The 258,379-nt window shown below is 64.6% G+C and overlaps 31 protein-coding genes and 1 pseudogene across 64 annotated transcripts; 11 read left to right on the top strand and 21 right to left on the bottom strand.

Annotated features, from left to right (window-relative positions):
• The first annotated feature begins 211 nt into the window (after positions 1 to 211).
• Positions 212 to 5,401, top strand: F11R (F11 receptor). Its single transcript, XM_075176324.1, has 10 exons — positions 212 to 290; positions 2,551 to 2,607; positions 2,913 to 3,026; positions 3,127 to 3,270; positions 3,502 to 3,704; positions 3,784 to 3,886; positions 4,346 to 4,450; positions 4,542 to 4,551; positions 4,748 to 4,796; positions 5,069 to 5,401. The coding sequence occupies exons 1-10, from the start codon at positions 212 to 214 to the stop codon at positions 5,102 to 5,104; spliced, it is 900 nt and encodes a 299-aa protein (XP_075032425.1). The 3' UTR covers positions 5,105 to 5,401.
• On the bottom strand, positions 5,183 to 13,923 carry KCNJ10 (potassium inwardly rectifying channel subfamily J member 10). 2 transcript variants are annotated; one of them, XM_075176319.1, is made up of 3 exons: positions 13,850 to 13,923; positions 7,129 to 8,013; positions 5,713 to 7,017 (listed from the first exon to the last, which is right to left on the bottom strand). In XM_075176319.1, the coding sequence occupies exons 2-3, from the start codon at positions 8,011 to 8,013 to the stop codon at positions 6,871 to 6,873; spliced, it is 1,032 nt and encodes a 343-aa protein (XP_075032420.1). In that variant the 5' UTR covers positions 13,850 to 13,923; the 3' UTR covers positions 5,713 to 6,870. The 2 variants fall into 2 exon arrangements, with proteins under 2 accessions (XP_075032419.1, XP_075032420.1); XM_075176318.1 differs by having other exon boundaries at positions 5,183 to 8,013.
• Positions 13,924 to 16,787: 2,864 nt separating this feature from the next.
• KCNJ9 (potassium inwardly rectifying channel subfamily J member 9) lies at positions 16,788 to 19,108 on the top strand. Its single transcript, XM_075176325.1, has 2 exons — positions 16,788 to 17,695; positions 18,718 to 19,108. Exons 1-2 carry the CDS (start codon positions 16,801 to 16,803, stop codon positions 19,035 to 19,037), a joined length of 1,215 nt encoding a protein of 404 aa, XP_075032426.1. The 5' UTR covers positions 16,788 to 16,800; the 3' UTR covers positions 19,038 to 19,108.
• A 3,523-nt stretch (positions 19,109 to 22,631) lies between these two features.
• LOC142094050 (sodium/potassium-transporting ATPase subunit alpha-2) lies at positions 22,632 to 34,342 on the top strand. 2 transcript variants are annotated; one of them, XM_075175881.1, is made up of 23 exons: positions 22,632 to 22,734; positions 24,988 to 25,092; positions 25,176 to 25,235; positions 25,711 to 25,914; positions 26,496 to 26,609; positions 26,699 to 26,833; positions 27,237 to 27,354; positions 27,445 to 27,713; positions 27,972 to 28,170; positions 28,405 to 28,514; positions 28,618 to 28,752; positions 28,838 to 29,027; positions 29,515 to 29,690; positions 29,775 to 29,911; positions 29,988 to 30,138; positions 30,620 to 30,788; positions 30,874 to 31,028; positions 31,115 to 31,238; positions 32,263 to 32,408; positions 33,055 to 33,185; positions 33,264 to 33,365; positions 33,439 to 33,530; positions 34,086 to 34,342. In XM_075175881.1, the coding sequence occupies exons 1-23, from the start codon at positions 22,723 to 22,725 to the stop codon at positions 34,112 to 34,114; spliced, it is 3,063 nt and encodes a 1,020-aa protein (XP_075031982.1). In that variant the 5' UTR covers positions 22,632 to 22,722; the 3' UTR covers positions 34,115 to 34,342. The 2 variants fall into 2 exon arrangements, with proteins under 2 accessions (XP_075031982.1, XP_075031981.1); XM_075175880.1 differs by lacking the exon at positions 22,632 to 22,734 and adding an exon at positions 23,972 to 24,896.
• A 2,597-nt stretch (positions 34,343 to 36,939) lies between these two features.
• CASQ1 (calsequestrin 1) lies at positions 36,940 to 42,614 on the top strand. The gene is made up of 11 exons (XM_075175916.1): positions 36,940 to 37,179; positions 37,756 to 37,840; positions 38,108 to 38,208; positions 38,416 to 38,527; positions 39,142 to 39,215; positions 39,297 to 39,427; positions 41,611 to 41,656; positions 41,777 to 41,831; positions 41,917 to 42,017; positions 42,110 to 42,184; positions 42,405 to 42,614. Exons 1-11 carry the CDS (start codon positions 36,940 to 36,942, stop codon positions 42,588 to 42,590), a joined length of 1,206 nt encoding a protein of 401 aa, XP_075032017.1. The 3' UTR covers positions 42,591 to 42,614.
• A 777-nt stretch (positions 42,615 to 43,391) lies between these two features.
• On the top strand, positions 43,392 to 49,867 carry PEA15 (proliferation and apoptosis adaptor protein 15). Its single transcript, XM_075133415.1, has 4 exons — positions 43,392 to 43,512; positions 46,379 to 46,552; positions 47,448 to 47,603; positions 48,055 to 49,867. Exons 2-4 carry the CDS (start codon positions 46,381 to 46,383, stop codon positions 48,117 to 48,119), a joined length of 393 nt encoding a protein of 130 aa, XP_074989516.1. The 5' UTR covers positions 43,392 to 43,512; positions 46,379 to 46,380; the 3' UTR covers positions 48,120 to 49,867.
• On the bottom strand, positions 49,578 to 65,829 carry DCAF8 (DDB1 and CUL4 associated factor 8). Of its 3 annotated transcripts, XM_075133402.1 has the most exons (14): positions 65,702 to 65,828; positions 64,702 to 64,766; positions 59,355 to 59,425; positions 58,599 to 59,272; positions 57,725 to 57,865; positions 57,290 to 57,384; positions 55,493 to 55,603; positions 53,967 to 54,039; positions 53,147 to 53,204; positions 52,816 to 52,923; positions 52,223 to 52,353; positions 50,685 to 50,804; positions 50,475 to 50,591; positions 49,578 to 50,379 (listed from the first exon to the last, which is right to left on the bottom strand). In XM_075133402.1, exons 3-14 carry the CDS (start codon positions 59,401 to 59,403, stop codon positions 50,266 to 50,268), a joined length of 1,791 nt encoding a protein of 596 aa, XP_074989503.1. In that variant the 5' UTR covers positions 59,404 to 59,425; positions 64,702 to 64,766; positions 65,702 to 65,828; the 3' UTR covers positions 49,578 to 50,265. The 3 variants fall into 3 exon arrangements, with proteins under 3 accessions (XP_074989503.1, XP_074989506.1, XP_074989504.1); XM_075133405.1 differs by lacking the exon at positions 55,493 to 55,603 and having other exon boundaries at positions 65,702 to 65,829; XM_075133403.1 differs by lacking the exon at positions 64,702 to 64,766.
• A 451-nt stretch (positions 65,830 to 66,280) lies between these two features.
• On the bottom strand, positions 66,281 to 69,092 carry PEX19 (peroxisomal biogenesis factor 19). Its single transcript, XM_075176133.1, has 8 exons — positions 68,989 to 69,092; positions 68,329 to 68,429; positions 68,058 to 68,223; positions 67,378 to 67,463; positions 67,133 to 67,294; positions 66,885 to 67,061; positions 66,769 to 66,813; positions 66,281 to 66,670 (listed from the first exon to the last, which is right to left on the bottom strand). The coding sequence occupies exons 1-8, from the start codon at positions 69,041 to 69,043 to the stop codon at positions 66,608 to 66,610; spliced, it is 855 nt and encodes a 284-aa protein (XP_075032234.1). The 5' UTR covers positions 69,044 to 69,092; the 3' UTR covers positions 66,281 to 66,607.
• On the top strand, positions 67,372 to 114,243 carry TOMM40L (translocase of outer mitochondrial membrane 40 like). Of its 3 annotated transcripts, none has more exons than XM_075176131.1 (9): positions 67,372 to 67,376; positions 111,295 to 111,409; positions 112,293 to 112,360; positions 112,458 to 112,550; positions 112,727 to 112,828; positions 112,927 to 113,032; positions 113,106 to 113,228; positions 113,348 to 113,424; positions 113,500 to 114,243. In XM_075176131.1, exons 2-9 carry the CDS (start codon positions 111,310 to 111,312, stop codon positions 114,007 to 114,009), a joined length of 1,179 nt encoding a protein of 392 aa, XP_075032232.1. In that variant the 5' UTR covers positions 67,372 to 67,376; positions 111,295 to 111,309; the 3' UTR covers positions 114,010 to 114,243. The 3 variants fall into 3 exon arrangements, with proteins under 3 accessions (XP_075032232.1, XP_075032233.1, XP_075032231.1); XM_075176132.1 differs by lacking the exon at positions 67,372 to 67,376 and having other exon boundaries at positions 111,241 to 111,409; positions 113,500 to 113,602; positions 113,674 to 114,243; XM_075176130.1 differs by lacking the exon at positions 67,372 to 67,376 and having other exon boundaries at positions 111,245 to 111,409.
• On the top strand, positions 70,249 to 75,273 carry LOC142094315 (Fc receptor-like protein 3). The gene is made up of 11 exons (XM_075176326.1): positions 70,249 to 70,316; positions 71,264 to 71,284; positions 71,372 to 71,620; positions 72,094 to 72,357; positions 72,448 to 72,732; positions 73,266 to 73,535; positions 73,650 to 73,952; positions 74,052 to 74,141; positions 74,719 to 74,740; positions 74,845 to 74,963; positions 75,051 to 75,273. Exons 1-11 carry the CDS (start codon positions 70,286 to 70,288, stop codon positions 75,188 to 75,190), a joined length of 1,794 nt encoding a protein of 597 aa, XP_075032427.1. The 5' UTR covers positions 70,249 to 70,285; the 3' UTR covers positions 75,191 to 75,273.
• Positions 76,210 to 78,228, bottom strand: FCER1G (Fc epsilon receptor Ig). The gene is made up of 5 exons (XM_075176328.1): positions 78,031 to 78,228; positions 77,568 to 77,659; positions 77,316 to 77,357; positions 76,980 to 77,000; positions 76,210 to 76,569 (listed from the first exon to the last, which is right to left on the bottom strand). Exons 1-5 carry the CDS (start codon positions 78,086 to 78,088, stop codon positions 76,513 to 76,515), a joined length of 270 nt encoding a protein of 89 aa, XP_075032429.1. The 5' UTR covers positions 78,089 to 78,228; the 3' UTR covers positions 76,210 to 76,512.
• NDUFS2 (NADH:ubiquinone oxidoreductase core subunit S2) lies at positions 78,633 to 85,005 on the bottom strand. The gene is made up of 14 exons (XM_075176327.1): positions 84,833 to 85,005; positions 84,597 to 84,703; positions 83,095 to 83,285; positions 82,304 to 82,424; positions 82,033 to 82,145; positions 81,849 to 81,923; positions 81,610 to 81,687; positions 81,289 to 81,374; positions 80,745 to 80,864; positions 80,481 to 80,610; positions 79,823 to 79,918; positions 79,492 to 79,575; positions 78,893 to 78,950; positions 78,633 to 78,787 (listed from the first exon to the last, which is right to left on the bottom strand). Exons 1-14 carry the CDS (start codon positions 84,988 to 84,990, stop codon positions 78,750 to 78,752), a joined length of 1,455 nt encoding a protein of 484 aa, XP_075032428.1. The 5' UTR covers positions 84,991 to 85,005; the 3' UTR covers positions 78,633 to 78,749.
• Positions 89,100 to 92,759, top strand: ADAMTS4 (ADAM metallopeptidase with thrombospondin type 1 motif 4). Its single transcript, XM_075133503.1, has 9 exons — positions 89,100 to 89,291; positions 89,764 to 90,087; positions 90,332 to 90,464; positions 90,555 to 90,725; positions 90,811 to 91,097; positions 91,186 to 91,372; positions 91,485 to 91,660; positions 91,732 to 91,907; positions 91,997 to 92,759. Exons 1-9 carry the CDS (start codon positions 89,154 to 89,156, stop codon positions 92,403 to 92,405), a joined length of 2,001 nt encoding a protein of 666 aa, XP_074989604.1. The 5' UTR covers positions 89,100 to 89,153; the 3' UTR covers positions 92,406 to 92,759.
• On the bottom strand, positions 93,168 to 95,367 carry LOC142094110 (palmitoyltransferase ZDHHC3-like; annotated as a pseudogene).
• Positions 95,637 to 98,409, top strand: B4GALT3 (beta-1,4-galactosyltransferase 3). 2 transcript variants are annotated; one of them, XM_075176128.1, is made up of 7 exons: positions 95,637 to 95,727; positions 95,799 to 96,155; positions 96,418 to 96,653; positions 96,747 to 96,937; positions 97,013 to 97,135; positions 97,336 to 97,440; positions 97,518 to 98,409. In XM_075176128.1, the coding sequence occupies exons 2-7, from the start codon at positions 95,900 to 95,902 to the stop codon at positions 98,011 to 98,013; spliced, it is 1,407 nt and encodes a 468-aa protein (XP_075032229.1). In that variant the 5' UTR covers positions 95,637 to 95,727; positions 95,799 to 95,899; the 3' UTR covers positions 98,014 to 98,409. The 2 variants fall into 2 exon arrangements, with proteins under 2 accessions (XP_075032229.1, XP_075032230.1); XM_075176129.1 differs by having other exon boundaries at positions 95,681 to 95,723.
• PPOX (protoporphyrinogen oxidase) lies at positions 98,325 to 101,559 on the bottom strand. Of its 4 annotated transcripts, XM_075176124.1 has the most exons (12): positions 101,155 to 101,500; positions 100,936 to 101,070; positions 100,292 to 100,407; positions 100,088 to 100,220; positions 99,850 to 99,994; positions 99,571 to 99,761; positions 99,443 to 99,503; positions 99,241 to 99,359; positions 99,013 to 99,126; positions 98,791 to 98,940; positions 98,666 to 98,708; positions 98,325 to 98,594 (listed from the first exon to the last, which is right to left on the bottom strand). In XM_075176124.1, exons 1-12 carry the CDS (start codon positions 101,239 to 101,241, stop codon positions 98,458 to 98,460), a joined length of 1,431 nt encoding a protein of 476 aa, XP_075032225.1. In that variant the 5' UTR covers positions 101,242 to 101,500; the 3' UTR covers positions 98,325 to 98,457. The 4 variants fall into 4 exon arrangements, with proteins under 4 accessions (XP_075032225.1, XP_075032228.1, XP_075032227.1 ...); XM_075176127.1 differs by having other exon boundaries at positions 98,325 to 98,708; positions 101,346 to 101,559; XM_075176126.1 differs by lacking the exon at positions 98,666 to 98,708 and having other exon boundaries at positions 101,155 to 101,339.
• On the bottom strand, positions 101,958 to 107,259 carry USP21 (ubiquitin specific peptidase 21). Of its 10 annotated transcripts, XM_075176121.1 has the most exons (14): positions 107,158 to 107,259; positions 106,118 to 106,202; positions 105,244 to 106,045; positions 104,242 to 104,301; positions 103,857 to 103,980; positions 103,655 to 103,766; positions 103,417 to 103,554; positions 103,278 to 103,342; positions 103,078 to 103,181; positions 102,904 to 102,990; positions 102,747 to 102,825; positions 102,506 to 102,613; positions 102,313 to 102,427; positions 101,958 to 102,216 (listed from the first exon to the last, which is right to left on the bottom strand). In XM_075176121.1, exons 2-14 carry the CDS (start codon positions 106,189 to 106,191, stop codon positions 102,126 to 102,128), a joined length of 1,959 nt encoding a protein of 652 aa, XP_075032222.1. In that variant the 5' UTR covers positions 106,192 to 106,202; positions 107,158 to 107,259; the 3' UTR covers positions 101,958 to 102,125. The 10 variants fall into 10 exon arrangements, with proteins under 10 accessions (XP_075032222.1, XP_075032215.1, XP_075032218.1 ...); XM_075176114.1 differs by having other exon boundaries at positions 101,958 to 102,423; positions 102,747 to 102,828; positions 107,158 to 107,235; XM_075176117.1 differs by having other exon boundaries at positions 102,313 to 102,423; positions 105,244 to 106,202; positions 107,158 to 107,235.
• Positions 107,491 to 108,552, bottom strand: UFC1 (ubiquitin-fold modifier conjugating enzyme 1). Its single transcript, XM_075176135.1, has 6 exons — positions 108,401 to 108,552; positions 108,239 to 108,306; positions 108,061 to 108,124; positions 107,902 to 107,978; positions 107,738 to 107,828; positions 107,491 to 107,667 (listed from the first exon to the last, which is right to left on the bottom strand). Exons 1-6 carry the CDS (start codon positions 108,521 to 108,523, stop codon positions 107,596 to 107,598), a joined length of 495 nt encoding a protein of 164 aa, XP_075032236.1. The 5' UTR covers positions 108,524 to 108,552; the 3' UTR covers positions 107,491 to 107,595.
• On the bottom strand, positions 108,796 to 109,708 carry APOA2 (apolipoprotein A2). Its single transcript, XM_075176136.1, has 3 exons — positions 109,658 to 109,708; positions 109,045 to 109,265; positions 108,796 to 108,968 (listed from the first exon to the last, which is right to left on the bottom strand). The coding sequence occupies exons 2-3, from the start codon at positions 109,245 to 109,247 to the stop codon at positions 108,851 to 108,853; spliced, it is 321 nt and encodes a 106-aa protein (XP_075032237.1). The 5' UTR covers positions 109,248 to 109,265; positions 109,658 to 109,708; the 3' UTR covers positions 108,796 to 108,850.
• An 8-nt stretch (positions 114,244 to 114,251) lies between the features above and the next one.
• On the bottom strand, positions 114,252 to 117,012 carry NR1I3 (nuclear receptor subfamily 1 group I member 3). The gene is made up of 8 exons (XM_075176137.1): positions 116,751 to 117,012; positions 116,012 to 116,142; positions 115,420 to 115,592; positions 115,130 to 115,338; positions 114,908 to 115,053; positions 114,706 to 114,822; positions 114,525 to 114,630; positions 114,252 to 114,434 (listed from the first exon to the last, which is right to left on the bottom strand). Exons 1-8 carry the CDS (start codon positions 116,927 to 116,929, stop codon positions 114,305 to 114,307), a joined length of 1,191 nt encoding a protein of 396 aa, XP_075032238.1. The 5' UTR covers positions 116,930 to 117,012; the 3' UTR covers positions 114,252 to 114,304.
• Positions 117,013 to 117,497: 485 nt separating this feature from the next.
• Positions 117,498 to 119,463, top strand: PCP4L1 (Purkinje cell protein 4 like 1). Its single transcript, XM_075175949.1, has 5 exons — positions 117,498 to 117,534; positions 117,907 to 117,999; positions 118,147 to 118,157; positions 118,256 to 118,397; positions 118,762 to 119,463. The coding sequence occupies exons 1-5, from the start codon at positions 117,498 to 117,500 to the stop codon at positions 118,902 to 118,904; spliced, it is 426 nt and encodes a 141-aa protein (XP_075032050.1). The 3' UTR covers positions 118,905 to 119,463.
• Positions 119,464 to 120,939: 1,476 nt separating this feature from the next.
• MPZ (myelin protein zero) lies at positions 120,940 to 123,713 on the bottom strand. Its single transcript, XM_075133505.1, has 6 exons — positions 123,508 to 123,713; positions 122,775 to 122,941; positions 122,468 to 122,681; positions 122,251 to 122,386; positions 122,076 to 122,136; positions 120,940 to 121,936 (listed from the first exon to the last, which is right to left on the bottom strand). The coding sequence occupies exons 1-6, from the start codon at positions 123,572 to 123,574 to the stop codon at positions 121,832 to 121,834; spliced, it is 750 nt and encodes a 249-aa protein (XP_074989606.1). The 5' UTR covers positions 123,575 to 123,713; the 3' UTR covers positions 120,940 to 121,831.
• Positions 123,714 to 124,908: 1,195 nt separating this feature from the next.
• Positions 124,909 to 135,945, top strand: SDHC (succinate dehydrogenase complex subunit C). Of its 2 annotated transcripts, XM_075176231.1 has the most exons (6): positions 124,909 to 124,983; positions 128,777 to 128,833; positions 129,661 to 129,762; positions 130,578 to 130,639; positions 132,844 to 133,007; positions 134,992 to 135,945. In XM_075176231.1, the coding sequence occupies exons 1-6, from the start codon at positions 124,964 to 124,966 to the stop codon at positions 135,094 to 135,096; spliced, it is 510 nt and encodes a 169-aa protein (XP_075032332.1). In that variant the 5' UTR covers positions 124,909 to 124,963; the 3' UTR covers positions 135,097 to 135,945. The 2 variants fall into 2 exon arrangements, with proteins under 2 accessions (XP_075032332.1, XP_075032333.1); XM_075176232.1 differs by lacking the exon at positions 124,909 to 124,983 and having other exon boundaries at positions 128,777 to 128,856.
• A 1,370-nt stretch (positions 135,946 to 137,315) lies between these two features.
• CFAP126 (cilia and flagella associated protein 126) lies at positions 137,316 to 141,308 on the bottom strand. Of its 3 annotated transcripts, XM_075176229.1 has the most exons (5): positions 141,231 to 141,308; positions 141,083 to 141,145; positions 139,069 to 139,149; positions 138,768 to 138,944; positions 137,316 to 138,066 (listed from the first exon to the last, which is right to left on the bottom strand). In XM_075176229.1, the coding sequence occupies exons 1-5, from the start codon at positions 141,255 to 141,257 to the stop codon at positions 137,518 to 137,520; spliced, it is 897 nt and encodes a 298-aa protein (XP_075032330.1). In that variant the 5' UTR covers positions 141,258 to 141,308; the 3' UTR covers positions 137,316 to 137,517. The 3 variants fall into 3 exon arrangements, with proteins under 3 accessions (XP_075032330.1, XP_075032331.1, XP_075032329.1); XM_075176230.1 differs by lacking the exon at positions 141,231 to 141,308 and having other exon boundaries at positions 138,768 to 138,969; positions 141,083 to 141,139; XM_075176228.1 differs by lacking the exons at positions 141,083 to 141,145; positions 141,231 to 141,308 and having other exon boundaries at positions 139,069 to 140,243.
• A 1,628-nt stretch (positions 141,309 to 142,936) lies between these two features.
• Positions 142,937 to 145,847, bottom strand: VSIG8 (V-set and immunoglobulin domain containing 8). The gene is made up of 7 exons (XM_075176264.1): positions 145,799 to 145,847; positions 145,184 to 145,359; positions 144,513 to 144,714; positions 144,260 to 144,424; positions 143,863 to 143,985; positions 143,586 to 143,721; positions 142,937 to 143,108 (listed from the first exon to the last, which is right to left on the bottom strand). Exons 1-7 carry the CDS (start codon positions 145,845 to 145,847, stop codon positions 142,937 to 142,939), a joined length of 1,023 nt encoding a protein of 340 aa, XP_075032365.1.
• Positions 145,848 to 149,110: 3,263 nt separating this feature from the next.
• On the bottom strand, positions 149,111 to 158,200 carry CFAP45 (cilia and flagella associated protein 45). The gene is made up of 12 exons (XM_075176263.1): positions 158,142 to 158,200; positions 157,921 to 158,031; positions 154,768 to 154,904; positions 152,587 to 152,728; positions 151,840 to 152,010; positions 151,401 to 151,579; positions 151,041 to 151,170; positions 150,605 to 150,751; positions 150,400 to 150,513; positions 149,934 to 150,127; positions 149,483 to 149,707; positions 149,111 to 149,287 (listed from the first exon to the last, which is right to left on the bottom strand). Exons 1-12 carry the CDS (start codon positions 158,142 to 158,144, stop codon positions 149,230 to 149,232), a joined length of 1,611 nt encoding a protein of 536 aa, XP_075032364.1. The 5' UTR covers positions 158,145 to 158,200; the 3' UTR covers positions 149,111 to 149,229.
• A 937-nt stretch (positions 158,201 to 159,137) lies between these two features.
• TAGLN2 (transgelin 2) lies at positions 159,138 to 162,905 on the bottom strand. Its single transcript, XM_075176266.1, has 5 exons — positions 162,797 to 162,905; positions 160,137 to 160,333; positions 159,886 to 160,060; positions 159,706 to 159,808; positions 159,138 to 159,629 (listed from the first exon to the last, which is right to left on the bottom strand). Exons 2-5 carry the CDS (start codon positions 160,314 to 160,316, stop codon positions 159,488 to 159,490), a joined length of 600 nt encoding a protein of 199 aa, XP_075032367.1. The 5' UTR covers positions 160,317 to 160,333; positions 162,797 to 162,905; the 3' UTR covers positions 159,138 to 159,487.
• A 2,565-nt stretch (positions 162,906 to 165,470) lies between these two features.
• On the bottom strand, positions 165,471 to 177,713 carry IGSF9 (immunoglobulin superfamily member 9). Of its 5 annotated transcripts, none has more exons than XM_075176260.1 (20): positions 177,367 to 177,713; positions 176,947 to 177,138; positions 172,793 to 172,945; positions 172,504 to 172,655; positions 172,155 to 172,272; positions 171,828 to 171,969; positions 171,483 to 171,628; positions 171,169 to 171,311; positions 170,951 to 171,091; positions 170,683 to 170,799; positions 170,165 to 170,315; positions 169,892 to 170,015; positions 169,636 to 169,811; positions 169,253 to 169,503; positions 168,966 to 169,050; positions 168,383 to 168,553; positions 168,110 to 168,155; positions 166,341 to 167,702; positions 165,909 to 166,054; positions 165,471 to 165,730 (listed from the first exon to the last, which is right to left on the bottom strand). In XM_075176260.1, the coding sequence occupies exons 1-20, from the start codon at positions 177,416 to 177,418 to the stop codon at positions 165,537 to 165,539; spliced, it is 4,062 nt and encodes a 1,353-aa protein (XP_075032361.1). In that variant the 5' UTR covers positions 177,419 to 177,713; the 3' UTR covers positions 165,471 to 165,536. The 5 variants fall into 5 exon arrangements, with proteins under 5 accessions (XP_075032361.1, XP_075032358.1, XP_075032360.1 ...); XM_075176257.1 differs by having other exon boundaries at positions 169,253 to 169,521; positions 172,155 to 172,335; positions 177,367 to 177,684; XM_075176259.1 differs by having other exon boundaries at positions 169,253 to 169,521; positions 177,367 to 177,683.
• A 2,237-nt stretch (positions 177,714 to 179,950) lies between these two features.
• Positions 179,951 to 181,650, bottom strand: DUSP23 (dual specificity phosphatase 23). 5 transcript variants are annotated; one of them, XM_075133395.1, is made up of 4 exons: positions 181,565 to 181,650; positions 180,689 to 180,961; positions 180,284 to 180,490; positions 179,951 to 180,115 (listed from the first exon to the last, which is right to left on the bottom strand). In XM_075133395.1, exons 2-4 carry the CDS (start codon positions 180,956 to 180,958, stop codon positions 180,023 to 180,025), a joined length of 570 nt encoding a protein of 189 aa, XP_074989496.1. In that variant the 5' UTR covers positions 180,959 to 180,961; positions 181,565 to 181,650; the 3' UTR covers positions 179,951 to 180,022. The 5 variants fall into 5 exon arrangements, with proteins under 5 accessions (XP_074989496.1, XP_074989500.1, XP_074989499.1 ...); XM_075133399.1 differs by having other exon boundaries at positions 180,284 to 180,465; positions 181,565 to 181,649; XM_075133398.1 differs by having other exon boundaries at positions 180,284 to 180,465; positions 180,689 to 181,001; positions 181,565 to 181,615.
• Positions 181,651 to 182,110: 460 nt separating this feature from the next.
• Positions 182,111 to 182,942, bottom strand: CRP (C-reactive protein). The gene is given in 2 exon segments (XM_075176337.1): positions 182,111 to 182,399; positions 182,402 to 182,942. Coding segments are annotated over 2 exon segments (639 nt in total). The 5' UTR covers positions 182,859 to 182,942; the 3' UTR covers positions 182,111 to 182,217.
• A 768-nt stretch (positions 182,943 to 183,710) lies between these two features.
• CADM3 (cell adhesion molecule 3) lies at positions 183,711 to 215,244 on the bottom strand. 4 transcript variants are annotated; one of them, XM_075176332.1, is made up of 11 exons: positions 215,090 to 215,244; positions 200,353 to 200,493; positions 199,984 to 200,136; positions 199,631 to 199,768; positions 199,224 to 199,394; positions 198,555 to 198,645; positions 197,995 to 198,164; positions 195,864 to 195,986; positions 194,585 to 194,710; positions 193,997 to 194,062; positions 193,236 to 193,489 (listed from the first exon to the last, which is right to left on the bottom strand). In XM_075176332.1, the coding sequence occupies exons 1-11, from the start codon at positions 215,157 to 215,159 to the stop codon at positions 193,371 to 193,373; spliced, it is 1,368 nt and encodes a 455-aa protein (XP_075032433.1). In that variant the 5' UTR covers positions 215,160 to 215,244; the 3' UTR covers positions 193,236 to 193,370. The 4 variants fall into 4 exon arrangements, with proteins under 4 accessions (XP_075032436.1, XP_075032435.1, XP_075032433.1 ...); XM_075176333.1 differs by lacking the exon at positions 195,864 to 195,986; XM_075176334.1 differs by lacking the exons at positions 193,997 to 194,062; positions 195,864 to 195,986 and having other exon boundaries at positions 193,080 to 193,489.
• On the bottom strand, positions 185,952 to 188,093 carry ACKR1 (atypical chemokine receptor 1 (Duffy blood group)). The gene is made up of 2 exons (XM_075176336.1): positions 187,828 to 188,093; positions 185,952 to 187,380 (listed from the first exon to the last, which is right to left on the bottom strand). Exons 1-2 carry the CDS (start codon positions 187,846 to 187,848, stop codon positions 186,451 to 186,453), a joined length of 951 nt encoding a protein of 316 aa, XP_075032437.1. The 5' UTR covers positions 187,849 to 188,093; the 3' UTR covers positions 185,952 to 186,450.
• Positions 215,245 to 258,379: the final 43,135 nt, after the last annotated feature.

Consider the following 258,379-nt stretch of genomic DNA (forward strand, 5'->3'; position numbering starts at 1 on the left):
TGGAGCGGGGCGCGCCCCCTTCTTGAGGAGACAGGCGGCGCGGCCAATGGAGCCGGAGGAGGGGCGGGGCTCCCCAGCACCTGGCGGAGGGGCGTAGCCGGGTTGGCCCGGGCGCGGGGGGCGGTCCCGGGGGGCGGTGCCCACCTGGGCGGGGCGGGGCGGGGCCGCACCTGGTGCGGCGGGGGCGCGCAGTGCGGCGGCGGCGGCGGCCATGGCGGGAGCGGCGCGGCGGGGCGGCCCCGGGCCCCGGCCCCGGCCCCTGCTGCTGCTGCTGCTCGGTGCGGCGGCCGGTGAGTGCCTGGGGGGGGGGGCGGGCGGCCACGAGGTGCCCGAACAATGGGCCGGCCGGTGCCCCGGGCGCCGCCGGTACCGGAGGGGGGCGGTGGATCCCCGGGGGGTGGGAGAGGATCGCCCGGAGGGGGTCGGTACCGGGTGGCAGCGGGTCGCTCGGGGGGCGCCGGGGCGGTGCCGGAAGCGGAGAGGTGGCGGGGGGCCCCCCGGGGCGGTGCCGGTAGCGGTCGGTGACCCGGTGGCCCGGGCGGTGCCGGTACCGGGGGGTCGCGGTGTTACCGCCTGGGGCGGGGCTGGTGCCTGGGGACGGCGGTGGGTGCCCGGGAGGGGGCCCGGTACCGGGCGGTGGGTCCCCCGGTGCTAGGGCCGTGTGCCATCCACCGTCCGCGCACACGGGAGCTCGGTTTGTACCGGGGAGGGAGAGATGCCGGGGGAGCTCGGTGCCGCCATACACCGCGATAACGGGCTATTAATAACCCGGCGGTGTCCGCCTGCCTCCCGCCCTGGGGGAACCCCGTTAGTGCCCGAAACCCCAGGGACACCCCGGTCCCGGAGCCGCCACCGCCCCGTGATTTACAGTTTATGGTTGGTTTTGTGGGCGCACGAGACCTTCGCCCCACCGGGGAGGGGGCAGCAGCCCCGGGACCCCCCGGAGGTCCCCGTGGCTGTGACTGCCCTGCTCCCGGGAGGGCAGGAACCGGCCCCCGCTCCTGGCCGGACGCCGGGGCCAGGGCTCTGCTGGTGCCGCTGACCCCGTCCCGGCAGCTCCGCTCCCGCCGAGCCCGTCATCGCCTTCTCGCCGGCACCCGGTAATTTGGGGGGAGTCCGGGTGCCGGGGCGCTCGGCGGGGCCGGCAGCAGGGGCTGTGGATCCGGCCGCACTTCCCGTGGCCGGAAACCCGCTGTGGCAAAACATCCCGGCCGACGGCTGACGGCTTTCCTCGTGCCGCGGGCTCCGGCGGAGTCCCCGCCAGCGGTGGCGGGGGTGTCCCTGTCCCTCTCACCCCACGGCAGGCATCGAGACGTGCCCCCGCGCCCCTGGTTAATGAGTAGCCGGTGCCGCGCCGCCAGCACTCCCAAAGGCCAAAGTTTTGGGGTTTCTCACTGGCGAGCGGGCTGGGCTGGTGGCCTTCCTGTCCCCGCCGTGACGTCCCCTCCATTGTGCTGGAACAATCCCGGAGCGGGTTGGGATTAACCCGATCCCAGCTGATTTGGACCCGGAGCTGGCAGCGCCTGTGGCCTGGCCGGGACGTCCACCCCGGGGACCCGTCCTGCTCCGGCTCCCCCCGAGCACCCCCCGATGATCCTGCGGGGTGTCACCTTTCTGCTGTTTCTGCCCCAAATCCACCCAAACAAACCCCAAATCCTTTTCCCCTCCTCCCTGAGCCGTGGTATGGTTCAAGACACGGCCGCGATGGGGGTCTGATGGTGTTCCTGGCCAGCACCGTGCCACCGCGCCAGCTCTCGGGAGCAGTGACGGGCCCCGTGTTGGGAAGCACTCCGTGCCTGGGGACACCAGACGCCCCGTTTCCCCCCAAAATCACCCATTTCTGCCGCCACCCGCCCGGGTTTCGTTTGGCAGCAGTTCAGGCTGCAAAGGTGCAGGTGGGTTGGGGACGAGGCCATGCCAATTCCTGGTCACCCTCCACTGCGGCGTGACTCACCGGCCGGTGTCGCCGCCTTCCCCGGGCTCAAAACCGTGCGCCGGGGTGGCTGTCCTGGGAGACACCGGCTTCGAGCGGCCTCGAGGGCAAGGGACACGGCCGGCAGCCAGGACCAACCCTCTGGACCGACAGCACCAGCTCCTGCTGCCACTGCCGTGGCCAACCGCAGCCTGGCAGCGGCGATGGCCACGGGGAAGGGCAGGAGACACGCGTGTGCGGGCTGTGACGAGGCGTGTGCGCACGTGTGTGGGGATACGGGGGTGTCTGTGTGCGTGTGTGTGTGTGCGCAGAGGGCGGGGAGTTGCGAAATGCCCTGGCCAGTTTCCTGCGAAACCAGGCAGAAACCGGGCAGGGTGGGAGGTGACGTGACAGCGCGGGCAGCGCCCAGAGCAGGCAGGACGAGATTTTCCGGCTCCCAGGGCTGCGACACGTCGGGCAGCGCAGCACAACATGCCCTCACCCCTGCCCTGGGGACCGTCACCGCTGCCTCAGGGCTCCCGGTGACCTCTCTGACCCGGCTGCAGCCTTCCCTGCTCCCCGTATCCCATCGCTGCGGCCCCCCCCGATTTCTCAGCCGTGTCCTTTCCCCCCCGCAGCGTCGCTGGTGGGAGCCCAGGTCACCTCCGAGACCAAAGAAGTGCCTGAAAACAAGCGTGAGTGCCCGGCTCCGGCCCCAGCACCCCCGGCTGACCGACGGTCCCCCCCACCCCCTTATCCCAGGGGGGCACGGCCCAGCCGCATCCCCCGGCACCTCCGGTGCTGCAAACGGGGTTCGCCCCGAGGTCCCCGGACCCCCGGAGGACGCAGTGCCCGAGGCCGAGGGTGGATTTCCCGTGTGGGGCTGGACCGGGGAGGGTTCGGGGGTTCCTGGTTTGGATTGCCACCTCCCGCGGGACGCGAGCGCGGTGCCGCTCCGGTGTGGCGGCACACGCCCGTAGCGTCGCTCTCCCCCTGGCAGCCGCCGACATCCCCTGCTCGGCGTATCGGTCCAGCTGGAACAACCCCCGCATCGAGTGGAAGTTCCAGAAGGGCTCCTCGCTCGTCCTCTTCTACTACGGGGGAGAGCTGACAGGTACCTCCCCAGGGACCCCCCGCCTCGGACATCCCACCGCGCGGTCCGTCTGTCCGTCCGTCGGAGCGGGTTCCCAGCCCCGTCTCCTCTCTCTCGGCAGAGCCGTACAAGAACCGGGTCCAGTTCTCGCCCACCACCATCCACTTCAGCACGGTGACGCGGGCGGACACGGGGAAGTACATCTGCGAGGTGGTGGGGGACGGCAACCACATCGCCAAGTCGGAGGTGAACCTCATCGTCCAAGGTGCGGCCGCCCCCGAGCCCCCCTCCCCGCTCGTCTCTTGCGTGGCTTTGCTGTCCCAGCATCTCCTTCTTGTCCCCCTGGCTGAGCTCATCCTTGTCCCCACCCTTGCGTGGGGACAGCCGGCGGGGGGAAGGACGCCGGCACCCCCGTCCCGTGCCCTTCGAGCACGCTGTCCCCCCCGGCGTGAGCCGTGCGGAGCCGAGCCAGCCCCGACGCCGCGCTCTCCCGCAGTGCCTCCCTCCAAGCCGGTGGCCCACGTCCCCACCTCGGCCACCATCGGCAGCAAGGCCGTGCTGCGGTGCACCGAGACGGACGGCTCGCCGCCCCCCTCCTTCCGCTGGTACAAGGACAGCATGCTGATGCCCGCCGACCCCAAAACCAGCCCGACCTTCAGAAACTCCTCCTACACCCTGGACCCCGCCACGGGGGAGCTGGTGAGCACCGTGGGGTGCCCAAACTTGGGGACCCCCCAGGCTTCCCCTGCCCTGCTCTCATCTCTCTGCTCCCACCTAGATCTTCGAGCCCCTGAGCGGCTTCGACACCGGCGACTACTTCTGCGAGGCGATGAACAACGTGGGCTCCCCCCAGAAATCGGACGTTGTCCGCATGGAAGCCAGTAAGGAATGGCAGCAGAGGCCGGTGCCACGTGTGCCCCCCCCACCCGGCGTGGGGCTTTTCCAGGCTCTGCCCGGGCTGTGTCCGGCACAGGTCATGTTTTGGGGGATGCCGTCACCCTTTTGCCCTTCTAGGTTCAAAGACATTAATTAGCTTTGATGTTAATGACCCTGCCGTACGGCCTCCAGCAGCCTGGGCTGAAACACAGCTTGGCGTGGTGCTGTGGAGGGGACGGGGGAAAGCTGCCCTGGGGGATGCGTAAAACTCGACTGGGCAGCCCCGTCCAGCTCTGAACTGGATCCAGCTTCGATGCCGGTCCCCCCTGGAGCTGGGTGTGGACCGGGGGCCCCCTCCGGCCTCTCTCGCACCGGGATTTCTGCGGGATCCCATGGGTGCCGAGCTGAGGGCTTCCGTGCCGGGATCCAGCCGCCCTCTGACGTCCCGGCCCCTCTCTTTCCAGGCGAGGTCAACGTGGGCGGCATCGTGGCCGCGGTCGTGGTGCTGCTGATGGTGCTGGCGCTCGTGGCCTTCGGCATCTGGTTTGCCTACAGCCGGGGCTTCTTCAGCAGTGAGTACCGCGCCGGCCGCCCCGGGACCCGCTCGCCCCGGTGCCCCCCTGCCCCCCCAAACCCCCTGTTCTGTTTCTTTTATTTCAGAGAGAAAAGAGTAAGTGAAGCCGTAACGCTGCTGCCTCCCTCCCGGCTGCCTCCTCTTCCTCCGCCAGCGGGGACGGGTGGTCTCTTCCTCCCCCAGCCCCTGCCCACGGGCTGGGAAGGCGCCTCGGGTGTCAGCGGGTGCTGAGGGTGGGGACAAGGGGGACTCTGGGCAGCGTGACCTCTCCTAACGCCCTCGCTTTCTGCAGCACTGCCAGCAAGAAGGTGATTTACAGCCAGCCCTCGCACCGCAGCGAGGTGAGTACGGGCGGGGACGGGCGGGTGCTGACGGCGCCGCACGGCTGCGCCGCCTCCCGGCGGGGTGGGCACCTTCCCCGGGGGCGCCCAAAGGCGGTGAGCGGGGACCCCGGTGCCCCCCTGGGCTCGCCGGTGCCATCGCGTGTCCCTGCCGGGCTCCTCGGGGACCGTGGCCTGCTCTCCCTGGGGACAGCGGCAAAGCCAGCCCGCGGCCCTCGTCCCACCCGCTTCCCCGTCACCCGCCGCCATTAACGTCCCCCTTGTCCCCGCAGGGAGAGTTCAAGCAGACGTCCTCCTTCCTGGTGTGAAGCTCCTCCGCGCCAGCAACTCTTGTACATGTTTCCGAATTACTGTAGCTACGCCGTGATTTTAACTATTATTTTTTTAAGTATCACCCGCTGCCTTTGCAGTCACGTCAGAAGTTTTTGGGGGGCAGGTCTCCTGTCCCCCTCCTTGTCCCCTCCCCAGCAGGACCCGGGTCCTGGCCGTGCCCCCGCGCAGGGACTGCTGCCCTTTGGGGACGTCACCGCGTCCCCGGGGGGTTTCTCGGCCGTGTCCTCGGAGGGGCCGGGTCTGCGGTGGGGGCTGATGTGACCCCACATCCCCCCGGCTGTCCTGGGGGTGGGAGCGCATCTCCCCCAGCGCCACTCCCAGCCGCCCACTGGTCCCAGTTGCCCCCCCGTACTGGGAGGGCCGGACTGAGCCCGTGTGGGTGACGGCTGCAGGTGGCCGCTGCTGGAAATAAATAAACCTGTGTCCTTGTACCCAGCGCCTGGTGCCCTTTCCGGGGGGGGACAGGTCGGGGATGGCTCTGCCCCCCCCTCCCGCTGCTTTTGGGGGCTGAGGGGGACGCTGGGGACATTGGGACGCCAGGGTGACACACAGGGCCCCCCCCGGCGCAGGCGGCAGAGCCCTTCCCCACCATCAACGTAACCTTTATTTAGTAACTGCTTCGCCTTTTCTCCCCCCAAATCAGGGACGAGGCCCCGGGGTGCCCCGGCGGCAGCGGGGCTTCAGCGAGCCAGTCTTTGCGGGGGCACCTTCCTTCCCCGTTTTATATACATAGATTAGTGGCACTATATATATATATATGTATGTATATGTATCACCTGGCCTCAGCGCAGCGAGGGGGGGCAGCCGGGGCCACGCGTTAATAGCAGAGCTCTACGTTAGCAGCAGTGACGGGCTCGAGCGGGGCCGGGGGGCACCCGACCCGGGGGGACGCGGCGCCGCAGCCGTGTCCGATTATCGGTGACGTCCCGGTGTGTCCCCCCCCCCCAGCCCGGAGTGGGGGGGTCAGCGCAGGGAGGAGGGCCCGGCTCTGGGGGTGGTGGTGGAGGACAGGGGGGCTCGGGGGCTTCTCCTGCCTCAGTTTCCCTTGTTGAGTGTGCGATGACTCCGGACACGGGGGTGCCCCCATTGCCCCCGGTGGTTTGGGTGCTGTGGGGAGGGCGAAGGGGGTGCAGGGGGGAGATGGGCTGGGGAGGGGGTCTGCACCCCCTGACCTGAGCCTTCCCAGGGATGGGGGGTCCCGTGAGCAAGGGGAGAGGTCCCACGAGGTCGGAGCCTCCTGCTCCCCAGCCCACATGTGCAGCGAGCGGCTCGGGTCTCAGCCCCAGCTCCCCGGGGCGGGATCGGGCAGCGCGACGGCTCCCGGCTGGCAAGAAGCGGTGTCCCCGGCTGTCCCCGGGGGCTGGAGGTGGCCGTGTCCGTCCCCGGGGGCTGGAGGTGGCCAGTGGCCATGCCCCCCCCAGGACAGCGTCTCTCAGCAGGATTGTGTCCTGCGGTGGGGCCGGGGGGCTCTGGCTGGTGTTAGCAGAGCATTAGGTGAGGGGGGACAAGGACAGCTCTGTCCCCCGGTGGGCTGGGATGGGGTGGGGGGACAGCCCCCCCGGCGGCACCCACAGGGGTCCCCGAGGGAGCTGCCCCGTGCCGCAAGGAGAATGGCCCAGGAGGACGGGACAGGGGAAAGAGCCGGTGCCACCTCCGGGGGCTGGTGGCATCTCCGGGGGCTGGTGGCACCTCCAGGCGCTGGTGGCACCTCCGGTGGCGTCGGCGGCATCGTGGCGGGCACTCAGACGTTGCTGATGCGGACGCTCAGGGGTGCTCCCTCCCGCTCCCGCTCCGCCGCCTCCCGCAAGGACTCCTCCAGCTTCACCTTCTCGGGGTCCCCGAACCGGACGGTCTCGTGGAGGCAGCAGGGCGCCGTCACCTTCACCACCTGGTCGAAGAGGCTGAAGTCGGCCACGTACTTGCCGCTGGCCGAGAGGGAGATGGCCGGGGTGAACTCGTAGCCCCAGAGGATCTCCTCGGGCAGGTAGGAGGTGCGCACCTGGCACGTGGCGCTGGTGGACTCCACGGTGCCGCTGAGGATGACCACCAGCTCGAAGTCGCCCTCGCCCGTCCGCAGGGCCACGTCCCGGAAGGGGCTGGCGTCGTCCACCACGTGGTAGAAGGTGAGGGGCAGGATGAGGAAGGGGCTGTCGGAGGAGGTGTCCACCTGGAAGTCCACGTTGACCTGGTTGAGGCGGACGCTCTCGCCCTCCTTGGTGAGGTGGGTCTGGAGGAGCTTGCCCGTCACCTGGCAGCCGATGAGGAGGCTCTTGCGCATGTTGGCCACGCGGATCATCAGGCAGGTCTTGCCGTTGTGTTGGGCCACCACCGCGTTTTGGCTGAACTTGATGGTCTCGGCGCGTTTCTTGGGCCGGGCGATCTTGGCCAGGAAGGTACCGGTGATGAAGATCTCCATGATGGTGGTGAGGACCAGCTGGGTGATGAGCAGGACGATGGCGAGGGGACACTCCTCGCTGATGTAGCGGAAGCCGTAGCCGATGGTGGTCTGGGACTCCAGGGAGAAGAGGAAGGCGCCGGTGAGGGTGTGCACCTGCATGACGCACGGCGTGTGGTTGGCCGGCGGGTCGAACTCCAGCAGGTCCCCGTGGACCACGGCCACCAGGTACCAGATGACGCCGAAGGCGAACCAGGTGCCGGCGAAGGTGGCGGAGAAGAGGACCAGCTTGTACCGCCACTGCATGTCGATGAAGGTGGTCCACAGGTCCTTGAGGTACAGGAAGCGCTTGTCGGCGATGTGCTCCATCCGCACGTTGCTGCGGCCGTCCTTGGTCATCACCCGGCGCCGGCGCAGCCCCGAGCCGATGAGCGGGCGGCTGTCGGTCTGCGTGGTCTGGCTGTAGTACACCTTGGTGGCCGACGTCATCTGGAGGGGTGATGGGGGGGAGGTGAGGAGGTGCTGCCTGGGAGAGGGGGGCGCTGGGGGTGTGGGGAGTGCTGGGGACAGGGAGGGGAGGGAGGGTGGCTGGGGAAGATGGATGGAGGGACGGAGAGGGTGGAGGGAGGGAGGGAGGGAGGGATGGAGAAGAGGGAGGGAGGGTGGGTGGGGGATGTTGAGTCCGTGGGTGGAGAAGGGGGACGGAGAAGAGAGAGAAGAGGGAGGGATGGAGAGGACGGATGGTGGATGGATGGAGAGGAGGGATAGGTGGGAAGATGGATGGAGAGGATGGATAGAGGAGGGAGGGATGGATGGAGAGATGGAGGAGAGGGAGGGTGGGTGGGTGGGGGATGTTGAGTCCGTGGGTGGAGAAGGTGGACGGAGAAGAGAGAGGAGGGAGGGAGGGAGAAGAGGGATGGAGAGGATGGATGGAGGAGGGAGGGATGGAGAGGATGGATGGTGGATGGATGGAGAGGAGGGATAGGTGGGAAGATGGATGGAGAGGATGGATAGAGGAGGGAGGGATGGAGAGGAGGGAGAGGATGGATGGATAGGTGGATGTATGGGGTGTGGTAAGAGGATGGGTGGGTGGGTGAGTGGGTGGGTGGATGAACAAAGGAATGGCCGGACCTGAGGGATGGGTGGAGGGACAGAGAAGATGGACGGGGGGCGAGGACGGAGTCTGGTGTTCACCGGGCGGATGGGATGGAGCTGAGTGGGTGGTAGATGGAGAGGAAGGGTGTGGGGGACAGGGATAGATGTGGGGGTGCACTGGGGCATGGGTGGGTGGGAGCTATGGGGCGGGCACCGGCTGTGCTCCCTCCCACGGCAGCAGGCAGGGGCTGAGGCCGGGGGAATTCGCCTCATGTCAGAGGGGCGGGGGGCGGCTCACGCAGAGCCCCCCGCGCTGTCCCCAGGCAGCGTGGGGACACGGGGCACCTAGGGGACCCTGGCCCGGCCATGGAGACCTGATGTGGCACCTCGGTGACGGGGGCCGCTGTCGCTCCCGCCCCTCCTGTAGCCTTCGTCCACCCAGCCTTCAGCCAGCCGTCCGACGTCTGTCCCTCTCCTATCCACCCACCCTCCTTCCGTCCGTCCTCCTGCCTGGCCGTGCATCCGTCATCCCTCCGTTCCTCTGCTCATCCACCCGCGGTCCGTCTGTCCGTCCCTCCAGACTCGATCCACCCGCCCGCCCATCACTCCTCCCCAGCCAGCCGTCCGTCTGTCATCCATCGACCCCTCCATCCATCCATCATCATCATCATCCATCCGTCCAACCACGTATGCACGGATCCACGCCCCGTCTGTCCATCCCTGTATGCGTCCGTCTGTCCAGCCATCCCTCGGCCCATCCTCCCATCCACGCGAGCTCTCACCCGTCCGTCCATCCATCCATCCCTGTATAGGCGCATCCATACACTTGTCCGTCCGTCCGTCCATTTCCGCACTCACCCACCCACCCGTCTGTGTGTCCGTCCCCCATCCCTCATCCCTGTCCCCTCTGTCCCCTGGCAGCTCCCCCCAGCCCCCCCGGCCCGCGGAGGGGACCCAGGCGTCCTGGCCCGGCAGGAGGAAGAGGAAGGGGGATGAATGGGAGGTGACAGGGACAAACGGCTGGTGGCAGCGCCAGGCACATTTCCGTCCCTGTCCCCGTCCCCGTCCCCTGCCAGCCCCGGCCACCGCCGCCGGCACAGAAAGGGCCTTTCAGCCCACGCCAGCGTTTGGCCCCGCCGCGGTTTCCGCCACGGATGCGGCAGGGCAGCACGCCGGGGACACCGGGGACGCGGTGGCACCATGGGGGGTCTCCTTGGAGCCAAAGCCAGGTGACGCGGGTGGCACTGCCACCGTCCCGGCTGCGCCACCTCCCCTCCCGGCGAAAGGCCCTGTGGAGGGGACGGTGGCACTGGGAACGCTGGGGACACGGACCTGCCCCATCCCAGCTGAGCTGCTGGGGGTCCCCAGAGCCACCACATGTCCCCAGAGCCACCATGTCCCCAGAGTCACCCTGTGTCCTGGAGCTGCTGAGGGTCCCCAGAGCCACCACATGTCCCCAGAGGCACCGCGCAACCCTGGAGCCACCACGTCCCCAGAGCCACTGGGTGTCCCCAGACCCACCAAGTCCCCAAAGCCACCGGTGTCCCCGGAGCCACCACGTCCCCAGAGCCACTGGGTGTCCCCAGACCCACAAAGTCCCCAAAGCCACCGGTGTCCCCAGAGCCACCACGTCCCCAGAGCCACTGGGTGTCCCCAGACCCACCACGTCCCCAAAGCCACCGGTGTCCCCAAAGCCACCACGTCCCCAGAGCTCTGCCCACGCCGGGCAGCGACAGGCACCGGCACATCCCCAGCCATGTCCCCAGGGGGACACAGCTGTCCCTGCAGCCCCTCGGGGTCCCTGCACCCCCCAAAGTCCTTCTGCTCCTCTGGGCTCCCTTTGCCCTCCTCTTTGGGGTCCCTGCACCCTGTTGGGATCCCTGCACCCCTCTTTGGGGGTCTTCCACCCCTGCAGGGTCCCTGCACCCCAATTTGGGGGTCTCTTCACCTTCCAGGGTCTCCCCCACTGCTCTTTGGGGTCACCACACCCTGGTTTGGGGGGGTCTCTGCACACCCCAGGGTCCCCTGCACCCCTTCTGCGGGGTCCCCACACCCCTCTTTGCGGTCTCTGCCCCCCCTTCATTTTTGGGGTCACTGCATCCCATAAAGCCCCCGTCAGGGGCCGTGTGCCCCCGTGCCCCCCGGCCAGGCTCCCGCGCCTGGACACGTGTTGTGACAAGCTGGAGCTTGTTCCCGGCGCGGGGACGGTGCCCGCGGGCAGAGCCGCTGCCGCCACGGCCGGGCCGGTTACCCATTAACCCCCCTCGCCCCCGTGCCTCGGCTTCCCCCCAGGGATGCTCGACGCTGGGGGTGAACGCAGCGGTCCAGCCCCGTCTGGGGGGTCCAGTGTGGGATGGGGGGGACTCGGGGACATGTCCCCCCTCGCCGCGTCCCGCTGGCACCACCAGCCCGGGCACCGTTCCCATGCCCGCACGGTGCCAGCCGTGGCCGGGCTCCCCGCCAGCGGCATCCCCCCCATTCCGAAACTGGGGCGCCGGGCTCCACGGTACTGGTGGCAACTGGGAATGGGGGAGATGGGACCCCATCCCCACGGCAGGGTTGGGGCAGCGGGGGGCCGTGGCGTGGGGCAGGTCCCGTGGGGCTGGGGGTGTGGGGCGGCCGTGCGGGCCTAGCGGGGGGGGGGGATGGGGACAGTGGGGCCATTGTGCGCCCCGGAGGAGAGGCCTCAATGGAGCTGGCGGGGCACAAAGGCGCTTTGACGAAGCCCTTCGTTAGCATGCAGGGCCCCGCGCGCCCCGCCGCCAGCACGGCCCCCGGCGGGGGTCCCGGGGGGCCCCGCGGCCCCCTGCCACCCACCCCCCTGCGCCGGCAGCCACTGAGCCCCGGACGCCTGGGTCCCCCCCGCCACCCCCTCCTCGTCCTGCGGACCCTCCCCATCCTCCCCTGCACCCCCCTATTGAGGCCAGACCAGCCTGGGCCCGAATTTGGGGGGAGTGAGGGGGCCCCCGGGGGAGGAACGTCCCCGCACCCTTCACGCTGCCGCCCGCACCTGGGAAACGCCATGGGGGGGCAGGAGCCGCAGCCCCCGCCCCAGCCATGGGGGCGATGGGGACCCCCATCCTCTCCTGCAGCACCGGGGGGACCCCAAAATGGTGATTTTTGGGTTTTTCCCCCCGGTGCTGCCCAACCCGTGTCAGCCATCGGCAGAGGCCACAGATCGGGGCGAAAAAAGCCCGTTCTGGCCCTTTTTCGAGCTGCCCCCGCAGTGCATCCAGCGGGTCCACAGGCACGGGGCTCCCACGGGGCCCCCGCGGTGCCGGTGCCACCGATGGGGCGGACAAGGGTGGCTGGGGCTGGCAGCGGGGCGTCCCCACGGCCACCTCGCTCCCCGGGGACGGCCGGCGCCGGCGCGGCTCAGCCCTCCGTAGCCATCGGAGAAGCCATCCACGGCACCAGCACCGGTAACCGCAGCCCCCTCCAACCGGCCCCATTAACCCCATTAACCCCCAGCCCGGTTAAACCCCCGCCTGGCTCTCCCAGAGCCCTGTTAGTTAACCCACACCAGGGGTAACCCCCAGCCTGGTTATCCTGCAGCCCAGTCAACCCACAGCTGGGTTAATCCACCGGCAGATCACGCCGCAGCTGGGATAACCTGCACCCTGGGTAACCCACAACCTGGGTAACTCACAGCAGGGACAACCCACAGCCCGGGTAACCCACAGCCCGGGTAACCCACACCTTGGGTAACCCACAGCCCGGGTAACCCACACCTTGGGTAACCCACAGCCTGGGTAACCCACAGCCCGGGTAACCCACAGCCCGGGTAACCCACAGCCTGGGTAACCCACAGCCCGGGTAACCCACAGCCCGGGTAACCCACACCTTGGGTAACCCACAGCCCGGGTAACCCACAGCCCGGGTAACCCACACCTTGGGTATCCCACACCTTGGGTAACCCACAGCCCGGGTAACCCACACCTTGGGTATCCCACAGCCCAGCTATACCAGTGCGGCTAATCCAACGTGGCTAACCCACAGCCCAGCTAATCCAGCGTGGCTAATCTGTGGTCCCACTAATCCACATCCCAGCTAATCCAGCGTGACTAACCCACAGCCCAGCTAATCCAGCGTGGCTAATCTGTGGCCCTGCTAATCCGCAGCCCAGCTAATCCAGTGTGACTAACCCACAGCCCGGTTAACCCGCAGCCTGGTTCACCTGCAGTCCAGTTAACCCGCAACCCAGTTAACCCACAGCCTGGTTAACCCGTAGCCCAGCCCGGCGGGTCCCCACTTGCCCACCATGGGGACCTGGGGGGGGACGGGGACGCTCCAGCCCCCTCCACCCGAATGCCCTTGAAACGCCCCGTCCCCGGAGACCCGAGTCCACAGGGGCGTGGGGGGGATTAACCTCCCCCCGCGCCAGGCTGAGACCACCTGGCATCGTTACACCAGTGGGGGGACCCAGGAAGAGCAAGGTGCCCTGGGGGGTCCCTATTTGGGGGTCACCTCTTGGGGTGGGGAAGGGGCCATCCCCGGCGCCTCAGGCCTCATTCCCTGGGGGCTGTGGGGACATCTCGGGGCTCGGGGACGGGTGGCCCTGGAGATGCCCGGGGCGGGGAGCAGGGTGGGCACGGCTGGGGGCTGCTGTGCCCCTCCATCCTCTGTCCCTCCAGGTCCCCCTGGCTGGGGAGAGAAGGGGGACACGCACGGGGAGCGGGGACATGGGGATTTGGGGATACGGGAACACGGGCTACAGGGGCAGGGGGATACGGGGACTTGGGAATGTGCAGAATGGGGACATGGGGATACAGTGACAGGGGGAGGTGGGGTACAGGGGGAGATGGGGACACAGGGACTTGGGGATGGGGGACATGGGGATACAGGGATGTGAGGATACAGGGACACGGGGATTTGGGGGTGTATGGGGCCACGGGGATGTGGGGCTACGGGGACATGGGACACAGGGACATGAGGTTATGGGGTCATGGGACACAGGGATGTGGGGAGGTGGGGACGGAGAGATGCAGTGCTATAGGGGACACAAGGACATGGGGCTCCGGGGGACGTGGGGCACACAGGGACGTAGTTCTATAGGGACGCAGGGACACGGGGCTCCGGGGACGTGGGGTTACGGGGTCCCGGTCCCGGGGGCCACGGGGCTGCGGGGACCCAGGGACCGATGCCGGTTCGGCGGCGCTGCCAGGTGCCCGCAGCCCTCGGGGCGCCCCGGAGGGGACGGGGACCCCCGGCCCCCCCCGGCCGCCCTTACCTTGCTCGGGGAGGGCCCCAGGGCGCCCGGGGTCCCGGCCTCGCTCAGCCCGGCCGCCGCCGGCTCCCCATGGGCTTTATGGCTCGGCGGGGCCGGCGGCGGCGGGACGGGCCGGGCCCCCCCGCCGGCCCCCCCCCGGCCCGGGCCGCCTCGCCGGGCCCGGCTGGCACCGATTGGCGGGGCCGGGGAGGGGGCCCGGGGCGGGGAGGAGCCGCCGGGGGCGGGACGGGGGTTAATGGGGTGGAAAACGAGCCGGCCCGCACCGGGTCACGTTACCGGCCACGGGGGGGGGCGAGGGGACCCCGCCCGCAGCCACCGGCACCGGCACCGGGAGGGTCCGGGCGGGGTCCCCCGGCTCCAGTACCGGCACCGGGCAGAGCCCCCCCGGCCACAGCAGCACCCACCCGGGTGGTCCCCGGGGATCCCCCTCCGGACCCCGACCCCCCCCCGAGCATCCTTGTGCGTGTGAGCGTGGGGTGACAAGGGGACCCGCCGGAGCCGGGCTGGTGTCACCCGTGTGCACAGACACGCACACGCAGAATCACCCCCCCCAGCACCCCCCGGGGGGGCAACGCCAGCCCCGGTGTTGCCACTTAGGGGGAGCAGCGAGGGAGGGCGCGGGGTGTGGAGCCGTCGGGCTGTGGACCGCGGGGCGTGGAGCCGTGGGTCCGGGGACCGTGGGAGCGTGGGGTGCGGAGCCGTGGGTCCGGGGTCCTTGGGAGCGTGGGGCCGTGGGGTGTGGGACCGTGGCGTGCGGAGCCCTGGGTCCAGCGGGCGTGGGAGCGTGGGACGCGGAGCCGTGGGAGCGTGGGTCCGTGGGAGCGTGGGGCGCGGCGCCGCGGCCGCCCCACACAAGGCCCCGCTGTTCCCGGGCCGGGGCCGGTTCCACAAAGCGCCTTTGTCCGCCCGGGGGGGCCGGGGGGGCCGGGGTTGCGCGGGGGCTCCCGGAGGCGGCCTCAGGCACCGGGGGAGGGCCTGGCCACCGACGGGGGGTGGCTAGTGACCACAGAGCCCTGGCTAGTGATGGGGGTCCTGGCCAGGGCTGGGAGGTCCCGTCTGGTGATGAGGGGTCCTGGGCTAGTGATGGGGGTCCTAGGCTAGTGAGGAGGGGCCTGGGCTAGTGATGGGGGGGCCTGGGATAACGATGGGGACCCCTGCACTAGTGAGAGGGATCCCCGAACTAGTGGGGTGGGGCGCTCTGGGCTAGTGATGGGAAACACTGGGCTGGGGGGGGGGGGCTGGGCTAGTGAAGGGGGGACCTGGGCTAACGATGGGGACCCTTGGGCTAATGATGGGGGGGCTAGAGGTGGGGGGGGCTGGCTAGTGAGAGGGAGCCCTGAGCTAGTGGGGGGGGCGTGTGTCTCTGGGCTAGTGATGGGGAACCCTGGGCTAGTGAGCAGGGCTCTGGGCTAGTAGGGAGGGCGGGACCCCGTGCGCACCCCCCCGCCGTGCTCAGTGTCACACGCGTGTGCACCCCCCCCCGCTGTGCCTCACGTCACGCGCGTGTCCCCCCCGTACTGTCCCACGTACCCAGCCCGCAGTGCCCGTGGCCCAGGTGTGCGCACCTACCCCCCCCCACCGCGCCCCCGCACGCGCGTGTGCGTAACCCCCCCGCCTGCTTTCCCACGCGTGTGCACCGCACCGCCGCCTCCCGGGCCCCCGCCGGCCCCGCCCGCCCGGGGCGGGGGGTCACGCGTGGGGGTGCGGGGGCGGGCGGGGCCGGCGGGGGCGGGCGCTGGTCGGTATTTTTAGCTGCGAGCTCCCGGGGCGCAGTCGTTGCCGGGCAACGGCGGGAACGCGGCCACGGGGACGGCGGGGGGGGTAGGGGGGCTGCACCGGGACCGGAACCGAGCCGGGACCGGGCGGGAGCGATCCGGTGCGGCCGGGCGTTGCGCTCGCCCTGCGCCATGCGCGCAGCGCACCGGGGCTGCGCGGCCCGGCGGGAGCGGCGGCCGCGGGGCGAGCGGTGAGTGCGGGGCCGGGGGGGGGGGGACAGAGCCCGGGGGGGAGGTCTGCTGCCCGCCCGAGCCCCATCGCCCCCTGCACCCCCACCCCCGCAGCGCACGGGGCTGGCACCGGGGACCCCCCACTTCTCCGCGGGTGGGGGGGTGCGGGGGCCACGCGGGGCCCGGCCTGCGCAGAGGGGCCCCCCAGCACAGACCGCGGAGGATGCGCCCCCCCCCGCCTCTGTTCTGCCCCCAGGCTGGGGGGTCCCTCCCCACGAACCCGGGTGGGAGTGGGGTGCCCCACGGCGGGGGGGGGGGGCACAGCTGGGTGCCGCAGGGCCCCCCAGGCCGGGGGGGCACAGGCGGAGGGTGTGCGTGTGCACGCGCGTGTGTGTGTGTGTGCAAGGAGGAGCTGTGTGCGGGTGTGCAAGGCCCAGCGGTGTGTGCACACGTGTGTGCGTGCGTGCGTGCACACATGTGCATGTGGCCCAGCTCCGTGTGCACGCGTGTGCCGCTGTCGGTCCGGACGTTGCACACCCCATCTCGGTGCACGGGAGCATGCAAGGAGCCCCTCGGGGTGCATGCGTGGCCTGCACCCGCCAGGGCAAACGCATGTGCGTGCGTGTCCCCGGGGGCTTGTGCACACGTGTGCATGCCTGCTCACGCATGTGTGCAAGATGTGCGTGCTCTGGCGCTGGGCGCATGCGTGTATGTGTGAATGCACGTGTGCGTGCACATGTGTGTATCTGCAAGCACCTGTGTGCAGGCATGTGCATGTGTGTACACAGGCATGTGCATGCATAAGCACACATGTGTGGGCTCAGCACCCCTGGGTGCTCCCGTGCCTCAGTTTACCCACCCACCATGGTCCCGGGGGGGGGACCCAGGCGTCCCTGCAGCCCCCCCCACGCACCAACTGGTGCCACCATCCCCTCCCAGTCCCCCCAGTTTGGAGGAGGTGAGCGGCGCCATTAACCCCTTCTCCCCCACAGCCTCTGAGGGGCGATGGCGCAGGACAACGCCGCCTTTTGTGGGGTCCCCGAGGGGGTCCCCGGGGAGGCGAAGCCCCCCCCGGTGCCCCCCCGACGGCGGGGGGCCGGCACCCGCAAGCGCCAGCGTTACGTGGAGAAGGACGGCAAGTGCAACGTGCAGCACGGGAACGTGCGGGAGACCTACCGCTACCTCACCGACATCTTCACCACGCTGGTGGACCTCAAGTGGCGCTTCAGCCTCCTCGTCTTCATCCTCGCCTACGCCGTCACCTGGCTCTTCTTCGGCCTCATCTGGTGGTTCATCGCCTACTGCCGGGGGGACCTGGACCACCTGGAGGACCACGCCTGGACGCCCTGCGTCAACAACCTCAACGGCTTCGTCTCCGCCTTCCTCTTCTCCATCGAGACGGAGACCACCATCGGCTATGGCCACCGCGTCATCACCGACAAGTGTCCCGAGGGCATCGTGCTCCTGCTGCTCCAGGCCATCCTGGGCTCGATGGTCAACGCCTTCATGGTGGGCTGCATGTTTGTGAAGATCTCCCAGCCCAACAAACGAGCCGAGACCTTGGTCTTCTCCTCCCACGCCGTGGTCTCCTTGCGGGATGACCGCCTCTGCCTGATGTTTCGCGTGGGCGACCTGCGGGACTCGCACATCGTGGAGGCCTCCATCCGCGCCAAGCTCATCAAGTCCAAGCAGACGCAGGAGGGCGAGTTCATCCCCCTGGACCAGACCGACCTGAGTGTGGGCTTCGAGACGGGCGACGACCGCCTCTTCCTCGTCTCGCCCCTCATCATCAGCCATGAGATCGACGAGCGCAGCCCCTTCTGGGACGTCTCACGGCACCAGCTGGAGAAGGACGATTTCGAGATCGTCGTCATCCTCGAGGGGATGGTGGAGGCCACAGGTAACGGGGATGCTGGCGGTGGCTGGGGGGTGGGATGCGCTTGGGGACACATCATCTCCATGGGGACACCTCATGGGGACACTTCACCTCCGTGGGGACACCTCCGTGGGGACACCTCATCTCCATGGGAATACCTCATCTCTGTGGGGACACCTCATTTCCATGGGGACACTTCATGGGGACACTTCATGGGGACACTTCACCTCCATGGGGATACCTCCATGGGGGCATCTCACCTGCATGGGGACATCTCGCCCCCGTGGCCCACAGTGTGTTCCTGCCTGGTCCTGGCTGGGAGGTGACCCCAAATCCACCCCCAAGCTCAGCCTGGATGTGGGTCCCCCTAGCCAGAATAACCCCATCGCAGGACTTGGGGGGGGGAGCCTTCCTCTGTCCCCCCTTCCCCCCCACGGGAAGCCTTTGCCTGGTCTGGCCCCACAAAGAGCTTGGGGAGGGGACCCCAATGACAGCACCTGATGTCCCAGCCTGTCCCCTGTTCACGGGGGTGTCCCATGCACTGGGTGCAGCACAGACCCCCCAGCCGGGACTGGGATGCCCCTCATAATGGGTGCTGCACATATCAGGGTGCCCCTCGCACTGGGTGCTGTACAGACCCCCCCAGCCAGGACCAGGGGACCCCATGCGTTGGGTGCTGCAGATATTGGGGTGCCCCATGCAACAGGTGCAGCACAGACTGGCATCCTCCATGCACTGGGTGCTTCACATATTGGGGTGCTCCCTGCAGCGGGTGCAGCACATATCGGGGTGCTCATTCACTGGGTGTGGCACAGAGCCCCCAGCCAGGACCAGGGTGCCCCGTGCGCTGGGTGCTGCACAGAATTGGGGTCCTCCATGCACTGGGTGCTGCAGACATTGGGGTACCCCATGCAGCGGATGCAGTGCAGCCCCCCCCAGCCGGGATCAGGGTGCCCCTCGCACCTCCCCATTGCCGAGGGGCACCCTGCCAGCCCCCACCCCAGCCCTGGGCTGGGGACAGGGTGCCCACCGCCTGCCCGGCGCAGGGATGACGTGCCAGGCTCGGAGCTCGTACCTGGCGGACGAGGTGCTGTGGGGCCACCGCTTCACCCCGCTGCTGAGCCTGGAGGAGGGCTTCTACGAGGTGGACTACGGGGGCTTCCACCAGACCGTGCCGGTGCCCACCCCGGCCTGCAGCGCCCGGCAGCTGGCGGTGGCGGCTGCCCGCCGCGATGCCCACCTCTACTGGTCCATCCCGAGCCGCCTGGACCAGCCGCTGGAGGAAGCGGCGGCGGCGGCAGGAGAGGGGGACCCCGGCACCCCCCAGGAGAGCAATGGCACCCTGGCCAGCCCTGAGGCGCGGTGATGGGCCACGTGTGGGCATGGGGGTGCTGGGCGCCCCGCCGTGCTTTCTTTTAATAAACCCCCTTAAACCCCCCCCGTCTGATGGTGGTGGTCTTGGGGTGCGGGGTCCTGAATTTGGGGGGTGCACTTGGGCTCGGGGGGTGCTAATCCAGTGCCCCCACGGGGGAATTTGGGGTGAAACAGGGGTTGGCAGAGCCCCCCCCACCCCATTGCCACAGGTGATGCCAGGCAGGGCTTAGTGCCCCCCACCTTGAGGATTAAGGGGGAGCTCCAGACTCCCGGGGGGCACATTGCTCCCTCCCCCCCCGGCATTCTTGCCCCCTGGGGGTGTTGTCTTAGCCCTGACCTTCCACTCCCTCCCAGGTTATTATTGTAGGGCCTACAGTAATCCCAGGGTGAGGGGTACAACCTAGGGCCAAATGGGGTGCTGTCCGGGGCAGGGGTGTCATGCAGCTTCGTTACAAGACTCTCAAGCTCCAAATGAGGGTGCTTTAATGAAGAGGGGAAACCGAGGCAGCACCTCCCCGGGCACCCATGGGTGCCCCCCAGCAGGTTTGGAGGGCCAAGGTGGGGGGCACTGCCCCACTCCAGCATCTCCACCACCCCATGGGTGCTCACGATGTGGTCTGGGTGTCCTGGGAGTGGGCGCGGGTGGGCACAGGGACCTGCAGGAGGGACAGAGGGAACAGTGAGGGGTGGCACCGCGCACCCTGTGCCCCCCCCGCGAGCTCCACAGCACTGCGGGCATGAGGACCCCCGGGGTGGGCAGGGGGGTCTCCAAGGGCACGAGGACCCCCGGGGTGGGCAAGGGGGGTCTCCCAGGGCACGAGGACCCCCGGGGTGGGCAAGGGCCACCGAGACCTCCATGACACCAAGGGCATGGGGACACTAAGGTGGGCGGGGGCACCGAGTCCTCCCGCCCCCCTCCTGCTGCCCCCCCACGGACCCCCCAGCAGCGACGGGGGCGGTGCTGGGGGAAGCGGGCGGAGCCGACCCGGGGTTGAGTGGTCCGGACGCCCCGCCCACCGCCCCGCCCAGGCCCCGCCTCCAGCCCCGCCCCGCGGCCGACGTGTGCCCACGTCGCGGGTGGAGCGGGTCGGGGGGGGCAAGAGCTCCCCCCCCCCCAGCCAGGGCGCGTGGGTCCCTGCGCCCCCCCGCGTCCGGCAGCGGGGTGCAGCCCGGCCCCCCCAGGACTCCCGGGTCCCCACTGGTGTGTGCGCACGCGTGTCTGCCGGGGGGGGGCGGTGTGTGTGCACACGCGTGTTGGCGTGAGCGGCGGGGGGGGGGTTGACACGGCCCCCCCCCGTGTCCCCGTGTCCCCCCGGCTGCCACATTCCTCCCGCCCACGGGCAGCAGCTGCGCGGGGCGGGGGCGGCGGCGGGGCACGATCCTCGCACGGGCAGGGGCACACGCGTGTGCGTGGCGCCAGCCCCCCCCTCCCCGCCGGGGCGCGCGCCGCCGCTGCCACCTCCGGCAGGGAACTGAGGCAACTGGGAGGATTGGGCTGCCCCGGGGGGGGGAAGGGGGGGGGCCGGACGCGTGGGTCTCCCGTGGGGCCGGGGCGGGGGCCCAGCACGTGGCGCCTGCGCCCGCGTCATCTGTTTGCTCAGCTTGGGGGGCAGCGGGGGGCGACAGCGGGGGGCACAGCCTGGGTAAACACCCTCCCAACCGGCCTCGGCGTGCCCGGCCCTGAGTGGGACAGGCTGGGGGCACTGTGCTGGACTGGGATCGACTGGGGGGACTGGGGGGACTGGGAGCACTGGGGTGACTGGGACAAACTGGGGGGACTGGGACAGACTGGGGGCACTGGGATGGACTGGAGGGACTGGGATGGACTGGGGGGACCAGGACAGACTGGGGGCACTGGGGGGACTGGGACAGACTGGGGGTGCTGGGGATACTGGGGGGCACTGGGACAGACTGGGAGGTGGTGGGGCAGATGGGAGGGACGGGGAGAGACTGGCGAGTAGTGGGAGAGACCAGGGCATATTGGGATGGACTGGGAGGTGCTGGGGAAGGTAAGCAGACTACGCAGTACTGGGATAGACTGGGGCAGGCTGGGAGGTACTGGGACACACAGGGCACTGGCATGGTGTGGGGGGGACTGGTCCAGGCTGGGGATACTGGGTTACACTGGGGGTGCAGGGCTGGACTGGGGGGGCTGGTCCAGGCTGGGGATACTGAGCTACACTGGGGGTGCCGGGTTGGACTGGGGGGACTGGGACAGACTGGGGATACTGGGCTGCACTGGCAGCATGAGGCCGGACGAGGGGAACTGGTGCAGCAGACTGGGATGTGGAGATGCTGGGTGCACTGGTGCAGACTGGTGGCACTGGTGCAGGGGGCTGTGGGCCCCACGACCGTGCCCCCCCCATGCCCTTGAGCTGCCCTTGACGGTTGCCACGGCGACTAAGCCGGACCCTAGGGGGTGGGAGGGGTGTACTGGCAGGGGACCTTGGAGTGTGACTGGGGGCACTGGGGCTGCGGGGCAGGACTGGGGGGCGGGAGGGGCGGGGGGATGGAGGGTTGTCCTGGGGGGGTACGGGGCGTGTGGGGGGTGTCAGGACCTGACACCGGGCACTGCTCTGGCACAGCCATGTCCCCGGGCACAGCCGGTCCTTAGGCAGAGCCCCAGGTCTTTGGGCACAGTCGGTCCCCGGGCACAACCGTGTTCCCGCGCACAACCATGTCCCTGGGCACAGTCGGTCCCCGGGCACAGTCGGCCGTAGGCACAGTCAGCTCCCCGGGCCCAGCCAGCCTGGGCACAGCCGGTCCCCGGGCACAGCCCCAGGTCTTTGGGAACAGTCGGTCCCCAGGCACAACCATGTCCCCGGGCACAGCCACCGTGGGCACAGCTGGTCCCTGGGCACAGCTGGTCCCTGGGCACAGCCGGTCCCTGGGCACAGCCACCCCCCATCACAGCCGCAGGTCTTTGGGAACAGTCGGTCCCCGGGCACAGTCGGTCACAGGCACCACCATGTCCCCAAGCACAGTTGGCCGTAGGCACAGTCGGCTCCCCGGGCCCAGGCAGCCTGGGCACAGTCGGCCAAAGGCACAGCCGGTCCTCGGGCACAGCCCCCCCGGCACAGCCCCCCCGGCCCTGGCCTTTCCCCGGCTAATTTTAGCCGCCCCGCGTTCCCGGTTGCTGCCCGGTGGCACCAGCGTCCCCAGCCAGGGCAGGAACATACTGGGAGAACGGGGGACACACTGGAGTGGGGACCAGTCCCCCCCAAACTGCCCTCCCGGGGTCACCCCCTGCTCTGGGGGGTTGGCTGTAGGGAGGGACCCAGGCGTCCGGGCGGCCCCTGCCCCCCCCAGCCGTGGGGTCAGCGGGGGGGGCGGGGGGCGTCCCCCCGGCCCGGACGCCTGGGTCCCACGGCCGCCTCCGGGGGGGGGCTGGGACCGGGAGGGGCCCGGAGACCCCCAGCACGGCCGGGGGGGGGCGGGAGGAGCCCCCCCATAACGAGGGGGACAGGAGAGGGGGTCCGGGGGGGGCGGGTCCGGGTCCGGCCAGGAGGGGCGAGGGGGATGGGGGGGCGGGGGGGCCGGGCCGGCCGGGTGGGCGGGGGGCGGGGGGGCCGGGCCGGGTGGGGGGGGCCGGGCCGGGCGGGGCCCGGAGGGTTTTTCTCGGCCGCCGCCGCCGCCGCCCCCGAGTGCCCCGGGCCGAGAGCAGCGACGGCAGCGCCATGGGCAGAGGGGTGAGTAGGGGCGGCCCGGGGCGCCCGCTGCCCCGCCACCCGCCCACGCGGGGCACCCACCCACGCGGGGCACCCACCTCCCCCCCCGGAGCGCCCAGCCGTGCGGGCACCCGCCTGCTGCCACCCGGCACCCGACCGTAGCACCCACCCGCTGCCAGGCGGCACCCACCCACGCGGGGCACCCACATCACCCACCCGCTGCCTGCCGGTACCCGCCCAGGCGGGGCACCCAGCCCCGGGGCACCCACCCGTGCGGGCACCCGCCCGCTGCCAGGCGGCACACACCTACGCGGGGCACCCACATCACCCACCTGCTGCCACCCGTGGGCGCTCTCCCCGCCGGGCCCTGCCCCCGGCACCAGCACCCACTCACGGGTGTCCTGCAGCCCGCGGCCCCCACGACCCCCCCGCCGCCACCCCCAGGGTCCCACTGCCACCCCCGCCTCGTTGCCGATGCCCCCTACCTGACTGCCACCCCCAGAGCCTCACTGCCGCCCCTCCCCGGTCCCGAGTGACCCCCGTCATGGGTGGGCAGCTGCCCGGACGCCTGGGTCCCCCCCGCTTCGGAGAAGGAATGCGGGGCGAGGAGGGGAGGGTCCCCCATGGTGGGGAAACTGAGGCACGGAGCCGGGGTGCCCCCGCGGAGGAAACCCCCCTGTGCCTGTCCCCCACCCGTGCCCATGGCCCTGTGCCCGTGGCCCCGGCTGCCGAGCACCAGGGTCCCACGGTGCCGTGGCAACGGCCGCGGGGGGGCCCTGAGCCGGGGCTGGCGCCTCGCCCGGCAGCCCCTGTCCCGCCTACCATGACCGGGACCCCCCCACGCCACGACCCCCCCGGCCCCTGGGCACCCACCCAAAGGTGGGGTGACCCCGGAAGATATGAGACAGGGGGTGCCCCCCAACGGGTCCCCCCCCACGGGTGTCCCCCTGTCACTTCCTGGCAGGCTGCTCCCAGGGAAATGCTGGGGGGGGACGTGACACCCACCACCCCACCCAGTGCCACCCTCCTGCCACCCCCCCCAAAATCCCGGGGTGCCCACAGCGAGTGGGACTCTCCCACCCGTGCAAAGCCAAAGTGTCCCCGTGTGGGGTGCTGGGGTCCCTGGGGATGGGGCAGGCAGCAGAGCCCCCCCCACGAGTGGGGGTGCCCCGTGGGGGGGTGGGTGTGGGTGCCCCCCGTGTCCCCGTCCCTGCGGTAACACGACCCCTCCGCTCCCGGCCGTTGTTCTTGGCACCAGGGCCGTTTTCCATGACCGCATCGGCCCCCCCAGCCCCCCCGGCCCCACGCTGGGGCACCCGCCACCCCCCCGGCTCCTGCCTGCTCCTGCCTGCTCCTGCCAACCTCAGCCCAGCGGGCAGAGCCGCCGCGGACGTGCCACCGGGTCCTGCCAGCCCTGGGGGACCCCCTGCTGCCGGCAGTGGGGGGTCTGGGGGGCCGGGACACCCCCCCACAAGGAGAGCAGGCAGGGCTGCCTGTCCCCTGCCTGCAGCAGGACCCCTGCCCTCCGTGACGCCCTTGGTGGTGGTAGTGTGTTCCTCTCCCCAGCTTGTGGGGACCCCCCACGGCCACAGTGACACCCCCATGACCACAGTGACCCCCCTCCGGACCTGAGGACCCCCCCATGGCCGCAGTGACACCCCCATGACCACAGTGACCCCTGCCCATGGCCCTGGGGACCCCTCTCCCATGGACAAAGTGCCACCCCCACGACCGCAGTGACACCCCCATGGCCCTGGGGACACCCCTGTAACCACAGTGACATCCCTATGGCCCCAGGGACAGTGACACCCCCATGACCACAGTGATCCCCCGCACGGTCCTGGGACACCCTCCCCATGGCCACAGTGACATCCCCATGGCCCTGGGGACCCCCCCACGGCCACAGTGACGCCCCCATGGCCACAGTGACCCCATGGCCCCAGCGACCCCCCCCCATGGGCAAAGTGCCACCCCCACGGCCATAGTGCCACTCCCACCTTCGCTGCCACCCCCACCCACGGTGCCCCCCCAACTTGGGACACCCCCCCCACCTGCGGTGCCCCCCATGCCCACGCTGCCACTGGTGCCTGCAGTCCCCCCCGTGCCCACGGTGACGCCCCGTACCCTCGATGATGCCTGTGGCCACGGTGACCCCCATGCTGGCGGTGACATCCATGCCCATGGTAATGCCCGTGCCCACGGCGAGGGCCGTGCCGCCGGCGGTGCCAGCCGCGCCGGCGGTGCCAGCGTGCCCACGGGGTCCCGCGCCCGCAGGCCGGCCGGGAGTACTCGCCCGCTGCCACCACCTCCGAGAACGGGGGCGGCAAGAGGAAGCAGAAGGAGAAGGAGCTGGATGAGCTGAAGAAGGAGGTCAACTTGGTGAGGAGGGGACCGGGGGGACTCCGGGGACAGCTGACTGTGCCACCCTGGCCGGGGTGACGCGGGTGACGTGTGCCCGGCAGGATGACCACAAGCTGTCCCTGGATGAGCTGGGCAGGAAGTACCAGGTGGACCTGTCCCGGGTGAGATGTCCCCCCCTTGATGCCATCTCCAGCATCCCGCATCCCTCCTGTCCCCATGGGTGACACCCAGCCGTGCCCCCTGTCCCCTCCCAGCGTCCCTCCTGTCCCCGTGGGTGACACCCAGCCGTGCCCTCCAGCCCTTCCTGGCACCCTGCATCCTTGTCCCTGTGGGTGACACTGAGCTGTGCCCTCTGTCCCCTCCTGGCATCCCACATCCCTGTCCCTGTCGGTGACACCCAGCCACGTCCCCTGTCCCTTCCCAACACCCTGTCCCCATGAGTGACCCCTGGCCATATCCCCTGTCCCCTCTTGTCCCCAGGGGTCCCCTGGCCATACCCCCCCGCAGCCCCACGTGTCCCCAGGGTGCCCTGGCCATGGCACCCTGCCCTGCCGGACACACAGGGTGTCCCCTGGCTGGGACCCTCATCCCCTCCCGCCCCCAAGACCGCGGGTGGCAGCGTGTCCCCCCCCGCAGGGCCTGACCAATGCGCGGGCGGCCGAGATCCTGGTGCAGGACGGCCCCAACGCCCTGACGCCGCCCCCCACCACCCCCGAGTGGGTCAAGTTCTGCCGGCAGCTCTTCGGGGGCTTCTCCATCCTCCTCTGGATCGGCGCCATCCTCTGCTTCCTGGCCTACGGCATCCAGGCCGCCATGGAGGACGAGCCCTCCAACGACAACGTGAGGGCACGCGGGGGGCACGGGCATCGTGGGGACATGGGCACTGGGGGGGCACAAGTGTTGCAGGGGGCACAGACATCATGGGGGGCACGAGCACTGCAGGGGCATGGGCTCCCTGGGGGGGGCACAGGCACCGTGGGGTGTGGGATTCGTGGGCACCCTAGGGGGGGCACAGGCACTGTGGGGTGTGGGGTTCATGGGCACCGTGGGGGGAGCACAGGCATCGTGGGGCGTGGGCATCGTGGGGTTCGTGGGCACCCTGGGGGGGGCACAGGCATCGAGGGGCGTGGGCATCGTGGGGTTCGTGGGCACCCTGGGGAGGGCACAGGCATCATGGGGTTCATGGGCACCCTGGGGTGCACAAGCATTGGAGGGCGCACAGGTACCACGGGGGCACGGGCACTGTGGGGGCTCAGGGGCAGCGTGGGCACGGACGTGTGCCCCCCGCCACCCCATGCCAGCTCTTGGGGGTCTGGATGTGGGGGGCAAATGGGCCGGGCTGGCGCAGGGGTCCCCTCCCTAGCGCCCTGTGCTGGGGGCACCCGGGGGTGCTGGGTGCTGAGGTGCCGCCTGGGTCCCAGCTGTACCTGGGGGTGGTGCTGGCCGCCGTCGTCATCGTCACCGGCTGCTTCTCCTACTACCAAGAGGCCAAAAGCTCCAAGATCATGGACTCCTTCAAGAACATGGTGCCCCAGGTAGGAGCCCCGGGTGGGCACCCAGCACGGGGGTCTCGGGTGGGGTGGGGGTGCCCGGGCATCCCTCAGCGTGCCCTGCACCCCGGCAGCAAGCGCTGGTGATCCGCGAGGGCGAGAAGATCCAGATCAACGCGGAGAACGTGGTGGTGGGCGACCTGGTGGAGGTGAAGGGGGGGGACCGGGTGCCCGCCGACATGCGCATCATCTCCTCCCACGGCTGCAAGGTGAGCGGGCACCGGTGGGTGCTGGGGCTGGCACGGGGTGGGCACTGGTGGTGACATGGGGTGGGCATCAGGACTGGCGTGGTTTGGGCTGCGGGACTGGTATAGGGTGGGCACTGGTGGTGGTACAGGATGGCATGGGGTGGGCAGCAGGGATGGCAGGGTTCAGGCATCGTGGCTGGTATGGGGTGGGCACCACGGGTAGCAGGGGGTGGGCACTGGGACCAGCATGATGCGGGCACTGGGACCAGTATGGTTCAGGTACCATGACTTACATAGGGTGGGCACTGTGGAGGGCACGGGGTGAGCACCAGGGCTGGCATGGGGACAGCGGGGCTGCCCCGAGTCCAGCCGAGCCCGGCGGTGCCCGGTGCCCGCTGGCACCCACCCGTGCCCGCGGCAACAGGTGGACAACTCGTCGCTGACGGGGGAGTCGGAGCCGCAGACCCGCTCGCCCGAGTTCACCCACGAGAACCCGCTGGAGACCCGCAACATCTGCTTCTTCTCCACCAACTGCGTGGAAGGTGGGTGCCCGGGGGTCCCTGCCCACGCGGGAAGGTGGGGGGGGTCCCTGGTGCCCCCCGGGGCTGTGTCACCCCTCCCCGTCCCGCCAGGCACCGCCCGCGGCATCGTCATCTCCACGGGGGACCGGACAGTGATGGGGCGCATCGCCTCGCTGGCCTCGGGGCTGGAGGTGGGGCGCACGCCCATCGCCATGGAGATCGAGCACTTCATCCGCCTCATCACCGGCGTCGCCGTCTTCCTCGGCCTCTCCTTCTTCATCCTCTCCCTCATCCTGGGCTACACCTGGCTGGAGGCCGTCATCTTCCTCATCGGCATCATCGTGGCCAATGTCCCCGAGGGGCTGCTGGCCACTGTCACCGTAAGGGCCACCGGCAGAGCAGGGGCGTGGGATGGTGCAGGGGGGGCACTGGTTCTGCTGGGAGGGAGGTGGTGGGCACTAGTTCTGCTGGGAAGGTACAGTGGGGACACTGGTTCTACTGGGAGGAAGTTGTTGGGTACTGGTTCTGCTGGGCTGACCCTGGTGCACCCAGCAATGCCTGGTGCCTGGTGCTTGCTGACACCCGTGGGTGCCCTCCGAGCCCCGTGGGTGCCCGCTGAGCCCCGCGGTGCCCCCCAGGTGTGCCTGACGCTGACGGCCAAGCGGATGGCGCGCAAGAACTGCCTGGTGAAGAACCTGGAGGCGGTGGAGACTCTGGGCTCCACCTCCACCATCTGCTCCGACAAGACGGGGACCCTCACCCAGAACCGCATGACCGTCGCCCACATGTGGTTCGACAACCAGATCCACGAGGCTGACACCACCGAGGACCAGTCGGGTGGGTGGCTGGCACCCTGACCCCCCCCAACCCCAGGAGCACCCTCTTTCTTGCCCCTGCACCCAGATGTCGCTGCCGTGGCACCCCTTCTCCTGGGCACCCCCTTGCCTTCAGCACCCCCTTCCCTGGGCACCTCCTTCCATGGTTCCCCAGGGCACCTCTGGGAGCGCAGGAGGTGTCCCCAGAGAAGATGGGGGGGCCTCAGCACGGCTGATGGGGCTGGGTGTCCCCCAGGTGCCACCTTTGACAAGCGCTCGCCCACCTGGGCGGCGCTGGCACGCATCGCCGGGCTCTGCAACCGCGCCGTCTTCAAGCCAGGCCAGGAAAACATCTCCATTTCCAAGGTAGGTGGGTGCTGACCCCCCGAACCCCCAAATCCTACCACGGTGCCGGCCCTGGTCTCCCTCGTGCTGCCGGCGTCACCCTCAGCACCCTTCCCCATGCCAGCGGGACACGGCGGGCGATGCCTCGGAGTCGGCGCTGCTGAAGTGCATCCAGCTCTCCTGCGGCTCCGTCAAGAAGATGCGGGACAAGAACCCCAAAGTCACCGAGATCCCCTTCAACTCCACCAACAAGTACCAGGTCTGCCGGGGCCGGCGGTGGCGGCGGTGGCCCCGGGGCGGTCGGTGGGTGCCGCCCGGTGCCAGCGTGCCCGCTGTGCCCGCAGCTCTCCATCCACGAGCGGGAGGAGGACCCCCAGGGGTACCTGCTGGTGATGAAGGGGGCCCCCGAGCGCATCCTGGACCGCTGCTCCCGCATCCTGCTGCAGGGCCAGGAGGTGCCGCTGGACCAGGAGATGCGGGAAGCCTTCCAGAACGCCTACCTGGAGCTGGGGGGGCTGGGCGAGCGCGTCCTGGGTGAGGACGGGGGCACGGGGGGCGGGGGAGGCACGGGGGGGCACAAGGGGGCATGGGGTGTAGGGACGTGGCGGGGGGTGACGGGGGATATGGGGGACAGGGGATGGGGAGACGTGGGGGACGTGGTGGCAGGGGGGTGTGAAGGATGTGGGGGCAAAGGGACATGGGGACGGGGGATTCGAAGGACGTAGGGACATGGAGGACAGGGGCGTGGGCTTAGGGTCACGGGATGTGGGGGGACGGGGCACACAGGGGCAAGGGAACGTGGTGTCTGGAGGAATTGGGGTGTAGGACCGTGGGGACACAGGGGACACGGGGGGCAGGGAGGCACGGGGGGCACTGGTGAAGGGCATGGGGGGACGTGGGGGCACAAGGGACGTGGGGGCAAAGGTGGCACCAGGGGGTCGTGGCGAGGATGAGGACTACCAGGCGAAGGAAGGGGGTGCCCGTGGGTGCCTGCACCCCATCACCCGCCAGCGCCCACCAGGTTTCTGCCACCTCTACCTGCCCCCGGACAAGTTCCCCCGCGGGTTCAGGTTCGACGCCGACGAGGTCAACTTCCCCACCAGCAACCTCTGCTTCGTGGGGCTGATGTCCATGATCGACCCCCCCCGCGCCGCCGTCCCCGACGCTGTTGGCAAGTGCCGCAGCGCCGGCATCAAGGTGAGACCCCGCCGTGCACCCCCTGACCCCCCCCGGCTTCCCCCTGAGCCAGGATCACCCCTCTGTGTGTGTCCCCCCCTCCAGGTGATCATGGTGACCGGGGACCACCCCATCACGGCCAAGGCCATCGCCAAGGGAGTGGGCATCATCTCGGAGGGCAACGAGACGGTGGAGGACATCGCCGCCCGCCTCAACATCCCCGTCAGCCAGGTCAACCCCCGGTAGGTGCCGGTGCCCGGGGGGTCCCGGGGGGGTCCCGGGGGGCCGGCGGCCCCGGCTCAGGCTGCGGTGTGGCAGGGAGGCGAAGGCCTGCGTGGTGCACGGCTCCGACCTGAAGGACATGACCTCGGAGCAGCTGGACGAGATCCTCAAGAACCACACCGAGATCGTCTTCGCCCGCACGTCCCCACAGCAGAAGCTCATCATCGTGGAGGGCTGCCAGCGCCAGGTGCCCCTGTCCCCGTGTCCCCTGCTGCCCCGTCCCCGTGCTCTACGGTGTCCCCGTCCCCGTGCCCCATGGTGTCCCCATCCCCATGCCCTATGGTGTCCCCGTCCCAGTGCTCCATGATGTCCCCATCCCCGTGCCCCATGGTGCCCCTTTCCCTCTACCCCAAGGCACCCTGCTGTCCCCGTGCCCCATGGTGTCCCCATCCCCGTGCCCCATGGTGTCCCCGTCCCAGTGCTCCATGATGTCCCCGTCCCTGTGCCCCATGGTGTCCCCATCCCAGTGCTCCATGATGTCCCCATCCCCGTGCCCCATGGTGTCCCTTTCCCTCTACCCCAAGGTACCCTGCTGTCCCCGTGCCCCGTGGTGTCCCCATCCCTGTACCCCGCGGTGTTCCCGTCCCCGTGCCCCATGGTGTCCCCATCCCCGTGCCCTGCCGTGCCCCGTTCCCGTGCCCCATGGTGCCTGACCCCCGCGTCCCCAGGGTGCCATCGTGGCGGTGACGGGGGACGGGGTGAACGACTCCCCGGCGCTGAAGAAGGCTGACATCGGCATCGCCATGGGCATCGCTGGCTCCGACGTCTCCAAGCAGGCGGCTGACATGATCCTCCTCGATGACAACTTCGCCTCCATCGTCACCGGCGTGGAGGAAGGTTGGTGCTGGCCCCTCCATCGCCCTCCTCCCCCGGGACGGGCGCCCGCCGCGCCCCGTCACCCACCACCCCCCGTCCCCTGCAGGGCGCCTGATCTTTGACAACCTGAAGAAGTCCATCGCCTACACCCTGACCAGCAACATCCCCGAGATCACCCCCTTCCTCCTCTTCATCATCGCCAACATCCCCCTGCCCCTGGGCACCGTCACCATCCTCTGCATCGACCTGGGCACCGACATGGTGAGGCCGGGGCTGGCCGAGGGGGGGCGGGGAGTGATGGAGGAGGACGGGGGGTGACAGGGGGTGACGGACCCCTCGCCACGCAGGTCCCCGCCATCTCGCTGGCCTACGAGGCGGCCGAGAGCGACATCATGAAGCGGCAGCCCAGGAACCCCCGGACCGACAAGCTGGTGAACGAGCGGCTCATCAGCATGGCCTACGGGCAGATCGGTGAGGGGCGGGGCCGCGGGACCCCCTGGGTGGCAGCGGGGACGATGGGTGCCACCAGTGCCAGTGGCACCCCAGCACCCGCTGGTGACACTGGGTGCCCACTAGAGATGCCAAGGGACATCCCCCCAGCTGGCACCATGGCCACTGTGTGACCCCAGGGCTCCCACTAGTGACCCCAGGGTGTCCCCCCAAATGGCATTAGGGGCACTGTGTGACAAAGAGACACCTGCTTGTCACCCCAGGGCACCAAGTGGCATCCCAGGACCCACTAGTGACCCCAGGGCACCCACTAGAGATACCAGGGGACATTCCCCCAGCTGGCATCATGGCCACTGGGTGACCCCTGGGCACCCACCTGAGATGTCAAGGGCACCCCAGGACCCGCTGGCATCCCCCCAGCTGGCACCCGGAGCCCCGTGTGACCCTGGGTCACCCACTGGTGATAGTGGAGCACCCACCTGTGACGCCGGGACAGCGAGTGGCACCGGGCTGTGCTGTGATTAGCCGTGCCCTGACCCCACACCCCAGTGGCCCTTGGGGAGCTGATCCCTGATCCCAGGGGTGCCCGTCCCTGATCCCGGGGGTGCCGATCCCTGATCTCAAGGTGCTGATCCTTGCTCCGGGGGTGCTGATCCCGGAGCGCTAATCCTGGGGGGTACCAATCCCTGATCCCGGGGGTGCTGATCTGTGCTCCGGGGGTGCCCATGCCGGGGTGCTGATCCCTGATCCTGCTGGGGGTGCTGATCCCTGATCCCAGGGGTACCAATCCTGGGGGGTGCCCATCTCTGCTCCCAGGGGTGCCCATCCCTCATCCCGGGGTGCTGATCCCCGATCCTGGGGTGCCGATCCCTGCTCCCAGGGGTGCCCATCCCTGATCCTGAGGGTGCCGATCCCTGCTCCCAGGGGTGCCCATCCCTGCTCCCAGGGGTGCCCATCCCTGCTCCGGGGTGCCCATCCCTGATCCCAAGGATGCCGATCCCTGCTCCGGGGTGCCCATCCCTGATCCCGGGTGCCGCTCCCGCAGGGATGATCCAGGCTCTGGGCGGCTTCTTCACCTACTTCGTGATCCTGGCGGAGAACGGCTTCCTGCCCGGCACGCTGGTGGGCATCCGCCTGGCCTGGGACGACCGCTCCACCAACGACCTGGAGGACTCCTACGGCCAGGAGTGGGTGAGCGGCCCCCCGCGCCCCCCTCGCGCCCCCCTCGCGCCCCCCTCGCGCCCCCCTCGCGCCCCCCTCGCACCCCCGCCTGTGCACCTGCCTTGGCACGACTCTGCTCTGTGTCCGCTCCCCCACGTGTGCCCTCGTGTGCCCGTGGCGTGTGCAAACGCACTCGGCTTGTGCAAAGGCCTTGCACGAGTGTGCGTGTGCAGGCTGTTTGTGTGTGCACGCGGGGGGTTTGCACGTGCCCTTACAGGGCTGCCCTCGTGTGCGTCCCTGCGCACACCCATCTGTGTGCGCCGCCGTGCTCGTGTGCGTGTGCTCACGCGTGCTTCGGTGTGTGTGCCCTCGCACGCCCATGCTTGTGCAAAGCCCTTGCGTGCGTGCACACACACGCGAGTGCATTTGCACGCTCGTCCTTCTGCACGGCCCCTTGCACGCTTGCTCACGCACCTCTATGGTGCAAAGCCCTTGCACGCGCACACTCGTGCGTGGGTGCGTTTGCACGCGCCGTCGCACACTCATCCTTCTGCACGTCCCCTTGCACACTTGCTGATGCCCCTGCGTGGTGCGTGCCCTCCCGTGCGTGAGCGTGCAAAGGGGGGGCACACGGGTGTGCAAAGGGGGGGCACGCGCTGAGGCCATGCCCCCCCAGACCTACGAGCAGCGCAAGGTGGTGGAGTTCACCTGCCACACCGCCTTCTTCGCCAGCATCGTGGTGGTGCAGTGGGCCGACCTCATCATCTGCAAGACCCGCCGCAACTCCGTCTTCCAGCAGGGCATGAAGTGGGTGCCCCCCCGCCCCAGCACCCATGGGTGCCCCCCCCCCCCGCTGTGCCTTGCACCCACGCCACTCTCCCGCAGAAACAAGATCCTGATCTTCGGGCTGCTGGAGGAGACGGCGCTGGCGGCGTTCCTCTCCTACTGCCCCGGCATGGGGGTGGCCCTGCGCATGTACCCCCTCAAGTGAGTTGGGGGGGGCACCCCGGCCCTGTCCCCTGCCATGGGTGCCCCCCCCACTAACGCCGCCCCCCCCCAGGGTCACCTGGTGGTTCTGCGCCTTCCCCTACAGCCTCCTCATCTTCGCCTACGACGAGGTGCGCAAGCTCATCCTGCGCCGCTACCCCGGCGGTGAGTGAGACCCCCCCGGTGTGGCCCCCTCAAACCCCCTGGCGTAGCCCCCCCAAGCCTCCCATGGGCATTGCCCCCCAGGGTGGGCATTGCTTTCCCCCCATTTGGGGCACAACCCCCCCAGACCCCCCATTATGGGCTCTGCCCCCAAATCCCCCCTTTTTGAGCACCCTAAAGTCATCACTGCCCCCCCCCAAAGTGGGCATTGCCCCCCTCCGATTGGCACACCCCCTTGAGCCCCCCATCTCCCTCCCCTGCCCCCCCACTGCCCCCCAAAGCAAATGCTGCCCCCCAAAACCACCCTCAGGCCTGGCACCTGCACCCAAAGGAGTGGGCGGCACCGGGGAGGGGGGGCGTTAGGGGATACCCGGGTGGGTGGGGGCACCCACGGGGGTTGGGGGGGACCCAGGGAAGTGGGGAGCCCCCATAGGAGAAGGGGATACCCGGGAGAGGTGGGGGGCACCCAAGGGGCGGGGGGCACCCAGGGGGGCTGGGCACACCCAGGGGGTGGGGGACACCCCCACTTCACCCCCCCCAACACCTGCCCCCTTGCAGGCTGGGTGGAGAAGGAGACCTACTACTAGGTGCCTGTGCGGCCCCCCGCCGCCCCCCCCCGGCCCCCCTACCCCAACCCTGCACCCTCGTACTAACCCCGGGGGCTGGTGCTGCCGGGCACGGCGGGTGGGGGGTCGGGACGCCCCCCGCCCGGGGGTCCCAGGAGTGCGGAGGCGGGGGGCACCCTTTGCTCCCCCCATGGGGCACCCAGACCCCCCCCCACACACCTTCAGAGCAATAAAACAGTTTAACCCCTTCGTGCCCTCATCTGTGCTGGGGAGGAATGGGGGGCACTGGGGGGGGCAGAGGGACCAAGGGGGGGCAGGATGGGGGGAATGGGGGGGATGGAGCCTGGCTGCCCCGCCCCTGCCTCTGTGTCCCCCCGTGTCCTCTGTGTCCCCCAATACCCCATGTCCCTCCCTTGTTACCTGATGCCCCCCCATGTCCCTCAATGTCCCCTCATGTCCCCCCCCGCTCCCCGGCGAGCAGCACTCCCTGGGGGTTGCCCCACAGAACCAACCCCAGGGGCAACTGCCCCCCCCCCCCCCCGCGCCCCCCATCATTTCTCAGCCCCGCAATGGGGCAGCTGGGGGGTATCAACAACCTGCTGCACCCCCCCAACCCCCTGGCACCCTGGGGACCCCCAGCCCCCAGGACAGGGTGTCACGCCGGGGCCTTGTTGGGGCACGTGTGAGCCCCCCGGGGGTTGGGGCACGTGTGAGCCCCCCGGGGGTTGGGGGGGCCCCAGCCCCCCTGAGCCAGCAGCGCGGGGGGGCGCAGGGTCCGGCCCCACTCGGGTTTCGCTGCCGGGTTTCGGTGTCACCTGGGGTTAAAAGTAAGGAGTCAGGGCTGGGGATGGAGGGGGCTCGGGGGGGACGGCGGGGGGACAGAGACCCCCTGCACCCACTGGCACCTGCGTGTGAGGGTCCTGGGTACCACAAAACCCAGCATGGGGATCATGGGCACCCCAATTCCCTGCACACACCGGTACTGGGCACCCACGGCCCTGTGCATGGGGGTCCTGGGCACCCCACCACCCTGAGTACTGGGGTCTTGGGCACCCACAGCCCTTGGCATGGGGATCCCGGGCACCCCACCACCCTGAGTACTGGGGTCTTGGGCACCCACAGCCCTTGGCATGGGGATCCCGGGCACCCCACCACCCTGAGTACTGGGGTCTTGGGCACCCACAACCCTTGGCATGGGGATCCCGGGCACCCCACCACCCTGAGTACTGGGGTCTTGGGCACCCACAGCCCTTGGCATGGGGGTCCCGGGCACCCCACCACTCTGACTACTGGGGTCTTGGGCACCCACGGCCCTGTGCATGGGGGTCCTGGACACCCCCAGCCCCTTCGTGGGGGTCCTGGGCACCCACCTACCCCTCCACAGCCTGGCCCCCATGGCTTCTTGGCTTGTGGGAGAAGACCCCCACCCCTGGGGGTGGCCATGGGGGGTCTGCCCCCCCCCCCCCAGCCCGGGGGATCCACTTCTCAGTGGTCAGCAGAGCGGGCGGTCACCCGATCCGAGGGGGACGGAGGTGACAAAATACCGCGTCCCCCCTCCCTGACGGAGCCGGGCAGCTGGTGGCCACAGGGCTGGGGGGGTCCCCATCGGCTCCAGCCAGGGCTGGGTCCCCTCAGTCCTGGGGTGGGGGTGCCCAGTGCTGGGGGGTGGGATGGGGGTACCCAGACCCCCATCCTGGTGCCCTCAGGGCCAACTCTGATATGTCCCTGTCCCCAGCCAGGGACTCTGGGGAATGGGGAACCCGAAGGCTGGGGTGGGGAGCAGCCACGCAGGGGTCCCCAGTACCCAATGGGGACCCCAAGGCTGGGGAACAGCCACCCAGGGGTCCCCGGCACCCACTGGGGACCGGCCACCTGGCCCTCCCCGTCCCTGCGGCGTCCCTGAGCCTGGCACTGGTGACCCCACACTCGGCTCCTTATTTTTAGCCCCTGGCCCCCCCGGCTCCCTCCTGCTGGCTCCTCTTTCCTTGCTTAATATGGAGCTGGAGCGGGGCCGGCGAGGCGGGACGAGACGGGGGGGACAGGGCTGAGCCCCCCCCCCGGCCGGACCCTGCACCCCCCGGGGCCCTGAGCCCCTCTGTGCCGTGGGGGGGGGCGGGGGGGGTCAGGGTGCCACTGTCCCCCCTTTGTGCCTTTGGCCACCTTGGGGCTGGGAAGGGCCATGTGTCCGTGTGCCCCCCCCGACTGTGTCCGTCTGTCCCCTCCTGGCACGGCCTGCCTGTCCGCCCCCCCCGGGGCCGTGTCTGTCCGTCCCCCCCCCGGGGCCAGGCAGGGGCTGCGTGTCCGTCCCCTGTGCTGGTCCCAGCCAAGCTGTGTCTGTCTGTCCGTCCCTGGATACGAAGCCATTGTCTGTCTGTTCCCGAGGCTGTGTCTGTCTGTCCCTCTCCGGCTGTTGTCCAGCCCAGGGGCTGGCTGTCTGTCTGTCCCCAGGGCTGTGTGTCCATTCCCTGGCTGTGTGTCCATCCCTGCTCATCTGTGAGTCCCATCCTCATCTGTCCATCAGTTCCATCCCCATCTGTCCGTCAGTCCCATCCCCATCTGTCTGTCTGTCTGTCCTCATCTGTCTGTCCGTCCCATCCCCATCTGTCCGTCCGTCCGTCCCCATCTGTCTGTCTGTCTGTCCTCATCTGTCCGTCTGTCCGTCCCCATCTGTCCGTCAGTCCCATCCCCATCTGTCCATCAGTCCCATCTCCATCTGTCCGTCTGTCCGTCCCCCTCTGCAGGTCTGTATCTGCCCGTCTCTCCGTGGGTCCCACCCGTCCTTCCCCATCTGTGTGTCCGTCCCCGTCTGTGTGTCTGTCCCCGTCCGTGGGTCCACCCGGCGGGCGATGGGGGTCTGGGGGTGGGTGCTGGCGCTCCTGGCGCTGGGGGCCGGGGGCCCGGGGGGGGCCGGGGAGGGCCTGGACTTCCCCACCTACGACGGGCTGGACCGGGTGCTGCCCGTCACCCTGAAGAACTACAAGGCGATGCTGAAGCGGTTCCCGGTGCTGGCCCTGCTCCACCACCGCCCCGGCCAGCGCGACCGGGCGGCCCAGCGCCACCGCGAGATGGAGGAGCTGGTCCTGGAGGTGGGCACGGGGGGGTGACACCCCAGGGGGACCCCGCGTGGCACTGGGGACAATGTAGGGACCAGGGGATGCTGGTGGGACAGGCACCGGCGCTGGGGTACCAGCACCTGTGTGGCACTGGGGACAATGGTGGGGACCAGGGGACACCGGTGGGACGGGCAACTACACCCGTATGGTACTGGGGATACTGGTGGGGATCCTGGTGGGACAGGCAACTACACCCGTGTGGCACTGGGGACACTGGTGGGGACACCGGTGGGACAGGCACCAGCACCCATACGGCACTGGGGATACTGGTGGGGACCAGGCGACCCTGGTGGGACAGGCAGCTGCAACCATGTGGCACTGGGGACAGGTATGCTGCCAGCACCACTGGCCATGGGGACACCAGCTGCCGGGGGGGACTTGTCCCCATGAGCTGGCACCCGCCGGGACCCCCGGCACGGATGGAGGGAGACAAGATGGACGGGGCGGGGGCGGGGGCGGTGCAGCCAGGCTGGGGACCCTGGGGGACCCTTGGCTGGGGAGGGGGGGGACAGGGCTGGTGGCGGGTGCCCCCAGCGCGGTGTCCCCCAGCTGGCAGCCCAGGTGCTGGAGGACAAGGGAGTGGGCTTCGGCCTCGTCGACTCTGAGAAGGATGCGGCCGTGGCCAAAAAGCTGGGTAAGAGTGACCCCCCCCCCCCCCGTGCACCCTCACCTCAGACCCTCAGGCACAGCGACCGCCCCCCAGATCCCCCTACCTGGCACAGGTCCCCCCTTTATCCCCCCCAACCAGGCACAGGGACCCCCCAAACCTGGCACAGGGACCCCTGTATCCCCCAGCCTGACACAAAGATCCCTGGGAGCCCCCCCCATCTGGGACAGGGACCCCCAAACCAGGCACAGGACCCCCCCCAGCCACCCGGCTGAGCCCCCCCCGCCCCCCCAGGCCTGATGGAGGAGGACAGCATCTACGTGTTCAAGGAGGACGAGGTGATCGAGTACGACGGGGAGCTGGCGGCGGACACGCTGGTGGAATTCCTGCTGGATGTGAGACGCCCCTCCCCCCCGCCGGGACCCCCCCCAAGTGCTGCCCCCCCCCCCCAGTATCTCAGGAGGGAACCCAGGAGTCGGGGCCCCCAACCCTCCCTTTGCGTGGCTGGGGAGGACCCGGGTGTTCTGAGCCCCCACCCCAGCTCTCCCTGACCCGGGGGGTCCCTGGGGACCCTGGTGCTGCCCCCCCCCCCACCTCCCCAGGTGCTGGAGGACCCGGTGGAGTTCATTGAGGGTGACCACGAGCTCCAGGCCTTCGAGAACATCGAGGATGACCCCAAACTCATCGGCTATTTCAAGAATGAGGACTCGGAGCGTACGTGGGGCTGGGGCAGCCCCTCCGTGTCCCCCCCCTATATCCCCCCTGTGTCCCCCTCATCCTTCCTGTCCCCCCCAGCATCCCAGCCACAGCCCCAGTTCCAGTCCCCAATGCATTCTTCCAGCCATCCATTTGCTTATCCATCCATCCCTCCGTCCATCCATCCCTCCCTCCGTCCATCCAGCCCTCCATCCATCCATCCCTCCCTCCGTCCATCCAGCCCTCTATCCATCCATCCCTCCATCCATCCATCCATCCCTCCATCCATCCCTCCCTCCCTCCATCCATCCATCCCTCCATCCATCCATCCCTCCCTCCATCCACCCCTCCCTCCATCCCTCCCTCCATCCATACCTCCGTCCGTCCATCCATCCCTCCGTCCCTCCACGAAGGCACCAGGGACTGATCTGGACAACCCTGGGCATGTTGGGGGGGTCCTTCTGGAGCCAGAGCCACCAGGATGGATCTGGGCTGGTGTCGGTACCCGGTGCCAGTACCTGGTGTCGGTACCTGATGCCAGTACCCGGTGTCGGTACCTGATGCCGGTACCCGGTGTCGGTACCCGGTGCCGGTACCCGGTGCCGGCACCAAGACCCATCCCTGCTCCCCAGACTTCAAGGCCTTTGAGGAGGCGGCGGAGGAGTTTCACCCCTACATCCCCTTTTTCGCCACCTTCGACAGCAAGGTACGGGCAAGGGTCCCTGCGGGGCAGGGTCATCCCCTGCCAGCACCCATGGGTGGCTCAGGAACCCCAACCCCACCCCAGGTGGCCAAGAAGCTCACCCTGAAGCTGAACGAGATCGACTTCTATGAGCCCTTCATGGAGGAGCCACTGAGCATCCCCGCCCGGCCCAACAGCAAGGAGGAGATCGTGGCCTTTGTGGAGGAGCACAAGCGGTGGGGACCCAGCTGCCCCCTGACCCTGCCTCGGTTTCCCCCCTGTTGGGGGACTGGGTTGCCGTGGGAGGTGGTTGCCATGGGAAGTTTTTGCCAAGGGGGGATGGTTGGTAAGGGAGGTGGTTGCCATGGGAGGTGGTTGCCAGGGGAGCTGGTTGCCATGGGGAGGTGGTTGCCATGGGAGGTGGTTGCCATGGGAGGTGATTGCCAGGGGAGCTGGTTGCCATGGGAGGTGGTTGCTAGGGGAGGTGGTTGCCATGGGAGGTGGTTGCTATGGGAGGTGGTTGCTATGGGAGGTGGTTGCCATGGGAGGTTGTTGCCACGAGAGGTGCTTGCCAGGGGAGGTGATTGCTAGGGGAGGTGGTTGCCATGGGAGGTGGTTGCCAGGGGAGGTGGTTGCCAGGGGAGCTGGTTACCATGGGGAGGTGGTTGCCATGGGAGGTGGTTGCCATGGGAGGTGATTGCTGTGGGAGGTGGTTGCCATAGGAGGTGGTTGCCAGGGGAGCTGGTTGCCATGGGAGATGGTTACCATGGGAGGTGGTTGCTATGGGAGGTGGTTGCCATGGGAGGTGGTTGCCATGGGAGCTGGTTGCCATGGGGAGGTGGTTGCCATGGGAGGTGGTTGCTATGGGAGGTGGTTGCCATGGGAGCTGGTTGCCATGGGGAGGTGGTTGCCATGGGAGGTGGTTGCTATGGGAGGTGGTTGCCAGGGAGGTGGTTGCCAGGGAGGTGGTTGCCAGGGGAGCTGGTTGCCATGGGGAGGTGGTTGCCATGGGAGGTTGTTGCCATGGGAGGTTGTGGCCATGGGAGGTTGTGGCCATGGGAGGTGGTTGCCATGGGAGGTGATTGCCAGGGGAGGTGGTTGCCAGGGGAGCTGGTTACCATGGGGAGGTGGTTGCCATGGGAGGTGGTTGCCATGGGAGGTGATTGCTGTGGGAGGTGGTTGCCATAGGAGGTGGTTGCCAGGGGAGCTGGTTGCCATGGGAGATGGTTACCATGGGAGGTGGTTGCTATGGGAGGTGGTTGCCATGGGAGGTGGTTGCCATGGGAGCTGGTTGCCATGGGGAGGTGGTTGCCATGGGAGGTGGTTGCTATGGGAGGTGGTTGCCATGGGAGCTGGTTGCCATGGGGAGGTGGTTGCCATGGGAGGTGGTTGCTATGGGAGGTGGTTGCCAGGGAGGTGGTTGCCAGGGAGGTGGTTGCCAGGGGAGCTGGTTGCCATGGGGAGGTGGTTGCCATGGGAGGTTGTTGCCATGGGAGGTTGTGGCCATGGGAGGTTGTGGCCATGGGAGGTGGTTGCCATGGGAGGTGATTGCTATGGGAGGTGGTTGCCATGGGAGGTGGTTACCATGGGAGGTGGTTGCCATGGGAGGTTGTGGCCATGGGAGGTGGTTACCATGGGAGGTGATTGCTATGGGAGGTGGTTGCCATGGGAGGTTGTTGCCAAGGGAGGATGGTTGCCAGGGGAGGTGGTTGCCATGGGAGGTGGTTGCGACGGGAGACCGTTGCCATAGGAGGTGGTTGCCATGGGCACAGGTTGCCATGGGGAGGTGACTGCTGGGGCAGCCGCAGCCTCGGGGACGGGGGATTCCCGGGGTGGGGGCGGCCGGGGGGGGGCCCCGGTGTGCAGCGAGGCCCGAACCCTCCCCCTGCCCCCCTCCACTTCCCTCCCCACCCCGGCAGCCCCCCCTGCCCCCCGACACCGCTTTGCTGGCGGTGGCCCCTGGGTGACACGAGTTTGCGAGGCCTCAGCGGGCGGGGGCGGGGGGGGGCGCTGAGCCTGCCTCGGGGGGGTGTCGGTGGGCCGGGGGCAGCCGAGTCCCCCCCGGGGCTGGGGGTCCCGGTGGGGCGGGCAGGGCAGGGTTAAGGCTCGGGCGCTGCCGGGATGTTCCCGCAGCCTTAATCCCCCCCCCACGGATCAACCCGCCCCCCCGCCGCGGCCTCAATCCCGTGGGAGATGGGGAGATGGGGGGACCCTCTCCGGCCCCCCCGAGGTGCCAGCAGTGCCAGGGGGCTCAGCCCCAGCCCTGTGCCCCCCCCCGAGCCAGCCCGGGTGTCCTGCCCCCCCCAGCTGCTGCACCCCCATCTGAGCAGCCCCCCCAGCTGCACAGCTGAGCCCGCGGGGGCAGCGACTCCAGGGGGTGGGTTTGGGGTGTCCCTCACCGTCCCCCCCCATCTTGCAGAGCCACTCTGAGGAAACTCAAACCCGAGAGCATGTACGAGACCTGGGTGAGTGCGGGGGGAGAGGGATGGGGGGTCCTGCCCCCATCACCTTGACCCCCCCCCAGGTAACCCCCGACCCACGGGGGAGCCCCCCCCCACTGGTGACACCGGCCTGTGTCCCCCCAGGAGGATGACATGGATGGGATCCACATCGTGGCCTTCGCAGAGGAGGATGATCCGGGTGAGGGAGGGGGCCAGGGGAGCTGGGGGGGGTCAGGGGGTCCCGGGAGGGGGTCCAGGCACCCCTCACCCCTGCCCCCCCCCAGACGGGTTCGAGTTCCTGGAGATCCTGAAGGACGTGGCCCGGGACAACACGGACAACCCCGACCTCAGCATCCTCTGGATTGACCCCGAGGATTTCCCACTGGTACTGGCCCCCCCGGGGGGGGACACCCCACCATGACCCCCCAGAACTGTGGGGTGGGCCTGGGGGGCTGACCCATGTGTGCCTCCCTCCAGCTCATCCCCTACTGGGAGAAAACCTTCAACATTGACCTGTCCCAGCCCCAGATCGGGGTGGTCAACGTCACCGACGTGAGTGCCCCCCCCCCCATGTCAGCCAGCCCTGGAGGCTGAGTCCCAACGGGCTCGTCACACCGGTGGGCCTCAAAGGCAGCCCCTGGGAGCCGGGGTCCCATTCTGTCCTGTCCCCGGGGGGTCCCATGCCACCCCAGGGGTCCCCCTGCCCCCTCCCACAGTGGGTGGCCCCCACCCCATCCCTGCCTGCCCCACGTCCCCTCCCCGGCGTCCCCAGGCCGACAGCGTGTGGCTGGAGATGGCGGACGAGGACGACCTGCCCGGCCCGGCGGAGCTGGAGGAGTGGATTGAGGACGTGCTGGCGGGAGAGATCAACACCGAGGACGATGACGATGATGACGACGACGACAATGACGACGACGACGACGACGATGATGATGATGACAATGACGATGATGACTAGGCCGTGTGCTGACCCTCAGCTCCCAGCCCCATCCCTGTGCGAGCCATTAAAGTCCCCAAAGAACCAGGCTGTGTCACCAGAGGGGACGGGGGTCTGGAGATGCTCCAGGCACAGGCGAGGTCCCCGTGCGAGATCCCCGTGCGAGACCCCCGTGCGAGACCCCCGTGCAAGGTTTCCGCTTGTCAACCCCCCACGCATGATCCACTCTGCAGCATCCCGTGAGAGCAGCCTGAAGACCTAAAAGACCCCGCTGAAGACCCCCATGTGAGATCCCGGTGGCAGCTCCCAGGGGATCTCCTGGGGCAAATCCCCCCGTGGAAATCTCCCTGCAGGATCCCCCTGCTCGAGACCCCTCCCCATGTGAGCCCCGTCCCCGTGGAAGCTCCCCTGGGACATCCCCCATGTCCGACCCCCCCAGGAGATCCCTGTGCACACTGCTCTGGGGAGATCCCCCATGCTGGATCCCCCTGCGAGATCCCCCCCTGCGAGATCCCCGTGCAGCAACCCGGGTGGGGATTTTCCCTGGGGTTTCCTGGGGGGACAGTGACACCCACGAGGGACCTGGACACTCGTGGGTGTCCCCGACGTGGTCCTTTTCCTGGAGTGGCAGCCGGGGGTCCCTGGGGGGCTCCCAAAGGCATGGGGGGGGACACCGGGGACCCTGCCCCACGGGACGGTGCATGGGTGCCCCCCACGGGTATCCGCGCCAGCCTCCACCCACTCACCCACGGTCCCCGTGGGGCGGGGCGGCTCCTCCGGCCTCCCCCCCCCGCCCCGCCCCGCCAACCCCCACCCACTCAACCCCGCCCCGTTAAGCCCCGCCCACCGCCCCGCCCCGCCCCGTTGCTCAGAGCGGCAGCACCGAGATACCGAGCGGCCGCACCGGCACCGCCAACGCCACCGGCACCGCCCCAGCCGGCCGGTAAGTGCGGGGCTACGCGGGGACCGGAGGCTCCGACCGACCACCGGCACCGGGATCGGGACCGGAATCGGGACCGGGATCGGGACCGGGGCCGGATGGAGGCGGTGGCCGCCGCCTCCATCCGGCCCTGGTCCCGATCCCGATCCCGGTCCCGATCCCGGTCCCCTGAACCGGGCAGGGGACCGCGGTAGTACACCCCCCTCGGTACTAGACACCCCCCCCGGTAATGTGTGTGTCCCCCCCCCGGTAAAGGGCAGTGCCCCCACCCGTGATGCCCCGCCCCGGCCGTGGCCAGGAAGGGGTTAACGGCCCCGGTGTTACCGGCGGTGCCAGGACCCCCCCACCGTGCCGCCCCCCCGCCGCGGGTCCCGCTCGCCCCTTCCACTTCCCCTTTCGCTCCCGTGGGGGGGCCCGAACCCGTGACCCGCGGGGGGGGGGGGAAGAAGTGAACCGGGCCCGCTGCTCCACGCGGTGCCAGCTGGTACCGGTCCCCACGGGAGACACGGGGTCCCCCGTCCCCACCCGGTCCCGGTGCCCATCCCCACCCGCTCCCTGCGGTGCCACCGGGTCGCCCATCCCCATCCGAGACCCGGCGTGTCCCCCATCCCCCGTGGATGCCACCTGGTCCCCGTGGGGCACGGGGTCCCCCCCCCGCGCCGCGTCCCCACGGTGCCACCCAGTCCTCCCAGTGCCGTCCAGTACCAGCGGAGCACCGGGATGCCGCCCATTCTCCCGGGCAGGGTGTTTCCCCCCGCGGGTGGGTGCGGGGGGGGGGAGTGGTGCGTGCGCGTGGCCGGACTCCTGAGGAACACGAGTGGAAAGGGGCGCGTGAGGAGGTCACGCGCCCCTGGGCCAGGCTGGGCCCAGCTGGGGCCAAACTGGGGCCGAACTGGGCCGTGGCGGCGACGGAGCCGCCTCTTCCGCCCCGCGGCCCCGGGACGGGGGGGCCTGGGGGGGCCACGAGTCATCGTCCCCCCCCGTGCTCCGGCCCACGGAGCTTCCGTGAGGCCCCGCGTGGGGCAACTGAGGCACGGGGCGGGGCGCGGGGGGGATGGCGGCGCACCCAGATGTGCCCCAGATGTGGAATGTGCGGCCCCGGGGATGCTGCTCCGGCCGTGGGCAGGGCGGGACCCCCGGGACACGGGTGGGCCCCCCCGCTGGGGCAGGATCGTGCCGGTGCCCACGATGCCTGTGGCTTAGGGCGGTGCCCGTGGGGCACGGTGGTGCCCACGCAGCAGTAGGATGCCCACAGGGCGGTGTCCGTGGGGGCCGTGTCCGTGGGGCAGGGCCGTGACTCCGTTTCCCGGGGGGTCCCGGGGGCGCGGGGGCGGCCCCGGCCGGCGCCCCGCGGCACAAAGGCCGCTTGTCCCCCGGGCTGCGGGGGGTCCGGGGGGGTCCCTTCTCCCCGTCCCGCTATCACCACCCACCCAAAATCACGGGGGGGGCAGTGTTTGGAGGAGCCTCCCCCCCCGCACCTGGCCGGAGCGGGGGAGACAAAGGCGGGAAGGAACCGGCCCACCCGTGTCCTGTCCCCCCCCCATCCTGCCCCCCCCCCCGCGGCGAGATTACGCGCCCCCCGCCCGCCCTTATGAATGGGCCCCGTGGGGCCACGCCCCTCGTGCATATTCATGAGGTGCTTTGCATGGGGAGCGTGAATGGGGGGGTCCCGGGGGGGGGTCCCGCGGCGGGGGGGCACGGGGGAACCCGGGCGTCCGGGCCGGACCCGCCGGGCCTGGGAACGGGCGGCCGGCCACGGCGGGGGGGGGTCCCCGCCCGGAAGGACCCGCGCGTCCGGGCCAAGGGCTGAGTCATCGGCTGCCTTAAAGGGGCCGGACACGGCTGGGACACGCGTGTGCGCGCAGGGGGGCCCGCGGGAGCGTGTGTGAGTGTGCGTGGGAGTGTGGGAGTGTGTGAGAGTGGGGGTGAGAGTGTGGGTGTATGCGTGTGCGCACGTGTGCGTGCGGGTGTGGGGTGTGGGTGGGTGTCTGTGGGTGCAGGTGTCTGCGTGGGGGGGTGTTTACGGGTGTAGGCACGAGTGTGCGTGTGCGTGGGGGGGGTGCGCATGCGTGCACGTGCCAGGGGTGAGCAGCGGCGTGTGTGTGTGTGTGTGTGTGTGTCCTGGGGCCCCCCGATGTGTCCGTGTGTCCCCCGTGTCTGAGTGGCTCACATGGGGTGGCCGGGTCCCCAGCACCCACGGGTGCCACCACCGGGGAGGCCCATGGGAGAAACCCCAAAGGGTGGCCGGCACTGTGATCGCCATGGCAACCGCATCCCTGGGGTGGGTGGCAGCGGTCACCATGGCGACCAAGGCGCAACAGGAGATGGGGGACAGGGTGTGACCCCCCCCTTAGCCCCGACCCCCCCACACCCACACCCACCTGGGCCTGGCACTGGGGGTGCCCCTGGTCCCCCCACCCGGTGCCCCCCACCCCAGGGTGCCCAGAGCCACTGCGGGGGGGGGACGTGGTGAGTGTGTGAGGGGGGACTTTGCCATGCGGGGGGGGTCAGACCATGCGATGGGGGGGGCTGTGCAAGGGCAGGGTGCGCGTGCAAAGAGGGGGGGGTCACTGCAAAGCCAGGGTGCGCGTGCAAGCGGCACCATGCAATGGCGGGGGGGGCTGCGCAAGGCCAGGGCGCATGTGCGAGGCTCCCCCGCGCCGGGGGGGGACACGCAGCAGAGCGGCCGCCGCCAGCGCCCGGCGGGTCCTGCCATCCCCCCCATCCCTGTCACATCCCGTGAGCGTCACATGAGTCACGGGCCAGCGGAGCCCGGCTGGCGCCGCGGCATGGGGGGGGCCAGGGGTTGGGGGGGCGGGGGGGGGGGCAGCAGCTGAGGCCGGGCAGCTCGTGACGCGGGTGGTGCCAGCCATGGCCGAGTACCGCAGCCTGCTGGAGGAGCTGGCCCAGAACATCACGGCCGAGGACCTGGAGCAGCTGAAGTCGGCCTGCAAGGAGGACATCCCCAGCGAGGAGAGCGAGGCCATCGCCACCAGCCACCACTGGTTCACCTTCCTGGAGAAGCACAGCAAGCTGGACAGAGGTGAGACCCCCCCCGGGGGTGGCTCTGTCCTCATCCCTGTCCCTCCTCTGGTCCCCAGCCCTGGCCGCTGCCCTGCTCCCAGTCTGTCCCCTGGTCTGGTCGCCATCCCGGTCCCCTGTCTCCTTTCCTGGTCCCCATACTGGTCCCCTGATCCCTGCCCTTGTGTCCACCCCTGGCCTCTGCCCCAGTCCCTGTCCCCTCTCCTGATCTCTGTCCCCATCACCTGTCCCCTGGGGTCTGGTCCCATCCCTGGCCCCTGGTCCCCGGCCCCTCTCCTGATCCCCATCCCAGTCCATGTCCCCCAGCCCTGGCCCTGGCCCTCCCCTCTTCCCTGTCCTGCTCCCCATCTCAGTCCCTTTTACCAGTCCCTGTCCTTGTCCCCTGCCTGATTCCTGATCCCTGTCCCCATCCCTGTGCCTGTCCCCTGTGATCCCCACCCTGGCCCCTTCCCCCATCCCTGTCCCCATCCCTGTCCCTGCTCCTCATCTCTGTCACCTGCTACTGGCCCTGCTCCCGGTCCCTGTTCCCTGTCCCCTGCCTCAGTCCCCATCCCTGTCCCTGTCCCCTGCCTTGGTCCCTGTCTCTGTCCCCTGCCCCAGTCCCCACCCTGGGCCCTGCCACTTGCTCTGGTCCCCATCCCAACCCTTGTTCCTGTCCTTTGTCCCCTCTTCCAGCCCCCACCCCAGTCCCTGTTCCCCGGGATTGTTGTCCCTTGTCCCCTGCCCTAGTCCCCATCCCTGCCTGCTCCCTGTCCCCAGCTCCTTGTCCCCTGCCCCGGTCTCTCCCTGCCCTCTCCCCGTCCCCTGCTGTGGTGCCCATCACCATCCCGTCCCTGTCCTCGGGCACCCTTTGCAAGGCAGCGCGGGTGGCCCAGCACGTGTCCCCGTCCCCGCAGACAACCTGTCGTACATCGAGCACATCTTCGAGATCTCGCGCCGCCCCGACCTGCTGACCATGGTGGTGCAGTACCGCACCCAGGTCCTCAAGATCTCCGAGGAGGACGAGGTGGACACCAAGCTCACCCGCATCCCCAGCGCCAAGAAGTACAAGGGTGAGCCCCTCCACGCGGGACATGGACCCCCCCCCATCCCCAGGGCAGGGCCAGGGACCTCCAGGGCAGGGCCAGGGACCCCCCTGTCCCCAGGGCAGGGCCAGGGACCTCCAGAGCAGGGCCAGGGACCCCCCCCATCCCCAGGGCATGGCCAGGGTCCCCCCTGTCCCCAGGGCAGAGCCAGGGACCCCCAGGGCATGGCCAGGGTCCCCCCTGTCCCCAGGGCAGAGCCAGGGACCCCCTGGGCAGGGCCAGGGTCCCCCCCCATCCCCAGGGCAGGGCCAGGGACCTCCAGGGCAGGGCCAGGGACCCCCCTGTCCCCAGGGCAGGGCCAGGGACCTTCAGGGCAGGGACAGGAACCCCCCCCCATCCCCAGGGCAGGGCCAGGGTCCCTCTGGCTAAGGGGGGACACAGGGAGAGGCCCCCACTGACCCCCCCCGTGTCTCGGCAGACATCATCCGGCAGCCCTCGGAAGAGGAGATCATCAAACTGGCCCCCCCGCCCAAGAAAGCCTGAGGGGGGGCGAGGAGGAGGAGGAGGAGGAAGGCTGTGGCCCCCCCCGTGTCCCCCTGCCACCTCTCCAGCCCCGGGGCGTGGGCAGGCGGGGGGGGCCGGCACGGTCACTAACAAAGTCTTAACGCCCCCCCCACGCCGGGGCCGGGGGCCGGGCGGCTCTGCGAGTGCGTGTGCGTGGGTGTGCACGTGTGGGTGTGCGTGTGTTGGGGGGGGCGCTTTGCTATTCCCAGGAGACCCCCCCCAAGCCCTCACTGGGAGGGGGGACAACAGGAACAGGGACCCCCCCTCCCAGTCCAAATTGTGGCTGGGGGGGTGACAGGCACCGGGACCACCCCCCACCCCAGTGCCAGGGGGGGACAGGGCTGGGGACAGGGACCCAAGTGAGCGTCACGGGAGGGCGCAGGGACGAAGGACAGGGCAGGTTGGGAGGGAGGCGAGCAGCAGGGCTGAGCAGGAGGGGGGGGTCTTTGCTGACCCCCCCAGGCAGGCTGGAGGATGGTGTGAGTTTGTCAGGCCTCAGCCCCGTGGGGAGGGTGGGGGCACGTCTGCGGTGTCCCCCCCGCCGGAGGCTGCGGTGGGTGGGGGGATGAGGAGGTGACATGGGGGGACGAGGCAGTGGGGGCCCCTGTGCAGGGTGGTGATGTTCAAGGGGGGGACCCCAGACGCCCCCTAGGCATTGGGGAAATCTCCATTGGAAGGACACTCCAAACCCCCATTTTGGTTGGGGGGGGCAGAACTGGCAGCCCCCCCAAACCAGCCAGACTGATTTTGGGGGGAGGGTGTCCTTCCAGCCTCCCCCAGTGCCATACTGGGAGGGAGGGGGCACTGGACTGGGAAAACAGGCACAGCCCCCATTAGTGTGTGAGTGTGGGGGGTTGTCTTTGGGGTTCAGCTCTAGCTACTAACCTGGGGGGGCTAGCGAGGGGGGGCACTGGAGAGAGTATATGTTAATATATTTTATTTAATAAAAGCTAAAACCCGCAGAGCGCCTGTGTGCGGCCGCCAGCTCTTGTGTCCCCCTGTGTCCCCTCCCCTATTTATTGTCTCCAGGACAGGGACCGCATTCATTTTCCCCAAAAAACTGTCTTTTGTGCAAAATGACTGTTTGGGACCCCCCACCCCGCGGTGAGATCCTGGGGAGGGGGGAAGGGGGACGGGTGACACTCCGGTGTCCCCCAGCCCCTGGGGGGACCCTCCCTGCTTCCTCTACCCCCTGACCGTGCTGACTGTGTACAGATCTCTCATAAACAGATGGAGATGAAAGTCGCTCTGGAGGGTCGCGTGGCTCTGTGAGGGGGGTGTTTGGGTGAAAACACGGCAAAAAGGGGCAAAAACAGCCCTCTGAAGGGGGGGGGGGGACGACAACGACGACGACAGGCTTGGGGACACACCAGCCCTGGGGCTGGGGGCAGCCTGGGGACACAGTGAGCCCGGGGAAGGGGACACGCAGCCCTCCGCCTCTCTCCGTTGGTTTTTATTGCATTTATATATAATATATATTCAAACTTTTACAATAATTTTAACTTGATAACATCCAAGTTCGATTTGGTTTTAATACATATAAAATTAGGCCTCTAACAGTGATGGGGAGCCCTCGCTGCCGCTCCCCCCAAGAAGAGATCTCCTTAAAAGTAACAGAAAATTAAAGGACCTTCCCGGCTCCTGGGGGCTCCGGCCGCTGCCCCGGGGGGGCCGGGGGGGGGGGCGGAGAAGGGCCAAACCAAGTGCAAATCACTGATATGTACAAACTAGACAAGCATCTCTCTGCAAACACCCCCGGGGGGGGAGAGGGAGGGAGGTGGGGATGCAGCCCCCCGGGGGGGCCGGAGCCCCCGGGGAAGGGGGAGCCCTGAAGAGCGTGAGGGTCGGCGCCAGCGAGGGGCCGGGTCCCCCCCAGAAGAGCGGGAGAGGGGACCCAGGGGCCACGTTAGTACAAAAATTCCCCCAGCCCCCCCATCTCTGCGTGGGTCCTGGGGAGGAAAGGGACCCCCGGGCCAAGGCTGTGCCGCCTCCGGTGGTCTGGGGGGGCTGCGAGGATGAGGAGGGAGGGGACGGGGGGTGGGGGTCCTTAACAAGTCAATACAAAGCTCAAAGTGTTAGTAGGGATGATGCGTGCCCGGAGCCCCCCCGCCCCGGCTGGGGGGGCTCACGACGGCATGCACTGCACCCGGTCCGGCCCCTCCTCCTCGTCATCCGAGGTGTCGGAGGAGCTGGGAGACTCGTCCGAGTCACCGTCCGGCGCTCCTGGCTCTCTTCGGCGCTGCCGGGGCAGGGGGGCAGAAAAAGGGGGTGAAGGGGCTGGGAGAGCAGCTGGCAAAGGAGGGGGGGACACACGGAGGGGACCCCGGCACCTACCCGGTGATGGCGTCTCTGTCGCAGGTGGTGCATGAGGAACCAGAGCATGTGGCTGTCGAACATGTCGGTGTGGTGGAGGCTGTCCTCGTCCCGCTCCAGCTTGTTCTTCTTGATCACCTGGGGCCAGGCGAGGCGGGGGAGGTCAGGGGGCTGTGGGTTCCCCCCAGCCCCGCAGCCCTCTGCCCCCCCACCTCGCTCTCTGGGTCTCACCTCCTTGAGGCCGGCCAGCTCGGTGGGATTCTCCGCCGTGGGCGCCCAAATCTTGACATCGTGGTCGAGGCCGCTGGTGGCCAGGACAGGGAGGTGGGGATGGGGCTCCAGGCAGTTCACCTGGGGGCGAGAGAGGTGGGGGAGGTCACCCCAAATGGGGCACTGGGACCGACCCTAGCACCCACAAGCTCTCTGGCGGCCCTCCAGCCCGTCACCCTAGCCTCAGGTCAGGGTGTCGCACAGCGGCGCGAGGGGAGACGGGGAGCCCTTGTAGGGCTCAGTGAGGCAGGCTTCCCATGGGGTCCCCTGGCAGGGAGAGGGGCTGCCACCCCCGGCATCCCCACGCTCTGGCGCTGGGAAGGGGACACACACGCCACCCCCCCAAGCAAACCCCAGAATTTGGGGTACCGCCGAGTAATTCACGGGGCACCGAGCCTGGTGCACCCTGAGAGGCAAGGGGTGCAACGAAAGCAGGGAACCCCAATCCTGGCTGTAAACCCAACAGGAAAGGGGCCGCATCCATCCCAGGGCACTGAAGCCCAGCTTCGGCCGTCAGGGAGGTCCTCGTGCCGGATCCGGCCCCGCACCGGCTCTGCCGGCTGGGGGTGGTGGTGCCAGCAGCCGCCAGGAGCTGGCACGGCGCCGCGGCCACCCAGACAAAAGGCGACTGTGGGGCTGGCGGAGGAGCGGCACAGTGGGGACCGGCTCGGCCGGGAGCGGGAGGGAGCAGCGGGCAGGGCTCTGCCGCCCGTCCCCACGCCAGCGAGGAACCTGCCGTCCCCTCGATGCCGACCCAAAACCTGCTCCCCGATCCAGGAGCCGGGGGTGCCACCAGCGCCACGTCCCCTCCCAGCCCTGTGCCCGTCGGGGACGGGCACCGACCGCCGGGGTGGTGCGTGAGACCGAGCGTCTGCTGGCTCCCAGCCGAAAGCGGGCAGGGATCCCCCCACCAGCGCAGGCAGCGGCCGCTCGGGACCTGACCGCCATTGGCCGGAGCCTGGGAAATTCGGCGCAGGGCCGGCTCCGGTGCAGCTGCGTCCCTTTCCTGGACGTGACTGGGTGAGGACGCAGCTGCACGCCCCGCGGGGAGCAGCGCTCGGATCCAGCCCGGCAGCGTGCAGCTCTCCCCGCAGACCCCACGCGTCCCAGGGGGGAAGAGTAGGGGGCTGCCCCATCCTGGGCAGCAGCAGCTCCCATGTCCCCACCCCTCCTTCGGTGACAAGCACTCCGTGGGCATCTGGGTGAAATCCCTGTGGGGTTTCGTACACCAGAAGACCTCCGAGGCGCCGGGGCCCTCGCCAGCCTGCCTCAGCCGTCCCGCTGCCGCACCCCAGGCAGGAGCGGTGCCGAGCACCCTGCACGTGGGGCACCGGGAGCCTGCGGGGACTCTGCTGGGCTTTCGGTACGAAAGGCACGGAAAGTGGCAGCAAATTCCTGCGGGCACGTGGAAGCGGTTTGTGCTGGATGTGGACGTAAACCCCAGCTCGCAGGTGGCGGTGGCGCAGGAGGAGCAGGGCAGCACGGCGGCGGGGACTCACCACGCCTCCCTTGTCGCCCTCCATGAACTGCACGATCTGGCAGGACGATTTCTCCCACAGGAAGATGTGGCCGCAATCGCTGCCGCTCACCACAAACTCACTTTTCGGGCCATAAAAATTGACGCCTTTCACTGAAAGGAGAGAAACAAGCAGCCCGAGGCCATCAGGAGCCCGGCAGCGCTCCCTGCCATGAATTCGCTTCCTGCCTGGCAGCCAGCGAGTTTCCAGGGTTACCGGCGAGGATCTCTTCCGTCCCCAGACACATAATAGCTCATTCTTTGCAAGCCCAAGAGTTTGTGTTAAGGGTCTTTGAGGGGAAGATGAAACAGAGGGAGCTGCAGAAATGAGCTAAAAGCAGGCAATTATTCTTCCGGGTTGCTCTGGGGATGGCCCCCCACCTCCAGACCGCTCCAAAGCCTGGTTGTGGGCTCGAGGAGGGGGAAGCTGGAGCGAGCTTGGACCCGCTGGCTGCCGGGGAATGGGGTGGTGGGAGTTCGACAGTGACCTGGGGAGAGCCTCCAAGCCCTCTGCAGCGGGGGATGCAGCCTGCCGGCGGGCGGCCTGCCCCAGCACCCATCCCAGTCGGTCCTTACCAGTGGCGTTATTGCGATGTCCCTTGTATCTCTTGATGTACTCTGCTCCGTCGCTGTGAGAGGAGTTGAAGAGATAAATGTCTTCATCATTGTAGCTGGCCAACAGCTCTGGCATAGGATGGAAGAGACGGGCATTAGCAGGGAGCATGTGGCGGAGGTGGTCTCTCTGCTGGGGGTGGGTGTGCCACAAGCCCCCCGGGTGCCCAGCAGCGCCTCCAGCACCCTCCTGTCCCCCGGTGCCTCCCCCAGCCAGGACGGCTCCATCCCGCAATGCCGCAGCCGGGGCCACCCGCGACTCGTCCGTCAGCCCTGCTGCGGGTCGGTCACTCACCCGAGCCGTCGTGGCTGTAGACGAGACAGGTGATGTTGGCTTTGGACTCGCTGTTCACCTAGGGAAAGCACAGACAGCTCTGCTCCCATCTCCTCCTCCCGCAGCATGCCAGCACACCTACACCGGCCACGTGCCCGCTTAGCGAGCGTGGCGTGCGAGTGACTGCTCTGCAAGGGCTTTAAAGTCAGAGCCTAAAATCGCTGCCTCTTCCTACACCAAGATGGGACTTTATGGACAGTGGAAGATTTGGGTCAAGGAAAAAAAACAAAGCCCAAGCAGTTTGTTCAACCTCTCGAGCAGTTTTCCAGGCAGGAAGCCTGCGAGAGACTTGGCCAGCAAGGCTTCTCAGCCGCTCCTACACAAGGCTCCCAAGGGACCGCTCTGCAGATCCGGGCGGCAAGGTCTGCCCAGGCCCCATCCCAGGCTCTCGCTCCACAGCAAGCGCTGCCGGCACCAGCCCAGCTACGGAGCTGGGCAAAGGCTGCTCCTGCTGGTGAGGCTGGCACGGGCAGCCCCGCTGCCAGCAGGAGACCCAGCTGCCTGTCCCTCACCCCACAGTGGACGCAGTTGCCCCCCAGGTTTGCCCACCCCGCGCCAGGCTCGGCTTTGCTCGGTGCCAGCACGCAGGAGACAGGCACGCGAGCCGCAGTGCTGCAGCAGGGCTGCCGCCCACCCACGCAGGTGGCCGAGAGCCGACGGCCACCACGGGATGTCCTTTGCCAGCCCACCCGCCCGCGAGCTCTCCCACACCACATCCCCACAGGGGAGGGACCCCCGTGCCGCCCATCGCGCCGGTACACCGCAAAATTGAGCCACTTACCAAGTGGTGAGGGCAGAACTTCTTTAGTACGCCGTTGTTCTCATTCTCATCTATTTTCCGCTGGTCGTAAATCCTGGGGGAAGGATGGCAGGCATTTGGCACTCACTCGAGACATGAGGGATGCCGAGCCGATGGGCACGGAGGGCCGGCGCTACCCGCCTCTGCGGGCCGGGGTGGGAGGAGAGCGGCAGAGCAGCAGCTCTCCCTGACCACGCAGTCGCCACGTCTGAGCCAGCTCTGAAACCACGACCTGCTCCAACGCTGGCTGGAGGCTCCAGCCTTCGCCAAGGGATCTGCGGAGCTGCGAGCGGTCCAGACTGGCAGAAGTCTTGGCCAAAGCAGCTTAATGTCACCTCTTGTTATGTCGGAGGCATTGCTCGGTGGTGCGTGACAACGTCAAAGCCTGTGTGCTCTGTCAGCCCGGCGGCTGCTCTGCAAGGGGGACGTGACACCACTGCGCTTGTCCCTTGGCTGGCTTGGGCTCCTCCGGGTCCCCAACCTCCCCGAGCCTCCCTGATGCGGGAGCCCACCAGGAACTGCCCAGTGCCGGGGAAGCCAGGGGGAGAGGAGGCACTTGGATACGGGCAGAGGACAGAGAGAGGGGCAGAGAGCAGGAAGGAGGGGAGGCTGTGTTTGGAGCAATGATCCTGGGCTCTTCTGAAAGCTACCGAGCTAGCGAGGCACCGGCGCTGCTGTTTGAGCAGTCTGCGAGCCCATGTGTTAAGTGTTTCCATGCCCAGCTCCCCAGGAACTGCTGCCTGCACGCCAGACACCCGCGTGGCTGGCGCTCCGGGGAGCTGACGCCGCACGAGCGATCCCGGCGGCAGGGCTGCGGCATCCCCCTGCTCCCCGAGGAGCGGCCCTGACGCATCCTCGGGGAGCCAAGCGATGGCGCGGCTCTGCTCGCTCTCGGGGAGCTGGGAAGCAGGCAGGCTTGGTGCATGCACGATTCGCCTCTGCCCAAAACAGACGCCACAGGAGTTGCACCTTAAAATCCACTGGCTCCAGGGGAGCTCTGCACTGATGCAGGGAGCCGAGGGGCCAGACACACGGACACAGCCCAGTCCCACGCCGGGGTCTGCCCTGAGTGTTTCGAAGGCCAGGGGGGCTTGCATTTGTCACTTAAGGAGCTCGGTCCCGCTGAAACCATGACCTTCCCCGAGCCTTAACCTCATCTCCGATGCCCACCGCGCACCATCCGCAGGTGGGGGACTGAGAGGAGGTTTATTAGAAGCTCGTTAAGAGCATTGCTAGTTCCTGAGGGAAGGATCTCCCAGCTTCAGGGCAGGCTGGACAGTGGATCCCTGGGCTAAACCTCAGAGGATCCAAATCCTTCGCTATTAATCCTCCTTGTGTTCCTGCTGCTTATGGGAGAACAGGCTGTGGAGGCATTAATGACTGAAGACACAAGCGTTTCTGGGGGGGACATCAGAGATTTCAGAGCTCACGGGGGCACCAACTGAGGCCCCATGGGGATGTTCAAGTCCACTTTGGGGACTCACTCTGGGTCCCCAGCACAGACTCACCTGACAAACTGATCTCTGCCTCCCACAGCAAACTGGTAGGTGTTGGCTGGGTTCACATAGATGGTGTACAGACCCACTTTCTTCTCCTTTTCCTTTGTCACAACCAGTTTCCTTTAAGAGACGAGGAAAAATAGTAACAACAACAAAAAAATCCACCTCGAATTCAAAACAGGGTCCAGATGGGAAAAGCAGGCGCTGCGCGAGTCTCTTACTCACTCCCAGAAAAAAAAAACACCACACACCAAAAACAAAAAAAACACCACCCAACCATTTCAGCCTCCCAGCTGAAGCGAGCACATGCTCTGTCTGCGACTCAAGCGATGCAGAGTGAAATCATTCCCTGGCGTTTTCCTCCGAAATGTCTGAAGGGTTTCAGGGCCTGAACTCGAGCCCGACGCAGCTGGACAGGCAGCGGCGAGGGCAGAATCGGATTAACTCCAGAGCAGAAACGCTCTGCTGTTATTTTTCCCCACCCGTCTCGCTGTAATAAGGCCCAGATTTAACGAAATCCGACACACACACCGTCTCCCCTCCCCCAGGAGCTCAATATTTCAGCTTTGCAGACACGAATACAAACTGAGGCAGCATCCTCAAGAAGGAACAGCCAGCTCAAAAGCTTGTCTTTCTTCTAATTATACCGTTCTGCTTAATGAAAGATGGGAGCTGCCTACAGTCTGCCTGCGAACCTTGCCTCCAGAGCGGTTTCGCACTCACAGGGTGACAATTCCCTGCGAGCATCAAACCCAAACAGCAGCGTGGATCCCCACGAAGAAAGAGGAGGGACAGACCCACGCCAGTTTACTGACCAACAGACTCCGCTCGAAATGGACCCAGCAAAGCAGCGCGGGAGCAGGGATGAGGATTAAATGCGGCTGTTTTGAAACGCGCCGGCAGTTTTTGTCCTGGTTATGAAACAGATGGGTTTAAGACTGTAGACAAAAGCACTCGCACATACAAATAAAACCAAACCACCAGGAGACAAGCGCTGAAGCCCTCGGTTTTAAACAGGATCATCTTCAAAATAACATGCCGCTATATTGGAAAAGTACCATGATACCAAAACCAGGCGTCTGTTTGAACACCCGCCGCAGATTTATTTTGGAAGCTTGTCAGAAACGACAGATCTCTCGGCAATACGGGTTAAGATCCAGCACGCACTACCTGGCTGCTTGCTAATTATTGTTTTTCAATTAACTGCAATAGTGCTCATGCGACGAGCGAGTCAGGCGAACCGTGAGCTCCGAGCTGCTGCCAGAGCAGAGAGGTTTCAGTGCTGTGATTCATCAGCCACTTCACTGCGCAGAAGGAGCGCAGGACCCTCAGTGCTGCCGCTGCCCGCGGGATGGGTAAACGGGTGCTGGACGGGCAGCCTTTGGCAGCCACCGCAGCAGGCACGCCTGCGCAGAGCCCTGCCGCACCCGTAGTATTTCCGTTTCCTATTTGAACAGGGCCCCATCCCAGGGAGGATGAGGGTTCAAACGCACTTGTCTAATTAGCAAGGTTCATATCTGCATGCTTGCGCGAGATGGCCAGCCCCAGACCAGCCACCAAAAAGCTCTCTGGTCTGACCCTGTACCTCAGGGAAGACAACACTGCTTGAAAGCCAAAAAATACCTATTTTCCTACTTTATGCCCATTGAACAGGCACACGCTGCCGTGAAAATGCAGCGGCACAGCGGGACCCTCAGTCCTACGCAGCCAAGTGCCACCCGCTCGCAGGAGAGCCCCCCGGGACCCCGGATCTGCCTCCGGAGCTTCCCTGGTCCTGGCAGTGGGAGTGGGTAGAGAAATACTCACGAGGCGGGCCGGTCTTGTCTCAGATCAATGGTGAAGACTACAGCATCTTCACCTGCTGATAGGAAAGTGCATGGAGAATCCGGTTCTAGGGCCAGCTGGAAGATAAATACTTGGGCATTGGTTCCCTTTTTACCCAACAAAGTGGCAAGATCCCTTTCTCCCAGTAAACCGTCGGCTATTAACAGGAGCCGACACAGCACCAAGCCCTCTATACCCGCGGCCGAGCGCTCACGTCACTGCTTTGCAGGGCACAGAGACCCTCCTTGTCACCCTCCGAGGTGACAGTGATTATAAAGAAGCATTTAAGAATCGGTCCCCCCATGACAGCAGCTCTGCCTTCACTATTTCTGGCACCCGGTGAGCCAGGACGGCCCCTGGGTGTTTCGGGGGTCCCCAGCTGCCACCCGACCCCTCCGCGGGCTGGTCTGGGCTCACCTTGTGCGAAGCTCCTTTGTGCTGTGCTACGCGCTTGGTGTTTTTGCAGCACTGGGTGGCGGAGAGCTCGGCCACCCGGACCTGGCCGTCCCGAGCACACATAGCCAGAGTGGAGTCGCCGCTGTTGGGGAGGAACTTGGCCTGGAAGAGAGCAAGTGGAGGGGCGGCTTTCAGCGCTGGGCAGGGGCTTGTGTACGCGTGGATGGGAAGGGGGTGAAACAGGAGAGAAATCGAGGGCAGCACCCCTGCCAGACCCCAACGAGCGCCGGATGCTCAGATCTCCAGGCAGCGACTGCAAAGTCTCGGCTCGATGGGCCAAGCTCTGAGCAATCGTCCCGGCCCTTTCTGGCGAGCACGGAGAGCCGGGAGCCTGGCGGGGACGCTGGTGGTGCCAGTGTCCCTCCAAGCGCGGGCTGTTGCCGCGGCGGTGGCAGAGCCCAGCCCTCCAGACCCCTCTGGCGGTGGCAGAGCCGCTGCACTGCCCATGCACCGGGCTGCCCGCCACGGCACGGCACGGCACAGCCTCCTCCGAACGTGGCTCCTGCCCACAGCCACTCCCAAACCTGCTGCTCACGGGGGCCAGAGGAGCAGCAGGGGGAGGCTCTGCAGGGAACGGGGCCATCTCAGCCCACCGTCCCAGCCAGGGCTCCGTGAGACGGCGGGTTTTGGGGCACACCAGTGGGTTTTGATGGTTAGTTACCACCGCACAGCAGCTGGACTCCTCCCGCAGCCCTTAGCTTTAACGACACGTTTCTCCTGCCCCACATAGCATCGTCCAGCTGAAATTATGTGCTTCTAAAGCAGGCACCTGCCCACCGTGGGGGATCTTCTATCACCCCCAGCGCTCCGAGGATCCTCCCCGCACGCTCCTCACCTGGAAGACATTGCTCTTGTGGCCGCTCTCGAACTCCAGCACCGTCTGCCTCCTGACCCAGTCCCACACCACCACTTTGAGGTCGTCGCTGCCGCTGGCCAGCCACGTGCCGCGCTGGTTAAAGTGCAGGGTGTTGACGCAGCCCGTGTGGCCCTCCAGACCGTGCTGGAGGCGGAAGCGTTGCACGAAGACCCTGGCCCCGCAGGCCTCGTAGACGAAGCGGGCGCTGGAGCCCAGCTCCCTCTCCCGGAGGGCATGGACCGCCTGCCAGCGAGGCTGGGGCAGTGCCGTGGTCTCCGAGGACACCCAGTCCTCCAGGGCCTGCTCGTCGTCAGAGGAGTCTTGGTCGTGGTTGGCACGCTTGCGCTGGGCACGGCGGTGGGACCGCTGCTCCTCCTCTTCGTCCTCCTCCTCTTCTTCCTCCGAGTGCGACCGGTCAAGGGCACGGTTCTCCTCGTTTATGGAGTAGTGGCCCGTGTCGTCCATGCTGTCAGAGTCCTTCTCTTCCCCCGAGCTCTCCGTGTCCGTGTCCCGGCTCTCCGTGCTGGTGCGGTTGGGCCCCACATCATCTCCCGTGAGGCTCAGGCTGAGGTCGGAGGCCTCCACCTCGATGCCGGAGGAGGTTTCTCGGCCCTCCTCGGCTGACATCTCCTCCGGGCTGCTGGATAAGCTGCCTGCATGGTGCAGACAAGGCCATGAGCCTCCCCAGCAGGAGACCCCAGGCACGGGGAGACCGGTCCCCACCGGCACCCTTACCATTTACTATGTCCGTCTTCCCCTCCATGCTGCTCCCTTTATCCGACATTGCGTTTTCCAGAGCGCTCACCCTGCAGGCAAGAGAGGAAGAGAGCAGAAGCTGGAGCATCCCTGCCACGGCCAGTCTGCCGAGACAGGGACGTGCTGGCCTGTCCCCGTGTCGGTGGAGCCACACACACACCCACGGCATTGCGGGCTGGTCTGGAGAGCACCGCTTTCTAAGGGAAAACGCAATCAGCGGAGGAAGCAGCGCGCACGTGGCTACAGGCTCGGTGACCACACTCGATGCACATGAGCATGCATGACAACAAAAGCTCATCGGCTATTGCCAAGGGCAGAGCGAACGGTAACATCCCTCGGCCTCCACTGAGGCACCCACGACTGGGTAACGGGCTCGCCGCCACCCCCTAAACTCCTCCCCAGTTTTGAATTCGCCCAGATGCCGTCGATTTAGCAGGGAAGCAGATCTGTGACCCGCGCGCTGCCTCTCCTCCTGCCTGTGGAACGGCTCCCGGTTTCCGCTGCCTGCGCCCGGACCCCGCTTCACCTCTCGCAGCAAGACGGGCGCTTCCCGACTGGCGATCCCCAGCCACGCTGAGGGGAAGGAGGAGGTGTTGGCTCCAGCTTGGCAGCCACCGCTACAGCAAGGCAGCTGCACAACACACATCCTTGGCTTGGGGTGGGCAGGGAGGCAGGAGCGGGGCTCAGATCGCAGGCAGATGAGGCAAGGTGCCTGGGAAGGCAGCGAGTCACAGTATCGGGAAACTTCTTGGCACATGCAGACCGTAGGCAGCCAGTTAAAAGCTGCTCAAGAGTTGTTTTTTTTTTTAACCCCAGCGACAGATTTTTTAACACCTTTCCACACACAAAATCCTCCCAGCCTCGCCAAGGGGCCGTTTTCCTCCACACCACAGACAGGACAGCGGCCCCGGACACCCGGCCAGCCCACCCAGCCTCCCCCAAGAGCAAGCTTTGGCCTTTGGCACCCCCAACAACTCTGCTCCTCCCGGGGAGTGGGCAAGAGCAGAGCCAGGTGACAAGGCTAGGAGCTCCCCGGCATTTCCAGTTGCTCCAGGAGCAGTTCACCAATTCCTCGTGAGCACGTGGAAAACCAAAAGCGAGCACGTTTTCGGCTCCCGGCGTTTCCCAGCCCTTGCTTTCGAGGGCCGGCTGCCATGGGGAGGGGAGGCACAGGCTGCAGGAGCAGCCACGGCCCCGCTGCATCCAACGACGGCAGCCAAAGCAGCCCCGGCTCCCCCCGCTGTGGGGGCAGCTCCTGCAGGGCTGTGGCTGTGAAGTGGAGCCGCCTCCACGGCCGGGGGCTGCGGACCCCCCCCCAGGATCGCGGCGCCCATCGCTTGCCAGTGGCCGCAGGTGGCTTTCGGCGAGACACGGGAGGAAAACATGTCGGAGTCACGAGCAGCAGAGGTTTTGCCAAGGTGGAGGGGAAAAAAAACCCCAACCATTTTATTTATGCTTTGCTCGTTCTTTACTTTCCTTCTATTTTTAGTCAGACTTTTTCATAGCTGGTTTAGCTGCTTGCTCTTAACCAGTGTCAGGGAGTCTGCTGAAAGTTCCCCGGTTACACGCAGGGAAAAGTCGAAGCCAGGACATCATTAACTCTGATTACAGCAAACACTCGGGAGACTAATCCTCGTTAGATTGGGAATTAACACCAGCGGAACCCTGAAGAGCCAAAGAAGGCGAAAGGCTCTGCGCAGGCTGGGTCTGTCATTGCCAGTCCCAGCCCGAGCACGGCTCCTCTCTAGGAGACGGGTGATTTAGGAGGCAAGCGGGGCTTGCCAAAGCTGCCGATCCACAGGTACAGCTGCAGGGTGACGGAGCAGGGGCCACCACCACCATCACCGCCCAACGGCACTGCCGGAGTGCCTGGGGAAGGCCTGGGCAGCCGGGCTGGCTCCGGCTGAAGCGTGATAAAAGCTCTTACAGTGTAGGAGTGTTTATAAGGAAACCAAGTTTATGCAACTGAAAACACCAGCGAGCTTCAGCCAACTGCAGTTGCTCGCTCAGTAACAAGAGTAGTAGTGCAGAAGAAAAAGGTGAAGTGTTTTCTGCAGCCTCAGTTTTAACTCTTCCCCAGCTGGTGCTGCCAGCCTGTGTAAAATCACTTTAAAACCACTAATACTATGGATAGGGGGAGGAAAGGGCTGAAAAGCAAAGCCGGGGACAAGAGCTGCCCCAGAACCTCATCCCTCCTCTCCCCCACCCAAACCCGCCGGATCTCGGCTCTGCACCGGCAGCCAGACGCGGTGCCGAGCCCGTCCCTCCAGCGCCGGCGGCTCTCAGCACGTGAAGGCTTCGCGCCGGCGGCGCGGTGGGGAGGAGAGCGGGTGTTCACCTCCCGCAAAGCGCCCAGGCTCAGCCCTACGAGGGGATTACTCACCGCCGCGGCGGGGGCGACTCGTGCTCGCTCAGCCGGCGAGTTCGCAGTGCCGCAGACGGTGCCCCGCGCCTGGCCAGGTCTGGCCCTGGGGTCTGCGGGCAGGACCAGGCAGGAGCTGGGGCAGGACTGGTTTTAATTTACTGTTCTAAGCGGCGAGGCGACTCTGTCCCTCATACGGCGCCTGTCATGTCGGCTGACTAAGGAACAGGCTCAAAACACCACAGTGCTCAGCTATGGGTTAACTCCCCGCCACCTGAGTCGTCAGGAGATCGGAAAGTCCATCAACAGGTCAACTTTCCCTCTGCCGGTTATTTTGCCTTCGGCAGCATTATTAATCCAAGGGGCTGGGAGAGTCTTTGCACGTGCAAGAGGAATCGGGTTTGGACTTTGCTCCTCAGTAGTTGTTTTCCTTTGGCAAATTACCTATTCAGATCTGTCATTAACACCGTTTCACGGCAGCCTTTTCACAAAGGTGAGGAACAGAAACGTGCTTTCAGAGGAGAGGAATCCATCACCAAATAATTAGCCTGACTTCACATCTCATCCACCTACACCAGGGGACTGTAACCTCGCTAGGAAATTAAGAGAATTGAGAAAAAAAGCCCTCAGCTGCCTCAGCAGATCGGACAACAGGAACAGACGTAGCCTCTGCCGGTGCCGGGGACACCAGGCTCCCCAGCCATCTTCTACGCCTGGGAGCACAACGCCAGCCCGTGCCGGCTGCCCGGTACCGATGGATAGCCGGGCTGGGCGCTCGGCTCCAACAGCTCTGCGTCAGCCTCCCCAGCCACCCACCAGCTCCGCTCGCAGGCACCGAAGCTGTTCATGTGGCAGGGAGATTAAAGCATGTCAAGCGGCAGCCCTGCGGCACGGCACGGCATGGCACAGCACGCCGTCGGCACTCGAGGACTCAGCGGGGACAAACCGGCAGCAGGCGGACACGGGGGAACCCCGCACTCGAGTTACCGGCAGCTGGAAACGCAGACGGCACCGAAGGCTTCCACCTCCCTGAACCGGGGAGCACTGGTGGAGGGAGGCAATGAGACACCGCTTGGTGCGGACTGGAGGGAGCTGGGACACGGTCAGCCCTGCAGAGAGCCCCGAGCCCTCACCCAGAGATTTGAGCCCCGCACCGAGCCGCCAGCACCGGGACAGGTCTCCCTGCCAAGGCAGCAACGCCCCTGGGCACACGGCCGGAGCCAGCGAACCCAGCATGGCTCCAGGGCACCGCAGGGCGACCCCGGGAGCCGACACGTGGGTTTTGCAGTTCCCTGGAGTCAACATCTGGACAGGATCAGCGCTCCCAGCTTCACATGCTCGAAGCTTGACTCTCCGGCACCCTCGCGAGGGCCCTAAAAATATCCCTCTGCATGCCACAGCCTCCCGGCTGCCTCTGCGGCCGCCGGGATCAAGCTGCGGGTGCTGCCACAGCGCTGCTGCCTCCTCCCCCTGCGGCAGGAACGGCCTCGACCTACCAAGCGAGCACCTGGGGCTCAGCATCCTGCTGGCACAGCGCACCGGGGCTCCCGCCGTGCCAGGGCTCCCGCCGCCGTGCCACCCCACTGCCTGCCAGGCTCCAAGCCCTCAAACCGGCACGATACCGGTCAGCAACTCCAACGGTCACGCCCAGGACATGGTCCTTTCCATCCAGAGCTGCCACCCTAACCTGTAATGCCACGAGCCGGCAGGACACAGGCCATGATCCTTGCAGCAGCCAGCTCCAGCCCCTTGCTGCCACCCGAGATCTGCCATCTATCCGCGCCGGCACTCGGTGCCTCTCCGCAGCGCCCGCAGGACTCTGCTGCTCGCCGCGGCGTCGCCAACCCAGCCACTCTACGGCTGGAAACGCAGCGCTTGCAGCCGCTTCGTCCCTGAGTGATCTGTCATTAAAATATTTACATAGCTATATAAACACCGAACAGCCAGGCTCAGCGGGCACTCCGCACCCGGCCGCGTTCAGGCTATGTAAAGCAGAGGAGCAACGGGGCCAGAAGCAAGTGCGGGGCATTTCCAACCCACCGAGAGTCCCTCATCTCGGTTTCCAACACCACGGCATGCCAAGATGCTCACAGGGCACCACGGTGCGGCCTCATGCCTGCGTTTACACCGGGTCCCTCCCGCACACGTGTCGCGCTGGGCTCAGCTGAGCCTCTTCTACTTAAGGAAAGTTTTCTCAGCAGACCTGGATGGAGGTAACCTCGTTTGTTCGCTGTGGAGGAGCCTTCCGTCCCCCCGAGATGGTGTTGGGGGGTTTAAACCCCAATTAAACACCCCATGACGAGCAGGTTTCCACCCCGAACGCTCCTCGCAGGGGAGAGGCCGGCCGGGCACCTCCCGTTTGCCGAGACGCGGGCAGAAACCTGCCAGTGGGCCGCATTCGGGAGAGCCTCGGTTAATTACAAACCTAGCCAGGAGCACGGCAGGTCCTAGTGACGACGTGAATTAAGCAGCTTCCCGTCTGCAATTACACGGAGGTCCAGAATCCCCATCTTGGAGCACCCTGGACACACCAGCATCTCTTCAGGGGACGCAGCACCCACCTCCCCACCGCTTCTCCCAGCCATCCCATGGCACAGCCCCAGCTCCCCCAACGCCTCACAGGACGGCGTGAACCCGCTCCCAGTGCAGGCAGGACCTAATTAACTGCGGCTAATGAGCACTGGCTGCCTCAGCACGCAGCGTCACCCCATCCAGGAGGAGGGAGGCTCCCGGCTCCCCGGGGGGAAGCAGTGGTCCCGAAGCCGAGGAAAGCCCGGCCGGCAGGAGAAATCCCGCAGGAGCGAAGGGGCGAGCATCGGAGGAGCCCAGGGCCGCGCCACTGAAACAAGTAATTCGGCATTGTGAAGGAGACCGAGGCAGATGCAGCCCAAACGTCCACCTCTGCCGCACGCAGGACAGACGGACATGAGGCAAGCGCTGCCGGACCCGGGGCGGCCCACTCACCTGCACGGCGGCGGCAGTGCCGCGGGCAGCGAGCGCCGAGGCCGGGGCTGGAGGTTTGCTGGCAGCTGACGGAAACGACAGGTTAAAGCCCGGCAGCACAGGGTCCGGCTGCGCCTGCCCCGGGGACCCTTGCTCCCTAGAGACCCCTCTGGGGACAACGGGGACTGTCCTGGAAGGGAGGGGGTAAGGAAGGCCCAAGGACAATGAGGTTTGGACCTGGGGGGCAGGAGGGACCCTCAGCCGAGCTGAGCTCCCTCCCATGACTGAGGTTGTGGGACCAGCTCTAGGGCTGGAAGGGACCCCCAGTGCCACCCCACAAGGCACTGTGACACCACAGGGGCAACAGGGAAGGAGCCCTGGGGGTAGGAGGGGACCCTCAGCACCCCCCCGAGGCAGAGCAACACCCTGGGAACGGCCGGGGTCCCCTCAGCATCCCCCCAAAGAGACAACGACACCACGGAGGCGACAGGGACCAGCCCTGGGGGGAAAAGGGACCCCCAGTACTCCCTGAAAGGGATGGCGACACGCCGGGGGCAACAGGGACCAGCCCTGGGGGCAAGAGAGACCACCCCAACGCCCTCCCAAAGCACCACATCCCCACAGGGGCAACAGGGACAGTCCTGGGGGCAGCAGGGACCCCCCCCAAAGGCACAGTGACCTCCTGGGGGCAGCAGGGACCCCCCCAATCTCCCCCAAAGACGCAGCGACCCCCTGGGTGTAGCAGGGACCCCCCAGTGCCCGATGACCCCACGGGGGTATCAAGGCCTGCCCAGCCGCCCCCAAAGGCCTGGTACACTGCGGGGGCGGCGGGACCCCCCGGGTTGGGCCCCCCCCGGAGGAGTCCTCCCGGCCCGGCCCGGCTCAGCCCCGAGCGGGCCCCAGCCCCGGCCCCGGCCCCGCCGCCCGGCGGGTGGGGGAGGGGAGGGCCGCCGGAGCCAGGGCTAGAACCGCCGGTCAGGGCGGGGAGGGGGAGGGAGGGGAGGCCCGGCCCCGCACCGACCCGACTCCCGGCAGCTCCCGGCCGTCGCTCAGGCGCGGGCCCTGCGGCCGCCGGCTGCTCCTCCGCCACCGGCTCCAGGCCCAGCCGCCGCCATCTTAGTGCACCGCCTCCGCGGGACGCTTTACGGCGCCGCGGCGGCGCTTTACGGCAACGGCCGCTGCGCGACAGCGCGCGACAGCGCCGCCCCGACCCCGCCGTCGCCATGGCAGCCGCGACCCCTACCCCCGTGTTATTATAGGGTCGCCCTGTGCCCCCCTCCATGTTATTGTAGGGTCGCCTCGTCTGTGTCCCCGTGTTATTGTAGGGTCGCCCTGTGCCCCCTCAAAGTTACTGCAGGGTCACCCTGCCCCCCCCGTGTCACTGTAGGAACCCCCGTGCCCCCTTCCCCGTGTTATTGCAGGGTCGCCCACCCCCCCATGTTATTGTAGGGTCACCTTGTGTCCCCCGCAATGTTATTGTAGGGTCTCACACGCCCCCTCCCCCGCTGTGTTACTCGGGGTCCCCCCTTATCCCCCGCATTTCGGCAGGGTGCTGCCAGCCACCCCTGCCTCAGTTTCCCCAGGCAGAAGCCAGTGTAGTTGCCAGCACATTTATTGGGCACATCGGGGGGGACACACACACGTCCCCGGGGCCGGGGTCCCCGCGCCCCCTGCGCCCCCACCCCTCACCAGGCCCCCCCGGCCCCCACAGCCGCCCCCGGCACCCCCACGGTGCGGGACGGCAGAGCCGGGGCTGCTGCGTCCAGCCCCGCTCCTCGGCGGCTGCGGCTCCGGCTCCGCTCAGCTTCCTCGTCCTCGTCCTCATCCTCATCCTCGTCAAGGTCTTAATCAGTCGGTAACGAGACGGGGGCCCTCCTTGGCAGCGCAGCTCTGGGGGGCCGCGGGCACCCCCATCCCGCCGCCGGCGCTACATGAGGCAGCACTGCTCGCTGCCCGCCGCGCCTGGCAGGTCCAGGTTGAGGCCGGGGGGCTGCGGGGTGGGGGGGGCAGGGTGAGCCGGGGGACCCCAGTGTCTGGGGGTCCCTGGGCAGGGCCCCCACCCCCCAGGGGGTCCCCGGGGACACTCACCGACTCCCCAGCCAGCTCCTTGGGCGGGTGCCCCAGGTCCTGTAGCTGGGGGGGAGACACAGGGGGGTCAGGGTGGCACCGGGGACCGGGTGGGGGTCTGTCCCCCTCCCGCTCACCTGCTGCATGAGGTCGAGGAGGGTCTCGAAGCGCGCCCGCCGCTCCTCCTCGCCCTCGCCCGGCCGCTCGCCCTCCAGCTGCTGGCAGATGCGGCCCATCACGCCGTGCTGCGCCTGGTACCGCTCGTACTGCTCGGCCGGCAGCTCCTCGCCGTGCTGCCGCAGCCACTCGGGGTACTGCGGGGGGACGGTGGGGGGTCAGGCCGGGATCGCCGCGACTCCCCGCCCCGCCCTGCCGGACCCCCCACCTTCTCGGTGATCTCCTTGAGCGAGGGGTAGAGCACGTCCTTGGAGAGCAGGCTCTGCATGATGCTCCGCATGACGGGCAGGACGCTGCCCTCGCCATCACCCTCCTCCAGCCCCAGCCCCTCCAGCGCCTTCGTCAGCTCCTCCTCCGAGGCCGAGGAGCTCTGCAAAGACACCGTCAGCCCCCCCCCCGGATGGGGGGCACCCCCGGGGGGACCCCGCTTGGCTGGCAGGGGGGCGGCCGTACCTGCAGGTCGGTGGCATTCCTGGCCAGGCCGCTCAGCGTCTCCTTCAGGCAGGAGGTGAACTCCTGCTGCGACGCCGTGTCGCTGCCTGCGGGGACCGGGAGACGCTGGTCAGGAATGGGGAGACACCGGGCAGACCGGGCACTCCACTCGGCAAGGGTCAGGGTCTTGTTTTGGGGACCCCACTCCTAAATGCGGGTCCCAGGGGCCTGCAGGACCGGGACTGCCTCCAAACCTTCCCCCCGCCTTGCTCCACTGCAGTGCCGGCCGGCAGCAGGAAGGCCGGGGGAGGTCCCCGCATGCGGGAGAATGCCAGGCACCGCAACACCGGAGAGGTGCCAACTGGCCCCGAGCTAAACCGAGACTGCCCACCGTGGTGGGGAAGCCCCCGCTGCCGGTGCCCCCAGAACCTGGTCCCACCCCGGGCTGGCACACGCCGCTCACTGTGCCACGACCTGTCGCCGAGACCTGAGGCTGCCAGCGCCGATCCGGACGCCAGCGCGCTCCCGGCAAGCCAAGGGCTTGCCGGGCTGCAACACACCGTCTCTGGTGCAACCGACCCGATGGCCAGGGAAGGGTGGCCGCCCCTTGGCGTGCGCCTTTGCCGCGTCCTTTAAACCCACCGGCGGCTGTGCCGAGGGGCTGCGGCCAGCGCGGACGCCCACGTGCCGGCCCCACTCACCCACTCTGCCCGCCGCCTCCGACAGCTTCTGGAACTGCTCGACCAAGTGCGGCTCCTCCCGGGCCAGCTCCTGCATGGCCTGCTCGAACTCTGCCGCCGCCTGCGAGGCCAGCTCCCCCTCAAACAGCTCCTGGAAGAACCTCTCCTGCGAGGCGAAGAGGGAGGCCTGGGGAGAGGGGCACGGTCAGGCCCCCCCCCCGCCGCGGGGACGGTGTCTCCCCACCCCGAGGGCCGGGGCGAGGGCGGCGGCCGCATCCTGGCAGCGTCGCACCTTGGCGGCGGCGCTGGGCGAGGGCTGGGCCCCGGGGGGGGGCGGCGGCGGCGGCGGCGGGGGGGCGGCGGGCCTGGCCTTCTCGAAGTCGTCCAGGGCACCTGGGGAAGGGGCCGGGCTGAGGGGGACCCCCGGCCACCCCTGGTCCCAGGGCCCCCCAAAGTAGCTCCCTGTGCCCCATCGCGACCCCGTCCCGTGGCACAGGCCAGCTCCCCCGCCTCACTGCGCCCCGATAACTGCACCCCAATAACCCCCCAGCCCCACTGCACCCCAATAACCCCCAGACCCACTGCACCCCAATGATCCCCCAGCTCCACTGCACCCCAATAACCCCAGCCCCACTGCACCCCAATGATCCCCCAGCTCCACTGCACCCCAATAACCCCAGCCCCACTGCACCCCAATGATCCCCCAGCCCCACTGCACCCCAATAACCCCCAGACCCACTGCACCCCAATGATCCCCCAGCTCCACTGCACCCCAATAACCCCAGCCCCACTGCACCCCAATGATCCCCCAGCTCCACTGCACCCCAATAGCCCCCAGCCCCACCATACCCCAATAACCCCCAGCCCCGTTACACCCCAATGACCCCCCCCAGTCCCACTGCACCCCAGTAACCCCCGCCCCCCCTGCTCGCCGCCCGCCGGCCCCGCTCACTGTCGAGCAGCTCCTCCAGCTCCGGGTCGGGGCCCGGGCCCGGCTCCGCCGCCATCTTCGCGCCGCTCCGCCTCCGCTGGGGGGCGGGACCGCCGAGCCCCGCCCCTGTGAAGACCACGCCTCCCTCAGGAGCCCCGCCCCTCGCGGGCCGCCCCTCGCGGCGCGGTTCTGCCGTGCGCCCGCCAGGCGGCGCCGCAGTGCAGGGGGCGGGGCGTGACCCCCCCTGAACCGGGGAGCCGTGACCCCCCCCACGGACCGGGGAGCCGCGACAGCCCACGCGGTCCCAGCCCACGGGGTCCTGGTCCCTGGGGTTCCAGCCCCTTGGGGGACCCAGCCCTCGGGGTCTCACCCCTCGGGGTCCCAGTGGTCCAGCTCTCAGGGCCTCAGCCCCTTGGGGGTCCCAGCCCCTTGGGGGTCCCAGCTTTCAGAGTCCAGCGCTTGGGGTCCCCGCTCTTAATGTTCCAGCTCTCGGGATCCCAATCCTTGGGGTCCCAGCCCCTTGGGGGTCCCAGCCCCTTGGGGGTCCCAGCCCACGGGGTCCCAGATCTTGGAGTCTCATCCCCTTGGGATCTCAGTCCCTGAGGTCTCAGCCCCTTGGGGGTCCCAGCTTTCAGAGTCCAGCGCTTGGGGCCCCCGCTCTTAACGTTCCAGCTCTCGGGATCCCAATCCTTGGGGTCCCAGCCCCTTGGGGGTCCCAGCCCACGGGGTCCCAGATCTTGGAGTCTCATCCCCTTGGGATCTCAGTCCCTGAGGTCTCAGCCCCTTGGGGTCCCAGCTCGTGGGTCTCATCCCCTTGGGGTCTCATCCCCTCAGGGTCCCAGCTTCTGGGGTCCCAGTTCTCAGGGTCTCAGCCCCTCAGGGTCCCAGCTCGTGGGGTCTCAGCCCCTTGGGGTCTCAGCCCCTCAGGGTCCCAGATCTTGGGGTCTCAGCCCCTTGGGGTCCCACCTTTTGGGGTCTCAGCTGTCAGGGTCTCAGGCCCTCAGGGTCCCAGCTCTTGAGGTCCCAGCCCTCAGATTCTCAGCCTCTCACGAGTGCAGGACACCCATGGGGCCACTTGTGTCCTGTGTTCTTGGAGGGTCCTGGTGCCTGGAGGGAGCTGCGGAGGGGCCGGCAGCTCCTCCAGACCCAAGCCCGTCCCTCGCCGGTACCCGGCATGTCCCCACCACATGCCACCAGGCACGTGTTCCCCGGGGCTGGGGCAAAGCCCCGGGACGCGGAAGTCGCTTCCTTCCCCTTTCCCCAAATAGCCGCCATGCAAAGGGTAGGTGGCCTCGCCAGTGCGCGGCAGCGTGCCGGGATGGCCAGGAGCACGGCACTGCTCCTCTGGGGTGAGTGCCCGGGGCTGGCAGGGGGCCTGATGCCATGGGGATGGGCGCCTGGACCCCTCACTGCTTTGGGGAGCAGTGGGTTGAGGCAGAGCCCGGTGGCACTGGCTGGCCCGTGGGGAGGGAGCACAGGGTGGCTGCGGGGTCCCCCAAGGTCCCAAACGCCAGCAGAGCCAGCCCACGGGGTTGTACCCCCGGCATGGCGGGGCCTTGGGCTGGGGTGGCCATGGGGATGGAGCTGTGGGGACGGGGCTGTGGGGACAGGGATGGGGGGACAGGCGTCACAGGGATGGGGTTGTGGGGACTGGCACCATGTGGCTAGGGTGGCTGTGGGGATGGGGACATGGGGACAGGGCTGTGGGATTGGGGACATGGCAATGATGGGGCCATGGGGATGGAGACGTAGCGATAGGGACGTGGGGACTGGCATCATGGGGCTGGGGCAGCTGTGGGGATGTGGGCAAGGGGACAGCGCTGTGGGGATGGGGATGTGGGGATGGGGACATGGGGATGAGCACCGAGCAGATGGGACCATGGGGACAGGTGCCATGGGGATGGGGCCATGGAGACGGGTGCCATGGGGCTGGCGGAGGTGTCCCCAAGCCCTGCGCCAGCCCAGAGTGGCGGTGGTGTCCCCGTGCCCTGCGCCAGCCCAGGGTGGCTGCGGTGTCCCCAAGCCCTGCGCCAGCCCGGGGTGGCTGCGGTGTCCCCAAGCCCTGCGCCAGCCCGGGGTGGCTGTGCTACACAGATGCGGCGTGTGGGCGGCTCTGACGCAGCCATGTCCCCTGGGCTCTACTCGCTGTCCTGGGGACCGTCCCCGCGCCCTTTCCCATGGGTGCCGGTGTCAATACAGGGGCAGCCTGGGGACAGCCACTGTGCCCTGTCCCCCGGGTGCCAGTGTCCCTGTGGCAGCAGCCCCCACCCAGCCCCTCTCCCCTTCTCCCTTCCAGCCCAAGCCCTCAGCCTCGCTGGTGAGTCCTCGCTGCCGGTCCCCAACCCCGCTGTCCCCAGACACCCCAGGTAGCCCCGGCAGGCTGGCATCCCCTGTCACCCCGCAGGCGCCCAGCCCAGCCAGCTCACGCTAGACGCGCCCTGGATGCCGGTGTTCCGCTGGGAGGAGGTGACGCTGACCTGCCGGGGCTCCGGTGCTCCCGGCCCCACCGACTGGTACATCAACAAGCAGCTCTGGTGGCAGGCAGGGTCCCACCACATCCGGGTCTCCGAAGACAACCCCAGGGGCAGCACCTACCAGTGCCGCAGCTCCGGCGCCGGGCTCAGCCCCCCCGTCACCCTGAGCTTCTCAAATGGTGAGGGGTGGGATGGGTGCCCCGAGGGTGGGCTCTGTTTCACAGCCTCTCACCCCTCGTGCACACGGGTGTGTCCATGTGCACACCGGCGCATCCCTGCGTGCATCCCCATGCACACCAGCATATCCCCGTGCATCCCCGTGCACACCAGTGCATCCCCATGCACACCAGCATATCCCCGTGCATCCCTGTGCACACCAGTGCATCCCCGTGCGTGCCAGTGTATCACTGGGTGCATCCCCTGTGCACACCAGTGCATCCCCATGCATGCCAGTGCATTGCCTGTGCATCACCGGGTGCATGCCCTGTGCACACCGGCACATCCTCTGTGCACACCAGTGCATCCCTGTGCATCACTGGGTGCATCCTCTGTGCACACCAGCACACCCCCTGTGCACACCAGTGCATCCCCATGCAATGGGAGCCCACTGGCTGCATCCCCATGCGCCGGCTGCCCCGGCCCTCTCTTGCAGACTGGCTGGTGCTGCAGGTGCCGGTGCAGGCGCTGCTGGAGGGGGACGCGCTGCCGCTGCGCTGCCGGGCCTGGCAGGACAGCAGTGTCACCCAGGTGCAGTTCTTCCGTGAGCAGGAGGTGCTGGGGGGGCCCTCCCGGGGGGCTGAGCTGCACCTGCCCCCCCTGCAGCTGCACCACAGCGGGCGCTACAGCTGCCAGGCCACCGTGGGCCGCATCTTATTGAAGAGGCACAAATCGGCGCCGGTGACGGTGGTGGTGCAAGGTGAGCACCCGCTCCCCAGCACCCACCCGGCGGGGCGCACCCCCCCCTCCCCAGCGGGCTCGGTGTCACTGTCCCCTGGCTCCTTCCCAGAGCTCTTCTCGGTGCCGGTGCTGCGCCTGGAGGGCCCGGCCGAGCCCCCCGAGGGAGCCCCCCTGGCCCTGGACTGCCTCAGCCAGCCCAGCCCCCTGCGGCCCCTCGCCCGCCTCCTGCACCTCTTCTACCGGGGTGAGGTGGTGGTGGGGGGGCCCCAGGGCTCCCCCCAGCTCTGGCTGCCGGCCGTGGGGCTGACCCACTCGGGGAACTACTCCTGTGAGGTGCGGACGGAGACAGCCAGCGTGCGGAAACGCAGCGCCCCAGTCACCGTCACAGTGCGCAGTGAGTATGCAGAGGGGATGGGGATGTACCGGGGCCCTGCAGCACCCCCCCGCCCCTCGCATCCCTCCCCAGATCCCCCCATCCCTTCCCCGGTCCCTCCCCGGGTTCACACATCCCTCGCCAGGTCCTTCTGTCCCTCCCTGGGTCCCTCCATCCCTCCCTGGGGTCTTCCCATCCCTCCCCGGGGTCTTCCCATCCCTCCCCGGGTCCCTCCATCCTTCTCTGAGTCCCCCCCTCCCTCCCTGGGTCCCCCCATCTCTCTCTGGGGTCCCCCCACCCCTGCCTGGGTTGCCACATCCCTCCCCAGCTCCTTCCATTCCCCCCCGGGTCTTTCCATCCCTCCAAGGGCTCCTCCATCCCTCTCCAGGTCTCCCCATCCCTTCCTGGCTCCCCACATCCCTCCGTGGGTCTCCATATCCCTCTCTGAGTCCCCCCATCCCTGCCTGGGTCCCCCCATCTCTCCCTGGGGTCCCTCCATCCCTCCCCAGGTCCCCCCTGCCCGGGTGCCCGTCCTGCCCGTCTCCTCCCCGCAGGGGTCCCGGTCTCGGGGGTGTCCCTGGTGGCGCAGCCCCCCGGGGGACAGGTGGTGGAGGGCGACCGCCTGGTGCTGGGCTGCTCAGTGGCCGCGGGGACGGGGCCCCTCTCCTTCTCCTGGCACCGGCAGGGCTTGGTCACGCCGCTGGCCACGGGCCCCCGCTACGAGCTCCGCGCCGCGCAGCACCGGGACGGCGGCCGCTACCACTGCACGGCCACCAACGGCGGCACCGCGGCTGACAGCCCACCGCTGTGGGTCACCGTCCTGGGTGAGCAGGACCCTCTGGCTTCGGGTGCCCCCCATCCACAGCATCACCCCATCCCACGCCGGGGGACAGCCACCGCCAACGGTTTGACCCTGGCACTGTCTCTCTGCCTGGCAGTGCCGGTGGCCGGTGCTGCCATCGTGATGGAGAGGACGGAGCCATCGGTGCCGGCAGGCGAGAGCCTCAACCTGAGCTGCTCGGTGCAAGTGGGCACCGCGCCGGTGACCTTCACTTGGCTGCGGGACGGGCAGGAGCTGGGCTCGGGGCCCGTCCTGTCCCTGGAGACCGTGGGGCCGGCGCACGCCGGGACCTACCAGTGCCTGGCCACCAACCGCCTCGGCACCCACCGCGTCTTCCGGGTGCGCAGCCCGGCGCTGGCCCTCTCCGTGACGCAGCCGCGATGGCCGCAGCAGGGCACAGGTGGGGGCCACGCTCCCCCATCCCCTCCCTGGGGTCCCCGCAGGGGTCCAGCCCCCTGGGGTCAGCGCTGACCCGGGCTCGCCCCCGCTCTGTCCCCAGACGTGGCCGTGGGGCTCAGCGTGTCCCTCCTGCTCCTGCTCCTGCTCGGTGCTGCCGTGGCCTGGCACCTCCGGCGCCGGCACCGCGCGGGTGGGTGGCCCACACCGTGGGGCTGGGGGCTGGGTCGGGGGTCCCGGGTGGGGTGAAAGCTCCCCACACCGGCTGGGAGGGGGCAATGGGGCTGCACCCCATGTCCCTTGTCTTGGCTGGGGCTGAGCCCTCAGTGTCCTTGGCTCGGGGTTCTGGGGGGTCCTAGGGGGTCCTGGGGGCCCTCCCCGCTTGCAGCCCATGGCCCCCGTCTCATCTGGGTGTGTGGGGCTGAGTCCCCGGTACTGCCATGTTGGGGTCCTGGGGGTCGGGGGTCCTGGGGGGTCCCAGGGCTGAGCCCCGGGGCCCTTGGCTCGGGGTCTGGGGGGTCCTGGGGGTCTTGGGAGGTCTTGGTGTGCCTTGGGGGGTCTCCCTGCTTGCAGCCCATGTCCCCCATCTCATCTGAGTCCCTGATACCACCAGCTCAGAGTCCTGGGGATCCTGGGGGTCCCGGGGTCCCCCCCTCCCTCCTGGGCATGCAGGGCTGAGCCCCGGGGCCCTTGGGTCGGGGTCCCGGGGGTCCCTCGCTGCTGTCACCCCGGGGACCCCAGGGCCGCTCACACCCCCCCTTGCCTTGCAGCCGCCGGGAAGAGCCGGGGCAGGTGAGTGTGGGGGGGGTCCGACCACGAAGCCCCTTTCCCCGGGACTGGACAAGCAGCCTCCCCCCCCGTCTGCCCACGCCCCAGGTCCCCCCTTGTCCCTGCAGGGACCCCACGGCCCCCCTGGAGCCCGAGGGTCGCCGGCCGGAGCCCACAGCCCCCCCCGGGGCGCCGGAGGACGAGGAGGTGCTGTACACCGAAGTCGTGGTCACCGACCGGGGCAGCGGTGAGTGGGGGCGGGGGGGACGGACGACACGCCGCCCACGCGTGTCACTGTCTACGGCCCGGGTCCCCGAACCGGCTTCTCTTACAGGCACCTCCCCGTCCCGGTCCCCCCCCCGGGGCTCCCCCCGCCCCGGGCCGCCGCGGGAGCCGCCCGTCACCTACGCGGTGCTGCCGGGTCCCCACGCGCGGCTGCGGCTCCCGAGTGACAGCTACGAGAACGTCCCGTGACACCCGCGGGGCACTGGGGGGTGTGGGGGGGGCCGGTGCACGCCGCTGTCCCCCCCGGGCAAAGCCCCGCACACACCGCCCACGGCTCCCGCGGGGGGCCCGCCCTGCCCGGGGCCCGATCCGGACCAGCAGAGCCCAGCCCGGGGGGGGGCGTTCCGAGTGGGGGAGCCCCAGGGCTATACAGGGTGCTCAGTGCTCCCCATTCCCCCTCCCAGTGTCCCCAGAGGCTCCCCATTCCCCCTCCCAGTGCTCTCCAGGCTCCCCATTTGCCCTCCCAGTGTCCCCAGAGGCTCCCCATTCCCCCTCCCAGTGCTCCCAGTGCTCCCCAGGTTCCCCTTTTGCCCTCCCAGTGCTTCCCGGGGCTCCCTGTTCCCCCTCCCAGTGCTCCCAGGGGCTCCCCATTCCTCCTCCCAGTGCTCCCCGGGGCTCCCCATTCCCCCTCCCAGTGTTCCTAGCACACCCCTGCCCCCCCATTCCTCTCGCCCTCGCCCCCCCTCCCTCTGGCAGGTCCCCCCACCCCCGGGGCTCTCCCCTGCTGGCTCCCCCCAGGCTTGGGGGTGCTGGGCTCCGGCTGTGTCTCAAGAAAGGTGCTGAGACCCCCGAGGGCTCGCCCCCCCCAGGCTCTGTGGGGCCAGGGGGCACAGGAGCCGTTTCCAAGGTATTGGCCCCAAAATGCAGCTTTTTGGTTAAACAGGGGGAAATGGTGGTTTTCTTTCACGGGAGCGTATCCTCCACCCAGAAACAGCAGCAGCTGCCACCAGGAGCCAGTGCCACCATCCCCATCCCCACGGTGTCCCTGTCCCCACAGGCTCCGTCCCCATCAGATGGTGCCACTGTCCCCAGGGGGGGTCCCCGTCCCCAGCAGGAGATGGTGCCACTGTCCCTGTCCCTAGTGGGTGCCCGGCCCTGTTGGCAGCCGGTGCTGTCGTCCCCGTCCCCACGCCGTGCCCAGCCCCACCAGGAGCCGGTGCCAGCGTCACCGTCCCCAGCTCTCGCCCCACCGTTACAGAAACCCTCCGGCCCCGTTCGTGCATGGTGCTGCTTTACTGGGGGGGGGGGGAGCAGAAGGGGGGGGCAGCACCACGCACCCCGGGCAGCTTCAGCCTCCCCCAGGCTCAGGGGGTCCCAGCCCTGTGGCCACATTCAAGCTGCGCCCATGCCCAGCCGGAGGCGGTTTGGGGCCGAAACAGCCATTTCCAGGGGGGAGAAGCTCCAGTTCTCCATCACAGTCCCGGGGGGGCCGGGGGGGGCCACGGGGGGTGCCGGCTGCGGGGGATGGATGGAGGGACGAGGGGCGGCTGCGGCGCGGTGGCAGGACGGGGTCAGGAGTGTTTGATCTGGAGGGTTTCGTACATCTCCTGGCCCTCACCGCTGAGCCCCTGCGCGGGAGAGGGGGTTACAGGGTGCCTGTCCCCCCCGACTGCCACCCCCTGCCACCCTCCACTGCCACCCCCCAGACTGTCACCCCATCCCAGGGGCTTCCCACCCAACATGTGCCCCAGGGAAGGGCCCCGGGGGGCTGTGGGCTATTGTGGGGGGGCTGCACCCAGGGTGGGTGCTCCCAAGGTGGGGTGTGGGGCAAGGGGGACAGGGCACCCCCCAAGTTACAGCACCCATGGGATACATCACCCAGGGGGCATCCCCATGGGGTGGGGCAGCCACAGAATGGGGCACCCAGTGGGATACAGGCACCCCAGGGGACACGGTACCCCACCAGGGACAGCAGCCATGGGTAGGGCCCCCCCAGGACACGGCCCCCCCGGGCTGCATCACCCCCAGGCTGACTTACGGCGTAGATGGCTTCTTCCTTCTGCTCCAGGAAAGAGAAAAAGAAAGAGCTGGGGGGGCAGGACAGGGCAGAGGGGGACACAGACACAGCCACCCCCCCAGCCCCCTGCACCCCTCCCCTTACTCCCTGGGGAAGTGGGGGAAGCCATGAGGTTTCCTGGATTTCTTCCCCCCCAATCTGGGACTGCCAGAGTCCCCCCCAATTCCCCTTTGCTTTCCCCTTCCACGGCTCCAGCACCATCTGGGATGGGCACTGGCGGGGGGTGCCCCTCCTTCCCAGGGTACCCCAGCCCCAAACCTCCCCGTCCTGGCTGCCCTTTGCCGACAGCACCGTTACCTTCTCGGCGGCTCGCCGCCGCGATTCTCGGCGAGCCAGGAACTGCAGGGGGGCGAGGGGGTCACCCGAAAGCAAAAAAAATAAAGAAGGAAAAAAAAAGAAGTAAGAAAAAACCCCAGCGCGGATGGGGAAGCCCTGGGGCATCCACTGTGGCACCCCTGGGGGTCCCCCCAAAAAAACGGGGACCACCAGGGGTTTTGCTGGGTCCCCGAGCCGGGGACAGGTGGGCGCAGGCCGGATCGTGGCGCTCACCTTGAGGCGGCAATAGAGGATGGTGAGGACGATGCCATAGAGGAAGAGGATGGCGTCCAGGATGTAGCAGAGCTCCGGCTCCATCAGGGCCTCTGGGGGGGACGGAGAGGGGGGCGGCAGGGGGTCCGCAGGTCAGCATCGCCCCGGGACAGATCCTGCACCCGTCCTGGCCACCGAGCGCTCGGCTCTGCCGCCTCCAAGCATCGCCCCTTTCCGCACGCTGGCGATGGCGGAGGGTCCCAGGGGGTCGCAGGCGGCGCCGACATCCCCTCGGACAGTGTCGGAGAGCCCCAGACCCCACCGGGACTCACCCTGGGGTGCCCCTCCGTGCCACAAGCACCCTGGGGGGGCTTTGACAGATCCCGGCTTGTCCCAAAGGCACGAGGACACCATCAGAGGAGCCAGCCCGAAGGCCACGCGCCCACCCAGCCGCTCCCTGTCCCCACGGGACCCCCATCCCCACCTGCCGCCGGGGTCCACAGCAGCAGCAGGGCGGCGGCGAGCAGCAGGCGGGCACCCATCCCTCCGCGCGGCCCCGAGCAGGGTCCGGCGCGTTGGGGCTATCGCGCCGGAGTCAGCGGCTGCAGAGCCAGCGCCTTCCTCCCCGCCGGCTCGCGCCGCCCCCACTTCGCTTCCCCCCTCCTCCGGCCGCGCTGGGGAACTGGCCGGCGCAGCCGTCCCCTCTTCCCGCAAAGGGCGGTGGAGCTGTTGCTCAAGGGCCAGGCGAGCTGTCCCCAAGCGTCACCCGTCCTCCCTGCGCCCGGCCCACCCCAGCCCTCGTGGTACCCCCCGCTCCCCGTGGTCACCTGGGGGGGCTGCAGGAGCACCCACCAGCCCCGGGCGGATGAAGCTGTGGGGGAAGGCCCACAGGCTGCGGGCGCTGGCAGCACCCCAAACCCAGGGTGGTGGAGGCGAAACCCCGGGGGTCCCTCCAGGCTCCCCCCGGCTGGGGAGGATCCTCCACCACGGGAAGGGGAAGCTCTCGACCACGAGCCTCACGTGGGAAAGGGAGGAAGAGCGGGGTTTCACCGGGTTTCGGCTGGAGGAGAAGGGCTGAGGCGGGGACAGAGGCGCTGGGTAGGCAGGACCCGGTTTAGTCTTTATTTGACTCAGAGGAGGAAGGGGGCGCGGGGGGACCCCCGGCTGGAGCAGGAGATGGGTGCAGCGGGGGCGGCCGCCGCCTCACCGATCCACTTCCCCGAAGACGATGTCCTGCGTGCCTGGGCGAGGGAGAGAGGGGTCAGGGCGCGATCAGCCCCCCCCCGGAACGGGGAAGGAGCCCCCCCGATAGCCGCGGGAGCCACCAGCCCACGGGGGGAACGTACCGATGATGGCCACGACATCCGCCAGCATGTGGCCCTGCGACATCCGATCCAGACCGGCCTGAAGCAGAGCACAGGGACCCCCATCAGCCCGCGGCCCCCCCCTCGGAGCCCCCCAAGCACCCATCCCCCTGCCCCAGGCCTGGTGAGACGGGAGGGGGATGGCTCTGCCTCCCGGGTTTGCACAACGGCGGAGTGGCCGAGCGCGGCCCGGCCCGGCTCACCGCTTCCGGAGCGCGTGCCGTGCTGGCAGCGGGGCCCGCTCCCCGCCGCAGCTGGGGGCAGGCGGGGAGGAGGCGCTGCCCCCCCAGCGCCCGGCAGGGAGGAGCGGGGGAAGTGGTCAGTTACCAGCGGAGAAAGGAAACCGGCTCTAGCCGCAGAGGCACAAGAGGAGAGTTCGGGTCCCAGAGGGACCCCGGGGGACACGCCGGCGGTGGCCCACAGGCCCCTGCCCCAGCCCACCATGTTGGGGCTGCACTGGAGCGAGCCCAGCGAGGAGCGAGGGAAAGAAACCTCGTCCCAGGCTGCACTTGTCCCCTCCAGCCCAAATCCCACCCTCGCCGTGGGCACCGGCATGGCGATGCCGCCCCAGACTCTCCTACCAGGTGAGCGAATCCAGGTGCCTTGATCTTGCAGCGGTAGGGGCGGCTGCTGCCGTCCGAGACAAGGTAGACGCCGAATTCGCCCTGCAAAGGACACGGGGACAGGCTTGGTGACGCAGTGACACTGTCAGGGGGCTGAGGCTCTGTCTCCCAGCCACAGCGTCCTGCCCTCAAACACCAATTTGGTGCGAGAGCACAGTCCTGGGGACAGGACAGCCCACCCAGCCGGTGACAGGAGCACCGTGATGTCCCCAAGAGTGGCACAGGGCAGCCAGGACACCCGTCACCGTGCCAGAGCCCACTGTCCCCATAACACCATGAAAAGTGGCACCTTGGGGGCCTCGATGGCCGTGTAGGTGGCTCCGGGGGGCACCTGGTAGCCCTCTGTGTAGAGCTTGAAGTGATGGATCAGGGACTCCATGGAGGTCTGTAGGGAGAGGAAGGCACCGTCACCGAGGGCGTGCAGCCGGGCGCGGGCAGAACACGCTGCCCGTCTCCTGCCTGCGCCTCTGCGGCTGGTGACAGGGAGCAAAGCGTGGGAACCGGGGTGGTGGCCACATTCACACAGTCACTGGCCATAACGAGCACGTGGGATGACGAGGCAGGGCAGCCACCAGGCCTCCTCTGTGCCGGTCTCTGCTCCGCCAGCCCCTGCCTTCACCAGAGCGGTTTTTTGGCCAAGCTGGGCCGGGCCTGGCAGAGCCGGGGAAGGGAGATCCCCTCCCGTGCCGCAGGGCCGGACCGCCGCAGGGCTCCGGAGCGGCTTCAGCAGGCGGTGAACCTCCCCCTGGCACAAAGGCGTCCTCCCTGCCCAGGCGCTGCCCAGGAGGCCGGGCAGTGCCCAGCCAAGCCGGGGGATGGATGTGGCGGCAGATAACACCGGCAAAATCCTCAGCGGAAACATCTGACACACCAAACTGTGTTTCCTGCTCGCTGGCGCTGACACGCAGCCAGCAGCGAGGCCCAGCGGGGGAAGGAAGCGCTTTTACCTTCATCTCTGCCCGTTTTGGAGGGGAGATTTTGGCATCGTCCACTTTGATCTCCCCCTCAGGCATCTTGTTGAGGCACTGCAGGATGATACGGAGGGACTGCCGCATCTCTTCCACGCGGCATAGGTACCTGTGGGACCCCCACGCCGCTCAGGACCTGTGCCCGGCGTGGTGGGCACCCCATGGGGAAGTCACAGCCTCCCTAAGGAGGCGCAACCCTGCCCCAGGGCCCCCGGCCCACGATACAGCCGGGGGGTGACGTACCTGTCATAGCAGTCGCCCTGGGAGCCGATGGGGACGTCGAACTCCACCTGATCGTAGACGTCGTAGGGCTGGGTCTTGCGCAGATCCCAGTGGATCCCCGAGCCCCGCAGCATCACCCCGCTGGGCGGAGGGAGGCGGGTGAGCAGCCCACCCGGGGGGGGCCCAGCCCCACACCAGCTCCGGGCCCTCCCCGCGCCCCAAAGCGGACCCTGACACAGGGAAAAGCAGCCATAGGTCCCCCGCCTGCGCACACCCCACAGCCCTGAGCAGCGGCCACGGGAAGACAGCCTGGGGACATCAGGCAGGCAAAAGCAGGCAAGACATGCCGTCACAGCTCCAGCCACGCTGCGGCCACCAGGTAGCACTGCCCTGACAGTCACTGCTGCCGTCGGTCCCCAACACGGCTCCGACGGCCCTGGGGTCTCCTGCAATCGGGGCTGAGCTCTTTGGACTCAACCCTGATCCTTCTCGGGGGCACGACGCAGCTGGGTGGTAGCAGGAGGCTGAGCCCCCCACAAGCGTCCCCGGGAGCCACCAGACCCACCTGAACCCGTAGTTGAGAGCCTCCTCCGCCGTTATCACCCCGATGTCGACCGTGCGGTTCTTCCAGATGCGGTTGTTCGTGAGCATCTGCGGGCAGCAGGGCGTTAGTCACCCGTCCCCCGAACCGGCTGCCTCTCCCCGACTGTGCACCCCCGTCCTGACCCGTGTCACCTTGTCACCGCTGCCGCAGAAGGAAAAACCCCACGCTGGCCGTGCCCAGGGGACAGGCAACGTGAGACCCCAGCCCTCAGGGTGCTGGGAAATGGGGACTGTCCCTTTCTCCCAGGTTTCGAGCAGAGGCCCAGTTGCCGTCCTGCCTCACCTCCTCCACCTCGTCGATCCGCGTGGAGAAATTCTTCACGAACTCGTAGATGTCATCCATCAGCCCCAGGGGCAGGTCCTGCGCGGGAGGAGAGGGAGGTCAGCCCACGCACGGCCGGTGGCACCGGGGACGCAGGCAGGGAGGCACCGGAGGGGCCATCACCCACACGGGGACATGGGGACACCCCGCACATCCCCGCCAGAGCGGAGGGGCTCTGCAGGGAGCCGGGGCACCCTTACCTGGTGCACCCCACCGGGGCGGATGTAGGCAGCGTGCATCCGCGCCCCCGAGACCCGCTCGTAGAACTCGAACATCTGCGGGAAGAGAAGAGACCCCACTGCACCCCGGCACGGCTGCGTGGGCAGCACCGAGCCCCAGATCCCCCCGCCGCCGATCCCACAGTACGGCCGTGCCGCCCTTTACCTTCTCCCTCTCCTCAAACATCCAAAAGAAGGGGGTCATGGCCCCGATGTCCAGCGCGTGCGTGGTCACGGCCATGATGTGGTTGAGCAGCCGGGTTATCTCCGCAAAGAGGACTGGCACAGAGGGGCACAGGGGGGTGAGCACCTCCAGCCCCCCTGGGGACAGGGAATGGGGGCTGAGCCCCCCAAAAGCCAAGAGCTATGACCCCAGGAGCACCTGCCTCCGGGGCGGGAGCTGGAACCCCGCAGAAATGTTACGGGGCCGCCCTCACCTCGGATCCACTGAGCCCTCAGGGGCGGGCGGATGTTAAGCAGCTTCTCAACGGCCAGGGAATAAGCCTGCTCGTTGCACATCATGGAGACATAGTCCAGACGGTCGAAGTAGGGCAGCGCCTGCCCAAAAAAACAGCCTTCAGCGGTGGCTGCCAGCACCCACAGCCGGGCAGCGAAGGCCCGGGACTGCCAGGAGCACTTGGAGGCTTCGCCGCAGCCGGGGAGCGCCGGGACGCAGCCCCCGGGCACAGCATCTTCCTGGCTCGGGGCTCTGATAGCAGCCCAAAAGCTCCGGCCCCGGGCTGGAGCAGACAGCCCGGCCTTGGGATAAGGCATGAAGGAAGACGGACCACATCCCCTCGTGAAAGTTTTCCAGCTCACAGACACTGTGAGGGCTCCAATCCTGCACCCTCGGCACCAGCTGAGAACCGTCTCCGCCGTGCAGCTGAGCGCAGCCGTCACGGCGCTGCCCCGAGTCGCAGGGGCCAGCCAAGGCGGCGCTCCCCCCAGCCCTGGGCTATTTCAAGCTCCGTTTCTCCCGCCAGCAGAAAGGTTAAACCCGATCGGGATAATAAATCAGCAGGGTCTGTTTACAAACACCGCTTCAAAACCCGACGGGCAAATAAATCCCCTCCCAGCACGCTGAGGAAGCTGCTGATGTATCCGATCAGACAGCTGCAGACAGATGGACACCAACAGCCCCTCACCCCAAAAGGACACCCCTCGCTCTCCCTGCGGGCAGCCACCGGCCCCCGGGATGGGGAAGCGCTAGGAGCCCGCTGCGCCTTACCTGGAGGTACGTCTTGTACTCGATGAGCTTCTCGGTGCCTCGGTGCAGAAGGCCGATGTGGGGGTCGCACTTCTTCACCGTCTCCCCGCTCAGCTCCATCACCAGCCGCAGGACCCCGTGGGCAGCCGGGTGCTGGGGCCCAAAGTTTATGGTCAAACTGGAGACCTTCTTGTGAGCCAGAGGGTCCTTGTCTGCTCGGGGGAGGAAAGAGGAGAGTCGGGCAGGGAGGAACATCCACCCCGAGCAGCGCCGCTGCCCCCGAGCGCCCTCGGCCTTTCCCGGCAGCACAGACACGCAGAGCGGACACTGGACAGACGTCCAAGCTGAGCTCAGGGCTTGGCTGGACATCGGGAACGCGGTGTCCCCACCGCCAGCTCCCGTCTCGGCCCAACGCAAGACCCCTGGGACAGGTCCAAGGGCCTCCCGCTGCCTCCTGGGAGGCTCAGCCCCGTCTGGCTGCTCTTCCCGGAGCGCGGGGAGCCAGGCGGCTTCCCAATGCTGCGTAGGCGGAAGGGCCAGGGCCGCCGCAGAGACCACGCGCAGGAAGATTTGCAGAGCCAGCGAGGAGAAGCGAGGGGTGAGAAGCCCAAAGCCTGACCAGGGCCTGATGCAGGAGCGTCTCGCAGCACCTCGGGGGGCACGGATGCGGTTTAAGCTCCCCGGGGACTTGCCCTGTACACCCGCACCCCTGAGACCCAGGCACTCGCAGGACACTCAGAAGAACAGATACCCCAGAAACACCCACTGAGTCCTTGCTGGGCACCCGCCAGTCTCAGAGCACCCACCAGGCACCCAGTGAGCCCCAGTCTGGCCCCAAGCATGCACCAAGCAGCGCCCCTGGGTACCCAGGGGCCCGGGACACCCCCAGACCCACACAGGACCCACTGGGCCAGTACCTTCGCTGAGTCACAGGCCCCAGTGGGCATCCAATGAGGCCCAGACTGACCCAGGGCACTCCCCGCCCCCATGTAACCCCCAACCTGACATCCACTGAGCCCCCACGGGGCCCTGAGTGCCTCCCAGACAGCTCTGAGCACCCACAGGGACTCCAACGAGCCACCGTCTGGCTCTGGAGCCCACTGAGCACCCCCAAGGGCCCCCAGCACCCCTTCAGGGCTCCCTCAGGGCCTTGCCCCCCCCCGAGCCCACCCAGGACACCCAACACCCTCCCAGGGCCCCTCCAGGCGCTCAGGGTCCTCCCAGGGCACCCAACTTCCAGGGCCCTCCAGAGGGTCCCCAACACCCCCTCAGGTTACCTGACATCCTTCCAGGGCCGAAGGCCCCCCCCAAGGGCCTCAGAGCACCCCCAAGGCCTCGACTCCACCCAGAGCACCTGACACCCCCCAGGGCCTCGGCCTCCCACCCGAGGGGCCTTCCCACGGCCTCAGGGCCTCTCCAGGACCCCCCCAGGGCGCCCGACACTCTCCCAGGGCCCCGGGCTCCCCCCTCCTGGGCTCCCCCGGGGCCTCGCCCCCCCGCTGACGCCCTCCACCGCCTCTCACCGTTCCAGGGCGGCGGCACCCACTTCTCTGTCTCCTTGCTCGGGTACATGACGGCGCCGGCGAAGTGCTGGGCCCACTCCACATCGGGCTGCCACTGCCGCGCCGCCCTGCGGGACGGGGCCGGGCGGTGAGGGGGGGCCAGGCCCGGGCCCAGGACCCGCCGCCCCCCGCCCCCCCCGGGCCCGGGCCTCCCGCCCCCGGCCCCGCCTCCAGTCCCGGTTCCCCAGCGCTCTCACCGGGCCGGGGCCGGGCCCAGCCGCGCCGCCGCCGCCGCCCGCAGCCCCGAAGGTGCCCGCAGCCGCCCCAGCGCCCGCAGCGCCGCCATCTTGCCCTTGGCACTGCGCATGCGCCGCCCCGCCCTCACCGCCGCGGCGGGGGCGGGGCCGGGCGCCATGCTTGGGGAGGTCAGGCGAAGCCCTGCCGCGCCGCCATATTTACCATGGGCAGCTCCGCCGCCATCTTTACTAAGGGAAAAAGCCAGGCCGCCGCCATCTTTGTGCTGGGCAGAGTCTGGCTGCGGCACGGGGCGGTCCCGTGGGGATGGACATGGGGACAGAGGGGACGGGGGGGGGGACAGGGGTGGGGACAGGGGTGGGGACGGAGGGAACAGGGATGGGGACAGGATGAGGACAGATGGGAGAGGGGACGGAGGGAACAGGGACGGAGGGGACAGAGTGACGGGGACGGAGGGGACAGGGCGAGCAGGACGTGCTGGGTGAAGGAGGAGCGGGGTGTCCCCGCGTGATGGCGGGGAGATGCGTGTCCCCAGGCCTCCCCACTTGGGAACCGCTGCGGCCGGAGGTGGCCCCTGTCCCCTCCCCTGACACCCGCGGTGTCCCCATGCGGGTGCTGGGCCGGGGGTGTGACCAAAATTGTGCTGTGTCCGCCCTTGCCCACACTGCGCCCCCAGCCCCCCCCGCTTGGGCATTCCCTGGCTCCGGCATCCAGATTTGCCTCCCCCACGGGGACACGGGGACCACCCAGCCGTGCCAGGACCCTCCGTGTCCCCTGTCCCCCCCCTACGTCTCCATGACGCGGGGTCACTCCGGCTCTCGCGGCCTCGCCCTGCGTCACCACCCCGGTGACGCCAGCGGCCGCCCGGCCCCCACGTCACGGCTGTTCCCGACCCGGCGTGAGTCACGGTGACCTCGCGTGCCGTCCAGATGTTAGCCGCTGGCCACCAGCCCCCCCCGCCCCCGGCGCAGGGCCACCCTGCTGCGCCAGGAGGAGCCCCCCGCGCCGAGCCCCTGCCAGCACCCAGGGGTGCCCCAGGGCCCCGACCCCGGATCCGGGGGGATGCGGGAGCTGGGGATGCTGGAGTTGGGGGATACTGGAGCTGGGAATACTGGAGCTGGGGGATACTGGAGCTGGGGGGATGCTTGGAGCTGGGAATACTGGAGCTGGGGGGATACTGGAGCTGGGGGGATGCTGGAGTTGGGGATACTGGAGCTGGGGGGATACTGGAGCTGGGGGGATGCTGGAGCTGGGGGGATGCTGGAGTTGGGGGATACTGGCGTTGGGGATACTGGAGCTGGGGGGATACTGGAGCTGGGAGATGCTGGATCTGGGAATACTGGAGCTGGGAGATGCTGGAGCTGGGGATACTGGAGCTGGGGGATGATGGAGCTGGGGGATGTGGGAGCTGGGGATGCTGGAGTTGGGGGGATACTGGAGCTGGGGGGATACTGGAGCTGGGGATGCTGGAGCTGGGGGGATACTGGAGCTGGGGGGATGCTGGAGCTGGGGGATACTGGAGCTGGGGGGATGCTGGAGCTAGGGGATACTGGAGCTGGGGGGATGCTGGAACTGGGGGATACTGGAGCTGGGGGGATGCTGGAGCTGGGGGGATATTGGAGTTGGGGGATACTGGCGTTGGGGATACTGGAGCTGGGGGGATACTGGAGCTGGGGGATGATGGAGCTGGGGGATGTGGGAGCTGGGGATGCTGGAGTTGGGGGGATACTGGAGCTGGGGGGATACTGGAGCTGGGGATGCTGGAGCTGGGGGGATACTGGAGCTGGGAGATGCTGGAGCTGGGGGGGATACTTGAGCTGGGGGGATACTGGAGCTGGGGGATACTGGAGCTGGGGGGATGCTGGAGCTGGGGGGATACTGGAGCTGGGGGGATACTGGAGCTGGGAGATGCTGGAGCTGGGGGGGATACTTGAGCTGGGGGGATACTGGAGCTGGAGGGATGCTGGAGCTGGGGAGATACTGGAGCTGGGGATACTGGAGTTGGGGATACTGGAGCTGGGGGGATGCTGGAGCTGGAGGGATACTGGAGTTGGGGATACTGGAGCTGGGGGGATACTGGAGCTGGGAATACTGGAGCAGGGGGGATACTGGAGCTGGGGTGATACTGGAACTGGGGGATAATGGAGCTGGGGGGATGCTGGAGCTGGGGGGATGCTGGAGCTGGGGGGATACTGGAGTTGGGGGATACTGGCATTGGGGATACTGGAGCTGGGGGGATACTGGAGCTGGGAATACCGGAGCAGGGAATACTGGAGCTGGGGGGATGCTGGAGCTGGGGGGATACTGGAGCTGGGGGATGCTGGAGTTGGGGGGATACTGGAGCTGGAGGATACTGGAGCTGGGAATGCTGGAGCAGGGGGGATACTGGAGCTGGGGTGATACTGGAACTGAGGGATAATGGAGCTGGGGGGATGCTGGAGCTGGGGGGATGCTGGAGCTAGGGGGATACTGGAGTTGGGGGATACTGGCATTGGGGATACTGGAGCTGGGGGGATACTGGAGCTGGGAATACCGGAGCAGGGAATACTGGAGCTGGGGGGATGCTGGAGTTTGGGGATACTGGAGCTGGGGGGGATACTGGAGCTGGGGGATGCTGGAGCTGGGGGCATACTGGAGCTGGGGCATACTGGAGCTGGAGGGATGCTGGAGCTGGGGATACTGGAGCTGGGGGATACTGGAGCTGGGGATGCTGGAGCTGGGGATACTGGAGCTGGGGGATGTGGGAGCTGGGGATGCTGGAGCTGGGGGGATACTGGAGTTGGGGATATACTAGAGTTGGGGGATACTGGAACTGGGGATACTGGAGCTGGGATGATACTGGAGCTGGGGATACTGGAGCTGGAGTGATACTGGGGCTGGGGATACTAGAGCTGGGGGGTGCTGGAGCTGGGGGATGCTGGAGCCGGTGGATGCCACAGGTGGCGGATGCTGCATGTGGTGAATGCCGGAGGTGGCGGATGTCGGCCAGCGCAGATGTCAGGTCGCAGGGATGCCGGCTGTGCCGGATGCTGGAGCCGGCGGATGCTGCAGCCCGAGGGACGCCGGCTCTGGCGGATGCTGACTGCGGCAGACGCTGGAGCCTGGCGGATGCTGCATGTGCCAGCGCAGCACCTGCCGGGGCCGTGGTGGGCTCCCGGTGGGCTCTGCGCCCCGCCAGCAATGCCACTGCCGGTGGGTGCTGGGCAGGTGCCGTCCCAGCCAGGCCCAGCTGCGGTGCTGGTGGGTCCCATGGGTGCAGCCGAGCACCGCTGTGGCACCGGCACAGAGGCCCTTTGTGCGGCGGCGCCGGGTGCCGCCGGCTCCCTTTGTGCGGGGCCGTGTCACCCTCTTGTTCTCCCGGGGACGGCGGGGATGGCACCGGCACCGGCACCAGCACGACAGCACCCAGGGCCACGCAGGGCACCCCCAGATGTGGGGTGCTGGGGTGCTGGGGTGCCAGGGGTGCCGGGGCAGGAAGGGCGGCCAGGCCCGGCCCCCCATTTTCCGAGAAGGGAGGAAGCAGGATGCAGCCGGGCTGGGGGCCAGGATGTGACTCGAGGTGTGATACAGCGGATGGCCCTGCTGGGAAGTGCGGACATGGGGAGGGGGACGGTGCGGGTGACACCGGACGGGCTGGGACCGAGGGGATGGGGAGGGATGGAAGAGTCAGGGATGGATGAAGAGGATGAGGAGCGTTGGAGGGGATGGGGATGGAGCATTGGGGTATAGGGAGCAGCAGGTGCTGCAGGGTGGGGGAGCTTCCCCGGGGTGCTCCCAGCCCTATGCCCATCCCAGACACCCCAAGGCCGTCCCTGGCAGACACCCACCCCAACCCTGGCCCCCACCACCCCAGGGTGCCCCACAGCGGCACCGGTGAGGGGGGTCCTGGTGTGGGGGATCCCGGTGAGGAAGGACCCCAGTAAGGGGGTCCCAGTGAGGGGGTCCCAGTGAGGGGAGTCCTGGCATGGGGGTCCCGGTGAGGGGGATCCTGGTGAGGGGGGTCCTGGCATGGGGATCCCGGTGAGGGGGTCCCACTGAGAGGAGTCCTGGTGTGGGGATCCCGGTGAGGGGATCCCGGTGCGGGGGTCCCAGCGAGGGGGATCCCCCAGCCCGGCCCTGCTCCCCGGGGACCCCTCTCTGCCTTCCCGGAACAGCTCGGGGGGGCCGGGGCCACCCCCGCCGCCGGGGCAGCCCCGCTCCGCCCCGCCCGCCCGGGGCCGCCTCTCCCGCCCGTTAAAAGGCGGCGGCGGGGGCACAGCCGGTGGGGACCCGCTGTCGCCTCCCGCTGTCGCGGTGTCGCGGTGGTGTCGCGGTGCCCGGGCCATGCGCCACGCGCTCCTGGCGCTCCTGGTCGCTGCTGTCGCCGCTGTCGGAGCTGCCCCCGGCCCCCCGTGTCCCGTAACGGCACCGGACGGAGCCGGGACACGGTCCCGCGTGGGGCTGGCCCCGAGGAGAGCCAAGGTACGGCCGGGCCGGGACATGGCCGACCGGAATGGGCTGGGACACACCGGACAGAGATGGACCGGGATGGACCGGGATGGGCTGAGACTGGGATGTGCTGGGACGGGGATGGACCGGGACCGGGATGGACCGGGACCGGGATGGACTGGGACGGGGCGGGAGACGCCGGACCGGAATGGGCAGGGCCGGGGGCGGGCCGGGCTTCCTCTCCGCCTCCCGGGGCAGGGCCAGGACCCGCCCCGAGGGTGCGACCGGGGCCGCGGGCAGCCGGGACCCTGCGGGGGGACACGGGTGGTGTCACGGGCGTGGGCTGTTGCGGAGCCCAGAGGCGATGAGGTGCGCTGGGCTGGCACGGTGCTGGGGGGGACCGGCATGGGGTGGGAGGTGCTAGGGGACACTGGGACGGTGTTACCAGCGTTGGGGGGCACTGGCCGGCGCCGGTCGCCTGCCCCAGCGCTCTGCTTCCCGGCAGCGCTTCGCCTCGGTGCCGCGGTACGTGGAGATGCTGGTGGTGGCGGACGAGTCGATGGCCCGGTTCCACGGCGCGGGGCTCCGGCGGTACCTGCTGACAGTGCTGGCGGCAGCTGCCCGGTCCTTCCGGCACGGCAGCCTGGGCAACCCGGTGGAGCTGCAGGTGACGCGGCTGGTGGTGCTGGGCCAGGGCACCCCCGGACCCCCCACCACCCCCAACGCTGCCCAGATGCTCCGCAACTTCTGCCAGTGGCAGAAGGGACTCAACGTCCCCGACGAGGACAGTCCCCTCCACTTCGACACCGCCATCCTCTTCACCCGGCAGGTGCGGGGGGTGATGGCTGGGGGGGCCTGGGGGGAGCTGCAGGCTTCTTCGGGGTCCCTGCGGGGTGGCTGGGGACTGGCAGGGTCGCTGGGTGACCCCCAAAGTGTTTGGGTGCTGGCCAAGCCCCTGGGGTGTCCGTGGGTTTCGGGGGCTGGCAGGGTCCCCAGGGCCCATCCCAGGGCATTTGGGTGCTGGCCGGGTTTGGGGGTGCCCCGAGCCCCTCCCTCACCCCGCCTGCCCCTAGGACCTGTGTGGGGCGGCCACCTGCGACACGCTGGGCATGGCCGATGTGGGCACCGTCTGCGACCCCGAGCGAAGCTGCGCCATCGTGGAGGACGACGGGCTGCAGTCAGCATTCACGGCTGCCCACGAGCTGGGTGAGCGGCGGGGGCCAGCACGGGGGAGGGGGGGGACCCACTGCTGCCCGTGAGCCGCCCTGGGGCTGACGCCGTTGTCCCCTGGCACAGGCCACGTCTTCAACATGCTGCACGACACCTCCCAGCCCTGCCGGGAGCTGAACAGCCGCTCCGGAGCCACGCGCCGCGTGATGGCTCCCGTCCTTTCCTCGCTGGAGCCCGGTGAGATGTGGTCCCCATGCAGCGCCCGCTTCATCACCGACTTCTTGGACAACGGCCACGGTACAACCCAGCATGGGGGGTCCCAGTGCGGGGGGTCCTGGCACTGTTGGGGAACCCCCCGTGCAGCCGTGTCACCTCCCCGCAGGTCACTGCCTCCTGGACAAGCCTCCAGAGTGGCTGCAGCTGCCCTCGGCGCTGCCGGGCAGCGTCTACCCGGTGCTGCGGCAATGCCAGCTCGCCTTCGGGCCCGACTCGCGGCACTGCGGCGACCTGCAGCCGCCCTGCGCCTCGCTGTGGTGCACCGGCCACGTCGGTGGCCGCTCGGTCTGCCAGACGAAGCATTTCCCCTGGGCCGACGGCACGCCGTGCGCGCCAGGCAGAGCCTGCATGGACGGGCTCTGTGTCAGCAACGGCCGCATGCAGGAGCTCACCGTGAGTCCCGGCGGGGTGGGGGGGGCTGCGGGTTGGGCACTCTCCCGCCAGCACTGGTTTGACCCCCCATTGCGTTTTCCGGCTGCAGATGCCCGTGGATGGTGGCTGGGGGCCGTGGGGGCCATGGGGCGGGTGCTCGCGGACCTGCGGCGGTGGTGTTCAGCTCTCCCACCGCAACTGCACCGCGCCGGTGCCTCGCCACGGCGGCCGGTACTGCGAGGGCAAGCGCACCCGCTTCCAGTCCTGCAACGTGGAGGAGTGTCCCGGCAGCACCCGTAAGTGGGGCCGGCCAGGGGCTGGGAGCGGGGATGGCACCGGTCCCCAGTGCAGGCTGCGAGGGGTCTGGGGGCTGCTGCCGGTGCTGACCGTGCCTCACCACCGCCGCAGCCCTCGCCTTCCGGGAGGAGCAATGTGCCGCCTACAACCATCGCCCCGAGCTCGTCAAGGGGCTCCCGGCCCCCCTGGACTGGGTGCCACGCTACAGCGGTGTCCCTGAGCGGGACCAGTGCAAGCTGACCTGTCAGTCCCAAACCCTGGGCTACTACCACGTGCTGCAGCCAAGGGTGAGTGTCCCCCCGCCCGCCGTGCACCCCCGGGTGCTGCCAGCGGGCGCTGAGGCTGTGCCATGCCGCAGGTGGCCGATGGGACGCCCTGCTCCCCCGAGAGCACGGGGGTGTGCGTGCAGGGCCGCTGCATCCCCGCCGGCTGCGACCGCGTCATTGGCTCCAAGAAGAAGTTCGACAAGTGCATGACGTGCGGCGGTGACGGCTCCGGCTGCACCAAGGTCTACGGCTCCTTCACCAAACCCCGGTAAGCACCCCAACGCTGGCGGGGGGCGGGGGGGGATGCCACCTGCACGCTGCCACCATCCCTCCCTCCAACCCTGCTGTGCCCCGCAGCTACGGCTACAACGACGTGGTGACCATCCCGGCGGGCGCCACGCACCTCCTGGTCCGGCAGATCTCAGCGGCGGGCAGCGAGGACGTCTTCCTGGCGCTGCGGCGGCCAGCCGGCGGCTCCCTGCTCAACGGCGGCTACGTCCTGGTGCCCTCCCCGACCGACGTGGTGCTGGCGGGCGGCGCGACCCTGCGCTACAGCGGGGCCACGGCGGCCACCGAGACGCTGGCGGGCCGGGGGCCGCTGCGCGAGCCCCTGGTGCTGCAGGCGCTGGTGGTGGATGAGCGGCGCCCACCGCGCTTGAAATACAGCTTCTTCGTGCCCCAGGCACAGAGACGCCCATCGGCAGCCTGGGAGAAGCAGAAAGCCGAGATCCTGGAGATTCTCAGGAGCCTCCAGCGTGACAAGTAGGGGCACGAGCCCGGCCAGGACGCGGCTCTGCCAGGGAGCAATGCCGGTGGCACCGCAGCGCCTATTTATTTGGTTATTTATTGCCTGCGGAGAACAGGGGCACTGCCCACAGGACGGTGTCGGGCAGCCCCTCGGCAGAGCCCCGGTGGGCTCGTGCCAAGCACGGGACGAGCCCCGGTGCAGGTAACCACATCTACCTCAGCCCCTCCGCGGGCAGAGCGGGGCGACCCCCTGGGCAGGCTCCAGGGCCCCCCCTCCCCGCGCCACCCCCCGCCCTGGCTGCGCCCTGCCCCAGCGCAGCCACCCAGCTGTAATTTATTGCAGTGCCGTTATTTAAAGCTATTTATGCCAACTATTTATGGCTGGCATGGTGTGTGGCGATCGGCGCGGCGGTGCCAGGCACAGCAACGTCCCTCGGGCGCAGCTGCGGCTGCGTCAACCCTCCCTCACTGCTCCCAGCGCGGCCCCAGCGTCTTCCCCTCCCAGGATGCCCCCAGCACCCCCCTGCCCCCCAAGAACAGGGCACCACCCGCCTTGCCCAGAACGGGACTTTATTGGGCGCCTCCTCCCGGCCATGCACAGCCCCTTGGGGCGGCTGCAGGTCTGTACCCGTCTCTCGAGGCCGTGGGCACACCGGGCCCAGCCTGACCCAAAGATGTCCCCGGGGTGGAAAATCCCCGCCCTGAGCCCCCCGCGGAGCCCTGCACCCCAGGGACGCTGGGCCCAGGTGCTCGCTGTGCTGGGGAGCCCTAGGACCTCGCTGCTGCGCCAGCTCGGTGCTGCCGGGTGGGTGCCCAGGCTTTGGCGGTGGCAGATTCACCCCCGGGGCGGGCAGAAGGCTCACACTGCCGGGCGCGGAGGTGGCGAAGCTCCATCGTGGCTTCGCATCCTTGTGCGAAGCTGCCATCGGCGCGTTTCCAGTATCCTCCCGTGTGCCGGGCGCGGGGAGCTCAGATGTAGCAGCTGGGCAGGGGGCTGTACGTGGGGCCCCGGGAGGGGCTGCAGCTCCAGGGGAAGAGCCAGCAGAGCATGAAGCCTGGCCAGAGGGAAGGGGAGAGGCGTGAGCCACGCTGGGGGCCCCGGCCCCGCACACCTCCCCGGCCCCATGCACCTTGCCCAAACACCTCCCGCAGCAGCGCCAGTTTGGGTTTCGGGGGCCGCGGCCCCTCGCAGTTCGTCTCCTTCAGCCCCTGATTGCTCCAGGGGCATCTCGTCTGTGACGATCGACACGACCTGGGGGTGACGGGGATGTCACCGCTAGCACACAGCCACCCCCACTTGCCCCAGTGTCCGCCGCCACCGCCACACCGACCTGCTCATGAAACACGACGGCGACGAAGTCCCCGAAGAGAAGGGACTCCAGCAGCAGGATGATGCAGCGAGCCCTGGGAGGGCGGCCGCGGGCTGGAGCCACGTGGGGCAGCCCAGAGCCTGTCCCCACTGCGCCCAGGGCAGGCCCAGGATCCTGCCATGGCGCCGCCACCCTGGTCCTCCCCTCCCGACGCGAGCTCCTCCCCAGAGCAGGGAGTTGGGACCCCTGCGCTGCCCCCACTCACATCTGGATGCGGTTGTTGGCGATGTCTCCTCCTGCCGCCATCCCTGCCAGGCTCCTGCCCGCCGGTCCCAGCCAGGCGGCCAGCACCAGGCCCGCGGCGTAGAGACTGGCTGGCCCTGGTGCAGGCAGTGAGCACCCCCCAATCCACACCATGTCCCCCAGACCTGCCTGCTGCCCTGGGGCTGGGCACCCCGATGTCCACCCCGGGAGCCCCCAGCCCCTGTGCCCACCCCAACGCCCAGCTGCTGCCCGCAGAGCCCGGCCAGGGGATCCCCACGGGGAACGGGGACCCCCACGCAACTCCTCACCAGTGTAGAAGAGGAACTGGACGAAGTATTTCTGGTGTAACTCCCCGACGCAGTTGTTGATCCTACAGACGGACAGACAGACTGGGGTGACGGGGGGTCTCGCCGCCCCAGGGCCCCTCTCAGGGCCTGGGGACAGGAACGAGCAGCAGCGGAGCCCCTTGGGCCCCGTGCCGGAGGTGCCTACCCGGGGCAGCGGTGGTCCCTGCAGCGCGCAGTGGGGGCACTGGCGGCAGCGGTGGGCGCGGGGCGGCGGTAGGCCTCGCAGCGGTCGCACACCGTCCAGTCCTCCGGGCTCTGCCGGGACGGCGCTCAGCGGGGACCGGCCGCCGGGGTCGCTGCCGGTTTCCTCCAGGTCGGAGAAGCCGATGGCGGTGTCGGGGAGGGGAACTGCGCCTGGGGGGGGACGCGAGCACCCACCTCGCCGGGACACAACGGGGCGGCCGCCCCGGGCTGAGCCCCGGTGGGGGCTCCGCGGGGAGCCGGGGGTGCCCCGGGGGTGGGCGAGGACGGCAGCCGCACGACGAGGCTGCAGGCGGCAGCGGGGAAGCAGCACCGGGGGCGCCGCGAAGTCAGGGCAGCGCCGCGGGGCCGGTGCCCGGGGACCCCACGGGGACGGGGGGGCCCCACCACCCCTGCAGCCCCAGGGGACGCCGCGCTGCCAGGGGGACCCCGGGGCCGGAGGGGAGCGGCGGGGCCGGGCGGAGGAAGCACGGCGCCGGGGGAGCGGACGCGCGTGGCGGGGACGAACGGACACACCCGGGGCCCGGTGGCACCTGCCGCGCAGGGCGGGCAGCGGCAGGCCGTGGGCCAGCACGGCGCAGACGGCGCAGCCCGCGCCGAGGCAGGCGAGCAGCGGGTCCCGCCCGCCGCCGCCGCCGCCGCCGCCGCCGCCGCCGCCGCCGCCGCCGCCGCCGCCGCCGCCGCCGCCGCCGCCGCCGCCGCCGCCGCCGCCGCCGCCCCACTTCCGGCTCGCGCGCCGGGCCCAATCGGAGCCGAGACGCCAGCAGTTGGGGCGGGACCAACACGCGGAAGGGGGGGCGGTGGCGTGCGCGGTTGCCGTGGCGACGGGGTAGGGCGGGGCTTGCGCTGGACCGCCCATTTGGGCGGCCCCTTGCGGAGCTCCACCGCCTCGGGCTCCCCCGGGTCCCACCGCCCCGCCGGGGCTCCGCCCGGAGCCCGGCTCCCCTGCCCGCCACCCGGGACCCCGCCCCCAGCCGGGACCCCCGCGGCCCAGCCCGGCCCCTGGTGCCCGAGCGGGGCCTGACCCCGCCCCCTGTCACCGCCCTGACCCCGCCCGCAGGAGCCGCCGCGGGGGGGACGGGACCGGCCCCTTTAACACCTGCTACGTCAGGGAGGCTCCGCCCCCCGCGTCCCCCCGCCCCACCCCGCGCGCTCGCTCTCTCCGTTCCAAGATGGCGGCGGCGGCAGGGCGGGGCTGAGGCGTTCCCGCCGCCCGCAGGTACCGGGGGTCCGGGGGGGCCGCGGCCGGGACACCCCCCCCCGCGGGCCTGACCCTTCCCCTCCCCGCAGCGCCCCGCGATGCGGCCCGACCCCCTCGACGCCCCCAGCCGCGCGCGGTGATCCGGGCCCCCGGTGATCCGGGCCCCCGGTGATCCGGGCCGGGCCCCGCCATGCTGCGGCGGCTGCTGGAGCGGCCCTGCACGCTGGCCCTGCTGGTCGGCTGCCAGTTCGCCTTCGTCGCCTACTTCTCCCTCGGGGGGTTCCGCAACCTCACCTCCCTCTTCGGCCGCGCCGCCGGCCCCGTCTTCGACTACTCCCGCACCCACGACGTCTACGCCAACCTCAGCCGCCTGCTGCCCCGCCAGCCCGCCCGCCCCGACCCCGCGCAGCCCCTGCCCTTCTGCCCCGCGCGGTCGCCCTTCCTCGGTGAGTGCGGGGCCGCCGCGGGAGGGGCTCACCCGGCTCGCCGGGCCTTGCCCCTGCCCCGGGCCTCGGCGGGGGGACCCCGGGAGGTGTCGGGGCAGGGACCGGCCGCCCCTCGGGGGAGGGACCTGCCCCGCGGCTGCCAGGCGGGCGGGCAGGGCCGGTCCGGCGAAGCTCCCGCGGTTCAGGGCAGGGGGGAGCGGCCCCCCCGCCGCGGGCGCCGTCCCCGCCGCCCCACGCCAGCCCCCTGCCTCCCCCCGCGCAGTCGGCCCGCTGACGGTGAGCTTCAGCCGGGTGCCCACGCTGGAGCAGATCCGGGCGAAGAACCCGGCGGTGCGGGAGGGCGGCCGGTACCAACCCTCCACCTGCGAGCCCCGGTCCCGCACTGCCATCATCATCCCCCACCGCAACCGCGAGACCCACCTGGGCCACCTCCTCTACTACCTGCACCCCTTCCTGCAGCGCCAGCAGCTCCAGTACGGCATCTACGTCGTGCACCAGGTGAGGCCGCGGGTGCCGGCGGCTTCGCCGGGCACCGGGGGCTTCGCTGGGCTCGTGCCGGGGTCCGCCGCTACCAACCGTCTTTCCCTGCAGGCGGGCAACTCCACCTTCAACCGGGCCAAGCTGCTGAACGTGGGGGTGAAGGAGGCACTGAAGGACGAGGAGTGGGACTGCCTTTTCCTCCATGACGTTGACCTCATCCCTGAGAACGACCACAACCTCTACACCTGCGACCCCTGGAACCCCAAACATGTCTCCATTGCCATGAATAAATTTGGATACAGGTGGGTGACTGCGGCTCGGGGTGAGCGAGGGGACCGGCCCTGGCCTGGGCTCAGCGTCTGCCCCTCCTCTCGCAGCCTGCCGTACCCCCAGTACTTCGGGGGGGTCTCGGCTCTCACCCCCGACCAGTACATGAAGATCAACGGTTTCCCCAACGAGTACTGGGGCTGGGGCGGCGAGGACGATGACATCGCCACCAGGTAGGACGCTGTGGGGGCCTGCTGGTCTCCGTCACCCACATTCCTGTCCCACCGGGAGGCATCGGCCGCTTGCCGGGGCCCTGGGATGGCACCACCGTGCAGAACGAGCACATGGGGGCTGTTGCTGCCGCACCCCGGGGGACGCAGTTGGCATCCCCGCGCCCTGACACCCTCGGGTGACGCGCGGGGCTCATCCGCAGGGTGCGCCTGGCCGGCATGAAGATCGCCCGCCCACCCATCTCCATCGGCCACTACAAGATGGTGAAGCACAAGAGTGACAAAGGCAACGAGGAGAACCCCCACAGGTCGGGGGGCTGGCGGGGGCGCGGGGGGGCTGGCGGGGGGCTTGGCGGTGACGCTCCCCCTCCCTTGTCCCCTCCAGGTTCGACCTGCTGATCCGCACGCAGCGGATGTGGACGCAGGATGGGATGAACTCCCTCACCTACACGCTGCTGGCCAAGCACCTCCACCCGCTCTACACCAACCTCACGGTGGACATCGGGACGGACCCCCGCGCCAGCCAGGGCCGCAGGGGGCTGGTGCTAGGCCACGAGGGCCAGAGGTACCGCAGCAGCACCAGCCTCTTCCGGGAGGAGATGCTGCGCAAGCTGCCCCGGGATGCCGCGGGGTGGGGGGACCAGAGGCTGTCCTTGTCCCCCCGGCTGCCCGCGGCCACCGCGCAGCAGCCGCTGGTGGGTAACGGCACCCAGGGCGGCGCTGGCTCCCTGCCGACACCAGGGATCACCCAGCGCAGCCCTGAGGCTGCTGGGGAGGGCGATGCCCACCCGGAGAGCAGCACCGGTGCAGCTGTGGCACAAGAGGAGGGGACCCTGCCCACCCGCAGGGACAACCAGAGCCTGTCGCAGGGTGCCCGCTAGCCACCGGCCACCGCGGCCCCACATGGACTCTGCTTGCCACGACCCGGCGCCGGGAAGGGACCCCCGTCGTGCACGGGCTGGGGGAGCCACGGCCGGGCTGGTCGCACTGTGGCCTCACTGGAGAGACTGGGGGGAGCAACAAGCCCCAGGGGCAACCGCCGGGGAGCTGCTGGCTGCGGGGCCAGTGCCTGATACTGGGGTGCACCCCCCAGGAAGGGGTGCAGGGAGAGCCGGGTTGGGGTGAGCCGGGGACTTGCCCAGCCCCATCTTCCCAAGGGCTGCGGGTGCCCAAAGATGGTTACAGGCTGCGCTGCCAGCGCGTGGTTATTTATTCTATTTATGAGCTACTCCCTGGACCTTTATAAGGGTTTTTCAATTAAAAAACACTTTGTCCTACTGCTGCGGGGCTGCCTGGCGCCGGCAGGGACACGGGGACACCGTGGCTCAGTGTGGCTGCCCCATCAGCTGCCCGACGGCCGCTTTGGCGCTGGCGATGCAGTCGTTGACGGAGACGCCGGCGTAGGAGGCCCCGACGAGGCTGAGGGGCAGCCGCTGCTCCGCCAGGAAGCGGCTGATGCGCTCTGAGGGATGGGGACGGGCAGTGGGTGCCTCCGCGGGGGCCAGGGGACCCCCGCCCCCCGCCCCCCCTTACCTGTGCGCTGCCAGTGGCCCAGCGTGTACTGGGGGATGCAGGCCTGGGGGGGGAGCAGCTGGTGAGCCCCGTGGGACCCCCCGGGACCCCCCCTGAGCCCCCCACACGGTAGTGCCGTCACCCACCTGGTGCACCCTGACGATGGAGCGGATCGGGGCCGGCTCCAGGCCCAGCTGCTCCCGCACAGCCGCCTGCGCCCGCTGCAGCAGCAGTGCCGGTGCTGCCGCTGCCGGGTCCCCGAAGCTCTGCCCGAACCAGGCGCCTCCCAGCATCACCTATACGGCACCGGCGGCACTGTGAGCCCCCCGGATCATCCCTGTCCCCCCGCTCCGTCCCCAGCGGCTCACCGTCAGCCGCACCGACGCGGCCCCCGTGCCGTCGTGCTGGGGGAAGGCCACCGAGTCGTAGACGATGCCCAGGAGGGAGGCGTCCTCAGAGGAGGGCACCAAGTGCCCGAAGCCCTGGGCAGGAGCAGCAGTGTGAGCGGGATGGGGTCACCCGTGGGTGCCGGGGACACCCGTGGGTGCCAGAGGACACCTGTGGGTGGTGGCATCACCTGTGTGTGCTGCTCTTACCGTGACGGGCAACACGACGCCCTCGTACTGCAGGTTCACCACAGCCACCGACACAGCCGGGATGCGCCGCAGCTCCTGGGCTAGCGGCTCGGCCTCGGCCGGCAGGACCTCAGCCAGGGCTGGGAGGAGAGGGGACGTCAGGGGGGTTCCCCCTCCTCCCTGCCCCAGGGGAACCCCGGCATCCGGACACCCCCATCCCTACCTGCGGCCGGGAGGGCGCTGACCACGTGGTCGGCCGTCACGGTGCTGTCTGCCAGGGTGAGCTGGGGGGAAGGAGAGCAGTGGGGGGGGCGCCGGGCAGGGGACCCCCCCCCTACACCAGGGCCCTACCTGCCAGCGGCCATCGGGACGGCGGCGCAGGCGCTGCAGGGGCGCGTGGCAGCGCAGCTCGACGCCGCGCGGGCGCAAGAAGGCCACCAGCGCCTCGGCCAGGCTCTCCATCCCGCCCCGCAGCGACCACTGGCTCCAGCGCTCGGCCCGCGCCCGCCGGCTCAGCCCCGACTCGGCCCCGCGCTCCTTCCCTGCGGGCAACAACGCCAGTGTCCCCACGTGCCGTAATGGCGGCACCAGAGTGTCCTCCCAACTCATCCCCCCCAGCCCGGCGCTCACCGGAGCCCAGCGCCAGCCCCAGCAGGACGGATCGCCGGCGCCGCTCAGCCTCGAAGAGCGTGGGGAAGCAGGAGCGGACACTCAGCGCCCGGCAGTCCCCGGCGAACACCCCCCGGCACAGGCTGTCCACGGCGATGTCGGCCACCTGCAGGGACGCGGTGGGGTGAGGCCGGTCCCCACCCAGCCCCTGCCAGGCCCTGATAAGCCCCCGGCGCTATCACCCAGCGCAGGCGCCCACCTCCCGGCCGAAGCGGCGATGAACAAAGGTGTGCACGCTCTCATCGGGCTCCGTCCCGGCCGGCGCCAGCAGGTCCCGCACCCCGCTCCAGAGCAGCGCCTGCGAGAAGGGGGGCACCGGCCACAGCAGGCCCCTGGGGACACCGAGGGCTCAGGGAAGGGCGGCCCACGGGTGCACCGGGGTGGCACTGGGGCGGGCACCTACCCCAGGCCCGAGGGTAGCTTGTGCAGGGCCCCGCCGGTGTAGAGGAAGCGGTTCCTGGAGGCCGGGTGGTCCCCAGGGACGGGCAGGACGTCACCCTCCAGGCCAAGCTCGGAGACCTGCGGGGACACGGGCAGGACGGGGGGGGCGGGCACGGTGGCGGGCACAGGACCTGCCCCGGGGCAGCTTCGGCCAGACCCCAGCACCCACCCAGGGAGCCAGTGGATCTCAGTGCCTGCACCCCCCCAGGGACCCCCCCATACCCTGGCACCCACCCAGGGACCCCAGCACCCTGGACCAACCCAGGGACCCCCACAAGACCCTGGCACCCACCCAGGGACCCCTGTGCCCCAGCCCCCTGCACCCAGAGACCCTCTGGCACCCTGCAGCCAGCCCCAGGGCCCCCCCCGGACCACTGCACCCTGGGACCCCTCTGCCCTCGTGCCCCCAGGGACACCCAGGACCCCGGGATCCATCCAGGCTGCCCCCCCCCGACCCAAGCACCCGCTCAGGGACCCCCCCCGGACTCCAGCACCCTGGGCCAGCCCAGGGACCCTCCAGACCCCAGCACCCTGCCCAAGAGACCCCCCCCAGGCCCCAGCACCCCTCTGGCACCCCGAACCAAGCCCGAACCAGGCTCCCCCTACCATGTGTAGCGTGTCGGTGCCCACCGCCCCCGCGGGGCGGATGCCCCGGGGCCCGTGCTCGAAGACGGCCCCGTCAGCGGTGCGGGTGCTCTGCAGCCACCCCCCTAGGCGGGCGCTGGCCTCCAGCAGCAGCACCTGGGGACACCGCGGTCACTCGGGCTGGGGATCCCGGCCCTCCCCGGGCCAGCCCGGCCCCCGCGGGCACGGGCCCGCGCTCACCTTGGGCGGGCGGGGGCCCCGGGCCAGGTGGTAGCAGGCGGCCAGGCCGCTGATGCCGCCCCCAACGACGGCCACGGTCGGCGGCATGAGGGACCTGGGCCGGGCGGGTCAGCGGGGCCGTGCTGGGCGCCGGGCACTGGCACCCCCCTGGCCCCGGTTCCGGCCCCGGCCCCGGCCCCTCCCGCCCGCACCTCTCCCGCAGCCCGGGCTCGGCAGGCCCCGCCCCTTCTCCGCGACTGATAAAGGAAAAGGGCGGGGATAACTGCGCTGCGCGCCAATGGCACGACGCTGTCCCCTGATGGACAGGTGCGGGGACCACCCGCCGGCACGCTACGGCGGCCGGGCAGGGCCAGGCGGCAGCGCGGAAGGGCCGGAAACGCGCCCCGCCACCGGTGACCTACACTCCGCCCCGCAAGCCCCGCCCCCATACTAGCTCCGCCCACGCGATCGATACCCCGCCCCTCCAGCAATAAGCTCCGCCCTCACGGTGTCAGCCCCGCCCCCGCAGCTCACCCGCCCATCAGCTCTAGACCCACCCCTCCTGTGGCAGGCCTCGCCTCTTCTGCCACTAGCCACGCCCCTCAGACACAGCCCACCCCGCCTCTCTGCCATTAGCCCCGCCCCTTGCGCAATAAGCCCCGCCCTTGAAGCCTACCCACCCCACCAGTTCTGAACCCCCAACACGCCCCGCCCCTCTGCCATTGCCCCGCCCCTCTGCCAATAACCCCGCCCCTCACCCACTGCCCCCAGGCAGCGCGCCCCGCCCCAGCCAGGGCCAACCCTTCACACCTCCGAACTTCGGCTTTTTGGGGTTTTTTTAGTAAATTTATTCACAAAAGTCCCGCCTGGGGTAGCATGGGCTGCGGCCGCCCGCCCTCTGTCCACGCCCCGCCGTGGGGGGCTGGGGGGCCACCGCCCGGGTCCGGGCAGGGGACAGCCCCTGCCGCGCGGGGCTGGGGGTCCGGGGCGGCTCAGGGCCTCCTGCCGGGGGGCTCCTCCAGCTCGTAGAAGAGGACGTAGCCCTCGCTGGACGGCACCTGGTTCTCGCTGATGGGCGAGACGCTGCGGCGGCACCCTCAGCCCACGCCCGCCCCGGCTGGGCAGGCGGGGCGCGGGGCCCGGGCGAGGCGGGGGCGGGCGGGGTTGGGGGGCACCTACCGGGAGTCGTTGTAGACGCGCCAGCCGGCGGGGTCCCGGCAGAAGGCGGTGTAGTGGCCGTAGTGGACGCTGCCCGAGTGGTTGCAGAGGGCGTAGAGGCTGTAGACAGGGCTGCCTGTGGCGGGAGGCCGGGCTCAGCACTGTCCCCGGGGGTTGGCACGTCCCCCCGCCGCGTCCCCCCGCCGCGCCTCACCAGCCTTCTCGCTGGCGAACTCCCGCAGGTTGAGCTGCTGGAGGGGGAAGTCCACGAAGACGGAACATTTCTTGATGGAGTAGCGGGTGGTGGAGAACCGGTTCAGGTCTGGGCAGTGTCAAGGGAAATGTGGCCCGGTGGCACCCCAGGACAGCCCCACACCCCTCACCATGAGCACCGGCAGCACCAGGGGTCCCAAGCCTCTCCCCCGGCCCCCCACCCTCCAGTCCCCAAAGGATACGGAGCACCAGGACACGGGGGAAGCGCTGGATGGTCAGCTTCTTCGTGCTCCGCGTCCGCTGCCGGCACTTGTCGCAGACCTGCTGGCGGCACGGCGCCGTGAGAGGGGGCCAGGGGTGCCGAACCGGGGTGCTGAGCCACCAGCCCCGGCCTCTTACCGGGGCGTTCTCCGAGTCCAGCTCCTCCTCCTTGGTGAAGAGGCTGAAGCAGTCGTGCAGCGAGACCTTCCCACCGGCAAAGCTCTTCTGCAGGGGGAGAGGGTCAGGCAGGGGGCTGGGCAGGGGATGGCTGGGGGGGATAGGGGTGGCCAGGGGGCTCTGCCCCATCCCTACCTTGGGGATGGGCAGGGAGAGATCGCAGAAGACCTCAAAGGTGGTGGAGCGGTAGCCACACGCCTGGCACTTCAGGCAACTCTTCAGCTGCCCCACGAAGAGGTCTGGGGGCGAGGAGGGGCGTGAGGCCAGGCAGAGAGGGTCACCCCGAGGGGGTTGGGGGGTCCAGGGGGGGGTCATCCCTGCCCATCAGCGCTCACCCACGATCTTGCTGTCCTCCCTCTCCAGGTATCGCTTCCACATCTGGTTGGCACGTTCGTCGTCGCTGTGGGGAACGGCGACGGGTCGGGCTGTGTCCCCACAGCTGGGACTCCCCCCCGGCACCCCTCTCCCCCTCACCTCAGCATCTCGGGGTCCTCCAGCGCAGGGGTCCGCCGAGCGTCTGAGAGGATGCTGGGGGTCCTGCGGCCCTTGCGGTTGATCTCCACGTGCAGCCGGTCCATGAAGAACTTGAGGAACTCCTGCGCGTCCTGCTGGCTGCGGTGGGATGGACCCATCGCACCCGTTGCTGCCCCCGGCCCCCCGGGAGGGCAGGGGAGCTGCCGGGGGTCCCCTGGGGCGGGGGGCAAAGCCTCACCTGTATCCGGTGAAGGAGGGAACGTATTTCTGAAAGACAGCCTTGAAGCGCCCGGGGTTGACGGCCTCGGAGGAGTCGGGGTGCCAGAGGGCAGCGATGACATCGGCAAAGGCTACAGGGACGGGGAACATGCCGGCTGTCAGCACCAGTGGGGTTTACGTAAGACCTGGGGGGGATTAGCTGTGGGGGGCTCCCGTCCCACCTTCGGTGAGCTCCTGGGGGGCGCGGGGGCCCGGGGGCTGCTCCTGCTGGAAGTCCCGGCGCAGGCAGTAGTCCCGCAGCGGCTTGGTGCTGCTCAGGCACTGCAGCACGGCGTTCATGAAGCACTGCGGAGAGAGTGGTGGGGATGCGGTGATGCCCTGGGGGGGCCCACTGGGCCTCGGCGTGTCCCCCACCGTCCCTTGGGCCCCTGACTGTACCCTGCTGCGTCGCGGGGAGCCCTGAGGGGCTGGGGGATCCCTGGGGACATGCCCGCCCCAGTGGGAGGGAATTGCTTGGTTACGGCCACTGCAAGCCCAGGGGGACCCCAGGTCCCTTGCACACCCCAGGACAGAGGGACGGGCGGGCATGGGAACATGGGCACTTACCGTGTTTCCCAGATTCCTGAGGCCGACGTGGCCCGAGCCCAGCAGCAGGGTGTGATGGGTCTGTGGGGACACAAAGGAAGAGGAGTGAGACCCGTCCCCAGGCAGCAAACCCCTCCAGCTGCCCCTCGGCTTCCCACAGACGGACAGACGGACGGCTCCCCAGGGCAGAGGCTTCACCTCGCCGCTGACGAGCAGCAGCCCCATGACGGCCGTGTGTACCACCGACTCGGAGATGTCGGCGCCGCGGCCCTGCAGCTCCCGCTTGGTGAGCAGGGTGCGGTGCAGCTTGCGCGGCAGCTCCACCAGCGTGGCTCCCTGCAGCCCCGGCATGGCTCCGGCACCGCCTGGGCGCCAGGACGGGACTGCGGCACCGGCGTCGCCGGGCCCCCTCCGCCTCTCTAAGTCACAGCTCATTAGCTGATCCGATTTCCCCTGGCTATTCTGGGCCTTGCTGGAGGCTCATCTCAGGGGGATTAATTAGCGGGAGAGCCACCTCGGGGACAGCGGGCGCCCGGAGAACGGGGAGCAGAGGCAAACACACCTGCCTGCCCCGCGCCATGCCGGTGAGGTGCAGGTGGGCGGCGCGGGGAGCAGGGCGGCTCGGCAGGGCCAGGGGCAGCCCCCGGAGCTGCCAGCGGGGGATGCGGCACGGAGGGCTTAGCTGTGTCCCCATCCCCCGCCGGCGCAGGCCCGGCCCTGGGATTTCAGGGCACCTAATCCCCACGTGTGGCCCAGGGCGAGTGGAGGACAGGGCCCGGGTGCTCCGCAGGGAGAAGGCGGATGCGGAAACGGGCACGGTACCAGCCAGCCCCCAGCACCCACGGAGCCGAGGGGACTCAACCCTTTCGCAGCGGGGGTCCCCCAGGAGGAACGGAGCGGGAAGAGGTGAGACCGGCACCACTGTCCCATGACCCCGATGGGAGCGAAGCTGCTGCCCCGCGACCAAGGCAACGTGGGGGCCAGGGCATGTCCCACCGGCGGGACAAATCCTGAGGCTCTTACGGCTGCCGCCTTCTCCTCGGTCCTGCCGGGTGCCGGGGCTCTGCCCAGGGCGGGGCTGCCGGGCACCGGAACGTTGGGGCTGTGGGCGTACAGGGGGTCAGGGGCAGTACGAGTCCTGGGGCAGCCCTCGGGCCGGACGGAGAGCAGCGGGGCGGTGGGCTTCCCGTCCAGCCCCGGGGAGACATTGACCCTCCGGAGAGAGGAGCTCCTCCTGAGCGCCAGTGAGCCGGCACTCAGCTGGTGGCCACAGTCCCTCAGCACCAGCCGGCTCAGCACTGCCGCCACGTCCTCGGCGCGGCCACCGCTGCCACCTTGGCTCAGGTCCCCGATGCTGATGGATTTGGAGCGGGCCAGGTTGCTCCGCCGGCGCTCCGCCTCGCGCCCCGCCAGCGAGGCTCCGGCGGGCAGGGAGAAGGAGGCGCTGCCCGGCATGGCGCCCGCCTGCGGAGAGCCGGGCACCCGCACTGCGTGATCTGCCTTCACGGGCCCCCGCCGGCACGCCGAGCCACGGAGAGCCTCCCCCCGTTTCGAGGCCCGACCCCTGTCCAGCTCCAGCTTCTTGCCGCGGTCGTCCAGCGGGCCGGGCCGGGGCGGCAGGAGGCGAAGCTTGGGGGCCGGGGAGAGCCCGTTGGCAGCGGCGGAGGCCAGGGCGGTGGCATGGCGCTCCTGGCTCAGGGCCCGGTGGCCACTGGGCAGCTTGGCGGCGGCCTTGGGCTGGGAGGTGACGACAGCGTGGTCCCTGGCCCGGCCGACGCGGTGCTCCAAGGCTTGGGGCATCGTGGGGACGGCTGAGAGGGGAGCCCTGCAGGGAGATGGACCGGGCTGATGCCAGCGGTGCCGGGACGGCACGTGGAGGCACCGGGCACGCACCCACCTCTCTCGCCGTGCCTCCTCCCGCCAACACTGCTCACAGCCCCCCGCGGCGAGTGGCTGGCCGGAGGGTCCCATCGGCGGGGGCCCTGCGGCACAAGGAAAGACGCTCTGGGTCACCGGATGGGACCAGGGGACAGACCTGTGAGACCCCGCGGCCCCCCTCGCCCAGCTGCCGCGGCACCGACGGGAGGCGAGTGCTGTGCCACGCTCCCCAAGCCGGTGGGTGAGTCACGGAGGCGCTTGGCACCACCGGGAGCGGGTTCCTCCCACCTGCCCGCTCTGGGCTCTGCCGAAGCACCGCTCAGAGCAGCCGGGCTCTGCCGAAGCACTGCTCGGCACGGCCGGGTGGCGAGGCAGCCATCTCCCGGCTCCTGCTCCGCGGGGGTACGCGGCGCTGGGGGGGCGCAGGCCCCGCCGGCGCTCGGTGCCCCCCGGGGAGGGGCTCAGCGGCGATGGCTGTCCCCAGAGAGCGGCTGGAGCGGCTCTGCAGGAGCTCGATACCGCTGGGCGCTCGCCGGCTCGGCTCAAGCAGGCAGGGAGGGAGGGAGGGACGGCGTTCCCGCTGCCGGTGCAGCGCCGGCGGGGACGATGGCCGCGGTGCAGCCGCGGAGGCTGTGGCACGGCGGGAGCCCCGAGCTCTCGGCTGCCGGCCGGAGCAAAGGGCCCCGCGGGGTCGGCCAGGCCGATGGCAAAGGCCTCCAGCCCTCCGCCTTGCCCATCCCGCGCCCCGGGGACCCCCGTCCTGCCCGGGCCTGGCCCCAGCCCCGTGACCCACCCGGCCGCTGGCCCCTGCTTTGGTCACCCCCCTCCCCCGGGCACCGTCCGCCGCCCCTCCGGGGCCCTCCCCCCCCCGCATCCCATCCCCTGCCCGGTACCGGTGGACACCTGGGGGGGGGGGGGGCGTGTGTCTATGTCCCCCCTCCCCGGCCTCGCTGCCGCCCCTCCCCCCGGCCCCGCAGAGCCCTCCCCGCCTGCCGTCCGCCTGCCGCCCCCCTCCCGCGCCCCCCGGTGCCCCCCGCCCCCGCCCGGCCGCCGCCGTACCTCCCGCGGGCCGCCATGGCAACAACTCCCGCAGCACCCGCCGCCATCTTTGTTCCTCCCGCCCGCCGCCCCGCCCCCGGCGGCCTCGCGCGCCGCATTGCGCCTGCGCCGACGCTTTGCCACGCCCCCACCTGACGCCTCCGCGTCGCTATGGAGACCGAGCGGCGTCCCCCCCCCGTTCTTAAAGGGGCCGCCGCGCTCAGTCTTCTTAAAGTGACAGCGTCCCTCGATAAAGTGTCACTATAGGGTCGCGCAGGGCGGCCGGACCCCCGAGGGCTGTGGGGGACCCAGGACCCCCCTAGGACTCCCCAGAGCAGCAGGCGGGGGCAAGGCCGAGGCTGAAGAGTTTATTGGGGAGCAGCAGCGCAGCGGTGGGGGGTGGCGGGAGCAGCGGTGTGGGGGGGTGGCACCTCCCGGGGGGGCTGCACCCCCCGCCGCTCACTTCTCCTTGTGCTGGATGATGCCTTTGGCGACGAGGTCGGGGATCTCCACGGCCAGCCAGGGGCCCAGCTGCGGGGACAAAGGGTGAGCGGCCCCGCGGGAACCCCCCCCACCCCCACGGGTGACACCCCCGACTCACCCCCAGCGCCATCAGGTGGGCCAAGCCGAATTTGGGGACGTTCCTGGCCCAGAGGGGCTTGAAGTGGTCGCTGAGGCAGATCTTGCCCCCCCTGTGAGAGGAGGCAGCCGTCAGTCCCCCCGGCCCCCCCAGGGGCACCCCCGGCCCCGGCCCCTCCCCCCCACCTGTACATCTTGGCCGTCTTCCCGTCCAGCTCCGGGATGGCGATCTCGGGGGCGGTGGAGGGGTAGGTCACCGGGATCTGGGGGGGGAGGGGCGGGACGGGGGTCAGCGGCCCCGCGGCCCCCCCAGCCCCCCGCGCCCCCCCGAACCCCCCCGCTCACGTCAAACTCGATGGCGAACTCGTACTTGAGCAGCTCGTGGACGTACCAGCACCTCCCGAACCACCTGCAAGGCATGGGGGGGCCCGGCCCCCGCCCCCCTCAATCCCGGGGACCCCCGAACACCGGAGCGGCCCCGGCGCGGGGGGAGGCCCGGCCCCCCCCGGCCCCGCTCACCCACCGGGTGCCCTCGGCATTGGACTCCAGGCGAAACCAGTCGTTATCGGCGCGTTTGTTGTTCTCCACGTACTGGGAGGGGGGGAGCGGGGGTGAGCGGGGCCGCCCGGCGACCGGGGGGGACCGGGGGGGACCGGGGGGGACCGGGGGGCCGGTCCCGGCGCACCTGGATAAGGGCGCGGTACTCCTCCTTCAGCCGCGGCGCCCAGCCCTCCCGGTCCCGCGGCCCCGCCGCCGTCCGCAGCAGCGGCAGCTCCGCCACCGCCCGCCGCGCCGCCTCCTCCGCCATCTCCCCACCGCCGGAAGCCGCCCATTTTGGCTCGGGGCAGAAGTGACGCTATCGGAGGCTCTGCGCCCCGCGCCGCCATCTTGCTTAGGGGCGTGACGCGGCGGCGGGGGTGGGGTGTAGCGGGCGGGCGCCGCCATCTTTACTAGGGGCACGGGCAGGGCGCGACGCCGCCCTCGGCGTCCATCTTTAGTGATGGCAGAGCTGAGTTTGCCGGGCCTCAGCCGCGCTCACGCCTCCTCCCCCCCCGGCCCCACAGCACCAGGGACTCGGCAGCGGCTCCAGGGCTTTATTGTCATGGGGGGGGCGCGGGGGCCGCCATGGCGGGGCTCAGGGCTGCCCCTCGCCCTTGCCCAGCTCCAGCAGGGAGGAGAAGAGGCCGAGGACGTTGCTCCGCAGCTCCTGGGCCAGCGGCGCCAGCTGCTTGTTGGCCCGGTCCAGGTAGGCCCTGGGGGAGAGGCAGCCGGTGAGGGGGGGCTGAGGGGCGGCCGAGGGGCGCCCCCCATCCCCCCGTCCCCCCGTACTCGGCCTGGCTGCGCAGCTCCTCTGCCTGCAGCTTCTGGGGCAGGTCCTTGGTCACGAAGTCGGAGAAGGACTGGAAATGGCGGGTGAAGAAGTCGTCGACGGCCGGGGGAGCGGCCTCCTCGGCCGGGGCCTCGCGTCTCACCAGGGCGGCCTGGAGGCGGCAGGCGCAGAGCAGCAGCAGGGCAGCCACCAGCACCTTCATCTCGGCGGGGCTGGGGGCCTGTGGGGCCGGGTCAGCGGTGGCTGGCCCGCCTCACGGCCCTGCTGTCCCCTCCCGTCCCCTCCTGTCCACTCCTGCCCCACAGCACCTTCCCACCCCCCATCCCTGCCCCAGCGTCCCCGTCATGCCCCATCCCACCCCATGGAACCTCGGGCCCCCTCCTGCCCCATCCCTGCCCCACCTCCCTGCCAGCCCGTCCCACCCCATCCCGACCCCACGGCCCCATCCCACCCCATCCCAGCCCCACGGCTCCACTGGCGCCGTCCTCCCCACTCCTGTCCCATCCCACCCCACGCCATTTCCATCCCCACCCTGCCCCATCTCTGCCCCACAGCCCCGTCCTGCCCCACAGGCCCGTCCTGCCTGGGCGCTGGGTGCTGGCTGCCGCTCACCTGGGCAAGACTCTGGGGGTGCGGGGCTGTGGGTGCCCCCTCGGTGGCTCCTTATATCCCCCAGGTCAGCTCCCGCCCCTGGGCCAGGGGGGCCGTGCCGGCCCCTGCCACAGCCTGGGTAAACATGGCGGGGTTAAGGGTCGCTGCGGGGGACGGCCCCTCCTCGTCCTCGCCGGGGGTGGCCCCGCACCCCAGGGTACTGTCCCTGTGTCCCAAACACCCCGTGGCCCCGGGCAGGATGCGGGCGGTGGGTGACAATGGCCCAGGGACTGAGGCTGTGGGGGGCCCTGGGGACTGGGGCTGCTGCAGCGGGGGCTTCGCTAGTGGCCCTGTGGCATGCAGTGGCCCTGTGGCATGCAGTGGCCCTGTGGCATGCGGTGGCCTGTGGAACGTTGGTACCCTGGGGCACACAGTTGCCCTGTGGCATGTTGGAGCCCTACGGCAAGTGGTGGCCCCGTGGCACGTGTGGCCCCATGGTGTGTTGCAGTCCCACGGCAGGCTGTAGCCGCGCAGCATAGCGGGACCCCCAGAGCATCCCCAGGGCCCCCCCGTACCCCCACTCCAGCACCCACCAGCCCCTCTGCCCCAGCCCCGCGGGTCCCGGCTTGGCGGGGGCACCTTGTGGGGCTGCACACCCCAGCCCGCCCCGGCTGCCACCGACACCCGCGGGGTGAAGGTCGTCGCCCACCTTATCACTGACCCTCGGCCGCCAACGTGACGGCGTGACTCAGCGCGGGGCAGGCAGGGGCCGTCCCCGTGGGGTCCCGGAGGGGGCACCTGTGTGGGGGGACCCTGGGGACACCCCACCGCGGGGCCGGGCCGGGGGCCAGCTCCGGCGCTGTTTGGGGACACGCGGCCAAAGGGCACCTGGGCAGCACGGGGGACAAAAACTCTCTGTCCCCCGGGTCACCTGTGGGGCCACTGAGGCCCCTTCCCCTCCAAGCCTTTTCCAGGAAAGCTGCTGGTGACAGCGGGAGGGGCAGGGGATGGGGGGGGACATGGAGAAGGTCCAGGGACACGGGGCAGGGGACAAGGAGGGGGACGTGGGGCAAGGCAGGGACATGGGGAGGGGACGTGGGGCAGGGGAGGTGGGGGGAGACAGGACGTGGGGGGGGACACAGAGAGGGGACATGGCGGGGGACACGGGGGGGAATTGGGACACAGCCGGTGGGGTCCAGGGACGCGGGGAGGGGACATGGGGGTACACGGGACATGAAGGGGTCCAGGGACGCAGGGAGGGGGACAGAGGGGACAGGGGGGAATGGAACATGGGGGGAATGGAACACGAGGGGGGAAACGGGATGTGGGGGGCGGGGACAGGGAGGAGATGGGGGCACGCGGGACACGCGTGGGGACACGGAGGGGGAGGCGCGGTGCGGCCCCGGCTGAGCCCGCGGGGCGGAACGCGGCAGCCCCGGAACGGCGCCGTACGGGACTGGGGGGTCCGGGGAGCACGGTTCCGTAGGGCTCCGGCCCCGGTGGCTCAGCCAATGGGCGGCGAGCGCTGCCCGCGCCCGAGATGGCGGCGGTGGCTTCGGGCGGGCGCGGCCTCGCGAAGCCGCTTCCGGTGGCGGCGGCGCCCGCGGCCGCGATGGCGGCGCCCGGCGGGGACGGGGGGGGCGGGCGGCCGTAGGGCCGGGCCGGGCCGGGCCATGGGCAACGTGCTGGGCCCCGCCGCGCCCCGCGCCCCGCGCCGGGGGGAGCCGCTCGGCAGCCCCGGCAGCTTCGATGAGCTGCACCGGCAGTGCAAAGGTGGGGCCGGGGGGCGCCGTGGTCCTGGCAGCGCTGGGGGGGGCCGGTGGCGCTGTGGGACGGGCTGGTACCGGGGGGTGACGGGGGGCGGCCTGTGGGTGGCCCTGGGAGAGGTGGGATGGCACCGGGGGGCTGACCCGGGGCGGGACGGCAGCGGTGGTCCGGGGGGGGGACGGCAGCCGTGGCCCGGGGGGGACGGCAGCGGTGCCCCGGGGGGGACGGCAGCGGTGCCCCGGGGAGGACGGCAGCCGTGGCCCGGGGAGGACGGCAGCCGTGGCCCGGGGGGGACGGCAGCGGTGGCCCGGGGGGGACGGCAGCGGTGCCCCGGGGGGGGGACGGCAGCGGTGCCCCCGGGGGGGGGAACGGCAGCGGTGCCGCGGGGGCGACGGCAGCGGTGCCCCCGGGGGGGGGAACGGCAGCGGTGCCCCGGGGGGAACGGCAGCGGTGCCCCGGGGGTGACGACAGCGGTGCCCCGGGGAGGACGGCAGCCGTGGCCCGGGCGAGGGACGGCAGCCGTGCCCCGGGGGGGGGAACGGCAGCCGTGGCCCGGGGCGGACGGCAGCGGTGGCCCGGGCGAGGGACGGCAGCGGTGCCCCGGGGGGGGGACGGCAGCGGTGCCCCCGGGGGGGGGAACGGCAGCGGTGCCCCGGGGGGGACGGCAGCGGTGCCCCGGGGGGGACGGCAGCGGTGCCCCGGGGGGGACGGCAGCCGTGGCCCGGGCGAGGGACGGCAGCGGTGCCCCGGGGGGGGAACGGCAGCGGTGGCCCGGGGGGGACGGCAGCGGTTCCCCGGGGGTGACGACAGCGGTGCCCTGGGGAGGACGGCAGCCGTGGCCCAGGGGGGACGGCAGTGGGGGCCCCGCTCAGCCCCCGCTCTCCCCCAGAGATTTTCCCACAGCAGATGGAGGGGGTGAAGCTGATCGTCACCAAAACCCTGAGCAGCCACTTCCAGGTCAGGGGGACACTCGGGGACCCGTGGGGCTGCGCTGGGGGGGGCCGCTGCCACCCCCGGGCCCCCCCGCCCCCCCGCTGACGCGCCGTCCCCGCAGGTGACGCACACGGTTCACATGAGCACCCTCGGCCCCTCCAGCTACCACTTCAACGCCACCTTCGTGGGGGACCGGCAGCTCGGCCCCACTGAGGTGAGGCCCTGCGCCACGGGTGGCCGCAGGGTGGCCCTGGGGTGGCCGCAAGGCTCTGAAATGGCACTAGGATGGGTGGGGGTTACCCAGGGGTGAGGGGTCCCAGCCTGCGGCTCAAGCCGGGGTCAGGGGGGCGGGGGGTCGCTGTCCCCCCAGCTGACCCCCCCTGTCCCTAGGCCTTCCCCACGCTGGTCGGGGACATGGACAACAGCGGCAGCCTCAACGCCCAAGTGCTGCACCTCGTGGCCGAGCGCATCCGCACCAAAGCCGTCTTCCAGGTGGGCGGGAGAGGACCCTGGGGCGGGGGCGTCTCCGTCACCCCCAGGCGGTGGCGGGGACGGTGGCAGGACCTGCCACGGTGCCCGTTCCCTTGCAGACGCACCAGGCCAAGTTCATGACGTGGCAGTTCGACGGCGAGTACCGGGGGGACGACTGCACTGCCACCCTCACGCTGGGCAACCCCGACCTCCTCGGCGAGTCCGGTGAGCGGGACGTCCCCTCTGTGGCTGCCGGGCCCGGGCGGGCCGAGCGCTGAGGGCCATGCTGTCCCCGCAGTGATCCTGGTGGCCCATTTCCTCCAGAGCGTCACCTCCCGCCTGGTCCTGGGCGGGGAGATGGTTTATCACCGGCGGCCGGGGGAGGAGGGAGCCATCCTCACGCTGGCGGGCAAATACACGGGTACGCGGGCGCCCTGCGCTCGAGGGGGCCGTGGGCACGGCCCCGGGGGTCCTGCCCGCCGCGCTGGCCCCGGGGGGACGCCCCGGCTCCCCTCGCCCTCCGCTTTGCTTCTCTTCCAGCTCTGAAGTGGGTGGCGACGCTGAATGTGGGGTACGGCGGCGCCCATGCCAGCTACTACCACCGAGCCAACGAGCAGGTGAGTGTCCCCCACGTGCCCCCATCCCCCCTCTGTCCCCGTCCCCCCCGGGGCCTCATGTTTTCTGCCCCCCAGGTGCAGGTCGGGGTGGAGCTGGAGGCCAACACGCGGCTGCAGGACACCACCTTCGCCTTCGGCTACCAGCTCAACCTGCCACAGGCCAACATGGTCTTCAGAGGTGAGCGAGGAGCCGCGCCGGCACCCGGCACCCCTGGCACTGGCCGGGCGCTCACTCTGTCCCCCCCACAGGGCTCCTGGACAGTAACTGGAGCGTCGGGGGGGTGCTGGAGAAGAAGCTGCCCCCCCTGCCCGTCACCCTGGCTCTGGGCGCCTTCCTCAACCACTGGAAGAACCGTTTCCACTGCGGCTTCAGCGTCATTGTGGGCTGAGGGGCCGCTGGGGCGGGCAGCACGTGCCACCGTCCTGCTCAGGGAGCCACCGCGCTGTGCCGTGCCGCAGGGGCGCCGGCCAGGCCCCTCTCTCGTGCCGCGGTGCCAGGGGAGCCTGCGGAGCGGGGACCTGGTCCCTCATGGCCGGGGGACACTGTGTGACAGCATGTGGTGGCTGTTAGCGCCTTTAGGCTGAGGAGCGGCTGCCTCTCGGGGCTGGGGGCCCCCATCTCCCCAGCGCTCGCCCGTACCCCCTCCTCGCCCCGGCGCCGCGCTTCCCTTTGCTCCCACCGCTGCTCTGCCTCGGTTTCCCACCGGCGGCATGGGGGGTGGCTCCGGGTCGCGGCGGGGGCTGGAGGCGCCGGCGGTGCCTGCGTGCACACACCCGTGGAGCCTGGAAAAATAAAGGAGCTTTACTCTGCCCTGTAAAGTGCTCTGGTAGCCGGTGAGCCCCAGTGCTCGCAGCGGGGGGCCGGGGCTCGCCACGGGGTCTAGCTGATGATTTCGGAGAGCAGCGGTGTCATGGAGGACAGGTCCTGGATGTGGAGGATCTGTCGCGTGTTCTCCATCTTCAGCGTCTGCAGCTCCGTCAGCAGCAGCAGCAGCTTCGCGTAGAGAAACCTGGGGCAGGGGGGAAGCGCCCAGATCGGACCCGGTGGCCGTCCCCACGGCGGAGGGGACCGCGGCCTTGCCAGTCCCACTGGCACGTACCTGCCCTCGGGCATGGGGTGCCGGTGGTCGATGTAGCTCTTGAGCGTCAGGGCCACCTTCTCCTGGAACTGGTCGATGAAGTCCCGCTGGGTGATGCTGGCGTGGTCTGGGGGCGCAGGACGGGCGGGCGGCCGTCAGCGGGGCCGAGAGGACACCCCGCTGCGGCCACCAGCGTCCCTACCTGGTGAGAAGAGCAGCATGGCCTGGAGCAGGACGTACTCGGCCTCGTGCAGCCGCAGCTTCTTCAGGCTGACGTGGAACTTGAGCAGCGGCTCCAGGTAGATCTGCTGGAAGCCGGCTGGGGGGAGCGCGGCGGTGACGGGCGAGCCGGGACGGGGACATGGCTGTCCCCTTCTCCCCGGTGCTGCCGTCCCCCCCCTCACCCAGGGCTCCGTCCTGGATGGTGTAGCAGTGCTGCCCGCACTCCCAGGCGTTGGTCTCTGCGTTGAAGACAGTGTTGAACTGGATCTGGCAGATCTCCAGGGTGGCCCCTTTCAGCAGCGAGATCTGGTCATCGATGGGCAGGCACCTGCCGGGGGGCGAGGGAGGGCGTCAGGGCCGGGGCGGCCGTGGGGGTCTCCCGTCCGTGCCCCCTCGCCGCGGACCTGAAAGCCGGGATCTCCTTGGCGAAGTTGATGACCTGCTGGATCATGAAGGTGCTGAGGTCGGCGAAGTGGGGCAGCATGGAGAAGACGTCGGGCAGCACGTCCTCGTCCAGGCAGTCCGGCTGCGGGGATGGCGGCCACGTGGCAGGGATGCCCGGCTCTGGCGGGCTCTGCGGCTGCGGGCTGGGGACGTAGAGGCGCACGGCGGGCTGCGGCGGCAACAGCTGGGGTGTCAGTGCCGTGCCGGGGTGCCTGCGGGGACAGCCAGGTCCCGGGGGGTCCCCACTCACCCAGTAGTGTGTGAACTGGGAGAAGCTGGAGTCGAAGGTGCGCTGGTGGGCCACGATGAGGATGCCGATGAGCTCCTGCTGCTCCGCCGTCAGCCCCCCTGGCTGCTCCTGCGCCAGCCGCCGCTGCCCCCGCAGCGCCCGCCGCCGCCGCAGCGCCTCCTCCGACATGATCACTGCCGCCCCGCCGCCACCGTCACCCCCGGACCAGGGACGGGGGTCACGGGTGGCACAGCCCCCCCCGTGCTCGGAGATGCCACTGCCCCACGGTCCCCTCTCCCCAAGAGGGTCCCCCTTGTCCCTTCTCTCCCACGCCCCCCTCCTGTCACCTCTACGCCCCTGTCCCTTGCTGTCCCCTTGCCCCTGGGCTGCACTGTCCCTTCTGCCCCCATGTCCTCCCCTGCCATCCCACCCAGGCCAGACTGCTCTGTCCCTTATCCCCCACCGGGTCCCCCTCATCCCCTTTTGCCCCATGTTCTCCCACCCAGGTCCTCCCTCTACCCTCTGCTCCGTGTCCCCCTTGTCCTCCCCAGGTCTCCCCTGTGTCACCCCATCCCCTCTCCCCCCATGTCCCCCCCACTGTCCCCGCACTCACTGTCCTTCCGCATGCCCACGTCGAGGCACTTCTGGAGGCGGCAGGCCTGGCACTGCCGCCGCTTGGCCTTGGTGACGGGGCAGCTCCGGGCGAAGGGGCAGGTGAAGCGGACGCCCTTGTTGATGGAGCGCCTGGGGGGACACAGGAGCTGTGAGACCCCGCGGGCTGTCACTGTGCGTCCCCGGGGGGACAGAGGGGCTGCAGGGGCTGGGGGACAGGATGTCCCGGGGCAGGGGCCACCTCCGGCCTCCAAGACTCTGTCACCTCTGTGCCCTGGAGAGGCTGAATGGCCTGAGCGTGGGATGGCAGCAGCCATCCCATCTTGTCCCACCCCGTCCTGTCCTGTCCCATCTTGTTCCATCCCACTCCATTGTGTCTTGTCCCATCCCGCTTGTCCCATCCTGCCCTGTCCCCTTGTCCCATCCCGTCCCATTTCAGCCCATCTTGTCCCATCCCATCTTGTCCTGTCCCATTTCAGTCCATCTTGTCCCATCCTGTCCCATATTGTCCTCTCCCATCCCGTCTGTCCCCTCCTGCCCTGTCCCCTTCTCCCATCCCATCCCACCCCGTCCCATTCCAGCCCATCTTGTCCTGTCCCATCCTGTCCTGCCCCATCCCATCTTGTCCCCCCACTCTGTCCCATCCCATCTCACCCCACCCTGTCCCATCCCACCCCATCTCCTGGCTCCCGCCCGGTGCTGCGGAGCAGCCCCGGTCCCCCCACGGTGGCAGCCCCCACCTGAAGAAGCCCTTGCAGCCCTCGCAGGTCATGACATGGAAGTGGTACCCGGTGGCGCGGTCCCCGCAGACGGCACAGACCTTCTCCTCTCCGGGCTCTGCATCCTCCTCTCTGGGGACCTGGGCGCCCGGCAGTGGGCGGGGGCTGCTCTCCACGTCCGAGGGGCTCAACACGGACATGGCCGGGGATGCAGGTGACGGTGCCTGGACCAGGGGGATGGCAGCGAGGACAGAGCCTGCAGAACGGGGCGCGTGTGCACGGGTGTGCGGAGTGTGCATGTGCGTACACACACCACGGCTCCCGCCTGAGCAACACCCGGCACCGTGCCCTGTGGGCACACTGCCTGTCCTGCGGCCGCTGCCCCGACACCGGCTTCCGGGCCCCGTCCCCTACATGTCCCCTCGAAGCCACCATGTCCCCCCTGTCCCGTGGCGCACCGCCCTTGTGCACCCACTCGCCGCTGTGACCTCCCGCCCGGCCACCGCTGAACCGCCAGTGTGACGCCCCTGAAGGTGGCCGGTGCCCGTCAGTGCCGGTACCTGGGACCCAGTGCCCACCGGTGTGGCCGGTGCCCGGTGCTCGCGGCCGTGCAGCTGGGGGCCGCCTGGCCCTGGCTCGTCCCCGCCGCCTCCCCGCCGGAGCCCTGTGGAGTTTGAACCTTGAACTTGAGCAAGGCTGCGGCAGGCGGGGACAGGCGGCACGGGGGGGGGACAGGCGGCACGGGGGGGAGGACAGGCGGGGACAGGCATGGCAGACACAGGGACAGGCAGGCAGGAGGACACAGGTGGGTGCTGAGGAGGGGTTCGGGGCGGCAGAGCCCAGAGGGGACGGGGACCACGGCGGTGGCTGTCCTGCCACTGCTGACCTCCGAGGAAGGTCCCCGCCACCGCCCGCTGTGGGGCGTTGCCAGCGGTCCCAGGACCCCCAGGCAGGGCCTGTCCCTCCCCGGGAGTCACTCCCCACCTTCGGGGTGCCCCGGGATGGTGGCAGCTCGGGGGGTGATGACGGCCACGGGCCCCCAGTTCCCCCCGGGCCCCCCCCGGGTCCCCCCCGGGTCCGGCTCCGCGGGGCGTCGAGGCTCGGTGGGGGGGGTGAGACACGCGGGGGGGCGGGTCCCCACCCGGCCGCGCCCCCACGCCCTATTGGCTGCCCGCAGCCGTCACTCAGCCGCGCCCCTATAAAGGCAGCGGCGGAGCGCGGGGCGCCGCACACCGGGAGCAGCAGCGGCACCGGAGCGGCCATGAGCGAGGTGAGGGCTCGGTGCCGGTGCCGGTGCCGGTGCCGGTGCCGGTGCCGGTGCCGGTGCCGGTGCCGGTGCCGGTGCCGGTGCCGGTGCCGGTGCCGGTGCCGGTGCCGGTGCCGGTCAGGGGTTTTTCCCTTTTTCCTTTATTTTTAGCAACGGGCCGGGTGAGGAACTGCCCTGGGAATGGCGGGGAGGACGCTGCACCCCGTGAGGGGGGGAGCTGGAGGCGGGGGGAGACCCCGGTGGCTGGGGGCGTCCCCAGCAAAGCGGAGCCCGTGCTCCCCCCCCCCGGTGCGGGTTTGCTGCCGGGGGCCCCGTGTCACCCCCGGGCACCCCCTTCTCTCTGCAGCGCAGCCCCCGTGAGTCCCCCTCCGCGGCAGAGGCCCCCGGCGGGCAGGAGGAAGGTGAGGACCCCCGGCACCAGTGGGGTGCACCCTGTGGGGTGCCCTGTCACCGGTGTCACCTCTGTCCCATGCCCGCCCAGCACCCCTGCTCTGCCCCAGTGCCTGGGACCCCTGGAGCCTCCAGGATCTGTGTCCCCACCGTGGGGTGGGGGGTGACACCTGGATGGGTTTGGGGACCTGCTCTGTCCTTCCCTGTCCCTTGGGGGGGTGGTGCGGTGCCTCCCCGGGTGTCCCTCACCTGAGGTGGGGGGTGATGGGGTGTCCCTTGCTGGAGGGGGTGGTTCAGGGTGCTCTCTGGGTGCTGGGGTGCGTCTGGGGGTGCCAGGTTATAACCAGGGCAGCCCCCGTCCTGTCCCCCCCCCAGCCAAAGCTGTCGACCCCAAGAAGGTGGAGGAAGAGGAGGAGATCGACATCGACCTGAGCGCGCCTGAGACGGAGAAAGCCGCGCTTGCCATCCAGGGCAAATTCCGTCGCTTCCAGAAGCGGAAGAAGGAGTCGGGGCCCTGAGTGGCTGTGGGGTCCCGTGACCCCCTGCCCACGGCGGGCACCCCGCTCTTGCACGTGGGCATGGCCTCATCCTGACCTCCGCCATGCCGGGGCTGCCCCATCCTCTGCGAGCAGGGCCCGGGGGGGCTCAGCCCTTCCCTACCCCTCGCCCACCCCTGAGCCAGGACCCCGGGTGAAGCTGGGGGGTCGATGTGGGGGGGACACGGCTGAGTCCTGTGTCCCCCGGCGTGGAGGTGGCCCTTGTGTGAGGGAATGGCATGGAAATGCCCTTTTCCCTGGGGCAGCCCCCATTTCCCCATCCGTGGCGATGCTGGCCGCTGGGGACATACGGGGTGGGGGGACACTGGTGTCCCCTGAGCGAGGGAAGCCCCTGTCCTGTCCCAGGGGGTGGGACACTGCGGGGGGGCAGGTCTCGCTGCAGCCCACCACGAGGGTCCCCTTGCACTGGGATGCTCCCCGTCCTCGCACTGCCCCCTCCCCATGTTCCTGTCATTGTCACCGTCCCCTCCCCTGGGGGGGGGGCTTTTAGCATGTGTAAAGAATAAACCATCGGGAAGAGGAGGCGGAGTGGTTTGTGGGAGAGGGTGTGGGGACGGTCCCCCACCCCATGGGACCCCCAGGTCCCCGTTCCTTGGGAGAGCGGGGTGGAGCCCCCTGCTAAAAGCAGCCCTGCAGGTCCCCGGGGCCAGGCTGTCCCTGCCTGGAGGGGCACAGGTGGGGGTGTCCCCAGGATGTGGGTGGAGGGTTCCCCCCTTGGGATGAGGCCCCTTGGCTGGTGCTTTGGGAATGGCTTTATCCCCACCCCGGGATCCCCCATCACCCTCCGATCTGGGGTTTTCCCCATGGAATTCTGCTTAATTTATCAGCCCTCGGAGCCGTGGCCTCATTTCCCATCGCACCGCTCTTTGCAGCGGCGATGAAAGACACCGCCGCTTGCTCCTCTTCCTCGGGGGACGAAGGCCTGGTGATGCCGCATCCCTCCAGGCATCAAAGTTTTGCTCAGGGCCAGCTCCAGCGGCGGTTCCCAGACCCGGCTCCCACCGCGGCCCTGCTGAGAGCAGCCGCAGGAGGTACCTGGGCTGCTGCTGGTGAAAAAAGAAGTGCTTTGGGGTGGTTAAAATAAAGCCATTTGGGGGATTTGCACGGGGGTTTCTTGGTGCTTGGATGCAGAGCCGGTCCCTGCGGTGACCGGGGACGCTGGGACCCGGCGCAGAGCCACAGCACGTTGGCAGAAATAGCTCGCTGGAAAGAAAAACAGCATCGGTGGCCAAGGGAGAGGCAGGGCCCAGGGGACGCCCCGGGGGCGCCGGGGTCGGGCTCGGCCCCTGCTCGCTCCGCAGACTTATTAGGGAAAAGACAGTTATAGCCCCGGTGGTGGGGCCGGGGGCGGGGGGGGCGCGGCGGCCCTCCCTCGGCTGTGTCGGTGTGGGAGCCTGAGTCGCACAGCTGTGGGATGGGGCTGCGGGCTGGCACCGAGCCCTGGGGCAGGAGCGCTCCTGCTCCGCTCCAGCGCAGAGTCAGCCCATCACCCCGACTGCCCCCCAATGCTGGGGCCGCGGTCCCTCCCTGAGCCCCGCTGCCAGGACGGTGACAGTCACCGCGGGGTGAGCAATGGCCATGGAGGAAGACCCCCACCTGCCCCAGGGGGATCCCCACCCACCACCTGTGTGCCCAGGGCAGGACCTGAGACTCGGCTTCTGCCTTAATTGGGGTGAGCTTTAATTAACACAAACGCAACAGCTTGGTGGGGGCAAGGGGGAAGGTGGCCTGAGGGTGGGGCGCAGCCATGATGGATGGCCTCGGGGACAGCCCCCACCAGCTGAGGGGGAGTCCCTGGGGTGCCACGAGCCTGCCCTCGAGATATCACCTCACCCCTGGGGAAACTGAGGCACGGCGGCAGCGGTGCCCCTTTCTCTGTGGGAGCTGGCGGGCCTCCATGCAATGAGTTCACAAGTGCTCAGCAGCCCCCTGCCCCCCCCCCAGACACCCCCACCTTGAGCGGGGAACAGTGACAAGCTGAGGTGGACACTGGGCTCCTGGAGATGTGAGTTTTATTAATGGCGCCGTGGGGATGGGGGGACATGGACAGGGCGTAGAAAAACACGTCGAGGAGCGGCGCCCGGCTCCAGGGTGATGGGCACTGGCGGCTCCTCCAGCCTGGCCGCAGCCTCTCCTCCTCCACGAGGCTCCGGCTGGCATGGGGGGCCGGGGGTTATGGAGTGGGAGGGTTAATGGGGTACGGGAGTGGGACGGAGGGGACGGGGCGGGGGCCACCCCGCAACGTCATTTGGGCTCGGTCACGGGGAGAGACGAGAAAACGGCCAGAAAAGGAGCAACGATGGGGGCAGAAAAACCCTCCCAGAGCCTGGTTTTGGGGGAATACAGGGAGGGATGGGGGTGGCATGGTCCCGCGAGGACCCCGCAGGTCCCTGGGGAGGGGGGGACCGAGGCAGCCCCGGGGGAGACGGACCCAAAATTCACTGGTTGTGTCTTCAAATAGAAAAATTACATCAGTGCCCAGGGCTGGGCAGGGCAGCGGTTGCGCAGAGGAAGGTACCGACCGAGGGGCTTCGGGATGGGGCAGGGGGACGCTGGGGCATCCCCGAGGCCGGGGGACCGGGGGCGAGGACCACACCCTGCTCCTCGCCGGGTCCCACACCCCGGGGCGGCCGCTTCCCGGAGCCGGGGGGGCTGCATCCTGGCCCCCCCCCTCCGCTGGCAGCCAGGCGTCAGGTCCCCGAGTTCGGCTTGATGATGTGCATCAGGGCACTCTTGAGGCTGCCCTTGCTGGGGGAGCGGACGGCGGGCGGGGGGTGAGCAGCCTCGGCAGCCTCCCCCCGCAGCTCCATCTCGATGGTCATGATGACTTTGGGGGGCCGGGGGGGCCCGGCGCCCGCCCCCACAGTACCTTCCCTGCCTGCTAACCGCTATTTCTTATCCTTGCGGGAGTCTCCCAGGGCTCCCTTGGCTTTCTTCTCGCTCGCCGCTTTGGTGCTGCGGCTGTGGTCCAGCATGGCGTAGAGCACGGGCGCCTGTGGGGACGGGGCAGCGTTGGCGCTGCGGTACCCCCCGCCCCAGGGACTTCGCCCCGCAGCCTCTCCTCCCACCCCAAAAGACAGGAGAGGGGTTCGCCCCGCCCCGGCCAGGCCATTTTGCCCCCTTGGCGCTCACCTGCCGGCTGCGCTTGGACGCGTCCTTGACCGATCGCTGCAGCTTCCCCTTCTCCATGGCACTAAAATTGGGGTGGAAAGGCGAAAAGGCATCTCAGAAAGGTCAAACCCCCTCCGGTCCTGCCCGGCAGCCCCGTTTCAGGGTGGTTTTGTCCCGATTGGGCAGTGGGGCTCACCTCAGCCGTCGCTGCAGGGCTGCCTGCCGCCGCAGCCAGCAGTAGCGGATGAGATAGACGAGGGCCACCACCACAGCCACCAGCAGCAGAGCCCCGCCGATGATGGAGCCCAGCACGACGCCGTAGCGGGTGGGCACTGCGGGGACACCAGCATCCCGTCAGCCCCCCTGGCTGGAGCGAGGAAACTGAGGCAGGGAGGGGACCGCCGGCGCCGTACCTTTCTCGAAGACGTAGAGCGTGACCTGGGAGGACTTGCCCACAATGTCGGGGGGGTTCTTGACGTCGCAGGTGAAGGTGCCGTTGTCGGTGTAGTCTAGGTTGTGGATGACGATGGAGCCATCCTTGCGGTGGGGGTTGCCCACCCACTCCATCCGCTCCTTGAAGCTGCCCACGTCATCGATGTAGGGCTGGCCCTTGGCATAGTGGAATATCTAGTGATGGGGACAGACACATGGACATCGGGGTCATGGTGCCTCCGTGCACAGGACGGCCACCCTGCGCCCCAAAGTGGAGCAGGCGCTTACGGAGATGCTGTCGCGGGATCCCTCGGCTTGGAAGTGCCACGTGATGGAGATGTCCTCAGAGATCCACTCGCTGGACCAGAAGCTGCAGGAGAGGGTGACGTGGGAGCCGACGGTGCCGTACACCTCCCGCTGCGTGTACACGTGGATGGAGGACGTCGGGGATGGCCCTGCCAGGGGGCACAAACCCGTCAGCCCTGCGGGGGACCGGGGCACGGGGATGGTGCCCATCACCAGGGCCGCCGGCCGGTCTGTGCCCCCACGCCAGCCCCATGCCCAGCCCTGTGCTGCCACCAAAGGGCTTTTGTTGGCCCCGGAGAAAGCACAAGGACTGGCTGGGGACAGCGGCTCTTTGTGCCACCGTGGGTGCCTTTGTGGGGAGCCTCCGCCCTGGCGTCCCCATGGCCGGCTCAAAGGGGACCATGTCCCAGTGCTGGCTGATGCCCAGGGACACTGGCAGGGCTGGGTCTGGCACCCAGCAGCCCCCTCCCGTCCCCAGGGAGGTGGCCGGTGCCGGGATTCTCCTTCCAGCCCGGTGATGGGGCCTGGGGCAGGGCCACAGGTACGGCCCTGGAGCATTGCCACCACCAGCGACAGTCCCGAAAGCAGATGTGTGGGTGGCCGCCAGCCCCACAGCCACCTCCACGGGCTCTGGAGCCCCCCGGTACCCCTCAGCGTCCAGGATCAGGATTTCGGGACCAGCAGCCCTGGTCCCCCATCCCCGTCCCCAGCTTACCCAGCGGCGAGAGGAGCCCGGCGAGGAGGAGGAGGAGGCTGCCGCCGCCCCTGGCACCCTGCGACATGGTGGCTGCCTGTCACTGGCCGGCTCCGAGCCGCATGGAGGGCTGGCGGTGCGCGGGGCCCAGCGGCGTGCCGAAGGGTGCTGGCGGGACAGGGGCCGAGGTTTAAGAGCAAGCAGCACCGAATGATGCCAGCGGCGCCACGGCCTCGGGCCAATGGGCGCCGGGCAGCCGGGGCGGTGGGGGCCAGGGGTGCCGGGCGCTCCGGGCTGAAAGGGGGCATTTAGTTTGGCCATGGGCGAGGAGGGGGAAGCACGCGGCGGGGGGGCCGGGCACACAGCGCCCTTTGTCCGGCTGCATTCCCGCCCACGGTGGAGGCGGCTCGGCAGGAATGTGGCCGGAGCCGGAGGGCACCGGCACACGGCCGCGGTCCCCAGTTGGTCTCAGGGACGGACCTGCCCGGCAGGGCTTGGGGTCTCGTGCCGACTGCGCCACGGGCCACCGGCACGTCCCCCCATCCCGCGGCCGCAGGCTGGCTGCCGGCACGCTCCGGTGCGGTCCCTGCTCCGGCCCCACCGTGAGGGGCTCCCCCGCTGGCACTGCCAGCTCCGGCCAAGCACGCTCCCAGCAGCCTCTGCTCCGGCTCCATTTTGGGGTGAAAACACACCCTGGAGAGGGTGATGCTGGCTCCAGCCGCGGGACGAGGGGCACATCCGTCCCCGCAGGGCGCAAAGCGGGGAACCACCAAAGTGCCAGGACAGGAATTTGCACAACAACCCCCCACGTGCTTTGCCGCCGGCTGAGGGGTGTTTTGGGGTTAAAAGCTCCAAAGTGGGGTTTTCCTCAGAAGGTTTTTGACCCAGAGAGCTCGTGGCTGGGGAAGGGAGAGCAGGGGACGGGGACAGGCCTCGCCCCGGAGCTGTGAGATTTTCCTGCTTCAATGTCCTCCATCAGCTGCGGGCGGGAGGGTCCCGGTGGGCTGGGGAGCAGCACCGGGGTGGACGGGCAGCCCCGGGGGGTAACGGGGGGGGATAACGGGGGTGTAATGGGCAGCCCCAGGGCATAACGGGGAGCCCTGGGGGGTAACGGGGAGCTCGGGGGGGGCAGTAGGCAACCCCGGGGGTTAACCGGGGGGGTGACAGGCAGCGCTGGGGAGCAACGGGCAGCCCCGGTGAGGGGGTACTGGGCAGCCCCGGGGATAACGGGGGCGTAACGGGGGTGTAATGGGCAGCCCCGGGGGGTAACGGGAAGCCCTGGGAGTAAGGGGGGGGGATAACGGGCAGCCTGGGGTTAACGGGGGATAACGGGGGGCAACCGGGGGGCAATGGGCAGCCCGGAGTTAACGGGGGGTAACCGGGGGGTAACCGAGGGGTAACGGGCAGCCGCCGGCAGTAACGGGCAGCGGGGGCGGAAGTGCATCACGGCCGCTTCCGGCGTGCGGGGCGCTCCAAGATGGCGGCGCTGGCGTTGAGGTGACTCCCGGGAGGGCCGGGCCGGGCGCCGTGGCGGGACCCGCGGCCCCGGGAGCGGCTGCGCGGCGCCGCGGGCGGACGGGCCGGTTGTCCCGTCCCGGCGGGGCCGGGTCCCGCCGCTCGGCTGGGCCGCGGTGCCGCCGAGCGGGGACAGCCCGGCGCGGGGGGGTCGCCGGGAGCGCCCCGGAGCCGCGCACGGAGCCCCGGGCCGGGCCGCGGGGTGCCCCGACCCGGGACGGGCTCCTGCCCCCGGCCCGGCTGTGGGTGACGGCCCCCGGTGCGGGGACGGGCCACGCCGCCCCACTGCGACAGCTCCTGGGTCCGGTCCCCCCGGTCCCGCCCCGGTCCCTGCGCCCTCGGGCTCGTCCCTTGGGGTGTTTAAGGCGGGGGACGGGCCCCGCGTCCCTGCGCTCCCCCTCCCCGGTGCAGCGGCCGCAGGGAGCCGGCGAGGCATCGCCCCCTCGGGCGGCCGATTCGTGCTGCCCCCCCGCCGCAGCGAGCCCCCCGGGCAGCCCTCGGGGTGCGAGCGGTGAAGCGCGGAGCCGGGGCAGAGCAGGAGCCCGGACCCCCTTGGGCTGCGGGGTGGCACCGTGGCCTCGGCGCCCTGCCGTGGGGCAGCCCCGCTCCCTCCCGCTCTCTGCCTGCAGCCTCTCCCCGTCCCTCGCTCCTGTGGCTCTCGGTGGCCTTGACTGGGTGGACAGTCACCCACGTACCACCCAGCCGGCGCTGGGGGGTGTCCCCCGCCTCGCAGGGACGCCTGCCGGGGTGCTGGTGGCTTCGCAGAAGCTCAGCGGTCCTGTGCAGGAGCATGTCCTGCCACACCCGTGGCGCTGAGCAGTGATGGGGAAGGGCATTGCGTTTGCTTGGCCTGAAGGTGCCTCTTCCCATCTGCCACCCCCACTGGACAGTTTTGTGCCTCCTCGAGGCTGTGACCGTCCCCCTCCCAGCCCCCGTTTCCGACGTTGTCCTCTTTGATGTCAGCCTGGAGACGGTGTTTGGGATTTTTCATTCTCTTAATTTATTCTCTTTCTAGCGGCGGTTGGAGCCGTCACACTTTTGTGGAAAGCTCTTTGTCGCGCGTGCGGGTTTGTTTAAAGGCAGGATCTGCCAGCAGCGGGAGAGGCGGGGGGCTCCGGTACCTGCTTGGGCGGGCGCCCCGCAGCTGCTGCCTGAAAAACAAGAGAGAAGTCACTCGCTTTGCTTTGAAGCCTGCGCCTGATAACTTCATCTCATGTCTGCTTCTGCTTGTCAGATGAAAAAGCGTATATAATTGCTTCTCGTTTGCCTCCTCCGTGGCGAAATCCGAGTGATTTTTATAGACCTGTCTTGCAGGATAAATGTTAACGACGTCTATCGACGTGACACTGAGCTGATGCTGCTCCAGAGCTGTCCCCCGCAACTCCCGAAATTCTCCTCCTGAGCTAACGGAGCTGCCTGGTGGGGTGTGTGCAGCCGGTGCTGTTCCACCGCCGGGCGCTTACAGACATCTAATTTGAGCTGCCACTTTACACTTGTCCTTCTCCAGCCTGCACGAGCGACTGTGCTCTGTAAAGTCCCCGATAATTAACACCGTCCAGGGGTCCCCTGAGTCTTTGCACCCTCCTCGGGCGCGGGGCACAGTGGGAGTTGGCTGGGGAAGCTCTCAGGGTGGGTCTGGAGGATCCTCTTTTAGGGCTAATTTTTCTTTTTAAAGAAACATGTTTGTCAGTGATCTGGAAGAAAATGCAAGTTAATGGAGGAAGAGCTGGAGAAGCCGTAACAACTTAGAGAATGATAAATAATGAAGAGGACAGGTCCTTGGTACAGAGTGACCTTGATTGCTTAGCTGGAGGGCTGTGTTTTGCAAGCAATAGTCGTTGCACTGCAGCAAGATGTAATGCTTTGCATCTAAAAAAAAAATTAAAATTGAGCCAAGAGGATGGGGAGTTCTTGCTGGGGAGTTTAGCTTTGAAAAAATGCAAATGCATTGTGGATTTTATTCCTGTTTTGAATGTTGTGTGTGATTCGGAGCCAGCCCGCCCTTTTCCACCCCCCACAAGAGGTGTTGAGTGGCTTCCATAGAAGGAGAGATGAAGTAGGTTTGGCCTTTCAATCTGGAAAAGCAGACTGAGGAGGGCATGAGCGAGGTGTATAAATAATTAATGGTCTGTGGATAGAGATTTATCATTCATCTACTCTCCCCTGCCCAAGGACCGGGAGGTGGTGGCCAGCGCTGGTCCACAGGGGCTTGGGACAAGCAGGGAGCTGGTTCTCTGCGTCCGGTTAAGCCGTGAGAATTTGTGCTGGGAGTTGGGAGGTGGCAGTGCGAATTCATGGCGAAAAAAGCCATTTATTACAGACTGAAACCCTCTGGCTTGGGAAGTGCGTGAGCTGCACGTGGTGGTGGGTGCTCCCGTGTGTTTCCTGAGACTTTTTTCCGGGGATCCGTTGTCGGCTGCCCTTGGACACGATGGTGGAGGTTTGGCTGGGATCAGCCATTGCTGTGTCCCCCTGAAGCTCTCGGTCTCGCTCTCAGGCCGCACTTCAGGGAGGGCGTTGATAAACTAGAGACGGTTCAAAGAAGGGTTTTCAATCGGAAATGTTGCACTGCAGCATGGGGTGGATTCTGCATTGCCGAAAATTCATGTGTCCAGCCAGGATGCCTTCCTAAAAACCTGCAGTGTTTCAAGTCCAGCCTGTGAACGTGAGGGAGGATTTTGAAAGGAAACATCCTAACGATCATTTATACAGGAACTCGGAGTGGTTAATAATAATGACTTTTGTTTTGGATTTACACCTGGTGAAGAGCTGACCTCCAGATGTTTTTCCTACCGCGTCCTCAAGACCGGCTGTAGGACGACTGAAAAGCAGCAGAGCTTCGTTTATCTACTGCTGTTACTGAAACAGCGGGAGATGCTGGTACAGATGCTTGTGCGTTTGAGAAGATTAATTAGTGTTTGTCGCGTGCAGATGAGCACGCCAAACGTTATTACAGACCTCGTTCTTGTCATGTTGTCAGGAAAGGCAGCGCTGCCTGTTACGCTTTGTCCTGGAGAGGAGCGGGCTCCGCAGATTCCAGCCCACATCTGCAAATGCTCGAGCTGCGCTGGGCCGGGGGCCTGTTCCTCCCCGTTCCTGGAGAGATGCCCTTGAATGTCAGGGTCGCAGTTACTACAATCGCTCCGCAGAGAGCGGCACCCACTCCTTCGGGCACCACAAAATCCCTTTTTACCTCCTGCCCCGAGCCTTGGCGCGGCTGAAACGCTGCGTGCGCTGGGCTGCGACAGTGACCTCCCATCTCGCCGGTGCTCGGAGCTTAATGAATGGCGGCGGCAAAATGCTGTAATGAAAACAAGTGTTTGGGGGAAGGGGGGGCTGATGGCTTCATCTTGGACACGTGGAGCGCGGTGGCCTGAACCTGCCCTTTCTGCAGAGCTTGGCAGATGCGCCTTTCGGGGGATGTGTGCTGCCCACCCCGATAATTGCTGTAGTGAGAGTGAAAAACGGACCGCCTCAGCGTAGCTGTGAGCTTAGAGTGCTGTTTATGTCTGTCTTACAAACAAGGTATTACAGCTGAGCAGACTAATTACAGGGTGTTGTAAAGAATGAACCCCCGGGCAGAGTCTAGAGACTCTAGTTAAGAGCTCAGTGTAAGGGAGAGATTTGTGGAGGAACAGCCCAGATCCTCTCGTGTTAAGATTGATTTTAAGATACGAACCACCAAAGTGGCGAATCCCCTCCCCGGCCCCATCTTGCTGGCATTTTCAGGTGTTTATTTGGCACTCACAAAGCCTTTTTATCTTCTCTCTTGCAGATGTGTTGGTCGGCGATGCCTGCTGGCTCGGCTTGGCCCTGGCCTTTCTGTGCGACAGTGAGTCCGAGGCTTTACTGAGAGTAACGGGATTAAGTTCTTCCCTGAGGGATCAGGCTCAGGCTTTGGGGCATGCGTGCGCTCCATCCGCTTAGTAATTCTGGTCAATCAACGCCATGTGTTGGCTGGGCACTTAACTGCCTCGTGCCACCACGAGGGCACGGCCTATTTACGGAGGGGCTGGGGCTTGTGGACAGGGACGAAGGGAGAGCCTGGCTGGCCGCTGAGGCAGCCCTGGGTCTCTCGCGGCGGCGGCGGTACCCCTGTCACCCCTCTGTGCCACTCTGCGTGACAGCTTTGTGCCTGAGGAGGGCTGGGAGCCACAGAAACCCTCTTGTTACTGTGCTTCGTGCTGCCAGACTTAGGGAGAAATCGTTATTTTCTGCTAAATTGGGCTGTAAGTGTAATTGCTGTGTAATCTCAGGAACATTAAATTACAAGCTCTTTATTTGGTACAGTGTGCAATTACCATGGCAGTAAAGAGCAGGTTGCATGTTATCAGTATTATATAATGTGTTATCTGATATCCTATACCCTGATTTGGGTGGTGCTGGGGGGGGTGGCTCGGCTCCGCTGGCTGAGTGGATTCCAGTGCAGCAGCTTCCCATTCTGCACGTTATTATTACTCACTCGGGAGAGCTGGCAGCGATCTTCTCCTCGCCTGTGTCCATGCACAGCTGGAGCTGTTCTTTGTACTGCTGTAGTCAAGGTCGTCCGGGAGCTCGTGTCCTGCGAGATGGAAAGCTGCCGCAGCAAAGCCTGGCGGAGCGGGCAGGGGTAAAATGCTGCCCGTCTGTCCACACCTCCCCTCTCCTCTTCTTTTGCAGCATCGTCCCGATGGGAACGACGGCCAAGGAGGAGATGGCCCACTTCTGGGAGAAGAACACCAAGTCCAATCGTCCCTTGTCCCCTCACATCACCGTTTACGAGTAAGAGCCTCTTGGCCTCCTCAGCCTCGCGCTGGGGCACCTCTGGGCTCTGGCAAATGACAGCCCTGTCCCCGGAGGCACCCTTGGGTGGGAGGGCTGTGTGCGTTCCCGCTGTCACTTCAGGCGGAGGACAGGGAGACCCTCGACATTGCGCTGTGAACCGTCTGAGGTGTGTGTGGGAGTCGCAGCCTCCCCCACGGAGTTGATGGCACTCACTGTTTTTGTACGGGGTGTTGCGGAGGGGTATAGTCCCCCTGGAGCTGCGCCTCGGGGTGCTCGGGCAGGGCAGCATTTCCAGACGTGCCGTTGAAAGGTAGCTGCCTCCGCGGAGGGCGGTTGCGCAGAATGGTGCGTCCTGCTGCGGAGTTGGCGGTCCTTGGGGGTGGAGGCAGGAGGCCAACTCAGGGCTCTCGGGTTCCTTCCTCAGAAAGGGCTTCTTTGGGGCTGCCTCCGTCACTTTTCCAGGTTCTCTCGTTTATCCGTGAGCCTGGATGCCCAAAGCCTGCCCCTTTGTTCCTCAACTGCAGGAGCATTACAGTCTTCTCCTTTTTCATCTCCCTTTAAGCTTTCGCAGCAGACGCCCTTCCCCTTCCCAAACCCGTGCCAGTGGCATTTGCCATTCCCAAGCTGCCTCTGCAAATTCCCGTCTCTCCCCTTTTGCTCTGGCTGGATTCCTTGAATAACTCTGAGTGCAGAAATACCCGCCCAGCAGCACGGACCTGTCTAGGAATAGACGGGCTGTGCTTTGTCCCGCGGCCCCGGAGGCCTCCCGGGTGTTGTGCCCTGTTTTGCTGACGAGTTTTGTTGTTTTGCAGGTGGTCCCTGCCCATGGCGATGTCCATCACGCACCGGGGCACCGGCGTTGCGCTGAGCTTAGGTGCGTGCATCTCCCATCTGCTTGTAGCAACAGAGGGCGGGGGCTGCGGGAGGGAAGACCCCTCTGACTGATTCGGAGACGTGACTCCAGGCGGACGTTTCCTCTCCAATGTTCCCAGCTTCAGCAATGGATTTTCTCCTGGGAAACCTGCGCTTTGTCCTCTCTCTTTCTCCGTCCTCTGAATATCTCCCCATCCCCATTTCTCTGTCCCCGGGACCTCTTGTGCTGCAAGTGGCTCCAGTCCTGCAAAGGCAGCGATGCTCCCCCGTACATAAAAGCCTTCGAAGCCTTTGCAGCACTGCGGCCTGGCCTGGCTGCTTTCTTCGGGGCCTTCCCCAGCCTGGAAAAAGCTGATCTGCTGCTCCAGTTCTCAGCCCTTCTCTTCTGGGGCTGTTTTTTGCTGGTTTACCCTTACAGGAGACCCTGTGTGAGGGAAAGACTGACAGGGAGGCAGAGCTTGGAGGATTTTCCTTAGCACAGGTGGAGTTTTTCAGTTTCCTGGGAATGGCTGCTGCTTTCCCAGAGATGCCAGTGGGGGAGAAAGGCAGCGCCAGCATCAAACCCGATAAACTCCCTCCAGCAATTTGACTTGCATGGTTTGACTAAGTGTAGGACATCCAACTGTGAAAGGCTGTTTTGTTTCCATTAATGCCCTCTCATGGCAGCAGGAAGGTGCTTCTCTGGTAGCTCCCTGTTGAGGGGGGGGAGCTGGGTTGGTGTTTGCAGACGGGCAGAGAGTGAAGGGACTCAGAAAAGATGTGCAGGACTGAGGACTTGTGTTCTTCACTCGTCAGAGTGAGAGGGAGCAGCGAGGGCTGCAGCCTGCCCTTCCCAGCCTGGCCTCCTGTGAGGGCTTGGGAGTTGGGCTCCTAGAAAAGGGCACCCATGTGCCCTCCTGCTCCCGTATCCGCACGGCAGAGCCCTGGTGAGGGCTCGGCTCTGCCCCCAGGCCCTGCTCCTCCCAGGCCAGCTGGCTTGCGCCCAGCTCTGCCTCGCAAAGAGCGGCACACGTCCTCTGGGCGGGAGAGCTGCCTCCAGCACGGCAAGGTGACTTGCCTGCCTGCACCCTGTGAGCCCAGCTCCTCCTTCGGGGTGGCTGCGTGCCTTGCTCCGTGCGCGAATCCAGGGCACTGCCTGGCAGCCGCGCTGGCACCACCAGGAGCTCTGGACGTGCCTGGCCCCATCCAGCTTGCTGTCAGACGGGCCGAGCTGGCAGGTTCACTGTTGCCTTTCTGCTCCGATCCGTCAGCCTCTGCCGCAGGGGAAATCGTCCCCTTCCCAGGCCGATCGAGCACGAAGGAACATTGCTTCTGCCGACCACAGCTCAGCCGCCAGGAGAAGGAGGGGGAAGTGTTCAACTCCTCTCCGTCAAGGCCTGTAATTACAGGAGCCTCTGACTTCCTGCGCTCCTTGCAGGGCGAACACAAAGGCCATTGAGGAGACAAGTGGCTGAGCGAGGAAGCAGCTGGTTGATTCATGCTGCCAGCGCCGGCCTCGGCCGAGGTGCTCGAGCTAGCGTGCTGCAGTGTAATCAGGCGCTATTGAGCGGAGGGTGAATCGCGACTTGGCTGACTGCTGGCTGCAATCGTTCCCATTCTTTTGGCAGCACCATCTGGAGAAACCCTCTTGGCCTAGAAATGAGGAGGAGAAGGTGCTGCGGCTCCTGCAGCTAGCGCAGCCATGCGTGTCAGGCTGTCTCTTTGCTGGTTCCTTTGCTGGTTCCCGCCGAGGCTGCCTCGCTACGTCGCTGCCTGTGGCTGTGGCTGGCGACAGAGGCGTTTCTGTCCCGAGATGTGGGTCTGGAGTCATCGTTGAAGAGCTGCCACCTTACTTTTTTGAACTTCGTTTTCCCTTTAAGCTTGAATTTGGGCTGGTTTGGCTGCAATTGCATGAGGTCATGCCAGTTTGGTCTCTGGGTGTTGTATGAGTAATGCAGCCCCAGGTGCAGGACCCAGATTCGGTGCGTTGCTGCCCCAGTTTGAGTCCTCAGCACCCCAGCGTACACTGTCACTGTGCAGCTGGCACTGCCACCAGACGGGCAGAGCCCTTCTCCTTCCTCCTTCCTCTGCAGGCTGCCATGAGCTGATGGCGGTTCAGGCCGTGTCACCAAACCAGAGACGCAGAGGTGGCCTGGGGCTCTTTGTGGGCAGCGAGGGGTTGGTAAGGTTTCTGCTGGCTTGACCTGCAGGCTTTGTCTTTCTCAGGAGTCTCCCTCTTTGGTCTGGCTGCGCTGCTGCTCCCAGAGCAGTTTCCCCACTACCTGGCCATGGTGAAGTCGCTCAGCCTGGGGCCCGCTCTCATCTACTCCGCTAAGTTCGCTCTGGCTTTCCCCCTCTCCTACCACACCTGGAATGGAGTCCGACACCTTGTGAGTAGCCCCTGCGAGGGGCCGCACGTGTGCTTGGGGGTGTGAGGGAAGGGAAGTGTCTGCCGGCTGTGGGAGCGCTGGGTGCTGCATCTGGGAAGGTGCCCTTGGAAATGGGAATTAGTCACTTCAAGTGCTTCAGAACCTCAGTGCTATTTTTGGGTACATTTAAGTTGCAAGGAGCATCGCTATGCTGGTACTTCACCGGGTGGCACAGCTGGCTGAAGCATCCCCCCACGTCTCTTCGGCTGCGGGAGACGGACAAGGGCTGGTGGGAGCAGCGTTACAGCCAGAGGACGTGTCTGCAGAGCCGCGGGCTCGAGCCCTGCAGAAGTGCTGCCCATTGCTCATTATCTCACCCTCATCATGCAGCCATTGCACTGTGATCTTCCAGGTGCTTTATAGTATTTAATGAGCCCAGAAGACGTGTGGCAGAGGATTGGAGACAGGGCTGCCTGCACAGAAAGTAACCTGTGATGTTTGCTCTGGGTTGAAGTGAGGAACAAGCAGCTCCGTTCAGCTGAGCTTCCTGTGTTTGACGAAGGAGGGGGAGCTGGAGAGCTGAGAGTTTCTTGCTGGGAACAGTACAAGACGTGCTGCTTTTTGTAGTTGATTTTGTGTTTTCTGTAGCTCCAGATAGGTTAGGTTTTACGGGAGCAAATTGCAAAGGCAGCTGGCCCGGAGCGTGACACAATCCTTCTGCTCTGGGCGGGGGGGGCATCACGTGCGGAGCCGCACTGCAGATGTGGGCTTGTGCTGCGGGCGTTGATGGCTCGCGGTGTTTCCAGTGTGGAAACACGGGACTTGAGCACTGCTGGATGTTGTATCCTGTACCTGAGAGCCGCCATTACGAGGTGCTCGTGTCAGAGTGCCGGGAGGCGCCTGGCTGAGCTGTTGGGGTGAACAACAGCGTGCTGCGAGAGCAGCCCCCTCCGCGGGTCCTCAGGGCGGACGGTGGCCAGCCGGCAGTGCTGCGAGTGCTCGTTATCCGCTTTTCAAGCACTTGGCGTCAGAGGAAGTCTCGGAGCACGGGGCCTGCAGCTGGCTGAGCCCCGCTCGTTTGTGGAGATGCTGTCGGGCAAATGGAGCAGTCATAACCGGCTCCTTGTTCGGAGCGTCATGAGTCGAACGTGTGCTGAAGTCTCTGACTGCACATATATATTAAGATGCCAATTAAATTGTCTAGGAAGGAAACCAGCAGCATTGGCTGCTGGCTGCGCTTGGCAGCGCAGCCCATCGATGACAGAAGGGGAGTCAACAGGGAGCAGGTTCAGTTTAGTGCCTCTGCCCCAGGGGCTTCTCTGCTTTGAGCCCCGGGGGCTTGCTGGCAGGCTGGGGGGAGGCGTGCGCTCCCCAGGCTGCCCTCAGCCACCCCACTTTTGCTTGGCCAAAGCCAGGTGAGAAGTGCAAACCCACCTGCGATACCTGGGAACCAAGGACACCCAGCTCCGGGTTGCCGTTCCAGCTCCCTGCCATCCGGGCTCAGCCTGGCCTCCGCGGCTCGTACCGTACCCAGGGGCGCCGGGGGCTGAGGCTAATCCCCACCCGCTCGGCTCTGCTCGGGTGTTAGCGCTGCCTCAGATCTGCAGCTTGCGCCGTGCTTTATAACCTATTTCTGTCAGCAGGAGAGAAGCAAGCGGAGAGCCGCTTTTGAAGTGAACCTGGCACGCTGCGGCTGTTGGGGATTAGGGAGAGCTCACAGGCAGCTTTGCCGATAGATGCGGGGGCTTGATGGGGGATAAACTTCCTCTGGCATGGCGCACGCGTGCCTGCACCCAGGGAGACCCCTGCTCATTGCCCTGCAGCGATGGACACTTGTAGCCCACCCTCCGGTCTGTATCCAGTGGTCCAAAGGCTGTTTTTTGGGGTGGTCTTGCTAGCTTTTATCAGAAAGATGGTGTCTTTCTGCCTGCGTCTGGCACATCCCCCATCAGGGACCGTCCCAGCCCTGTTGAATTAACCCTGCTGTGTCTCTTCTCTCCCGCAGGCCTGGGACATGGGCAAGGGGTTCAAGATCCCCCAGGTCAACCAGTCTGGGGTGCTGGTCCTGATCTTGACCCTGCTCTCCTCCGCGGGCCTCGCAGCCATGTGAAGGTACCTCCCGGTTGATGGCCTCCCTGTTTTTGGAAGATTTGCGCCGTCCTAGCCCACCTCAAGATGTGCGTGGAGAGGGAGGCGGGAGGACAGGCTCCTGAGTAACTACAGATCTGGGGAAGGTGGCATTTCTCCTCCTCGCAAATCTTGTGGATGATCAGAGTTGCTTTTCATTAGCCCAGGTGATGTGCTAACCCCCTCTTAGCGGTGGGGGGACAGGCCAGGCTATCTCCTGCCGTGCCACATGCCCGAGCAGCCACAGAAAGCCAGGCACGAATTAACAGCCGATCCCGGCACGTTCGGTCGCTGCCTAGCTTCTTCCAGGCAAACTCCAGGGCGTTTCTTTTCTCTGCTCTGTCCCCAAGCTTGAGACAATGCTGAATCTGTGTCCCTGCAGGTCCGAGTGGGCTCGTGGACGGCTGGTAGTGCGTGTGTAGGCCTGGCACAGGACAAGCGTCTCCATTGAGGCAGCCCGTGCCAGGGCAGGGAGAGCAGGCGGAGCTGCCAACGCCGGCACCCGTGAGGGGAACGGGTGATCGGTGCCATCCAGGTGCCGCACCGGCCATGGGACCCTGCGCTTTCCGAGCCTGGCAGCGTGAGCTGGCTGGGATGGGGTGCTCAGATGAGCAGAGGTTCAGCCCCCACTCCTTATCCTTGAAACGTGGTTCAGCCAGCTTTGGGGCCCTGGAGCCCCTGACAGTGAAAACACCCGATTTTCCCCTGTTAGGAAGTTACTGTCTCTGGCACGATGGGAGGGATGTGGTTTTCCGGTCCTGTGTTGCCACCAGCTCGCATTTCAGCACTTGTCACTTGTCCACCTCTGCAATAAAGCAGCCTTGATCCTTCACACTGAGCCGCTGAGTTTGTCGTCTGTGCTCGACACTGTTCACTGAGGCAAAGTCGGCCGGGAAGGGGTGTTTTGCTCCGAGATCCAGGGAGTCGCCACTTCCCAGAGCCGGGCGATGGAAAAACAAACTGTTTGCAGCGTTTAGAGGCAGGTGTAGTGCCTGACCTTTGGAGCTGGCGGGTGTGGGGTTGTCTGTGAAATGCTGCCAGAAAGGAATTTCCTACCTGGACTGCGGTTGTTTGTACTGGTACAAACACCTGCACGAGGTCCAGGAGCTTTTTGCTCAAATTGGTCAATTTTTAACGTTTGCCACTGGGAGCAAAGCTTTGCAAAGAGGACGCTCCCCACCAGGCGCTCTGTCCTGCTTTCGTGTCCCAGCAAGGGTCTCGGCTCTGTTTCAGGAAGGATCCTCCTTCCCGTTCACATCATCAGCCGGCAAAATGTTGGCTTTATGGGGAACATCTGCTCTCCTCATCGGGCTTTTGACGGAGACCTGAAGTGGCAGGAGGGGAGCCGGTCCAGTAACGCTCTCCAGGATCCCTCGCGCCGGCCAGGCTTTTTCCATGCAATTGCTTTTACCACTGATTCGAGCCCTGTCCCTCCCACTCGCTCAGCTCCTCTGCCTGCCTGCTGGACCTCACAAATCTGCCACTCCTTTAATTAGCAGAAGGCATCGCAGCCCTGGGGGGACGCGGAGCCTCGGAGATGAGAAATCACAAAGGAGGAAAAGCCGTCTGCTGTCAGCGTGGCAGAGGGAGAAGACTTACTGCCGAATCCCGTTTGGTGTAGCTGCATGCCCCAGCAGGAGAGAGCTGCTCCTGGGTGAAAATGAATGTATTTTAGCTTTAAACCAATTACTTCCTGCAGTTGCTGAAATGGCTTTTATTTGGAACCCACTTCTGCTCGCTAATGAGCTATTCTGTGGTGCGTGCCAGCTGCTAACGAAGTTAGGCTCGCTGCATCTCTCAGCTGCACTTCACAGACTTCATTTCCCTCTCACGAGCGGTGGCGGGGGGCTGGCAGCGCTGCCCCGTGGCTGGGGCGGACCCACCACGGCCGCTTTCCCCACGATGGGAAACGAGGCCAGACCTGCCGCTCTTCCGCCCATGAGACGCTGGTCGAGGAATGGATGAAACCAGCCTGCAGCGGCGGGATTGCTGCTGTTCGGCGCGGGGAGAGGCCGGGTGAGCCGTGAGCGGCTCCTGGCCTGCGGCTAGTCCCACCTTTCCAGCACAAGATGCTACTAAATTGGACGATCCAAGATACAACCTGGAGAGGGCACGGTGCCTGACACCGAAGCACCGCGCAGACTCGCGCAGCCCAGACCTGCCTGGGGCCGTGCCCTGAGCTACTGAAACCAAACATGGGGATTTATTTATTTTTTTTTTAAATTATATTTTTCCAATTGTTTTGAGAACACAAGTGCGGGCCGTGTGGTGCTGTCCCGGCGTTGGCCTCGCTCAGGCTTCTTTGACACGTTCCCCTTCCTCACCCTTGGGGGTGTTTGTCTGCGTGTCCCAAGGGGCGGATGGTTTGCAGCCGGGGAGGGGATGGGAGGAGAGCAAAGCCAGCTCAGGGCCCTGCGCGAGACGGCCGCCCGGCTCTCACGCCTGCGGCTGCTCCTCTGGTACTGGCCTCCCGGCATCCCGCACAGGGTGATGCCCTCAGCCTGTGGGATCTGCCCCCCTGGGGCTCGGCCTCCGCGGAGCCCCCCCGGCTGGGAGCGGAGACCTGCAGCGGCGTGGCTTGCCGAGGGCTGGCCCCCCTCGGAGCGGGACGGCTCGAGGCTGGGATTTCAGGCGAGCCGGCGTCCCCGTGTCGGAGGTCTGTCACAGCAGGCTGGTGGGAGTGCGGGTTTTGTCCCCCGTGCTTGGCCTGCTGGGAGCAAGGCTGGCGCGCAGGCGGGGGCTCCGGAGACGTGTCTGCCTTCAGCTGGACCTCCGTGCAGCCGGGCTTGTGGGAGAGCGGCACCACGGCTGTGGCGCCTGCTCTGGGGCTGGGCGGCTCCTGCAGCGGTGACCCGGGAGAGGCCCTGGCGGGCTGGATGCCCTCGCTGGATGCCCGACTGCTCCTTCGGGAAGGCTCCTTGGCCGTTTGTGCATCCAACCGAGGCTCTTGGGGCTGCGCGAGGGAGATGTGTGCTAGGCTCATGGTGTGACGCTGGGGACGGGGGGCAGCGGGAGAAGTGGGGGGCGAATGGACTGGACAGAAACACTGGGGCAGGTGGGTCTGGGCCAGCCCCCGCTGCCGTGGAGGGGCTCGCTGCAGCACTTGGGGCAGGGGCTGCTCTGCCCGGGGGTGAGGCACCGCTGCAGCGGTCCCCGGGGAGAAGCAGGGAGTGGAAACGGGGTGCTGGGGGCTCTGGGAACCGCTCCACATCAGGGCAGCCCCTATTCTGGGAAGCTTTTCTCCGGGAGGAGAGCGGCAGCTTGTGAGCTCCTCCTGGTGGCACAACGGCGGCCGCGGCAGCCCGGGCACCCGGCCAGCGGCGGGGAGAGGAGCCCGGATTTGGGGCAAAGCGGAGGGAGCCCCTTCCCGGGAGCAGGGGGAGATGGTGGCCCAAGCACTGGGTGCTGCCGGGCCGAGTGCACCCGGTCGGATCTACCAGCGGGTGCAAACTGGGGACGTGGGAGGAACGGGTCTGAAACATCCCGTGGGAGGGAGGGAAGCGGCACAGGGAGCACAACTTTCCCCGTGCGGCTCCATCTCTGCTGCCTTCTCCCCTCTCCTGCCCTTCACCGGCCTGGGGTGGTACAAAACACCCCTGAAGTCTGCTCGTGAGCCAGGGTGCTGTCCCTGGACCCCCGGAGGGGGGCACCTACCTTCCCGGTGATCTCCGTCCGGAGGCCGTTGCAGGCGCGGGTCAGGGCGGTGGGTTGGCGGATCCAGTCAATGAGCCGCGCGGTGGCGGCGGCCGAGCGGGACGTCAGGTCCAGCCTGGCCGGGGGGATCCTTGGCGGCATCTCCCAGGTCCCCACAAACCTGCCCCACGGGGACGCCTGGGAGGAAGAGGGGGAGCGGGGCCTGGCGAGGGCCTTGCAGCCCCACGGAGCCCTGGCGCCAGCTGAGGGGCAGGAGCAGCCACCTCCGGCCCCCCCGCGGGTGCCCGTGGACCTGGCTCACCTGGGAGCGGGGCACGGCGGGGAGCAGGTGCCCCTGGTCATCGGCGACAATCGGCGTGGAGCCCTCCCGCAGAGAGGGGTGCTGGGGGAGTGGGGGGTGGATGTATAGCCAGGGGTCCCAGGGGAGTCCGGGCCAGGGCTGAGGGGGGTCCTGGGGGTCCCAGGCCAGAGCTGAGAGGGGTCCCAGGGAGTCCTGGGGGTCCAGGCTGGGGCTGGGGGGTACCACGGAGGGTCCGGGACACAGCTGGGTGGTTCCTGGGGGTCCAGGCCAGGGCTGGGGGTGTCTTAGGGGTCCCATAATGGTCCGGGCCGGGGCTGGGGGGGGGGTCCGGGTGGTCCCAAGGGTCCAGGCTGAACTGGGGGAGTCCTGGGAGGCCCTGGAGGGGTCCAGGCCAGTGCTGAGGGGTCTGGGCTGGGGCTAGGGTGGTCCTAGGGGGTCTGGGGAGGGCCCAGGCCAGGGCTGGGGGGGTCCTGGGGGGGTCCAGGGAGGGTCCAAACCGGGTCTGGGGGTGTCCTGGAGGGTCCGGGGAGAGCCCAGGCCAGGGCTGGTGAGGTCCTGGGGAGTCCCAGGGGTCTAGGCCAGGGCTGGGGCAGTCCTGGAGGGCCCAGGCCAGGGCTGAGGGGGTCCTGGAGGGTCCCAGAGGGGTCTGGGCCGGGGCTAGGGGTGTCCTGGGGAGTCCCAGGGGTCTAGGCTAGGGCTGGGGGTGTCCTGGAGTCCCAGGCCAGGGCTGAGGGGGTCCTGGGGGGTCCCAGAGGCGTCTGGGCCCGGGCCAGGGCTGTCCTGGGGAGTCCTGGGTGTCTAGGTTGGGGCTGGAGGGGATCCTGGGGTGGTCTGGGCCAGGGCTAGTGGGGTCCTGAGGGTCTTGGGGGAGTCCAGGCTGGGCCTGGGGGGGGGTCCTGGGGGTCCGTGATGGGGCTGGGTGGGGTCCTGGGGGATCCTGGGTGTCCGGCATGGGGCTGGGGGTTCTGGGGGGTCCTAAGGGTCCAGGCCAGACTGCGGGAGTTCTGGGAGGCCCTGGGGGGTTCCAGGCTAGGGCAGAGGGGGTCCAGGCTGGGGCTAGGGTGGTCCTGGGGGGTCTGGGGAGGGTCTGGGCCAGGGCTGAGGGGGTCCTGGGACGTCCCGGGGGTCTAGGCCAGGGCTGAGGGGGTCATGGAGGGCCCAGGCCAGGGCTGAGGGGCTCCTGGGGGGTGCCAAAGGGCTCTGGGCGGGGGCTAGGGGTGTCCTGGGGAGTCCCGGGGGTCTAGGCTGGGGCTGGGGGCGGAGGGGTCCCAGGGTGGTCCGGGCCAGGGCTGGGGGGGTCCTGAGGGCTCCTGCGGGCCCAGGCCGGGGCTGGGGTGGTCCTGGAGGGCCCCAGAGGGGTCCGGGCTGGGGGGGTCCTGGAGGTCCCAGGCCAGGGCTGAGGGGCTCCTGGGGGGTGCCATAGGGGTCTGGGCTGGGGCTAGGGGTTTCCTGGGGAGTCCCGGGGGTCTAGGCTGGGGCTGGGGGAAGTCCTAAGGGTCCCGGGGGGGTCCGGTCCCGGGGCTGGGGGGGTCCCGGATGGTCCCGGGGGGGTCCAGGCCGGGCCTGGGAGGATCCTGGGGGGTCCCGGGGGTCCGGGCCAGGGCTGGGGAGGGTCCTGGGGCGGTCCCGGGGGTCCAGGCCGGGCCTGGGAGGGTCCTGGGGGGTCTCGGACGCATTCGGGCCGGGGCTGGGGGGGTCCGGGGGGATCCCGGGGGGCTCCAGGCCCGGCCTGGGCGGGTCCTGGGGGGTGCCGGGGGTCCGGGCCGGGGCTGGGGAGGGTCCCGGGGGTCCGGGCCGGGGCTGTCCGGGCCGGGGCTGGGGGGGTCCGAGGGGGTTCCGGGGGTCTGGGCCGGGGCTGGGGGGGTCCGGGGGGATACCGGGGGGGTCCAGGCCCGGCCTGGGCGGGTTCTGGGGGGTCCCGGAGGTCTGGGCCGGGGCTGGGGAGGGTGCCGGGGGGTTCCAGGGGTCCGGGCCGGGGCTGGGGGGCGTTCCGGGGGGTCCGGTCCGGGGGTACCTGCCGGCCGGGCCGGGGCACGCTCCAGTTCTGCAGGCGGTGGGGGCTGAAGGCGTCCTCGTACTGCGAGGAGAGCGGGGCCGGTGAGAGCCGGGACCGGGACCGGGACCGGGACCGAGACCGGCCCCGGCCCCCGCCCCGCCCCCACCTGCCCCGCTCCGTAGCGAGCCGCCATGCGCCGCGCGCGCCGTCTCCTGGCAACTGCCCCGCGTGACCTCGCGCCGCGCGCGCCCCCTGGCAGTGGCGACGGGCGCTGCCGACGGGGCGGGGCCGGGCGGCGCGGGGGCGGGGCCCGTGACGTCAGCGCCAGCCGTTCGGGGCCGGGGCCGGGGCCGGGGCCGGGGCCGGGGCCGGGGCCGGGGCCGGGGACCCCCGGGGGAGCCGGGCGGGGGCGGAGCGATGGCGGGGCGGGGGCCGGGGGGATCAGGGCTGGGCCAGGGTCGGTGCTCGGGCTCCGGCGGGGCTAGGGCCGAGGTCGGGCTTAGGGCCAGGGCCGGGCCGGGGGGCGTCTGCGGGGGTCGGGTTAGGGCTGAGCCCTGCGGGCCGGTTCGGCCGGGGCAGCCCCCGCCCCGTGGCCCCCGGCAGGCCTGGGGCCGGTGTGGGTCGGGGCGGGGTTAGGCTTAGCCTTAGGGGTTGGGTTAGCGTTAGCGTTGGGGTTAGCACCTGGGTTAAGGATTAGGACGGACATGAGGTTTAGGGTTAGTGCTGGGGTCCCGGTTAGCTCCCGGGTTAAGGTTAAGGTTAGTATTAGGGTTAGGGTAGGGGGTTAATCTTAGGGCCAGCCTTAGGGCAAGAGTCAGGCTGGGGTTTAAGTTGAGGATTATGGGCAGCATCGCATTAGAGTTAGGATTAAGATTAGGGTTAGGGCACCCTGGGCCTGGGCACCTCTGCGGGGTGCTCGGGGGCTGCGGTGGTGCCCCCCCCATCCCCTGCTGGACCTCACAGGCGACGTCTCCCCGACACGTCCTGGCTCGCCCGGCGTCCCGCCCGGCGTGGGGCACCCACGGCCGCGTGGCAGCGTGCCCTGGCAGCAGCCCCAGAAAGCACCCATGGGCGCTGCGGGGTTGTGTCAGCAGCGTCTGCACGGGGACGCTGGGACGGGCGCTGCCAGGAGTGAGCCGGGTGCCCTGCCGCTGCCGTGGCACTAACTGACCCCGCCGGGATGAGCTTTCCTCTGCCGCGGTGGTGAACCGGGGCTGCCGACTCCCCGGGACCTTCCCGAGCACGGTGCCAGGGCCGGCAGCCGCCTCCTCCCCGGGCTGCCCAGCCGGGGAGAGGCGAGGCACGACTGGACAGCGCTGAATTCACTTTAGTTTATTTCTTTTCATTTTTTTTCTTGTTCCAAACTGCAAATCCTGGTACCAATGGCGTCTCGTCTCGAATAACACCCAATTGCTAAGGCCAATGCGGGGGCACCGGTGGCGCCGGGCCGGAGGCGGGAGGCTGCCGGGCAGCCAGTTTGGGCGATTCGGGGCTGCCACATCCCTGCTCGACGCCGAGGGGACGGGCTGGAGAGAAATAAATATTGCTGCACTAGCGAGGGATGCCTCCGGGAGCGGGGCTGGGAGCTGCCCCGAGAGCCGGGCTGTGGCTGGGGGGGGACATACAAAAAAGGGGCCAAAAAAAAGAAAACCAACAAAACAGACTGATGAACCCAAACAAAGTTTGCTGGAAGCCGGGGCTGTTTCGGGGAGGAGGAGGGAGCTGGATTCCTGACTTCAATTTGCACGGCGAGCCCCGGCAGCGCAGCCCTGCGCCGCTTGGCGCCGGATCCCAGCGGTGCCGCCGGCTCTGGGCTCGCAGTCACTCTCCCCGTGGAGCCGAATCGGGGGCGGGCGTGGGGCCGGCGGGGGGTTACAGCGCCGGGCAGGCGACCTGGTGCCGGATGCCCTCGTTGCACATGAGGGCGGCCGCCCGCTCGTCACCGTCGCCGTGCTGGCACTGCATGTAGCTGATGCCGTGGGGCGAGTAGCTGTGGTGGGCGCAGACGTTGCAGGCGCGGGTCATGGTGCCGCCTGTGCTGCTCCTGCAGGCAGAGGGGATCCCCAGTGGCACCCATCAGTGCTCGGCAGTGCCCGGTGGCACCCATCAGCACCCATCGGCACCTGGTGGCACCCATCGGTGCCCACCAGCTCAGCAGCACAGCAGTGCCTGGCAGTGCCCAGCGGCACCCATTGGCACCCCACTGGTTTCCATCGCTGCCAAACAGTGCCTGGTGGCACTCATCAGCACCCGTCGGTGCCCATCGGTGCCCCCGGGCACCCGTCAGTACCTGATGGCACCCACCAGTGCTCATCGGGGTCCATTGGTACCTGGCAGTTCCCAGTGGTGCCTATCAGCACCCATCATTGTCCGGTGGTGCCCATAGGTGACCGGCGGTGGCCATCGGTCCCCAGTGGCACCCAGCGGTGCCTGTGGGTGCCCATCGGTCCCCAGTAGTCCCCAGTGGCACCCGCCGGTGCCCGCTGGCCCTGTGCCCATCCCGTGCCCCCGTGCCCCTCACCTGCAGTCGCTGCAGGCCCGCTGGCACTCCTTCTGACGGTAGCGGCAGATCAGCGCCCAGATGAGGAGCCCGAGCAGGCTGAGGAGCAGGAGGGAGCCCAGGATGGAGCCCACGATGATGCCCGCCTGCCTTCCTCCTGCCGCGGGAGCACAGCCTGTCACCGCCGGCCTCCCCGCCGGCTGCCCACTGGTCACCATGCCCCCGGTGGCACCCTGGCACACAGAGCCAGCCCCCGGCAGCACCCTGCCTGCCCTGTCCCCCCCGCAGTGGCACTTACTTGGTGCAAGGTTGAGGTTGATCTGGCAGACAGAGTAGCCCACACGGTTGGTGACGCGGCACTGGTAGATACCAGCGTGCACCTCCGTCAGGCTACGGATTAACAGGTCGCCGGGAGCACGTCCTGCAGCGGGAAGAGATGGGCCCCCATCAGCCCCACCGCCGCACCCCCGCTGGCACCCACACCCTCCGACACGGGTGCACAGGGACATGGGAGCACACGGACCAGGGCACATACAGACATGGACACCCATGAACAGAGGTGCACATGGACACCCACGTTCCTGGGTGCACACAGCCATGGGCACCCACCAACATGGACACCCCACCCAGGAGCATCCCCCACACCCAGATTTCCCCTCCTCCCCCTGGGTCCGCGCAGCCCTGCCAGCACCCACCTTGGATGGTGCCGGAGGGCAGGTGTCCCCCGCCATAGCCGTCGGCCAGCTTGGCCCACTGGTAGGCGAGCGGGGAAGTGCCCCCCCGGCTGTAGCACCGCAGCAGGATGCTGCTCCCCTCTATCAGCTCCCCCTCGGTCCAGCACTGTGGGGTGGCCGGCTTCTCTGCAGGGAGAGGGATACCGTCACCGCCAGGGCCACTGGGGGCCACCCAGGGTGCCTGGGAAGGGGACGGGGCGGGGGGGGGGCTCACCTTGCACAGTGACGATGACCTCGTGCACAGCCACGGTGTTTTTCCTCACCCGGCACTGGTAGGTGCCAGTGTCAGAGACCTGCAGGTCGGCCAGGCGGATGGAGGCGTCGTACTGGCTGGGGTCGTTCTGTACGAAGGCCACCCGGTCCTGCAGCCCTGAGCCGCTGCCGTAGTTGACGTGGTGGTCATGGTAGGACAGGAACTGAGGGGAGCAAGTGGGAAGACTGGGCAGGGCTGGTCAGGGTGGGGGGACCCGGGGCTGTCAGCTGGGGAGGGAAATGCACTGCCCGGCTCTGCCTGCCCCTGCCTGACCTGCCTGTTCCTTCTCTGCCCTACCTGGACCTTCCCTGTCCTGCCAGACCTTGCCTGTCCTGCCTGCTCTGCTGGGCTTTATCTGGTCCTTCCAAGCCCTGTCTGCCCTGCCTGGTCTTTCCCTGCCCTGCCTGGTTCTTCCCTGCCCTGCCTGGTCCTTCCCTGCCCTGCCTGGTTCTTCCCTGCCCTGCCTGCCCTGCCTGGTCCTTCCCTGCCCTGCCTGGTCCTTCCCTGCCATACCAGACCTTGCCTGTCCTGCCCAGCTCTGCTTGCTTGGCTGGGCTCCGCCTGGTCCATCCCAGTCCTGCCTGCCCTGCCTGCATGGTGCGATGGCAGCTGCCGGGACGAGTGACACTCACCACGTTCTCCGGGCCAGTCCGCTCGGGCGTGATCTGGATCCACTCGATGCCCACGCCCTGGGGACCGTTGTCTTCGGGCTCGAGGACATAAGGGCAGCCCAGCTTCACCGAGTCGCCCTTGGCCAGGTACAGCACCTCCCGGCCCTTGCTGTTGATCCTGACGGCCAGGAGGAGAGCTGGGGAGAGAACGGCACCCGTCACGCCGGCCGGGGAGCATGGGGACACCCCAAACCTGCACCCCAATGCACCCCGACCCCAAGTCCCACAGCACCCGACCTGCGGGGAGCAGGGACAGGGCAGGGACCCATCCGCCAGGGTCAGGCACTGCAGGGACTGGGTGTCCTGGTGGGGTTGAGCACCCATCAGGGCTGGCACCCGCTGGGTCCCATGAAGCTGCATCAGGGACAAAGGGACGTGGTGGGCTCAATGCCACCCGCCCGGCTCTGGCCAACACAGGTGGGTGTCGGGGCAGGACCAGCCCCAGCTGAAGGTGCTCTGCTGACCATGGGGTGCATCTGGCACCCTGGGGTGCCCCACGGCCGGGCAGGGACCCCTCCATCCTCGGTGGCATCGCTGCAGGAGCGGGTCCAAGTGCAGGGATCCATCAGCGCCTACCTGGCATGAGACCCAGGAGCAGGAGCAGGCTGGCGCCGTGCCCTGCCATGACGCTGCAGCCGTGCCGGGCAGTGAGGAGGAGTGGGAGCGGAGGAGGCTCCGAGGCGACAAGGCAGCCGGCCGAGCGGGGCTGCTTTTACATGCTGGGCCGGGGCGCTCCTCCCTGTGGGGCGGATGCCTTTGGGATGACTGAGTGGCTCCAAGCTGTGCGTGAGCGATGCCGCCCTGCTCCACTCCCTACCTGGTAATTAAGCATCGCCATGCTATGGGCCCCTATCCAGCCAGACCCGGGCTGGGGGCCACTGCAGGCAGCACACAGGGGGCACCATCATGCCCCAGGGCACCCAGAGCAGCGGAGCAGGGATCGGGGGGGCTGTGGACCCCGTGGTGCCCGGTGGCTGGTACCCTGGTGTGGGCACTGGCGGGATGAATGTAACCGGTGGGAAAAGGCTGATGGGGACCCTGCGGCAGCAGCCCAAGTGTGGCCGAGCACCGCAGCCGCATGACAGTGCCAGTTTGGCCCCATGCAGGTTCCGAAAGGATCTTGGTCTCGGGCAGGACTAAGGGCAATTGGAAGAGCTTAAAGGTGTGGTTTGACCATGGGCTTAAGCTCCTGCAGATCCCTCCTCCGGTCCTGCCCCCTCAGGGAGCGGGCATGGGGATGCTGCGGCCATGTGGGGACCGTGGCACCCACCAAGCCCATGCTGGTGCTGGTGGCACTGCTGAAATACAGTGTGGAGCCTGGCTGGTGCTCCAGGCCATGGCTCACTGCACGAGGACATGGTGGCATGGCAGCAGCAGGGGCAGCACGCCCCAGGCCATGCGCAGCACAGTGGAGGGGACATACGGTGTGGTTGGAGGGGGCTGGGACAGTTGGAGGGGAGGAAGAGAGGGGCCGAAACCTGCTGGGATCTGAGGGCAGGAGCTGGGACAGGGATGCTCGGCAGTGGATGGAGGAGCTGGGACAGGGATGCTCGGCAGCGGATGGAGGAGTTGGGACAGGGATGCTCGGCAGTGGATGAAGGAGTTGGGACAGGGATACCTGGCAGTGGGATGGAGGAGTTGGGACAGGGATGCTCGGCAGCGGATGGAGGAGTTGGGACAGGGATGCTCGGCAGTGGGATGGAGGAGGTGGGACAGGGATGCTCGGCAGTGGATGGAAGATTTGGGGACAGGGATGCTCGGCAGTGGATGGAGGAGTTGGGACAGGGATGCTTGGCAGTGGGATGGAGGAGTTGGGACAGGGATGCTCTGCAGTGGGTGGAGGAGTTGGGACAGGGATGCTCGGCAGTGGGATGGAGGAGTTGGGACAGGGATGCTTGGCAGTGGGTGGAGGAGCTGGGACAGGGATGCTCAGCAGTGGGTGGAGGAGCTGGGACACGGATGCTTAGCAGTGGAAGGAGGAGTTGGGACAGTGATGCTCGGCAGTGGATGGAAGATTTGGGGACAGGGATGCTCGGCAGTGGGATGGAGGAGCTGGGACGGGGATGCTTGGCAGTGGGTGGAAGATTTGGGGACAGGGATGCTCGGCAGTGGGTGGAGGAGCTGGGACGGGGATGCTTGGCAGTGGGTGGAAGATTTGGGGACAGGGATGCTCGGCAGTGGGTGGAGGAGCTGGGACGGGGTGCTCTGCAGCAGGTGTCGGGGCCACGCTGGGGGTGCTCAGCCCATGGGAAGCCCCAGCCACGGGCACTCTCCTTGCCCATGTCCCTCGGAGGGGCTGAGCTGGCTGAGCCCCACACTGGGCTACTCTGGTGCTGTGGGCCAGGGTCAGGCCCCATGTCCGGCTCACCCGTGCAATGCCCCGCGGCACAGCTTGGCACATGCTGGTGCTTTCCAGACCACGACTGCCCCAGCCGGCTCGGCAGCACCGCCCAGCCAGTCCCAAACACTCCCCGGGGCCAAGAGCTGCTCCATTTACTGGCCCCAAGCTGAGCTCACCACTGCCAGTTAACCCTTACCGGCCCCGTGCTGGGAATTGGGGCTGAGCCTGGCACGTGCTTTGCCGCGTCTGTGATTTCAGGGCCCCTGTGCGCGGCCTGGCCCCGGGGCAGCGCCAACGCGGAGAGGGGTGCCGCCTGCCGGGGCCGTTCCCGCGTGGCGGGGGCCGTTCCCGCCGTGACAGGGCCGTGGCTCACTGCGGCTCGGGGCTCCTTGCCGGCGCGGCGCTGGCTCCCCAGCCGGTGACTCCTGCATTCCTCGGCACAGGGAGCCCCGCTCACGCAGGAAGGGTGGGGAAGCCGCTCCACCCCGGCTGGCCGCCCGCCGGTGGTCACAGCCCCCTCGGCGCGGCCGGCGCGGCGGCTTTGAAACCCTCCAGGCTGAGCCTGGCCTAGAACAAGGCTGTGACTGCCTGGCCGAGGCAGTGACCGAGAGTGACACGGCCGGCGTGTGGCCGCTGGGGACTGGGGATGGAGGTGTGGGCAGCCCAGCCTGGCGCAGAGCATTGGAGATGCCGAGGCCCCAGGGGGGTCCGCAGAGCTGAGTGGCCGCGAGGGGCTTGCTTGAGGTTGGGTGGCAGATGCCCTGCAGCACCAGCAATGCCTTTCAGCCCCTGCCCCAAAAGGGACAGTGCAGCCCTGCAGTGCCTGGCTCTGTCACGACACGGGGACACACAGCAGCTGGAGAAGAGACAGGGAAGAGATAACAAAAGGCTACAGCATTTCGTCCTCCCTATTTACCCAGCCTGGAGGAGGCTCAGGGCTCACAGCAGAGTCCTCCGAGCTGTCCCCCTGCCCTGGGCAGTCTTGCCTTTGCCGACTCTCCTTATTTTTCAGCTGCTCTGACAATTAATCAGAGCCACTCCTACGGGATCCCGGCCCTCTGAAGCTGCCAGTCCCTATCCGAATGGATTTTAAATGTTTGCATCATGCTCTGGTCTCTTTGCTTTGCCCCTGAAGACGGCCACTGCTGCAGGGCCTGGAGGTGACACCTCAGTGAGAAGGTGGCACTGCCAGGGCTGACGCAGCTGTGGGCAGCCAGGGCCAGGGCTGCGCGCGTGGAGAAGAGCCCGCCTGGCTCATGGGGACCCTACCTGAGCCACCCTGCGTGGGCTGGGAACACCCACCCTGCTCCGAGTTGCTTCAGTGGTGACACCGAGCTGTGCCAAGGGCCTGGAGACACTCCTGGCCCCTCTGAGGACTCGGGCCACCTCGGACATCTCTCTCCTAGCAGATGTGGGGAGACGGGCAATGGGTGATCACTGTCCCGGGAGTGGGATGGGTCAGACAACGAGCCTTTGGGCTACTCCAGCCCCAAGGGCAGCTCCCGGCCCACAAACCCGAAGCGAGAGAAGGATGAAAGACACCGTCTGCTCCATAAACATCTCCGTTTGTAGAAAACTCAGCCTAAGACAATGGAAAACCCTAAGTCGCTGGGGAACCGGAGCTCTGCTTCTCTTGGGGCTGAGCCTGGCCAGGGGCTGCGCTTGCTCAGCTCAGGGCCCTCCGCTCCACCTGGGCGCAGTACTTCTCCGGGATGCCGGAGGCTCTGCAGAGGAAAGAAATCATCAGGCACCCTGTGCTACACCGGAGCCGAGCTTTAGGACCATGGCCCCAGAGCGGATCCTGTTTGATGAGGATGCAAAGGAACCTGGCCCAGGGGTCAGGAGATGGTGGGAAGCCAGGAAGCACTTAGGGACATGCAGGGAACCAGGGAAGTAAGCGGCCACTGGCAGCACATCACCTGAGCTCCTGCATCTTCTGCTGCTTGAGCTGGGCGATGCGCTGGCTGCGCTGGCGGGCCTCCTCCTCCAGCTGCTGGCACTCCTCAAAGGCGGCCATCCGCTCCTGAGCCAGCTGCTGCTGACGCTCCTGCATCTGGCGCCGGACATCGTTAGCATGGGCGAGCTGCAGACCTGCTCTCCGCGCTTCCTCCGCCTTCTCCTTCTCCATCTGCTCCCGCTGGGCCCTGCGGGAGAGTTCGGGGCAGATGAAAGGCCCCGCTCCAGCCCCTGTACCCGCTGATAACCTGCCTGCGGGGCCTCGGCCAGCACCAGAGCCACCGACTGTGCTGACTTGTCGCCAGGAGCCCCCACAGCAGCTCCCCTGCCACCCTGTCACCAACCCCTTGGCCCCATTTCGCAAGGCAGGGCCCAGCCATTTTGCGAGTGAGCTCCTAGCACTGTCCCTCTCACCTGAGGATCCTCTCGAACTCGTGGCGGTCCTGCTGCACCTGCACGGCCATGCTGTGCTCCCGCTGGGCAATCTGCTCCAGGCGGCTCTGCTTCAGCATCCGCTCCATCTCGGCCTTCCTCTGCGCTGCCTCCTTCTCCTTGCGCCGCCACTCTCGCTCAGCAGCCTCTTGGCTGCGCTTGGCCCTCAGCGCGTCCTGCCGAAAGGGGACATGGTGACGCTGGAGGGGTCGTGGAGGGCTTCCCTCAGGGGGAGGTATGGAAGCGCTTGACCGTAGTTTTGCCTCTCTCCCAGAGCCACAGCCAGCACTGCTCCAGGACGTCACCTGGCTCCAGGTGCCAGTCCAGACCTGCAATGCCCCAGTAGACCCACCACATCCAGAAGAGCTTCCACTTTGCTGGGGTGGTGACCAGGAAGGTGGTGAGTGAGCCAGCATGGGAGCACATCGCGTGTCAGCAAGCCGCTCACCTGCTCTGCCTGGTGGTCCTGGGCCCTCTCTTGCATGGCCCTCAAGCGTGCTGTCTCCTTCTCCTTCTCCCGACGGATTCTCTCCTGCTCAGCTTCAAACTCGGCCTCACGCTCCTGCGTGGGACAGAGCCTCATGGCAGCTCCCTGCAGCACCTCTGCTGCCTGCTGAACCTACGCCAGTGCCGCACACACTCAGACCTATTACCATTTTCTGCCTCTGGTACTCGAGCACCCGTTCGTCTGCCATCCTCTCCTGCTCCCGCTGCTCCTCCTTGCGCCGCTGGTTCTCATCGTTGATGCGTTTAATCTCAGCCTGGATTTTCTTCTGTTGCTCCTGTCTCCGCTCCAAGTCCTGAAAACGGTGCAGAGGGTCCAAGGGTGACAGGACAAGAGCCGCAGCACAGAGTGCTCCCTCCACTCCTCCCCGCGTGCCTTCCTGAGGGCCCACCAGCACACTTGGGGTGAGGGAGGGCTCAGCGGCTCGGGTCACTTTCTGAGGATGCCTCAACTTCCCCAAGAGACCAGAGTTTTAATTCTGCCGGCTGTTGCCTCCACACACCAAGTCTGACTGGGTCACCCTTCCAACAAGGTGAAAATCTAACTCCAACCCCCCCTGCTCCCTGGTGGGTCACTGGTCGCACCTTCAGGTCCTCCATCTTCAGCTGCTCCAAGTACTCCAGCAGCTCCTGTGCCTCCTGGTCCCGTTGCTCGGCTCTCATAGCCTGCTCCTCCGCGTTCTGCTCCATCTGCTTCATAAGCTCCTGCCTCCCTCTGGAAAGAAGAGAGCGAAAGGTTTCCCTCCGGCTCCATCCCGCTCCCAGAAGCAGAAATGCTGGCATGGATGTCGGGTGGTGTGTCTGCTGCCTCGTGCTGCCCGGTCCAGTCACTGACTGGGAGGCATGCTGCAGTGTGAAGCCCGCAGCCGTAGGTTATGCCAGCTCCTGCACAAGGCCTGGGAAGAGGACGGATGCCTCCAGGGGGAAGAGGGACCTTCTGCAAACCTGATCAGCTCCTGCTTCCTCCTGTGCTCCAGTTCCTCCTGCATCTCGTCGGCCTTTTTCCTCTCCACCTCCATCATCTTGGCCAGGCGCTTCTCTTCTTCCTCCAGCTCTTTCGCAATGAGCTGCTTCTCAAGGATCTGCGTGTCGCGGATCATGTGGCACTTGGCACCAAGGATCAGCTGTGTGGACAAAAGGTCTCCCTGGTCTCGGAGCCAGACTTGGCAGCAGCAGCAGGGACAGAAACACAGACGAGGAGGGGGAAAAGGGCAGGAGAGGAAGACGCTGGGTAGCAACAAGCAGAGCAGGGTTTAGGTCTAGAGTGGCTAGGTGAAGCTCATGGGGGCTCTCAGCAGCCTGTCCAAGCAGGCAGCTCAGGCAGGTCTTAACATCTGCAGAGGGTCCTGCGGTGCCAGGCGAGGCGAGGGAGTCCCGGCCCTACCTCGCTGAACTCCTTGATCTCGTCCTCCTGCTCCATGCGCATCCTGCTTGCCCGCTGCAGCAGGTACTGGGCCCGCTCCCGCGCCTCCTCCTCCAGCTCGCTCAGCTTCCCCGTCTGCTGCTGCAGCACAGCCCTTTGCTTCGCCGCGCTCTTGCGCTTGCTCACTGCCTCCTGGGGGGACAGGCAGCGCTGCCAAAAGCCGGATGCCCTCCCAGGGCAGCCCCGAGAGGCTGAGCCTGCCCGAGGGTGCTGCAGGGCAGCCTGCCACGGAGCCGAGGGGCACGGCAGGCTCCTCCAGCCATGGCACAGGGGCTGCGTAGCCCCTTCCCGCACCCCTATTAAGATGCCCCAATCCCTTTGCAGGGTACAGAAATGCAACACAGAGGCTTCATCACAGCCTCCGAGGTCACCGTGGGCTGGGGGAGCAGCCAGTGTGGGACTCCTTCCCCACCCATGGACCGGGCAAATGCAGGGATCCTGCACAGCCCTTCCTGGGCTGGGGACCAGAGGAGACCTGAGACACACGGCCGTGCTGCCTCCCCTGCATGCTGCCCCGGCAGCAATGGGCGCACCAAAACGTGGGTGACAGGGATGAAGGTGGTGGCTCCTGCGCAGAGCTCTGGGGACAGCCCCAGCTGGCGTGTCTCTGATCCACAAGATTGGCTCTACCTGGGCGCTCCACCTCCACCCGCAGCCTGAGACCTGTCAGCAAGCAGGGAAAGAAGGGGCAGGAGGGGAAATGCCTACAAGAACGGCTTCCTTCTCCGCTTTGAGGGCTGCCAGCTTGGCCTCACGCTCCTCCTTGGTCAGGACTCGAGCTGCTTCTTTAATGCGCTGGAAATCCTCCTGGCCAATAATGAGGGATGCTGCTGGGTTCTCCACAGGGATGCTGGGCACAGAGAGAGAGCAATCTGTGGCATGGAATCTTCGACAGCTCCCTCCGTTCCCTGCCCTGCCCACCTCCCTGCCTGGCCATGGGACCTGCCTGGGCTGCCCACACCAGGGGCGGCAGGAGCAGCTCCGCGACCAGGAGTCACCGGAGAGCAATGCAGGAAGCGCCTGAGCTGTGGGGACCCAACTCTCCCGGTCAGGGGGGAGGAAGAAACAGAAAGTGCAGTGAAAGCGGCACCACGCTGTGATGGACAGGGGACAGGATGCTCAGCAGGGTGGCCAGGGGCCTCCCGGGAAAACCCCAAAACATTCAGCATGGGCCTAGTCAGCCCCAATAAAAAAATGCTGAAAGTATTTCAGTCCAACTTGACTTTCCCAGCCCTCATTTGGGAAAATTTTGACCACTGCCCTGACCCCTTTTCCAGTGGACACGCTGCTCATCCCTGCACCTAGACTGACTGTTGCTGCTGCCGTGTGCCAGATCGAAACCTCTGTTCAGTGCAGACAGATTTTGGGAAGCAGAAGCTGCTTTTTCACTCTGGTCAACGACACTCAGCCTGCTCTGGCTCCAGGTCTGCACAGCACAGCTCGGCTTGGGCTCAGCTGCCCCAAGAATCCACCCGACACAAGATGAGGAAACGCCGCGCTGCCCAAACACGGAGCACCCTCTCCCCTCCCAGCACTGGCAGGTGTCCCTCCAGCCGTCACCCCGGCTCCGCAGGACACTGCAGAGGAACGAACTCTGCCCGTGACTCACGCTGTGGTTTAGAGGAAATCACCGAAGCTCTTGGTGCCCCCATTTCCCCACTTGTAAAAATGTGGATAATAATACAGGGTTGTTTTCCAGGGGAGTTGTAAGGAGTTAATTACTCTTTGTATTACTCAGATACCATGGTGACGCGTGTGGTGTAGGAGCGTATATTAACCAAATGCATAGAGCACTTTGAAGATGTTCAGGACTAAGAATTTACTCATTATTATTGTGTGTCACCTTTCATCCACCCTTGTGAATATGAACAGATACCTGCATAATGATCGTTCAAGAGCTGCATCACAGCATCGGATTCCAGGACGCTTTAAAGAATGGCTAATGGTCACAACGGCACTAATAAATGTAATGATACAGTGGCCACTGCTTTAGTTGTCTCAGTGTTTGGGTGACCAGCCTGGGATGTCTAGGGCCTGATTTTCAGGAATTAAGCCAGCACAAACAGTTTCCATTAGCTTCAGCTGGAGCTGTGGCCATGCAACACATCTGGAAATTGGCCCTTGGCTTCGTCAGCAGGGCTAAATAAGAATGTGAATGTATAAAACCAGGTACCAGCCTCAAAAGCCTGAACCAGCCACAAAAGCCTCTGTGCATTTCACTCTCCACAGAACCCAAACCCGAACCATCCATGGGGTGGGTGTCACGTTTTATGGGGTGTAAGAGCATTACATGGAGGTTCAAAACAGGAAGCGAAGATGAACCTCACACCGAGCGACAACTACAAGGAAAATTTAGGGAGGTCAAAGAGGCTAAATTGGAGCTGGCTGGGATAATGGCCCTATTCTCATCTATATGCTGCAGGCTTTTAACGAGGTGTAGTAATTAGGGCCAGGGTTCTTACAGTTCAGCCTCGCTTATAAAACATCCCTGTAGAGAAACACACAGCTCCTGGTGCACAGGGCTGCAGGCGACGCTCCACTGCCTTTCTCACACGGGGCTTTTCGGTATTGGGGCAGCATTTGATACGTGATGGGGGGCAGGTGCCACCTTCAGGGGCTGTTCAGCCCAGAAGGAGCTTTTGTGGCTGCTGAGAAGGTTTTATGTAGCTTTTTACTGGTTCTTATGATGATTCAGTGCCTCTGTAAAACGCCCAGTGCTCAGCGCTCGCCGGCTCTGTGGCCGCCCAAGCCAGGTGTATTGGAGTGCTGCTGCCCATCCCTCCTCCCCTGAGATGTCCCGGCAAATGGCGGGACAAGCTCCATGCACCGCGACGGTGCTGTGACAGACCCACAGGGCTCCTCAGATCTGCCACTCGGACACAGACTTACACGAGGTCACGGATGAAGTCCTTGGTGATGAGACGGATGGTCTCGGGCTTTTGCCTGCCAGTGGGTGACGCTTTTGGGGCAGTCTGCACATCCCGAAGGATCACGATGGGGCTGCCAGAGCGTGACTGCTGCAGGCTCTGCAAGAAAGGACGGCGTTTCCTACGGCCTTCCTGCCACCGCCTCATGTCCAGCTCTCTGCCCCGGGCCCCTGGGCACAGAGGTGCTCTGGGCATGAGAGGACCCAGGTTGCCATGAGCTCGGGACGCTTTCTGACAAACACCCTCTCCCACCACCAAGGCCAGTGAAGTCTGGGCACGGGAAACATCTTTTGCCTCAGCAGCCCCAGCTCCGAAGGCCTGATGGGGAGAACCAAAAAGACCCCTACAGCACTGGTTTTACTATAAAAATCTGGGCATCAGTCTCTCACCCAGATCTGAAGTAAACGATGAGCTGATAGCTGCTTGCTCAGGGCAAGACCTCACAAATGCCCAAGCATCACCTCGGCTACCTTGAGCTGATGGCAGCTGCCCCTGCCCCGCTCACCCCTGTCCCGCTGAGCCCCACGGACTCAGGAAAAACCAACCCAGACCGACCCAAACTCGCTGGGGGCTGGCAGGGAGTCCTGGGGAGCAGAAAGTGGGGACAGCTCGAGGTCTGGCCTTGCAGGGCCATCAACCAGCAGACAGCACTGGGCAGAAACCAGTCCTCCCAGTACAGCCTGGACTGGTGCCGGTCCCTTTGCTTGAGCCAAGACTGCCACCTAGTGAAGTGTCCCCCGGCTGCGGGGTGACTGGGGGACCCCGTTCTGCACCCCTCGGCCAGGGTGGGTGCCGGGTGCCCCTGGAGGGGTGGGAGCAGCCGAGGAATGTCCCGAACACGCGTGGGGCCACCCCACGGGACCCTCCTGTCAGGCCGCAGGGTCTCCAATAGGCAGGAACAGGCGTCCCGTCCACCCCCGGGGTGAAGCCCTGCTGGGGCTGCTGACAATCCCACGGGAAAGAGCGTATCGGAGCTGGCCCTGCTCTGCAGAGCGAACCTCCAGCAGCCGAGCGGGACGGTCCCTGGCCAGAAGACCTGAGCCCAGCAGGGCAGGTTTGGCTTCCCAAGCCCAGGGTTGCTTCCCCAAGCCCAACCACGGCGTAGGCGTCACCCGGGTCAGTGAACTGCAAGAGCTAATCTAAGGTACACACAGATGTGTGGTTTCCCTTGTACTGCTATTTGCTAGTTCAGCTTTAAAATCCTAAGCGACTGCTGGAAGAAATCCTACAGCCGGCCGGGCACTGAGCAGTTCCCTGGGAACTTGCTGCCGGCAATATTTCCACTTTACGGATATGATGACCCCAAAGCAAGGGCTTTCCTGCAGCCCAGCATGGCAGATACCAGAGCAGCTTCCCAGCCACCGTGGGCCCCAAGTGCGAGCTGTTGAATTAAAGGGGTTGGCACTGAAACACCCATGCAAACAAAGATAATAGTGTTATTCACCGCAGCCAGCTCGTATGTTGTCCCCAAAGCCAGGAGAACTCCTTGGACTAGACCTGGATTAATCTCAGGGAACTCAATTAACACTCATATGAGCGTTACAACATTTTTATCTAACTGCCTTGAAGGCCTCTGAGATAACAGATCATAAACCTGCCCAGGGCTCCTCAGCTCGCAGGGCATCCCAGGCACATGGACCCGGCAGCCCCAGAGCCGGTCGCTTGCTGGGAGCGCTCCCAACCTCCTGCCCCACGAGGCAAACCGTCCACACAGCCTCCAGTTGGGAGCGGAGGTAATCTTCATTACACGCTTCCTTCCTCTCCTCTGAAAAGCCAAAGGGTTTTGGCAAGTCTCTTCGGACAGATTTGTTTCAAGCGATAAGACCCAGGAGAGGAAATTACAGCCGCAAACACACACCCCCGCGGAGGGACAAGCGCCTCAAACACAGCATGGTCCCCTCATGGCAGCTGCCCACCCGCTGCGGCCCGGCGGAGATACCCCCAACGTTTTATCAGCCAAGGAGACGGTGAGCGTGAGATGGGCCAAACTCCAGCGGCGTCCAGCCTGGCCCTTGTACCTCGATCTGTGTCAAAGACAACACAAAGGGTGGGGAGAGCCAACAGCTGCACCCATAAACCCAACCTGCCACGGGGAGAGCACCTGGGAGAGTTGATAAAGGAGATGGGGGAAGTAGCAGCAGGGGAAGGATGTCCAAAACATCACCTTTGCCTGGAAAATGCCATCATCCACCTCGGCATCAGTGGCTGCAGCTCTCCCCTGGGCTCTCCTGCGGGAGCCGGGGACAGCCGAGGGACGAGTGCGGAGGAAGCGAGCCTTTTCCTTACAAGACTGGAGAGGAAAGAGCTGTTGCTCTCTGTTTATCTCCTCTCTCAATGGCCAGGGCATCCGGCCAGGAGGTCAGAGACCTCCTGCAATTCTGCCGCGTCTCCAAGGGGACTGATTTCGTAGCTCCCTGATGAAAGTCTAAATGTGTTGGCAACGAGCTGCTCTGGAAGCTTCCAGCCCCTGCTCCAAGGACTCTCTATATAGCCCACATGAAATAACTGCTGTCTAACGTACAGACCCCATAATGCCAGCTCCTCTCCTTTACGGGGGTGTCTCACCTCCTGAGCCTCCTTTGCCTCGTTAATTCACTACTTGCCCTGTGAAAAGCGGAGGCTTGCGGCATCAAGGAGGACAGAGGCACACGCAGCCCCATGGCACGCTCCCAGGAGGCCGGGGTGGATTTTGCACCCTCCCAGAAGGAATTGAACGTTGGGCTCCCACAGCGGGGCAAGGAATTAAGAGCGCAGAGGTGGCCGGGCCCGGAAAGGGCTGGCGAAGTGTGCGACAGCATCCCTCACCCGGGAAGTTCAGAAAACAGGGACCGTGGAGGCAATATGGTGGAGACGAGCCTCTGGCAAATGAGCCAGTGCGAGCAGGGTGGGATGAGGCAGAAGAGGTGTGAGGGGCTGAGGCACCAGGATCTCCCTGCCCAGAGGGCTCCCGAGGACTGAGGAGCCCCGGGCAGGCCCCCAGCACCACGGTGCCCCGGGTGGGACGGGGCTGGCTCTGGCCTGGTGTGGTCCCGGCCACCCTGACCGCCCCCGTGGGCCTGCCCGGTGCAGGGGGTCGGGCAGCCGGTGATGCCCCCCGGTATCCCGGCCGCCTTACCCGGCTCTCCCCGAACAGCATCTCATCCACTGCGGTGCTCCGGGCCCTCCTCCCGTACCGGCTGCGGGGCTGGCTGGGGGCACGGCTGTGGGCTGCGGAGACGCTGGCGGGCTGCGGGGGGAGAGGGGCCGTGAACGGGCTGCTGCGGCTGGGACGGACCCCGGGGGGAGGCACCGGGGGGGAGGGCCCGGGCCCGGAGCACCGGGACAGGCCGCGCTCACCATCCCGCTCCGCTCGGCGGCCGCCGACCGTCGCCATGGCAACGCCCCTCCGCCCCCGCTCCCCTGGCAACCGCCGCGCGGGCGGGGCGTTCCCAAGAGCGCGCACGGGGGCGGGGCTGAGGCCGGCGGGCCGCGCTGGGCGGCGGGAGGGCACTCTATGGTGGCGGAAGATGGGGGGGCGAGTTCACGCGGGGGCTGGTGCACGCGGGGGCTGCGTGAGGCCGTGCGCGTGCCCGGGCACACCCCGCGCGCGCACCCGCAGGATCACACGCGTTCACACCGGTCGCGCGCACCTGTGTGCACCGACGGCTGAGGCCCACGCGTGTGCGCGCGGGTGGCCTCGCGCGGACAGGCCCCTGTTGTGCACATGGGCTGTCTCACACGCACACCTGTGCACGCGTGGGGGCTGGCGCGGGGAGCCAGGCAGGCACCGCCCCACGTTACCGATGTGCACACGCAGCACACACTCAGCCCGCCCACCTGTCCCACACCGCGTGTCCCTGCCCAGCCACGCCCCCCGGCCACCCCCCCCGTGACCACCGCCCACGGCCCCCAACCCCACGGGGGCCGGCAGGGCGTCAGCAGGGACTGCCCCGCCCCTCCAGTCAGCCCCGCCCACCAGCCCTCGCCCCTCCCCTCCCCGCCCACCACCCCTTGCCCCGCCCCTCCCAGCCAGCCCAGCCCACCACCCCACCCCATCAGCCTTTGCCCTGCTCCCCCAGCCCCGCCCCTTCATGCCAGCCCCGCCCACCAGCCCTTGCCCCCGCCCAGCCCCACCTCATCAGCCTTTGCACTGCTCCCCCAGCCCCGCCCCTTTGGCCCTTGCCCTGCCCCTTCATGCCAGCCCCGCCCCTCCACGTGGCCTGGCTGTGGCCATGCCGCGGTGCGAGGCAGTGGGGTCCTTGCACCCCCAGGCTGGGGTCCCCCCACCCCACCCGGGGGTCTCCCCTCATGCTCCCACTCCGCCCAGGCCCCCCCATCACGACCGCCCAGGCCTGGAAAGAAAAGGAGCCGTTTATTGGAGTGCAGGGGGGGTGCCCCCCCAGCACAGCGGCGGGGCTGGGGGGCACCATGGCCCCCAAGGCACTGAGGGGGGCAGGTGCAGCGGTGGGCAGGGCAGCGCGGCAGCCCCCCCCCAGCCTGCACCCAACCAAATAATAATAATAAAAAAAGACTTTGGTCCTGGAAATACTGGCAGGGGGGTGGGCGCCCGGGCTGGGGGGCACCCGCCAGGTCCGCAGGGGTGGGGGGGGTTAAGGCAGTTTGGGGGCCGGCCCCAGGGGGCCCCTCGCAGGCAGGGTCCGTGGGGGGCCATGCTGGGGGCAGCCGGGGGAGGGTGCGGGCTCTCAAAGGATCTGGCGGGGCATGCCGTAGCCTGTCATGCCGGCCTGCGAGGCGCCCCGGTTGGTGCCCATCTGCAGCCCGATGACGCTCTGGCCCTCCTTCAGCTTGTCCTCGGAGAAGACACGCCGGTTCTCCTGCGACTTCCTGCGGGCGTGGCGGGTGTCAGCATCCCCGCGGGACCCCACGGCCCAGCACGCTCCCCCCAGCATCCACCACCTACTTGGGGAACCAGTTGGGGTCTCCCACGAAGAGCCCGTCTCCCTTGGCCACAGCCAGGCTGCCCAGGTTCATCAGGGTCCTCTGCACACACGCCATGTTCTTCCCTGCAAGGCCCCAGGCAGACTCAGCCCCGTCCCCAGCCAGCCCCGTCCCCGTCCCCTGCGCCCACCCAGCCGCTCACCTTCCCAGAGGTCGACAGTCTGGAAGATGTCGGTGGCGGCGATGCCGTAGCGCTCGGCCGCCTGCAGGAACTGCGAGATCTGCTCCATCTGCTTGAAGGCCATGGCGGATGCCTGGATCTTGGCCACTGGCCCCTGGCCCCGTGGGTGCAGGCTGTTGATGAGCCGGCACAGCACCTGGCCGGGAGGCAGCCGGGGGTCAGGTGGCGCAGTGCAGCGGCCCCCCGCCCTGGCCAGCCCTGGGGGTACTCACGGTGCCGTCCTTCAGCCACTGCTGGAAGCCATCCCTGCCAGGTGCTGGCTGCCCAACATCCCCGCCGCACTGCGCCAGGATCCACCGCACCAGGACCTGCTCCAGCTCAGGGTCGTACTGCCGGTCGATCTTCTGCTGCACCTCCCGGCTGAGGCCGTACGACGGTCCCCGGTTTGCCATGCTGACGGCGGTGGGGTCTGCAGAGATCGGACCCCCGTCAGCGGCTCTGGTGGCACGGGGGCATCCGGCACGGGGGCATCCGGCACGGGACGGACACGGCCCTGTGCCCGCGGCGTGGTGGAGCCCCTCGGGACAGTGGGTGACAGCAGGCACCGTAGCTGCTCCCCAGCAGCGTGGCAGAGCCCCATCCTGCCCGGCCAGGCTGCCTGGACCTCCGGCGCGGAGCCTTATCGCTCGTGCCAGGCGCTGCCCGGCCTCTGCCCTGCCCTGCCTGCTTCCTGCCCAGCCGGCCAGGAGCGGGCGCTGGGTCCGTGCCCACCCGAGGGTGATGGGGCAATTTGGCCCTGGGCAGGGTGAGCAGCACCACAGCCCCTCAGTGCTGGGGCTGGACCCCCCGCCCCGAGCATCCCTGTCCCCGCGGCTTGGCCTCGCCAAGCACGCGTAGACTTGGCAGGCGCTCGCTGCCGGTCGAAGCTTGTTTGCGAAGCTCACCCGTTTGCTCGGGCCAGGTGCCAGATCCGGGACTGGCTCGGGAGCACGGGGCCCGGGGCTGCCAGCAGCAGTGCCCCCACCCTGGCAGGGCAGCCGGACCTGGCGGGCCCCGTGGTCGGGCACTGCCCTTGTCAAGGTGCCACCGGAGCCAGTGCCACCTGTGCTGGAAGGATGGAGATTGTGCAAGGTTCCCACGGGGGGAGGCCAATGCTGCCCTGCCCGTGCAGCCAGCGTGCTCCAAGCCCTGGGGTCGCCTGGACCCCCTCTGCCCACCAGCGACGTGGTGGGCACACACGGCTGCCCAGGCCAAGCATTGCCTCCCGTGCCCAGTCCTGAACCCCTGGTATTTGGGGGGCACCCTGGCACGCAGAAGCAGGAGCACGTGCTGCTCCCCCCCAGGGGTAGGGGTGCCCCTGCCAGCCCCGGTGCCTGCAACACAGCTGGGGACATGTGGTAGCTGCCAGCCTGGGGCAGCCCAGTCTGCACGTTGGGGGACCAGGCTCAGTTTGGGACAGAGCTCGACCCTGCCACGCACCTGGCTTCAAGCTCGGGGCTCCTGTCACCGGGAGCAGCCAGGGGACGAGCCACCCCGGCTCATCGGGACAGGAGGAAAATCAGCCCCAAGCCCCCGGGGAAGCCGGCGGCAGCAGCAGGGCGGCCGTGCGAAGCCTCAGTGCTGCGGCCGCCCTGCAAACGCAGACCACCCTGGGCCAGCCGGGCGTCCCCCCAAAGCCGTCGGCCGCCGCGGGGCTTCCCGGGGCGCAGGCTGGGGTGCAGGCAGCCCCCGCAGGGAGAGAGCCGTCTTCCCCGGAGCGCGGGGAGCGCCCGGCCGGGGGCCAAGCCGGTTGGGAAACAAAGAGGAGCCGAAATTGGTGCAGACAGGGCTGATTTCCCGACACAGCTGGGGCTTGCCCAGACGGGAGGGGAGGGCCAGACCCAACCCAGCTGCGCCACTGCCGTGCTGGGGACCCCACGGACGCCGCGGGAAGGGGCTGCACCCAGCCTGGCTGGGGCATGGCCACCCTAGGGAGCCCATAGCAGCCCTGAGGGCAGCAGGGAGGGGACCATGCCCAGGCCAGCTGGGGCATGGCCAACCTGGGGACCCGCCAGGCATCCCGGGGGCAGCGCGAAGGGGATCCCAGCTGGGGTGTGGCCACCCGGGTGTCCCCAGAGATAGCCTGGGGACCCCATGGGTATCCTAGGGCCAGCAGGGAGGGTCCAAGCCCAGTTGGGACGAAGCCACCCTGGGGATACCCTAGACCGCCCAAGTTCCAGCACAGACGGGAGCCCAGCCAGCCCAGGGCCACCCTGGGGACCTCCAAGACATCCCAGGGACAGCAGGGAGGAGACTGTACCCAGGGCACGGCCACCCTGGGGTCCCCATAGACCCCCGGGGCCAGCAGGGAGGGGACCCCGGCCGGGGCACGGCCACCCTGGGGACTCCGCAGCCAGCCCAGGGTCGGCGGGGAGGTGACCATACGGAGGACAGGGCCACCCTGGGGACACCGCAGGCACCGGGGAGGGGACTGGACCCAGCCTGGCCGGGACGCGGCCACCCCGGGGCCGGCGAGGAGGGGAGCGAGGCTCGGGCGAGGCGCAGCCCCGGCTCCGGGGCTGCCGTGCCGGCTCCGAGGGACCGCAGCCCCGGGACGGACGCGCCCCCGGGGCGCCCAGAGCGGCGGGGCCGGAAGCCGCACCCGGGTCCCGCTTCCCGGGCGCGGCCGCGTGTCCCGGCGGCTCCGCGGGCGCGGCGCCCGGCCCTGCCCGGAGCCGTTACCCTGTCGGGGCGGGGCGCGGGGGGGACAGCCCGGGGGACGGGTCCCGCTGCGGGCCCCCTGGGCAGCGCGGCCCCGGCCATTTTAGGGAAGAGTGGCCGGTCTCGTCCCGGTCCACATCTCCGTCCCGGTCCCCATCCCGATCCCGGGTCCCCGTCCCCACCTGCCACCCGGTGCCCGCGGGCGGTGCCCGCTGCCCGCGCCCCTCCCTACCTGCGGCGCCGATCCCGCGGTCCTGGTGCGGCAGTGGCGGATGCCGCCGCCCGCGCCCTTTTCACGGCTGATGTCAGCGCGGCCGGGGGCGGCCCGGTACCGCCCGCTCCCGGGGCGGGTCCGCCGGGCCAGGGCCGGGGCCGCGCTGCCACCGCACCCCCGGCAGCCCCGCCCCGCCCCGCCCCGCCCGGCGGCACCGCGGGGAGAGGGCTCCGGCCCGGGCCGGGATGGGCAGGGGGACAGTGGGGGGGGGCACAGGGGGTCGTGGTGGCAGTGGGTGACAGGGTGGCTGTGGTGGGGACAGGGGGGATGTGGTGGCAAGGGGACAGAGGAGCTGCGTCAGGGACAAGGCGGCGTGGTGGCAGGGGGACATCGGAGTTTTGGTGGGGACACGGTGGTTGTGGTGGGGACAGGGTGGCTGTGGAGGCCAAGGTGAGGACAGGGTGGCTGTGGTGGGGACAGGATGGCTGTGGTGGCAGGGGCAGAGTGGCTATGGTAGGGACAGGCTGGCCATAGTGTTTGAGGGACATCAGGGTTCTGGTGGGGACATGGTGGCTGTGGTGGCAGGGAGATATGGGAGCTCTGGTGACCATGGTGGAGACAGAGCCCGGCATGGTAGCAGTGGAGACAAGGCTGTGGTGGCGACAGGGCCCAGCTGTGGCAGCAGGGGGCACGGTCACCACGGTGGCAGGGGACATGGTGTTGGGGACCACCAGGGCCTGGCCATGGTGGCAGGGGACAGCTTGGGGGGCTGCAGACGCCGCAGGGACATGGCGTCCCCAGCACCCGCGGTGTCCCTGGCGGCGCAGGGAGTGACGATGGTGCTTGCACAAGTCTCGTCTCCATGGGAAGTGCGACCAAAACAACAAACAAAACCTCGGCCCGAAGCCACCGTCCGCCTCCGGAATGGGTGGCAGGGCCACGGCTGCGGCATACCCATGACCTCACCCACCCCTCAGCACCCAAAATCTGGCCCGGGCTCAGCACCCACCCTCCTGAGCCAGCCTGAGGTGCCACCGTCCTCGGGAGCTTGGTTGCAAGGACACCATCATGGTGGGGACTGGCCTTGGAGTGCCCCCCCCCTGCAGTGGCCAGTGCCCCTCCCGCACCCATGGGTGACACGTGGCGGGTTGTGTGATGTCCCTGTTGTCCCCCATATCCCCCCCCCCGGGTTGCGGGTGTCCCCTGGGGATTTCCAGTGGGATTTCCTGTGGCTTTGGTGACATGGGTGCATGGCTAGGGGACATGCAGATAAGGGGACCAGGGCAGGGGGTGGCACATGACCAAGGGTACCAGGGTGACCCATGGGACAGGGGTGACATGGGGGTGCAGGAATAGGGGCAGGGTTGAGGGTGGGGCAGGGACAGGGACAGGATGAGGGTGGCAGAGTGGCAGGACCCAGGGAAACAGCTTTAAGGGTGACACAGGGGGGCAGGACCCATGGTGGGGGGGCCCAGGGTGACACAGAGAGCAGGAGGGGGATGATACAGGGGGACAGGTCCCATGAGGGTAACACAGGGTGACACAGAGATCAGGAAAACGGTGACACAGGGGCAGGATCCTGGAGGGACTTGGCCAGGGGAGGCAGGGGGTAGCAGGGGGGGATTTGGGGACAGGACCCCTGGGGGCAGGGTGGGGGCAGCAGCTCCAGGGCACAGTGCCAGGGTGGCACAGGGCAGGACCCAGAGGAATGGCACAGGGACAGGGCTGGGGACGACACGGGGGTGAGGGAGTGGTATAGGGCAGGATGCTCAGGGATGCAGCCGGGGGCGATGTGGGGGTGACACAGGGAGGACCCCTAGGGGACGTGGGGGAGGACCCAGGGGACAGGAGGGACCCCGGGGACACAGCCAGAGGGACACAGGGCAGGACCAGGGGGCATGATGTGATGCGGGGCAGGTCCGGGGGGACAGAGCCGGGGGTAAGCCTGAAAAGCAGAACGGAGTGGCACGGGGGACAGGCAGGGTGACACGGGGTAAGACGAGTGGACGTGGGGGAGCAGAGGAGGGTGACACACGGGAGGGACGCCCGCGGGAGATGGAGGAGGCGGGGGGCACAGCCCGGGGGGCCGCGGGTGACCGCGGGGACAGCCCTGGGCGACCCGACGTGACCCGTGGCACAGCGCACGAGCGACCCCCGGAACACCGCGGGACGGGGGGTGACGTAGTGCGCTCCGGGCCCCGCCCCCGTGACGCCCTGCCGCGGCACGGCCATATAAGGGAACGAGGCGCGCAGGCCCCGCCCCGCCGGACCCGCCAGCGGACCCCGCCCCGCCCGCAGCCCGGCGACGGGGGGGCACCGCGGGGGGGGGGGGGGCGGCTGGGAGGAGGGACAGCAGGAGGGGGGCCTGCGCGAAGCTTGGGGAGGGGGAAGACGGGGGGGCAGCGGCGAGGGTGGGGGGATGCGGTGGGATAGGAGATGGGAAACGGGGGCTGCAGGGAGCGCCGGGGGGGATGATGGAGGGAGTGGTGGTGGTGGGGATGATGGAGGGAGTGGTGGTGGTGGGGATGATGGAGGGGCCCCGGGCCGCGCAGGGAGCACCAGGACGGGGCAGTTGCGGGGGGGAGTGGCAGGACGCTGGAGGGGCCGGGGGCCCTGGGGCAGGGGATGGTGGGTGCCCCGGGACCGGAGGGGGTGATGGGCGCCGGTCCCCCTGCCACACACGAGCCGGGGCTGCTCTCACGCCTCTTTATTCCACCCCAACATCCTTCGCCCCCGGCCCAGGGGGGCTCGGGGGGCCCTAGAGCAGCGTGGCCAGCTCGAAGCGCTCAGCGCAGCACCCGCGGGGGCCCAACCGCTGCCGGGCCACCTCCTTGCGGCGCCGGGACGCCGCCAGCTCCTGGCGCAGGGCCGTGCCGCGCTCCGGGGGACCGCCTGCCGCCGCCAACGCCTCCGCCGACACCGAGCTCACAGGGGAGGAGCCGCCGCCGGGCTCTGCGGGGAGACAGGCAGCGTCCGGCCCAGCTGCGTCACCAGCCCGCGGGGCCGCCCCCAGGGATGTGGGTGCCAAAGGGCCCTGCCACCCCCTTCTCCCAGTCGCCTCGCCCTGGGGAGGGTGGGGTATAGCCCCGCGGGGCCGTGATGGTCGGGGGTCCGGGGGTGCCGCACTCACTCTGCCGCTCCAGGTCGCGCAGGGCGATGGTGGAGACGGGCCGTGCCGGGTCCCCGCTGCGGTAGAGCTGCAGCGCCTCGAGGATATCCGACTCCAGGGCGAACTCCGCATCCCACTCGTAGTTCTCGTCCACCGAGGTGTTCCTCCTGTGGGGACGGACGTCAGGACAGTCCCCACGCAGGCACCCGAGGGATGGGGGGACGCGGGGGGAAGCAGGCAGCGGGTGTGAGGGCAGGCAGGGACGCTGCGGGGAGAGCTGGGGTGGTCCCCAGGGGCAGGGAGGGTGGGGACCGCAAGGGACCGCGATGCCGCGGGGGCTGGGAGGCAGCGGGGCGGCTCCACGCTGGGACACCCCAGCCAAGCCCCGTGGGACAGGCTGAGAGCTGCCCCGGCATGAGCCGGCTCGTCCCCGGCGTCCTGCCCACGGCTCACCTCTTTCCGGTGCCGCCGAGGGCCGGATCTGTCCTCGCCCTGCCCTCCTCCACCGCCGAGCCTCCGCTGTGGCAGCTCCCCCCGTCCCCAAGGGGGGTTCCCAGGCAGTTGCCCCCCAGGGACGGTGCCAGGGAGGGGGGCCGCAGGAAGGAGGCGCTGCCCCGGCCGCTGCTCTGGCTGGTCAAGCTGCCCCGCAGCAGCTTCTCCAAGGGGGCAGGGTCCGGTGGCCTGCCCGGTGGCCAGCCGGGCTCCGCGGTGCGTGCTGAGGGCATGCCTTCAGTCCTGCCGCCGCTGGCGAGGAGGCGGTGAGCCGGCTGGGGGGGGGGCCGCGGGCTGGGGAAGCCGGGCCAGGCAGCGGTGCCAGGCAGCGCGGCCTTGGCAGGACCCACCGGCAGCCTGGGGGGCTTGAGGAAACCGGCAGCCGGGGGGGAGGTGGCGTTGGCACATGTGTCAATGCAGTCCGGGCACAGCGTCCGCCCCATGCGCTGCGGGGAGCCCCCAGCCCCCGGCGGGGCAGGCGGCGGGCTGTCAGCGGGCTCTGGCTGGCCGCCGGCATGGCTGGGCTCAGCCTGCTCCTCCGGGGGCGGCCAGTCGCCATCGACGCACATCTCCTTGAAGAAGGGCAGGCTCAGGTACTGGAGGATCCCGCTCTGGGCAGGGGGGGCGGCCAGCTGCCAGCTGCACCCGCGGCTGGGGGAGGCCGGGGGGCTGATGGGTGGCCGGGGGGAGCCCTCGAGGGGCAGCGAGTCCCACAGGGCACTAGCAGTGCTCTGGCAGGGCCCGGCGCTGCCGGGGCTGTCGCGCAGCTCCTCCATGGTGCTGTAAGGCAGAGTTGCGGCAGAGGCCACGGGGCTGATGTTGATGATGCACAACGCCGCGGCCTCATCCACGGGGCTGCTGCTGCCGTAGCCAAAGTAGCGGCCCTGGCGGTAGCTGGCGGCCCGGGCTCCCCGGGGGGCCTGCCCCGTGGGCCGGGGGCGCAGCGAGACCCCCTTGCACCAGAGGGGCTCCTCCTCCGTGGGCAGCTGGAGGTAGGGCTGTGGCTGGGGCCCAGGGGGGTCCCGCTGGGGGTACAGCTCCGGCTCAGCATAGGGCAGCACCCCGAAGCCAATCTCCTGAGGCCGCGTGTCGGTCTCCACCACGAAGCGGCCATCGGGGCCACGGGAGATCCGCTCCAGGGGCACGTGCTCCCCGACGTGGCTCTCATACATGGCGTACTGGGAGCCGGCCCCGGCAATGCTGAGACCCAGGCTGGTGCCGGCCTTCTCGCCCCACAGCAGCGTCCGGCGCAGGCTCTGGTAGGGAGACGGCTGCAGCTTCAGCTTCACGGTGCTGTCTGGGCTACCAGAGCCACGAGAATTGCTGTAAGGAAGAAGGGAGCTGCTGCAGTATCCCTGTCCTGGCTCTGGGCTCGTCTGGCTGCCCCCATGCAGGAGGAGCTCGTGCCGGGCATCTGGCAGCAGGTACCGTGACCCTGCACTGTTGTTGCGGGCTCGACAGACCTGCTCCTGCGCTTTTTGATCCTTTCTTCAGCCAAAACTCCCCAGAGGGAGGACCCTGGGGGAGCCCTACCCCACGGCACGCCCTGATCCCAGCACCCCGCTCCTAATGCCCCCTCTGCGGCCAGCCCTTGGCCTACGGCGGTGGTGGGGGCCAGCTGCCCCCCGGCCTGTCCCTCTGCCCTCAGCCAGTGGTGAGTGAATGATGGGGAGCGCAGCAAGACAGGGAGGGAGCAGGACGGGGAGCGAGCGTGGCATGGCATGACTTACTGTGGAGGTGGAAGCTTCTTGCTGGGGGAGAAGACGAGTGGTGGATCTGGAAGGTCATGAGAACACAAGGGGATCACACGGCGAGCAACTCAAAGTGATGATGATGAGACGGCAGCACCCACTCAGCCCTACTACCGCCCCTAGAGAGCCCCCCAGCCCTGGGCTGGCCTGTCCCCTCCCTGGGCACCAGGTCCTGCCACCCTGCACATGGTGCTTCGAGCTGTCCGGGAGCCCTGGGATCCAGGCGCCTGCACCCAGCCAACCGGCTCCTACCTTGCCTTCGCTTCTGGACCCGGGCAGCACGCCGGCGGTTCATAATGCAGGCGGCCATGGTGCTGAAGATGACAGCCACGCTGAGGAAGCAGATCCCTCCGATGACCCCGGCCAGCACCGGCTGCGGCAGGAGCTCCGGCAGCTGGGTGCGAGACGGATACACTTCCATGCCTGGGCCAGACAGGAGACACTGTCAGGAGCTCGGTTACCCGCAGAGGACGCCAGCACAGCCTCCCTCACGTCGCCAGCACCACAAGGATAAACAGCAAAGCCTTGGCACTCTCGCCCCTTGGGGCTGGTCTGCCGTCGGGCAGACCCATGCCCTCCGCCATCCTGGGTGCCAGGAGCAGGGATGCCCTGCGCAGAGCTCTCCTGCTACCTGGTCCGTGAGATCCACACGTGGAGATGGGTGTTCCCACAGCGTTAGCTTTGGGGGTCCTGCTCTGGGCGCTGTGTCCCGTGGTCTAGCAGCAGGGACACTTGGGCGTGGGAGCAGCACAAAGGGGTTTCTGTTTGGCAAGATCCTCCCTCTGGTTTCTGTCCCCAGGGTAGGGAGAGCAGTGGGTGGCAGCCCAGGCCTTACCTGCTGTGGAGACGTTCACCGTATTGCTGGGATCGCTGATGTAGCTGCCAGCAAAGGCCACCAGTCGGAACTCATAGAAGGCGTCCTGGGGGAGCAGAAGGCCATTAGCCTTGTTGGCACAGTAGCCAGCCAAGCCTCAGCCCACACGGCTGCAGAGCCGAGCGGCTCTGTGGCATCGCCAGATACCCCAGCTCCAGGCAGCAGCGACGCGGGAGATCTGACCCCCTCCCTTGCTGCGTCCCCCCAGAGCTGCCCCACAGCCAGGGAGCACCCGGTGACATTCCCACCTTGATAAGTCCGGGCACCAGGACCTGGGTCTTCGTGCTGGGGATGGAGCGGTCCAGCACCTCCCAGCCACCCTTGTCCTGCCGCAGCTCCAGTGCGTAGCCGCTCAGCGCCACCGAGAACTGAGCTGGGGGCTCCCACTGCAGCAGGACCCCGCGCACAGTCTCGTTGGCGGTCAGGGCCTGCGGCGGGGACAGGAAGACGCGCATGGTCATGGCCGGCAGCTCTGGAGGCACTGTGGTCACTGGGAAGCCTGAGGAGAAAGGGTATGCTGGTGTGGGAGCTGATGCTCCTGTTTCCGCCCTGCTGTCCCCCCGCCTCCCAGGCGCTTGAGGGCTCTGGGGGGACAGGGACTGCTTTGGGGAGCGCATAGGCCCCCTCTTACCCCTGGGCACAGAGGTGACAATCTGGCTGAAGGGGCCACTGCCCAGCTTGTTCTGGGCCAGGACGCTGAACTGGTAGCTCACATCTGGCTGCAGATTCTCCACCAAGAGGTGCTGAGCCCCCACCGGCACAGAGAGCGACACCCAGTCATGATGGGCGCGGGGCGGATGCTTCACTCTGAGGAGATGTGGGACCCGTGAGTCCAGAGCTGAGGGCCCCGGGTGGGATGCCAGACCCTGCCCACAGCGGGGACTCACAGCGGTGTGTACCAGACGCTGAACCTCTGGAAATAACCTCCATCAAACCCTGGCTCCCAGGTTATGTTGGCTGCCAGCAGGAGCGGGAGCACAGAGACGTTGGTGACAGCATGAGGACTGGTACCTGGCAGGGGAAGTATAGAGAAGACCAATCAGACCGGGTTGGACAACAGCTGTGCAGGGGCCTTTCCACCCTTTCTGCCTGGTATTGTCCACCCCAGGGCAGCCCAGCGCCCACGGACGGTGCCGGCCCACCAGGGACCGGTGACTCACCCAGCACGTGGACGGATGTGGCAGTGCTGACGCTGGCCACCTGGTTGGTGGCCGTGCACTCCCAGACCCCGTGCTGCTCCTTGATGAGGGGGCGGAAGACGAGGCTGCTGTTCCCATCTACCTGGGCGCCGCTCTTCCCCGCGCTGCCTACCTGCACGGCGAGGCACGGACACGCTGATGGTGGGCAACCACCCAGCCCACCCCACCGCAGGGCTGGGACGGCTGCTCTGCAGCGACCCTGCAATGCCGGGCCCTCGGGGAAAACAGGGCTTGACGTGATCCACCACCCTGGGGCTGGTTTAGGAACTGAGGAGCAGGATTTTGCCCTGGTTTCTTAGAGGGCAACACAAACAAAGTGCCCTGAGCCCCTGCTCCTGCAGAAACCAGAAGAGATGTGATCCTGCAGCATCTGCGGGGACTCAGACACGGGGACTGCCCTAGAGTGATGCCCCAGAGGCCCAAAGCAGCGTCTGCCACCCGGGAGGGCTCAGCTGGTTCCCCAGAGCAGCAGCTCCTACCTTCAGCCAGGTGACAGTTGGGGGGGGATCCCCATGGGCTGTGCAGGGGATCACCAGCTCCCGGCCCACCTCCTGGAAGTATTCCTCCTTGGGACGCACCGTGAAGGCGGGGGGGTCCTGGAAGACAGGCACGCACAGTGAGGGGCTTGGCGGCAGGCAGGAGGGGGTGCAGACCCGCTGCAGGGCAGGCCGACAGGCACACCGCACAGGTGGGTGGGAGCAGCTTGGGCAAGGGGCTCGGGCAGCGTGCCCACCCACCCAGCCTCACCTTCAGCAGGACACGCGTGGGCTGGGACTCGCCAGCGGTGCCGTAGCTGTTGTACGGCGTACACGTGTACACTCCCAGCACATCGTCGTTCCCCGTGGCAATGACGATGGAGCCGTCCGGTCTCATGGACCAGCCAGGGAGCTGGAAGAGGGGGGCGTGGGGTCAGGACGAGGGGCTCGGGGTGACGAGAAGGCAGGGGAGGGCGCAAGTGGCAGTACCTTGTCCAGCTCCAGTGGGCGCCCATCCCTCGTCCAGCTGACGGAGAGCAGAGGGGGGTTGGCCCTGGCAGGGCACTGGATCACACCCTGCATCCCCTTGGGCAGGTGGGTCTCTGGGAGCATGGTGGTCACCTGCGCCGGATCTGCGAGGACAAACGGTGCCAGGGCCTGCGTGAGGGTGGCAGGGGGCTGGGGAGCACCCCCTTCCCACCATGGCCTGAGGGACCCCCCCCCGGGCTGGCCCAGCGGGGCCCTTCCGTGAGCAGAGCCGGTGACAGCGTGGCCCGGGCTTGTGAGGGGCTGCGGGCTCTTACACAGCACTGTGACAAAGGCCGAGGCAGAAGGCGGCTTCCACAGCCCGTTGCTGGGGATGCAGGTGTATTCGCCGGTGTCATCCGGGGTTGTTCGCTGGAGCAAGAGACTCCCGTCCACCAGGATGCGGACCCGAGCCTGGAGGTGGCTGCAAGGGAAGGGGAGTGGTGAGCGGTGCCGCTGGGACCGTTCCCAGTGCCCCAGGATGAGTGAACCCCCCCCCGCCATGCCCCAGCCAGCCCATTGCACTCAGATCCAGGCTTCGCGGGGCCACAGCAGCCTATTGGCCCCAGCACCGCCAGCAGGAGCCCGCAGCCGCCTCGGTGTCATCCCCGTCCCCGCTGTACCTGAGGTGGAAGACGTTGCTGCTGCCTTTGAACCAGGTGTAGGTGAGATTTCCCGGGTATGCCTCAGCCTGGCACGCCAGAAAGGCATCTTGGGAGACATTGACGGTGACGTTCTGGGGTGGCACCACGATGATAGGTGGCCCTGCAGCATGGGGCAGAGGGGACGGTGAAGGCTGGGGACAGAGGATGGCCCCAGGTGCTCCCAAAGCCCGTCATACCTGTGCCTGCCCCAAACCCAACCCCCGTGACGTGGCTCCCTCCGTGCCCTATAGCAGCACCCAGTGGGATGGCCCACGCGGCCAGGGCTGGGAGAGCACCCGCTCTTACCCTGCACAAGCACGCGGGTGGTGTGGATGATGGTGCCCTCCTTGCTGGAAGCATGGCAGGTGTAGGTGCCCGCGCTGGCACGCTCCACGACAGCGATGCTCAGCGTCCCGTTCCTCACCTGCAATGGCACCGGGCACATGGCACGGCCACCAAGGGACAGGACACTCTCAGGAACACGGCACTGTGGGCAGGGCTGGTCGCAGGACGTGGGTGCCACCATGGTGGGGACAGGCGCCTGCTCTCCAGCCATGCAGAGCCGCATTGCTCTGCATGCCTGGCTGCCCCACGAGACCCTGGCCACAGAGGGGGACACATCACAGGGGGGTAACCGGTGGTTTGCCATCCTCACCTGCACTGTGTCCCCGCTCTGGACAGCCAGGTCGCTCCTCTTCCAGGTGACAACAGGCTGGGGGTTGCCGACAGCCATGCAGGTAAGGCTCAGCGTGTCTTGGTCCCGCACCTCCACGAGTGCGGGGGGAGTCTCCAGGAAGGTGGGGGGTGCTGTAAAGACAAGTCCAGACCCTCACCCTCGGGTGCAGCCCAACTGGTCTTGGAAGACCAATAGATCCAGTTCCAGCCCTGAGAGATCTTGGCTGCTGCTGGGCAGAGCAGCAACCGAGGGTGGGATCAACTGGTACCGTTGACGGTGAGGTGGATCCAGGTGCCGTTCTGGAAGTCAGCGTCAGTGCTGTGCTGGTCAAGGAAGAGCACGCGGCACTCGTACCAGCCTTGGTCCTCAGCACGCAGGAGGTCGATGCGCAGCGAGGCACCTTCCTCAATCCGCACGCGACCTGCACACCCAGAAGTGGCCATCACGGCCAGCGCTGCCAGCTCAGGGGCAGCCGCGTCCCCAGGCCACCCGCCTCCCTGGGGCGCCTACCCACGCAGCACTTGCCCCCACCGCAGGCTCAGCGGCTTCCCTGGGGAACGGGGCCGACTGGCCCACTTGGCAGCAGCAGGGTCAGGCCACGCTTGGGCTACTTCTGCCTTGGCCGGCGCCGCAGGGGGCTGGGAACAGCCGCGGGACAGAAGCCAGGGCGGCTGTGCTGCGGTGGAGGTTGGTCACACCAACATTTAGCACTACACTTCCTGCTATTGTCGGGGGAACAGGGGAGGACGTGGCGGTGGGCTCTGCCACAGGGTGGCCTCGGCAGGGACCCCCCAGCCCCCAGCAAGGTGGGTCCCTGTGCCCTGAGCATTGCTCCCAGCAGCTGGGCAAGAGAGCTGGTCGCATTGCCCCTCTGCCTCCCCCTGGAGCTGCCAGCCTGCCTGCAGAACCCCTCCCCACACCCTTCTCCTTTGCCTTTCAGGGACGGTTCCCCCGCAGCCTTGGCCGCCCTTTCCCTGGGGAACCCCCTCGGCCGTCTCACCCTTAGAAGCCCTGCTAAGCCCCAGGCACCCCCGCACCATCCCCTCTCCCCGCGGCACAGGGAGGGGTTCAGGCCGAACCCCTCACCCACCTCGCAGGGACGAGCACTACAGACCCCTCGAGGGGCATGGTGGCGGGGGGCTCTCCCGGGCCGTGGCTCCTTGCCCCAAGCAGGCAGCGGCCCCGCGCCCCACGGCCTCTTTGATGAGGAGGAGGATAAGGGTGCAAACCGACAGCGAGCACAGCCCTTTAATCCCCTGGGCTATTATCAGAGCCATAATCGGCTCAGGCGTGCAGCAGGCAACTGGCTCAGCCCTGGCCGGGTTGCACAGCCAGCAGCACCCACTGCCCCAGCACCCCGGCGACCATATGCCCCGACCCCACTGCAGGCACCCACGGCCCAGAGAGCTGCTCCAGGCTGGGGATGAGGGTTTAGCCCCAGACATGCCATTGCCTGGGGTGGCCTCGCTCCCAGCACGCCGCAGCACGGCCGCAGCTGGGGCGGTGGCAGCACTGCATGCAGCTCTTGCCATGGAGCGGCCCACGACACTCCTGTCAACATCCCAGAGGCCCGCGGAACCAGCATCTTCCTAAAGCATTTCCAACAAGGCAAGTTTTGCTGAACGTCCTCCTCCATCAGCTCTACCGAGGAGCTCGGTGTCACAGGGGGTCCCCATGCGCTGCCCGAGCCACTGGAGCCCAGGCCAGGCACCGTGCAGCTGCATCCCACCAGACGAGCCTGGCGAGGAGGAGGAGGAGGCACAGTGGGACCCAGGCAGGCTGGTTTGGGCACAGAGGGTAGGCGGTTGAGGGACAGGATCGCACGCCGAGTGCTGGGGCCACGCAGCCCTGTGTGAACCCAGCACACAAACACGTGCAAACCCTCCCCAACAGCGCCTGGAGCTTCTTCCAGCTGCTGCCGCATCTCCCACCCCTCCTGCCTCTCCCCATGGCCAGCTCCAGACCCACGGCGTCTCCTGCGGCAGGAGATGCCGGGGACAGATGGACATATCTGGGTGCCTCTGGCAGCATCCTTCACTCGCAGCACGAAGCAACACCCCAGGCAAACCTTGAACACGAGGCGGGTGGCAGGAGCAGTGAGAGGATGGGAGCCATCCTTGGGCAAAACACTCGTGGGACAAAGGGTCCACCCACCCCTCACCCCAGAGCTGGCTCCCACGCCGAGCCCCAGGAAGCGGGGCAGCTCCAGGAAAGCCCATCCCTGCCTGCAGCTGCCAGCTCTCAGCCCCAGGAGCCCGGCAGGAGCAGCAGGCTCCTGAACAAAGGTCCCTTTGGAAGGGATAAGAGTGCCCCCGGGATGCCCCTCAGCCCCCCCCTAATCCCCCCTGCGGGCCCCAGCCCCCTCCTCCTCTTCCACCATCCAGCCGATAACAAAACCGCCGCTGCCCTCCAGACCAGCATCCTCCAGTGCCTGGCAACCGCCATTCAGAAGGACACAAAGGGGGCTGCAGCCCCAGCCACCGCGCTTGCCACCGGGGATGGGGTGCCCAAGCAGGCAGCCAGGCCAGGGACCACCAGCACCACTCCAGGCCAGCTGATGGCAGGGGACAGTGACCCAGGATACCAAGGGGGACGGTGGCACCTGGGGGAGAGCCAACCCTGTTCCCCCAAGGGATCCAAGGGCTCTCACAGAGGTGGCTGCAGCCCACTCCCTCCCCAGGATGCCCCAAATTGCCCCATGAGGGTCGTGGGTGACAGCATGGGCTCCCCGGCCCCTCTGGGTGACACCTGATCTGCTCTGCCTTGGAAAGGCTGGAAGGAGGGGCTGCCCTCACTCTTACCCCGCGCCCCTGGCCGCTGGCCTTCCCTCCATCCCTTCCCAGCCCCCCAGAGGATTGAAAACAAGCTGTCCCGCTGCCATGGTGACAGCCGCCAGTCCCCCTGCCCACCCACCTCGCCCTCATTACTGTCACCAGACCCCTTCCCCCAGCACATCCCCCCAGCGCTGATCCCAGAGCAGCCCAACCTGCTCTCACAGCCCCCCAGGGCCTCGTCGGCAGCGGGGACAGGGGAGGGCGGCGCAGGCAGGAGCAGGCAGGATGCTGCCAGGCCCCTTCTGGGTAACCCGAGCTCCTGCCGCTGCGGGGCCCTGCGATGCCGGGCTCAGGTAACAGGAGCCCAGCCTGGGCCTCCCGGGAAAGCAGGTGCCTTGTCATCACCAGAGGGTTTGTTGTCACCACGGGTCCCACGGAGCCAGCTCGGGGCTGGCTGTGGAGCGAAGGTGTCCCCGAGTGCAGGCAGCGGGGCAGTGGGGCAAGGCCGAGGTGTGCCCCGAAATCGGTCTTCTCCTGCGCAGCCCAGGAAGAGGCAGCACTGCTCCGCGTGCAGCCAGGCTGGAGAGGGGCTGGCTCAAACCTCGGCCTGCCGCATACTTTTTAGGCAAGGGCCGGTTTCAGCAGAAGGAGTAGGCTCCTGACCTAGGCACGATCTGCTGCTCCATCCCGTCCCGCGGGAGGATTTTGGTGCGTCGCTGCCATAGGCTGTCGGGGCCGGGCTCAGCCCAAAACACCAGCCAGCTGCCAGCCCTTCCCCTCCTCCCCAGCTGTCCCCATCCTCGAGAGATGCTCCCCTTGTCTTCACCTCCATGCTCACAGGGGTCCCTCTCGCAGGGATCCCTCTCGGTCTGCCACCACTTCACTTTAAATATCCTGTCAAGAGGAGAATATCCCCCTGCCACGCCGCAGCCCTTCCCCAGCGCAGCTTTACTCCAAATCCCAGCCAGCCCAGCACCACCAATTAGCGGCTTCACCAAAAATCCCCTCCCCTGGCTCAACCTTCAAGCGTCCCGCATGGACCGAGGTGGCAGCCAGGCATCTCGGTGTCACCAGCCCCAGTCCAGCACAGCAGGCAGGACAGGAGAGCCAGGGCAGCGCGGCAGGCATTGCCATGATGCTGCAGCCCGGGCACAGGCTGGTGGGCGCCTAGCTGTCCCTGTTCCCAAGTGGGTAGTGCTGGGGGACGCCCAAGCAGCCAGAGGCCACGGTGACGGGAGCACCAGCCCGGGGAGCTTCTCCCACCCTCTGTCCCGGCGGGGATCACTCCCGCTGCAGAGCTGGGCCGGGGGCTGTGTCCCCCCTGCGAGCTGGGCATCCACATCCCTTCTGCCTCCTACTCCTGCCATCCCTGGAGCACAAGGAGGGGACGCTGCCCTGCCGCGGGGACCTCCCCAGCCCCACGACGTCCCCTCCTGCCGCGTGGGGCCAGAGGGAGCGCCCTGTGCTTCCCCACCGCCCCGGAGCGTGATTAATGCGGGCTGACAGCAGCAGCCCTCGGCTGGGGCCCAGCCAAGGAGCGCGGGGACGCGGGACGCCAGAGCCGGCCCGGCCGGCCTCCTGTGCTGCCCCGGGCCCGGCCCCCCCAGACCCCATAACCGCCCACCGGTGCCCCGGCCGCGGGACTTACCGAGGTACTCCGGGTCCACTCGCGGCGAGTAGAGCCCGAACTTGATGAAGATGGGGAGGACGAAGCCGAAGCGGACCCACTCGATCACGTAGAGAGGGGGACGGGCCTCGTGGGCGTCCAGGAGGTCGCAGCCCAGCACCGTGCTCCCCCCGACTCGCCCCACCGCGGCCTGGGACTCGCTCTGGCCGCTGCCTGCCGGGAAGAGGCGGGAGGGGTGAGCCCCGCCGGCGGGACGGGACGGGACACCGCCCTCCCCCCGAGCCTCCCTCCCAGCCGCCGGCCCCGGCCGCCCCCGGCCCCGCGGCGCCGGGAGCGGCACCATGTGCGCTGTCCCCGCCGCCACCCGCCTCCCGGGGGCCCGGCACCGGCCAGACCAGCCCCGCCGGCAGCGCGGCCGCTCCCGCCCCGGCGGCCCCTTACCCTCAGCGCCGGCGAGCAGGCTGAGGACGGCGGCGCGCAGCCACCACCGCATAGCCCAGGTCCCCCCTCAGGCGGCTCCCGCGGCGGCCCCGGCGGGGCGGGGCGGGGCGGGACGGGACGGGCAGCGGGGGACCGGGCGGCGGCGGGTCGCCGGGGGCCAGCAGTTGGTCACCGGGGACCGGTGCCTCAGGGCCCGTGGACCGGCGGGCTCCGCCGGGCTGCCCACGGCGCACCGGCCCCGCGCGGGGGGCGCTGGCGGCTCCGCGCCCCGCCGCTCCTCATGCCCGTCCCGCGGAGGCTCGGCGCTCCGCTCCGGCCGCCGCCGCCGGACGGCCGCAAACAGACCCGCGGCGCCGGGAGGGGCCGCCCCGGGCCACGCCCCCCGCCCCGCCCGTTGCCACGGGGACAGCCAATGGCGAGCCCGGCGCCGGGCGCCCCCGAGGCGCCCAATGGCGGAGCGGGGTAGCGGGAGCCGCGAGGGCTGCTGGGAGTTGTAGTTCCGCGGGAGGGGAGGTGGACACGGGTGGGACTGGGGAGGGCACGAGGATGGGACACTGCTGCGGGGTACGGGTGTGTGATACACCCGTGGGACACGGGCACGGGACGTGTGACACAGGTTTGCCCGCACACTGCCTGGCCGGGAGCATCGGCAATGCATGGCGCCCACCCAGGGCTGCTGCAGACTGAGCTGTGCTATGCTGAGCCATGCCGTGCCACGCCATGCTGTGCCGTGCCAAGCCATGTCGAGCCCTTCCCTGCCATACCACACCATACCATTCCATACCATACCATTCCATGCCGTGCCATGCCATGCCAAACCATGCCGTGCTGTGCCGAGCCATGCCAAGCCCTTCCCTGCCGTACCACACCATATCATACCATGCCAAGCCACGCCATGCTGTGCCATGCCACACCGCGCACAGCCCCACAGCTGGGAGGCAGCGCACGTGCCGGCATGGGGCACCCCCGTGACTGCCGTTGTGCCAGGGCTCCTCACCTGCCCTTCCCCATCCTGGCTGTCACCTCTCTAATCCCATCCTAAATGCGTCCCTGGTGCAGGGATGGTCACCAGTGCGGTGTCCCCATCCCGCCAGGCTGAGCCGGAGCTGGGCTGCCCGCCAGGCTGGGGGCTCTGGAAGGCCTCCTGGCACAGGGGCTGACCGGGGAGGGGACACCCGCCGCGTCCTGTCGCCACGATGGAGCCCAGCATCGAGGGCCGAGTGTGGCCATGCCAGACCGCATGCACCATGCCGGGCCCTGCTCTGCAGCACCGCCAAGTCCTGGGAGTGGCGCTGAGCACTGGGCTGGGGATGCTGGGGCAAAGCCCCCTGGCCTGGCCCCCCTTCCTTCGGGCAGGAGGGTCCACAGTCCCCCCTGTCAGCCCGGCCTGGCCCGGCCCCCTGAGCCTGGGAGACTATTAAGGACAGAGCTAAAGTAAGAGGAGTTAAAGTAAATAATTCTGCAGTTAAGCTGCTTTCCTGCATCTCACGGGCCCATGTGAGTCCTGCGGCTCCCGCGGGCTTAGGCACTGCAGCTGGACAGCGCTGCCCCGTCCCCATCCCCCCCATCCCTGTCCCCCCCGTCCCTCTCCCCCAGCACAGGGCTGGGCCCCGCCCCAGCCACTCGTGCCCCAGGCAAGGGGTGCAGGCAGAGTCGAGCATCCCTGGATGGTCCCACGTCCTGGTGTGGTGTCAGCCCACCAGAGCCATGGCATCGCTCATGGGACATGGATGCTTCCCAAATCCCCACCAGGAAAGGGCCATGGGGCACCGGGCAGAGCTGGGGGCTGCTTTCTAGCCCCTGTTTTTTGGGGCGTCCCGCACCCTGCAGTGAAGACACCCCCTGGTCACCTCCTCCGTCCCCGCCGCTCCCATGCCAAGCCCTGCAGGAGGAGCCGGGTCCAGGAGAGGGGGGCCACCGCGGTGCTACAGCCGCCCCGAGACAGTCAGTCACCCCCAGCCACAGCTGTTTTGTCAGCAGTGCCTGATGCCACCACCCTGGTGCTTCATTCCCGAGGGAAGATGATGACATTTTGGGGTTTCAGAGCAACATTTGGGGGCCGTGGAGCTGCCTGGCAGCGATGATGGCCCCACCAGCCCAGGGCGCAGACACGGTGCTTGTGCCTGGTGAGTGCCAGGCACTCCCAGCCATGTGCCGCACGCCCAGGAATGGGGACGGTGACACTTCTTGCACTTAGGATTTAAATGCCACCAAGGTTAGGAGCTGAGAAGAGATTTTCATGATTGGACTTTTGGACAGAGATGCCTAAATTCCATCTAAGCTTCACTTTAAGCATCAACGTCCCGGGCCGGCCCCCGTGCGCTGACGTGGTTGCCACCCTCCACGCGGTGTCATCGCTTTGGCGGGTGACCAGCTCCGGGGCCCGCCTGCCGGTGCCCAAAGCAGAGCCGCTCGCGCTCCCCAAGGACCGAGGCCAGGCAGACACCCAAGAGCCAGGACCCCCGCAGCCCGGGGTGCGGCTACTGACCAAGCTGGGCAGCGCAGCGGGAGGTCAGGGAGCCCAGCAGAGCCACAAGCGTATGTGCTGCCCACTGGTTCCCCACACACAGCCCTGGAGAGAAGCCACAGGAGAGTCCTTTAATGCGGGAGGGGACAGACAGCAGCACTTTGGGGCTGGGAAAGGCCCCCCACCATTTCAGAGCGACTGTCTCCATCGAACCTGTCCGGCACATGCTGTCCTGACCGCTGAGATGGTCGTGCTCACGCCTCCTCGCTGTCCTCTCCAGCGCTGTGGGGGGCAGATCCCATTGTTGAGCTGGGCTTTGGGACCCGCAGCTCTCCTCTGGCTCGCTGTGCCCAGCACGCTACCATCCGCGGCCCCGGCACGGCAAAGGGAGCCCTTCCGGGGAGGGGAGTGACACAGAGACAGGACTCCCCACCATGAGGCTGCACCTACCGAAAGCGCTGGCAGAACTGGATCACAGCTTGCTCCTGCTCCTGCGTCTCGATGGAGCCGGGCCGCAGCCGCCGGATCTCCCGGATGGCGTCGCCACCGCCCATCTTCTGCGCCTTCGCCAGGTAGCAGGCCAGCATGGTGCCCGTCCGGCCGTGTCCCAGCATGCAGTGCACCGCCACAGCCTGGCCGCCAGCGCCGCACCCTCAGCTGGCACCGGCACGGAGGGATGCGGGGTCCTTGCCGCAGCCCGCCCACGCTCCCCAGCATCACCCCTTGGTGTTACAGGCGTTGCCTCCCCTGGCGTTACCCCCGTGGCGTAACCTCTCCCTGGGTGCCACCTCCCACCCCCCTCGGTGCCACCCCCCTCGGCGCTGCCTCCCTGGTGTGACGGGCCCCCCGCCGTACCTCCCCGCGGGCGTTGGCCTCCTCCACCAGCTGCAGGAAGCTCTGGATCTGCCCGGGCGTTGGGGGGCTGAAGTCGGGCACGCGGAGCCGGTGCAGCCGGATGGCGGGGCAGCAGCCGTGGTGCGGGGGTGCCCGCTCCGACAGCGACACCAGGTGCCGCACGCCCTGGCCCAGCAGGAACCGGTAGTGCCCCGGCTCCCGCGGCATGGCCAGGCCTGCCAGCCGCCCCTCCGCCACCCACGAGAAGTTGGGGGGCTCAGACGCCCCCATTGCCTGCGGGGACCGGCACTGTGGGCCTGTGCCGTCACGTTCCCTGGGGACAGGGCTGTTCTGGGGACCCCAGCCAGGCCAGGCCCCTGGGAACCCCAGTTCAGGCCCCCCAGGAACCCCTGCCAGGCCCCCGGGACCCCCAGTTCAGGCCCCCCAGAACCCCTGCCAGGCCCCCGGGACCCCCAGTTCAGGCCCCCCAGGAACCTCTGCCAGGCCCCCCGGGGACCATGGCCAGACCCTTAGGACCCCCAGGTCAGGACCCCCAGGTCAGGATCCCTGGCCAGCCCCGTGACACCCCCAGTTCAGGCCCCCTGGGGCCCCCTGACCAGGCCCCCAGGACTCTCAGTACCACACCCCCCGAGAACGCGGCCAGGCCTCCGGGACCCCCAGTTCAGGCCCCCTGAGATCCCCAGGCCAGTCCCCCCGACCAGGCCCGCCTCCCCCCGGCAGCCCCGCACCGGCCGGAGCACCCCGTAGGCCGCACCGCCCGGCCCCCGCGGCCTGCCCCGAGCGGGGCCCCGCACCGGCCCCGCCTGCCCCGCCCGGCCCGGCCTGGTCCGGCCCGACCGCCCCCCGCGGGCCCGCGCCCCTCCCGCCCCGCCGTACCGGGGAGGCCGCGCGGCGGCGGAGCGGGGCGGGGCCCGGGGAGCGTCTGCAAAGGGCAGCGGCGCGCGTGGGCACGGGCCGTCCGCCAGCGGTGGGGCCGCGCTGGCCGCCGGGACACGGGGCTGCGCCGCCGGTGCTCCGGGGCTGCACCGCCCTGGGGGCTCCGGGACTGCACCCCCCCGGGGCTCCGGGACACGGGGCTGCCCCTCCATGACTGGGGGCTGGTGGGGGTGTATGTCCCCCAGCGCTGGGCAAGGGAGTGACCCCTCTCTGTCCCCCGACTCGTCCCTGCCCGCAGCGTCCCCGGTGTCCCTGAGACAGGAGCGGGGCCCCTGGGCTGGCGGCAGCCCCTTCCCCCGGCTCGTCCCCCTTCCTCCTCTCCTGCTGACCCTCACCCTAACGAGTTTTCTGAGCCCGAATTCATTACCTGAGCCACGCTGAGCTTTGGTGGGCTTCAGTTTGCCTGGCAAAGACCATCGCTGCTTTTCAAACCCATTTCTTCATTTATGTGATGCCAGGTGGCTTCGGGGGGAGGTTACACAGCAGGGAAGGGGGGGACACAGCCCCCACGGCAATCATGGCTTGCCCAGCGCTTGCCGGCCACCACGAGCGAGAGCGCAGGACCGCACCAGCCCCGTGCCATGCACGGGGCGTCAGGCCTTCAGGTACACCTCGCCCACCGCCTTGCAGGGGAAGTTCCTCCAGCTGAAGACGAGGGCGTCGTTGGGGCTGTTGTACATGGCCACCACCATCCCAGCGGTGGAGATCCCCGTGTCCCACATGCACACGGCTGAGATTTCCCCCACGAAGGACTGCTGGGCGTCGAAGCCCCCCCGAAGGCATCCTGCTCCTGCCCCAGCAGGATGGCCGCCTCTGCCCCCACCGTGTAGCCTCTCTGCAGCCCCTTGTGGGGCCAGGGCTTCCCGTTGAGCCAAAAGCCCATGATGCCGGTGGTGGACTCCTAGCTGGCGCAGATGTGCTCGCTCACCGCGATGCTCTTGGGGACGCGGAAGGACACAAACCTGCCCCCCACGTAGAGCTGGTACTCGCTGGGCTTGGGCTTGAAGAGGAGAATCTCGTTGTCCTGCGCCTTGGTGGCATAGGAGAAGAGGCCGTAGGGCCGAGTCAGGTCGGTGTAGGACCGCAGGCAAACGGTGAAGTTCTGCAGCGGCTGCTCTGGCTTCGCCCTCACCAGCACATGGGAGTCTTTGGTCTCTTGGGGAAACACGAACACTTTGTACACCAGGTCTGGGAGAAGTGAGAGAGGTGGCTGCTCCTGCCACGGCGAAGGCATCTAGCCAAGTCCCCCAAGGGGAAACAGGGTTGCAGCGTGCCAGCAAGGAAGCCACCACCAACCTGGAGGTGGCCTCCGGCATCAGACCCAGAGGTGGCTTCCACCACCAAGACCAGCCACGTGTGGGCTGTGATACGGGGTGGCATGGGCACGAGGTGGTGAGGACGAGCTGTGGGAAGGAGGGGAAGAGCCCTTGTCCCCAGCCATCCCCTTGGGCCCCTCCCTCACGTTTATCCACAGGCTGTAGGTGGCCACAGCGGTGCACTGCCAAGCCTGGCCGCCGGCACCCCGTGAGGGGGAACTGCGGAGCCACCATGCCGCAGCCCTGGGGCTGCTCAGGGTCTGTGCCGGGGTGAGCACGGCTACGCCACGATGACGTTCGCCCATGACCTTCATCCCCGAGTACCTGGAGGCACTGACCCACAGGGCTGTTTGGCAATCCGGTGAGGGGCCCGGGGCCGGTTTGCCTGCCCAGGAGCCTGCAGACCAGTGGGCTGGCAGGGAGCCCAGGGACGGCGGGTGTGCATGGGGACAGACATCGGGGACGGGTCCTGTGTCCCCAAGGGCTTGTGTGCCGAGCCCCTGCCTGCTCGTCCCTAATCACTTCTGCTGTTTCGTGTGTGGTTGCGCAGCGCTGGAGCTGGTGGATCCGCGTCCTGCCCACGTGGGAACCGGCTGCAGGGCAGCTCGGGGGGGTGTGGGGAAGGGAAAAGGTGCCCCAGGCGTCGGTGACAGGTCGGTGGTGGGTGCAGGTGCTTGGGGGGACCCTGCCAGACTGAGTGGTGCCCCCAGCCCTTTCCAGCTGCATCCGAGTCCCGTCCCGACTGGACCTCCCTGGCCAGGGCAGGCAGACGGCACCTTGGCGGGTTGTAGAGGCGAAGGGGTGATGGGGACGGGGAGGGGAGAGCGGGGGCTGAGGCTACCCCAGCCCTGGACCTGGCCGGCTCTCATGGCCCCAGTGCCTCCCGGAGCCGGGGTTTCACCACCACATCGCCTTTCACCTCGTAGCTCAGGCTCTTCCAGGCCAGGACAGCAGGCGGCAGGCGCAAGGACTGGTAGGCGGCTCGCATCTTGTCCGGGGACAGCCCTGCGTCCCACAGGTAGACATCGGCCAGCTCGCCCGAGAAGGAGTTGTAGACATCGAAGCCGCCCCCGAAGGCATCCTGCTCCTGCCCCAGCAGGATGGCCGCCTCCGCCCCCACTGTGTAGCCCCTCTGCAGCCCCTTGCGGGGCCAGGGCTTCCCGTTGAGCCAGAACTCGGCGATGCCGGTGGCTGATTCCCAGCTAGCACAGACGTGCTCCCAGTCCCAGCGGCCCTCGGGGACGCGGAAGGTGACAAACCTGCCCCCCACGTAGAACCGGTACTCGCTGGGCTTTGGCTTGAAGAGGAGAATCTCGTTGTCCTGCGCCTTGGTGGCGTAGGAGAAGAGGCCGTAGGGCCGAGTCAGGTCGGTGTAGGACCGCAGGCAAACGGTGAAGTTCTGCAGCGGCCGCTCGAGCTTGGCCCTCAGCACGACGTAGGCGTCGCTGGGGTCCTTCCGGAAGACGAACACCTTTCGGTACAGGTCTGGGGGATGGGAAAGGAGATGCGGTGGGAGGTTGGGGTATCCTGCAGCCCCCTCTGACTGCCTCTGAGCCTTCCTCCATTCCCCCCGGGGGACTCCGCATCCCTGACGTCCCCTCTGCTGACCCCAGCCTTGCTCCAGCATCCTCCAGCCCCGCTGACCGGGCTCTGGTACGAAGCAGAGGGCTCCGAGAGCTGCTGCCACATCCCCCCTGGACCTGCCTGCCCCGTTGTCCCTACCTTCCTGGGCCACGATCCCTGAGAGCCCGGCCAGGGCGGCAAGCCAGAGCTGCAGCTGGCCCATGGTCCCAGGCGCTGCTGTCGGTGTTGGGAGAGGAGCCGCCTGGGTGCAGGGCTGCCGCTCGCTGGGTTTATGGGCTGGAGGGTGGGAGGGGAGCTGCGTCCCCCCAATCCTGTCCCCAGCAGCCTGGCATGCCCACGAGGAGCGATTTCATGCCATCACGCGGCCGTGCCGCAAGACCCTAGGTCACCCGCCTCCACGGGGCTGCCCTTGGAGCTGTGCCCCGGGCACACGCCCACGCGGGTGGCGGGGACACCCCAGCCGCGTGGCTTCACCTCGGTCCCCTTGTCTCACCCCCCCTCGCAAATCCCTAGGAGTGACCCGGTTTGATCCCGGCTCGTCCGAGAGGCACAGGGGAAGCTGGCCCTGACCCCCTCACCCCAACCTGCGGCTCTCGGGCACATCCCCGGGCTCTGCTCACCCCGTCCTGGCCACAGGGACGGAGCCCGAAGCTGGAGCCATGGGCACCAGGTGGCAGAAGAAACCGCAGCAAAGCCGAGTGGCCGAGGGTCCGGCGTCCTCTGAGGGCATCCGTGATCTGGGCATCCTCTGAGGGCGTCCGTGTGTCCTGTGAGCGGACGAAGCCGGGCCCCCTGCCCGGGTCCAGCCTGGTTGGGAAGGGGGAGGAATTGGTCTGCTCCAGGGTCCATAATGATGGTGCTGAGCTGGGGGTCCGGGCTGGGGATGTGGGGCCGTTGCACGGGTATGCTGGGGGGGACGGGTGGCAGGGCGACAGCGGGATGCTCTCGGCTGCGGATGGCCACCCACTTTTTGGGGACGATGTGGGCTCGTTCCCCACGGCGTCAGTCCCTCAATTTACCAGGGACGAGGCCCCAGGTCCTGCGGGGTTTGGCTCAGCCAGGGCAGTTCCTCGCGTGCTGCTGTGCTGGGCCCCAGACCCCGTGGATGAGGTCCTGGCCGCAGGCTCGTGCCCCTCCATCGCCCCCCTCCAGCTCTCCATCCTGTGTGCCTTGTGACTGCACGCAGCCATCCCTCATAGACATGGCTCAGATGCCTCCAGCGCTGGATATCAATCACCCCACTTCCCGCTAATAGACTGCAGGGCTTCATTATGAACTTTTCCTGCTAATTTGGAGGCATGAGGAGCACACGCCGCCTGCTTCCCATCCCTCGGCCCGCAGGAGCCTGGCCGGAGGTGATGGGTGTCACCCCCCCATACCCCCCCGCACCTCCCAGCCCCTGTCATTAACCAAACTTGGCAAGCAGCTCTGACAGACATATATATTGTATATAATTCCCACTGGCTGATCTCGGATGTGACACTTATCTCAGCTTGTCAGGAGGGAGTGAAAAATCCCCTGTTGCTTCACATCGCCACTGCCCTTTCTGCGTGCCGAAATCCCCCGTGGAGCTGGGGGGGCCGGGGCTGAGCCTGGGGGTCCCCACGGGCATGTGGGAGCCTGGGGCTGACAGCCCCCCGGGGGCTGGGGAGATGCTTGAGGCACCCCAGGGCTATCGCCACTGAGCAAATAGGGGTGTCTGGCCCCAAGCAGTGGGGCTGAGACCCCAAGGAAGGGAATGGAGGGAGGAGGGGCACCAAGCCTGGCACATAATGGGCCCACGTTGCCCTCCCCTGGGTCCTGGGAGAGCGTTACCTGGGGGGCAGAAGCTGTGGGGCTGGTGGGGACGCTATGGGGAAAGGGGACAGTGCTGGGGGCCAGGGGGCCAGAGGCCGACGTGAGGCCCTCGGCTGCAGCAGCAGGAGCTCAGCAGCTGCTGCTGGTGCCTGCCCTGTGGTGGCAGAGCCGGGCAGCGAGCAGTGCTGCAGGTGCCAGGCAGCAGTGCAGCACCCCCAGACCCTCGCTCAGCCCCAGCACGTAGTCAAAGTGCTCGAAGGTGCCGCAGGTGGGCTGCAGCAGCCGGGCGTGCAGGAGGAAATCCACGGCCAGCCCCATGCCATAAGGCACCCAGAGCCCAAAGAAGAGCCAGCTCACGCCGACGCCTGGCTCCCAGCCCGCTCTCAGCCGCGGCACGGCCAGCGTGGCCACCAGCAGCACTGCTGGCAGCAGCAGGAAGAGACAGAGGCAGAGGGCGAGGTGCAACAGGTATGCTGGGGAGAGGATCTCCACCCTCCGGCGGATGCAGGTTGTCTCCGGGGCCGCCACCGTGCCGCTGGTGAGAGCTGCTGGCGTCGCCAGCAGCAGCGCCCCAGCCCACAGGGCCACCGCCAGCCGCCGGCTCCGGGGGTCCCAGCGGCACCAGGCGGTGCTGCAGGAGCCGCTGCCCACCAGCAGCCCCTGCGCGAAGAGGCTCCAGTGCCACAGCAGGTGGGTGAGCTTGCACAGCCCTGTGCCCAGCCGCCAGCCCTGCCAGATGCCCACCGCCACCGGCGGCAGCAGGGCGGCGAAGAGACCCGTCCCCACCGCCAGCTGGGCCACCAGCGTGCAGCTCTGGGGCCAGCCCCAGGCATGGGGCCGCTTGGCCAGTGCCACCAGCAGCGCCCCAGTGCCCAGGGCAGCCATGGCGCAGGTGACGGCCAGGAAAGTGGGGGCCACGCGCTGGAAGAGGGGACAGTACTGGTTGTGGCACGGCGCGGCGTCGTAGTCCAGGAAGGTCATGTTGCTCTCGTCGTAGGAGAGGTTGCCTATGATCTCCAGCAGGTCCAGGGAGTTTTTGCTCTCCAGGATGCTGGGGCTCTGCGAATGAGACCGGTGGGCGTCAGGCAGGGACGTACGTGGCCGATTGCAGGTGCCCCGCTCAAGACATCCCCTCCGATGGGCCGCTGCTTCCTGCCATGGAGCTGCTGCCCCACTAGTGCCGGCGGATTCACGTACAGCCCTGGTGCAGGTTGAGCAGGGCGATTTATCAGGGAGGGACACGCGGTGGGGAGAGGGGAGGCTGCCTGCAGCTGATACTTCGGGGGTGTGGGATTGTCCTGGGCTGGCCCCGCTATGCATGAAAGCACAAATTTTCTTACAGCCTCAAAGAAGGGTTGCAGACCCCCAGTGGGTGGGTGCAAACCCCACCGAGCCATCTGCAAGTGAGCATGTGCCAGCAGTACCCACTGCGAGCCGTGGCCCTGCTCACCACCGTGCATGGGAGATCGCTGGCGAGAAGCGGCAGGGGAGGGGAGAGGCACTCACCACCGGGATGCAGTTGCCCATGACGTGTGTCCCAGGACGGCACCTGCTCCTCTGTGTTTGAGGTCTCCAACGGGTGCTGTGCGGGGCAACCAACGCTCAGCCGTGCACGGTCGCTGCAGGGCGCTGTGCCCAGCGGTGCACGCTCAGGGGTACATGCTCTCCGATGGGTGCCCTGCACAGAGGTGCACGTTCTCCAAGAGCTGCATTGCACGGTGGTGCCTGCTCCGTTCGCTCTGCCTTGGGCTCCACTCCTCCCGCTCGAAAGGGAGGCGAAGGACTGCGGTAACAAGATAAGAGCTGCCTCGCTAATAGCAGCCTCCCAGCCTGGCAATCCCCTTTGCCAGGGCTGACGGAACAGGCGGGCCACCGCTGCCGGTAAGGCCGGTGAGCTGCCAGCACAAGCCTGCAATTTCTCGAGCAGGAAACAATCACTTCTTGGCAAAACACCTTAAATTAATTAGGAATTGTATTTACAGGCGCCCCATCTGTGTGGATGCTCCTACTGCTGGCCTGGACTCAGGCGCATGCGGAGTTTCATCCCAGAAGTGCTGGCTGCGTGCGAGCCCGGCGCCAGGGCATGGGGTGGGTGTTGTGGGTGCAGGACGCAGGCGGCTGCTGAGGGGACCCCACAGTGGTGCAGCCCAGGCACGTGGTGCTTTCCAGCTCCGTACAGCAAGGAAATCCGCAGCTCTTCCTCGGGACGCCCCGCTGGGAGGCCGGATCCTGCGGGGTCACCCTGTGGCACCGGGGCTGAGTCACGGGCTCCCTGGGCTGCAGCAAGCAGCAAGCCCAGCCTGGCAGGGGACCAGCAGGGGCCGGCGGCACTCGGTGGCCCTCGTGCCTGGTGGGAGCATCCCCAGAGGGCGGTGGGGCTGGGGGGGGTCAGGGGGTTGGGACTGAGGGTTACTGTCGTTTGGGGGGGGTGGTGATTTGGGAAGAGCTGAGGGTCAGGGGCTGGGAGCCTGCGGTGGGGGCCTGAGGGACTAGGTGGGGGGATTTGGGGGTGAAAGGGCTGGGGGTCTGCACAGCGGGTCTGGGGACAGGCGGCTGATGGAGACTGTGGTTTGGGGGGCTGAGGGGGCTGAGCTATGCCTCCGCGGGCTGTGAGATGGGCTCAGCCGTGTCCCTCCCATGCCGTGCACCGGGGTGAGCCGTGTCCCCCCACCCGGCTGAGCTCAGCCCCCTCCGCCGGCCTCAGTGCCCCCGGCTCCCCCTCGCCCCGGGGGGCCACGGCCACGACACCTCCCAGGCCCCAGCAGTGCTCGGCGCACACAGGCAGAAGCAGAGACGCACAAGCAGGTAACGTGTGTAATCCAGATATATTTATAGGATTATTTTCCGAGATTAGCACAGGATATTAGAAAGGTTATAAAGTCACATCGACATTCGTTGTCTCCCTTTTATGTACATAGAAGAACACAGCACAACAACACAGACCGTCCTCTGCCCTGCCCCGCTGCCACCCCACGGCATCTCCAGAGCTCCCTACAAATATGGCTTTCGTGTCTATTGAGAGTTCAGTGCCGGCCAGGAAGCTGCCAGAGCCTTGCCGGGGCCGGTGAGCAGGAGTGAACAGGCCTGGCTGCAATCAAGGGCCACAGGGTCCCGAATTCTCCTTGCTCCCCCAGCGCCGGCCCTGGCCGCATCCGGGTTCGGATACCCCGGGCCCAGCACGTGGTGGCACAGGGTGGACGTGGGGCTGGACGTCCCCTGTCCGCATGGCCAACAAGGACTCCCCACTCCCGAAGGGGCCACCGAAGCCCAGGGAGGTGGGTGCTGGGCTCTCCCAGCCACATGGTGACACCACCCAGCTTTGCTGGGTGCCAGCAGAGAGGGACAGGAACCCCGGTGTCCCCTCTCCCCCGTGACAGCGTGTCCCTCATGTCACCGCCCAGCAGCACTGCCTGCCCCCTCCAAGTGCAGTGCATCCACCATCAGCCACATCAGTGACACCGCGTACCCCGCCGCCTCCCCACGCCGCTGACGGTGTGTGGTGTCACCCCCATGCTAGCATCAAGGTGTAGCTTCTTACCCCTTCTCACAACCCACACCACCTCTTGTGCTTGTGACACTGTACCCAACCCTCCCTGACAACCTGACCCCGTGTGCCACAGCACCGCAGACACCTACAGCAGGACGTGCCCCAGGCCCAGCACAGGGTGCAGCCCATCGCCCCCGCCTCATGTCATGGTGTGGTGCGGCTCACGACTGACACCCATCGTGCCAGCACTCATGGCTGTGTACCTGTTCCTCTGCACACCTGTGACACCGTGTTTTCATCACCCCAAAGGACTCAACACACGGTGCACCCCACCAGGCCCCTGGGCTTCCAAAACAGCCTCTCCCACCACACCTCACACCCATGACACGATCTATTCATCAGGGCCTCAATCTCGCCAAGTGGTTTCTCCATCATGCTCACGACATGGCCTGTCCCACCACACCTTCCACAGGTGCGCGGTGGGCACACCGTCACCGCACCCTCTCACACCGTGACGCGCCCCACCGCAGTCTCACGCCCGTGTCCCCATCGCCCCTCGCGCTCACCCCATGGCATCTCCCTCTGTGTGACCTGGTGTATCCGTCCCCTCTCACACGTGACACAGGGTCTCCACCGCCCTCGTGCCCGTGGCAGTGGGTCTTACTGCTCCCTTGCATCTCCCAAAGCCCTTTGGCTCTAGAGCCGCGTGTTCGTGCTCCCGCCACTCCCAGGACCTGCGATGCCTGGGCCGTGGCAGGACATCAGGCCCACACGGGGGGAGACCCAGCCCATCCTTTGCTGACACCTGCCGCGGGCGGCAGGTCCTGCCCTGAGGCCCTGCCCGTGCCCGGTCCTCCCGTGCTCCAGCCCGTTCCACGTGGCATCTCAAAAAGGCCAAATCCTGACCTCTCACCAGGGCAAAGCGGTGACCACCGGTGCCAGCCCTTGAAGCAGCTCTGGAGAGAAACTGGCCAGGGCCGTGCCCGCGCTGCCTCAAAGGGGCACAAACCTCCCTGTCCAACCTCAGCTCCCACCTCCCTTTCCCTAGGGACCAGTTAACCCCCTTCCCTCCCAGACCCCCAGCTTGGGGCTTTCTTTGTAACCATCTACAGCACGTAGACTTACAATGAGATTAAACTGTACTTGAAAACACGTCCTTGCATTTTTATTTGAAGGAATTACGTCTATTCGATAGCAGATGTTAAAGATCTTCAGCGAAGCGTCAGGTCGCACATTCATACATGCCCAGTGTGCAGTGAAGTAGTTAACAGCATCGACATCTGCAGTGTTATCTCCGGCAGCAACGGTTGCATCCCTCGAAACGAGCTCGGAGCTACCGTTGGGATTCCAGGCCAACGTCCTCCTCCAAAGAGATGGGAAAGGAGGAACACCACCGAGAAAACCGCAGGTTTTCTTCGCCATGTACCACAAAGGCTTCGTGCACTTCTCTCTCAAGGCGCTAACGCCCTGCTGCCTACATGCTCCTGACACAGGATTTAGCCACGGTGAACCTAGTCACATCTGTGCACGTGCCACAAATGCCTCACTCATTCACACCCTGTGCCTGCCACCGAACCATGCCTCTTCTTCCTCATCTGCTTGGCCCCAGCCCCCTTCCAGCCCCGCTCGCTCTGCGATGGCTTCCCCGCAGGCGTCCTCCTGGTGCTCGCAGGGTCTGGATGGGAGTGACACTACCTGCCCCACGGGCACTGGTACCCCATGGGCACTGGTACCCCAAGGCAGAGAACACACACTCTTCCTCCTCCTCCGAGGTGAGGTTGCCCACACCACCGAGGGCTTTTGCTCCTTCCCGAAGGGGTCTCCTCCTCCAGACAACCCGAAACTGAAGGGGGGCCCAGCTGAGGGTGGCTCCTGCAAACCCCTTGTGTCCAGACCAAGAGATGCTGGGATCCTGGGAAGCTGGAAAACCTCATCCCAAGGGGGAGGGATGGGGCCTGGCTCCCGGGGTGGGGGGTGTCCTGCAGATGCTGGAGCGCGTGGCCCCTGCAGCCCCATCCGGTGGGTGTGTGGGTGGGGTGGCCCAGCGGACCCTGGGGACATCCTTGAGAGGTTGGGAAAGTTTCTTCGTTTTGTCTTGGAAGAGAGAGTGAAACAGGTAGGAGGTAGGGCAAGCCCCCCCAAGCCTCCCTGGAGACCCCCGAACTACTGAGACACTAAACCCGGACATTTTGGCCACTGTCGGCTGCAGCCCTTGGAGCCGAGAGGGAAATGGCCTTTTCCAAGCTCACACCCGCCCTGGGAAGGGGCCAGGGAGGAAAGGGGGACAGACGGACAGCTCCAAGCAGCAGACCCCGGTGGAGCCCCTCTCGGCACTCTCCTCAGCCAGAGGAATCCCAGGCTTTGGGCCGCCCTGGGCTGCTTGCGCTGGGGAGCGGGTCATCTCCAGCCCAGCTCAGCTCCGGTGGTGCCGCCAGCCACCTTCAGGGTCTGAACTACCTTCCCAAAGGGTCTGAACTACCTTACCTCCAGAGGGTCTGAACTACCTTTCCAGCCCAGCGACGAGGGAAGTGGCGATGGCCGCAGGCCCACCGGCTTTCCCGGCTCTGCCCAGTGCTCCCAGCGCAGGTGGCCTCCTACACTGAACATCTCAATAGATGGCTTAAATTGACATTTCCAATCTGAGAATTTCTAAAGTTGGGGCTTCTTCTCTGGATTCGCCCCCAAATCTCTGCCCTCCCCCCTCCCGCTGGGGTGGGACCGGGGAGCCACAGTGCCCAGCAGCTCCCAGTCTCTCTGGGGGCCTCAGCGGTTCCCACCCTGGAAGCTCACCCCCCCTTCACACATCTACCGCACAAGGACAGCTCTCCTCCCGAATGGACACTGTTCGACAAGAACCACCAAGGATAAAATCAGGGCAGGGGCCTGGGGTCCCTCCCCGCCTGACCCCAACCGCCTGCCGAGACCTTGGCGGCAGAGACGCTGCTCCTGTCCCGCCGGCCACGCTCCCTGTCCCAGCGGGGGCTGGGCCATCATGCAGCAGCCACAGCTGGGGGAGCAACGGGAACGTGGGTCCCAGCTCTCGGTAGGAGGCGTGGGCCGAGCGCTCGTGAGAGAGGGGCCGCCCAGCTGCCCCGAGCTTGCACCAGAGCCTGGAGCTGATTTTATCCTTGGATGTCAAAGAAACCAAAATGGAGAGAAACAAAGGAAAGAGCTACATCGACCCCAGCCCGACATCCCAACCAAGGGCCCAAAGCAAAGAGCAGCCACGAAACCAAAGCAAAGGTCCAAAGGAAGAAGGAAAGTCGCTCACTCACTGGTTGGTCTGTGTTTTGCGCGAGCGCCGGTCGCAGGGATGGAGGTGCAAGCAAGCAAACGGGGCCGGGGCGTTCGCTGTTCGTAGTAATAATGTTTTGTACAAGTTCACGAAGAAGCATCATGTCTCAGGCCGGTCGCTCTCTGCTCTCTGTCCCGCCATCCCTCTGTCTGTCCGTCTGCCCGTGCCGGGAGCGAGAGAAAATCTGTTGGGTTGAGTGGGGTTTGTGGTCTGGTTTCCGTTTCCGTCGGGGTCTGTTGGCTCCATTTCTCACTCTCTCCGACGCCCCTAGATGAAGTACTCCTTCTTGTCGTCGCCGCTGGCTTGGCCGCCCTCTGCATTGATGATGGCTGTGTCGGCGTCTGGGGCGTCGTCCGAGCCCTTGGCCTCATGGGTCAGGTAGGTACCTGGGTGGGGAGAGGGGCTCAGCGTCACGGGGGGGCCCTGCCGGCACCCTGCTCCCACACAAGCAGGGGGAGGCTGGGCTGCCTGGAGGGTCCCCAGTGGCAGAGCCCAGGGGCTGGCTGGAAAGCAGAGGTGGGAGGAAAGTCCTTTGGGTTTGGCCTGAAATGGAAAAGTCACCGGTTTCCCTGGGACGAGCCCTGCGCGGGGACCGAGCCTCGCCGGGGCTGCTCAAGGCTTTCGCGGTTGTCTCTCGCCAGAGGCTGACGCTGCCTCCCCCTTCACAGGTAGCAGCCCTTGCCTGCGTTTCCAGGCATGTCTCTGCCCTCCCCACCGCCTGCCCCCCCCTGCACCCCTGTCCCTGTTCCCCCTCAGAAACTGGAGGGTTTCTCTGTGGAACTGCCATCTGCAAGGAGGCTCCAGCTCCGGCTGCCCCTGGAGCCGGCCCGGCGCGGGGCAGAGGCGGCAGCTCTGCTGGGCTCGGAGAGCAGGGGTGGGGGGCTCTTACTCACACATCACCTCTGCTGGGTTTTGCCGATGTCTGGATGTGACCGTCTCCCCGTGTCTTATGCACATACCTGCCGGGCGGATGAAAAGTCCAGGGCTGGGGAGATGGAAGTGGTGGAGGAGAAGGAAGAGGAAGGCAGAGGGCTCGAGGGATGGCGAGCAGAGCAGGGAGAGGGAAGTGGGGTCAGGCACAGGCGGGGACAGGGGCACAGGCAGGGACAGGGGCAGTGGTACCAAGCCATGACGGAGAGATGGAGAAATGGGGTAGGAGCTGCCTCTGCCTGGTGCTGCCCAGCTCCAAGGGCTCACTGGGACATCTCCACATGGGTCGGTGCCAGCTCGGGCACAGGCAGCAGCCTCCAAACCCAGGAGGGCTCCATCGGCTGCGCTGGGCTTCTCCGGACACAGGGCAGGTCTGCAGGATGGGGAGCTGCCTCCCTTCACCCCTGCCCCACGCTGCCCGCTGGCTTTGGGGACACAGCCCTGCTCCCAGAGACCCACCGAGGGGGGAGCATGCCCTGCGCTGCCTGCTCCGATGCAGCACGGGGGTCTTGGCTCTGTGCCCCGCCCCGCGCAGCTCCCCCGCCCCATACCTTTGTGTCTGATCAGGTAGTGTCCCAACACGATGAGAAGACTGAGCAGGAGAAAGACAATGACGGCAACCACCCCGCCGATCATCGCGTGGTACGTGCTGGAGGTTGAGGGCACCGGGCTGGCATCTGCCCAGATGGCAACGGGAGAGAAAACAGAGAGAAGGGGATGCTGTGGACCCTGCTGCGCGGCAGAGGCTGCTATTCGATCCCATGGGCCGCTCAGGGCTGCAGGTGGGCATCTTGGAGGGCCCAATCCTGCTCAGCTTGGTGCCATCAGCTCGATCCTGCTGCAGATGAGAGCTGCCAAGGTGGGAGCAAGAAAAGGGAAGGCAGCGGGGGAAGCAAGGAGGGGAAAGCAATGGCCATCCTGCCGGCTCCTGTGGGAGCGAGCCGAGAGGAGCCCTGACGGCTGCACTGGGAGCCCTGCCTGGGTGAGAAGGCAGCCGAGAAGAGCTGCGCTGGGCAGACCCATCCCTCTGCCCAGCTGCCTGCGATGTGCCCCAGGGAGCAGCACCGGCAACATGCTTTGTGCAGCCCGTGGTACCTCTGCCTTCAGGCACAGCCATGATCCCACCACCCCATCCTTCATGGTGGGATTTTTGCCCCAAAAGGGAAGGCTGAGCACATGGCAGAGCCAGGCTTGGCTTGCTCTTCCCCTGCGCTGTGCCAGCAGGAAGGTGACATGCAGGCTGGCATGGCCACACACTGCACCCCAGGAGTTGGCACCCCAAGGAAGGTAGAACCCCAAGGCCAGTCCCAAGTTAGCCACATCTGGCAGCGCAGTCTGTGCTGGGATCCTGTGTTGGCCCTGGTACACAGGGACAAATCCTCCTTCCACTCCACTCTCATTGTGCCCCATCAGCTCGGGGGGGACAGAGCCACAGAAACGTTCAGAGGAGCCATTCGGACAGGATGAGGAGGGAAAGACAACAGGGGAGGCGACAGGACAAGGGACGACATCTCACGTGGATGTAAGGCACAGGTTGCAACTCACAGGCAGCTGCTGCCACAACCTGCCAGGAAGAGCTGCAAGGACCATTATGCAGCCCAGGCTCTGGGGCCTCGGCTCTTTCTGTTGCATACCATCACCCCAAAGTGCCGAGATGGTGGCTGCAGAGTCCACACACGCTGCACAGGGACTGGAGCCTGGCTGGGCACCTGGGACGTGGCAAAAGAGTGTCCCTGGCCCAGGGCTGGGCCACCATCCTCCTGTGGAGCTTCTCCCACCGGGCTGGGGAGCAGCGGGTCCGTAAAGAGAGAGAAAAGGAGCTTACGGTACCTTGGATGGGAGCTGGAGTGAAGGATGAAGCGGTGGCCATGGAAGCATGAGAGATGGGCTGGGAAGGGCCTGGCGGAGGGGCTGGAGTGGAGTGAACGTGTGGGGTGGGGAGCTGGGAAAGATCTGGGGAGGACGACAAAAACACAGGGACACGAATCAACCCCAGGAGGTGCCAGTGAGGCGTGACAGAGCCCATCGGAGGGGACCCTGGCTCCCCCTAGCCTGATGGGACCTGTTCTTCTCAGCGGCTCCTTCCATGAGCCCTTTCTCGGCCATGGGTCCCGCTCCTCTTCTGCCACCGTCCTCTGGGACACACTGCTGTGATCTTCCCCCATCTCCTACCCTGCCAGCACCCCCAGTCACCCCTTCCTCTGTGAGAGACCCCACCGGGACCCTCCTGCCTGAGAGCCCTGGGACTGCAGTGCCTGGGAAGTGTCACCCACCGTGAGGTGCCACCTACACTTTCCTACGCATGCCCCGAGGGACCGCTCCGTCCCCACTCTCCCTCGCTGAGCGAGGTGGCTGCTGCAGCAGGCAGGCTCAAGGGCTCGGCCGGGCAAGGCGGCTGCTCCAGTGATGGTGCCCGAGACCTGAGTGGCTCTGGGGAAAGAGAAGGGGGATCTGACACGGGAAACCAAGCCTAGATGTGGAGCTCCTCTGCTGGGGGCTGTGACACCAAGTGGGCGAGGGACACTGGTGTTCTGGGTGCCATGTGCTCGTGGACGGTGTCGAGCACCCCGGATGCTGCTGTAAGCCTGTGGATGGGTGCTGAGCACCCTGGGGGCTGCTGTACTCCTGGATGGGTGCGGAGGGCTCTGGGTGCTGCTGTGTGCTCACAGCCAGGCTCAGGAATCAGCTCCCTGTGCAGACCCCGCACCCAGTGGGACGGGGGGACACAAGGGGTGACAAAGGAACGACGGCACAGGGTTAGGAATTTAGGGGCTTATCCTGGGCAGGCAGAGGAGAGGGACTCAGGGGGACAGGGTGCCCGAGGTGCCACTGCTGCCATGCGTTCTCCTCTATCCACAGCCACGCTGGAGAGGAAGGATGCAGGGAGTGCCCAAAACAGGAGAGGAGGGAAAGGGGATGGCAAAAGGAAGAGCTGGAGCACGTAGGAGTGCTGGAAGATGGAAAGTCCAAGGCTGGTAGAGAGGAGAGAGATGGCAAGAGATTTGGCAGAAGAGGAGAGTAACTCCAAATCCAAGGCCAAAACCACAGGGAAATAGGCTCCTACCAACACGGGAAAGCTGCTGGGCAAAGGGCTGGGTGCTGAGCCAGGAGCTGGGGCAGCACCGCCACCCGCCGGGGACCAGCTCCTCTGGGCTGGAGAAGCGCTCGCAGCCCGGCGCAGCACACAGCTCTGCTCCACGTGCGACACACGGCGCTTGGACGTAGCAGGGCACAGCGACAGCAAACACGGCAGCAGAGCACAACCAGGGCAGGGGGAGGTGGCGAGGGGATGGCACCGAGGGGGGAGGTGGTGGGTGCTGCCAGAGTGGAGCGGTGACACCCCCTGGGGACACAGGACGCAATACGAGCCTGCAGCTCCAGCGACTCGGGGCAAGCCACGGGGCCCGTCTCCAGAAGCCGGGGACGGGGCTGCCAGGGCACCTTGTGGTTTGGAGGGGTCAGCGCCGTCTGGAAATCCTCTTTGGCTCGTGGTGGCGACACGCAGAGGCTTCCTGCCTGTGACAGGCTCAGGAGCACCGGCCTTTCCTCCTGTCCCAGAGGCTCCAGCAGAGTCCTGCCTGCAGCCCCTGCAGTTCCCCCATCACACCCTCTCCTACTCCCCATCGGAGGCAACAGGGACTGAGTTCAGCCTGGGCTGTGCCGTGTCCCTGCCCCGACCCCCCCAAACTGCTCTCTGCCTTTCTCGGCCCCAGGCAGCAGCCTGCACAGTGCCGGGAAGGACGGGGGGCTGGATGTGGCCGGAGAAGCTGGGGATGCAGCGCTCTGCCAGCGAGCGCACCAGGACCCAGCTGCATGCACACACCCGCGCCGCAGAGCCCCCTCCCACCACAGCCCGCCCTGGATCTGTGCACCCCTTCACGGGGAGACACAGCCGGGACGGAGGAGGCTGCGCCAACCAGCAGCTGCCGGGAGAAGCCGGGTGCCCTGCGGCCCTGCTTACCGCTGACGTCGAGGTTGTATTTGGCCACGACGCTGCCCATGGAGCTGGTGGCCGTGCAGACGTAGGTGCCGCTGTCGCTCTTGTTGAGGAACGGGAAGATGAGGACGCTGTCGGAGCTCAGCTGCAGGGGCGCGTCGCTGCCCTCCTTCTCCCACAGGAACTCCTGGGGGCTGTGGAGCGGGATGGCAGTGAGGCTCCGCTGCTCTCCCCAGCGCCCTGGGTGGGCTGGGGCAGAGCGGGGTCCTTGGCTGGGCAGTGGAAGGGACAACGAAGGTGTGGGAGTATTTAAGCAGGAGGGAAACACCCCATTTAGAGATGAGCCAGGATGGATCTGCTGCTCCAGGGAGAGGACAGGGGCTTTGCCTGTTCCCCGTGGGGCGCCCACCCCTACCTGGCATCGATGCAAGGCCAGTGCCCAGCCCTGAGCCCAGCGCTACCTGCGACGCCCTGCCTGAGCTCTGGGGAGGGCTAAGTGCTGGTTTTGGGAGCCTGGCAGCGGGAGGACGAGTTGGCCAGGGCCTGGCGGGGCTGAGCAGGAGGAAGGCGAGGGGGGGCCTTACATGGGGTTGCCCTGCCCGTCACATTGCAGCTGGAGCTTCTCGCCTTCCCGCGGGTACAGGGGATGCGGCTCGATCTTTGCTGTTGGCTTGTCTGAAAAAGGAGGAGAGGCACAGCTGGGTCACCGCCTGTCCCTGCCCCACACTGTGTAGGGGCCTGCCAGCACCCCAAAACCCTGACCCTGCCCCAGCTCTGCGTGTGCAGCGTGAGTGCACTTGTGGGTGGGGGTCGACACTCTGGGGATGCACAGTGCAGCCTCCAGGTCCCTCAACCCTGTCATCAGAGGGGATGTGCAAAACAAGGGGAATGGGAACAGGCAGGACGTGGGAGATGGTGCAGGCAGGTAGCAGGGGATGGCACAGACAAGTCTCAGTGAGATGAGTCCTCAGGCAGGACACGGGGGACAGGGACAGGCAGGGGAAACCAAGGGCGTGCATGTGCAAGGGAAGTGTCACTGTGCCCCTACGGGTGACAGTTCCGCTGTGCATGCACGTTGATGAGCCTGTATGCATGCATGCATGATGGCGATATGTATGTGTAAATGTAGGGCCATGTGCCTGATGTCTGCTGAACTGTGGTGGTACTGAGGCCTCCTCCATCTCTCCCACCCCTCCACAGCCCTGTCCCCTTCCCCGTGTGGCCCAGTCCCATCATCCCCATGCACCACGTACAGTGGACCTGCAGCTTCTGCGTGGTTGACCTCTCGGAGTTCTGCAAGGACTCGTGATCCACGGTGCAGGTCACCTCGGCTTCATTGTCCTCCTTGGTGACGCGGAACTCCACCCGACTGCTCACGGTGAAGGTCTTTCCGTTGGGGTCCTCCACCACCTCGGTGCCCTCGTCTGTGGGGACAGAGGACTGTTAGAGCTGACGGACACAGTACCCCAGCAGAGGCATGAGGCTGACATGTGTGTTGAGCAGGGGACACCCTGTCCCCGTCCCTTTGTTGGCAGTAGCACAGGATGCCAGTGTGGTCCAGCACTGGGCACATCTGCAATCCCTGGTGCCCCACCTGCCTCATGGTGTTCCCCAGCCCCCCCAGTCCCTTGGGGCAGAGCCCCACTGCTTGGGCACCCACCCTTCAGCTCCTTGTTGCCCTTCTTCCACCGGAGCTGGGCCGCAGGCTTGCTGCCAGAGGACCGGCAGGTCAGCCGAGCTATCTTCTCCTCATCAATGGGTTGCTCATGGCCGAAGATTTGGGGTTTCTGGGGGATTCCTGGTAGAGGAGGCAAGAAATACAACAGCCCATTAGCTGTGCGTGTGCTGCCACCCAGAGATGGACGCACATACAGAGTCATGTCAATAAACATGGCAAGGATGAGTTAACGGGTAGAGATACGGGAGTAGCAGAGGTGAGCGGCTATATAGACAGCATCTTGCAGGCAGGAGATGGGGAGCAGGTAGGGGGCTGCCACCCAGCAGGTGGCTTACCCAGCACGGTGACCAGGGCCTTCGCAGTCCGCACGGGCATGGTGAAGATGGAGCAGGTGTATTCCCCCTCATCCGACAGCACCACATCACTGATGCTGATGGTCAGCTCGTTGGGTGTGGATCTCTCCAGCTGGATCCTGTTATCTCGCAGGGCTGGGGGAAAAGGGACAATAGGGAAAACAGACAGGCTCAGTACCTCACGCCCCTCCGCTAGCTCACACTTTGCCCGGTGGCATCGCTGTAGGTGGGGAGCAGGAGGGAACATCAACCTCTGGGGTACCACCGGCCCTGGTCCACTTTCCCTCTGCCCCACCATCGCTCCGGTCCTGGAGCTGGCTCCTCTCCCATCCCCAGTTCCTGTGCATGCACCTCGTTTCTCCCCGAAGTAGAGGGTCTGCTGGGCTGGGTTGGACCACTGCAGCGAGGAGTCATCAGGATCCTCCACCTGGCACTTGAGCACCACTGTACCACCGGCCACCACAGTCTCATCCGATGTCGTGGGCTGGCTCTCTGGACACAGACAGGAGAGGTTAGCAGCAGCCCTGAGCATCATCTCTCCCCAGGCGTGCACAAGCATCACCGAGCAACCAAGGGAAGGGAGGGAGGAACACAGCGGTGTCCCCAAAACCCCTGGGACAAGCAAGGCTCCAGTGCTGGGCTGAATACAGCTTGCTTGGGACAAACATTTTTTTCCAGCGGACGCCAAGCCCTGGATGGCCGGGCTACACGGCCTGGGGTAGGGGACTGGGTCACCCTGGCTCAGCCGCTCCAGGGGGCAGCACGGAGGGGCACAGGGAAGAGGAGCAGGTGTGGCCAGAGGTCTGGCTGGATCCAGGGAGACTGTCAGTGCGAGTGTATGCCAGTGTGCACCGTGTGTACCCGGGAGCATCTGTACACCCCCTTGAACATGGATGTGCGTGCACACCCTTCTCCAGGGACGAGGGGTTTCCATCGCACAGCAGCGTGCTTGGAGCGGAGCTGTCCTGCGCACCCTGGGGACAACAGGGACCTGCTCACGGGCATGTGCCAACCCGGGTCTCCCACTGCGATCTCATTCCCCAGCAGGGAACGGCCCCACTACAGCTGCAGAAGCAAGGACCAGCAGGCAGGATCCGTCCTGCCGCCCGACCTGCAGCACCCGCTGGGACGGCAGCTCCCGGGACACTGCCGTCCCCAGGAGGTAGCTCCATGCCAACCTGCACAGAGACATCGTGTCAGGCCTGGCTCCGAGCACGGCCCTGGGGCTGCTGGAAGATACGGGCAGCTGGTGCCCAGATCCAGGCAGGAGCAGGGGTACACCAGGAGGCAGCAGGAGAGCCTGGCACTGGCGCCGGCTGAAGGCAGCAAGCTCTGCTCCACTGCCCTGGCAGCGCCAGCAAGCCAGGGCTCGCACCTATGGTGCCTCTGGGCCCAGCACCCCATGCAACCGGATGCTCTGCCGGCCGTCTCCAGCCCTGCCTCCAGCAGAAGTACTCGCGGCCCATTGACATGGCCCGTGGGGTGCAGTCAGTGGCCTGCTCTCCGTGTCATTCCTTAAGGGGATTTTCTCTTGCTCACGCTCCTCCTGGGCTGTGCACGTCCCTTCCCAGACTGCCTTTCCTCAGCTAAGACACTGTCCTTTGCTTTCTTCAGGCTCCTTGGAGGGCTCCACGCTGCCAAGCAGCCCAAGGGCAGAGAAGAGCAGCAACAGGATCAGATAACTGCCCCTGCCTGCCCCAAGGACAGCTATTTTGGGAAAGCTGATGTGCCAGTGAGCTGAGCTACACAGGGAGAAGGGGGACACTGGCTCTCCCAGCCCACACACTCTCCTCACCCCGCGGGTCCACAGGCAGCCACATGGGCAAGAGGGAGGAACACAGATGCTGCTGCTGCTGTTTGCACTTCGCTTGTGCTGGACACGGGGCTTCACAAAGTGTCATCTTCTATCTTGGCCCAAGTTACCCACATTTAGGCAGGGACTCGGCCTCAGGACCCCCAGGCCTTGGGTGATCCTGCCTGTGTGCCCACGCAGCCTGTACTGCAGTCCTGTGTTCACGGGCTTGTTTTCCTGCGCGAGATTCACCGCCTGGGAGAAGCTCCAGTTATCGGAAGGAGAGGGGTGGAAGCAGCTTCGGTTGAATTTCCGTATTTTCCACTCAGAACGGTGAAGGGAAGTATTTTCTTTTGCTCACATTGCAAATTCCCCAAAGCTATGGCAGGGAGCAGGAAGGAGTGAAGAGGTTTTGGAGGACAGGAGGACGAGGTTGCTGGGCTTCCCAGGGACCGCTTGGCTCACATTAAACTCCAGGAAAGCCCGGGCTGGAAAGTGTGCGAATCCCTCCCTGCCCACTCCCAGCAGCCATGATTACCAAAGATGCATCAAATTTGGATTAAAAATATCCCCAGGGTAAAGATTCTCTCTCCAGCCCCAGGAAACTCCCCATCACTAATGCTAATGTTTCAAGCTTGCTGTTAAAGCTTTGCTCTCCTCCACCTGCCTGGGTTTGATGGCCAGCCTCACGGTTGGCTGAAGAGCCTCTGGTTCACATCTTCCCTGCAGACAGCGACAGGCGGTGATCGAGCCTTCCCCACACACCAGTCGGAGCACCTGAGCCTTGCTCCACAGCCTGTTCCCAGCTGCTGATCACAACCCAGGCTCTTCCCCAGCGTGTCTCCAGCTCGCTCAAGGCTTGGGCACGGCGGGAGCTCTGGCAAGGACCACTGGGACCCCCGATGCTGGGGACAGTACGGGGCAAGCGGGACCCCCCTCCGCCACGGGGGACATGTCTCTGCCACGTCACGCGCTGGGGTCTGCAGCTCGGCCAGGGATCGAGGACACGGCCTCCGTCCGCTCCTCCCGACTGGGGAGATCTGACTGTCGGCTTGTTTTAATTCGGTTAATGATGCCTTTATGCTGCTACTATCATAATTACGGGATTAGGCTGTAGCAAGCTGCTGTTGTCCAAACTTAAAACACTCCAACTCAGATGCAATTGAGGACAGGGTCTAAAACCCACACAGAACAGACCCAATCTCTTCATTAACACAATTACCATCACCTGGCACAGCAGTGGCCTCATTAAGGTCTTCATGTGGGGAGACATTAAACAGAGCAAGCTGTGTCTCCCCCGGGGCAGGGGCCAGGCGATGCCACCTGCACCCCCATGCTGGGTGACACACAGGGCACTGCACAGACCCATCGAAGCTCCAGCTCGGCCTTGTTGACAACCTCCCTTCTCCCCCCGCTCACAGTTGTACAGCTGGGACCACCAAGACGGGTCTCCAATCCCTCGGAGACCACACTTCTGCCAGAGCTGCAGAGCCGCGTCCGGCTTCCTGCCTGCGGGCGCCTGCTGGCGGCTGGTGCGGGGTGGGGGACGCAGCCCCGCGCCGGCCCCTGCGGCACAGCCCCTCCGGCCCGCAGCACTGCGCCCTCCGGCACGACCTAGATACTCGGCTCGCCTCCGCGCCACGCACCCGACAGCTTGGAGGAACAGATGGGCACGGCTGGGCCGCTGCGCCAGTGCAGCTTGATTTAATTAAAAACCGCCGCGGCTGTAACCTGCTGGCCCTTGACAGAATAGGGGCAGAACTGCCGCGGGAGCTGCCGCGGGGCCAGGAGAGGAGGGGGCGGCAGGACCCCAGGAGCAGCGCGTCCCACCACGGGGAGCTTCACCCCCTCCCACGGCCCGCGAGGAACACGGCACGGCTGCAGGGTCCCCGTCCCGCCGCAGCCCCACCGCCACCCTCGCAGACAAGACCCCCTCCGGCAGGGCAGGCAGGGGGGCTCAAGGGGCAAAGCTGCCACCCCACGGCTGGGGACAGTGGCATACTGAGAAGGAAGATGCCTCACGCACCGTGACTGCTCCCAAATCCAGCAGCCCCAGCCCCGGCACAGCCCAGTGCATCCTCCCGGTCAGACCCCGGGGGTTCCTAAGGAGGATGACGGGCAGCTTAGGCCACCCTGCTCGCACCGCAATGGCCTTCGACAGCATCACGAGCGGTGCTGCTATGAGAAAGCGGGGACCTGTTCACACGGGGGTCCCAGCCCCCTGAGGGGGGGGCCCTGGGCCGAATCCCAGCGGCTCAGAGGCACGCAGGGGAGCCGAGCGAGGATGATCTGGAAAGCTGGCCACAGCAAAAGCTTTCAGGTCTTCCTGGCATGCCGGTTAGAACAGCCCCCGCGAGCCCGGGGACAGGTGCTGGGCACTCAGGGAAGCATCCGCCCTCGCCGTGCCAGCGACTGCTGCCAGCGCGGAGCTGCTGCCACCTGACAGCCCGGGCTGGAACAGTCCCCTCACCCTCCCTCTGACACCGCGTGATGGCCAAAGCGGCACCCGGGGCCGCCCCGCCGCCACGGTCCGAGGGGCTGTGCAGCCCAAGCCCCGGCACGCTGGCAGGGCTCGGCACCAGGCTGCGCCGGAGGATGGCTTCTGCTCTCACCCCAGGGCGAAGGAGAGGAGCGCACGGGCCCAGGGGTGCCAGCATTGCTCTGCAGGGAGAAGCACGCAGTGTTTGAATCCAGCCTTCCCCGCACCAGGGCTCGGGCAGGGCCAGCCAGCCCCAGCCCCCCACCGCCTGCGTGGCCAAGAGCCCTCCCGTGCTCACGGCTCTCCTCTCCAGGAGGGGGAAGCAGATCCCTCAGATCTACACCTCCCCGCGGCCACCCAAGCCTCACTGGCCACCTCAGGCCCCTGCCATCATCCTGCAACAGGGTGAAAAGTTATTTGGCAGACGGCAAGCCAGCAGCGAGGTCTCCCGGCAGGCAGAGGACCTGGCTCTCCTTCCACGGGACCCTCCTGGAGGAGGCCAGACCCGCTGCAGGCTCAGTTACTGCCTCAGGCCCGGGGACAGGCAGAGCAACCTCGGGCACCCCACAAAACACAGCAAAGGCTTCGCCAGGCCCCCTGTTTTTGGCCAAGAGCTGCTGCTCATGTTTGTTTTGGATCCCAGTCGGCGCAGTGAAATTAGAGGAGCACCGTACTCTAGAAAAATCAGTATTTCATTAATTAAACCTGTGCACTTTTGCAGTGGACCTGCATTCATATTTATGAGGGGAAAAACGATGTACCCATCCCTCCTGGCTCCCTGAGCCCAGCAGCAGGACCTGCCAGCACATGCGTCCCCTTCCAGCACAGACCCTCCTCAAGGCCTGCAGCTTCCAGCCCCGGGAGGCTCCCACGCACAGCACCGCATCTCCGGGGCTTTTGCAACAAAATGCCATGGCACGCCTTCTGCCTTCCAGGAGCCGTTTCACCTGGAGCATCCTCAGGGAAGCAGCAAACGATGCCTGGGAAGAGCACCGCGGCCCAGCCGCCTTCACGGTGCGTCCGGAGGATGCCCTGCTGCCCACACCAACCTCGGCAGGGCAGAGCGTTCGCCGAGGCCTGCCAAAAGCTGGAGGCACTTCCAGCAGCAACCGCGGTCGAGGCAGGCAGGAGCTGGAGCTGCCAGGACCCTCTCCCAGCCTCTGCCCGGCACATCCACCCTGCGCCCATCTGAGCCTGCCTCCAGGCTGCGAAAGCATTTTCGTGTCGAATCCCTCAAACGCCTCCAGTCCACAGCCGTGGCCCAAAAACACTTGTAATTTTCCTCATTCCTTTCTATTTAGTTTAGTTTCGTCATCACAAAGATCCAATTTATCTCTGTTGACACAGACATTTTCGAAGGAGAGAGCTCTCTCTCCGAGGACTGTATTTTAATAATTCACTCAGCAGCCATGAACAGCAAAGCTCCATTTCCAGCCGCAGGCATCCTTCCTGTGCGGTGACTCCGGAGCAGCCCGGCCAAGGTGGCAGTTTTGAACTCGGTGCATTGCGAACCCGGCCAAGCGGGCTCAGACATCTGCTGTGCAAGCTTGCTCGCAAGCTGATTTGAGCAGCGTGTGAATCCACAGTCTGGGATACCCAGAGCCCAACTTCCAGGCTCCTCCTCACCGGCAGCTGACTTGCTCCAGATTTTGTTAGAGGGGGAAACCTGCTCTTGTTTCAGTGCATCTGCTCAATGCCACCCCGTGCTCCTCTTCCCTGCATGCCTGCCTGGGGAAGCCAGCCTCGCCGGCACGCTCCAACCCTCCATCCCAGAGGATGCATCCCTCCGGGAGCCGCAGGGCAAAGGGCCCTCCTACAACACCTCCAGCTCCTTTTCCAGTCCCGCAGCATTTAGACATCTCTCGTGGCTGCAAGGCTTTACCAAGTGCTGTCACCAAGAGGCTGCTAGCAAGGTGGGACGGCTCCATGCCAGGCGAGCAAGAGGAGGCCACGGGCAGCAGGAGGTGAAGGCAGCAGATGGAGGGCCAGGCTGAAGCAGGCTCAGATCAAAAGGTGGTGGTGGGAGGGATGCAAGAAGCCAGGTGATCTAGGAGAGGACTAGAAGTGGGGACGTCCCCGTGTGCTGTCACCCAGCTGTTCTCCTGGAGAGCAGGGGTATCCCACTCTCAGGCTGGGCAAGCGATTCTCCCCGGCACAGCAAGGCCACAGGGGCTATGGCATCCAGGTGCTTCAGGAATTTTCCCAGGTTTTCCTCACCCTCACAGGGACTAATCCATCCAGGATCCCCATTTGCACCCTCTGGTGCCAAAACCTCCCTCTGGCCCCTCTGCCAGCTCCCACCCTTGTACCTCCAGCCCACAACAGCCCCGCTGACCCATCCTTCCCACAAAGCAAGGGATTGGATCTCAGGGTGACAAAGGACGGTTGCATTAACACAAACGCTCACTAGAAGTGGAAAACACACAACCCCCCAACAGTCTGCTCCAAACTCCAGATCTCTTATAGCCAGGGATGCTGTGACACACCACTCTTCAACAGTTGGCTCTGCACAGCCAAGCCCTCTGCTTTGGGGGCTGGTGACGCAGGGTGTGAGACCCAGAGGTTAATGGGGGGAGCGACAAGGGGACCAGCTGTTCAAGTTCCCAACATGACAGCAGCTTGCTCCTCGCAAGTGAAGCAGTCAGCTGAGCGCAGGGCCTTCATGCCTTCAGGTGTGGTCCATATGAAAAACCCCGACTCCCCACCCTCAACACCAAGTTCTGTATTACTTCTCTGAAAGCAGACGTGTACATGAGCATTCTCTGGGAAGGGGCAAAGCAAGAGGACCCAGCTCCTCATCACAGCCTGCTCTGAACCCCAGACCTTTGCTGGGGTCCTCCCAAGACCACGCTAGAGACTTTGGTCACAGCCTCCAGGACCCCATCGATGCTCTCCAGCAGCCCCGAGCCCTCTGCAGGCAAGAACAGCAGGGTCCTGGTCCAAGGGGCACCGACGCTCAGCCCCGAGCACCGCCAGCAAGCTGCAGAGCTGCATCCTTCTCCCAGGGTGCGCGGATGCGGTCACCTCCCCGACAGACCCTGCCCGAGGGTACGGCGAAAGCTGACAGCCACCTGTGACACCTGACTAGGGTTAAGCAACTGAAACATGGCCAGCAATTAGCAATCAATCAGCAGCCAAGAAAGAGAAGCAGCTGAAGAGAGAGGCTGGTTGCAAGTGCTGCCAAAGCTCTCGGATCGCAGGATGCCCCCCTCCTCCTCCTCCTCCTGGCTGGCTGCTTTTAGAGCAAGCTGAGAGAGTCCCTCCTCCGTGCCTTCGGGTACGTCCTTGCCGCACGCCTTCCTCTGCCACCGCGCAGAGCTGGGAAGCAGCCTCTCCTCTGGGACCAGCAGGACTCTGCTTTCTGCCCTGTCAAAGCACACAGCCTGGTCCCCCCCCAACATCGACTGCTCTTCCAGCTGCCCCAGGGCCGGACGAGCCCCCCCAGAGAGCTGGGACAGAGCAGGCCGGTCAGGGGACAAGGGAGCTGGGGAACCCCTCTGATGGCAGCAGCAGCTCCTGCCTGCAGCTTTGGCAGCCGCACAAACACAGGCCGCCGCTGGCGGCTCTGCTCAGTCGTGTTTGCACATTCACACCGGTCTGGTGGCCAATTAGCTCAGCTAAAGGCAGCAGCATCGTCAGGGAATCCCAGCGCCAGGCACGGCGATCGCCTCCTTCCAAGGCCACAGGCAATCCCATGGCTGAGAGGATCTCCTGCCACCCCGACCCGCAAGTCGCCAGCCAAAGCTCAGAGCTGCAGCTTGCCCGGGCGAGCGCAGGCACAGGCTGCACGCAAGCCTGCTGAGCGCAGGCAAGTCCTTGGGGGAGGCAGGACAGAGATGAGGGGGAAAAGCCCCGTTCTGGGCCACCACAAATCATCCAAGCACCGTGACAGCCATCCCCGTGTCAGAGCTTTCCCGGGACCCTCCAAAAGGGGACCAATCCCCTTGCGAACAAGCAGCAAGCTCACCGGACCCTCCTGCCTCAGCCCCCCTCTGGCACGGGGCAGCAGGGAGCAGAGCCAAGGAGGTGAACCCCCCTCCCAGGGCCCTCCTCCAGTTTGACGGCAAACAGCTGATAACTACTTTTTTGAGCGTGTTTTGTAGCTCCTACCCTAAGGCCAATCTCCAACATGACTGTTACCAAGGGAACAAGCTCTTTGCTTTGACAGTTCTGTTTTAAGGCTCTCCCGCCTGCCCAGCGAGGTGTCTCAGAAATGGTTGCTTCGGAGGCCCTGGTACATCGCTTGTTGCTTTGCAGGCATCTAAACACTTGCAGCAGAGCGCTGCCCAAGCTGGCATGAGAAACTGTCACTCCCAACTGTCCGAGGATTAAACACACAAGGTTGTGTAAGAGGATATTTGTAACAGAAATAAGAAATGGGGAAACCCTGGAGCTCTGCTCCCCTCCTAGGGGACAGCACGTCTGCTGATGGGCACCAGACACTAACGCCTCCTCCTGACTCCCCAGAAAGACAGGAGGGAAGAGCAATTTCAAAAGATTAAAATATAGGTTCAATCCCGCTACTCTTTCAGGTGACTGCGGTGGATGCTCTGTTGTGCCCAGCTGCAGCAGGGAGTCCCCCCCTCCCAGTGGATGCCCAGGGAGAACGGAGCGCACTCGGCTTTGGCTGTGGCCCACCAGGACATCTCAGTTGTTGCATGGTCTGTCCCTTTTGGAGATGAAGTCCCCAGCATCACAGGGAGACAGAAAAAAAGCCAGAAACAAAAGCTGGTGAGATGGGGCGAGGCAAAATAGAGCCCCCCAGGAAAGTGCCACGATGCCGACCTGCTACTGCGTTCATCTGCTTGGGATGAAGGAGTTTAAAGACAAGCTAAGAGCAGAGCCCTGCAGCACGCAGCCAAGGCAGGAGCACCACCGGCAGCACGCTGCACCGCTGGGCCCATCTCCCCACAGCTTCCCCCGCACGTCAGACCGGGAGGGGAGCAGAGTGCAAGCCTGACGGCAGGAGAAAGGAGCACAAGGAGTTGCTGTCCAGGGCACAGCGCCAGCACAGACACCGCCAAACACATCCCACCTCTGGAAAACAGGTCCCCAGGGTGCACGGGGTCCCAACTGGCTTCTGGCACGGTCACCCCGCGCTTGTCTCCATACTGAGAAAGTGAACCCAGCTCCTGTGCAGCATCTGCGCAGCGGATGGCCCAGGATGCCTGCTGCTCCCTGCACCGCCGGCCACTCAGACCAGAAGTCAGAATTCGCTTTCCCTGGAAATGGTGGCCTGAAAACAGCAGCAAAAGCAGTGGTCTGGAGAAGCTAATGTTCCACATTGGGCTTGCCAGTAAATACACCGTCTGAAGTGTTGTAAGGTGAGGAAGAGCATCTGTAGACGGAGCACTGCCTGGAGCACCACCTGAGGAAGGGGCAGGTCCCCTTGAGCAGGACCCCGCAGCAACAAGGGGAAGCTCACAGCTCTGCTGCTCCACAGACACAGGCAAACTCCGGGATCACCCAGGAAGATGCTGCTGCCTGGCTCCACAGCAAGCATTGCTGCCCTCCAGCACATCCCTGTGACACCGGGGAGCCTCCGCAATCCCCGAGCTGTGGGAGCTGCAGCGTCCGACACCTGCCCGTGCGCACACTGGTCCCTGTGCCCTCAGCCCGCATTACAGCGGAGGCAGAGCATGACGCCAGGCAGGTGACTGGAATGGTTAAGCATATTCCTGCCCAGCCCTCATTGCGTGTCTCGGCTTCTCCGCCTCCCTCCACTGTTATTGACTGCTCGTTTTAGGTAGCCTCGTCTGGGTTAATGCTTCTGGTATCAGCAGGGCTGCCCAAACACAACACATGGCATTACTGCATCTGACTCCTACCTCGCTCCTCTCCTCTCCCCCCAGCCAGCCCAGCACCCGCCCAGCCCAGCCCAGCCCAGCGCTGGCTGCGACAGTGGCAGAGGGGCTGAGACAGCCCTGGGTGAAAGCAGGAGCTCTTTCAGAGCGGGATAGAGAGCCTTGTCCCCCACCTGCCCTTGCAGGTGGACAGAGGAGCCACGGCACCAGGGAGATCACTTACACCTCACCATCACTGCATGATGAAGGCTCTGCTGCATCGCTGCAGGTGCCTGGCCAAGAGCAGAGGGGAGAGAACTGGACCAGATGGTTCAAGCTGAGCTGACCCAGTAATTCAGAGGAGGAGGATGAGATACATCTGACTACGTGGGTGAAACAGCCCTGGCATCACCTTCAAGGTTCCATGGAGTCACTGAAGAGCCAAGCAACGAGGAGGCAATTCAATCTGTGCAGACGCAGCACCAGATGACCTGCATGGCCAAGCCATTGCCTGGGCTGTAAAAGCAGCCTGGAAAGCAGTTCAGATGGAGACAAGGCTGGGCACCGGAGGTACCGCGCCAAATGCCAGCGCAGGGAGCAGAGCACTTCCCAGGAGGCATCTGCACAAGCAGACCACGCTCCGCAGCGGCTCTCACACAGTGGCAAATACATGGGCCCCAGAAGAACAAGCCCAGCAGCACGCAAGCAGAGCCCATCAAGCTCTAAGACCACCACACTAGCACTGCCACGAGCAAAGGCACCTTGGACACATCCTGCACCACCTCCTCCCTCATGCTGCTGCTCTCCCACAGAACCTGAATGGCCACGTGACACTCTGGATTGGGGTAAAACCAGGCTAAAACCAACCTAGTGAAAACAAACAAGAATGTTAGCTTTAATGCGGATTCCTCCATCTGGCTAAGTGCCTGGCCGTGCCAGCACCAGGGTGACTACCCAGATGTAGACGCCTCCAGTTACTCTGGCAATTCCAACACCCCTGGCAAGGCGAGAATGTCAGGCAGAGGGAGAAGAGGCAGTGTCTAGCACGCAGGAGACCTCACAAGCAGGGAATCCTGGGCAAGTAGGGTGCTTCCCTCCATTCCTTCCAGAGAAGGAAAGGTACCCACCCTTGGGAGGCACTCAACTCATGCTTCAGCAGTAACACCCCAGTCTGGTGGGGATTTCTCCTCTGGCCGGCAGACCAAGCTGCCATGCTCCCAGCAAACACCCTGGCCTCAGCATTGCAGACCACGCCAAAACCTGAGGCATTATCGGCACAGCGGCAAAATTCCCGTCCCACGGCAGCAGTGCCAGCACATCCCTCACCGTCTGGGTATGCAGTGGTGCAGCTCTGCAGCACTTGATCCCGTGTATTGTCTTAAAATCCAGCACTGCCTGTTGAGCCTAACGCGTTATGCCAGACAGCTGAGTGGTGGCTTTTGCGCTCCCTGTCCGGCTCCCTCCGCCCGGCTGCTCACAGAGGGATGCTTTCCTCTGGCTGACGTGCTGATCCCAGCTGCATCGCTGCTGCGAGAACAGCTCGCTCCCCCCAGGCAGCTGATCAGAGTCATCCAAAATCAGGCCATCCAGGTACCGAGTGATGCAGATAGGTCGCACTCCCTCTCCTCATGCCTGCACACCACCGCCTCATCAGGGATGTCACTGCTTCCTCTAGTGCAAGGGCTTGTGTTGGCACAGAAAACGACTTGTAGCATATGGTGAGCCCTAATGACATGTGAGAACAGGGCATTTGCACACATTAGTTGGGTAAAAGCACTACCGTAAGCAGCAATCAAAGGATTACATTAGCTTCAGACAACTAAAGGGTTTCCACCGTGCACTTCTGCACACGAGGGCTCCCTCCCCAGGGTCTCCTGGTCGCGGGTCCGGCACGATGCTCCAGGCTGGAAGTCGCACACAGCCTCCCGCAGTCTGGCTCAGGACCAGCGCTGACATCTCCCCAAAGCTTCTCCCGAGGGAGAGGACTACAGGACCTGCAGCCATCATCTGCTCTAGGGCTAGAGATGGTAAGAGCCCTGTGGGAGTACAAACCTCTCTCCCAGCCCTATGGTCCTACCACTAGACACCGTTCCCACACAGGAGGGCAGGGTGGGCGATTTCTTAGAGAAAGGACACCAGCTGGAAGCAGAGGGCATTTCCCCAAGACAGAGAAAGCTCCTCCTGTGTGGTCTGGCGGAGCAGACACCTCCACCAGCTTCAGAAAGATGAAGCCACCTTCCAGGAAGGGGATCGTCTCCTGAACGTGCCTCTCTGCAAATGCCAGGCAGGGAGCTCATCTCGCCTGGCTTCAGACATCTCAAGATGGTCCCCAGGCTCTCCTCAGCCAACGGGGAGGCACGGGCATAGCCTCAGCATCTACAGGAGGAGACAGCGCATGCCCCTCTGCTGTGGCATCTATACCTGCTCAGGCAGACCCAGCTCTAAGATGCTCAACGTTGAGGCTTCTCCCAGTGAGAGAAACACACGCAATGAGTGGAGCAGCTCTGGTACAGTGGGAGGTAACTGATGCGAGACCTGAGCTCAGCTCCCTGCTGAGCCACTGAAGCTGCCCGGCTCCCTCGTTGCCCCAGGATGGTGGTGCTCCTTCTGCTGCACATCGAGGGTTGCTCAGAGCCCGCAATGCCGGTGCCGCAGCAGGATAAGGTTGCTACCGAGCACAGGGAAAAACAGCCCCAAGAAGTCTGTTTTTGGCATGTTGGGGCTCCCCATGGGAAAACAGTAGGGCACTGTTCAAACAAAAGGGTTACACAACTCTGGAGTGGAATAACTCCATGGGGGCAATAATCCTCGCAGCAAGGACAACCACGCATCCAGCCCAAACACTCAGAAATCTGCCGACAGCAGCACAACACCAGCCAAGTGCACAAACACGGCCCCGGTGTGAGGGACCAGCGCTTCCAGCGCCCAGGCGGCTTCAAGGGGCTCTACGGTTGTAGCTTTGAAATCCAGAGCGCTGGAGGAGCGCTTCTTCAAGGAGAGGAGACAGCTACTCCATCCCTGCCCCGGGAAGAGTGCTGCAGAGGGGCTTTCCGAGCCAGAGAACCATGCTGGGAGCTGATGGCTGAGCGGCGCAAGGGTAAGGCACTGACCGCCAAGACATGCCAGCAGCTTCTTTTCAAGCTTCTTCCAGCCATCCGTCTCCCCTGCTCCCAAAGCTTTCTGGGGGCCCGTTTGTCTCACTGCGTCGGACAACAGATTGCCTGGCAACTCATGGCCAGGGCTGGGCCACAGTAGCAGGCTAGCCCTGGAGGAAATCTTGCAGTGTCATCATCCAGGCTGCATCCTGCCCTAGGACTACACACAACTTCAGGTCACAGCCACCCCTCCTCATGTGAGCACTTGCCGGGCGGCTCAACCACCCCCTCCCGCCCGGCTCCGACCCACATGCTGAGCATCGCTACGTGCAGAGTGCCAGGACATCCCTGTGCCGTGGGACTGAGCATCACCCACACCCAAGTGACTCTTTCGGGCTCTTGTGGGAGGACCGTGGCTGCAAGCAGAATAAATCCTGGGATTCATGGATGAGAACGCAGCCACCAACCTGCCCCAGAGTGGCTCTGCTTGTGACAGCCGCCTCTTCCAGCAAAGGGACAGGCCGCAGGGGAGGCACCTGCTGGGGTGGGGGGCTTGCTCCTTGCACCAGCACAGGCAGCCCAAGCCACGGGCAGGAGGCTGCCAGGTTCAGACCTCTGACCCTCTGCACCCGCGCTCTCTCCACCACAATCGTCCTTGCGACCCTTGATCCCAGGGCCACGTACCAGAGTTACCTCCCTGCTTCCAAGGAGCCACGGGCAGGGACTCGGAGGGCAATTGGACCCTCTCCCGCTGCCAGCCTCCCCAACACCCCCCAAAACACAACACACAGACTGGAGGTAGAGCCGGGCCCCAGACAGCTGCTGCATCTCCCCATGACCTGCTTCATCCAAACACACACAGCAGCAATTTGATCACGACCAGCGACTCCTGACACGGCAAACGCAGCCGCCGGCAGCCTGACAGGAATCACAGGCCCTAAGCAGCGAGCGCTGGCGATCCAGCAAGGACTCCGCAGTTGAATGGTCATGGAGAACAAGGTGCTGTCATCGACGAGCCCTTATCAAAATGACACTCGCTTTGCGGCACTCCGTTACCGGCTGCCTCGCCCCGCAGCGCGCTGCCCGCCGCTGCGGTGTACGGCGGTAAACAGCCTTTGTTTCGGGGGCTGGTGCTCCAGCCCAGCCCCGCGCCGCCCACACGCGGACCCCGAGGACCGACCAGACGCTGCGATGCCACCAGGCACCCTGGCGGGACTCCGGCAGGGTGGGGAGCGGCCGCCCTGCCCCGAGTCCACCGCCCCCGGGAGCTGGGGGGCTCCCACCGGGCAGCTCCCACCAAGGGCTCCTGCTCCGCCGGGGCACCGGGGACCCGCCCCACCCCGGGGGGGTCACCACCGCTCCCCCAGGGCTCCATCCCCCACCCATGGCGGTGCCTCCCTCCCCCCCGGGGGTCACCACCAACCGCCACCGCCCTCCCGGGGGGGCGGCTCTACCCCGCCGGGGAGTCGCCATCCGCCAGGCCCCCCCACAACTCCACCCGCCCCGCCACTCCACCCGCCCCGCCGCGGGCAGCGCCGGGAGGGGCCGGGATCCGCCGCCGCCTGTCTGGAACCTTCCGCCGCCCCGGCCCCGGCCCCGCCCCGGGCGGTTCGTGGCGATGGGGGAACACGGCGGGCAGCACCGACGCCGCCGTGACCTTGAGCCCCGCCAGCCGCCCGGGGCCGCGGCAGCCGCCCCCGCACCCGCCCGGGGCTGGCGGCGGCGGCGCGGGCGTGCCCCGAGGGCCGGGGCGGGGCGGGGCGGGCGGCACCTGCCGGGCCCCGCCGGGCTGACCCACGGAGCGACGCGGCCCCACGCGCCGCCGCCCCCCACACCTGTCGCTCGCGCGCGGCCGGTGCCCGCCGCTCCCCCCCGCTCCCCCCGGCCGCAGGAGGGAGGGGCTGGGGGGCGGCGGGGGCTCGGCGGTGCCGCCACTCACCGTCGCGGGAGAGGTTTCCCCGGGCGGCGCCGAAGCAGGCGAGGAGCAGCAGGAGGCCGAGGGGCAGCATGGTGGCGGCGGTGCCCGCGGGGCCGGGGCGAGCCGAGCCGCAGCGCGGAGGCGGCGGCACCGGGCGCGGCGCTGCTCTCCGGACTGGAGCCGGCGGTGCGCAAGCGGCGGGGACTAAATAGAGCGCGAGGAAGAGACCATTCGTGCCGCGGCGGCGGGGGGGGGACGGGGGGGCCGCGCCGATGCCGCCCCCCTCGGCCCCCGTGTAAACATGCCCGCTCCGGCCGCCGGACCCCCCCGCGCCCCGAGGCGCGGTGGTGCGCTCCACATGCGCGGCTCCCCGCGGGAGGCAGGTGGGCGCGGGGCGGCGGCGGCGGGCGGTCCTGGTGGTCCCCGCGGTCCCCGCCCCGCCCCCGGGCGGAGGGGCCCGGTCCGAGCCGAGTTGCCGTTTATCAGGGTGTCGTCCCGGCCCCGATTCCGGGGTCCCGCCCGGAGGGTCGTCCCGGCCCCGCCAGCAGCCCCGGCCCCGAGAGGGGTCCTCCGGGAGCGTCGGCCCCGGCGCTCGACGGGCCCGGCAGTCCCTCGGGGCCCGGCCCTGTCCCCGTCGGAGCCCCCCGCGTCCCACCTGCCCCAGCGAGGCGCCCAGGCAGGCCGCGGGTAGCTGCCGTGTCGCCGTGGCTCTGCGCCCCGCGCGGGCAGCGCAGCCGCTGGACGGCTCCCCCAGGGCCAGGGCGCCTGGCGGGCGGGGCCCCGCCGCGCCGGGACTGCCCAGGTGGGTCTGGGGTCTGGAAAGCACCTGGCGAGCCCCGGGCGGAGCGACGGGGGGCGGTGGCAGGCAGGGCTGCCAGGTGCTGCTGCTCTGCAGGGCGGGGGTCCTGCGCCGCCCTGCCACGTGCTCGGCATGCGGCGGGTCGCAGAGCGGGTCCCGCGGCCCTCGCGGCTGAAGGCCCGGCTCTGGCTTTCCTGTGGGCCGGCCTGTCGAACACAGATGAGCAGACAGCGTGCAGCGTGCTCGGTGCAGGACGGTCTCCTCAGTGCCCCGTGGGGTCAGGAGGACTACAGCTGCCATGCTGGGGTGTGGGCCCTGCTCATCAGGGCGGCTCAGCCTGTCTCTGCTCCTCAGGGTTGAGGACTTCCTGCCTGTCTGCAGCAGCCCGTGTACCGCCCGGTCTCACAACAGGTCCTTGCTCAGACTTGCAGCCGAGTCACATTTGGGGTGAAGTCTGCGTTTGTTCCAGTGCTTGGCTGCCAGTCCCTAAAAGTCAGCGTCCAGCCCTTGCTATCCCATGGCATCTCCCAGGCAACTCCTTTATCCACTGTTACCCATCTGTGTTATCATCCATTAGATGGTAACACCCGAGTGCTTGCTCATGCCAGCCCAAACATTCCTAGCTCAGACTCCCTCCTTCAGCCCTAGAGGAGACATTAACCCCTTTTGCTTTAGTAGGTCTGAAACCAACGTGTACATTAATTTCACATGTCAGCGTGAACTCCTCCTCATGTGCTTTTCTGCTGAGCTTTTCCGCACCCTGATGCTCTCCTGCACAAATGCTGTGCAAGAGGGATGTCTCCGTTAGTCATAATCTCCGTGGGAAGGGGCTGTGGGAGGAACAGCTTTCTGGTGGTCAGCTCAGATCGCTGCTCTGCCTCAATTTTCATCCTGTGTCTGGATGTGGCCCTGAAGGTGATGTTGCTTGTGTTATGGCCTCGTCCAGTGGACCTTAGAGGAGCTGCAGCTGGCCCCAGCTGTGACTTCAGTGCTCAGGGTGCAGAGCCACGGCCCGTGGGGCAGATCTGGGGACAGCGTGGGCCAAGTGAGGCCGTGGGAGGCTCTTTCCAGATCTTTAGCTGGAGAAGGGGCTGTCTTTGGGAAACGGCTCTGGCAAGCTGGGGGATGTGAGAGCAGTTCACGTGAGGTCTTCCCCCAGAAGCAGAGTGAATAGAAGCACGGCTCCTCTCTGAGGCATGAGCGTGGCCTCACGCATGCGCGAGGCTCCAGTGGGAGGGTGAGACAGGGCAGGGAAGCTGGAGAGGGTCTTGCGGGATGGCTCGTGGAAGGGGACCGTGCTGGGTCGGGCCCTGGGAGTGTGTGGGTGGCTCCTGGCACTGCACGTGGCCGTCAGGGGGGCAGTTTCCTCTGGAGGGGAGGGTCTCAGGTGACACTGGGTCTCTTAGGGCCTTTCACGATCCCCTAGCCTCTCCTCAGATGTCTTTGCTGGAGGAGGACATGTGGGAGTGTCGAGTGCCTCACGGCTGTGCCGCGGTTCCCTCGAGGAGGAGGGCGGCTGGGAGGGCAACCGCCTGCCTGTCGCAGCGCTGGCTACAGCGTGGCGGGGCTTCCTCGTGGGAAATAATCGCAGTGCACGGAGCCCTTCGCCCCTTCCCTGAGCCCCCGCCTCCCCAGCCTGCTCCCCCCAGCCTGTCCCCTCTCCCTGCCGCAGGCTGGAGGCTTTGTAGCTCCGCGCGGTGCTTTTAACCCTTTCTCTGTCTCCTGCAAGGCAGGTGCGTTGCAGAGAGCCTGGCTGCCAGCAGACGGCTGTCCCCTGCCTCTGTGGGTGCAGCACCCACACTCTCCATCACGTGGGCGGCTCCTGAGAGGTGATGGCCGGTGAAGGGCAGGGCGGCCGCGGGAAGAGGAGGTATTCAGTGTGCAGCAGGTGCCGAGGCGACGCTCGCCACAACAAATCCCTGTGATTCAGCCCCAGAGCATCTGCCACCGCCGGGGACTGAACGTTAACAAACGGCAACAAATGGCTGAGGGGGCTGATGTCACGCAGCCGCCTCTGCCGAGGTGTCCCGGAGCCCCCAGGAACCGGAGCTCCCCTGCACAGATTCTCTCTGCCATGCCCAGGAAGGATGGTGCTCCTAAGCTCCACTTTGCCTGAGAGACCCCCAGAAGTCCTTGCCGGCCTTTCTGGTTCTCTGTTACTGATGACAACGCAGGGCTGCAAAGGTGGGTGTTACATTCAAAGCAGTGTTGGCCTCCGGGTCTCCTTGCTCTCTGGGAGCACGTGCCTCTCTTGAACTGGGCTGTTCGAGTCCTCCAGACCCTCCCATACGTGCCAGCAGTGGCCTGGCAGCATCCTTCAGCCAAGTGTAAAGGACTGTGCAAGGTACGGTCATACAGGCTGCGGGTGCAGGACTCTTTTTTTCAGTTACGCCACTTAGGTATAGCACCCTTGGGCAGAAGCAACCAGATCTCACTTACCTCCCACTGACATCAGTTTAAGAGCTGCCAGCCCTGCTCATCTGTGAACACCTTCCAGCCCCATGTCCTGGCTGCAGCTAATATTAATGCTGCAGAGCAAGAATAAACCACCCTGGTGTTAACTTTCCACCTGGGACCAGCTGGAATGTAGAGCTAAAACACCTTCCAAGATATCTTAGCAATGCCAGTTATAATTTCTCCCCCGCCCTAGATCTAAAAAATCCCATCTGTTTGACCACTCTCTTATCACAGCTCTGGAGAAGATTTTCCCCTCTGATTATCTGACTTTGGCCTTTTCTGGTGTCTTGCCGCCTGTCTCCTGACTTTTAGGATCAGACCAGAAGCTCCTGCCTTTCCTTTGTAGTCCCTCCAATGGATACTCTCTCTGGAAGTGGGGTTGGAGGACGGAGTGAGAATGAAGCCTTCTAAATCATCAAATGGGCTCGATAACGTGTTTCCCTTTAAACAATCATGTTTCCTAGCCCGTGTTTGCTCTTGCCCCAGCCATGGATAGTATCTCCCTGGAGGCTTTGCAAAGGCATAGAAGTCTCCAGGGAAGGTGTGAAAGATGGAAGGAGAAGAGTCATTTAGCATCTCTGCAACACCCTCGTCTACCATAATTGCTTCCTTTAACCTCTGACAGTCTAATGGCCTCATGTTTTCCTGATGGCTTTTTGACATGCTCAGCCCTGTTGTTTGTTTTCATACCTTTACTGATTTGCTCTTCAAAACCCCTTTAGGCTTTGCTTAATTAGCCTCACACTGATTTTTAGCATTTGCTTCCGTTTAGTGTCACTCGCCGCTGTTTAGTCCTGGCTTCCCTGTGCAGTGCTGAATTGAACAGCACTGGGCTGCTATTATGCAGCATCTCAGCTACTATTGCTTTATGAATTCGCTCCTGTGTGCCACTTAAAACTAAGTCAAGAATGGCCTCCCCACTTCTTCCTGCTCCTCTCCTTGCTCCAAGTGAGCGATTGCACAGAGCAGTGTGTCAAACGCGGAGATACTCTGTCTCTGAACTGTGTCCCGCTGTGCCGCGTGTTTGTATGTGGGTGGTTCAAGTCCCTTACTACCATCCACTGTTATCGCACCTTTGCTGGAGTCTCATGCCATTTTGATCTCTCTCATCAAAGCGGTGAGCCTGCCACTTCTCTGCAGCCGTCTGGGCGGGGAGAGAGAGTCTTGCGGGGACGTGATTGCATCTGGGCGTTTGACTGCTGCTCTTTGCAGCTTGCTCGAGCTGTCCTGCAGAGCTTGCAGCCAGATGTTTTGGTATTTCTTTGATTTCTGTAACTCCTTTTATATCAAGATCAAGGTCCAGGCAATTCACCTACGTTTGCATACTGCCTGGATATTTGTAATTCTTGTTCCAGAACAGTGCAGGCTTTTATCAAACTCGTTAACCTGCAACCAAGCTGATTTTACAGAAATATTCTGTACAGAAATATCTTGTCCTTGATTTGCTTCTGTTAAGGCTTTGGTAGGTACTCCTGAGTCACGTTGCTGTGAGTCAGATCACAGCTCTGCTATGTGTCAGGAACCAGAACCCGATGGCCATGCTTGGGGATTCCTCCCAGTGCTTGGGTTTCGTACGTTTAGGAGCTCTCTCATTTGAACCAATTTTCATCAAGGCAGGATTTGTTCATGGCTGACTGCAGCGAGCCCAGAGCAGCAGAGAATACAAAAGCCCAAACGTGGCAGGGTCGTATGGTGGGTTCAACCTGACTTCCACCAGCTGCATAGTCTGTTGTGTTGCAGCAAGCCCTCAACTTCTCCTTTATCCAACCAACTCTCAGACTTTCTAGCACTGTCCTTTGTTTCTGTAGCTTCTAGACCTCACACTCTATTCAGTGCAAAGTCTTAGAGTGACCTGTACTGTGGTCTGGCTACATTCAACATTTTTACCAAAAGGCTTGCAGAAAAAAGCAGAAATGTCTCTGATGCGCTGTGCAGATGACAAAATGGTTGGAGGGTAGGGCTGGTGATTTGCTAAGCTGGAACTAAATAAGTGGTTTAATAAGGCTGAATGTAGCATTAGCTGTTGAGGAGCAAATGATGGATGGTGCTGTCCTGAGACACAGTGACCAGAGAAGACTTGGAGGTCACTGGAGTATCAGATAACCTTTACCTACTTTAACTATTGAATTTCTAAGAGCATTAAGGCCTTACTTAGCCATGGTACCTAAGTGTCTCAGCAAAAAATCCTGCTCTGTTAACAGGTCTCCCAGTCTGGAGGACAGCAGTAACTGGAGCAGGATCCAGTGGCTGGAAGCTGGCAGAGGACAGCGAGGATTTGGAGTAAGGTCCTGACCATTGGAGTGACTTCCCGAGGCAGATTAACCCACTCAGGTAATTTTTAAATTACAAATGAACTTTTCCCACAGTCCGTTCATGTTCAGCAGGAATTCAGAGAGGTGTCGTGGCTGCACTGCACAGACTGATGGCCAAAATCCAAATGGCCATTTCTAATCTACTCTGTGCGGGCTCGGTGACATTTATTAGCTCCTGGCTTGCAGCACGGCTCTGAGCTGACTCCAAATCCTGGCAATTCGGTCTTTGGGGGTTGTGTAGACTGCTTTTCCGAGCACTGATAGGACAGGTACAGCAGAGCTTTGCATCCTCTGTGAGATCCCCCTCTAGTCTCCACTGGGGTTTGAACAGCAGGTTTGCATAGCTTTAGTGTAGAAAATGTTGCAAATAGTGTAGGAATTTATTCTGGAGGATTTTATTTTTGCAAAGGAATGAAATTTGCTCCAATTAATGATGTATTGAATATAAATGCACATGATATCAAAACAATGCATTTAAATAGCTACAAACAAAACAATACAAAATGCCAGTCAAAAAGAAAATGTTCTTTGAAAAGCTGGCATAAAAACAGGAAAAGACAAATGCAAGAGAACTTTCTCCTTGGTAACTCTCAAACTTCAGAGCAGAATTCAAAAGCTCGGTTATAGGAAGGTAACACCAGCTCCAGAAACTCCTGTGTTACTGGGAACTAGTCACCTGAGTATGCAATAAGTGAAATAAATTGTTGGTTAAAATGGTTTAATCCATGAAACATTGACATTTTATAGATCCAGCTTTGCAATCCTCAGCTACTGAAGATGAGATTTTTGTAATTACGGGGAAATGCCTTGAAGAGCTGGGCAAAGTTTGAGGCTGGAGAAGCTGCTTCTGTTTGGGGGAGAAAATGAGTTTTAGACACCATAAATGACAATCCGTGAAGCAACCGGTGAAAGACCTTACAAGGGGAGAAGTAACTTTTGATTTATTTCAGAGTAATACACAGAACCTGGATCAATATATCACTATCAAAGAAATGCTTTTTCTTTATACTGACTGTAATGTACTCAAATTCAACATCCTTGTGAGGGGAAAGAGCCAAAAAAGTTGACTGCAGCAGCAGGAATTTGAAAAGGTCTTTAAATGACATAAAAAGAGGAAGCCAGTTAAAAGGAAATTAAAGGGAACAGCTAAATGAGTAAAATCCTTGGCTCTGCAATGGAGAATATTTAAAGCTGCCATGTGAAGGTCTTGAGTCAATAGTCCTTGTTCTCTGCTGTCACAGATGTACTGCATGGTCTTGGGGGCGAGTGGCAGGTCGGGGGGACATCTGGAGCAGCTGGTGGGGCCGTGGGAGCGGAGGGACAACCGGGGCGGGCAGAGGGTGCTCGTGGCGAGGGACCAGGAGATCCTGAGGGGACCGGGGAGCCGACACGCAGCCAGGCTTCGACAGCAAAGAAGGAGCCTTTGCAGAGCTGCAGGAGGGACTCAAGTTTCTTAGAAACCGGGAAGCCACCCACAGTTGCTGAATTGAGGTTGAAGGACAAATTCACTCTTCAGGGACACCGGTCTGAGTTTCCCCTGTTTCAGGAAACATTTTGTTCTCATTTGTATTCTGACACTATATATATTTAGAGGTTAAAAGTCCTTTTACAGCCCAATTTTCAGGAAGACATCCAGGCAGCTCTGTCCTGAGGTGTGCCCATCAGGGGCGGGGAGGACACCGAAGAAAACAGCTATCGTGCAGAAGCAAATGAGTTCCTCGTGTTACTGCTCGCTGCAGCAGCGTCCCAGGAAGGTTCCTTTGTTTGCTGTGCAGAGAGAGACGGGACTGAGGGAACTCTCTCAAACCGAAGTGTTGGCAAAGAGGTCTTGGAGCAGCTCAGTACGTTGCCCAGGCTGAGTACAGTCACCCAGCAGTGCCAGAGGAGCCGATGGTGAAGCTGTTCAGCTACTAACAGCTAAATGGCTAAACCTGTCTTCGAGGGATGCAGGAGTGTGATGGCAATGAGTGAAAGGAGTCCTGGACTGATTTAGGAAGCAGAGTTAGTGTTCAAACAGCCTCAAATTGTTAGAAACAACAATGTAGAATAATTTTATTGGATGCTTGAATGAGTACAGTATATTGGCGAAGAGTTTTATTTAGCTCTTAGAGAAGGAAGTCAAGGCTCAGAAGCATGTCCAAGCTCTCTGAAGGTCTGAGCAAGCTGCTGGGCCAAGGTGAGGTACAGTTAGTGCGCTTGTACGTGGGGGTTTGCACGTTTTGAGCGAGTTCCCACATGAGTGACCTACAAGAAAACTAACTTTTCAAGTGGTGAAGAGGCAGGCCTGTAGATTAATAACTGTTTACAGGAGCATCGAGCCCATTTTCCCAGTGGTGGCGGGTGCCGGTGGCAGCATGCAGAGGTCTGTGCTGGTATTCGTGCCAATCAGTGCATTCATAGAGGGTGCAGAGAGGACTGTGAATAGTGAGCCAGCAAATTTGTCGGGGAAAAAATGATTCAGGAGTGCCAAATCTAGGGCTGAATGCAAGAAGCTGAAGAGGGTCCCATGATGCTCATGCATAAAATGGCAGATTACATCCAATTCAAATGCATGCAAAGCCGAATTCAGAGGAAGGAGAGTGTGTGTACAGGGTGTTGATGGTATCTGTTGGAGCTGGCAGCAGAGCTGATGAGGAGGTACAGAAATTCTGGCAAGGAGGCCAGAGCTGGCTTCTCTATAAAGGATGGCTTACGGGGCAGCGCCCAGCTTGGGATGGGGTGAATTGAAGGGAGTGTAGCAGACATCTGTGGTAGAGAGAGAGGAAATGTTTTGCCATTTCCCATTGTGTGACAAGTGGATGTGTGGATGGATATGATCCATTCGCATCTCTTTATGAATCCACCTTCACATGATGCTGAGAGTTGAAAGCAGAGTGTGTTCAAAATGGGATTAGACGAGTTCATGGCAAAAATCACAGTCCAGAAAGCTCAGTCCAGGATGGAGACTTCTGCATTTCCAGAGATGGGTGAGCCAGAACAGGCTGGTGTGTCCTGTCCATGGGCGGAGGACCGGCACGAATTCAGTTACGCGAAATTATTGACATGACCTCAGGCACAGATGCGGCGTAGTAGCTGGCGGGACTGGAGGGGACATAGGAAGATTGCTTAGTCTGTCCATGTGGAAGGCCCCTCTGCTCACTGCTGCCAGCGCAGGTGGTCCCCAAAGCTGTATCTCATTGGGACTGGTGATAATGCTGGTTGCTTTGCTTGGTTTTCTGTGTTTCACAGCTTCTCTTGGCTCTGGCCCCCGAAGGCGATGGTGGCATTTCCTACATGAGCAGAAAATCACTCCTTGAGCGCGAGGGCAGGAACCTCTCTGCAGTGCCGGGGCTCATGCCTGTAGGCTAGTGACAAAGGGGCAGGTAACAGGAATATGACATGGTTTTTCCTCTATGGCTGAGTCTGTGACACAAGACAAACGTCAAGCCACTGAAAAGGCAAATCTGTATCTCGGTTTTGCTTTCCTGTGAAATGAGACGGTTTTTTTACATGCCGGCTCTGCTTGTTGTGACATCTTCTGCCTGGTTAAAGCAGCTACGTCCCGAGGAGTGTGGTTACACAGGGTCCTCAGCAACCCTGCCAGAAGATAAGACAACAGAGAGCTATCTGGGGACAAATGTTCTCAGACTTCTCCACCTTTATGGGTCTAAACGACCAACTGCCCCAGTCCTGGTGATGCTGGTGGCCAGAGTGCTGTCTTGCCAGAGGACGGCACTGTCTCAGCTGCTCTGCAGAGAAACAGCACGTGCACTGAAGCCTGCTGCAGTGCTGGGTGCGGAGCTCTGCCCTGTATCTGAGCCGTTGACCTAAGGTTGCCTCCTGCCCAAGTTATATGCTGGAGCTCTGGAAACAGTAGATTGTAGCAGATTACAGATTGCTAGCATGATTAATGCCTGCCAATTCTGCTCTATGAAAAATAAGTTCTACCCTGTAAACCTGAGTGGTATTTCTTGGCCAGACTACAAACTTGCCTGTTGAAAATATACAAATGTATTAATGCACTATGTTAAAGCTTCTGTAGGGCATTTGAGTTTCTTTGCTGCACAGTCTGATTACAGAGTTAGCGTCAGTCGCACAGCCTAGGAGAAAGTTATGCAGTGGATTAAAATTCGGGTATATTCTAGATCTCCAAGAGCCTTTGGACATGGGGGAGTGGATTGGCAGGTCCTAAACAAAGACATGAACACAACAGGCATGTTGGAAACCTGGGCAAGGCGGACAATCCCTGGGGCACCGTAAGCCGAGTGATGTTGTTTGACAGAGGGTTGTAAACTGAAGGAAGTGGGCAGGCTAACCATCCCAGTAAAAAACAGAGAAACCTTGTGGAAAGAAGGGCCGGACCTAGACAGGACGATGGTAGTACTGACGATGGGGTGTACATCACTGAGCTCCTGGGCCAAGTGGCACGCTGAAAGAATCTGAGAAACAGCTGAAGAAGAAGAGAGTAGATTTTCCTCAAATATATCAGAAACAAGAAGTGTGCCAAGGAGTTGACAGAGCCAGCACATGATCAGAGTATAAAAGGAGCAATTAGAAAAGACGAGCCCATTGCAGAGAAGCTGAAGCAATTATTTGCATTATTGTTGATTGTAGAAGAAAACATGGAGATTCCCATGCTGTAATTAACCTTTGTGGGGACTCATCAGAAGATATGTTCAAAACTGAAAAGTCTGGAGCAGAGATTATGGATCCAATTGATGAAACGGACAGTGATGAACCATCCGGGCTGGTTGTCTTGCTTCAGACTTCTTAAGAAAGCCAAGAATGAGAGTGCTGAATTAGACATGGCGGTGTGCTTTCTCAAACCGTCTTTGCATCTAAAGGCTGACGTATGGAAAATTTGAAAAAGAGCTCCAGAAAAGATCTGATTGATTCTCGTTTACCCCATAATACCACAGAATGGTATTTGTAGGCAAATGGGTGTACATGATTCACGGGGGAAGAGGCAGCGGAGTTCTCTGATGTGGCAGACAAGAGCAAATTATTTAATAGACTGTACTGGGATTCCCAAAATGCTTTCGACAACATCCTTCACCAAAGGCTATAAAAAAAAAAAGCAGCCAGAGGATAAGAAGAAAAGTGCTGGAAAGTAGAAATAATTGATAGAAAGGTCAGAGATAAGGTGGGAGTAAATAGTCAGTCCTTCTGAGTGCTGGAGACCTGCAGAGGCTGTGGGTTCAAGGAGAGACTGGACAAGCAGGAGGTGAGCTGAGGGCTGCAAATACACAGAAACCACGTCTGGCTCGAGGTACTGGGAAGGTATCGGGAAAAGTGACGCACGTGCCTGCCTCCTTCTCACCGTTCCTGTGCATTTGCCTGTTACCACAGCTGGAAGGAGACTGATAAGTCAGAGAGGCTTCTGGTCTGATGCGGTACAGCTACTCCTGCCTCCTTTTGATGCCCTAATTCTCAATGACCCTGGTGTTGGTGTGGGGGTTGATTGCTGCAGGACTATTTTCTCATGTATCAGATAGAGAAAAAACAGTGGATCAGTAAAAAAGAAAATGGTAGGAACTACTCAGTTGTATGGAGTCAGCTGGGCTGGTTGGTGAATTGGACTTGCTGAGCACAAGTGTTCATTTTAGTATGGGTAATTGCAAAATGACATACAGAAAAACGACGCTCACATTTACACGGTGGGGACCATTGTTTGGAAGAAGACACAGAAGAAAGCTAAGGATCCTGAAATATAAATTACAAGTATGAGCTTGAAATGTGAGGTGAGCTGGTGGCTGAGGATAGAAGGATATTTATGCAAGAAAACCCTGAATAAGAGCAGAAAGAGGAACTGTCTTTTTGTTCACCCCTATCATATGGATGCTGCATCCAGCTACAGTACTTCCACGTTTAAGAAGTCTGTTTGGAAATGGCAGAGAAAACAGCCACAAGTAAAAATTTGGAGGCTAGAAAGTCTGCTTTTGAGAGAAAGTTCCAAGAGCTCGAAGTACTTTACAAAAAAGACCAAAAAATGATCTGATTTTCATCTGCAGTTCGCTGCAAGGGCGGAAGATTTCTCACAGTGGAAGACTGAATAATCCCAGCTAGAGACTGAGTGAGGTCAAGTGGCTAAAGTGAAGCATAGATTCAAACAAGAAAGAGGGTGCAAAATACCACCTGTGCAGAGGATTAACCATTGGGATGCTGTGAAGGCTTCTCTGCCATTTAGGGTCTTCGTTCCTAAAAGATGTGTAGCCTTCCAGCCGAGAGGGGTGGGCTGTACTTGGGGAGTCCCTGGCTGAAGTCTGTGAAGACCTGGACTTGGGGCTAAATGATGAGCTTGGTCCTTCGGAGCTCTAGTATCCAGGAACACGTCAGTAACTCTTGCTGGTGGTCCAAATTTTACTCTATCATGAATGCAGGCTTTACTTAGCAGATACCCAGCTGTCCTGAAATTGGTGGGATTGGGATGGCTCTCTCTCCCTCAGCCTTGGGTTGATCTCGTCCTTGGCCATCAGGAATTGCTCTCCAAGAGCAATAAATGCCAAGCTGTTTGCAGAGAAGACATTTCTTGGAAGAGAAACCCTCTCTCTCCTCTCTCTTCTCTCTCCTCTCAGCTCACATTTTGCCAAAATTCTGCTCTGGCCACAGATAACGTGTGTGAAATTCAAACGCAAAGAATTTTTTTGAGAAATATAGGCTGTGAAATCGGGCTTATAAATGAGCGCAAACTACACCCTTAACTGTGGAGTCCTTAGCCTGGCTTAGAAGGCTGCTAATCCCCATCTGCCATAGAGGTAAATAGCCCGAGGAGGTTGGACTGTTCCCGTTACAGCTGGGTTTTGTGCTTCCATGTCTGGTAGCGCTGAAATAATTTGCTTCTCCTGTAATTAATTACTCTTGTGTCTACCCAACCTGTCTTATCTGCTCCTTCATGTGAAAAATCCCCCTTGTTCTTGACCACCCCAGGTCTTTCTGGAAACGTCTGGGCTCACCTGGAAGCAGACCGAGGTCCAGGGTGGTAGACTTTCGCCTGGGCAACAAGGTGCTTTTCTCTTACCTTGCCAGACACCGAGCTCAGGAAGCCGGAGAGCTGCAGGGCAGGGGCTGAATATGCTCTGTTTCCAAGTGGTTGCACTGTTCTCCACTCCAGTGTACCTTTGTAAGGTCTCTGCTCCTGGAGGCCAGCACGGTTAAACCATTCCTCTGTTTAACTCCCTCCAAACTCTGCTGCATGACGCTGAATTCGACATGGGCATGTACAGCTCAGGAAAGAGCCCTCGGAGCCATCGGTGGTTCTCTGAAATCGTCAGCTCTGTGTGCAATGGCAACAGCCAAAAAGGTAACAGCGTGTTGGGCATTCTCACAGAGACACCAGGCTTCATTTTGCGGCTCTCTTGCACCTTGTGTAGCTCTGGTCTCTGCATCTCAAGTTAGATAGAGGTGCAGGGAAGCAGCTAAAATGATCAAGGGGATGAAACAGCTTCCTTATGAGACTGAAAAGACCTGGACTCCAGTTTGTAGAGGATAAGGTGGTAAGAGGGGGAATGTGGCTGAGGTTTATAACATCATGGAGGTGGTGAGTAAGATGAAGGCAGAGCTGTCATTCACCAAATCCCACAGTACCAGAACTATGTGCACTTCATGAATCTAGACGGAAAGCAGCTTGAAGCAGATAAAAGAAAGTTCCTCTTTACACAGCAGGAAGTGAAAGGGAGGGACTTGCTGCTGGAGGAGGCAGAGGAAAGACAGTAACAGCAGGGTCAAATAAGGATCAGAAAACTTCAGAGGCAAGAGGTCCATCAGCAGAGACTGAAGGCAGCAGGCAGGGACTTCTCTAACATCCCTGATACAGCAACTGCGGGTGCTGGAGGGGAGCGAGGAGGATGCCTGCAGAGTGGCCAGGCTGGTGTGCATCCCAAAGAGCAGCTCCAGGGATGGAGCCCTGAGCTAGGTGAGCACCTCTGATGCATGCGGGGAAGCTCCCCATGTTGGAGCCGCAAGAGCCATGAGGGCTGGCACAGCCGCTCGGGTTAGTTTGCTTCCAGGGTTGTGCTGAGCTCAGCCGGAGGATCAGGCAGAGCACTTGCTTCCTGGGGGGTGTCGTGAGCAGCACCGCAGCTGGGGATCTCTGTGGCTGCTGCGGCACTGCCCTGGAAAGCCACTTCTCCTTTCGTACCAAAGAACTTGCAAGTATTTCTGTCATGGGACCGCTCAGCCTCTCTCATGGAGGAAGAGCAAGATTTGTTTGAAATACTGTGCTTTTAACAAAATACCCTGACCCCAAGATGAGGACAAACATTGTTTTCTCGTAGGAGCAGACACAGTTGGAAAGCTGGAACCAAAATATTTATCAGTGACTAAAACTGGATTCTTGCTTTTTGAAAGTTGATTGTAAAACTACCTTTTTAGATGTTAAAACTTCTGTGGGAAAATAAAATCATCTGGGAGAGCTATGGCAGTTTTCTGTACTGCATTTCAGCATGAGCTGCTCTGTGCTGGAGGGAAAGCCTTGCCCGTTCAGCCGGTGGAGCAGCATCCTTGTGCTAGTCTTCTGGGCCCTCACAGCAGTGGTGGGGATTTGGCCCTTCTCCGGAGCTGAAATCAGCCCCATAGGCAGCAAGCGTGCATGTGCATTTGAGTGGGATGTTCTCCGGCTCCCACATTTGGCTCCTCTCTTTGGATAAATTCATGCTGCAAAATTTTGCTTGAATAGATTTGCCAAGCACGTCCCCGGATGCTAGACCACTACCTGCAGCCTCACCCCCTGTGTGCAACGACAGCTGGTGAGAAAAAGCCTTTTCCCCATGGCTCATGGTATTTGCGGTGGCTCCTGCGCTGTGCTAACAGCAGCTCTCCATGCGGGTGTAAGAGCCTGGCCTGGGATTTTGCTGGAATAACCCATCGCTCCTCTGTGGGCATCGCTCCAGAGGGAGGCCGAAAGCGAAGAGAGAGGTCACGGAGAGGAGGAAGTATACCGAGGCTGGCATTTACTTCGTAGCCTCCACTGCTTTTTGATGTGTCCCTGCAAGCAGCAGCCCCTGCCCCTCCTTCCTGCCCTGCAGACCTGCTGTCCTCAGGAGCTGGCGCAAGTGGGTTTGTGGTCGTAGGGTGACGTGCTCTGAGAAATTACTCCTCCTGCAAAATTTTTTTGCCACTTATTTTTCATCTGTGCCAGGGGGATGTCTTTGTGGCCTGTTCACAGGGCAGTGCAGGACCAGCTCTTTCATTCCCAGCACTGGCTTTTCTGGCCTCAGGTATTTGCCCAGCTCGACCACCAATGCCTACAGCATTTGCTCATCTTTGTCCGTACCACCACTGCTCACTGCGTTCTTCCCGGGAAGATGCTCTCTAAAGCACACGGTATGAATCAGCCGTTACAGCCTGTTACCACCTCCAGACTGCGAGGGGTGCAGGGTCTGGGGAGGACTGGACTCTGTTGGCTCCTTCTCTGACTGCTGATTGCAAGAGCTTTTATTCCGTGTTGTGGTCCCTGCAGTCTACGTGGCCTATGGAATCAGGTTTGGTCATCGTTAACGTTGCTATTGTTACTACCTGAGCTATGTATAACTTGCATTTTAAATCCCATCTCCTATCTGCTACATTCTGCGTTGAACTGCAAATCAGGCGTTGTATAAAAACAAGGGGAGAGCCTATGTGCGTGTGCATGCGTGTGCCTGCGCTGCAGGAACCTGAGGTGGAATGCAATGCAGAAACCCGTCATGATAACATGCCCTCTGTGTGGGAGGGAGCAAGAGGGGGTGTGTTTGATCGCCTGTGTAGAAGGGCTGCATGGGCAGCCTTTGTTTTGGAAGTTACGTAAGGAGATTTCGAGTGCTGCTTAAGTGCTTGGCTGACTGGTTGGTCCTAACAGAAGTGCCTGCGCATTCTCCCGTTGCGCGAGCGCTCGGGAGATGCATGGGAATTCGGGATGCTGTGCTGAGCGGGAGTGTGTAGGCCTGCTATTGACTCTGATGACGGTGAAAAGACAGGGTTCCCATTTGCACATTAATCCTTGCTATGCAAGCGTGCTAGCCCAGCATTGGGAGCTCCTGGGGCTGGACCCTTCTGCTGGAGATCAGGCGTTCCTGGGATAACGCAGGTGGGCAGGGACCTCCGGAGGTCATCTGGTCCATGGCTGTAACTATGCGTGTCAGGGTATGTTCCTCAGAGATTGTGCTCGTACTCAGTACCCGTCTCTGGAGCTCCTGAGGCTTCGGCTGAGTGCCCCTCCTCCCTGAAGGATGCCCGGTAACTGCTTTTCTTTCCTAAACTGTCATCCCTGCACTGTCCGAAATCTACCCATGGCTGCTGAACACATCAAGGACAAAGGCAGAATTATGAATCCGCTCTAGCACAGAGATAAGACTCAGTATAATTAGAAACTTTTTATGTGGAGAAATGAATCAAAGCTGCTTCTACTCCTGGGACATTTTAACTCTTTACAGCTTCTATTAATAGTTGTAGAACCATTTTTTTCTCAGCTTCAGGCTAGGAAAACCTGCAATAAGAAGGAAGTCCGCACTGAACTGACCCTGCTGAGCTGCTTGACCCCATGGACAAATGAGTGACGATGGAGCATGGCGCACATCTAGGGACATCTCTGGGCTGCCACATGGAGCACTGGAGAGCAACTGTAAGACTGCAAAGCAAATATGTCATTTGGCTTTGTGGGTGGGCAGGGCTTTCAGTCCTGATAAGCAGCTACAGCACTTCTGCAATCAGGGAGCAAACTGGGAGCATTGGATTTTATTAGTTTCCCCGTAATATTCCTATTGTCTTTATTGCAGAAGGCCAGGGGGTTTGCATTGACCAGACAGTGTGGAGTCAGGTCTTGTTTGGGCTTCAGCTGGTTTTAGCTGCATTCAACAGTTGCCTGTTGGTCAGTAACTATTGCCCGACTTGTCATAGCTTGAGCTCTGGGAGCATGTGCTAACGGGCTGGTGAACCCCGGCACTGCTGTGTAGCAAACAACAGCCCTTTGTGTTAAGTGAAGCTGGAGGAGGCTACTGGGCAACTTCCAAACTTCAGCTGGGAATGAGCGAGAAGGCAGTGTTAGCAAAACACATGAAAATGAATCCAAGCGTGCGCAAGACTGAGGAGGAAGAAATCACGACCGTGAATGGCAGACTCTTCTTGGCAATGACTTCAGGGTGCTGATGACTTGTCATAACCCTGTTCTGCTTGAGGAAGACCTGACCTTTCTCCAGTGTGGAGTTACCAGCGGCAAATTGTGCCTGACCAATTCGATTGCCTTGTGTGAGGAGAAGACAGATGAGAACAGTGGATATTGCATACCTTGGCTTTCGCGAGGTGTTTAATGTGGTCTCTCAGTTCACAAGATACAGATGACTCCAGTGCAAAACGGGCTGGACCACCAACTCACAGAGTTGCAATCAGCAGTACAAAGTCCAACTGGTGGCCAGCTACTAGTGGCTTCCTTTTGGGACCCTGCGTCCCTCTACTCCAGCACTGGTGAGGCCACATCTAGTGTCCCATTTTGGGCTCCCCAGTTCAAGAGATCGATCAACATACTGGAGCAAGTCGAGGGGAGGGCCACAAAGATAATCGGGGGTTTAAGCATACAGCAAATGAGGAGAGGCTATGAAAAGGTGAGGGGGGATCGAATTGTTGTCTTCTGCTACCTAATGGATAGTCGTAGGGAGGAAGCCAGGCTCTTGAAAGACAACAGGTAATGGTCACAATTTGGAACAGCAGAACTTCCGGTTGGTCATAAGGGAACAGTCTTCCCCATTAGGGTGGTGAAACAGTGGGACAGGGGCCAAAGAGGTAGCGGGATCTCCATCTTAGGAGGTATTCCACACTTGACTGCACAAGGCCTCGAGTGATGTAATTCAGCTAGGAGGTCAGCTCTGCTCTGGTCAGTGGTTGGATGAGAGACCTCCAGGGTCCACACCAGCCAAAGCCTTTTTGTGATTATTGTATTGGCACACTTCAGTGGATAGTGTAGCAGGACATTACACATCCCTCTTGTTTTTGAAAGCTAAATAAGAACCTTACCCTGTTATGAGCACCTTGAGACAATGACTGAGATCTTAGGAAATACCAGGAATTAGATAACTTCATCTTTGCCTGTGGCAAACAAACTGTACTATTCATGCTCTAGTTTCCTGGACAACTCGGTTTCTTCTGAGAACACCTGCTGAAGGGGGTCTCGCTGGGCAGGACCGCAGCTGCAGTGGCAGCGTGAGTGCTCAGCAAAGTTCGGTGCTGCTGGATGTCCAAGGACGGCCTTTGAGAGAGGCATGTCTGGGAGCCAGGCTGAAGGGGGAGAATGTACCTCCTCATGCCACAGGGCACTGTGAGAATTCATAACCCCCCTGATATTTCCGAGACTTACTTCTCCGGGTGACGAGCACAGCAGATGAATGCAAGAGGAAGCAAAAGATTCCCTATTCAGAGCAGGGTTTGATGGGTAGTAAACAAGCCCTGAGGCTGCACACTGAATGATGAAGATACAAACTGCACTGAGCAGTGCAGGAACGCGGCACAAAACAATGTAATGTGTAGCTGTCCAGAAAAGCCTGGTTAATCTGTCTGGAAATGAAGATGTGGAGCACAGACAGTGCACCCTGTCAGGGTGAAATTGGTGAGCGCTGCAGGTGCTGAGCTCCATGAAGGAGCCAGCGCAGCACATGAGAGGTGTGCAGGGCAGAATGGACAGAGACTGCTCAGAGCAAAGTGGCTGCAAAGTCCTGGCCCGGGAGGCAGGCTCGGGACCTGGGAAGGAGTGGGGCCAGCATGATAGACCCACCAGGACACTGCAACTGCTGAGCACTTCGTCGGCAGGAGGGTACTCAGAAGTGCTGCAAACTGAGAGAGCGGGTAGGAGTGTTCCTCCAGTCGAGCATCATGGAGTTTTGATGCATTATCAAAGGAATCTGTTGTGCCTGGGAAGGCAGCAGTGGCGTTTTGGGTGTGATCCTGCCTTGAAAGAAGTCTGGGATGGATGGTCATCCCTTATACGCTGTATTCAAACCTAGAAAAACAAGGGAACAAACAGTAATAGCAACATATGGGCCCAGTCTGGTCACTGCGACAGAAGTTATACCCATCCAGGACTCTTCCTTCTCCGCAGGACCACGTGAGACTCTGCTGTGCCCTGCAGCTGACTGGAGAGCACTGACTCTCCTTGGAAAACGCAAGTCACCCCCGTTGTTTCTACGTCTTGTCAGGTTGTGTAAAGATGCTTCAGGTTTATGCCAGGCCACCGTGTGAGTTGCTCTCTGTATCTGCTCTGCCCTCCCCACCACTGTTCCCCTTCTGTTCAGGGATGGACGCAGGAGAGCGTTAGACGGAGAACAGACCCAGTGAGTTCCCTTATTCATTTGATAAGGCCTGTTCATTTGATAACACCTGTACTGGTTGATATTAATTAGCTGTTAATCTTTCCTAGTTCTCCTGTATCAGCCCTCCCAGGACTCCTGGATACAGCCTCAGACGACAGGACGTCCGCCTGCGCTGCCCAGCTCCGCTGATACTCGGCGATGCCGAAGGTTTGTGCCAGCAGCAGACGCCGGCCGTTCAGGCGCAGGCTATTGCTTATATCAGCTAAATTACCCCGTGACCCCGGCCTGCTTCCTGCTGCCCTGCCCAGCAGTCCTGCCTATTTACCATTTAGGTCTGAAATTGCAGTAACGAGATTACTTGATATAAAGCAAAGCTCCACCAGCTTTCCCGCTCTGGCTCTCCTCCTCCCGTTCTGCACAGAGGGCTCTCTCCCAGGAGGAGTCAGCAGTGGATTTGCTGCTAGAGATTGCGCTCGCTCTGGCTTTGCCTATATCCTTCAAAGAGAATCACTGCGAGGAAGGAAAAGCTGTTAGTTTAATCAGACTGTTTATCCCTTCAAAGTGAGCAGTTCGCTTGGAATAAGTAGGGGAGCTCAGTGGGCTCAGCTAACAGCAGCTTATCCCGCCAATTTGTGCTTCGGGAGCTTCTCCCGAAGGTGCCGGGGAAGTGGTGGGTGAGAGGTGTGCTTGGTCCGGACATACGGAGCAGGGGTATAGCTGTTGTCGGTGCAAAAAATGCAGTTATAGAGGAGCCTGGAGCTGTGAGAGCATTTGGGAGAAACGTGTTAATGGACTGCGCTAGGCAGCGAGCATCGGTGGGACTGGCAGCGGGCGGGGGCGGGGACCGGGACCCGCGGGCCCTCGCAGGGGGGCTGGGTGCTGCAGGGTTAGCAGCAGTGGGACAAGCAGCAGTGGGCGAGCTGGGTCTGGCGCCTCTGGTCTGAAAAGAGGTGCTTGTGGAGAAGGGCTGGTGGCTCCATCGTGCACAAGGACAGATTACACTCAAATTTACTCTCCCAACAAGAGATTGTCCGTTCCTGCTTGGGAACACGGTGCCAGTGGCACTTCTGATGGAGCGAGGAGAGCTTTTAAAAAAGCCTTTGCTATGTTTAATTCCCAGACTGAGAAACAAATCCTCAAAGGAGGTGTCATAGCAAAACGGAGGGTTTTGCTCAATTTGTGGCAAAGTGAAGGCCTAACTTATTGCAAATGTGATGCCTTCACAGGTGGATGTGTTGTTCTTCTGATCCAAACATTGGAGGATGGGGCTTTGTTTTGCACATAAGACCGACTGTGGAGGGGGCTGAGGCAGGAAGGCAACGGCTGGGGAGTAAAGAGGAGTGCGTGTGGGTGAGTAACATGCCCAGCCTCATTCACAGCAGCACCACTTCATCCTGCACCTGCAGAGCCATGGTCACCCCCTCCCCAATTCCTGTCTGCATGAATCTGAGCAAAAAAACTTTTGGTGTACGGTGATTTGGCTGCAGCTGGATTTACCCAGGGTTTTGGGAACAGGAAAAGGGACTGGCATGCCAAGCCCACCCTGCCCCGAGTACTGCTGAGGAGTACAGAGGTGGCAGATCTTGTTAGAGCAGAAGTGTGTAATAGAGTCTGTGCCTTCTTGTGCTGCTCTTTGAGCCATAGCCACAGGGAGCGGGGCACAGCTTTCTCTGGACACATCCTAATGCACGGATAAAACAGGATTTTAACTCTTACTCAAGACCCATGAGGGAGGTTATTCTGTTGCATTAGAGCACATGGACAGAGTAGCTAGGGTCACATTCAGACAAGAGCTGCCAATGGTAGAGGAGAAAAACATGGAAATCTGATAATTGAGGATAAGGTTGGGGAGAGCAGTAGGACCTTCCTCCAGGGAGGCACTTGGTCAGCCTGTCTTCCTTGCCCTGTGGTGATGGAGTCAAGGTGCTGCAGTTAAATCGCTGATGCTGGCACCTGCACAGGATCTTGTATATTAACCACACTGTTGTTCTGTTGCAGATGTGTGAAAAATTACACTGCTGAAACTACACTAATCGCAGCATGCGGTATGTATACTTGCAAGCACAGTATGCAAAGCCTGACCCTGCCAGGTAAGAATATGCTACAGTTCTCTCACACTTGCTTATGACTATTTAGTATCTGCACAGCAGTAGCACCAGTGAACCCCATTTATATTATGCTGGGACTTGATTATATTAGGTGCTGCACAAAGAAGCAACTTTTCCCAAAAGCAGCTCAGAGGCCAGGTGTGGGACTGGGGCTCTGGGCACCCGTAGGCTGTAACATCTTTTCTGTGTCTCTTTGGATTTCATGCCATTTGCACTATACAGATCATTAACACAAATGTGTTGATCAAATCTCTGTGACTAACTAGAAATTGAGATTTTATTCCTCCCTTCCCTCCAGTAAGAGGTAATAGACCCCATGCCCAAAGCTTATTAGGGATCCAGATTGCACCTGTAGAAGTCTTGGTGAGTTGAGGGAGAGAGAGTGTGTGTTGTTGATGAACTTCTGATTTATAAACCTCATATTTACAAATTAATTCTCAAGCACAGACACTTAGACTGTCCTGAGAAACCAGCACTGACAGATACCTTTCAAGCCCATTATATTCTTGCTAAATCTGCTGCTCTCTCCAGCCTCTGCTTTGGGAAAGAGCTCCATGTTAGAAAACAAATCAATGGTAAAATTAAAAGGGATAACAGTTTCATTGCTTATTATCTGAAGTTGTTTGCAGTTACTACCATCCTTTTAATCTGAGGTCTGAGCTAGCAGCCAAGCTAGAGGGCAGGTGTTTACCCCTGTTCCTGGTGCCACCACCTTCCTTGCTGAATGTCTTATTGCGTGGTTGTGGAGGAGTTATGACAGAAGGGGGGTCATATCCCCCTTCATATCCCAGGAGGGTCAGCTGGGTGCAGCTCTTGGGGTAGACTCTGGAGCGGGAGAGCCTTGCCAGCGGCTGCTGGATTTGCCATTCATCTGCCATCAACCAACAGCTTTTGAAGACCGTAGCAGGAACCTGGGCAGGGGATGGTGTGGTAATCTAACACTGGCTCTTGCTAGCAGTGATGCCTTTGTGTTTTCTTTGCTGTGCCTGGGCTTGCTGAGGAGGCAGGACAGGGTCTCATCTGGCAAAGTGATAGTCCCTTCGTTGATGTCTCCATGCGAATTACCCACTGCCTGCAGTTGCAGGATCCTGGAGTTTCATCTGGCCGTACTCCCTGGCACCTTGACTTTCAGGAGAGTAAATTTCCACAGGTGCCTGTAACTGCATTAATTACTGAGCATGCCTGGAGGAGCTTGCGTGAGCTGACCACTTCTTCCCTGAGGCCACCTGGGAACCAGAAGAAAGGCTGCCTGGAGTCCCTGTGCCCTGAAAAGCTGGATTCCCTAGGAGCATGCCTAATCACAGCAACAGGAAGCCAAGGTGAATGTGTGCGATGTCCCAGAGCTTTGAATGTCTGCTCAGGAAATGGGATACCTGCAGGCCATTTTCTGCCTACAGGAATATGAACATCCATCTGGCATTGCATCATGCCATGTGAACATACCTGTGCAGCTTGTTCAATCCCTGCTCAAAACGTGCCTGGCCCAGACATGGATGCCATTGCGCTGACGGGCAACATGCAGTGCTGAATGCTCCAGCGTCAATCCAAGCCCTACGTACTGATATATATCATATATCAGTATATATGATATATACGTATACAGCTGGAGCAACCCATGGCTGGCTCTGCTAGATGACACTGCAGGGCTGTTAGCAACTGTTTTTTCCTGTAAAACTCAGGGCCTGCAAGACAAGAGGTACCTGGTTGCGCTGCTGGAAGCAGCAGCTGCGTATCACGTTCTCGCAGGTCCCTGCAACTCACTATTTGTGAAGCTGACAGGAGAAGACACCTCAAAGCTACCCCAGTGCAGCTCCCAGTAACCTGGTGTGGGATGTCTGTATGGGGTGAGGTGGAGTTTGCTTGCCCAGACAGAGATGTCCAGGGATGTGAGAGGTCGTGGAGTACATAAGTCACCCTAGGGATGGAAGTCGTGACACAGGACCTGCTGGAGTCCCATGCCCTTTTGGAATCACAGCTGGAGGCAAAGCTGGGTCTCCAGGGCATCTCAGATGGCACCAGGCGTCTGTGTGGGCAACTGAATCCATATTCTGGTTGCAGAGCAGACACTGGCTTCACTTGAATCTCTCTCCAGACCTTGCCAACTAGAGCTCCAGGGCTTGGTTTGGTTACCTTAATACCAATTTCTAAGTACTCTCTTAGATTCCCCAGGGTGCCCCACCTGGACATGAGTCTCCCATAGACCCTGTGTTTGATCTTTGAGCACTGTGTGGATGTCTGGGATACCCCAAGGCATCCAAAGCAGCACTATGAGTCAACGTACGCAGCTGAATCCCAGTTCCATGGGCCGTGGCAGGAAGCTGTACATCCTGCTCCCTTGTAGGTGGCCAGATTTGAGCTGAACCCCTCAATCGGCTCTCCCTGGCCAAATGTGATCTCTGTTTCTAAATGGAGTCTGAGGTGGCAGCTGAAATGGTGATGCTGGCATCACTGGGTATATCCATGATTAGGTGAGACGCATCTTGCAGATGGGGTTTAGGATTTTGTCCATTTTACTTGTTCTTATCCGTCCAAGACCAGTATTTTGCAGGATGCTTTGAGACCTCCTGGTGGTGGCACATTTTCAGCGCAGATTGAGACCTGTGATGCTTTCAGTCCATTTTATAGGGGTGATGTTGACTTTACCGTTTGAGTTTCATGGTCATAATGTCGTAAGGGACCAAATGAAATGCTCTTCACATTTAATTATCATTAAATTATTAATTTACCTTTATCACCCAGATTTATCATTCCATCAAGATAACAGGTTATGTGGATAAAGTCTATTTTCTGTGAACTCCCGTAGAACAGCCAGCTATTCCCTGTCTGACTGACAGGCCTGTAATTACCCAAGTCTTCTCATTTACCTTTCTAAATATTGGCACAGAATTACCTTTTTTTCCATCTGCTGGACCTCCTGGCTCTGTTCTCACTTCCTGACTTCCACCCATATATCTGCCTTGGCCGACTCTCATACTAGCAGACCCAGGCAGTCTGCACAGGTTTTTGCCTTCGGTCAGGACAGGAGCTCTCAGTTATCTCCAAGGTTTCTTCCTGTGAGGGAGTCACCTTTCTGCCCATCCTGAAAGGTGGGAAGCCACCCCGGGGTTTGTTCTTCCTTTTCTGTGAAGCAAGGTGTCACTTCCTTACTGAGAGCAATACTTGCAAGGAAATCTGGGTCACTAGATCAGTCTAAAGGGAACTTGCAATAATTTTGTGGAGGAGGAAACAGGTCTTTGGTCTCACAACAATCTTGTGAAGGCTGAGAATTTTTCCAGCCCTCCACAAGGCCGAACGTGGTGTCCCTCCTGCCGATGATGTGACACTCCCTGGTTGGTGCTCACACATCAGTCCTTCTGGCAAGCCTACCTCAGCTTTTCTTGTGCATCGCGCATGGCCGCTCCTCCTGTTTTGGTCTGGTCAGCTCCTTGGCTGTTTTCTCAGTTATAATCTTCCTGGGAAGCAAGAAGCCCGGAGTCAGGAACTTGGGAATCCAGCTGACAGTCTCAGGCTGTCTTGGATCAAATTTTTCTCCCTGCAAGCTTAGTAAACCCTTTGCTAGGATTAATAAGCAAATCCAGGTCTGCGCCCAAGTCCCAACCCACATGTATCTTTGGCTGCTGACTCTTCTCACCTCACTTATCGTGTGAGTGATCCTCTCACCTGTCTGCTTCCCAAGTAGGTCAATGGAGATCTGCTGCTGAATGGAGACCCTGTCCGTGTGGGCCACTGCTGCACATGCAACCAAGGAATTAGAGCAGCGCAAATGGCAAGTTCAACCAACTCATTACCCTTCAGTATACAGTAAATAAAATAATTGGCTTTAGACCCCTCTCAAAACCTCTGCTGTCTTCCCAACAGAAGGGTCACAGCGTTGAAACGCTGTGCACACAAGCATTAGGCAGCACTGGGGAATTGGAAACCACAAATACTTTCTCCTTGGGCAAACATGATAAATGTGTATTTACATAAAAATGGAATCAGGAAAAGCTAACGAGTGTTAAATACCAACTCTGGAGGCTCTGATATGAAGGGAAGCGCAGAGTATCAGGAACAGATGGATTTGAAAGCTTGCAGAAAGACTCATCAGAGCAGTTCCAGCTGCCTGAACTCATATATAAGGCAAAAAGGAGAAGGTGGCCAGAAAACATCACCAGCCTTAAGACATGAGCAGTTGTGGTGTTGGCAGGGATTTTACCCGACATGCTTCTGCAGTGTCCTAGAAAGTATCAGCAGCTGTTTGACTAACGGGGTCCGGGTGGATATTTGGATTTACAAAAAGTGTGGGAAAAGCCCTTCTGTGACAGCTCTGAAGGAAATTTAGCAGTCACAGATTAAGGGGAGAGTATTTGCAGGGACTAGTAGCATGTTAAAGGATGGAGACCAAAGACTAGAATGAGTATTTAGTTTTCATGGGGAAGGGGAATTAAGTGTCGAGTGGTGTGAAGATCTGTGCTGGAGCTGGCAGTGCTCAACATATTCACAAGAAAAGGAGATAATTGTGAGTGGCAGTATTTTTCACTGGTGCAGTATTGTTTAGGATAGTCACATCTAAAACTGTCTGTGCAGCCCTGCACCAGCGCCCGTGTCCTTGGGCTGCATCCTAAGCTCTAAAAGAGATCCTGCATGCCTTACGGCTGTTTGTTGTTCTTGGCCTCACTCGATGCCCTGGCATCCAGCACCCCTAATTTAGCATCACAGGACAAGAAGTCACTGCAAGGAGATCTGTAAGGAGGCAAGGACCTGTAGGAAACGGAGTCCTCCCCACACGTATTGGGCTCTGCCAGGGCCCCTCATGTTTGCTCTGGAGGAAATTTGCCAGGACCGATATTCAGCAATAGCTGCAGAATTGGCTCAAGGAGTCTTTAAATACACTGATAGGCACCAGGTGCTCAATTAAAAAAAAAAATCTTTAAGGCTATTTAAATTTGTGCTGAGGGTAGGATTCAGCACCTGGGGCCACTGGTCTGTGAACAGACCCAGAGCTGGCCCTGTCATCTTGGATAGGCCTCCAGCACTGCCACCATAACCGTAAATGCTTACAATTCTCTCTCTCTAGGGCACGGAGTCACTTTTTTCCTATTGCATTTCATATTTAATACACCTTAAAGGCTAACAAGTATGTCAGCGCCTTAATACTGCAATGTACTCCAGGACCAAATGTGACGCGTAGGTACCACGAATGATACTTGGACTGCATCCCAGTGCCCCCATCCTGCACCTTTTCCCTCTGTGTTTTAAGGAATTTATTCCCAGGATCTTAAAGATGAAGAATTCCTCTTCTTTGTGATATTGCAAGAGGCAGAAGAAAATCTTTGAAATGGGTTGCAGGTTTAATGCTTAGGAGGAACGCTTAATTTGGACTCCCTAAGATGTCCTTGATCAGAGAAATGATGAAGGGCTGCAGCAAGAAGGGACACAAATGCTTGACCAAAAGTTTGAGAAAGCTTAAAAAAAAAAATCCTCAAAACAGCAAAATAGACAAATTTGAGCAAAAAAAAAAAAGTCAAGAAACCAAACAAGAGGGTCCCGTTCAGTGACATATGAATTTGCCAAAACTGCAATAAATAGACAGGCAGAGCTGAAGTGTGAAGTGTGGAGGTGTACTCCCGCTTGTAATTATAGAGAAACAAACACACTTTGTCATCCTGGTGGGAGAAAGCATCCTTATGAAATGCCTAGCATCTACCTTGTTGCTGAGATTAATACGCTGGATATTTACATGTTAATGCAACACATCTTTGCTCAGACCATCATAATGCCATTAAAAATAAGTAAATGCATTCAAAGGATTGTTCAAAGGAAAATTACTAGTGGCAGATAAAAAAGTGGCCCTGAAAAAAGATACCCAGGAAAAATGGAGAAGTCAAGAGGTGATGGGCACAAGCTGCATTAAGGGAAGGTTGGACTAGAAATAAGAAAAAATATTGCTCTGCAGGGGAGCGGTCAGGGGCCCAGGAGAAGATCATTCCTCCCAGATGTTTGTTCAACCCCATCTTATAAGCAAGTTTATACACTCCAGCGGGGCATGGCTGTATTGGTATGGTATCCACCTTCGTCCATATTATTTTAGAGCAGTTATCAAGCTATTTGTTCCCTAATCTGTGTCTCTGAAATGGGCTGTTCTTACATAGGCTCTGAGCATGTGTCCTCCCTAAATTGCAGCCTATTATTCTGCAGACTATTTCTCCCAATACGTCAAGGTTATTTTGAATTCTAATCCTGGTTTCTAAGTTGACCCACCTGCAGATTTAATAAGAAAGGTCTTTATGCCATCATGAAAGTCAGGTATGAAACACTGAATAACACTAGGCCGTGGCCAGATTTCCTCTTGATATGTTTTCCCATTTTGAGCTAAAAGCATCTCCCAAGTAGGTTTTTTTAGTGGTAGATGGTTTTGCACTTATTTTAGAGAAGCTTAACTTAGATGACTTTCTCTACCTCACCTATAGGAATGTCAGACAAGATGGTGTCAAAAGCTGTGTGGAAATCCCTGTACATGGCATCTTCTCTGGGATGTCGGGAGGATTCTTGGAGAAAACTGCTGAACGCTCTGGACCTGCAAGTCTAGAAGCCCTCCATGACGAAAGTCATCAAGCCCAGCTAATACAAAAATTAACTTCCTAATCTGTTCTCTCCTTCCCTTGTGTCACTGAAGAGTTCACGCTTCTGCCACTGGAGCGAACTGGAGTAGCTCCCTCTTGAGTAAAGCCTGTAGCAAAAAGAGCCTCGTGCTTGTGACTGTCGCCACTCAATGGCATTTCCACGTAGTGGAGTGCTGGACCACCCCTCGCCGCCACCCTCTGCTACTGCCCGTGCCTTTCGGAGCAGTTGGGAGTGCCTCTCGAGTCCTCTGCTTCGTGTCTCGTTGGGAGCCCGGACCCTCTGACTTTGTGCTTCGTTCCCTGTGCTCTCCCTAACTGTCCATCCCAAGCAACCTGAAGTATTTTTCCTTTCTTTTCACTCCGGTGCTTGACGTCAATGCAAAGTTTCTAGTTTTGAAAAGTTGGTCTTTTACTAAATTCCTCTTGCTGCTTCTTCATCAGAATAGTTCTCAGTTGTTGCTGTTGTTTCTCTAAGTAACCACGAGCTCTCTTTAGCATCTGCATAGATTTCCCTTCCGTGGACGACTCCTCACCAATTTTACCAGTTTATGAAGCAGCTGGTTTTTTTTCTTGTTTTTCTTCCCTTTTGGCCATAATCAAATCTAGAAAAACTTCGAATTTAGGGTTTTTTTTTGTCTGTTTTACCTTTTGGATAAGAGCTGTTCTGCCAATGCAGTCATAAAACTTGCCAAGCAATCAGTGATTTACAGGATCCCTGTCAAGCAATTCTGAGTAGCTAAAATCCCTTGCTACCACCAAATACTGGTTTTTGGATGATATTGTGAACGACTCGTTAAAATGCCTGGTCTGTTTTCTCTTCCTAGCTGAATTTCTGTATGTCTCTGCTCTAGTAGCACCCATTTTTCCTTCTTTAATTCTTATTCAGAGACTATTTCCTCCTGCAGTCTCATACTCAGTGAATGTACCTATGCTCTTGAGATCCTCCTTTTCTCCTTGTTCGCCCTTCCTGAACAAGCCATATAGTTGGATATTAATATTTCAAACAGAAGTTATCCCAACAAGCCTGTTATGCCAATTAAATCAGAATTTTGCTTTGTATGAAGAATTTGAGCTCCTCCTGTTTGTTCTGTTTCTAAGGTTTGTATACACAGATTTCTAAGACATTAAGCACGTTGTCCACTATTGTCCTTGTCCTCTTATGAACTATAAATTGTTCAAAAGCCATCCTGAAATCAGTATGGTTTCTTGCTTGTCAAAAGGTTGTTTCAGAACATTGCTTCTCTGGTGGTTAGAATCCTATTAATTTTCAGCCTATGTTCATGGCAAATTTATTTATTTATTCTTGTGCCAATTTGAGCTTTGGATTAAATAGGTCTTCTCCCTCTATGGTGTTTACTTCCGTGTCGTATTTATAGCAAGCGTTTCTGTCTCTCCTTAGCCTTTGCTTTGTGGCATTGAACAAACTGAGTTCTGTCATTTCTGATGGACTCCCATTTTTGAGCAGAAATCCTTAAGATGATCACCTAAGCATGCGCCTGTTCCTTTCCTCTGCTACATTGCATTGGAGTGATATTACTCCAGCCCTCAAGATCAGGCAGCCCTTCTTGTGCGATAACCTTGCTCCCTTTTGTATTGATGATGCTTCAACTTTAGGCCAGCTACATATGTTGTGATAATTCCTGCTGGAATCGCTCAATGAATTGTTAACTCCTAGATGGCTGTTTGTTAGCTGATCCATTGCCTACTGGTAGAAATTAGTATCAGGCTCCGGACACCTCGAGGCAGGGGGTCCTTGGTTTGCCGTCAGCAGGTGAGCAAGGGCTCCAGGAGACGGGACTGTGCTCGGAGCACTGTTTGCTGTGGAAGGCTGCTGCTGGACGCCGCGCTGGGCTGCGGGCTGGGGATGGGGTGTGGGTAGCGTGCTCATTTGCAGCTCCCTGGAGCAGGAGCTCAGCTGGGCTTGGTCTGTTCCTGAGACAGTGGCTTGAGGTGGCAGAAACCAAGCAGTAATTCCAATAAAGGATCCTTTTAAGTAAGGCAATTTTAGCTTAAACTGTAAAACTCGGCAGATGCTGAAGACGAGAAGTCTGACTTGTCCAAACACAAGTGTTTACTGCTGTCATCCCAGGGCTGCTCTAACAACCAGGAGGAGTGTTCGAAATTAACAGGCTAACACTGTGTCAGAAACCAGGCAAAGCGGATTCGTGTGGCAACGAACTGGCAGGCTGCTCTCCGGTCCCGGCAGAGCACACCCCTGATGGTGCAGGCTGGTCCTGCTGGTGTGATGGGCGTCTGGGGCATGCCAGGCTCGGGCTGCGCTGTAGCGGCACTCCCTGTCCGCCCCGCTCCAGCCCCTCGGACGGGGCTGGCCCCACATGCTGCGCCCACCGCTGCGGGCTGGGACGTGGAGCACGTGGTCTCGCGTCCCATCCAACAGCGGTGCGTCTCGAGTGCCCCAGGACATCTCGAGTGGCCCTGGGTGCTGATGTTTAGGCACTGCCGCCACCAGTAGGTCTGACCCACGACTGCTCAGCTTTGGGTTAAGCCGCCCGTGTGTAGGTGCGCAGGGAGAGGCATCTCCGTGGTGCTGACTGTGATGGCTTGACTTCTTTTACAGTCGCTGGAGACTGAAAAGTGTTTCAGCTTGCTCTGGGCACCTCTTATTTGACAGGTGAATTGCTCTGGTTCAAATAAATGTGAAGGCAGAGCTGGCCAGAGCTTTGTGGTGATCTGTCTTGATCTGCTCCTGCAGCCAGCTTTCTAAAGGAACCAAGAGGCTTTTAAACTCAAACAAGCCAGGTTTTATCGTAATATGAGCTAAAATACTTAATAGAGATATCTCAAAGAGACAGATCAGATCGAATAGGACTAAAAAGGGCTTATTTAAGTCTCCCCTGCCCACTTGCAGAAAAGAGTATTGCCTCCAGGCTTGTCTGAATTCCCTGTGTCAGTGTGGACAGAACCTCAATGAAGGTTTGTCTGTGAGGATGGTGAGGAAGGATCCTTCATCCCTGCAGCATACTCACAATTGCGATGCATGGTCTGCTGCAAAATGTTCCTGGTTCCCAAAGGGAGAGACCAGAGAGACTTCAGGAAAAGAGGTCTAGACTTCTTCGAGGTACCCATACATGGGGGGGAGGGGAGGGGGCTTTCACGGGCCTTCAGTGGGGTTCAGTGGCTCTCCCTCGTGCTTATTGTGCATGCAGGGTGTCTGCTTTCCCCAGGCAATCCAGCCAGATGCTGGATCCGTCATTCAAGGAGGGCAAGGAGGGTCTGGTCAGCTTCACCTCCTGGAGGACGCTTTCAGGCACATAAAGGACAAGAAAAGTCTGGGAACAGCCAGCAGGGATTTACCAAGCATGCCTGCCCAACTCGGGTACCTCCTACGATGTGATGTCTGGCTGTATGGAAAAAGGAGGAGCAGTGGATATTGTTCATATTGATTTTTTGCAAGGCTTCTGATGTTACGAAGCATCCTTGTAGCCATACTGGATAGGTATGGACAGGCTGAATGTATGGTAAGACGGGTGGAAATTTGCCAGGCTGTTGTGTTCAAGGAATACGAGTCAGCCCTGCTGCTTCTGTTGGCCCTGGCATGGGTACCTGTAAGCCACCTGTTGATGCTGGCAATCCTTCTTTCCAAGAAAGGACTTATGCTCTTCACCAGGCAGCTCTGACTCACCAGCATCCATGCCAGCCTGGTGGGAGCCCGTTCCAGCGGCCCAGCCCTGCCTCAGGTACATCTTCCCCATGGCTGTTCTCAGAGCTGGTGGTGGCTCTTTGCCAAGAACACTTGGACATCCCACCTCCAGGCCGTGCCCAGCTCCTCCAGGTAGTGAGCTCCAGCCCTTTATTTCCTCTGTGGGCTTTTCCCTCTCCCCATAGGCAATGGTGCATCTCCCCAGAGTCTGTGTTGTTTCTGTCAAGGGTGTCCAGACTGACCCACTCGTGGGTGCAGCTCCCCAGAAAACCACGGCAGAGCAGCGTGCGGTGTACTCGAGGTCTGGTCCTGCTGTCTGGAGAGGCCAGGAGCACCCTTGGCTGTCTTCTCCTTGATGCCTCTGCCAGATGATGGAAGGAGGATGACTGGAAGCAGGGAAGACCTAGAGGAAGAGGCCCTCCAGGAGTGTGCAGAAAATCCAGGGGCTGCGGTAGCTCGAGGTGACCAAGGTGTCTCTGTGAATGCATTTGCACTGTGCCAAGCTGTCCGTGCAAATAAGGTCCTCTCATGCTGGGACGGAGAAGCCCTGCGGTGTTTGGCGGACAGTGAGCCAGCAGTGAAGAGGCTGCACAGTTTTCTGCTGTGTGAAGAGTTGTGTAAGCTCTGAATAATAACAGAGCTGTTAAATATGACTTCTCAGGGTTGAACGCAAAAAAATTACACAGTGATCATCCTGGCAGGCACAGCAGGAGCTGGAGGGAAGCAAAGTGCTGTGAAGGAAGGATCTTCTTAGTGACTCGAGCTCTTGTCTTCCCCACCAGCACTCACAGGTAAAGCTGTGTTTAGAGTCTGTGAGCTGCAACCTTCCCCAAAGGCCAGAGCTCGTGTCAGGCCTCTGGGTGGTCTCCACTGCTGTACTTTAGGGACTTGCCAACTGTTACCATCAACCTGCTGTCGGAAAGGGGAGCTCAGCAATGGCCCTGTCCTGCTTTCAGTGTGTGCAGTGGCATGGGAGGCAAATGAGGGTCTGCAAGGCACCAGGGCTGTGGTGAAGATGGAAGAGGCAAGCCAAGGGGGCTGGTGCTCCTTGGGCTACACTCCTCCAGGACACAGCGAGTGGTTTTTCCTCAAATGCATGATATATAAAAGCACGACTCCTCCCTGGGAAGAACCTGCTAAAGACCTCTGCGGGTGTGCAACTCTTGCCCAACAAGGTGGTAAACACAACCTTCCTGCTTCCAGCTCACTGAGCCACTGGTCCCCGACCCCTGGGTGCATCCCCTGTCCCTAGAGGTGCGGTCCCCGACACCCTGGGTGCGTCCCCTGTCCCTGGAGGTGCGGTCCCCAACCCCTGGGTGCGTCCCCTGTCCCTGGAGGTGCGGTCCCCGACACCCTGGGTGCATGCTTTGTCCCTGTCCCTGGAGGCGCGGTCCCCAACCCCTGGGTGCATCCCCTGTCCCTGCAGGTGCAGTCCCCGACCTCTGGGTGCATCCCCTGTCCCTGCAGATACGGTCCTCGACCCCTAGGTGCGTCCCCTGTCCCTGCAGGTACGCAGTCTGCCTGCCCGGCCAGGCCGTGCTGCAGCAGGCATTGCTGAGCTCACCAGGACACCTAGCTCAGCGCTCTCCCTTCCACCCTGGGAGAAAGCTCTGCTGTCTCCCTGCAGATAGGGAGGCCGAATGCCTCCCTGCAGATAGGGAGGCCGAGTTACACAGTGTGAAGGGATTGTCACTGGATGGCTGTCACCTCTAGATGAGTTTGGTTCAGGCCACATCATGCTCTCCCAAACTGTTCCTGGATGAGCAGGGGGAGGTTTTGCTGGGCAGGGACTGTGCTCAGGAGCCATTTGTGTGTTGAGCTCACTTGTGGAGGCTGAAGAGAGTTTGATAGCCTGGGTATGGGCTGGGTGATGTCAGCTGACGTTAGTGCTGGAGAACAGTCCTGGATGCATTTAATTTACTAGTACAAAGAGACATCTTGGCTGGACAAGCTGTAGAGCTGGGCTGGTGAAGGGCTTGGTGCCAGCTGTGGGAACGGCGCCTGCTGAACGGAGCAAGGTGTGCTCGCAGCCGGAGGCTTGCGGGAGCAGTGTGTGGACAGCATGGGCTCCTTAGACACAGGCTCCTCCATACAGAGGTGGGCAGCTGACAGATCCGCAGCGATGGCTCGTGCACAGGGATGCACAGAGGGGTAGGCTGTCGTGTATGTGGCTTCAAGCATTAGTGTCCCCTAGGACACAAATCCAGTGTCCTTGGCTGTGCCTGATGGGAGCACACAATCTCGTGCTCGGCTCAGCTCCGGGTCCGAACACGCCATGGAGATGGTGCCTGGAGAGCGCTGCTGCCTCCAAGCCAAGCAGAGACGAGCAGGGGACCGGTTCGGTCCAGAGACGGCCCGTGAGCTCAGCTTTGCTGGCTCGAGGGCAGCAGTTCTGGTGCTTGGCTGTTTCTCTGCAATGGGCTGAAGCCATGTGTGCTCCTCCCGGCTCCGGGAAGAGGATGGTGCCTTTGCAGCTGTTTGTTCTTGGGAACTGACAGTCCCAGGAAAGCTGCCAAATCCCCGGCTGATGGATGAGCCCCTCTCAGAGCCTGAAAACCTTTCAGACAAACAGAGTGGAGCTCTTTAGGGAGCTGCATGTGGGGATAATTCAGAGTGAGGGGGCAGAATTGAAAATGGGAGCACTGTAAAGGGTGGTGACAAAAATGCCTCTTCCCGTGCATGGGAGTCCCCAGAGCTGTGCTGGGAAGAGAGTCTGGGAAACTGGAATGACTGGCCTGAGACAGGGAGAATATGAAAGGAGTTAAGACACAGTGAAGATGTGAGCTCCTGACATGATGGGGAAGCAATGTGCCTTAAGAACAGGCATTAAAACGAGCAAATTTGGAATGAAGAGAATGAAATTATTCCTGTCACAACTGGAGATCTGGGGAACTCCTGGCCACAGTGTGGCGTTAAACTAAGTGACTTATGAGTTAAACATCTTCTTCTCTGGCACTGTTGGTGGGTCAGTACTTCCAGCAAACCCTTCTCAGTTGAAAAGCGCCTTAAAGCGAAGCCAAATTACCCCAGGGCCTATGTGGATTGGCTTTTCTTGGATATCATGCTTATAGAGAGAGCAACAGGACAGCAGAAAACAAATGGCAAAATCAGATTGCAGAGGCTGCTGGCCAAGCTTACCAAATGCAGGCAAGTCAATCTCTGCCTCATAGTGCTCACACGTGGGTCTCCTGTGGTCCTCGGAAATGTTTCCTGACCACCTCCAACCAGCAGCAAAGCAAGCAGCTCTTGGTGACCTGATGGTCTCTCAGTCAGACTGATGCTCTGGTGTGTTATCCCACCTGCAGGGAAGTGTCACCGTCCAGCACCGCTGAACCAAGCGATATCCATCCAGGAATGGGAGCACAAGCTGCGCCAGCCATTAGGAAGCACGTTGAGGGCTCCAGTGCAAGGCACAGCGGCTCTTCCAAGCCTTCTGGGCTGCAGACTCCTGCAGACAAAGGAGACACATTTTTGAAAATCTGGGTATCACATGTGGGATATTTTTGGCTCTTCATCCAGATGCTAGGGCCGAGCCCTTTGCCAAAGTTGTCCTCAGACTGCTTAGCACAGGGCATTTTCTTAGTCTCTACACAAGTTTGCTGACAGTTCACTGGGGGAGCAGTACAGCATGGCTTTCCCTCAGTGTCCTTAATTGTGCTGCTCCTTTACCCCACCGGGCAATCAGCCTGCATCTGGTTGCACGTCCCTGCGAGGTCCTGCTCCACCAAAGTCTCTGTGCTATCAACCAGTGCCGGTGAGGGGCCTGCGCTCTTCCAGCGGCAGCTTCTGTCTCTGTGGTCCCCGTGGGGTGGGGAGCAGCCCGGCATGATGTCCTGCAGATGTTTGGCCCAGGTTAGCTCTCCCCGTGCTCGGCCAGCCGGCACACAAACTGCTTAGCTGGGCTGATGTTCCCTCGCTTGCTCTGCTAAGTAGTGTCTGGATGGAGCAACTCTGGGAAATTAAAGCCTTAACAGGAGCTGTGGTGGCCGGTCTTGCCTGAATGCAGGCGTCATCCTCCCTTGATGATTCTTGACTCAAGCGATGTTCCTGCGGGGCAATGGGGGTGATTTCCTCCTGGTTCTCACGGAGAAGACCTGTGGGTCTGCTTTGCAGAGCCCCGCTTTGCAGAGCCCCGCTTTGCAGAGGCCAAGCCCGCCGGCGTGAACCGCTCCGCTGGCCCCGCCAGGCCAGACTGACGCTTGCCGCGCTCCTGGGGAGCAGCAGGGAAGGGGCAGAGCAATCTGTGGCTCGGTGCAAGTGCAGGGCCAGGACTGGGAGCACACAGGCAGGGGGGCTGGAACAGGCGGACGGAACCCGGGGCGCGGTGCCAGGTGGTGGGTGGGCTGGCAGAGACTCGGGGCTGGGGGAGCCTCCGTGCTGGGGCCTCATGCCTGCCTGATGCATCTCCAGGGAGCAAGTCTTGCCTGCTTGCCTGAGCAGTGCTGCATGCATTTCCTGAGGACCATAACTGCGCTAGTGAAATGGCTGTAAAGAGCAAGACACAAACGTGTCTCTCCCCTGTCATCTGTGCCCTGATGGCCTCAGAGCTGGTGCCCGTGTTGGAAGGACAAGTGGGAGGGCTATGCTGGCTGGGGAGCACAAAAGGGACACTGCTCATGGCACCAGGAGGTTTTTGGGTTGGGACCGTATGGCCCACGTGGGACTGGGGCCACGTCCCTTCAGAGCGGAACCTGAGTCACACAGGAGCCCAGCTCTGCTCCAGTCTGGTAGGCAAACGTCTACCTCTGCTGCAGCCCCGCAGAGGAGCGCAGCACCCCGGCACAGCCAGGCTCCTGTGTGCTGCCTGGCTGGGGCTCGCAGACACAGGCTGGGCGGTGGGTGACTGCTCATGGTGCTGCTTCTGCCCCCAGCTTCAGGGCAATCTTAAAACTCCTCCAGTTGCTCCTGCCTCCCCACGCTGTGCGAAGGTGTGACAGGTCCTTCTCTTCCAGGCACCACCTAGGATGAGATGAAGGCACCTTGGAGCCTGCTTGTCCCCAGCCCTTGCAAAAGCTGGGGATGGATTCAGCACTTTTGTGTGGACAGCAACGCGTAAGTGTGGACAGCAAACGTGTCTGCACGAGACCTGAGCTCCCCTGGGACTTACTGGGGCTGGAAAGCAAGTCACTGCCTGTGATTTTGGGTCTGTACTGTCCTCACTGGAGACACCTGCTCAGTTGTAGACACCTTCTTGTAGATACCTAAACAGAGATGTCAGCAGCCTGGGGCTGAGTGGGTGAAGCACGTGTGGACAGTCCCACACGCTGTGGCTGGGAGCAGGTAAGGGTTTGGCTGTGGGGCAGCCTAGCAAGGTGTGGGAGCAAAGTGACTGTAGGAACAAGGATGGGGTGGCAGCCCCAGGCAAGGAGCAAACTGTTGGTCCCAGCTGGTACTACCTGCGTGTCCCATCCCGACAGCGCTGCCGCAGGGAGGTGTCCTGGCAACGCTGGGCATAGGACACAGCATGCTCAGATCCCCCCCTTGCTCGAGACAGCACAGCCGCTTGTAGGGATCACTGCCTGCTGCTTATCAGTCAGGGGAGGACTTTGTCCTCTGCAGGCACAAATTACAACCACCAGCCTGCTGTAGGCATGGGCCCAGAGTCAGAGGCTCCTGGGCTACAGCAGGGCAGCGGGCTTTTTAGCTGGAAATGATGCATTGGGCCAAAAACTGACAAGAAAAATGGCTCTCCAGCCCATGGAAATGGATGGAGGTGGTGGTGAAAGTGGACCTAAGCTGACATCTAGCCAGAGGTACATGCTCGAGCTCTGTGCACGGTGTTCCTCCTTGCTTGGCTTTTGCTGTGTGCTCCCCTTGGGATCCATCGGGGACATAAGGCTTGTTCTTGCTCCTTGGCAGTGCTCAAACATTGCTCAGAGCCCATGGCCTTGTGGGGCATGGACTATGGCGTGGGTACCTCAGCCCTAGTGTTTCCAGTTCTTGTTTACATCTTTCCTATTTAACAAATAGTTCTGCAGCTAATTACTGATGGGACTATTTATAGCAGCCTAGTTCTCCCCCATAGGTCTGTTTGCTGCTCCCTCCTTTGATATAAATAGAGAGCCAGGGAGGTTGTAAAGCTGGAAGATACAGTGTGCAATAGGAAATACCAGGAAAGGGGATGAATCCTTCTTGCCCCTGCTGTCCTCTGCTATGTTAACACCCTCTCCTGCAGACTCTGCCAAGCCTGTTATGGGAGGAGGAGTGACTCGGAGCCATACCGGACTTGGCCGTGCCTTGCTATGGGACGAAATCACTGGAGGGAACATCAGCCCCAGCGTGGCCAGAAGAGGAGTCTGCACCACTGCCAGCAGCGAATCCAAGAGCTCCAGGGATGCATGTGAGTCTAGTAATGAGACCTGAGTGGGATAGAGGGAAGTCTGTGTGGGTCGGAGAAGGGAGGCGAGTGGATGAGCTGTGCGAGAGCTGCGGGATATGCAGCGTGAGCGGCATTGCTGGAGACCCGGGCAATCTCGCCTCTGGGGGAGCTCTGTAGCAGCAGGGGACCGAAGCTGAGGGTAGGGGCAATGGTGGGTATTTCTGCAATCACTTTGCATTTCTCTGGCTGTTAAAGCAGCAGCATTTCCTTGCGTTGCCTCTGCTTAGCCAGGGGCTGGCTCCCATCACTTGTGCATCCCTTTTGCTGTCAAACTGGAATCCAGAACCGCACTGTGGCTCTGCTCCAGGGTGTCTAAGGAGAGATGGGAGCTTTGGTTTCCAAAGTTTTCCTGGTTTTGTAAACAACCAGAAGGAAATACTTGACTTAGCATGGGGGTTAGTTGAGGACACTGTGGATGCTACCAGTCTGCATGGATTCAAAAAGCAGCTGGACAAATTAATGGATGAAAAATGCATCAAGGGCCATTAAACCTGAAGATACCAACTCAGGCTTGGGAAATCCCTGAGCCACAGGTCACTGGGGGATGAGAAAGCATGCCAGGGATGCTTACCCTGTTCTTACAGTCTTCCCTTGCTGTCTGCTCTTGCAAATGGTGATAGGCAGACCAGAGATGGCTGGTTTTAAATTCTCCAAGTCAGTTGCTAATCCCCGTGAGCCACCACTGCTTCAAAAGCAGAATTTTGCCTCTGCAGGAGCCCCTGTCGTGCTCAGTTCACTACTAGCCTGCTTCTTCCACTGTTGCTGTGAGCCCCTTTCTCCCCTATTAGATTAAAAAAAGGAATGAGCCTGAGTGTTTGAGAGAAGAGCGCATGTTATCCTGGCTTGTCTGGACATACAGATCTGCATTTCCAAATGGCCTCTGACAAGGGGCACAAATTTCAGCAGACCGGGGTGGGTTTCCAGAGAGTTTGTCTCTGTTGCCACCGCCTGCTGCAAGTCGAGCCCTTGTGAACAACAGTTGCAAACTTATACCCCACTTCGCTGGAGGTGGGCAACCAAAATTATTGACCCCATTTGAAAATGGGAAAGTTATTAAAGGAAGTGTGACTCAAACGATGTACTTTAAGATATTCTAGCATGCTCCTCTTTGCCATGCTTAAAGAGCTGGAATAGCAGATTTGTTTTATCCCTGAAGAAGATGCTTGTTTCTGAAGTTATTTCCACAAATTAGGAGCATATGATGCTCTATCAGTAATGATAATTAAGTGTTCTCATATCGAATTGCAAACTTAGCTGTTCCATGGAACTCCTTGTAGGAGAAGGAATTACAGAGCACAGTAAAAGTTAGTGGCTCTGGCTCATTAGTGACAGAAGATTAAATAGTGAATGTACTTGAAGCATTTGGTACTCTTTCCTGAAAGACAAATAGTTAGCGTAATCTGGTTCAGCTTGAAAATAACGCCAGGCCTGGCTGAGGTCTGTCTGTGGGCTGCAAACCCATGTGCAATGAGCTGGAGCCATGCAGAAAACTGTGTGGGGACAAAGCTCGTTGCAGCTGAGGAAAGCGAGAGCAGAGCAGGATGGTGTCAGCTGGTCCCTGAACAGGGGTCTGTGCACCAAAGGCGATGGGAGGGAGTCCTGGAAATCTTCCTCATGCAAACGGCTCACTGCTGCCTGCAGTAGCTGCAGGTTAACCAGGTTTGCTCGGATCGCGGTTTCCCAGCTTGCCTGGAGTGCACAGAGACTTCTTGCCTCTCCACCTTCCCCTGGCTGGGAACGATGCCTCCAGACGCCAAGAGTCAAGGAGGTTACTGCTGAAAGGTAAAAGCTGTTGGTCTTGGGGCAGCCAGTGCTGAGAACAAGGCTGTCCAAACAATGATGAACAAATCTCTCGTCAGCCCCAAAACGGCAGAGCTTTTGAAACGTGACTCTGGGTTTGCTGAAGATTGGGCTGGACAGAGCCCTGGGGAAAAAGTGCTGCTCTTCACACTGCTCTGGTTTCTGAACACAGGCTCTACACCAACCCAGAGTCGACACGATAGCAGCCAGATCGCTAAGGAGCTCTGCCGGTGTAACCTCTCTCTCTCCAGTTGTCCTGCATGTTTCTTCCTTGTCCCATATTCCCATGCCAAATTTTTAAAAGCTCTGCAAAGATGGGGTGATGCTTGCAAAGCCATTATCGTTAGCACTGGAGTAAATAAGCAGGCGGAAGCTGTGAGAATTGCCAGAGAGAAGCGCGGTGGTGCAGGGACTGTGCAGCCTCGTTGGACTGGACAGCAATCCAAGCGACTGAATCGCTTTGGCGCAGGCTGCCACAGCCCTGAGACCAGTCCTGGAGCCGGGCAACCCTTGCATGCACAGCAGTGGATCCTCAGTTTGCCACTGCTGCCCCTTTCCCCCACTTTTACCTGCAGGCCTGGGCATCCCCCATGGTCGGGGTCTGGATGGCATGCAACTGGGGTTGGGCTGTCCGTACTGTGCTGGGTCTGACTGCGGGGAAAACAGCTCAGTTGTGAGAAAAAGCTGCAAGAAACTTGCAGTAGGTAGCTTTCCGCCTCTGCGCCCGTTGGACCCACATTTAAGCGTAAGCCCTTGCCCTTGGTCCCTGACTGGGCTGCACGGCAGGTTTGCCTGTGCGTAGCCCCATACCCAGCCAGCCCTGGCCCTAACCTGCTCAGTTCGCCCTTCTTGCTTGGGCTGCCAGGGGAGCATGCCCCTTGCTAGTGTGGCTGCTGCCCTCACCTGCCTCGTCTTCACCCCTGGCTCCCGGCTCACCTTCTGCCGCGCTCTGCTGCCCACGTCGTGCAGGCTCAACAGCCACAGCCCAGCCCAGGAGGTGACTGTGCAGCTCTGCTCCGGACCTTGGGGTGCGCGAAGCATCAGATGAGCTCACGCAGACTTCCGAGAGAATTGTCTATTCTGTGAGTCGTTTCCCCCACCCCTACCATGGCACATCCTATGGGGCAAGGAGAAGCATGGGCTTATGAGCGCCCTTCAAGGGGTGGTGGGCTGGATGTGACCAGGACAGTGGTGGGGACGGAAGTGGGGCTTGGGTGAGCACGGCAGGATGAGAGGGGGACACGCTTCCCCCACGCTTCTGGTGCTTCCCTTCGAGAAGAGGGATGCTGCAGGTAGCTGTGAGCTCACCGCATCCTTTCCCCCTGGCTCCCGCCCAGTCCCTGCTCCTCCATCATCTCTAATTCCCCTGCCTGGCTGCAGGCAATATCTGCAGCATTTCTGCTGGATGTGTGCAGGGCCAGTGGCTGGGCTTGTGCCAGCAGCTTCGCCCTGCTCAGGCCAGACAGCATCAAGGCTCTGCACCGTCACTGAAGTCAGGGTCTGATGAGAATGTGACTCAGTTGGCATCAGAGCCACAGCATCAGGCAAAGCCATACAGTCGAGGGCGACTGCAGCTCCGCTGGCTCCAAGGTGGATGCTGGGGTGGGATGGGAGCATTGCCCTCCCCTGCTGTTCTCAGGAGCCTGCGGAAAAGGACTGCGATTTGTCCTGCAGTGATAAAGCATCGCATCTTTTCTGCACGTCCAGGGAAAGGCTGAGGATAATCTCCCGCTCTGTGCAGCTCCTCTTGGTCCAGCATATCTCGCAGCCGTTTGCTCTGCAGCATTTGTGGTGTGGCAGCAGGAAGGAGGGACCAAACATCTCCTGGTATGGATAAACGGATATCCAAGGCTCCTACTATGGGCTGGGACATCGTGGCTAGCCTGGTCTGTGCCACCTACACCGCGGACTTTCAGCACAGCTCTGAGCGGTGTTTCTTACTGGCAAAATCTCTTTCAGGGCAAGGAAGGGCATGCTCCCTGGGACGAGCTTGGTCCGTTGCTCTATCCGCTGATGGAGCAACGTCTCAGGTACTGCCCTGCTTTTCCACAGCTGTCCAGGGAACAGGTCAAGGCAGAGTCTTGTCTTGGCTCCGGACTCCTGCATGTGCTGTTCTAGACACAGATTCACTGGAATCGGCTCTGTGGTGACAGAACTTGCTCTGGATTCAAGTCCCAGCTTGGTTTCAGGACAAGCCTGAGTTTCATAACTGACCTTGTGCCCTAGCTGCTGCGTGAAGAAAACTGAAGGCCACGAACCTGCGGAGCATCCCAGTGCGCTTCAGCTCACTCCGTAGTCTGGGCAGCCTCTGCCAGGCTGCTCAGCCCCTGGGGCCAGGCAATGGTGCTGGGGGGGGCCGCTGCTTCTGGAGGTGTCGTCCCCTACGTCCAGACCTCCTGCTTTTTCCCGGCAGGAGGGAAGCCAGAGCATCTGGCGACAGGATGGGAGAAGCAGCAGGGCACAAGATGAAGCTGTGCCGGCGTCCAGGTGTGCTGACCCAACACCAGTGCTGCTCTGCTCCGCTGGAGACTTGCTCCCCACGTCCGTCCACCTTGGACGGGAAATGAAATGGGTTTGTGTGACGAACATTACCACATTATCAAATCATCCCAGCCTAAAATTAGCCCTTAATGCAGGAAGGGGAAGGGCTTTGCAACGTGGAGCTGAATCAATAACAGCTTTTCTCCGTCTCGCCATACCTCCCTGTGCTGTCCTCATCAGCAGGAGTGACACACTGTGCCTGCGCTCCCCTTTGTTTAAGCAATGTCAGTGTTTGGCTGATGATGTTGAAGCTGAGATCGATACTTACCAGGTTTTATAGTCTTTCGTATGCCAGGAGGAATGCCATTCCTTCTGTCCAGAAACAGGCAGAAAGACTTGATGGTGAAGGAGAGGAGAGAAAGGCGCTGGATCAGGTGATAATAAACTAATGATAATCGTGAGATGCTGTAAGGGAACAGGAAGAGGCACAGGCTCTGGCTCACTTCAGCGCCCCTCCTGCTTTCTGGGCTCTGTTGTCCCAGCACTTTGAACAATGAAGTCGGATGGGGCTGAGGAAATAATCTTCCTGCAGCCTCACTGCCCATTTAACTCTCAGCTGGCTGGGCGCTGCTCGGTGCGTTCATGAACCCTCATCAAAGATTTATGCCCCTCTTTAGGAGTGCTCTCCTTAAGCAACTCCTATTAACACAAGAGGTAAAGCCCTTCAAGGAGTGTGAGCTTTCTCCTATAAGCAGAAGAGGAATTATTGCTGTTGCCTGCAAAGAAATGAATCCTGCAATGTGAGTGCTGGGACAGGACTCCCCCCCTTGCAGTCTGGCTCCTGTCTGAGGGAGCTCTGGCTTCTCCCACCACTGGCATGAGGTCTTCAGGGCAGAGCCTTGCACTACAGGAGGGAGACGAATGAAACAGTAAATGGAGAAATATAAGCAGATGGTGATGGTGAGAAGGAGACTCCAGTCTGAAATCACCAGCTCAGCCATAGAACAGCTCGTTAGGCCAGAGGGTGCAATCCTTTCCCAGGTCTCTCCTACTAAGACTGAGTCTGGAGCCAGCAAAGGAAATGGATGCTAATGGCTGGAGAAGTGCCAAGCCCTGATTCATGGTGCCCTCGCCTGCCCTGCAGCCGAGGTTTGAAGCACAGAGGTTTGCTATCTGTAATGAAATGCAACGTGTACAAGAGGGTTTTCTCACCTTCCTGCTTTGCTTCCTCCCTGCACAGGTTTGTGAGGACTGGACTTCAGCCAGGACGTCCTGGAGACAGACGCGAGGTTCCCTGCGTCCTTTCTGACAGGTAGCAGTGGCAGGGGGCAGCTAGGCAGGCAGGTCGCCAGTGCCTGTGGGGGTGGGAAGCCCAGCACGGCCAGGCGGGGCTGCCTGGGGGTCTTGCCTGCCTGCCTGGGAACGCATGTCGGACGTCGTGTCTGTCCTCAGCTCCGTGTGCCCT

Source organism: Calonectris borealis, chromosome 29 (assembly GCF_964195595.1).
Source record: "Calonectris borealis chromosome 29, bCalBor7.hap1.2, whole genome shotgun sequence".
NCBI classification, from domain to species: domain Eukaryota; kingdom Metazoa; phylum Chordata; class Aves; order Procellariiformes; family Procellariidae; genus Calonectris; species Calonectris borealis.

Bases quoted from the DNA above. Each gene is read 5' to 3' on its own strand.
- F11R (XM_075176324.1), top strand. From the start codon at position 212: ATGGCGGGAGCGGCGCGGCGGGGCGGCCCCGGGCCCCGGCCCCGGCCC. The intron at 3,887-4,345 runs GTAAGGAATGGC...CTCTCTTTCCAG, and splicing joins CGTTGTCCGCATGGAAGCCA to GCGAGGTCAACGTGGGCGGC. The intron at 4,797-5,068 runs GTGAGTACGGGC...TTGTCCCCGCAG, and splicing joins AGCCCTCGCACCGCAGCGAG to GGAGAGTTCAAGCAGACGTC.
- KCNJ10 (XM_075176318.1), bottom strand. From the start codon at position 8,013: ATGACGTCGGCCACCAAGGTGTACTACAGCCAGACCACGCAGACCGAC.
- KCNJ9 (XM_075176325.1), top strand. From the start codon at position 16,801: ATGGCGCAGGACAACGCCGCCTTTTGTGGGGTCCCCGAGGGGGTCCCC. The intron at 17,696-18,717 runs GTAACGGGGATG...TGCCCGGCGCAG, and splicing joins GGGGATGGTGGAGGCCACAG to GGATGACGTGCCAGGCTCGG.
- LOC142094050 (XM_075175880.1), top strand. From the start codon at position 24,843: ATGATGCCTGTGGCCACGGTGACCCCCATGCTGGCGGTGACATCCATG. The intron at 30,789-30,873 runs GTTGGTGCTGGC...CGTCCCCTGCAG, and splicing joins CGTCACCGGCGTGGAGGAAG to GGCGCCTGATCTTTGACAAC. The intron at 31,029-31,114 runs GTGAGGCCGGGG...CTCGCCACGCAG, and splicing joins TCGACCTGGGCACCGACATG to GTCCCCGCCATCTCGCTGGC.
- CASQ1 (XM_075175916.1), top strand. From the start codon at position 36,940: ATGGGGGTCTGGGGGTGGGTGCTGGCGCTCCTGGCGCTGGGGGCCGGG. The intron at 38,209-38,415 runs GTGAGACGCCCC...CCACCTCCCCAG, and splicing joins TGGTGGAATTCCTGCTGGAT to GTGCTGGAGGACCCGGTGGA. The intron at 41,657-41,776 runs GTGAGTGCGGGG...GTGTCCCCCCAG, and splicing joins AGAGCATGTACGAGACCTGG to GAGGATGACATGGATGGGAT.
- PEA15 (XM_075133415.1), top strand. From the start codon at position 46,381: ATGGCCGAGTACCGCAGCCTGCTGGAGGAGCTGGCCCAGAACATCACG. The intron at 46,553-47,447 runs GTGAGACCCCCC...CCGTCCCCGCAG, and splicing joins GCACAGCAAGCTGGACAGAG to ACAACCTGTCGTACATCGAG. The intron at 47,604-48,054 runs GTGAGCCCCTCC...GTGTCTCGGCAG, and splicing joins CAGCGCCAAGAAGTACAAGG to ACATCATCCGGCAGCCCTCG.
- DCAF8 (XM_075133403.1), bottom strand. From the start codon at position 59,403: ATGTCGGATAAAGGGAGCAGCATGGAGGGGAAGACGGACATAGTAAAT. The intron at 50,592-50,684 runs GTGAGACCCAGA...GCCTGGCCCCAG, and splicing joins AGCTGGCCGGCCTCAAGGAG to GTGATCAAGAAGAACAAGCT. The intron at 50,380-50,474 runs GTAGGTGCCGGG...CTGCCCCGGCAG, and splicing joins GACAGAGACGCCATCACCGG to CGCCGAAGAGAGCCAGGAGC.
- PEX19 (XM_075176133.1), bottom strand. From the start codon at position 69,043: ATGGCGGCGGAGCCGGGCCCGGGCCCCGACCCGGAGCTGGAGGAGCTG. The intron at 68,224-68,328 runs GTGCGACGCTGC...CCCTCTCCCCAG, and splicing joins CGCCCAGCGCCGCCGCCAAG to GCCTCCCTCTTCGCCTCGCA. The intron at 67,464-68,057 runs GTGAGTGGGGCC...CGGTCCCCGCAG, and splicing joins GGAGGCGGCGGGCAGAGTGG to GCAGCGACACGGCGTCGCAG.
- LOC142094315 (XM_075176326.1), top strand. From the start codon at position 70,286: ATGGCCAGGAGCACGGCACTGCTCCTCTGGG. The intron at 73,536-73,649 runs GTGAGCAGGACC...TCTGCCTGGCAG, and splicing joins GCTGTGGGTCACCGTCCTGG to TGCCGGTGGCCGGTGCTGCC. The intron at 74,741-74,844 runs GTGAGTGTGGGG...TTGTCCCTGCAG, and splicing joins GCCGGGAAGAGCCGGGGCAG to GGACCCCACGGCCCCCCTGG.
- FCER1G (XM_075176328.1), bottom strand. From the start codon at position 78,088: ATGGGTGCCCGCCTGCTGCTCGCCGCCGCCCTGCTGCTGCTGTGGACC. The intron at 77,660-78,030 runs GTGGGGATGGGG...CGTCCCCCCCAG, and splicing joins GCTGTGGACCCCGGCGGCAG to AGGCCCTGATGGAGCCGGAG. The intron at 77,001-77,315 runs GTAACGGTGCTG...TTCCTGGAGCAG, and splicing joins GGCGGCGAGCCGCCGAGAAG to AAGGAAGAAGCCATCTACGC.
- NDUFS2 (XM_075176327.1), bottom strand. From the start codon at position 84,990: ATGGCGCCCGGCCCCGCCCCCGCCGCGGCGGTGAGGGCGGGGCGGCGC. The intron at 81,924-82,032 runs GTAAAGGGCGGC...CTCTTCCCGCAG, and splicing joins TGTTTGAGGAGAGGGAGAAG to ATGTTCGAGTTCTACGAGCG. The intron at 80,611-80,744 runs GTACGTCACCCC...GGGGTCCCACAG, and splicing joins CAGGGCGACTGCTATGACAG to GTACCTATGCCGCGTGGAAG.
- ADAMTS4 (XM_075133503.1), top strand. From the start codon at position 89,154: ATGCGCCACGCGCTCCTGGCGCTCCTGGTCGCTGCTGTCGCCGCTGTC. The intron at 90,726-90,810 runs GTACAACCCAGC...ACCTCCCCGCAG, and splicing joins CTTCTTGGACAACGGCCACG to GTCACTGCCTCCTGGACAAG. The intron at 91,661-91,731 runs GTGAGTGTCCCC...GCCATGCCGCAG, and splicing joins ACCACGTGCTGCAGCCAAGG to GTGGCCGATGGGACGCCCTG.
- B4GALT3 (XM_075176128.1), top strand. From the start codon at position 95,900: ATGCTGCGGCGGCTGCTGGAGCGGCCCTGCACGCTGGCCCTGCTGGTC. The intron at 96,654-96,746 runs GTGAGGCCGCGG...CTTTCCCTGCAG, and splicing joins GCATCTACGTCGTGCACCAG to GCGGGCAACTCCACCTTCAA. The intron at 97,441-97,517 runs GTCGGGGGGCTG...TGTCCCCTCCAG, and splicing joins AACGAGGAGAACCCCCACAG to GTTCGACCTGCTGATCCGCA.
- PPOX (XM_075176123.1), bottom strand. From the start codon at position 101,241: ATGCCGCCGACCGTGGCCGTCGTTGGGGGCGGCATCAGCGGCCTGGCC. The intron at 100,221-100,291 runs GTAGGTGCCCGC...CGGTGTCCCCAG, and splicing joins AAGCTACCCTCGGGCCTGGG to GGGCCTGCTGTGGCCGGTGC. The intron at 98,709-98,790 runs GTGGGTGACGGC...CTCCCCCCCCAG, and splicing joins CCATCGTCAGGGTGCACCAG to GCCTGCATCCCCCAGTACAC.
- USP21 (XM_075176112.1), bottom strand. From the start codon at position 106,191: ATGGGACCCTCCGGCCAGCCACTCGCCGCGGGGGGCTGTGAGCAGTGT. The intron at 103,767-103,856 runs GTGGGACGGGAG...CCGTCCCTGTAG, and splicing joins CCCCCAGGAGCTCACCGAAG to CCTTTGCCGATGTCATCGCT. The intron at 102,991-103,077 runs GTAGGGATGGGG...CTCCCCCTGCAG, and splicing joins TCTCCCTGCCCATCCCCAAG to AAGAGCTTTGCCGGTGGGAA.
- UFC1 (XM_075176135.1), bottom strand. From the start codon at position 108,523: ATGGCGGAGGAGGCGGCGCGGCGGGCGGTGGCGGAGCTGCCGCTGCTG. The intron at 107,979-108,060 runs GTGAGCGGGGGG...CTCCCCCCCCAG, and splicing joins AGTTCGCCATCGAGTTTGAC to ATCCCGGTGACCTACCCCTC. The intron at 107,829-107,901 runs GTGGGGGGGAGG...CTCCTCTCACAG, and splicing joins AAGACGGCCAAGATGTACAG to GGGGGGCAAGATCTGCCTCA.
- APOA2 (XM_075176136.1), bottom strand. From the start codon at position 109,247: ATGAAGGTGCTGGTGGCTGCCCTGCTGCTGCTCTGCGCCTGCCGCCTC. The intron at 108,969-109,044 runs GTACGGGGGGAC...CCTCTCCCCCAG, and splicing joins GAGCTGCGCAGCCAGGCCGA to GGCCTACCTGGACCGGGCCA.
- TOMM40L (XM_075176131.1), top strand. From the start codon at position 111,310: ATGGGCAACGTGCTGGGCCCCGCCGCGCCCCGCGCCCCGCGCCGGGGG. The intron at 112,829-112,926 runs GTGGGCGGGAGA...GTTCCCTTGCAG, and splicing joins GCACCAAAGCCGTCTTCCAG to ACGCACCAGGCCAAGTTCAT. The intron at 113,425-113,499 runs GTGAGTGTCCCC...TCTGCCCCCCAG, and splicing joins ACCACCGAGCCAACGAGCAG to GTGCAGGTCGGGGTGGAGCT.
- NR1I3 (XM_075176137.1), bottom strand. From the start codon at position 116,929: ATGTCCGTGTTGAGCCCCTCGGACGTGGAGAGCAGCCCCCGCCCACTG. The intron at 116,143-116,750 runs GTGGGGGCTGCC...GTGTCCCCCCAG, and splicing joins GGCTGCAAGGGCTTCTTCAG to GCGCTCCATCAACAAGGGCG. The intron at 115,593-116,011 runs GTGAGTGCGGGG...GCGGGGCGGCAG, and splicing joins CGTGGGCATGCGGAAGGACA to TGATCATGTCGGAGGAGGCG.
- PCP4L1 (XM_075175949.1), top strand. From the start codon at position 117,498: ATGGCAGACACAGGGACAGGCAGGCAGGAGGACACAG. The intron at 117,535-117,906 runs GTGGGTGCTGAG...GGCTGCCCGCAG, and splicing joins AGGCAGGCAGGAGGACACAG to CCGTCACTCAGCCGCGCCCC. The intron at 118,398-118,761 runs GTGAGGACCCCC...TCCCCCCCCCAG, and splicing joins CCCCGGCGGGCAGGAGGAAG to CCAAAGCTGTCGACCCCAAG.
- MPZ (XM_075133505.1), bottom strand. From the start codon at position 123,574: ATGTCGCAGGGTGCCAGGGGCGGCGGCAGCCTCCTCCTCCTCCTCGCC. The intron at 122,942-123,507 runs GTAAGCTGGGGA...GCCCCCTGGCAG, and splicing joins CGGGCTCCTCTCGCCGCTGG to GGCCATCCCCGACGTCCTCC. The intron at 122,682-122,774 runs GTAAGCGCCTGC...CCCCATCACTAG, and splicing joins GATCCCGCGACAGCATCTCC to ATATTCCACTATGCCAAGGG.
- SDHC (XM_075176231.1), top strand. From the start codon at position 124,964: ATGGCGGCGCTGGCGTTGAG. The intron at 124,984-128,776 runs GTGACTCCCGGG...TCTCTCTTGCAG, and splicing joins ATGGCGGCGCTGGCGTTGAG to ATGTGTTGGTCGGCGATGCC. The intron at 133,008-134,991 runs GTGAGTAGCCCC...TCTCTCCCGCAG, and splicing joins GGAATGGAGTCCGACACCTT to GCCTGGGACATGGGCAAGGG.
- CFAP126 (XM_075176228.1), bottom strand. From the start codon at position 139,365: ATGGGACCCCTAAGACACCCCCAGCCCTGGCCTGGACCCCCAGGAACC. The intron at 138,945-139,068 runs GTGAGCCAGGTC...TCTTCCTCCCAG, and splicing joins CCGCCGTGCCCCGCTCCCAG to GCGTCCCCGTGGGGCAGGTT. The intron at 138,067-138,767 runs GTAGGTGCCCCC...TCCCTCGCGCAG, and splicing joins GGACGGAGATCACCGGGAAG to CCCCAAGAGCCTCGGTTGGA.
- VSIG8 (XM_075176264.1), bottom strand. From the start codon at position 145,847: ATGGCAGGGCACGGCGCCAGCCTGCTCCTGCTCCTGGGTCTCATGCCA. The intron at 144,425-144,512 runs GTGAGCCCCCCC...CTCTCCCTGCAG, and splicing joins GGTCATCGTCACTGTGCAAG to AGAAGCCGGCCACCCCACAG. The intron at 143,986-144,259 runs GTGGGTGCTGGC...TTCCCGCTGCAG, and splicing joins GCCCTCCGGCACCATCCAAG to GACGTGCTCCCGGCGACCTG.
- CFAP45 (XM_075176263.1), bottom strand. The intron at 154,905-157,920 runs GTAAGGCGGCCG...CCTTTCTTGCAG, and splicing joins TGCTGTTCGGGGAGAGCCGG to AGCCTGCAGCAGTCACGCTC. The intron at 152,729-154,767 runs GTAAGTCTGTGT...CTCTGTGCCCAG, and splicing joins GACTTCATCCGTGACCTCGT to CATCCCTGTGGAGAACCCAG.
- TAGLN2 (XM_075176266.1), bottom strand. From the start codon at position 160,316: ATGGCAAACCGGGGACCGTCGTACGGCCTCAGCCGGGAGGTGCAGCAG. The intron at 160,061-160,136 runs GTGAGTACCCCC...CCTCCCGGCCAG, and splicing joins AGTGGCTGAAGGACGGCACC to GTGCTGTGCCGGCTCATCAA. The intron at 159,809-159,885 runs GTGAGCGGCTGG...GGGGCCTTGCAG, and splicing joins GACTGTCGACCTCTGGGAAG to GGAAGAACATGGCGTGTGTG.
- IGSF9 (XM_075176257.1), bottom strand. From the start codon at position 177,418: ATGCGGTGGTGGCTGCGCGCCGCCGTCCTCAGCCTGCTCGCCGGCGCT. The intron at 172,946-176,946 runs GTAAGTCCCGCG...CTGGGTGTGCAG, and splicing joins AGTGGACCCGGAGTACCTCG to GTCGCGTGCGGATTGAGGAA. The intron at 170,800-170,950 runs GTGAGGCTGGGT...CCTGTCTTCCAG, and splicing joins CCACGCGTGTCCTGCTGAAG to GACCCCCCCGCCTTCACGGT.
- DUSP23 (XM_075133395.1), bottom strand. From the start codon at position 180,958: ATGGGGGCGTCTGAGCCCCCCAACTTCTCGTGGGTGGCGGAGGGGCGG. The intron at 180,491-180,688 runs GTACGGCGGGGG...TGCCGGTGCCAG, and splicing joins AGGCCAACGCCCGCGGGGAG to CTGAGGGTGCGGCGCTGGCG. The intron at 180,116-180,283 runs GTAGGTGCAGCC...TGCCCCCCACAG, and splicing joins CAGTTCTGCCAGCGCTTTCG to CGCTGGAGAGGACAGCGAGG.
- ACKR1 (XM_075176336.1), bottom strand. From the start codon at position 187,848: ATGGGCAACTGCATCCCGGTG. The intron at 187,381-187,827 runs GTGAGTGCCTCT...TCTCATTCGCAG, and splicing joins TGGGCAACTGCATCCCGGTG to AGCCCCAGCATCCTGGAGAG.
- CADM3 (XM_075176335.1), bottom strand. From the start codon at position 215,159: ATGCTGCCCCTCGGCCTCCTGCTGCTCCTCGCCTGCTTCGGCGCCGCC. The intron at 198,646-199,223 runs GTACGTGGTGCA...CTCCTTTTTCAG, and splicing joins GCAGAAGCTGCAGGTCCACT to ACAAGCCAACAGCAAAGATC. The intron at 184,426-197,994 runs GTAAGCAGGGCC...CCCATCCCCCAG, and splicing joins ATACAACCTCGACGTCAGCG to ACCTGTACCGAAAGGTGTTC.